This window comes from Anastrepha ludens, chromosome 5 (assembly GCF_028408465.1).
Source record: "Anastrepha ludens isolate Willacy chromosome 5, idAnaLude1.1, whole genome shotgun sequence".
Taxonomy (NCBI): domain Eukaryota; kingdom Metazoa; phylum Arthropoda; class Insecta; order Diptera; family Tephritidae; genus Anastrepha; species Anastrepha ludens.
The window spans coordinates 3,195,747-3,484,104 of record NC_071501.1 but is presented as its reverse complement, the minus strand read 5'-3'; the positions used below and the strand labels follow the sequence as shown (position 1 = coordinate 3,484,104).

General features: G+C 36.6%; 6 protein-coding genes and 5 non-coding genes across 11 annotated transcripts; 6 read left to right on the top strand and 5 right to left on the bottom strand.

Annotated features, from left to right (window-relative positions):
• Positions 1-48,350: 48,350 nt before the first annotated feature.
• Trnaq-uug (transfer RNA glutamine (anticodon UUG)) lies at positions 48,351-48,422 on the top strand. The gene has a single exon. It is a non-coding gene; the product is annotated as a tRNA-Gln (tRNA).
• An 11,834-nt stretch (positions 48,423-60,256) lies between these two features.
• On the top strand, positions 60,257-60,328 carry Trnaq-uug (transfer RNA glutamine (anticodon UUG)). Its single transcript has one exon. It is a non-coding gene; the product is annotated as a tRNA-Gln (tRNA).
• Positions 60,329-61,168: 840 nt separating this feature from the next.
• Positions 61,169-61,240, top strand: Trnaq-uug (transfer RNA glutamine (anticodon UUG)). Its single transcript has one exon. It is a non-coding gene; the product is annotated as a tRNA-Gln (tRNA).
• A 3,436-nt stretch (positions 61,241-64,676) lies between these two features.
• On the bottom strand, positions 64,677-64,748 carry Trnaq-uug (transfer RNA glutamine (anticodon UUG)). Its single transcript has one exon. It is a non-coding gene; the product is annotated as a tRNA-Gln (tRNA).
• A 59,721-nt stretch (positions 64,749-124,469) lies between these two features.
• Trnaq-uug (transfer RNA glutamine (anticodon UUG)) lies at positions 124,470-124,541 on the bottom strand. The gene has a single exon. It is a non-coding gene; the product is annotated as a tRNA-Gln (tRNA).
• A 15,777-nt stretch (positions 124,542-140,318) lies between these two features.
• LOC128863964 (uncharacterized) lies at positions 140,319-241,712 on the top strand. The gene is made up of 15 exons (XM_054103403.1): positions 140,319-140,813; positions 202,749-204,277; positions 205,705-205,776; positions 208,360-208,503; positions 210,267-210,410; positions 214,698-214,769; positions 215,470-215,541; positions 220,305-220,373; positions 230,048-230,185; positions 230,293-230,433; positions 230,504-230,569; positions 230,662-230,805; positions 235,444-235,811; positions 235,894-237,744; positions 238,154-241,712. Exons 2-15 carry the CDS (start codon positions 203,076-203,078, stop codon positions 238,501-238,503), a joined length of 4,833 nt encoding a protein of 1,610 aa, XP_053959378.1. The 5' UTR covers positions 140,319-140,813; positions 202,749-203,075; the 3' UTR covers positions 238,504-241,712.
• Positions 241,713-247,344: 5,632 nt separating this feature from the next.
• Positions 247,345-254,197, top strand: LOC128864091 (fibrillin-2). The gene is made up of 3 exons (XM_054103590.1): positions 247,345-247,642; positions 247,925-251,832; positions 251,904-254,197. Exons 1-3 carry the CDS (start codon positions 247,389-247,391, stop codon positions 251,960-251,962), a joined length of 4,221 nt encoding a protein of 1,406 aa, XP_053959565.1. The 5' UTR covers positions 247,345-247,388; the 3' UTR covers positions 251,963-254,197.
• Positions 254,048-260,138, bottom strand: LOC128864092 (cell death abnormality protein 1-like). The gene is made up of 5 exons (XM_054103591.1): positions 259,905-260,138; positions 256,389-256,503; positions 256,263-256,321; positions 254,398-256,209; positions 254,048-254,264 (listed from the first exon to the last, which is right to left on the bottom strand). Exons 1-5 carry the CDS (start codon positions 259,985-259,987, stop codon positions 254,048-254,050), a joined length of 2,286 nt encoding a protein of 761 aa, XP_053959566.1. The 5' UTR covers positions 259,988-260,138.
• Positions 260,139-268,218: 8,080 nt separating this feature from the next.
• Positions 268,219-270,184, top strand: LOC128864100 (epidermal growth factor-like protein). Its single transcript, XM_054103599.1, has 2 exons — positions 268,219-268,377; positions 268,452-270,184. The coding sequence occupies exons 1-2, from the start codon at positions 268,264-268,266 to the stop codon at positions 268,983-268,985; spliced, it is 648 nt and encodes a 215-aa protein (XP_053959574.1). The 5' UTR covers positions 268,219-268,263; the 3' UTR covers positions 268,986-270,184.
• LOC128864102 (uncharacterized) lies at positions 270,139-274,509 on the bottom strand. Its single transcript, XM_054103601.1, has 3 exons — positions 274,269-274,509; positions 273,958-274,209; positions 270,139-270,269 (listed from the first exon to the last, which is right to left on the bottom strand). Exons 1-3 carry the CDS (start codon positions 274,453-274,455, stop codon positions 270,202-270,204), a joined length of 507 nt encoding a protein of 168 aa, XP_053959576.1. The 5' UTR covers positions 274,456-274,509; the 3' UTR covers positions 270,139-270,201.
• Positions 274,510-278,842: 4,333 nt separating this feature from the next.
• Positions 278,843-279,773, bottom strand: LOC128864101 (uncharacterized). The gene has a single exon (XM_054103600.1). It carries the CDS (start codon positions 279,671-279,673, stop codon positions 279,104-279,106), a length of 570 nt encoding a protein of 189 aa, XP_053959575.1. The 5' UTR covers positions 279,674-279,773; the 3' UTR covers positions 278,843-279,103.
• Positions 279,774-288,358: the final 8,585 nt, after the last annotated feature.

Genomic DNA, 288,358 nt, shown 5'->3' with positions numbered 1-288,358 from the left:
TTTAAAGTTTCAAATTAATTTTAAATATTCAAAATACGATAAATTCAACTACATACATAAAATTTTTTACCGTTAATCTGCGATACCAGCTCCATATAACTGCCCTTCTGAGTTGAAGTTTTTGTCCTCTGCTGCCTTTCTGGTTGATTTTATGTTGAGCGCGCTTCTTTCGCATCGCTCAGTGAATGTTCGGTAAGCAGTTACACTTATCTTCTGAGCAGGCGCGGATTTAATGCATATAGTAATTTTAGAGACAAGTGACGCGCTGCAGGAAAGGCGCGAAATTTGAAAGAAAAATTTTTTTTCGGTTTAATTCATATTTCATATTTTAGAAGCTCCAAAGTAACAATTTCAAAAAAAAAAAAAAAAAATTTTTTCGAAATTCTGCAGTGGCCTAACCCCTTAAGTCCTTAAACCATTTTTTATAGAGTTTGCCATTTGAATAGTGCCATCTACTGCTGAAATATGATGTATTCGTTGCCGAGCATTATAAACATTCACATTTTCCGGCCCTAATTTTTTAATGCTGCCCAGACCATTGCAGATCTTCCCACTGGGGCCCGTTTTTACATTATTTGCTTCTCTTTCCGTAGATCGCACAACTTGTTCAGCTCAACACCGCCTTCCAAGAGCAATATAATCCATCAATGAGTTATGCTCTCCGAGTTATGAGTTATGCCTTGCGTTGCTGTTTTGGCATCAATGGCTGACTTCCTGAATCTGTACAATGGTAGCTACTGGTTCTTTTTAAGAAGTTAATAATTTAGTGGACATCCAAGTGCGAATTTATACCAGTCAGTAAACTTTATTTTTAGTTCCACCGCCAACATTGACATCGAAAATAAGAACTCTTATCAGCATTGCAACACTGCGCCTCACTGATAACGCATTTCAAGTGCAAGGTCCGCATTCTTCTCAGCCCCGCCTGAAACGATGCCATTGTTGTAATAATTTCGATTCGTTCCAATGAAAATCAATTGGCTGCCCGTCTAAACAATAAGTCTTAAATGCATATTACATATACATACCTATATATATACACATGTAAACGCAAACGTATGTATGTATGTCCATATGTATATGAATCATTGTAATCAAGAAAACTAAATTGAGTGTTTTGCGTTATATTTTACTAGAAGACTTTTGTTAAATAGTTTTTTTTTTTAGTTTTCTTTTCTATAGAAGTAATCAGTGCATGCCGCACGCTAATCATCGTATACAAATAAATATATAAGCATGTAAATATGTGTGCATTAGGGTGGTATGCATGAGTATGTGAGAAAAAATTGTGATAGAATTTGTGCCACCTTGTTATTATGTTGCACATACCAAATACATATATTGTCATCATCATCATCAATTCCTTTGTCCCGAACAGACCATAGGGCCTCCAGTCTCTTCATATCTATTATATACTCACTAGGGCGGGTCGATTTAAAAATCGCTCATTGCTCTGTGAAAATCGTATTCTAGGGATCAAAATAAGAAACTTTGCCGAAGGAACCATACCTCTAAAACGAATTCTGATGTCCCCCAATTTGGGTCGAACGAAAAATCCCACTTTGACCCATTTAGAGTGCTCCAATCGAGTCCAAATGTATGACCGACCCCCACTAACTTTGGACGGCCGATCCACCGATACCAGTGGCATACCCCCTGGAACTCTCCTGGGGGGTTCCCCATACAATCATTTCAAAATATTATATCACCATTTTTGACCTTTACATGAGAAAAGAAACTAAAAAGTTCGACCCAAATTGGGAGACATCAGAATTCGTTTTACAGGTATGGTCCCTTCGGCAAAGTTTCTTATTTTGATCCCTAGAATATGATTTTCACAGAGCAATGGGCGATTTTTTTGCCTCCACACAAATCGACCCGGCCTAATACTCACACTTATGTATTTATAATTACACCCTTTGTTCAGTGTTTGGTAGAGCTCGTTCTCCTGTTTGTAGCGTGCATCTGGATGTTGTCCCACAAATGTCCCCCAATTACAGTTTTAAGACGACGCCGAACGACAGATGGTTTTTATGCGGAAATTTGTTTCTTGTAGAAATACACGCGGCAATCGGTGTTAGAGAAAACTTTTTCTATCATTTGGTGTTTCATGTATAGTATTCACGCACTAACACATGCGGCTACCGCAGCCGCCATTTGAATGTAATTTCAAAAATTGTTTATTATTCTACTTAGTATATAATTTTTTATAATTATATTTCTCTCAATCTAATACTAAATATGTTAACGCCTTTTCTGTTGCATCAGTGAGAAACAGTTTCCCGTAATTTTTTCTACTGAATGAATTATAAATTACTTTTCCTCCTCATTTGCTGAATAGTGAAATCGTCCACTAATTTTACTCCTAATTCTGATGTATCGCCATCACAAAATTTCTTCATTCAACTTTTTCCTTGAACATAATCTAATTTTTATCTCTGGTTTCAGAAGTTAAACGCAAGAATTAGTGCTTGATATTTAGAACTGTGAGCGTATTCTTTCAGACGCAAAGACACTTAAGCTGGCGTCGGTGGATAGCTTAGAATAGTCGCCTCGTACTGAACGTGAACAGGCTATAGCATCCATTAATTTTACATTAGCCATTTTTTCATCACAAAATACTTTACGCAAAATAAGGCAAAGGCCAATAACTCAGCTGATGATACAATTCCACCAAAGGTAAAAAATCTGACAATTTGTATCTCTTCTTTTTTTTTTGGTTAGCTTGAATATATGAAAAGTAATCCAGAAAGAAAAAGAATATCCCAGGCGATGGAACGATGAGCTGTATGAATAAAGATCCAGCGGCTACGCTGGCTGGGTCATGTCGTCCGAATGGATACAAACGCTCCGGCTCTGAAAGTATTCGATGCGGTAGCAGCTGGTGGTAGCAGAGGAAGAGGAGGGCGCGAATTAAGAACAATAATCCAAGAAGAAAAATCATTGTTGCATACAGCTGTTCTACCATCCAACGAACACGATGAACTGGCCCCAGGGAACGCTAATGAATATTTTTTAGTAGTTGATTTCGAAGCTTCATTGTAAGCTCTAGTCATCCGCACTTTCAAAATCTTTTGTAAGACTGACAAATCATAGAGAATCTCAAATGTACTGCGATCAAAGTGTTCCATGGTAGGATTGGTAGCAAGGCGATTATTTCCATCTCGGAAAAGTGTTTCTCAAGTATCTTTGAATTTCCTGAATAATGAAACCCTGGGAGAAATTGTTGGACTAAAGCACAGCGTGAATATTTCTAAAGATACACTCAAGCTATAAAATATCACAGCCTATTCCCTTTTTCAAGAAACCACAACTTTTTGGTCGCTGTTAGAGGCAATAGCCTCGAAATACATTGCTGGAATTTGATTTGAGATGTTGCTCCAATGGGACAAAACCAACATAAGGCATATTTTATCCAGTTCCTGTAGATAGCTTAGACACACCTAACAATTTATCATAACCATCGCTAGAGACAATAGTTGGCAAGTCAGTTCTAAGTTACTGGAATCACTTGGACTTATGCCCGGTCAAGGGCAGTCACTCCAACAGCATTCCCCAAACATGGCTGGGGAATGTTTATAGTATCACAACAACAACAATTATTAGTAAGTGCTCTACTTTGATCACCCTAGTTCACATAAGCAATACCATTTTGTTATTTTCATATTTGATTATTGATTCATTTCCATTGAATGTTTTAGATCGGCCATTCACATCGTCAAGAATTTATAAGTAAAATAATTTTGGGAACCAATTGTTTTTAAGCGCACTGATAAGCGTGCCGAAATACTGTTTTGCTGCTGTTTTGAGTTTCACTTGCGCAATTTTAACTGGAAATATACTTAGTTCCAAATTTTGTAGCAAAATGAAAATCGATTCAGCAAAACAGTGGAAAAATCACTGAAATGTCCATGCACGAGTATACATAAATTGCTTTAAAAATATCAGAAAAATTGTATTTAGTAAACAGAATTTAGTAAACAGATATAAAATACTTTATCTGTTACTGTACTGATAAGGGTGTTATATATTACATATGTATGCATGTTAAAAAATATGTAAATGCCGGTAAGAATGTCATATTAAAAAACGAAATATCAGAAAAACCGGCTTGGAACTTTAAAGGAATTTAAGTTAATTGATTTCTGAGTTTTGTATGCAGTGTAAAAAAAGAGCTAAGGACCAGCTAAGCTTTCGATACAGTCAGCTATTCCACGCTACTAGATGATCTTAATCAGTCGACATACCCGCCAGGGCTGAAGAGGTGGTCCGCAAATTACCTGAGCGGTCGTCACTCGTCAATGATTTTTCGAGATCAAACATTAAAGCCGAGGAAGATAAAGCAAGGTGTACCGCAGGGTGGTGTCCTTTCTCCCTTGTTGTTCAGCTTCTACATCTCGAAGCTCCCCCAACCACCAGCGGGAGTCTCCCTGGTCTCATACGCTGACGACTGTACGATAATGACGTCGGGCAATGACATCGAGGGCCTGTGTTCCAAAGTGAACAACTACCTAACTGACCTTTTTCGCTTTTTCACTGCGAGGAATCTCCAACTTTCCCCCACTAAGTCCACGGCGACCCTCTTTACCACCTGGACAAAGGAGGTCAAACTGCCCCTCAAGGTAAAAGTCGATGACACACCAATTCCGACGGTAAACAATCCCAAAATTTTGTGACCTTTGACGTTTGCTCTCCTTCTCAGCGCACACAACCGCAACTGACACTAAACTGCAAAATAGAAACAAGGTCCTCAAATAGCTTGCCGGCAGCACTTGGGGCAAAGACAAAGAACTGTTGCTATCGACATTTAAGGCAATTGGTCGGCCGGTTCTAAACTATGCTTCGCCTGTCTGGTTGCCTAGAACTAGTGACACGCAGTGGACCCAACCCGTCGAAACAGCATGTTTCCTGGGCCTACCTTTAGATGAGCCTTACCAAGACGATCGGTGATATACCCTACACTGATGGGCTTCTATTACTGTTAAAACAACAACAACAAAGGTAAGGAAATATTTGAAATAAAAGAAAAAATGATTATATAAATCGAATTAGAGGATTAAAAATAGATTTACACACACACTTAAAGCGAATAAGAAGAAAAGGAAATTCAACAGACTTCAAATACTGTTGATTTTTAGATTTTTTTTTTGTTGACGGTCTTAGGCTTTTTCTTCCATATAAAAAATTGAAGCATTTGCTTTATATGAAAGAAAAGGCCTAACATCTGAGCGAATTTTTTTTTTAAATTGAAAGTTTTAATAAAATTTTGAAAAATTGTGTACAAAATCTTAAACTTTGGGTTGCACATATGTTTTTGCAACAGGCTGTATATGGTATGAGAAGAAATCGTGGAGGTACGCATAGTGGTTTGGGCAGGTATAATGCTGAGTTGCTTTTCCATACGCACTGCATGATGCAAAATGTGTGGAAAAGGATATTTACTTTTAATCCTCGACATGCTGTGCGACTTTAGTTGGCTCTCAAAAGAACATAGTCACGGCAGGCAAATAAAGGGGGGTTAAATTTCAAGGGCCGATGTTGAATGTGAACCACGCCTAAACGTCAACGACACCGTTGGAATTCTTTCTTTGGGGTTATTTGAAAGAAAAGGTGTACGTCGATAAGCCAGCAACAATTCAAGAGTTAAAGGATGAGATAATTCGGCACATTAACGGCATAAAACCTCAATTATGCCTCAGCGTCATCGAAAATTTGGACCATCGGATGGAGGTGTACCGCCGAGGCCGCGGCTGCCATTTGACCGATATTTTATTTCATCCGTAATTGAGCCATACCAGTATTATATTAATAAGGAGAAATGATAATAATATCCAAAAAAAATTGTATTTTATTCAACATCAACACCGGCCCTTGAAACTTAACCACCCTTTATAATGAGTTGACGAAGAGCTGTGTAGACAGAAGAAGGAATAAGAGAATCCAGACAGGCAAGCATTTCGTTTGAGCATTTAAAGAAATTATCAAGCCCGGAAAATGGCAAACAATTTAAAGAAAAAACAAAGCAGTCCTTGGTATTTTAAATAATCAGATGAGTGAAGGAAGATAATGCACGGAAAAACTTGTTTGTGGAGTCAAGGATGTCCTACTTTCAAGCAGGTCAAATGTACTTTTAGATTTATATGCAAAGCATAAAACACGTCGGAAGCGTATATTTGCGTATCAGATTCATTAATTCTTTAGGTTGATCGATCATTTAATTATTTAATAGTTATTTTTAATTTGTGAATAAATAAGGCTTTCCGCTTAGAGGTTTTTACTTGCAATCTTTTAAGTAAAAAAGGGGAAAGGAAGTAATTTGCGTGACAAACTAGTGCTGGCCAGTTTAAAATAAAACACGATAAAAAGTATAATAAATATTTAATAAAATGTATTTATATTTTATATACACATGAACTTATAAGTATATATAAATATATGTAATTGCGCGGACGTGGGAAATTATTTTCCAGTTTAAATGACTTAATCGTTTTTACATCGACTTTGAACATTTCATGCAACTGAAAGCAGTTATTTTCACGCAATCATTTAATTGAGTTGATGAACGATCGTTCATACGTACATATGCGCCTATGTATGTATGTATATTTAAATCTTAAGGTGAAAGAAATGTATACTATATTAAAATTACAGGACCGTAGGATTCGCAGATTGAAAATGTTATCAAAAGAATAATTCTGGTTGAAGGATGATGTGTTACGGAGTACGGGAAACCCATTTTTGAAAACCTTATCTGTTTGAAAGCATTAATCTCCGTAACGTTTGGGCCGAATTTGACGAACCTTTCACTGGTGGATGAAAGAATTTTCTGAGCAGGTTATTGGCCACTGGAGGATGGTGTACTTTCGCTCCTACTTTGGCCAGTTGCTATTGACGAAGATCTAATAATGCTAAATAAGGGTGGAGTGAAGGTAGTAGCATACGCCGATGACTTGATCCTGATGGTATCGGGACCTTTTCCTTCAATCATGGCTGAGATTTTGGAAAGGTCACTGGCAGTACTCAGTCGCTGGGCTGCCTCTTGCGGCCGCCGAGTCAGCTCTGACAAAACGGAGCTGGTGCTATTTACCAGAAAATATAAACCTCCACCCTTTCGACTTCTCAAATTAAACAACCACGTGCTCCCGCTCTCTTCTCCATTGGTAGCTGCACATTGAAAATCGGTTAAAGAAGGCCAGTATAGCGTTCCACTCCTGCAAATCTATGTGCGGTAAAAAATGGTGACTAAAGCCACAGGTCGTGCTGTGGATGTACAACGCAGTGGTTTTGCCAATTGTAACGTATGGATGCTTAGTTTGGTAGGAAGATCTTCGGAAGGGTTATAATAACACTAAACTACGGAGGTTGCAAAGGACTGCATTCATTCGCATCACTGGAGCATGTAAAACCTGCCCCACTGCTGCCCAGGATGTCCTTTTGCACTTACTTCCCATCGACTTTTCCTTTATTTCCACCGCAGCTCAAAGTGCAATCAGGTTAAAGGAAATAGGCCTCTGGTGGCAATCCCGCAAGGGACATGGTAGCATTTTCGGACAGTTAACATCGTATTTCTCCGAACTTTGAAGACATCTCTCTATCCGCAAACTAGAGTTTGAGGATCGTGCTAGAGCAATCTTTCCAAATAGGCAGGATGGATCGAGAAGAAAATTTACACCGAAGCTTGCACCTCTGTCTTCACTGACGGTTCCAAGTTGGAATCGGGAGTCGGAGCAGGGTTTTTCTCTAAATCAGCCAATTTATCTATCTCCTTTAAACTGCCGAATACTGCTATTGTTTTTCAAGCAGAAGTCCTCGCAATCCTGCAGGCATGCAAAATGCTTAGGAAACGCGGGAGCGTGGGAGATATAAACATTTTCTCCGATAGTCAAGCCGTGATCAAGGCTCTGACGACCCATGGTGCTGAACGAAATTAGTAAGCCCCTGTAAGGAGGATATCAAACCTCTTCAGTGTGCAGGTAACATTTCTCTGATCTGGGTTCCAAGACATAGGAACACAGAGTGAAATGAAATCGCTGAAGAGATTGCTAGGAAGGCTAAATTGGCCTCAAAGACCTTCTACACGGTCATCGGCATCCCCCTGATAGTTGTTAAAGGGGAACTGCACAAATGATTTCTCAGGAAAGCCCAGAAAAGATGGAGCTCCATTTCTTCATGTGCTATTTCGAAAACCCTTTGACCCCAATACGACATACGAAGGAATCAGAAAGTCCTTTGGACTCCTCGCCATTCAATTTCCAAACTCGTAGCTGTGTTTAACGGACACTGGACGATCGGCACATACGCGAAAAAGCTAAGGTTACCATATAACCCCCATTGCAGAAGTTGTGGGGACCTTTCAGACGCTAGGAGACGCTAGACGACTAAGGTCACTGGGCGCTCCTTTCTTCGACAGCCTGGGGCAGTGCGCCAACGTAAATCCAATCAATCTCCTCCATTATATCAACAGCTCTGGCTGGCTGTACATATCTGCCTGTTATAGATCTCATAATGGTATCAAAACGTCGCTTTAGTGCTACTTAAGGAGCGGCAGACTGGCGCTTCATCCATTTCACTTACCTACCTACCTATTGCTAAAATATTACTCACAAGGTGTGGCTGACGTCGAAATCAAATATTAACCAAAATCCACTGTTTGAGTTAGGGCTGTCGGATCTACATTACCGGAACGAGCTACTCCGCTGAGCTGGACAATTTTTGGCATTGTGCTTGCGTCTGACACCTATCGGACACCTTTTTTCCTTTTTGATTAACTTCCCCGGTAAACGGTTGAGCTTTGCTATAATCTTTTCCTAAATTTTAATTTGTCTTTTCATCCATCCTCCATCCTAGGAACGTCTTTATAAACCTTGTATGCGGCATGCCAGCAAAAAATTATTTGAAAAATTTTTTTTATCTAAATCCATTTGCTTAGAAATTTTCATTATCGTGTGTCAAAACTCGAGAAGTAACTCATTAGCCCATTTTTGATAACTAAGTAACTGCCTATGGAACTTCAAAGCTGTTTTCAGCTTATTTAAATTCAACTCCACTTGGCTTCTTACGAAAGGTTTTGCAGCCTTTCTCTGTTTCATAAGTACAGAATTGTGAGCATCCGTCCAGTCTTCTATTTGACCATTCTTCTCAAACTATTTTATCCACTGAGCAACTTAGAAATGATACGTTCCATTAGATAATGCTAAACTAACCTGTATGCATTTTAAACTACAATGAAGACCTGTAACTGCCCCCGGCTGGCACCGCCTGTCAGGCTTGTGACGACATTGGCACAAAATCATTTTCGTTCTTCACATCATCGCTACTAATCAAGATAAGATAATCTGTTTCATGCGCCAATCCAAGAATGCCACATTCAAGAGGAATATTTTGCGCTGTTATAGCAACAACAACAACTGGTATATCTGAAATAGAATTAATAACTGCAGTTAAGCTCTGGACGGCGATTGGATATACTCTTTCTAATTCCTGTTAATTATGGAATATAATTTCACTCATTAGACTGCTACTTCTGACTTCGCCGAAGCTCGTCAAGTAAACTAAATTTTGTCTAAGACATTAAAGCGGTTTTGGCTCTATTTCTGGATTATCCCTTACACTGAAAAAGGTCCTATGGTCAGATCAAAGCAGGCAACCGCCAAGTTTCTGTTATCCCACATACCAAACAAAATAATAATAAATAAATAAAACATACAAAGGTGTCAGGTACTCGTATATGGGCAATTTCGCAATCTTTTAGCAGGCCCGTGATAATGTAATCAGCCGACAACGACAGCCAATGATCATGAATATGTCGCTTATCGCTAAACGCGATAAGAAAGTGTCAGATCGGACTTTGTCTTCTCTCGTTCGAGTGCATTCATATGTATGTATGTATGTATGTATGTATGTATGTATGTATACATGTAGGTATGTATGTTTTTACTATTGGGGTTAAAAGTTTAGAGAAAAAGTTTTATTTGATTGTAATTGCTTGGACTTTCTTATTAGGCAACTTAACTGTTTCTCGCATTCGAGTATACTGCCTTTATACGAAGATAAGCTGATAATCAAAATAGTTGTACTTGTATTTATGTATGTATGTATGTACATAAGTGCAGTTGTTTTTGTGAGTAAAAATAAGTTACCGTTTATTAGCTGGTAGTTTATCTTTTAGATTTGTGAACTTCGAAAAAATGTTTAACACTTTATTATTAGTTGTGTGTGTCGCTGAGGTAAAGTGGCGATTAGTGGTGTAAAAATCATTTTTTCCGATAACAGCAGATTACAGTATATACATACATATTCATTATATTATAAACTCATTTTTATACGAATAAAAGTGCAGAAAAGACTTTCATTATTCTTATGAGGTTCCGTTTATAGTTTTGCTACGAGTATAGTGGATCACCCATGGATTAAAAGAATTCAGAAGGTTTGGCCAAATTCGGACCGTTAACCTCTCTCAGGGAATTTGAAGGGATCAGCTGATTTGCTGACGTGACAGTGGTTTGTTTACGGCACATCTGCGATAGTGTTGGTGATATAAGAGAAAAATTAAGCAGCCAATGCTTATGTTACTTATTGCCGTTTGCACCATAGACAGATCAGCTCTGCTAAGAACTTCTCTGCTGTCGAGGTTAGAATTCATTTTTGACAATTCGCACTATTCGTAGCTGGTGAGACTTCTCAATGTCATTAACGTTCTCTGTCATAAATAACCAAGAATGATAGAAACAAGATTGCGCGCTTCAGAGAGTGCGGACTTCACGTTTGCCAATTGTGCAGTGTTGCCAACCATTTGCTCTTCGCAATAAATTTAGTGCTTTTTGATACCGAAAATGCGAAAATTTTGAAGTTTCGTGTTTGTTTCTTTTTCTTAATTCAAAGCTACCTAAACTATAAGTTAAAAAAACTGTATTATTAAACAAAAGAATGTTAGAAAAGGTCACTCTGAGAAGATTAATGCAAATTTGTTGATTCCTATAAAGTTTGATATTTTGAAATTGCAAGTTTTATTTTTTGCTCCTTTTAAGTGAATGCAATAATATTAAATTTCTTCTATCAACTCTTTTTAACATTTAAAACTTTTTTACACATTTTAAAAGGCGTTTGAACTTACTTAATGGCGAATTAAAACCATAGAGGTCCTAAATCCTTAGGGGGACTTAGAGCATCAAGAGGTGTATTCATAGTAGATTTAAACAAAAAAATACCAGAAAATACTGAAAAACCACAACGACATTTTTACAAAACGAATACCTTATCTAGTTACATAACCTCAAATATAGCAAAAAAGTCGTTCCCTTAACAAAAGAGTTTCGCTTAACAAAAAACTCATAAATTAAATTGTACATATCCATAGCACATTTATTTAAAAAAAAAACGCACATTTTAAAAACAATTTGTCACATATACAAAGTTCTTTAAGTAATTCAATAAAAAATTTGAGTTTTATTTTCTTTAAATGTGCATTTTAGTGCGTTTTTATATCCAAAGCTAGGCAAACCTGCAGTAGCGAGAGAGAGATTTGACTGCTGAAAGCAGAAGACACCAACAACAACTGCAAACGCGGGCAATGCGACCAGATGTTAAAAAAAGTAAAGGTGAATAAAACTGAGTGAATTATTGAACTCATTTTTAAAAAATGTATATTTTACAAAATTATAAACATTACTTTATTTATTAGAACAGACTATGAAAATGTCATGAAGAAAGAACTAAAACTCCGAGACTAAATAACAAAAAAAAGCTAAATCAAGTTAGGACACCATATGTATCCCCTAAGGATTTCAGACCAATCAGTCTCTCCTCGTTCCTCTTAAAAACCCTGGAGAGGCTGATTGATCTGCACATAAGGAGTGAAATTCCTCGGGGGCGTTTATCGTGCGCTCAACATGCTTACTGTAAAAGCAGATCGGTAGAGTCTGCTTTGCATACAATTGTTAAGGACATCGAGGTGTCCCTCCACCAGAAGGAGTTCACTGTGGGTGCCTTCCTCGACATTGAGGGGGCTTTTAATAATGTCCTCCCGGCGGCAATCACCAGGTCGCTAGGTAAACTAGGAGTCGGAACCGAACTTATAAGGCTTATCCACACGATGCTTACCGATAGAACGGTCGTGGCAGAATAGGGTGACACCTCTCTCCGCCGGCAAGTGAACAGAGGCACTCCGCAAGGCGGTGTTCTCTCGCCACTACTCTGGGTTGCCGTACTTAACGGTCTGCTGGATGAGCTGGAGGGGAGGGGCTGTAAGGTGATTGCCTACGCGGATGATGTGGCACTTATTGTCAGAGGCAGATACTCTGATGGAACTGATGCAGGGGTATCTGAGTCTAGTTATAAATTGGACCGCTAATTGCGGCCTATCGATTAATCCTCTGAAGACGGAGCTTGTCTTACTTACGAGGAAATACAAAGTACCAAGAGTGCTTCTCCCCTCAATATCGGGCGCTCCGTTGGTGCTCTCTGACAAGGTGAAGTACCTGGGACTCATCCTTGACAGAGGTCTTACATGGAAGCCTAACATTGAGGAGAGAATCAGAAAGGCAACAGTCGCCTTGTATGGTTGCAGGGGCGCTATCGGCAAAAGATGGGGCCTCTCGCCTAAAGTCACTTTTTGGCTTTATAACACGATTATAAAACCAATCTTGCTATACGGAGTCCTTGTCTGGTGGAACTCGCTAGAAAGGATGGTATCAGTTAAGAAGCTGGAGAAGGTACAAAGGTCTGCCCTCATTGGAATCAGTGGGGCTCTCCGTACCACTCCTACTCTAGCGCTTAACGCTATGCTGAATGTGGCGCCCGTGGACATTGTAGGAAAAACTACCGCTGCACGCGCCGCAATCAGGTTAAGGTGTTCGGGCCATAGGCTAGACTTAAGTTACGGACACTCTAGCATTCTTAAAAACTTTGAGTTCATCCCTATGGTGCTGGACCACTGTACACCCACGCTAGGTCCGAGCGGACCTTTTTCTACCCACATTCCCTCAAGGGATGAGTGGGCGGGGTGCAACATTCGGCGGCAAGGCATGGCAAACATGTTCACGGATGGCTCGAAGTTGGACGGAAGGGTTGGTGGGGGAGTATTCTGTAAGGAGCCTCCCATCAAACTTAAATTTAGGCTCTCGGACCACTGTAGTGTTTTCCAAGCGGAGGTATCCGCAATTAAGGAAGCGGTGGACTGGTTGCTCAATTCGGTAATTACCGTTAATGAAGTAAACATCTACTCCGATAGCCAATCGGCAATTAGGGCCTTGGGCTCGCTGTTTGTGCGCTCGAGATTGGTCGGAGAATGTCTGGCTTCTCTCTCGATTGCATCCGAATACTTCATCATCAGGCTCATTTGGGTTCCCGGGCACAGCGGCATAGAGGGAAACTGCTGGGCTGATGAGCTGGCTAGACAGGGAACTTTGGAGACGGTTTCGTCGCGTAATGAGAGAATTGGGGTTCCCCTGAGAAGCTGTGGTCTGCTCCTGGAAAGATGGGCCTCGAGTCAACTCAGCGAGCGCTGGGCTACTGCGCAAACGTGCAAGGTCGCGAGATCCTTCTGGCCGCGGGTAGATCGGGGACGCTCAAGAGAACTCCTAAGGCTAACAAAACCCCAGCTCTCAAATTTGGTGGGCATCCTTACCGGACACTGTCCGTTAGGTGTTCACGCCGTTAGACTTGGGATTGCCTCAAGTCCGTTCTGCAGAAACTGTCTGGAGGACGAGGTGGAATCATCTCAACACCTTCTTCTCAGCTGCCCTGCTCTCGTCTGGCAAAGACTTAGATATCTGGGCTCTTACTTTTTCGCTACGCCTGCGGATATAGCCGGTGTAGATATCATAAAGTTGGTGAAGTTCATTAGTAGCTTGTTACGGCTAACTACGAACGCAAATCAGCCCCCGTCGGCGCCGTCGTAAAATGTATGGTCATCATCGTATCTAATCCCAAGGCTCCTTCTTCCTTCCCATCTCCTTTCCCCTCTCCCATGTATGGCACCACAACGGACGAATTTACTAACATTTGTCCAAGTGAGCCCTTTAGCTAGGGCAGCCATTTAACCTAACCTAACCTAACCTAGGACACCATTTTCCTGGCCATACAGGTGCTAAAACAACGTAACTCGTTGTCAAATTCGCTGAGCGCAAAGTAACCGTACCACGGTAGATAACTAGAAACTCTTTTTCTTGCGAGTGCGCTGTGAAAATGTGCACTTTTTATAACATTCGTCAGTAACGCCAAACCGGAAGAAATATTGATTGGGTATTTTGTAAACACAATTAGGGCATTTTTAGTTGCCATACCACCATTGAGGTCAGTATTTAGTGGCTTACGTGGCTTACGAGGCCTATATCATTCGTATTCACCTTCGTATAATAAAAAGGAGCAAATCAATACAAGGTTCATAAATACACAAAAACAAAAATTCAAAAACTGAGATAGAAATGAAATCACTTAAAATTTAAACCCAAAAAATAATGAACACGAAAAAAAAATTGAAAAAAGTGGGTAACAAAAAAAAAATTTTGTGAAACAATGAACAGAATAAGTTAAAGCAGTATAAAAATAACAACAAAGATTAACGAAGATAAGCGTTAATTTTTTATGGCTTAAAAATACTTAATGTATTTACATATGTAGCACATGGGCTGCAAAGTCCCGTGCCTTAGACATAGATGGCACTAGTTTTATTCCATGCTCCTCTTTTTCAGTTAGTGAAATGGTTGAATTGCCAGTCTGGCACTCCTGAAGTAGCACCGAAGCGCCGTTTTCAGTTAGTGTTAATATTAAAACGACAGCTGTTAAAATTGCATGATATTCTATTCATAAGTTTGTGAGTTTTTGTGGCAAGAGTTAGCCACTTTTGTTATTTTCAAAACAATGGATTAATAAAATTTCGTATTTTAATTTTACACTGCTTCTTGATGGGGAAAAATACCGTTCAAATGAAGAAATGGCTTGAGAAGTGTTATGGGGATTCCGTTCCATCATAAACAACAATAAAACGATGGTTTGCTACCTTCAAACGTCGCCGTGGAGACACCGATGATGCACAACGCAGTGGTGTTAGAGTTAATTAAAATTAGGTTGTGAAAAGCCCAATCGTTGGTACTACCGGCAAATATTGTAGACAAAAATAACAATTGTCGAATCGTTTAATGTTAGTGAATTGCACTACTGCTCTCTGATACCTTTCAACTAGTGAACATCATGAGCTTTAGGAGTTACATGGGTTTCGTCGGGTATTTATATTTTTATAGATACATATTTAAGGAATAATTTCTGAAATTTAAAAAAAAAAAAATTAAAACTCCTTCATTGTGACGTCATTTCCGGTGACCCCTCGAAAAAAAGGTGCGTCCGCGTTGTCAGCATAACTCCTGACAGGATTATCAAAAATGAAAAAACAAAAATAAGTGTTTTAGTTAAGACCATAAACTCGTGATTGAACGAAGGAGAGAAAAAAAAGTAAAAATTGGAATTTCGGCAGACATTTTTCCAAAAAAATGGAAATTTCGGTCAAATGTGCTTGACATTTTGTTTTTTTTTTAATAGTTGTAATTGAAAAAAAAAACAAAATCCTTCGTTCAAGCACCAGTAAATTGTATTTCGAACACCTGTGAAAAATTTCGTCAAAATCGGTTGAGTAGTTTTCGAGAACATTTGACAACCGACTTTGAAAACACGGTTCCGAGAAAAACGCGTTTAAAGTTTTGAGTAACAATAAAAGTGGCTTGGAGCGCACACCTTCCAAAGGCTGTATCTCCGAATTTATTATTCGGATCGACTTGAAAATTTAGAATGATATTCCTCAGAAATTGTAGAAATTAATAAGCAAAAAAAAAAAATAAATCTTTTTTTTGAACCAACGAAACCCATGTAACCCCTTAAAAGTTTACAGCATCGCTAACAGTTGCCATGCAAGAGTGCGTTGGCTGCTGCGAGAGGAATTACCGTAGTTAGGAGCGAAGAGTGAGTAAGCACTCTGCTAATCAGAGTTATGCTGTAAGCAGACCAATCAAACTACGCTTGCTAAAGTTAAAGTTATACCACAATTAGGTTCATATTCTTAGGAAATATGTTGTTAATAAAAAAAAAATTGGTGTTGTTTTCAGAGAAAAATTCCAACTTCAAGAACTCTCACCAGCAAGACAATCGGATAGCGATCGCCCATGAACAGCACGCTCTTACGCCACTATCTCCCGCGGAAATAGCTTCAAAAAAATTTAAAAGTGTACCTAAAAATATTAATAAACTATCCTCTAAATTTAAACAATTTCTGATTATTCCTTCTTTGTTCAAAAAATTCTCGAAAACACCAACATTCTGGCCTCCTAAACTGGTTTCCCTCCTTAAACAAGTTAACAGTTTGTAAAATATAATTATAGAAATAAAATTTTAATTTATATTTTATTTATTTAAATATCGCGAGGCTGTTTCTGGGCAGTCGATGCTTACTACTGAACGCCTTTTTCAAAATATAGTAAAATTTTGGTAAATGCCGATTCCGGCTGTTTTATTTTAACTGTCGGTTCAGGAGTTAGAGATTTAAAATGCCAGATATATCTAAAATATAATGATTTTCTATGCGGATTTACCATAAGGATGGGCAAAAGTGTCGAAGCTTTAATCCCTTAAAACAATTCTCATATCAAATTTCAAATCATATATAGTTTTTTTTTGCTCCGCTCTACCAGAATCTATCGCCTGAGTTTTTTTCTCTTTTTTTTTCGTATAACGCAATTTTCCTGAGAAATACTTATAGCTACGTGAACTTAAGTGAAGCAATTTCTAACAGCGGTAACTCATCCAGAGCATTTGCATACTTTCGATTGCGTATCTGTCGGGTCGATTCTTTTGCAGGAAAAATCAAAACATGCGTCCCAATTGCGACGAAAAGTCAAACCTGCCGAGCTTTTATATTTTTATTTTTGTTTTTAAATCTAATCTGTTTGTTTTATAATCCAGACATTTCACAAAGGCTTTAATCAATCACAAATTCTTTAGCCACTCTATCAAGGCAAAACCCCAGAGATAATCGCTGTTTTGAAATATATAACCTCGAACTTCATCGAATAATTTTTATTGTGGTTTATAAGTCCATGTATGTACATATACGTGTGTGCCATCAGGTACAGTTATAAAAATCAATTTCTTAGATTAAGCAGAGGAGCAAATCTAAAGGAAGCAAGTGTTTAATCTTTTCAAATGTTAATAGGTTTTGATTTATTGAAAGAAATTCGAAGTCGCAAAAAATCATAATGATGTCATGGGGATTTATGCGGGATAAGGCTGAAGCCAATTCAAGCACAATTTTTTATAGTAGCTAAGATTTATGGGTTAAGAAAGGCAGGTGTAAAACGTAAATACTTCTAAATTTTTAACTGAACCTCACGACAACACGTGAGAAAGTGATGATTCTTGTGGCATTTTAAGTTACATGAAGCGCGTGCCTTATTCCATTACATATGAACTTACATAAGTATGTAAAAGTCCAGCCTTCGGTGGGCAGCGGACTGCGGATTATCGGCGAATCCTCTTAAGATGGAGCTCGCCCTTTTCACGAGGAAATATAAAATACCCAGACCTCAACTCCCCTCGCGCTCCGTTAGTGCTTTCTGACAAGGTGAAATACCTAGATCTAATCCTAGACAGTAAGCTAACGTGGAGTCCCAACATTGAGGAGAGAGTAAGAAAGGAAACAATCGCCTTGTAAGGATGCAAGGGCGCAATTGACAAAAGATGTGGCCTCTCGCCTAGCGTTGTATTTTGGCTCTAAAATACCAAAATAAAGCCAATCCTGTTATATGGAGTCGTTGTCTGGTGGAACTCACTGGAGAGGATGACATCAGTTAAAAAGCTAGAGAGAGTTCAGAGGTCTGCATTCGTTGGAATCAGTGCGGCGCTTCGAACTACTCCTACTCAACGCTCAATATAATGATAAATGTGGTACCTATAGACTTCGCAGGCAGAATTGCCGCTGCACGTACCGCAGTCAGACTGTGGGGCGTGGGCTATAAGCTCAATCTCACATATGGGCACTCAAGCATCCTCAGAAACTTTGAGTGCATCCCCTCGTGGACGAATCAGTGTGTGCCCTCGCTTAGTCCAAACGGAACTTTCTCCATCGATATTCCATCGAGGGAGGAGTGGACCGGGGGCAACACTAGGGGACAGGGCCTAGGTAACCTGTTCACGGATGGCTCGAAGCTGGACGGTGGGTTGGATGAGGAGTATTCTGTAAAGAGCTCCCCATTAAACTCAAATTAAGGCTACCGGATCACTGCAGTGTGTTCCAAGCAGAGGTGGCCGCAATTAAAGAAGCAGCTGACTGGCTACTTGCTTGCATAATAATTGTTAAGAAGGTAAATTACTCCGATAGCGAAGCGGCAATTAGGGCCATAGGCTCTATGATGGTGCATTCGAAACTGGTCAGGGAATGCCTGGTCTCTCTCTCGATTGCATCAGAATTCTTCGATATAAAGATAATTTGGGTACCTGGTCACAGTGGCATTGCTGGAAACTGCGAAGCCGACGAGCTTGCCAGACAAGGGACCTGTGAGGTAGTATGCCCGCGAAAGGAGAGGATCGGGATCCCCTTGACATCCTGCACTCTACTCCTGGAACAATGAGCTTTGCACCAACTCAACGAGCGCTGGACAAGTACACGAACGTGTAAGGTCGCGAAGTCCTTCTGGCCACGTTTGGATAGGAGGCGTCCGAGCGATATTCTGAGGATGACAAAACCTCGTCTCTCAAATTTCGTGGGCATCCTCACGGCGCACTATTCAGGGGTTATACATGCCGTGAGACTCGGAATTACTTCGAGTCCTTTTCGCATCAGCTGTATGGAGGATGAGGTGGAATCATCGCAGCACCTGCTCCTTAGTTGCCCAGCTCTCGCGGGACTAAGATTCAAGCATCTTGGTTCGCACTTCTATTCTGCGCCTGCTGATATAGCAGGTCTTGGTAACAAAAATCTGATGAACTTCATCAGCAGCATAAAGAGGCTAACACAACCGCAAATTAGTCACCGTTCATAATCCATAAATATTCAACCCTTTCCTTTTCGTCCTATAGTTTTTTCCTTCACCTCTTTTGCCCCTCTTGCAATAGGATCATAAAGGATGAACCAAACTTCTTTCGTCCAAGTGGGCCCACTCTCTGGGCAACCGTCACCACCTAACCAGCCTTCGGTCATTATAAGGTGCAGGTGCTGCGGCAGGATGACCCACTTCGTTCTATGGAAGCGACGCTCTGTTTGGTTGATCTTTATGAATCTTAGAATAAGCGGTTGGCAAGTGGTGCAAATCATTAGGAAATATGACCGCTTACTTGATAAGAGGGAGTACTTTTCTGAGAATCAAACCACGTATCGTCCACATCCATACCTTCCAATTCGGGCCATAAAAAGTTCGTTATTATCTCACGATAGCGAACACTATTCACAGTAACTGCCTGACCGGCCTCATTTTGGAAAAAACGATGCCCCCGGCCCATAAACCGCTCCAAACAGTCACTATTTGTGGGTGCATTGGTTTTTCGGCAAACACTCTTGAATTATCATTCGCCCAAATGCGGCAATTCTGCTTATCGACGAATCCACTGAGGTGAAAATGTGCCTCATCACTGAAGATGATTTTCTTTGATATGCGTTTTGATTTGAACGCCCGTTTTCATAATAAGCCTGAATAACTTTAACGCATTGCTTGATTGTGTACCTTTCCATGGTTCAAATTGAGTTAGTCTGAAATTAAAAAATGTCAAATGAAGTGCAAAAAAAAGCTTGACGTTTACAACATCGGGCCTTAAAATTTAACCACCCTCTATAACCATCGAAATCTCAGTCTTTGACGCCAATTGTAGTAAAGCAAACCGTTGCCAGATCCCCTTTGGCGTCAGCAAATCAGCTGATTGCTTCAAAATCGCTGACAGCCGGCTAACGATTTGATGTTGGCCAAACTCTCTCCAACTTGGAACAGTGCTGATCTTAGGAGGCTGAGTGAATTGGTAATCCCAACAGCAACTGCTTGCAGAGAAGCGGCTTAGGCATATGTTTCGTATACCCCCGAAACTAAAGGTTGAATGAGGTAATAGCATATGCGGTTTCCACATATGGCATACTTTTTCTTAGCTGAGTGTCAGTTGCCAAAACATCCACAGTCGCTAAGAAGTGCAGTTCAGTCAGCAAATGCATTTGTACAACGCAAGCTTGAGTTCACTGACTACGTCAATTGACTGATAAGTTTTATAAAAACAATTTAAACCAAATTTTTTCTAATTTTTCATTTATGTATGTGTACATACGAGCACATTTGCACCCGAACGCATCGGTCAACAAACATTATCTAAGGTTCATATTTCAGGACTTCATTTCTAAATAACGACAATAGATTAACTTATACTAATTTTAAACTTATATTTTCGTAATTATTTATATGTATGCATGTATGCAGTTATGTGTATAAATAAACTTTTCACTTGATGACATCTTCACCTCTTAATCGAACGTCATTTGAGATTTACCCTAAAAATTTTTACTCGAAGTGCAAACACACACATGCATACTAGGCCGGGTCGATTTGTGTGGAGGCAAAAAAATCGCCCATTGCTCTGTGAAAATCATATTCTAGGGATCAAAATAAGAAACTTTGCCGAAGGGACCATACCTCTAAAACGAATTCTGATGTCCCCCAATTTGGGTCGAACTTTTTAGTTTCTTTTCTCATGTAAAGGTCAAAAATGGTGATATAATATTTTGAAATGATTGTATGGGGAACCCCCCAGGGGAGTTCCAGGGGGTGTGCCACTGGCATGGGTGGATCGGCCGTCCAAAGTTAGTTGGGGTCGGTCATACATTTGGACTCGATTGGAGCACTCTAAATGGGTCAAAGTGGGATTTTTCGTTCGACCCAATTTGGGGGACATCAGAATTCGTTTTAGAGGTATGGTTCCTTCGGCAAAGTTTCTTATTTTGATCCCTAGAATACGATTTTCACAGAGCAATGAGCGATTTTTAAATCGACCCGCCCTAATGCATACGTATGTATATTTGCACACTTTTGCACTAACACTGTTATCAGTTTTTTTTTTATACTGAAGCCACACGGACGTCATTTCATTTTGCGAAATTGCTACACATTAATACTCACTTGATTGCATTTTTTGTGTTTCGATCGTACAGATCATTTCTTGCGTACAAACGCAGTTGGAAAAAATATGAATTATTAAATGAGAAAGTTGAACATGCAATCTCAATTGCAATGACAACAAATAATTATGATATGATAATAATATTTTGAATGAAAATTATCATTTGTACTCATATCAGAGGGGCTACTGCCAGACGAGTTTTGTGATGAAACGAAATCCTTACACATTAAAACTTTTATCAGTAATTGGCGTAATGCCCGGATGTCCAGATCAATTTGTGGCATTGCAATAAGGAAAGAAATGCACGCTTGAACTTCACTTGCTTTTTCAGCTTCAATGAAATATTCAAGTAACAGGTAATTTATTAATTGTAATCAGTAGTAATCGCCCTTTCATTTATGCAATTTTATATAAACCTAATTAACATTTGTCAATTCAAGTCAAGCAAGCAAACGAATGTTGATGGTAATGATAATGGCGTTGGTAATGTTAATTAACACGTTCGCGGGCACTAAAAATTTCAAGGAGCTGCAAAAATAGATAGGCAATTATTTTTTAAACTAAATATAACGTATACCATTACCTGTAAAAGATTACACAACTTAAAGGAATAAGAACCATCTACAGCCATCCAATGCTGTTGCAGAAGAGGAATGCGATATAAGCCGGAAAACTGCCTTAGACTAAAGAATCTGAAGCGCCTAGCCGCCAAGCCCGGACATTTGCAAAGAAAGTGTTCAACACGAAACCTTTTTAGGACAATTGTCAAATTATGCGGTATCCAACGAGAACTTATCTTCTTGACGACCAAATGTTCATGCAAAGTTGAATGTATGCTGTTCCCACTAATGCCCAAGGATGCTTTATCTCGTAATATATCGCATGACGATCTTGCGTCATCAATTGACGGAAAGCATTGATTGTTTCTGGCATCACAACATTTTTTGGACGGCCTTCACGAACTTCAACCTATGAGGATCGACGCCACGTTGGAACCCGTTATACCAGCGTTTAACAATGGCCAATTGTGGTGCTTCAACGCCAAAATTCGAAGTAAGTTGATCGGTAGACTTCTGTCTCGATAATCGCACGAAAATTTTCACAATTCAAATGAAACTGTTAACATTTTTTTCTTCCACTCAAAACGTCCAGAATTTTCAAATTTCATTTGATAACTTTCAAAAAATCTTAAACAACTATAACGGATTAAATGCATAATCTTTTTTAAGTATTATTACAAAAATTGTTTATGATAACTATACAAAAATATTCAAAGAGCCGTGCCAGTTGTATCTTGGCGAGTGTAATATCATAATAATTCATTATCTAGAATTAAAAAAAAATTTCACGTGCCTCTTAAATGTGTACAGTAATTAATCTTAGTAAGTTTGGTGTGGTACGAAAGTTATCCAAATCCACTGTTAAGAAAATATTTCTCTAAATATATGCGCGGCGTTGCCCAACACTTAGTAAGCAAAGTTTCCAATACTTGTGTATTTATATTTACCACACCAAAATAGCCTAGACACGAACCGTGCTTTGTGGTAAGAATTATCATTACTTTCATAGACACCCTGTGACAAGAAATCTGAGAAATGCGTACAGAGTGTCATTGAGAAATGCGTTGAGAAATTTATGTTGTATAAATGATTTTGAATGTACGAGTGCCTATCTGCGTATTTATTACATGTAAAAGAAAAGATATCAGTAGGCAAAGTATTTCTGCAATGAGTGGTGTGGATTATTATTGGGAGATGCCTATCGACATTTCCATAACGATGGGCCGACAATCGTTTAGTTTCTTCAAAAAGCACTATTCAATACTTATCAAAGATTTTCGCTTTATTAGAAAAATTACGGAATGCGCATAACTTAATTCAAATGATAGCCTCGACGGTCCCGGCAGTGGTTAATTCTGGTAAGCCGAATTCGAGCGTGCAGCCGGCTAAATCGAATTGCAAGGCGTTATCACGTCAAAAAATGTATTTCCTTAACCCTTGTGTTGCCACCCGGCTAGCCGGATGCCCATCGGCGTACATTTTGTTGAATAACTTTTTTCCTATGAGAGATAGGCCAACCTCCTCATGGATCCCCATGATTTGACTTATTTTGTATCGGAATATACATTAAACATATTTTGTTTTTCTTTGGTACGTATGAACGCATGGTAACTTGTTCATGAAAGTCAAAAAGAGTTGATAAAATTTCTCTAGAATTCGACGGTTTCATTTCTGGAGGAATGTACATTTTTTTTTTTTTTTCAAAGTACCAACGATAGAAAGGTTCCAAGAAAGAAGTCTTTTAGCCAGAGGTAACGTTGTAAAAAATCTGTACATGCTAATGTTTCGGCCAGATCCTTTGTAAGCGACGGGAAGTTCTTTCACAACTCGCTCTCCTTGATTCACCTCTCGAGTATTGCCTTGCTTGCCTGTATAGAGAATCCCTTACAGCGGATAAACATTACTATCGCACACCCCAAATACTTTGAGACTGCACTTAGCAGGCTTTGATGGCGTGTATTGGGTTAACTTCGTTCTGCCTCGATATGGAAAAAGCTGTTCATCAATATTCAAGTGTTCCGTTGGTCTATACATTGTTGCTAGGTTTGCATTCAGCATCTTCCATACATCAGTGATTGGTGCAGCTTTGTCTGTGGCTGCTCGTATACGGCGTGTAATATGATCTTCAAAACGTATAAACCATAAAAGTGATTGAAATCTTCTTCGTCCCATCTTTGCACCGTATAAAGGGAATGAGCTTTTCTTCCATATGTCACCTACGTGGTCTGTGTTCGAGTTATTTGCACCCGCACATATCAAAATTCCAAAAAAATAATACATTTCAGTTACTGTAACATTTTGCTTACCTTTCAAGTTCAGTCTACCTGGCCTTCACAATGACGGGAAATTTACGGGGCAGCTGCCTGCGTTTTATACCTGATACTAGCAACCCGCCCGGCTTTGCGCGGGTATAAAATATATACCCTATGTCACTCACTGAAAAAGTGATTAAAATCGATCCAGTAGTTTTGGCTTATTCGTTACTGCCCGTAGCCCGCACGCGTTAAAGTTGGAGTAACACAATTCCCCTTTCTTTACAGCATGAAGATTTCCTGCTATCTTTGGAATATCTAAATTCATACCCTACACTTTTACATATTTACTTTTTGCATTTTTACATATGTATTTATTTCATTTTTACAACAATTAATATATTACAGAATGTCTTTATATACAACGTTCATAGCCTTCTTGTCATTAGACAATACAAACATGTTTTCTCTAGAGGTTACTCTTGAAAGAGCTACATACAGTTGGCCATGTGAAAAACAGTCAACACTCAAATCTAAGCCTGCAACGTTGAAGGTTTGACCCTGAGATTTATTAATGGTCAGATGTCTTTACCGGAAATTGTAAGCGTTTAAATTGGAGTGGTAGATCCGATGGTATCAGAGGGATTCGGGGAATCAATACATCTTCGCCGGTACCACATCCTGTGAGTATTGTGCACTCTATTATGAAAGTTTTCAGTGATTTTACCAGCAAACGCGTGCCATTGCAAAGTTTATGTGGATTCAGGTTTCTTATTAAAATAACAGGACAACCTATTTTCAGCTCCATTTTGTGAGGAGGGAGTCCAGACGGTTTCAAAGAATTTAGAAATTCTGTAGGAAATTGAACAGCTTCTTCCACATCGAGAACAGTATCGACCGAGTAGTATATTTTCGTCGGCGCATCAATCTTTGAAATAATCAAGTTATTTACTTTATCTACTTGTTCGTTAGTTGGTGACAGAAGAGCTCTTTCTTTAAACCAAGATATTGTCTTATAACTTATGTTATCAATGTCTGGATAGACATTGTTGACTAACTCTTGGATGTTGTCTATCAAAACACAAAGGTTTTCTAGGTTAATCCTTCCCTCACTTTGTGTTAATTCTCCATTGCCAACTTTTAGCAGCATCTCTGGAAATAGCCTGTTCTCACGTGAAGATGACGAAATCCTCATATTAGTTTTAAGCTCTAATTTATTGACATACGACTAAAGGTGGGATCTTTTTAGCGAAGCATTTATTTCGTCAGCACGTGTTCCTCGAGTCACAACTGGTAGGATTTGACGGAAATCTCCTGAGAACAGAATTGTACATCCACCCATAGGTGCATTTTTGTTGTGCAAATCGCGCATTGTCCTATCCAGTGCTTCCACAGACGTCTTGTTTGACATGGTAGCTTCGTCCCAGACTATTAATGAGCAGTCACGCATCTATTTTCCTGTATTGTTCTGTCTAGAAACACTACAGACGCTGTTATCATCATCGGTGGCGATTTTCAGCGGGTGCTTGATTGTAGAGTGTGTGGTTCGGCCTCTTTCCAAAAGACTCTTTCCAAAAGAGTAGCGGCAATGCCGGATGACGCAACAGCTAACGCAATTTTTCCGGTAGATCTCAATTACTAATTACTGTTGTAATATCTTGAAAAATATTGTTTTTAATTATATGCTGTAAAGAGCCATATACATAGATCTATATGAAAACAACAATGTATTTAAGGTATTTAATTGGATAAGGATTAATGTTGTACCCATTTGTTGAAATCGCTTCGAAAATAAACTATTATTTGTCGTAAAAAGTAAATGACAAAATATGTTATTGTATGGAATTGATAGCAAACTAAACGCGCTCCGAATCAATAAAAACTATTCAAAAACTGTATTTTAATTATGTGCGATTTACTAATATAGAACGTGAAAATAGCGTTTTATTTCGCTGTAAAATTGCAAGTACATATAATTACATGGAATTCAGTACGTCACCATACGATGTAATTCAACATTAATGAGGTGTGGTGAGATTATCGCTTAACGCCTGTTGCTTCATTCGGTTGACAGCGAACAAACACACAAACAGCTTTTTTGGAAAAAGAGCTGCTTTTGTTTAAACAATTTTGGTTAAATAACAAATAAATCAAATATTTTTTTTGATGCAGAACGAAAGTAAATATTTCAAAGTTAAACTCTAAGAAAGTTTCATTTTAATTGGTTGATTCGTTTATGATTTATGGCCGTGAAAACAAAAAAATTATGTTTTTTTGCCACATTTTGACCGATTGCCACGCCCCCTTTGTATATTTCTTCACATTATATAGATACAAACCTTCCTCTTCAATCAATCTATCTTTAAAAAAAAACCGCATCAAAATCCGTTGCGTAGTTTTAAAGATTTAAGCGTATAAGGGGACATAGGGACAGAAAAAGCGACTTTGTTTTATAATATGTAGTGATAGGAACATGAAAGTTGCTGTATATAATATTATTGATGTATTCAGTTAGAAATATGTTCTTACAACATAAATAAATAAATATTAATGTCGACAACTATTTCGGGATATAGAGGACTTATACCCAAAAAATTGTCGTCGAGGTACCCGAGTACCCGGGTGGCAGAGTATGTAGATTTTTTGGGTAGCAATACAAGGGTTAATGTGTGCATAGATTAGATAGATTTGTGCTTATGTAAGTCAAGACCAATTCCGCTTTGGCTTTATCCTATGAAATTTCTATATGAAAGTTTCAGTGGGAGTCAATATACGCACATTCATATCTATAACAGCATCAAATGTACTTATTTATAAGAGAATCAAATGTGATTACGTGCTTACATACATATATAAACACATACATATACACATGCCAATTCTACCTATGTATGCGTGCTGCTACCACCTAAATTTACGATCCCTGGCAACCGGTGTCCACGAGCAAACCTGCATTCATTTACACTCTCAAGTAGGTGCAGTTGTGGAATACAAGCAGAATTCACTGTAAGTCAGAAAGAAATGTGAAAACAATTTGTTTACTGTTGACATTATGCTAAAGATCGTGGTCATATTATTTGTGGGACTCCGTCCCGCACACTCCGCCGCGCTCATATATTTTAATATCAGTTGGCTAGTAAACAATTTCCAAAGGCTTCTTAGGTGCACGTGCACGTGCGTGTGCTCGTGTATATGTGTGTATGTGTGCAGTGTAAATTGTTCTACTTCCAATGCTTTTATGGACTTTTGCGGTGTTGGAACTGCTTTGGCGTAGCGTCCTTGCTGTCCCAGCTTTATTTAACTTCTGTTTGCGGTTAAATTTATGTTCTGGCAAAAGTGTTGGCGTTTTCTCTCTTGAAGGCTGGAAATAAATAAATATTGAAATATATTGCTTATGGACTTACTTAGTTGGTTGTTTATGCGAATACTAATAATTTGCCTTGTAGTGGCAATTAAAATTATCTCCTAGCCAAGAGATAAATAAAATACACATAAACAGGAAAGAAAGCCAAAAGTGCTGAAGGTAGGAGAAAAGCGTATGATTGGTCACTTATGCGGACAGTAAACAAGTTATTTAGTTCCAAATTGTTTTGCAAATTCGGAATGGGGACAGCAGTTTTATGCGCTCATGATGATTATAGCAATGATTCGTAAATAGATTTCGGTTAAGGTTGTGGTTAAGAAGGATAAAAATTATGTTGAAGATAGCGTGTGGGGCAATTATTATACGAGCGATCCAAGTATTGCGGGTATGGTCGTAAATTTTTCTGCAAAAATGGTTCATTTGTAGGCTTATTGGTTACTTTGCAGTCTTACGTACGCAAAATAAGGAGTAAACTGGATGATTTTGGAAAATATTTCTTTTTGAGATATATGCTGAATATTTTGGAGAGCATTTGCATAAAGTGAAATATTTATATGAAATATTATCAGGTGCTCAACTAAGTTCTCGCGGTTTTTTTGATGGAAATGCAACTTTATTCTGAAAAAAAAAATGGTTACAAGTGAATCATTGAAAGTCTTGCCAATAGCTGGTTACTACTTTTTCCCATCTTCCTGGCACATCTCGTATACCGTACCGGTAAAACTGTTCATCTTTTGAGGCTATCGGATCAAGCCATTTTTGAATGTCTTCATATGAATGGAACTGCTGGTCAGCTAGACCATGTGCCATCGATCGGAATACGTGATAATCGGACGGCGCAATATCTAGAGAAATGGCGGGTGGGGTAGGATTTCCCATTTCAGTGTTTCCAGATGGGTTTTAAAGGGCGTGGCAACGTGAGGACGAGCACTGTCATGCTGTAGCATCACTTTTTCATGCTTCTCCGTGTATTGCGGCCGCTTCTCGCGCAGTGCTCGGCCCAATCGTATCAATTGAAGTCGATACCGATCCCCAGTGATGATTTCGCTTGGTTTCAACAGTTCATAATAAATAACACCAACTTGGTCCCACCAAATACATAGCATAACCTTCACAGCGTGAATATTCGGCCGAGGCGACGACGTAGAAGCATGGCCGGGCAATCCCCATGACTTTCTTTTCTTTGGATTGCTGTAATTAATCCATTTTTCATCGTCCGTCACGATGCTATTAAGAAACCCCTCTCCTTTTTTGCCGCTGGAGCTGTTGTTCACAGGCGAAAAATAAAAAACGACGTTCAACATCCCTTGGTTTTAATTCATAAGGAACCCAAGTCCCCTGTTTCTGAGTCATTGCCAAAGCATGCAATCGCTTGGAAATGGGTTGGCGGGTAACTCCTAATACTGAAGCAAGCTCTTTTTGCATTTGACACGGATCCTCATTCAGCAATGCCTCCAATTCAACGTCTTCCAAGGTTTTTGGCCTTCATTCACGCGAACGGTCGTCAACATTAAAATCACCGTCTTTGAAGCGACGGAACCAATCTCGGTACAATGTTTCACTGAAAGCAGCATCTCCATAAACTTTTTGTAGCTCTCGATGCGCTTCAGCCGCCGTTTTTTTCGAATGAAAGAGGAAAATCAACACTTCCCGCAAATTACGATTATTCGGCACAAAATCAGACATTTTCACATAGCCAAAAGTATATGACACCAAAATAAAATCACTAAAGTGTCGAAGCAGTTTGTTTACCATATGTCTAAGCTTGGTTTATGACGTTTAGGTTATGTTAGAATCGACTAGCACACACTGTTGGCGGCATCTATTGACAAACAGCGGGAACTTAGTTGCGCAGCCAATACATTTTTATTTTTTTTAAATTATTTTGGATAATATTTATATCTATTTGAAATTATAATTTTTTTTATTTTTTGGCCTGCACTGAAGGATCTAGTAGCCAGTGTGCTAATTAATTTCGGGTTATATTGTATATATCCCGTATAAATAATAATAATATTTTTTAAAATTTAGTTTTTTTCGTATAAAAAATTTTGGAAAAAAAATGTTTTTTTTTTTAATCAGTTTTGAAAAAATATCCCTCATACTATTAGAATAATTGTATATACTTTCCAAAAATGTTTTTGGGGAAACATTTTTTTTGGTTAAAAGTTTTTGGGAAAAAAATTTTCTCTGTCCATTTTTTGAAAAACATCAGAATTCTAGGATAAAATATAGTGTTTCCAATTCTTTTATTTTTGGGAAAAAAAATTTTTTTTTCGAAATTATTGGTAAAACTTTTTTTTGTAATTTTTGAAAAACATGCTAAAAAATTATTAAATTAAAGATGAAAGGTATACATACTTCACACACATGCATACAAATATTCTTTCACACAAACATTGTCTGCACTTAAAATCCCTTGTGTACCCTACAAACACTGACCTATTTTCGTGCGCAGCTGTCGCCACAAAGGTCAACTTGACATATCCTTAACGCATCTTTAACGTTCCACTGTCAATTTCCTTCCAATTTTCAAACGCTTTTCTTCTTCTTCCTTGCTTGTTTTTACTTACAAGCACTTACTCATCAAATTTCTCATTTATCCACATTTTTCTTCGTATTTCTTGAAATTTTTGCAACCTTGTCAACACATCGACGTCAGCAAACATATTCTACGAGCTTCTTACTCGCGTTTCAGTTGCTATTAGATTGCATTAATTCACGATATTTCTCGCTTATCACGCAAACAACCATCCCATGGCAATATCCCACCACAACAATTTGCTCTGCTCCAGCAGCTTGACACCATTCGAACGCTCGATTTCCTTTGAAATGCATTTGTGGGGAAGCATTGATTTCCCATCTTGAACCGGAAAAACGCGTTGCTGAAGGGCGAATGAGGAAAAGAGAGATTTCTTCACACTTAATATATGCTTTCACATACACACCTACATACATACATACTTACTTGCGTATGTAGAAATATTTATCACATTCCATTATCACTTATGCGCCATTGGTATTGAATTTTGTTTGCAGCATTTTATGCTAATGCTGTGCTACTACGAAATCATCACTTGTACGTACATATTTATGTATATGTGGGGATAAGTAGATAAGTACAATGTATGTACGTATATGAATATGTGTATGTATATGTAAAGTTGTGTTAATTTTGAAACGTCCTTCGATATAGCCTTGTATTACTCACAAATTACTGAGAGGAAATTCCTTAACAAATTGAACAGGTTTCGCATATTTATGTATTTACAGTTTGTAAAGCTACTCATTTACGTGAGCATAGAAGAGATTGAGAGATATACAATACATACATACGCATATCGTTTAATCTTCTCTCTGAAGCCTGATAAGCCGTTGGAGATCAACTGACTTCCCCTTACTGTTATTACTCTGTTCATTCAATTTCGTAAAAATAAATCCGCGACAGCCCAACCCTGTAAGGTGCGAAGCTAAATATAGCTAAATCTTACGTAATTTGTTACTTTTAAAAACAGGCCCCACTTTCAGCTGTTTTACTAGAAATCTACAGAATAAAGTGAACAAATTTATTCTTTAATATATTGTAAAACAACAAATTTTTTGGAAAAAATGCTGAACAGTGTTTATTAAATGCTAGATACAGTACAAAAAACACTTACCTTAGCGCGAAAACTTTACTTTACCCTAGATGTGTTTGTCTTCTGGTATTTAGCTGGCTCCACCGTTAGCATCCACCCCTTGAAGTGGATGTGCCACCGAGACAACTGAATTTGTCAGCTCTGCAGATGCGCTCTTTGAGTGTAGCAGCGCTAGAAACCTGAGTTTTCCTAATTTTGTGCTCCAAAATTTTCATAAATGTTGATCAATATTTAAGTCTAGACTTTGCGGTGGCGTATTCGATTACCTTGGTGCATAGTTAAGCAGCCAATCTATAACAATATGTGCCATGTATTTTGGATCGCAATCTTATTGATAGATCCAACTTGCAGCAAGCTCCAAAATATCCAAAGGTTCCGAATTATGCCCCAATAAAAATTTGTATTTAGGTATATTAACGCCCCATGTTATCCTCAATAAATCATATTCTTACAAATCCGGATGCCGCAAGAGCTCCCCAAACCATTGCAGTACCGTCGCAATACTTAACTTCTTCTTAATTGGCGCGACAACCGCTTACGCGATTTTGGCCAAGTTTAACAAAGCGCGCCAGTCGTTTCTTTTTCGTGCTAACCGGCGCCAATTGGACATTTCAAGTGAAGCCAAGTCCTTCCCCACCTGATCTTTCCAGCGCAGAGGAGGCCTACCTCTCCTCTGCTACCACCAGCTGGTACCGCATCGAATTCTTGCAAAGCATGACACATGTCTATGTCGTCGTAAAGCTTATACAGCTCATCGTTCCATCGTCTACGATATTCGCCGTAGCCAACGTGCAAAGGTCCAAAAATCTTGCGCAGAATCTTTCTCTCAAACACTCCGAGCGTCGCTTCATCGTATGTTGTCATCGTTCAAGCTTCTGCGCCATACGTTAGGACGGCCATGATGAGAGCGTTGCAGAGTGTTAGTTTTGTTCGTCGAGAGAGGACTTTACTGCTCAGTCGACTACTTAGTTCAGAGTAGCACTTGTTGACAAGAGAGATTCTACGTTGGATTTCAAGGCTGACATTGTTATCGGTGTTAATGCTGCTTCCTAAATAAACGAAGTCTTTTACAACCTCGAAATTATAACTGTCAACAGAGACGTGGGTGCCGATACGCGAGTGCGCCGACTGTTTGTTTGAAGACAGAAGGTACTTCGTTTTGTGCTCGTTCACCACCAGACCCATTCGCTTTGCCTCTTTATCCAGTTTGCAAAAGGCAGAACTAACAGCGCGGTTGTCAATATCATCGGCATACGACAGCAATTGTACGCTCTTATAAAATATTGTGCCTGAGCGATTAAGTTCTGCGGCTCGTACGATGCTCTCCAACATCAGGTTAAAGAAGTCAGACGACAGCGATTCACCCTATGTGAAACCTCTTTTGGTATCAAACGGCTCGGAGAGGTCCTTTCCAATTCTGACGGCACTGCTGGTGTTGAGCAAAGCCGTATTAGTTTTGCGGGGATACCAAATTCAGACATCGCGGCATACAAGTAACTCCTGTTCGTATTGTCGAAAGCGGCTTTGAAGTCGAGGAAAAGATAGTATGTGTCGATTCTCCTTTCGTGGGTCTTTTCCAAGATTTGGCGAATTGTAAATATTTGGTCGATGGTAGACTTTCCAGGTCTAAAGCCACACTGATGGCTGACGGTGGGCTTCACCCTTTCACACAATACGCTCGCTAGAACCTTGAAGAGCTTGAGATCCTGGCCAACCGGAACAACGCAATACTTAACAGTTGATACTAAATTCTTTGGATTAAGTGTTGTATTTTTTTCCAAGCTGTTACCCTTCCATTGTTGCTAAATATATTAAGCTTTGGCTCATCTGTCCACCAAACTTTTTGCAAAAATTCATCTTCATATCTTAATGGGCTTTGACAAGCCCCTATCAAAGTTTAAAATTGTTTTGTTTTACAGAAATGAAAGGATTTTTGCGCAGTAGTCTACTGTGAAAAACGTTTTTCAGATTTTTTGAAATTGGTCTGGGATTGATGGATTTTTCTGATGTGCTGCCTATATTTTCGGCTTATTTTGAAGCATTAACTTTAGGATTTCTGTCTAGTCCGTTGAGAGTCAAGCGGAAGTCCTACTTTACGCTAATTTAAGCAAATCTTAATCGCTGTTTTCTGCTGGAGTGTCGTAATCTAAAAAGTTTTCAATCCTTTGCCTGCCTAAGTAAACAAAAAGACCGATTTTCCTCAACACAGCATAAAAGAGGAGCTGCTGGTAGTTTTTGCGCATTTAATCAAAAAAAGTTTGCCGCCACTTTTGCAGCAAATGAGCGATATGCCTATTTTCTTAGCCCCATGGAATCTATCAAGGATACCCTTATAAGTTGCCACTATTTCATTATTTTACAAAATTGAAGCCTATCAACTACTTGAGAGAAGGACCACATCCACATCCACATCCGCGTCTCACGTCTGTAATCGGAAATGCAACTCTGCCTGCGCTTGAGTACAGCAATTTTCATAAACGTTTTACTGTACATTAAAAATAAAAAGCAACTACTATGCAACAAAGCAAATTATGTGCATGCAACAAGCATACACGCAACAACACCAACAGTGTGCAACGTCAACACAAATTAGACGCCATTTTGTGCAATTGAGACGTGAGATAAAAATGTAAATGACACCGAAGGCGCAACGGAGTATGGGCGCATGCACTCCGGACTGCCTCACGGAGGCAGTGAGTGAAGTTTACTGTAATTGTAGGTGGCGTAAAAGGAGAAGCTAACAATACACCAACTCGTTGAAGCTCTAGTTGAGGCTACATGAAGGCTACTGGGATGATGATTGCATTTAATGGCATGCAACGCAACAGTGTTGTTGTTGGCTGAACTGATAGGTGTGCGTTTGGCGAAGCGTTTTAATATCTTTTAGAGGAACTGCTTATGTAAATAGACCCTGAAAAGCTTAAATATTGATACCTTTGGTCATTAAACTTATACCAGGTCGAGGTTATGTGGAAAACAACTCGATAGCTCTGCTACTACGTAAAAGTACTTCCACAGCTCAACCATTCAACCGTGAACCGTGCGCTTACTTAGTACGAATTTGTAACTACAGCAAATTGCAATTCTACACTTAACTGTAATAATCATAAAACTAGCAACAGAGACAACAAAGGCCAAGAAAACTAAAGCGCTGGGAAAAATTGCATTGATGTGACACTAAAATGCACTGAAGCGAGTGGAAGTCAAAATACTGCACAGCGCAGGAAAGGTGACTCCTTGCGCGCTGAGCAACCAAGCAGCTGCAGGGAAATGCGAAAGCAGATAGAATGCAAAACTAAACGGAAAAATTAAAAACCACAATGGAAATCCCAACAAATTATAGCTTAAGCGCGGGGGAGAGGCGGAGTGCAGTTAGCAAGGACAAAGAGCGTGGTTCATAATTACACTTGAATACATGCTTAGGATTACAAAAGCAAAAAAAGCAGTCACAAAAATAATAGTAGTTAACTTGAATGCAGAAATGTAAGCAAAGCAGACATTACAATGGTGGAGTAGCGGGTGTTTTTTTATAGCTATGGATCTGCTTTTTTTTTATTTAAAGAAGTGCAAAAAAATTTATGAAATGGTGAAAGTTTTGGTTCCATCAGCTTGTAAATTTTACGTCTGTCCTATTGCAGCGCATGCGCATAGAGGAGCACAACAACTGATGATAAACCGCAGGTTTCACCCTTGCAGACACCTGCATGAGCCAGAGCCGCCTCTTAGGCACGTCAGGAGACGAGATCCAGGACAAAACGAACAGACATCTACTGGACCAGACAGATATTCAGAGCTCCAGCTTCCCCATGAGACCCGCGTAACAGTGGCAGAATTACGTTCTGGATATTGTAGCAGGTTAAACCCCTACTTATCCAGAAGTGACCCCCACATACCAAACATATGACCTGCATCTGAGGACACCCCGCACGACACTGACCACCTCTTCACTCCTTCACCCCTCTCCCTCTGGACCCAACCTGTCGAAACAGCATGTTTCCTAGGCCTACCTTTAAATGAGTCAGACGAAGACGACTGATGATATACACTACACTGACAAGGACAACAACTGATAAGGCGACCCTTGAATTGTTTGTAAGAAAGATTTTCAGTAAAGATTTAAGAACTACAAATGACAATGTAATATTTTTCTCTATACTATGCCAATAAGATGACTGCTGAGTTCCAAAAATAGTTGCCTTCATCCTCTGAACTGTAACCTGGTGCCTTCAACTAAATACTAACACAGTTCTGAACTTTGTACCAAAACATAAGTGTCGACTCTAATTCAAATTTAAAGCATATGTAAGTAGGTAAAGGGTGGTTAAGTTTCAAGGGCCGATGTTGATTTTGAATAAAATACAATCTTTTTTTAAAACTATTATCAATTCTCCTTATTATGATAATACTAGCATGGCTCAATTACGCATAGAATAATATATCGGCCCAATGGTCACCGCGGCCTCGGCGGCACACCTCCATCCGATGGTCCAAATTTTCGATGACGCTGAGGCATAATTGAGGTTCTATGCCGTTAAAGAAGTCCAACGGTGTCAAATCACATGATCTTGGCGGCCAATTGTCATCGCCGCGACGTGAGATTATTCGGCCATCAAATTTTTCGCGCAAAAGAGCCATTGTTTCGTTAGCTGTGTGACAAGTGGCACCGTTCTGTCCAAACCACATATCGTCCACATCCATATTTTCCAATTCAGGCCATAAAAAGTTTCTTATCATCTCACGATAGCGAACACTATTCTCAGTAACTGCCTGACCGGCCTCATTTTGGAAATACGGATACGGCCCAATGATGCCGCCGGCCCATAAACCGCACCAAACAGTCACTCTTTGTGGGTGCATTGGTTTTTCAGCAATCAGGCAATCACTCTTGGATTATCATTCGCCCAAATGCGGCAGGGGCAATTCTACTTACTGACGAATCAACTGAGGTGAAAATGTGCCTCATCACTGAAGATGATTTTCTTCGAAAATTGGTCATTCACTGTTGCCATTTCCTGCCACCATTCTGACCATTGACGACGCTTGAAATGGTCAAGAGGCTTTAGTTCTTGAAACAGTTATACCTTGCATTATGCAAGTTCTTATGCATAATGTTCATCAACGACGAGCGTGAGAGGTGCAATTGTTGGGCCCGACGACGAGTTGAGGGGGACAGCTCTTCAACCACACTATCGCGAACAGCAGCAATATTTTCTGCAGTACGAGTTGTACGAGCATGCACTGGTGTTTTCACATCTCCTACAGACCCGGTTTGCTCAAACTTTTGCACAATTTTTCCGATTGTACGCACGTTTGGGCGATTAAATAGACCGAAAAAAGCACGAAGTGCGCGATATGCATTTTGATTTGAACGCCCGTTTTCATAATAAGCCTGAATAACTTTAACGCATTGCTCGATTATAATAAGTTCGTGCGGTTTTTTTTTCGAAATTTGAAACTTTATTGACGTAAAATGGTTACAAATTTAATATTCAAAATATTGTCCATCGCTTACTACTACTTTTTCCCATCTTTCTGGCAATTCACGGATTCCCTTTGTGAAAAATTCGGTCGGTTTTGCCGCAATCCACGAATCGATCCATTTTTTGACTTCATCGTAATTACGGAAGTGCTGGTCAGCCAGGCCATGTTGCATCGATCGGAAGAGATAGTAATCGGATGGCGCAAGGTCTGGACTATACGGCGGGTGGGGTAGGACATCCCATTTGAGCGTTTCTAAGTATGTTTTGACCACTTGTGCAACATGTGGCCGAGCATTGTCATGTTGCAAAATAACTTTGTCGTGTCTATCGGCGTATTGCGGCCGTTTTTCTCGCAGTGCTCGGCTCAAACGCATCAATTGTCGTCGGTAGACATCCCCCGTAATCGTTTCATTCGGTTTCAGTAGCTCATAATACACAACACCCAGCTGGTCCCACCAGATACACAGCATAACCTTCAGGCCATGAATATTCTGCGCCGACGTCGATGTTGAAGCATGGCCAGGGTATCCATACGTTGCCCGACGTTTTGGATTGTCGTAATGGACCCACTTTTCATCGCCAGTCACAATTCGATGCAAAAAACCCTTTCTTTTGTGCCGTTGAAGCAGTTGTTCGCATGCCATAAAACGGCGTTCAACGTCTCTTGGCTTCAATTCATACGGCACCCAATGGCCTACCTTTCGGATCATTCCCATGGCTTTTAAACGTTTGGAAATGGTTGATTGATCAACTCCCAAAGTTTTTGCAACCTCTTCTTGCGTTTGAGCCGGATCTTGATCGAGCAATTCCTCCAATTCGGTATCCATGAACTTTGGCGGCGCACCCTCGCGTTCTTCGTCTTCCAAGCCAAAATCACCACTTTTAAAGCGTGCAAACCACTTCTGGCACGTTCGCTCAGATAGAGCATGCTCACCATAAACTTCCACCAAGATACGATGACTTTCGGCTGCTTTTTTCTTCATATTAAAATAATGAAGAAGAATTCCCCGCAAAAACACATTATTTGGCACGAAATTCGACATTTTCAAGTGTGGTAAAAATATTGTTGTTTACGCTTCAAATAAAAAACTTATACTGACGTTTGTGCCTTACGACAGTAGCTCTCCAATGAATGTTTGGAAATGTGGATCGATGGAATAATAATCAAGTTACGCCATCTGTTGTAAAACCGCACGAACTTATTCATAGTCCTATTATATCTTTCCATGGTTCAAATTGAGTTAGTCCGAAATTGAAAAATGTCAAATGAAATATAAAAAAAAAACTTGACGTTTAGGTGTGGTTCACATTCAACATAGGCCCTTGAAATTTAACCACCCTTTATATACAAAATTTTCCCGGGGTTCATAGGCAAGAGCGCAAATTTCAAATAGCAATCAGCTACTTAATTATTCATTGTTCTAGTTTTAAAAATTCAAAAACTCGTTTGAACACTCAACGGGCTGTAGATTCTGAAGTGATATGAGCCATCTTCCGCTGTCCTTCTACCAAATCAGACGACCATGAAAGGTACCTGAAATGATCGCAAATGCTATTCCAAAAATTGCCGTGATTTATTTACTTTTCACACTCACATATTCCTGAACTAGTGTTCTTAACTTTTCAGTAGTGTAAAGATATTGTTTCAATGGACCTACTGGGGCACTGATATTCTTGAACTGACCCCCTGCTTTGCTTGAATGGGATATGGCTTTTAAAAATCATTGTTTTCGTAAGCAAGAATGCTGATAAATATATATTATTAGATGATAAATCCTCCGGAATAATCTTCGATATTTTTGGTTGCTTGCGGAGCTCAATTTTCTACATAACTGATGTTTTTCGGTGATCCGACGATATCTCAATCGAATGACAGATTTCTAGTTGTCTTAAGCCGCCAAGCCGTGCTAAGTAAATATAAAAAAATGTCTTCTTCACTCCACTGCAGCTCCATTTCGTGAACTTCTTGATTCACTCCCATATTTCTCGAAATTAATTCCATGCGGGTAGAAAACATTTCTCGGGTGTAAGTCTTTGCAGCGAAAATTGCCAGAGTATGGTCAAAACAAGGTCTTACTTGGACAGCTGGCTTGACAAATATTCCCATCGAAAACTCTGCAGATCTAAAAGAGCACCCTTTTGCTATTAAAAACACACTCAGAAACCTGAGCAGCACGCTGTGGCAAATGAAGAAATAAATGACAGCACACAATGGTAATTTTACAAAGCGGAGGATGGCAAGACCACTTCTGACCAGACTAGCGCGAGTGCACAATGCGTTTCGTTTTAGTTACTTACTGCTGCCTCATCTACTCAAACAATTTACATATATATATGTGTATGTATGTGTATGCCCGCGTACATATCTTTGCCTGAAGGACGTTGACGGATTAGATGTGGAAATGTGACAAGGAGGCGTGCTAGTTGAAGGCGGACGTGCAACAGAGGCGTGCACGAAGGGCGTATAGACGCAAAGAATGCTTGCTGAGCATAAGTGCAGATATGTTTGCATATGTGTGTGAACGTTTGAGTTCTTTGGAGACAAAAAATATACCGCACAACTACCAATTTGTGCGCAAGGTTCATAATTTCAGTTCATACATCCAGACTTGTATGTTTTTTAGGATGGGATTCCCTCAATAGGACACATACACATTCATCTATAAAGGCATTCATATCTATATATACTGTATGCGTTTGTACACTTGCTTACACTTTGGAAAAACTTAAGCATTGTTCATTCCTTAATCACTAATTATTATAAATGAGATGAGGCAATTTATTTAACTATATTACCTTCGCCATTCATCTGCAGTTTGGCTTTGGCTGCTCAGGCATTCTCGCATTAATAATGATAAAATTGTGTGGTGTATAAATCCTCGTTATGAGATCAAGCTCACATTGTGAAGAATTAGATTAGCGTTTAGAGAATATTTTATAAAATGCAGAGAATGTGAATGGTCAAGTAAGGAGTCTCCCAACCACATCATATAATCTTTCTGTAATAAATAACTAAAGAAGAAATGAAGATCCATTTGCTGCTATTACTTTGCCTTTCTGTAATAAAAGTTTGTCGGTAAACAAATTTATTTTCAAAGAGAGAAAAATACTTTACATTATACAATATATATCTTTAATACACTTTTCTTCAATAAAAGCTCGAAGCCTGAAAGGGATGGATATATTTGAAAGCCTTAATAGCCTTTTAAATAAGTGCTACACTTTTTCTATTTTCAAGCAACGATTTCACTACCGAAACAAAAGAGAATATTTAAGTCATGCAGATTTGACTACCAAAAATTTAAAAATTTTAATAATTTATAAAGATGAAATTTTTTTCTTAGGCACGTATGTGTGTTCTTGGTGAATGAAAGCTTCTCTATGTACAATTAAAGAGAAATATGTAAAATACTTGCAATACTTCATCTCTAAACTCTAACACTTGGCGTTTACACCCTTTTTGGGTATTTAACCAAGCTCCTCTTCATATTTGTGGCGTGCGCCTTAATGTTTTTCTACAAATGGAGGGCCTACAGTCGACACCGAACGGCAGATACTTTTTTAAACATAGACTCAGAGGTTTGCCAATATCCCCTCGGCAGGCGATGACCGTTATTAGAAAAAACAGTTTCTTTCATTTTGGTATTTTACGCACTTCCAAATGGTAGTCACGCACCAACCCATTCGCTTACGGCGGCCGCCTCAACATAAATACCTACCTCAAATAACTAGAGCTTTCGGTGTAGTGAAAACTGCTTCCAGTCTGCTTTCTCGTGCTCTTTCGTTGGCGCTATAGAAAGACTACAAAAACCCACTACAAACACTCCTTTAGAGCTCGGCTCCCTAAGTTTCATTCAGCTTAGATTCCGCTAAAATATTTTGGTTCTTGATAAACTCGAGGAGCGAAGGCATTTTCTCTAAACTACCAAAGGTTTGAATAGTCCTGAATAGCTCATAACGCTCCTGTTGTTTTCACTATTCTCGTTTCACCCCACTCTTCCTTAGTTGATCATAGTACTTCGAGATTGATACTCTACGATACTAATTTGATGCTGCATATCCACAGATGGATATCGGAACAAATCGAATGTTGGCCACGCTCAAATCCAGTCAGCTACGATTGCCACATAAAACAATACTGTTGATAGTCCCGGTTCATTTCAGAGCAAACAATTTTTTACTTCAGACCTACAGCGCAACTGATAAGATTGCTTTTGGATCAGCTAAAAAGGGTATTTCAGAAGTGACGCCTAGATGTCAGTAGTGAATGATTCCAAGACACTATAATTTTTTAACCTCGTGCCATGGATACATGGATACGATAGAGTAACGCGTTATTATTATTGAAACTTATTATGAAAATGATCTATAAGAAAACCATATCGCAAATCTCGATAAAAAAATGGAAATATTCGCCCGTATAAGTCGACAATTCATAGGTTGATGAAAAAATTTCAAGAAACTGATCAAGACAACATAGAAAAAGGACTGGCAGACAAAAGAATTTAACATTCTGTTGAGAATATTGCTGCTGTAGCGCAAAGTCTTGCTGAACAAATTTTAACATCGATATCTCGACATTCTCAACTATTGGGCATTCATGAATCGACTGCTCAGCCGATTTCACCTGTAAAAGAGCGCATGGTGGACATTTCAATGATGCAATTTTTCACATCTAATTGTTAAGAGTCGTATTATGAATAAAAGTAGTGAAACCTGAAAGAATATTTTATTTTAAAACAACATCTAAACGCAAAAGAAAGACATGGAAAGACATTTTTTCGAAAAACTTCTGGGATTTAATTATTTTTTTGTGCATACGTGCGTAGGACGAATTACTGCTGCTTTTAGATCCGCCGTAGACCCATTTTCTACTGTTAATTTGTGAAGATAAGCAGGTAGGTCGTCCAAATGTGATAGCTCACATTCAGCAACTCTATTAGACCTGATCAACTTCCCCTATCGCTATACTCTATAAGACCGCTAACCGCTGTACTCTAACTATAAGACTAATGAACTGTTAGTTTGTAATCGGACCAATTACAGTTGAGAGTTATGGGCTAAAACCCTTGAATATATTTTTGCAAAATTCTAACGTATGTAGCACTGTAACGCCATTTTCTATATTCGATTCCCAGTTTAACATAGCACGAACGAGAAAGCCATTGTGCTCAGTGCGATGATTCTGGAATTTTGAGGACCGATCTCTGTGTATCTGCGAATCATTTAAATAAAAATAAATGCATATTTAGCTGAAAAAAGAGTTACATTCACCATCAAGCAGTCAACCACCTCTTTTCGAACTTTAGTCCGATCTAAAGCCTCTGCATGTGAACTCTTTCAAGTTGAAGAATTTTCAATGCCAATTCTGGTAAACAAAATTTGTTTGATCTTTTGGTTTTGGTCTCTTTTCTTGCAGTTATTAATGAATTTTTTTATTGGAGCTGTCGGCGAAAACATTAATGTTCCCGTTAACAATGGAAGGAAAAATTTATTTAAACTTTGCGACGAAGTGGATGGTCACAACAAGAAGAGGAAAAAGAAAAATTAAAACAGAAAAAGTTATTAATTAAAAACTTGTTTGTTGCATTTTGCTTGAAAATGCGTTAAGTGCTGCGTGGTTGTATGAGTGGCAGCTCATATTAATTGGCTGTGTTAAACAATGAAATAGCACTTTCTCTTCTTCTTCTCCTTCTTAATAAAGTAATTTTTCAATTTCATATAGAATTGTGCAAACAGTAGAACAAGTAGAATGATAATCAACATTTTGGTAAAGATTATTAAAAAATTGTAAAAAACCCGTATTTGGCTAATTTCTACAAACTCGAAGTTCCATACGTTTTCCGAAAAGAATATTTAATTCTTATACAAACAAAATTTTTTTATGAAATCTCATAATTGTATAATTTATATTTATTATTATAAATGGACTTTCTTGTGCTCCTTTTCTTGTACAGTTCACTCAACTCAAAGCAACTCTTAACAAACTTTTTGAATGAATCCCATCAAACACTCAAATAAATGACTCTCATTGTGAATTCTTAGTCATAAAAGTTGAAGCATTAAGGTGCCAACAGACGTAGTAAGGAAAGTGCTTTGAGCAAGCTAAGGAAACTGAAAACTTTGAAAAATAGTATTGGATGTACACAAATTAGGTTTGGGTGGAAAAATGTTCGTTAGTTTAAAATACAGCTGAGGAGAGGTTCGCCAGCTGAAAGTTGTGAATTTTTAGAAATTTCGCGTGCGTTTCTCAGGGGCAACTGGTTGCTTATGCGAAGAAGTGCGGCCACTTTCCCAACACAAAATTCATCTACAGTGTGGAAAAGGTAATAGAAACCACTTATCGAGAGCTTATGCACCTTTATTGAAATCGAGTACAAAACAAAAAAGCGGTGAATAACACTGTGCAACAAAATGGGACGAAAAGAAAAAGTCCAGAATTGATATAGCAAATGTGAAATAGGAAGAGTTGAACTACCTATCGTTTCATCCCTAAGCCTCACAGTTTTTTTACAGTGCATTAAAAAATTAAAAAATTTTATAAAACTGGAAGTTCCATAAATATTGTCTTTATTGTATTGCGTAGATCACTTTGGCCATTATTTTTAAAAATCTGAAAAAAAAAATTAAATTTTTAAGGTAGGTGGAAGATTCAAGTATTTCATAAAAGTGTGATCCAATAAATTCCGGTGGGATCCTCTCAGAGGGAAATAGTGGGCACAGGCACACTATTATTTTGTTTCAGTAAATCTGACAGAATCAGCTGTTGAGGTAACGTAACTGTAGCGTTTTGCTTACAAAAAATTGGTCTTCCTTCCATTATGATTTCTATTATCTCCTGTGTTTACTTTAATCTACCCTTGACAACAACGCTCTTTGTTGGAATCAAATTAATTTTGGTTTTCTGTCCGTCAGACTTTATAATTTGCATTGTCATTATCTACTTTCCTATGCTTTTTGTGGCAATTTACATGAATCAAAATCGAGATGCCTTTTGTATGCAACCGTTTCAATGTCTTTTGGCTTCAGAAGAAAATGGTAAATCGAACTGGTAGCCGAACTGAATGATGAAACGTACTTCAGCACTCCAACTAGAAATAAAGTATTCAAAGCAAATAAGAAGTTACACGGACAGGAGCGCCTCAAAGAAAAAAAGTGCGTGTAGCGTAGTGTACATAACAGAAGGGAAACATTTAAGGCAGACAAAGAAAAACGAAAAGACCCGAGAGAGAATGAGAGAGAGCGAGAGTGAAAGAATATATATCTAAATAAATTCACAACATTTGCAGAGAATACAAATAGACAAAATTTACAAAACACGGAGAAGTGTCGACCTTTGTAGGTAAACGCCGGACACAAACCGCGGCAAAAAATCGCACTACTCCGAGTGTTTATCACTCGCACAAATGCAGCGATTCCAGGACCGCATCAACGGCACAAATTACCGGAAGGCAATACCAATAAGTCCGACACCGGAATGGATAGCACTTTATAGTACGCACAAGCACTAGCCAAGAAACGTAAATAAGCGCCAAAAAGGAGGCACCAAAAAAAACGCCAAAAACATTGGGACCAAAAAATGCCCCAAACAGTAGGCACCAAGGAAATATAACGCCAAAAAATAGGCACCAATAAACAAGCGCCAAAAAGTAGGCAGTGCTATTTCTCACTAGAAATTAGCAACCACAAGGAAAAACTCAGAGAAAATAGTTTAAAGTGTATCTTAGATATATATAAGGTATAGCTCTATCTCTCTCCTCTTCCTCTACGTTATATCTTTTTTTTCTCTCGCGGAACGAAAATTCCCAAAACGTTGCATGGCCTTGAAATTTTATTCTCCATTCTCGCTCGTCCATCGACGTCTAAGAAGTTTCACTTCAAAAATTGTATCCCTTAAAGTAATTAAATACAAACACAAAGGCACATTCAAAAGCGAGTTGAAAAAGTACTCTTCTTGCAGTGTTTGACTGCACCTTTAGAGTGCAAACTTTTTATATACACACAAAAACATGTAAGCAACAGCATCTACTCCTCATACTGTAAGCATTCTAACAACATTTCCCACGTTCCTTTCCATCAACTTCACGAAATTCGCGAATTTCAGAGTGATATATTAGCGACGCGAAAAACTTTTCCTTCACACCGCTTAGTGTGCGCCACTGCAGCGGTACCCCTTTTTCGTATGCAGTACCAGCACGAGTATGCTTCTGTATTTCACACTAACAAATTCGCAAGCAATATAACCCACCTGTCAGCTGCGCTTATTTAAACTTTAACTTTCAGCAGCGGCTGTAGCGTACGTGCCTGGCTACACATTTGCGGAGGCAACACGCCAACAGGCACATACATGTGCACGTACGTATGTATGTATCGCCACACATTTTACGCTTTCAACACCAACGCTATTTCGCGCCCTAATATAGGTGGATAAAGCGCGTAATTCAGGGAGAGATTTTCAATGAATGTCGCGTAAAAGGAATAAAGCACCAGCTATTAAAACCCCAAAACAAATTCATTGATATGCAAAAGTCACTTGTCGGCTGACTCTTCCGCCGTTAATTTAAGAGAAGAAGAAGCACAACTTAATAGCTATTTGGAGGTAGGGATGCCAATACTAGCGGAAAATTTTTGTCCCGCGATTTCGGGATATTTTTAAAGTAATCGCGGGATGAAAGTACGACAATAAAAAACGCGTAAAGCAAAATTTCAAACCTCATAAAATTTTTTTTTTTTAATTTTGAACCAATTTTCAGCTTTTTCTACTCCAAGTTACATGTTATATTAGATTATTTTACATGGAAGAGAAAGCATAGCATCGTCAATAAAAAAAATGCCAAAAATCTCAAACTAACACTTTACTATGGCAAAATTCAATAGGCAATGAAACTGCGTACTCAAAAAAATTCTGTAAATTCGGTTTGAAAAGTTAAAAGTATTGAGAAAATTTTGAATGTTTTGGAAAAGCCTGAAACTTTGCAGTATATGGTTTTTGTTGTAGTATGAAGTATATTTGAAAAAATATATATTAATGTGTTTATAGTTTTGCAACGAGGGGTACATATGAGAATAAGATATTTCTCTGCTGTCGCACAAGTTGACCGATACACAAGCGAAGGCGTCTAAGCTAGTAACGCTTGTGCGTAAAGTCGGGCTGGAAGTAAAAATAGCGAAACCCAATGCATTGAGAATGAACCACACTAACAAGAACAGCTTAATGAAAGATGGCACAGAAGTCGAGTTCGTTGATAGCTTCTGCTACCTTGACTGCATTATAGCAGTGGACGGCGAAGCTGACCAGCAAATGCTTGAGTATCATGGGTAGAATATTCTGGTTCAACATAATAAGTAACGGAGAACTCGGGAGACAAAGGAACGTGGATCCCATCTTACGTCGGCAAATACGTAGGAAATGGAGTTGGATAGGCCACGACTTTAGTAAACCACCCCACGGCATCATAAGAATGGCGCTAGATTGAAACCTTCAGCGAAACAGCAGCCGCGACCAGTGAAAGAACACATGGAAAAGCTAAGACAATAGTATCTAACCGCGTACGTTGGAGCAGCTTTGTAGAGGCCTTTGCTCCTCAAAGTAGTAACTAGGAGGACAAAGACAATGAAACATATAAATGAGAAGAAGAAATCGTGCAAGTACGAATCAATAGTGGTTAGGACAAGCATGTAAAAACAAAACCTTTGGATATATTTATTATGCTCTATAAAACAGTCATGTACATATAAGTAATCGTAAATTACTCCTATGCCACAGGACAGATGGCCACGGTATTTCTTACGGAAGTCTATGCCATCTTGAATGTGGCGTGCTGGCTAATTGAGAAAAAGAGGCGGGGCAACAGTATTGGAATTTATAGTGACAGTCAAGCTGCACTGAAAGCCCTTGCTAACCCACGCTGCTCTTTGAAGTCAGTCGGTGAATGTAAGACAAAACTGAACAGTGTTGCAAAACACAACAAAGTTAGTCTTATTTGGGTGCCTGGACATTGTGGTATTGCAGGGAACGAGTTAGCTGATAAATTGGCAAATGAAGGCTCTGCAAGTATGCCACTAAGCCCTGAAACCTTTCTAGGTGTCAATTCCGCATCGATTCAACTGTGGATTGAGGACTTCATGAGGTCTACCCACAGAGGTCGTTGGTCTGAGTTGAACTCGAGCAGAGTAGCCAAGTGTTTCGTGAAAAAACCAAACAGGAAAACAGCGACCTTTCTCCTAAAATTCAGCAGAAAGGACCTGAGAGTACGTGTGGGTGTAATCACAGCGCCCAACGTCTGTGGTCAGCATATGGCTACCATGGGGGTCGTAAACAGCCCGATGTGCCTATCCTGTCTTGAGAATGACGACACTGCAGAGCTTTTTCTCTGTAGCTGCCCTGCGTTTTCCAGCATATTGGGTTGCGATACTATGAGTATGGACAAAGTTCATACTCTTTCTCTTCCGGATCTCTTAAAATTCATCAGTGAATCCAAGAGATTTGTGGAAGAGTGAACTCAAACTAATTTATCCGTCTTACCATCCACTTTTTATCTTTCCTATCTCTATTCTTTCTACTGAAATCTATCCGGGTGTAGTACAATGGTCTACTGACTGAGTGCTTGGACGTGTCCAGTCCCCCACAATTCGAATCTAATCGTAAATAAACTACTGCCATATTCCACAAAGAATAAAGTTTTTTGTTGTTGTATTTAAAATGTCTACGTAGAAACATCAAAGAATTTGAAGTGGAGTCTTCTAATTTTGATCTGAGCCAGTTACATACAAAAAAATCTGCTAATGAAAAACATGTTTGGACCTGAACAGTTTTCGGTTGAGCTGCTAAAACGAAATCAGAAGCCATTGATGTTGAGCAATACAAAATATTTCAACTTCTATTCTGCGCTTCGGTTAATTACGAATATAAGATTTTGACAGTTTTTTGCAGATTGATTCAGTAAATTAAGCAACTTTTCGTTAAAACTTATTTTCTTCACAAAGAGACTCAGGCAATAATTCGGAAGTATAGTTTCAAGCTTCTTTTTAATTTCAGGCAAAGGTAGAATTGTTTGTAAAAACTTTTAAACAAAAAAAAAGCTAACTCAGTTCAACTGAATGAGTTGATTAATTTTCTAATATTAATGATGCAGTTTTGAATTCAAATTAATCGCATTGCATAAATAAATGAAATCAAATTTCTTGTATTCCGTTACAAAATTAGCTGTAAACTACGCTGTTCTACTTCCTTAAATTAAATCGCATGGCAACAAAGTGCCGTCTCATCATAAATTTGATTGGCATTGTATGGGAAAGAAGTCTAAAATGGAAATTCGATCACAAAATTTGCTTAAGGCTATAATATATGTTTGTATGTGAATATATATGTAGGTATATTAAGGTGGTTCAAAGAATGTCGAAGTTCTTAGTACGTATTGCGACAGTCTCTAGAATTGTTCTCTACTGAAAAAGAAACTATCAAAAGGTTGAAGAAATTCTTGATCAGCTTTTGATGGTCCTGCACTAGGAAGATATGAAGTGTTGCGGATTTATATTCGTTTAGCATAAACCAAATTTTTCGTCGGTTTGTGCAACGGCGCTCATGCGATAAATTTTTATTTTTGCATATTTCCAAAATTATAGTTTAAAATGAAAATAGGTTTAAGGGACTCATCAACAAATGTTTGCCCAAAAACACATCACCATCGACTCAATTCAATGCTAATACCATGTTCAGACATACAACGTATTTGAGGTTATAAAACTTAAGATTGAGTTATCGGCTCCATAATAGACAGCTTCGAATAGACACTTCTCTCTCAGTGCAACCGGAATATCTCAAGTTTTATTCGAGCCATCGTAATTGTGTTTACACAGACCCAATGAATCCATGTCCATTCTGACCACTCACTGTTTTCTTTTTGACTATATTGCTGTTACTCGGTTCTATGGTGTAATGGTTAGCACTCTGGACTTTGAATCCAGCGATCCGAGTTCAAATCTCGGTAGAACCTTGGAAGCATTGAAATTGGACTTGCATTCCTGTTTGTTTCTGTTTTTTTTTTTTTTTAATGTTGCTAAATATTACTATCAAATACAAATACCGTTGATTTTTGGGATTATTATTATTATGATTTTCTTCAATACGCCCACTCCTAGTATATCAGCAATGAAAGAAGTATATGATTTTTTAAGAAAGCTTTTTGAATTTTTTAATATCGTCCTAATATTTGCAGAAATTTGAAATTTGGGTAAATTAAAGCAAAACACAAGTTGTTTGATAAACTTAAAAAAAATTTAATTTCTACCCATATATTCAAAGATACAATTTTCTTAATTCTGAAAATATTTTAAGTAAAAATTTTTCTCATTTGCTAAGATGAGTTGCTGTTGCTTGTGAATTGTGATACCCATATAATAGTATTGTAAGTATGAAAAATTTAAAACTGTTAATGATTTTTTATCGTCTCAATACTTGAGAAATTTGAAGATACCGAAAAAAAAATATTTAAAGAAATATGGCTGAAGAAAAATGCCATTATAAGTTCTATATCACGAAATTAATTTTAAAGTTTATCGATTAAAGTGCGGAAATTAAAATTTTCGCTGGATAATTCACTACATTTACTGAGACAGACTTGTGATTTACTTTATATTAGCTGCTGTTAATTCACCGACACCCAGGGAGTGGTGAATGAAATGAAATGAAATGAACGAATCCCTTGGATCCGACGTTGCATATCATACGTTTCTGGAGCACAGCCTTATTTTCGATTTGGCAAAATGTTATGTAAAGCAGTCTCTTGAAAAACGTTCCGCTTGAAAGTATGCAAAATGGTTTGATCCCGACAAAAGACTGATCCGCACCACCTCTCACTGAAACTGTTATGCCATTTCACGGCTTGATCTTCGCTAAATTGTTGTTGCTTTCACATAAGCAATTTTTGCTAAATAAAAATATACAGGGTTGCGCATATTCGACGGACCCATGTGTTTTTTTTTTAATCTTTGCGCCCATTCCGATCGACGAGGCTTGTCCGATCACTTTGGTCGGTTTTGATTTGGCCTCTTTGGATTAGAAAGAGCATCACCAGTCGAAAACCTTTCGTACAAACGTTTAATGTTTTAGTGTTGTTCTTAGAAGGCGCACTTTTCACATTATTTAACGCACGTTGAGTTTTCACAATTGACTTCTTTTGTTGAATGTATATTAAATTTCAACAATTTGGGAGCGCTCGCGTGGCGTGTACTGTTCCATGGTAAAAATCTGCTTGGACTGACGCTTCCAACGCGGTGTGTCATTAAGCGATCTGAGGTATCTGTCAAAAGATACAGGGTTGCCAGATGGGTCCGTCGAATATGGGTAACCCTGTAATTAAATTCTTTCTAATACATTTCAGTAAATATTTTCTATGTCTAAGAATTTTTTCGATCCCCTCTCACGCTTAAAAATAAAAACCAAAAAAAAGTTATTTACCTTTGTGATACATTAAAAAAATATATGATATATAAAAGAAGCTTTATTAATAAGATTTGTAATAAAAGGACGAACTTTTTCGTGAATTTCAGTAATTATTTTTCAAATCTTATGAAGTATTTTATTCAAATAACTTTTTTTTCAAATAAAATATTTCCGATTTCTTATGAATCATTTCATCCTCATACTTCTTAAGGGGACAGATCCTGTAAACGGTCATATTTTCCTAGATTTTCATTAAAATTATTTAAAATGAAGAAGTCAATATATTTTTTTCAAAATTGGCATACAGTTTATTTAAGGCTTAAAAAAAACAAAATTTTTTTTTAATCATTTAAAATGGCGGAGGTACACTCAATTCTTCCAGGAAGGTCGCAGAGGGGCTTCTCAATCCGCGGACATTCTAGCATCGGCGTCAGTGACCTGAACACAAAAAACCAAAATTTTTTTTGTTTATTAATGTTAATAATTTCTATAAAAATAAAAAAAAAAAATTTTTTTTAAATATTTGCAGAATAAAATGCTTAAAACAAAAAAAAAAAACAATTGTGGGGCGAATTTTCCTACTATTTTTGCTTCGAGAAAATTATTTTTTCGAAAAATTTTCGGAAACTTAAATTCACATAGAAAGTAATATCATAAAAAAGATGTGTGCAAAATTTCAGGGAGATCGGTCAATAACTTTTCGAGTTATCGAAATTTTACAGGTATCTGCCCCCTTAACTTTCCTGTTTTATTAAGAACAAATTTCATGTATTTTATTTTCTTCGAAATTTATTTATTATTTTTCATTTCTAAAGATGTATGAACAACTTCATTCCAATACCTCTAAAGCATTCCAACTTGTATTAATAAAGAAAAAAATATTTTCTTTTTTTTTCAATTTACAAATTTTTTATCGAAATTTATTCCAATAAATATTTTTCATATCTTATCAAGCACATCATTTAAATACTTCTGGGGCTTCCTGATTTTCTTATGAAAAGGAAAAAAGAAAAAGTTCCTTTTTGTCTCGAAATACATCCACGTGTTGTGTTTTTGCTATGCATAACGGTAAGCCATTTTAAAAATAATTTTAGATTTCCGTATTAAAAGCATGTAATAACATATGCACACACATACATTTGCAGCTACTTATTTTCCGTTCACTTGCTTTCGTTAACTTTTAAGTTGCAAAAACTTTTTCTTCTACACTTCTGCACCGCTCACGCAGCCCTTGCGGCACGTGGCCTATTATAGCCCATTCCACAACACTTCGCTAGATTTGCGTAACGAACGATGACGGCATTGACACATTTCGGCAAAAGTTGTGGGAGCAGTTCCGCAAATGAGTGGTTTTGTGGGAAAGGGGGAAATTGTGTTACCAAGGTATGGAGAAAATGAAGTGAAATGAAAATGATTAGATTTGTTTTTTTTTTTAACTTCTAAAGCACAGAAAACTAATAATGAATTGCTCAGATGTTACCGAAAAGAAGAAAAAAAACTTCGTGAAAACAAAAAAATTCAGCGCGTGCCACAAATTAAGTGCAGCATTTTCGATGCTTCATCATTTGTCATCACATGAAATGAATGAATTTTCTTGCGGAAATTTCTTTCACAAAATATTTCTAAATCTGCTTGCATCTTTTCACTCATTTGATTATTGCTTTCGTTTTTCTTCTTCTTTGTTGACTACCAAATGCTTTGACGTTTTTCAATAGATGCCTTCATGCCTTTGAACTTTTTTCGCACTCAAACTACTTGTCCAATCTCGGCGCAGCTCATCACTCATAGCCACAGCCAAATGGCAGAATTATGCTAATGAATACTAAAAGTAATCGGAGAATGCGATCTGTCGCGATTGGAGGCAAGCGACCACCTTAAACTGCTAGGGCGTGTATGTGCGTATATATATACAGTTTTGCATACATATATTTTTAACTAGAAGTGGTAAAAAAAAAATGCAGAGGTTTTTCTAGTACATTTAAATAATATTGCGAAAAGGACCATCGACTTGCGGCCTGAAAAAATCGCAACATTTTAGAATGGCAACAAATCAAAAATTCACAGAAACTCTTCATCCGCTGTTGTCGCCTGATGTTGAATTGATGATGTGCACGATGAAGCAGCAGATAAAGTTGGTGTTTTATGATGAAATCAGTGCAAGGTTCTGCTGTTTTCGGTTGAGCTGATAATAAATAGTATGAAAATATGATGAATAAGGAAATTTATGAAGAAAAAAGCGCAAAGCTAAATTGGTATGTGGGCGAAATCAAGGGGTTAAGTGCCTTTCGGTATCGAAATACTTGTTTGCAGAAACATAAACACATGCAAAGATATGTATATATGTAGGAACACACAGCCGCATATGTATATATTCTAAATTTAATATGCGTACTTCCATAAATGTACTAAAAGGCAATAAATGGTCTGTTATATACATACATACATATATACTATATATAAGCACTTTGGCAGGTGTTTTCATGAAAGTTTGTTGATACTTCTGCAGACAACAGCGGAGTAAGAATAATGGGGTCTTAAAGCCTTTATCTGAGAGAGAAAACAAGTTCACATATACGTATCAGTATGCATATGTATAAGTGAGTATATGCTTACATTTTTTCCTGAATAATTTGAACTTAGACTTTTTAAAGTCGTATAGAAAGAATAAAATGCCCTTTAAGAAACTTTAAGAAATTTATCCAGGCATTTGAAAAATGTTTCAAACGGAAGCTTATATAAATTTTGCTATATTAAAAAGAACTATTAAAACAGTACTTTTTACCATTTTTATATTTATTTATATATACATATATATATATATATATATATATATATTTATATATATTTTTCTCTATCAAAACTCTTTACCAAAAATGTATTTTATTACTAAAAATTTTTTACTGAAAATGTATTTTTTTTATTGCTCCTTGCGTACGCCGATGACATTGACATTATCGGCCGCTGTAAGCGAGATGTCACGGCTGCGTTTTCTGCTATCGAGAAGGAATCATCACGAGTGGGTCTGGCGGTGAACAAGGGTAAAACGAAGTATATGTTGTCTACAACGCGGAACACACGGCGTGTAGGAACGCACGTCATTGCGGACAACTATACTTTCGAAGTTGTGCCAGAGTTTGTTTATCTTGGCACCGCCGTTAACAGCAACAACGATATCAGCCTGGAGATCAAACGGAGAATCACTCTTGCTAATAGGTGTTTCTATGGGCTAAGTAAGCAATTGAGTAGTCGAGCCCTCTCTCGCATGACCAAAGTAACACTTTACAAGACGCTCATCATAACCGTGTTGCTTTATGGCGCAGAGGCATGGGTAGTGTCACAAAGCGATGCAGCCGCTCTTGGGGTGTTCGAGAGAAAAGTTCTTCGTAAGATCTTCGGTCCTGTGCGCGTTGGCGAAGACTACCGTTCAAGAATGAACCACGAGCTGTATGAGCTCTACGCCGACATTGACGTAGTTCAACCCATCGCCATCCAACGCCAGCGTTGGCTAGAGCATGTCGTGCGTATGGATGAAGAAGCTCCAGCAAAGAAGGTGTTCGAGGGCGAAGTCCAAGGGAGCCGACGAAGAGGAAGACCAGGTGAAGGAAACCCTATGCTCGCTTGGTATACAGAATTGGAGAAGGCGCGCGCGGAGCAGAGGCGCCTAGAGAGAGCTAGTGAGGACGGCCGTAACTCGGTAACGGGTTGTTATGGCCACCTAAGTAAGTAAGTAAGTAAGTATTTTTTTATATTATTATATGTTTTTTTTATATTTTTTTACTGAAAATGTATAATAGTTTTTTACCGAAAGTGTAGTTTTTTACTAAAAATATATTTTATTACTAAAAATTTATTATTTTACTAAAAATGTATTTTTTACTAAAATATATTTTTTAAGCCTTTTTTACTAAGAACATATTTTTCAATGACCCAAAAGAAATTTTGTTGCATTGCCTTACCTGCCTTTAATATTCATCCCTATCATGCAATTCATCGTGGACTGTTTTTCGTAGAAACTAAGAAATTGCAATCGTACAATTCGAGTAGTTCCGAACGTAAATTCGAAATTCGCAGAGTAGCATTCACCGAATACACTCGTAACGTCAAATCTTAGAGTTTCGTACAATTTCGCTACGACGACGTTAGACTAACGGACAAAAAATAGAATGAGTAATAAAAAGAGGCAGGTAATGGCAAACCTCCGAGTGTATTTCTGCCATGAAAAAGCTCCTCACAAAAATATTTGCCGTTCGGAGTCGGCTTGAAACTGTAGGTCCCTCCATTTGTGGAACAACATCAAGGCACACGCCACAAATAGGAGGAGGATCTCGGCCAAACACCCAAAAAGGGTGTACACGCCAATTATATATATATAATAAAAAGAAGATTTAGAAGGAAACAAATAAAAAAGCTGTAAAATATAAGTCCTATATCAACTAAACTATAAATAAAATGAAATTTTTGAAATATATGTGACTTCCACAGGTGTAAAGTTGTAACACCACGGCAGCAGTATGCCACTTTGTTGGAGAATTCCATCTTGCATTGCCGTTTTTCATTGGCACTCAATTCGAGATTTACCTACTGCGGACACAATCGTTTTTGCAATGACACTAATACGTCTTTTAGTACATAGCTAAATGTCGACTGCCCCATTGGCACATCGAAATCTTTGCCAACTCCGTGCTGATCGCCTCCCTGCGCAAGAAAACGTAAAATAGAGGATAGTCGGAGAACTGGAGTTATGGACGACGACCTCGCTGAGCTTGCGCTGCCTTCAATAAAACTCAAAATGTATGTAAATGCAACTTTATTTAACTGTTAGTTTTTTATAAACATGTTTTAAACCGTATTGAAGTAAACTTTTTCTTTAACAAAAAGACGACATTGGTTCGTCCATTTCGAGAGGGTTGCTTGCATTTTTAAATATTTTTTGCTCAATTCTGAGGTTCTGCTTTTCTCACTTTCGTTCTCCATTAACACAGCCGCACATTTCAACGAATACCTTTTAATTTGAAAATTCTGCTAACTTGACAAAAAACTTAAAGAATATTTATCAATTGACTTGCTTACATTGAAGTGAGCTGTTTTCGAAATATCAAAATTGGGCATTTGAGTTTGACAGCACTTTTTTCCTGTTCACATGGGTTCCATGTGATTTCAATTTTTTCTTATTCGTAGTAGACATTCGTATTCGAAGGTTTTCTACGACGGGTTCTATGATAGGGCTGATTATATTCTTAAGTCGCTCTTAGGCTGACAAAAGGCGCCAGTTGGCTGTTGAAGTGCTTAGAAAAACATGACGCAGATTATTTCCTAATTAATAGAGATATGCACTTGTAGCAGCGGAAGGCATGTTCCTCCAATGTAAAGTCCTCTAGCAAATGAAGAATTTATGTCAAGTGATCAAAGTATTTTGAACCTTGTCATAAATGCACCTAAAAATTAGTTTTTCTGTATGCGTGAGAATAAAAGCCCAGATGAAGTAAGCTCCAAACATTTATAAAAGATTTATAATTTTTAGATTTATTAAATGTTGAAAATTTTTATAGATGAAAATATTTAAATATAAATATGAGATTTTTATAGTGAAATATTTTCGGTTCTTTTAAACATTAAAAATTTTTTTATAATTTTTTTGCGATAAAATATAATTAAAAACAAAAATGAACTTTAATAATAATTAATTCAAATTAACTAAAAAAATACTAAAAAAAATTTTTTTAGGAAATAATTTAATTTTTATTAAAATTTTTTGGAAAAAGTTTGAAAAAAAACAAAAATTAACTTTAACAATAGTGAATTAAAATTAATGGAAAAAAGTGAAAACAAATTTGTTGGAAAAAAATTTAATTTTTGTTAAACATTTTTGGAAATTTTGTTTGCCGTTTATGAAAAGCACCTTCTTCAAATTTTTTCTTAGTTTTTTTGGTTAACAGCTGAGACTATACTCAGCAATTTCTGAAAGTTTCATTGCGGAATTTCCATAACTTTTCGAGTTATATTCAAATGCGTATAATGAACACTTAAGAGGCATTAGAGCTTATTCAACGAACCATTACTGAAGATTCTGACGAAAAAAGGAGGAACATAAAAAGTGAATACCTTCTTAAGTGAGAGGTTGATCTACATGCATTTTTCGAAAATTTGAGTATTTTTCGTTTAAGAAGATAAATGAAGCTACCGTATGACCCACAGTTTTAAACCGATTTTGAGAGGCAGAAATACTTTCGCCATTTTCTGCCTGGGAAGGAGCGGCAGAAAAAACGTTTTTGTGTTCAGATTGTTTAACATATGAAATTAGTATTTTGGCAAAAAACAGACCCATTAGGAAGCATGGGAGTAGAGAAATAATCGTTTTGGCTGAAATTGATATGGAAAATTGCGGTCCGAAATTGACGCACTTCCGCTCATATCGAAATTTCTCTCTCTTTTAGCTTCACAGTCTGTGGTGGACCGTAGCTTTATCAACGATCCTCCAATTCAGTCCCTCTCTTGCCTCATTTCTTCAAATAGGAACGTTCATCGCTTTTAAGTCTGATTCTACGTCATCAAGCCATCTCTTTCTTGGTCGGCCTCTCTTTCTTCCTCCAATTGGACGCAAAGTAAACACCCTTTTTTGAATTCTTTCGTTGGGCATTCTTATGATGTGGCCAATCTATCTAATCCGCTGCGCTTTAATGAAACGTATTACATTTTCACCACCAAGAAGGCTTTCAATTTCGTTGTTATAACGGATGCGTTACGTGCCATTTTCAAGCCGAATAGGACCGTCGATTTTTCTCATTATGGATCTCTCAAATCGCAATAGCTGGTTTATATCATTAGCTTTCAGTGTCCAGATTTTTTGAAATTTAGTTCATAATAAATTTGTAGCCACATAATAGGAAAATATGAAATATTATTGCATTATAAAAAGGGAGGAAATTTCACAGAGAACATTTATTTATTATATTCCCGCATTATAGAAAACTTTACTTTTATGGTCAGTCTAGTCGCCTGCTCTCCTTTGGGAAATCCAAAAACATGTATTTAAGGCGTTACATGAAAATGCTTTGTTTTAATCTCTATATTGCAATAATACTCACCATCTATAAGTTAATTCTGAAATTCATATTCTGTTATTTATGTTTTTACTATATCCTAAGGCTAATTTCATTCTCTGTTGCGTATGAATAATGACGTCGCACTTCTTCTACTTTACTTTGCTTTGTAATTCTCCCTAATTCTATTGTTTATTATTTCACACATCGCCACTGTATAGTATTAGATTGATTTAACGCGGCTTTTTGTTTACATCAAATAAATCATTCATAAATCAAAAAGAAACGAGAAAACTGAGAGGAAAATAGGATATCAGTGCAAAAAAATTGACAGAGGAGAGGAGTAAAATTTTGCACCCCAGCACATGCATACATACCTACATACTCTGTACATAAGTGCAAATGTAACTTGGGCAGCAGCTAAGAAATTGCGTATTCACCGTTTGTTTATATTGCGTTAGCCATACGAGGGCGGCTGATGGAACTAACAACCAAGATACCTCATCTAAGATGATTTATCATGATTGATAAGACTAATTGCATGGCTTATTGTTAATATTAATGACACACCTTTTCTTATTTGATTCGTTAACAGTTGTCACTGAAACAAACAACATTTTGTCAACGGAAATCGGAAATCCTTGCAATTTGGAGGGAGAAATTGAACTTTAATTAAAATGCTTGTTAAATCAGAAAAATATTTTGGAGTAAATTCTTGAAGAAGTGTCATCGGTTCTTTCGGTTTCGGCATCTTCATTTGCAAAAGTAAAATATGTGTTCGCCTATTTCAGCAAAGAAGGAAATAATGGGCAGAAGACCACGCTCGGTTTTCCAATAACGCTAGTAAGCGAAGAAAATGTCTAAAAAATCAGTACTGATTGATGGAAAAATCAAATTATGACAAATAACAGTAAGAACTGTAGATTAGCAAAGATTGAATTGGAAAGTTTTTACATTTGGCAACAATTAGGCATTCATGAATCCACTGTTTGGCGGCCTTTACTTGTATGCATTTTCACAGCGCAACATGTTGGCAAACATTTGTTGCCCGCAATATTGTTGCCGCTTCGGCGCATACAAATGCTGCTGCAGGTGGTTGTTGGTGCCCTGCTGGTTGTTATTGAGGCTGAGAATAACGACAAAATCCGCTCTTGAGCATAACGACTGCGATGCTTGAAGCTATAAAAGCGGCATTTGTAATGATTACACGCACCGAATACATAAATACATACAATTCTGTAAACATTCATGCGCTTACCTAAGCAGGTACGCATGTACGTATGTATGTATATGAGTACATAAAACCGGCAATGGAATAATTCAAATTTATGACAACACAAAGCATTTAATACACTTGTTGCATGCGATTCACGCATACTATAATACAAACGGCATCATTTGTACAAATTTATTAGAAGCGATGTTTATAATTTAAATGACGACGTTTTAATGTGCAGCAATATGCTAATTTTGAAGGAGGTTTTGAAGTTATTCTTAACGAATACGTTTTCACAAATTGAGAGTAAGTAATGTGATTGAAGGTGAAAGTTTTTACATTGTGAGTAAAATGATTAATATTTAACCTCAGCAATCCCTTATATTTTAATATAATATTGTTCAGTGCGGCTCAGGTGATGTATGAATACTTTATTGGAGGACTAAATTTCAACATTTCATGAAACGATGCGCTAAGTAGGCACACCTTAGTAGCAGTCAAGTTTATCTGGGTATGTAGGATGTAAAGCAAGAATTCCTATGAATTTTTCGCTGATTGGCTGCCGCGAACACTTCTACTTGGGCTTTGTTATTGTCGGGACCTTATGCTCCCGAGTGGAGTGAACAAAGTAAAAAAAAAAGTTATAGAAAATGCCGCTGTGCAAATATTAGCGTATATTGAAATGAAAGGGAAATATTTTAATTTTCAGTTACTAGGTATTCAACTATTAATTTGATGGTAGACAAAATAGTCTTTGAAACATCATACATTTTTGAAACATCATACATTTAATCTAAACTAAATTTACTGTTTATGTTTTGTTTGCATGCCCCTTTTTTGTGCGGCCCATATCTAACATACAAAAACAGGTGCGACAGTTGAAGAGTGAATCTCACTGGGAGTCAAGACTTTAAACCTTTAAATTTATATTAAGTTATTTTTTTCATTTCTGCCACTAGCTTAACTCTAAGAAGTAGTTTGGACGAGTTACCATTAAGCAATTTGATCTAAAAGTTTCGGTATTTGGCACAAATCCTTCGGAACAGCCAATTGCAAGTCCCAGTTCTGCTCAATTGCTGCGCGAGGAGCTTAGAATTATTTTGTTTTTCGCGTTAAAAATTACTATTATTATTTTAAATAAATGGTAGGAATTTCAAAGGTAAAACTTTGTAGTTCAAATGCAGAAAAAGATGATAAGAAGAAAATTGTGAACCTGTCAAAACTTTTTTTCCGGTTTGGAAGGCGCATCGCTACAATGCTTTGTTTTTAGCCCGCACTGTATCTGCAACATTGTATCTTCAGCTTAAATATTTTAGTGTTTGTATGAAGATTAATTAAGCAACTGTTTTGTTCCGCTTCAACACTACTTTGTATAAAAGGCCTTTTATGACACTTAAGATTTTTTTTACCTACGTACCTTTTAGGGCATTTGAATTTATTAACGAAAATTCGTCATATATGCGGTAGTGCATTCGTAAGAAGCGTTTCATAAACTCAATGCACTCAACATTTGGGGGAAATAAGACCTCGAAAACACCAAAAGTGAAAAAAGTGCACGAGTGGCATAAAATTCCCATTTGTCAGCGGTCATAAAAATTGTATCGTTTTAAAACTACAATCACCCGCCAAATCAAAAGTGACACATTTGCAATTTTACAGCTGCATTAAGCAGTCATAATTTAATCAGGCAGTCGTTTTTACGATTTGGCAGCAGGGGAAATTGAAAAAAAAGCCGAATGAAGAAGCGAAAAAGGAAAGAAGCAGGCAATCGTTGACTCTTCAGTGTATTTATATAGCAATCACATAGATATGTGTGTATGTACGCGCCTGCAAATAAACATTTCTTTTTCTAATTTCTACTAATTTAAATTATTATACAAATTTTATGACGCTTGCTAAGCAAAAAGTTTTTCGATGCCAAAAATAAGCACCACAGTCGAAATTTGTGTGTTATAAATAGAGATCACACCACCAACCATGGCAGGCCATTACTTACCATATACACCACGCTCACCTAACGCAAGCAGCAACAACTAAACTTACGTACTGAGAGCTAGGGTAGTTGCATGCATTGAGCGACGGAATGAATGATATCGAGTGTTTGTATTTGAGCAGCTCCGCACCATTAACGGTTCTATGGTGTAATGGTTAGCACTCTGGACTTTGAATCCAGCGATCCGAGTTCAAATCTCGGTAGAACCTGTGAAATTAAATATTTTATAAATTCTTTAAGGTTTATTTGTATAAATTTAGTTGTTTTGTTTAAATGTTTACTGAGCAAAATACAACAAGAAACATAAACACAGCACATAAATAAAAAAAACAGAAGCGATATTAATTTGAGTGTTAAACAATTTTATGCGACTACGGCATTTTGGAAGAAAAATATATTTGAAAAAGTACTAAATAAAATTAATTAAACATTTTTTTTAATTTTAAATAACGTTTTTCTTATTTATTTAACTTACTAAAAATGTTGACTGCTTACTAAAATGTCAACTTTATATTCAAGCATGGAAAATTAATTTCTTATAGTCTGAATGGGAAATTTTTTAATCTCAATTTTTGCTGCTGTTCAGAAGAATATTTGCGTATTTTTTGTGTCCCCCAGCAATGAAGTCTACTGCAATTTCGTTTAAAAAATAAAATGTATATGCAAAGCATTTTGCTGTGGGGGAGTATTACGCACAAATATTCTATTCCAAAATTAGTTGCTATGATTTTACAAAAAAACTGTTTCTTTATTTAAATATTAGTAAGAAATTAATAATTTAATTGCTATCGGCCGCAATCATATTTAACTTTAATTTTGTTTTTTATTTTTATTATTATTTATTTGAGATTTTCGTTATTGTTATTTGTTTTAATTATTTTTATTTTACATTAAGTTTGCGTCTATTATTTTCTGTTTCATTTAATTTAAATTTGTATAATATAATATTATTTTTATTTATATTTTGTGTAGTCTTCAAAATTTTACGATTTCGTATGGGTATCTTTGGCCATCCTCTGCTTGCCACTTTGGTTAATATTTAGATAACCGGTTCTATGGTGTAATGGTTAGCACTCTGGACTTTGAATCCAGCGATCCGAGTTCAAATCTCGGTAGAACCTTATCATCTCAAAGTTGATATTTTGAAACAACTACTATGTTGATTCAAATTTAAAACACTGAATTTAAATAGTATTAAAGCGCAGAAATACTTATAAAATAAATAATATACGTTCCTAATATATATATACATTGCAAACACAGACGATTTAGTTTCAAATAAGAGCAAATATCTGGGGTCTGGTGGTGGTATTATTCATATTTATTATTCATTCACATAAAGTTCATTATAAAAACCTTACCAGCAGCAAAGCACTGATATGTGTGATATTTATGACAGTTCTTATAGTCATTCCATATCCATATAAGTAAAAAATATACCTGCATTGTTCAAAAGACAAAACCTCGATCATTTTTATGCTTACAAGTTCAATGTATGATAGTTACTACCGACTAAAAACATTTTTTTGTTGTCAACAAAAATACCACAGTGCGCAGTAGTGGCTTGTAGGGTATATTTACATGTTTCCTATGTTGTGTGGAAAATAGAGAACAAAGAACATAAAATTTGTTAGTGTGCAAACAAGTTTTTATGTATGGGTGTAACACCAGCGTCACTCCACATAGGTATGCATTTGTAGGTTAGATAAAAATTGATTTATTTGAAATTGGCCACTTTATTGAATGAGAAATGTTGCGATACTTTTTTTTAATAAAGGGTGGTTAAGTTTTAAGGGCCGGTGTTGATTTTGAATAAAATAGAATTTTTTTTGGAAATTATTATAATTTCTCTTTACTATGATAATATTGGTATGGCTCAATTACGTATGGAACAAAATATCGGTCAAATGGCCGTCACGGCCTCAGCGGCACACCTCCATCCGATGGTCCAAATTTTCGATGACGCTGAGGCATAATTGAGGTTCTATGCCGTTAATGTGCCGAATTATCTCATCCTTTGCTCTTGAGTTGTTGCTGGCTTATCGACGTACATCTTTTCTTTCGAATAACCCCAAAGAAAGAAGTCCAACGGTGTCAAATCACATGATCTTGACGGCGAATTGACATCGCCACGGCGTGAAATTATTCGGCCATCAAATTTTTCGCGCAAAAGGGCCATTGTTTCGTTAGCCATGTGACAAGTAGCACCGTCCTGTTGAAACCACATATCGTCCACATCCATATCTTCCAATTCGGGCCATGAAAAGTTCGTTATCTCACGTCAGCGAACACTATTCACAGTAATTGCCTGACCGGTCTCATTGTGGAAAAAATACGGCCCAATGATGCCGCCGGCCCATAAATCGCACCAAACAGTCACTCTTTGTGGGTGCATTGGTTTTTCGGCAATCAGGCAATCACTCTTGGATTATCATTCGCCCAAATGTGGCAGCGGCAATTCTGCTTATTGACGAATCCACTGAGGTGAAAATGTGCCTTATCACTGAAATCATGAAGTGCGCGATATGCATTTTGATTTGAACGCCCGTTTTCATAATAAGCCTGAATAATTTTAACGTGTTGCTCGATTGTGTATCTTTCCACGGTTCAAGTTGAGTTAGTTTGAAATTAAAAAATGTCAAATGAAATGTAGAAATTAACTTAACGTTTAGGTGTGGTTCACTTTCAACATCGGCCTCTGAAATTTAACCACCCCTTATATAGAAGAAGAAAATAAAGATTTATGTTGCGATCCTTTTTTTTTAGTATATACTAGAAGAAGAAAATAACGATTTTCCCCAAATGTTTATTCTAAAAGTGGTTAAAGAATATATTTCCGACCATTGTTGCTTCTGTTTTGATATGCACGATGTTGCTGCAGCCTTCTTTAATGCAAATATTCTTCCAGAAATCCTTGGAGGCACAAGCATAGAGAGGTAGATCTAAGGAACTGCGTGCTATAATTAGGTTTAAATTTCGTTTTATATTAAAATGGCCGCAATTGCATGAATATTTCTAAAGAGATTTATTGAATTGAGTGATGTCCAATCCCACGCGAGTTAATTGTGTGGAGAGTGAGGCGATTTCAAACTTTATTGCTCGTAGAAATGAAGGGAGGCTGCATCTGATTGAGTTCGTATTTAGAAAATATCATCCTTTCTTTTAAACCACTTCATTATTTACTATATATTTACTTGAACTTGTAGTCTTGCACTAGTTGAAATAGATTTACAGCTTGGTTGGAGTTTTTCTTTACTAAATTACCTCATATAAAATATATTTGAACCACTTTTAGGTTAAATATTTGCGGACATGACACATATACATACCAGATCAATGTATGATACTTAGCTGAATGCTGGATATTCACCACCCATCCACCACACACGCCAAGTGTGCTTGCAACTGGCAGCCCAAAGGGCAACGGGACACTCTCTCTTGAGTGGTGTTAGGTAACACAGCAAAAACGAGGCATTCAAATATAAAGGCATGAAAGAATGGGCACAAACTAAAAAACTGAAAAGTTAAGCAAAATAATAAAATTAACATTAAAAGAAACTTAATTGTATAATTACTTTATAAAAGTTTGTTTATATATACAGAATCATGCATGATATTATTAATTTTAAGTTTACTACATTAACACAATAAAGTAATTCAAAATAAATCAAAAATTACTAAAGTTTAATTAGTTATTATAAAATCAAATAATTAACAAAAATGTTTAATTTCTTTTATATGTATTAAAAAAAGTATAACAGTACAGTACATTTTAAGTACGTTTTTTTACATTTGTACTTAGATTAGATTAGATTTGTGGGGGGCTGGACAAGTCCAAGCTCTCACTCAGTAGACCATTGTATTATACCCGGATAGATATCAATAGAAAGAATAGAGATAGGAAAGATAAAAGATGGATGGTAAACATTTGTATTTACAGTAGATTTTAAGTACATTTTTTTATCTAATCTACAATTGCGTGGATTATTTTGGTGTTACGGACATACATACATTCAGAATAAAATTAGCACTATCAATATTGGTACAACAAAGTGCTGGTTTCAAGTAGCTAAAAAGTATAGTTGATTTTAAAAAAAAAATTCCTGGGTATTGAGCATTTTTTCCATATAAAATACTTTCGAATATATGCTTTGAGCGATTTGAAACTTATATTACATACAAAGAATTCTTGTAAAAGTTCTGAATAAAAAGTATTTTTTTTAATTTGTTAAATTTTTGTAAAAACTGTTGTTCAGTGTGTGAAATTTTGAGTTTATAGCTTTTGCTTTAAAATTCATTATACTTTATAAAAGTTTTATACTATACAAATACTTAGTAATTTATCTCGTTCATATTATTTTGAACACCGGTGTATGCACATTTTTGCATACCAAAAAATTTGAAGTCTTGTGTTCTCTATTTGTTATTAATATACATACTATAAATGTGGACGTGTGCTAATAAATATATATATTTATTTACGTACCTCTTTAAATATGTTTCTTTGAACACAAAAAAAAAATCATAAACATTTAAAAAAACTTTCTTTCATTGTTAAGGTTCTACCGAGATTTGAACTCGGATCGCTGGATTCAAAGTCCAGAGTGCTAACCATTACACCATAGAACCGATTAACGGTACTGCAGCTCAAATGACAAGCAGAGGATTGTCAAATATTTCGAAAAGCCAAAGATATCAACTTGAAAAGTAAATTTAATGAAATTAATAAAAATAAAAATGTTGCCAATGCCGGATTTGTGCAGTGAAGTTGTATTTATTCCGTCGACGAAGTACGGGTCTTGCTAAATTATAGAAAAGTAAGCACTCAAGTGGAAGAAGACGTTATTTGTTGAAGTTGATTTAAAAAAAAGTCCGCTTTAATAATAGTGGATCGAAGTGCTGGCATCACACGAGTGAAATAAAATAACAACTCATCCTTTAAAGATCGCTAGGACTAAATTGGCCCGTTTTCCAGCCTTTATCAATCAGTCGACGTATACGAGACGTAACGAAAATGCAGTCTTGGGCATACTCTTCATTTTAAACAAAGTAAACTTAATTAAAAACATGATTCAAAATTTTGACATTGGTTCTGGCTCTCTGTTAGATTTGAATGATAAGTTTTCACTCTTTTCGTGTAAGCATTTAAATTGTGTTTCGGTGTATCAAACAGATCTCCTCATGCATCTTTCATCGAACATCTGCATATCAAGGGGCAATAGTAAAAATTTGCATGCAATTGCTAAGTCTATTTATTTTAATTAGCTTTTTTATGTATTTTTGGGAGCAAAAATTTAGAATGGCATGGCAGCTACAAATTTTATAAAAATACAACTTTTTCAAATGAATGGCACACGAGACCAGATTACAAATGCCGCAAAAGAGCGACAAAAAGCTACCCTTTTAGCAACAGACTTAAAGAAAGGTGGACTCAAGCCTATGAGTGAATATGGATGAAACTGGCTCACATTGCCTTTTTTAATATAAGATTTGAAATGCACCCACCCAGGCGATGACGTGGCAGACCCTCTAAAAATGTTGGTGCTGAAACTCAAAAATAATTACAATTTCTGGTTTTTGTTTTGATTTTTATAAAGTCCTTTAAAAACCCGGCATTTAACGCCAATGTGGAGAATTGCCGGTAAAATTGACTCGAAGATATTAGAAGTCACTGATATCAGTGAATATTTCGGCTAAAGCACCATCTATTTCTTACTATGTATATAACAAATATCGCAAATTTCCACGAAACGGTCCATAAACACGGGTTTTCAGAATATCTAGATCCCTGCGGCACCTAACGGCCCATTTTTTACATTGGAAAAATATTGACCCATATGTAACACAGATATGAATACCACTTTTTAGTTTTGACTCTAGAAATTTCCTCTAGAAATTTTTTGTATTTATTAATCTATATATTAATTTATTTTTTTATTTAAATACATTTTTGGTATAACAATAAAGTTTATTCTATAATAAAGACCATATCAATCGGAGTTTGAGACCTTGTAGAAGATTTATAAAAACTCAAAAAATGTTCACCAAAATTTTTAATCAGAATTTAAACACAATTTGGGTACTCAATTTTTCAGGCCATTAAATTTTATTACGGTGAAGAGCAAGTTTGAAGAAGCTCAAAATTCTCGTTCATATTTGATAGCTTTTTTGCTGACTTTGTTGCGTTCTTCCTCCATATACTCGTAATTAAAAAAAAATTGCAGATTATTAGTATTGAGATGGAGATTTTCTAAAAATTTCAAACTGGAACTTTCAAAACTGCATGCCTAATTTTGTTTTTTTAATTCTGATTCCCAAAATTTTAGAATTTCGGTGAACATTTTTCCAAGTTTTCTAATTTATGTTTAAAGTTTGACATTTAGATTTATATGATTTTAGACAATGATTCCATTTTTCCTAGACTGAATTAGATTAAAAAAAAACGAACTTTAACAAAAAAATCATTAAAAACTGATCAAAACATTGAGATGCTATGTTTTTTAGCGAACTGAACGTCTAAAAGAAAATATCGTTCACGAGGTAATTGCCATGCAGCAGCACTTCTCCGGCATGGATTATGGAGTCCAGATTCTTAAAGTCAAAACAAAAAAAAACGGCCAAAATTATAGGCATTTATCTTAAAGAATCGGTAATCACACCATTAGGGGCAGTCAAGAAGGCTTTTTCCCTAAAAAACCTCTGAACCGCAGATTGTAGATGGAGAGGCCAGACGAAATGCAAAATTAGCGGAACGTTATGGTCAACCTACAACTTTGAGCAATCGTCATCATTGCTAAACATGAAACGACGGGGCGCCAGGAGACTAACGGCAGTCATAACTGGCTTTTGGTCTGTGGGAGAACAAGCAGCGAAAATGGGCATTCCTCACAACACCTACTGTCACAGTTGCAAAGAACCGGAGAAAAAGGAAACAATATTCCATTACCTCTGCGAATGCCCTTCCCTATGGAAGGACAGAATGTTAACCCTGGGCAAACCGCTGTTCGAGAGCCTTGGACAGCTGTCTGGCATAGATATCAACAACCTAAGAAGGTTCCTGAATCGCACAGACTGGATATAGTCATGCTGTAAATAACTGGTAAACAAGTTGGTAACGAGGGTGTGGTAACAAAATGGTGCGGAAGCGCGCTTGGAAGAATCACCACTTAAACCAACCAACCAACCAACCATAGGCATTTATTCGTAATTAAATGAATTGCTCACCTAAGTAGTGTAGTCTACTCAAGATGTGCTTTCAGGATTACATTGACCCTTGTCAAAAATGCTATTTACAATTACTTACAACACGACAGCCGGCTGTAGGTTCAAAAAAATGTACCTCTTGTGGGTACAAAAGAATTTACCAAAATTTACAAAAAGAAAATACTGAAAAGAATTTTATTTAAGTACTTCACTATTCACATTTCTTCATCAGCATTTCTTCTGTTCATCCAAGCCTTATCACCCAGGCATATACGTGTGCATTTACATATGTAGTGAATTATTTTCAACCTGTTATCTGCAGCCACAAAAACTACTACTGCAGAGCATTTAAATTGCAGACATTCTACGAGTACCCTTAAACACAAACAAAAAGTAAAATAATCTTTCTAAACTTGCAGCCAACAATTTTGCATATTATTCTTAGAAATTGTGAGTACTCGTTTTGCCACCCATTCCTTGCAGCCACCCACAAGTACCTATGGCACCCGCAAGCACCCGCAAGCACCTGCATAACTGTTCTACAATACTAAACGCCTCTTCCGGTTGACCATCGATTATTTTCCTCTACCTGCATTCAAAGTTAGTGCATATCGTTTTTTGTTTTTGTGTTTTGTGTTTGCTATTCATCCATTTAGTCTTAGTTTTTCATCGTCTGCATTACCCTCTTGCAGCATCTGCCAATTTACTTTTGACTGCTGACAGACCTGCTGGCCGGCATTTACTTCTTCCATTGAATACCTGAACATTTAAGTGTGTAGTTGTGTAGGTGTGTATTTATGCATTTAATTTGAATGTTTTAGTCTTAAAGACTTTTGAGCAATATTTTTCTTCACGAAATATGATTGCAAGCCAGGCATTTAAAGTTTACTGCTGGCACTCCTAGGAGCAATGCTTTTGAGGTTATTGTAAAGGAAATTAAAGATATCTGAGTATAAAATAGTGAAGGCAGAAATGAACTTAGTTGAACAGAGTTTGTTTCCTAGTGGAACTTGACGAGGTTATATTCATATGAGAATCAAACTTCTAACTTTCCAGGGTTAGATCAGTGTAGAAATTAGAGAAGGTGCAATGTGTGCTCTCTGCTTTCTATGTCAGTTGATTTGTTATTGCACTATTTCGTATAAAATTTGTCGTATATTTGGTAGTAAATAAATAAAACAGAAAAATATGTACGTATTTCGCTTCACATGTGATTACAGTAAACAATTTAAATAATTCCATTATACATTTTGTGCCAGCCTACCTCAACACTCAACCGGAAGGCAACCACAAACAAACTTATCAACCGCAAACAATCTTTTTTATCCTTTATAAACAACGTCCTCTGCATTAGTCCATTTTCTTCTTTTCATTATTTATTACTACAGTTTTTCTTATCTCACTTTTCTTCTCTCTTCCATCCCATTGGCTAAATTTATTTGCACGATTAGAATAAAAAGCACACAAGTCATTGCTACTAATTTATTGTGCGTATATTTTTATGTATGGGTGTGTTCGCTAGTACGAACAATAGTTTTGCAACAGATTTTAGCTCTCGACAATAATTTGTGTCATAAAAAGTTCATTGTTCCCACGTATAAATCAGAGGATTCCCCATCGTGCAACATAAAGAGCTACTAATTTATTACGCCCGAGTTTTGTGAGTACGAGTGTGTAGTGGTGTGGGTAGATAGAAGAAAGAAAAGCTAAAATCCCACCAAACTATTCAACATTATCGTTAGAGAACGAAAGTAAGTGCGGTAATTAGGAAAGTCAAAAATTTGTCTTCACAAATAGCGGTGGAATTTATGTTATTGCACAAGCTGGCTGTAAATCTAATTGGAGCTCCTTTATCAGCAAAAAGCTCTAAAGGTAAACTTTAGGGTGTAAAAAGTTGTGAGTTTTCGATGATTAGTAAACTAGTAAAGAAAGCTACAAGTCGTAACTTTTGATCATTTTTATGTAATACTGCTAACTCTTTTGCTGTAAATTCAAAATTGATTGCTGTCAGATTTTTTACATTTTAATAATCCCTAGACAACTTGGCGGCTATTATCAGTTTGTATCACGTGCCTGTGACTCAATGACGTGTAAGTCTTCTTGAGAGTGCAGGAGTCCTCAGCTTTGCTTGGGGGCTTATGAATATTTTTGAATATTGATGCAGGGTGCATACGGTAGATGAGGGCATGTATATATGTCACTAGTACTTCCTGAAATTATTATTTTTCTTTTAAGTGAAACTTCTTAGGCGTCGATGGACGAGCGATAATAGAGAGTAAAACTTCAAGGCCATGCACCGTTTTGGGCCTTTTCGTTCCGCGAGAGAGAAAAAAGATGTAACGTAGAGGAAAAGGAAAGGGAGAGCTATACCTTAGATACACTTTAGGCTATTTTTCCAGAGTTTTTCCTTGTGATTGCTAATTTCTAGTGAGATATAACACTGCCTACTTTTTGGCGTTATATATCCTTGGTGCCTACCTTTTGGGACAGTTTTCGGTCCCAATTTTTTTGGTGTCTACTTTTTGGCGCTTATTTCCATTTTCTGGCTAGTGCTTGTGCGTACTACTTTTCTAGCGATTTTCCTTGTGATTGCTAATTTCTAATGAGAAATAACATTTACTTTTTGGGAAATATATTTTTGGTGCCTACTTTTTGGCGTTATATTTCCGTGGTGCTTACTGTCTGGGCGTTTTTTGGCGTTATGTTTGGTGCCTACTTTTTGGCGCTTATTTCGGTTTCCTGACTAGTGCCTGTGAGTAGGTACTATAAAGTCGTATCCATTCTGGCGTCGTATTTATTACACCGCGTTACACACATTCTGTCCTATGAACCAAATATACTTTTTCGGAAAGGGGATACAAAATAAAAGTACACGTGTAGGCGATTTTCATGTACATTTTTTTTTTATCTATAAAATATAGAGCTCGTAGTCCGCCTGTGTGAAAAACTTTGGATCAATTTTTAAGTTCATAGGACAGAAAAAAAGTTCGTTTTTGTAACGCAGTGTTGGTATTGACTTGCTGTAATTTGTGCCACTGCTGCGGTCCTGGAATCGCTGCGTTTGTGCGGGTGATAAACGCTCGGAGTAGTGCGCGTTGTTGCCACGGTTTGTGTCCGGCGTTTACCTACACCGGTCGTCCCTTCTCCGTTTTTTGTAAATTTTGTCTATTTGCATTCTCTGCAAATGTTGTGAATTCATTTAGATATATATTCTTTCCCTCTCGCTCTCTCTAATTCTCTCTCGGGTCTCTCCCTTTTTCTTTATCTGCCTCGAAAGTTTCACTTCTGTTATGTGCATTACGCTACACACACTTCTTTTTGCTCTTTTTGAGATAAGACATGGAGCACTACAACATAACACGAGAAGTGAAGGTCTCTTCATGCGGGTATTGTCGCCACATGCACAAATCCCACCGATTTAGAAATATTTAATTTTTTCAAGTGCGCCCATTCGTTAGTTCATAAGATCTGCCATGAATTGGAAACATCAGGCAGCGATGCAGAATCTGTTGCAAGACGAAACAAGCCGTTGAATATCCTGACACTGTTCGATCTGCAAAATTTATTCAACAAGCGCAAGCGATCCCTGTCGAGGACCCTTCAAAATCAATAAGAGTCCTTGTGAGGGAGTTTAATTTTTATGAGAATCTTTACGTCGAGTTGCCCATGAAGATCTCAAGTATAAATCCTGCATTATACGCAGAAAACATTTTATGTCGGAGCAAATATGAGAATAGGGAGTTATCCGATTAAAACGGCTTCTAAACAAACACCCTGAAGCGCCTAAGATGTTATGGTTTTTTCTGAAATTTCTTTCGAAAAAAATGTTGGGCAAGACTAAAAGACCAACCGCAAAAATGAGAGATGGCTATGTTCCGATACTACAGAGGTTCATGTTGTCATGCACACGATGTTTCAAGCAACTGTTATTGTTTTAGGTGTTGTGGGCAACAAAGGTCATCTCATGCGACCACACTTCTTTATTCAAGGATTTCGAGTAAATTTTGCAGCACCTATCGAAGTTATAAAGACAGTAGGGATTGAGATTGATAGTGCACGCGTTGACAACCCATACATCCCTCAGGAAGATTTTGCTCCTTCACGGGAAATGATGGCGACACAAGATTGGATGGTTGGAAATTTCAAAGCCCACATAATACCGAACGCCTAACTTCTCACACCTTAATCACCTGAATTACAATATACGCACCTCGCTGTGTATATGTTGGACCGGGACTTCAACAGACACCCCATCGCTATCCAGAGTGTTGTATTTTGGCAGACAGCGTATCATTAGTCCCAGGCTCCCAGATGGCGCTTTATTATTTTCAACTGGCCTGCCAATTGCCTTAATGTCGTCTGAAACGTTTCTCTGCCTTTGCCCCCAAGTGCTACCGACTAGTGTCTTGATATTTTTGTTGTGATTTTGGATCTCAGAGGCGATGACGGTTGTATGCGTCGAGAAGGAAAGTAAACTTTTGAAAGTGGTCCCAAACTTGGGATTATTTACCGTCGGAAGTTATGTTCGATGGCTGACCAGAGGAAGCACTGGAACAGTTTCGTATGGAAAATCGCTGTGTACTAATAACAAAGTTTATCGGATGGTCAACATTAAAGCGTGGAAAAAGTAAAAGCAAAAGTATGTGAGTACTGGACATGCAGATTCAGGAAAGCTGAAAAGTAAATAACGAATTGAATGTGCTTCATCATCGTCGGCACCGTTACCTTAAGTTTTTTTTTAATTTAAAAACATCCAAATTTTGAAATACCTCGAAAACTATTCTACCTTTCTAATATCCCTTTATCGAATTTGGTTTCAGTGAAAATTTCTGCATGGCATTTTTGTATCCAAAGTCGTGAATATTTATGTATCGGGTAGATCTACCACAATTTGGCACAAAACCTGACATCTTTCACCGATATTAAAGTTATGAAGGATACAAAATTCGCTAATGCGGTATTACTTTTGAATTTACAGATGCCTGTACTGTGAAAGATTCAAATTTGTTTGTTTTGAGTGACCACTGCTACGGCCTATAGAAAATGGCTGATTTAAAGTTGTACATCTAATACTAGAAGAACAAAGGCTTTTCAATATGTTATCCTACTGTCAGTTTTTTTACTGTTAGGGCCCACACTTAAGTTTTTCCTTATAAATATTTAATTTCAATATGCCTACCCTGCCAATCATTTCTGCTCTAATCTATTCTCACATTCAGCTCCAGCTGCTCTTACTTTATAAATTCCTATATTACACAAAAGTACTCTTACTTCTTACACAACTTAGTGCTTTTGTAGGTAATCCAAATGAAATTACTTAAATCAATGTTTATTCTCCTCTCCGCTCACTTTTCAGACCTGCAAGTAATTTAATTAATGCGCCACATGCTTACCACCTGTAGTGGCATGCAACTTTGGCCTTTTGAGGCATTTCTCAACTCGCCAGCCCATTTAGGCAGGCAATGGAATTTTTCTAGTGTTACTGCAAGCCCTAAATGTTAGAGTGGGCCACTGCCACTGTTGCAGCAAATCGACTTCTATTGTTCCTGTTATTGTTTTCACTATATAGGCTTTTGTTTTCCATGCCACATACCATGCTCTCCCTCTTTCCTCGCCACCTCTATTCGTGCCAGCGCTCTTTACTCTTTCCACTGATCTCCTTTATTTATATCCTTTTATTAGCTCGTATAACTCTTTTGTTCTTTTATTAGTTTTATTCTGCATGCCAGTTAAGCCTTTGGTTTTATTACCTCAAATGCATTCACTGGTTTCTATTTGCCTGCAACTGACAATGCAGTGAAATATGTGTTTTTGAGACCCTCCACTAGTTTTTTTGCTTGGTTGTTTTGTTTCTACTTCTTGCCTTTATTCCTTTTAACACTGTTGCATGTGCAACTGTAATTTTATGCTCTTGCTGCCACCACATGGCACTGTTGCTGTCAGCGGCACATTACACTGAGCTGTGGCATTCTGCTCATACGCATTTTTGCATTGCATTCTGGCTATGAAATTTCACAACACTCATACGCCATGTCGTACAAATATCCTCCATGTACTAGCGCATGCTTCGCGAATGCCATTGTTTGCAGCATTAATGGTGTCAGCGACATTCGCGTTTGTATTAGTGGTTGTAAATATCAGCTTCCCCACATCACTCCTCCGCATTTCACTCGACCGAGTAAAGCCCACAATCATCTCATTTTAATTAACGCAAATTTATGTTGGCTTTTTCTGATTTATATCAAAGCATAGCATAGTTCAACGCATATTTGCTATGAGCATGCGATTGCTGGCATTCTCCTGCTCTTATTGCTATACTTTGCACTCTTTATGTTGTTGTTATACACATATTTATAGCTTGTTATCTTAGGGATTTTGTGGGTTAGCAACTCTGCTGCTTTGTCTGTTGAGGTTATTCATTAGATGCACAACAAGAAGTGCACTTTGACTTTGTGGCTTATTTGATTCCTTCAGTTATTTTCTTATTGAAGGGGCGTATGTATGTAGTATGTGTTCTATTCACTGGAGTTAAGGCAATATCAATGGTTGAGTGAAATTAAAAATAGTAAGAAAAGACGGTGGCCGGCCTCCTGCTATGAATATAGGTACAGTAGCGGGCACTAAAGCTCGGACGCTGGTTTTGCGGTCTATAACAATTGAATTTTTGCGGGGTCTAGTAAACTTGAACACTTTTTGGGCCACTTAGTTCATATACCTTTTTTCACATTATTTGATCGTGGGATTGGTTAGGTTAGACTTGGCTGATCCTATGGATCGCACGTGTACCAGATATTGATCCATAGTGATACCACGGATTTGTATGGAGAGTGTGAGAATTGTTTTTAATATATAGTTTTGGTAATTTAAGTAGGCTGCTAGTTTTTTTCATTTTCCACGCTTTCTAAGGTAATGCAGAAGCAGAACCTAAGCATTTTATTCGTGTTTTGCTAAGTACTGGGCAGTGGCAGAGTAGGTGTTCCAGAGTTCCTCTCGCGTTGACTTCGTCGCAATTTGTGCATAAATCGTTCTGCACTAGCTTCAGCCCGGCCACGTACGATGGAGTAAGACAGTGTCCAGTCAGTATCCCCACTACAGGCTTATACTCTACTCTTTCCTGGGAAAAGATAAAATATGGTTTGTAGACCTGACATGTGCGATTGGTAAGTCGTAAAACAAATTTTTCACTTTCTGTCACAGCCAGTGCAAAATTAGTGCTAAATTTAGATAAAGTAAAGTTACATTTTTTCCTTAAACTAATTTTAACTTCCAAGCAGCAAAAATATAACTTTAAAGAACTCACTAATTGAACAATTTTTTAAGAAATAAATTAAAATTTTCACCAAATGAATTTATCTTTTCTTGGAATTTCAATATCTTTTAACTCTAAGCGATCCAGTGCAGACCGCTCTTAATAAGCTGCTCTAAACCGCCGTTTGGATGTGAACCCTGAGAAGATTAGTGCTATTCTCGAGGATATATAAAATTCCACAATTTGTGAAGCCATTATAAATTGGTTTACGGTTAGAATTAGAAGATGGGTCCAAATATTTAGGTGTAATTCAATAAATATTTCAATAATAAAGGCTGTAACTCAAGAAACTGAATTGGAATATGAATGTTGAGGACAGGGTAAGGAACACTATGAAGCTCTATTTTCATGCAAAAAGGCCATAGGATGCAGGTGGTGTCTCTCTCCGAAAAATACTCACTCGCTGTATAGGACCGTTATCAGATCTGTCCTTCTTTAAGGGATATCGTCTAGTGAATGGCTCTCGACAAGTCTGAGATTAGGAACAGTGCCTCTTTTAGAACCACATCGTCTGATCCTTTGAATGCTTTTTTTTTTCTTACTTCTTCTAGACCTGGTAAGTAAACAGAATGGCACGGGTCGCACTCGGCCATAACATTCAGCCTGGGCCCAACAAAATCCATTAGTGTAAATTCATTAACTTTCCATATTTTAATAGGTTATTAATTACTAGAATTCCAGCTAGACGATTTTTTATACCTGGTCGGAAAAACTGCTTACGGTTCTTTAATGATAATAAAGTTGGATTTGGCGTCTACTGTAAGAAACCAAAAGTTTGCGTTTCGACTCGTCTTCATGTCTCATATAGAGAAGTCAATACTTATTTTGATAGCCAAATCGTGATTAAATCTCTTGGTGGGTTGTCACTAATGCCATCATTGCTCACAAATGTCGGGCATCCCTTAACGCAATGACGGAATATCTCCGCATTCATTAGATTCAGTGACATACCAGGGAACTGTAAGGCAGACAAATTAGCCAGAGAAGGCATTATCACCCGCCTCCTTTTTGGTATGGATATTGTAGGAACACCCTTATCAACCACTTCAGCCAACGCGAGATGGGATGATAGTCTGAAATCTAACGCTATAAAAAGAATTAGGCCAAAATGGGACGTCAGGCGCTCTAGGGCGCTATTAGTCGGCCAAGAAAAAAGGTCTCTTCCTTTCATCGTTTTTGAATGATAGTGATGTCCTTAAGAATATATGTTTTGTGCCAAATCAATGGGTTTGCACTTAAAACAAAAAGGTTTCACGTGGAGTAGCAGGAAAGATACTACTGTAGGATCACAATGGATCGGTAACGGCCTAAGTGAGTTGGTTTGAAAACCGCCTGCCACTTCTACCTAACATGGCATGCATAGATATATTAAATTAAAATTATTTTCGAGAGGAGTTCCAGTATGCAAAAGCACAAGAAAATTTTCTTGATTCTAGAGTGTCCGGATTTCAATGTCAGCTACTGTATGTGGGCCGGTCCTCTTATTCAAAATATTTTCACGCTAACAAATATTAACCTCTAGATAACAGAGCGAAGGTCCTTCCACATAAAATAACTTTTTCCGAATTGGTATATATAGGGAGTTACATCAAAGTCACCATATAATTACATATATCGTATTTGATTACATCACTAATAGTATGCGATTTTCGTGTAACTGTTCCAATTTAATAAATTTTTTTTATATACAATAATTCACTTTGGAGCACGAAAATACTTAAAGCAAAGTGAAAAGTACAAAGTCCTTCATATCCTACTAATATATTTCATCCTTTTTAAACTACTTATAAGCTTCGAATGTATTGGTAAGTGTCATTTCCAAGCTTTCCATTCGATTAATAACAATCAAATACAAAAACAAAATTTGTGTGAATCTTTCGCCCACTGCTGCTGCATTGTATCAATACCCCATTGAAAGGCTTTTATCTGACTACCCGAACTGGTTGGTATCTTAATGTAGTGTGTGAAAGTACAGTAAAGTATTTTATACTGCAATCACTTACCAAGACTTTTGTGTTGCATGATTGATGATGCTGGTGGCTTATACTAACAAATTGCTGAAGTGAAAACAAAAACGAATTGAATAGAAATATTGGAAGTGACAGGAAATACTTGAAAAATATTTCAGAAACTTAATATGGTGTGATGGGGATATGTTTTTATACTCATGCAAAACTTATGCGCACTTATGAGTATTTTTTGTTTGATATAAAGGATAAGTTTTATGAGAAAAATAGTGTGATAGAGCTGGCGCAACTAGTTTTGACAGGGTCAATGACTGAGATGAAATTAGCGCGATTAAAAACTGAGCTCAGAATTTACGGGAACTTTCTATAGACTTTAGACTATTTTTGTGCCGTGTGATTTATACCGAAAAGCGTCTAAATATCTCAACTGAATTGTATGTAATGAAGAAAGCGGTTTAGCGTTGCCAGCCTGACAAATACGGCATAAGCTAAATAATGCTATAGAGCCTCTTTATTAAACCATGAAATATGGCTCGTAAGTTTAAACAACTTTGCCAAAGTGCGCTTCAATATAGAATTCTTGAAATATGGATTGGAAATGGCGTGCAAATAAATCCCATTTAATGCGAAGGAAATATTGTATATGCCCCAAATGACATCCTTTATATGTAAAGGGAGAAGAAGTTATTAATAAAAAATATGCTTTGGCTTTCGAACTGATCTTCTTGACAAATCTAAAAATAAATCAGTATCTTCTATCAAATGCACTCGACGAAGTAAGCACAAACTATATTTGGGCCCTCTGATATCTAATACAACAATACAGCTGTCTGGCAAAAGAATACCGATAAAGTGTTTGTTTAGTGGCAAGAGAGTAGTACTATCTTTTAATTTTAGGGTTCGATAGTTACTAATTTCGTTAGGGGGAGACTTATCCATATTTGTCATAGCCGATTAGTTTGGTTCATAAGTATCGTTCGGAAGTGCACAGATTCATAAAAACATCTCCTCATAAAAACATCTGATGTTTGCAGGCAGAAAGACATCAAGACGCTCACCACAAGTCAGCGAAGAAGCCAAATCACCAAACTGATTATGTTTATATATCACAAAGCGACTTAGAATTCTTCTATTTAAAGTACATTCTAGAAGGTATATTAGAAGAGCCTGATTTAGGATGAATGAATTTTTAGAAGACCTTGGGATTTTCCTTCGAATTATATTCAAATATTCCAATTGACTTCAGGCAAAGCAAGATCGAAATCCAGAAAGTTAACTTCGCGGATATCAAACCAAAATGGTTATATTTCTGTAGATAGAAGACGGGAATGCAGTGACCTAAAGCACGAAAAACTTATTATCTCAATAAATCATATCTCTATCCCCGTCACTTCTAGGAAGACCAGGGCACGATTAATTCTTCTCAAACTAAGCAAAGTAAGTGGCGTTGCTCTGTATGCTGATCATTAGAAATTATTTCCTAAAATATTTTCAACGAGCGAACAAATCAGATGTAGACAGACATTGAGAAACGGTGTTTGATGCCTCACCATGAAAATTGAAATTTGAAAAGGTCGAGCCAAGAAGCACCAGGAGATTTGGTGGCTCCTAAAACACTCAGGCTAAAAAGCCCATTGTATTTAAAGCTCTGGAAAGGGGGTAGATATTCAGGGAGGGAAGGAGAAAAGTATCAGAAAAAGAGATAGGAAAGAATGGAGACAGAGATAGAGATAGTTAGTCCCGTGAGAATTTTCCAGATTCTTTGGCAAATCTGTTAATATCCGCCAGTTTTAGAGAAAGAATATTACTCATTCTCATGACAAAACAAAGACAGGACACTCACAGAGAAAGTGCTCAGTGTTATCTGTCTCCTCCAAGCACGACAGGCACATTGGGTCCTCAATGATTCCAATGGAGGTAATATGCTGACCCCATTTGTTGTGTCTTGTAATGATACCGACCATCAACCGAACGACTTTCCTTCCAAATTTTAGTAGAAAGTTTGAGAGTTTTCTGTTCGGACTTGTCACAACACCCTTTGTAGTTCTGCAACGTTCTAGACCGGATCATGGCTCTTAATGTACATAGATTGCCTACATAATCGCTGGTCCAATTCATGATTCCTGCGGAACTGATTCCGATTATTGAATCTGGCCCTTGTGGGGGCACCGCTGATCCACGGTTGGCCAATTCATCGGTAATTTCGTTTCCTTGAACACCGGAGTGTCCTGGAACCCATATAAGTACAAGTCTGTTTTGGTTGGAAAACAGTTGCCGTTTCTAGTGATACTTATTACTATCGTTTAAGTACCATCCGGCTCCAGATCCTATGCCATTCTTGGACCCATCAAACCTCCCTGTATGCATTCTGGATTGCTCCATTGCATGATATCAAGTTTCCTTCCAAATAAAACTGTGGGTATCAGGTCGTCTTTAGGTGCCAAAAACAGATGATGCTGCTCAGATAGCAACCTAAAGATTTCTCTGTGTCACGAAGTTCCGTCTTCGTGCCAGGAACCATATTTATGGAGTCTACACATTGCTTTTATTGCTTCCTGTTGTATCTTAATAGCCAGGGAAAGCAAATCAAGCATATCATTTCCAGAGGTTGTACTGATGGCACCCGGGATGCATAAAAATACACTTCTTTGCAGCCTTTATAGTTCCCGGATTGTGGACTTAACTATGCTCCGTCGCCACCAGACCACAGAAGCGTAAGTGATGATTGGTCTGATAAGTGCAGTGTATATCCATAGGACCACAGCAGGTTTCAGACCCCAGGTTTTACCAAAGGCTCTGCGGCATTGCTGAAAAATCCTCAATGCGCGATTCACCTTTAGTGAAACGTGTGTCTCCCAAGTCAGTTTCTTATACAAGATTACTCCTAAATATTTAACTTCATCGGAAAGACCAAGTGTCACAGCTTTCAGTGTTGGAAGACTGAGTCCATCCAAATTCCGTTTTCTCGTAAACAAGACTATGGTTGTTTTATTCGGATTAACGGAAAGACCTTGTCTCATGCACTAGTAATCGATTTTGTCCAGAATCCTTTGCACTTTCGCGTTAGCGCACAGACAGCGTCCGCATATGCTTCGACATGAAAACCGAGTTCCTGCATCTCCGCTAGTAGAGAGTCGACGACCAAGCACCGCCGCAGCTGAGAAAGAACACCCCCTTGGGGACATCCTTGCTTGGCCCTGACGGTGATTAGTTCGTCACCACCTCTAAATTTCGAATATTATTAACACAAAGTAAAGGCTAATTTACAAGGCCTTGTTAAGAACAAATTAAAAATATTTAAATATAATTTTATGAATTTGGTTTAAATGACGAGAGCTTACAGTTTGCTTACACGCCTCACTGCCACGATTTCCACAACAGTTATATATCGTTGGCCATTATTTAAAAACACAAATCCTTCATTTATTTTCCTTTTTCCGTCATATATACATTTATGCCACTTTAATATTTATGCCTTCCAATGGGGCAGCCTGTCAGTCTGGCAGATGCAGATGCTTTGGTGGCATGAGCCAACCTGCTTAATTTGTTTTGCTTGATTGCCAACTTGTCTGCCATCACGTCTGCGCTTTGCACTATAATTACACTTTTTATGCTTTCCAGCTCTTTATTTGTATTAGTGACTTGAACTCTTTACTATTCCTTATTCGACTTTCGCTCATTGTTATTTGACGAGTGCTCTAAAAGGGATATAAGAAGAGGAAACGAGGAAGCTTTTAATTATAGTGCAGCTCAGTTAAATTCTATAGATTTTGTGATGTTTGCAAGCAAAGCAGAACTCACAACCCTTAAGATAAAAGACTATGGATAATCAACTATTATTAAAGATAATTAAATCAGGTTTTGCCCACGTTTTCTGTGAAGTGATGAAAGAAGCTTTGTGGAGAGAAATTACATATTAGTTAATTTCTAAGAAAGTAAGCGCACATAATACTTCTTGCTAACAGTTTCTCGTCTTACATAACCACCATTCATTCTTTAATTGTAGTGATATAAATTTCTAGATAATAATACACCAATTCATCCATCAGCTTTTATGCGTTTTTGTTATTCTATTTTTTCATTCTTTTCCACCTCACTTTCCCATTACTATGCCATGCAATGAAACTCGATCTGCACAAACATATCAGATACGACTTGACAGCTTCTTTGCTAAACAAAGTTTGCCTCAAGCCGTGACAAGTTGTTTGTCTTAGGAAGAGTAGCGGCATTGAGTGCAGAAAATGAGCTCATAAGGCTTTGCATGCTCATCGAAGTGTACTTATAGCTAAATCCATAGCAAAGAGCAAAATAACCTATCACTCATCTAGTTTGCATGGCATGAGGCGGGGATTAAAGATTCAGATAAAGAACAACAGCATGAGGAAAATTTATTATTTTAAATATAATTACTAGATAGTTTGATGGTATTATTGCTAAAAATTGCTTGGCCATATTCTAGTATATTACGGTGAATTATTCGCTGGGATATCTGAATTCCAACAGTCCCACAGGGGCGCCCTAAGATCATAAGATCTTGTAAGCTATTACAGTAGTCTCTTTCTGAAGATAATTCTATAACTGGAAACTGCATTCGGTAAATCGTTAAAATCACGAGAAATATGGCTTGTTGGATCGAAGTCCATGCCTTCTCTGTTTTCCAATGCCAGACAGGGGCCGTACCAGTTTCCATTGTATTTCAGCCTGCAGATGGCCTTCAAGGCCTCTCCTTGGATGAAAGCATTAAGTGGTGGCAAACCAATGAGAGCATCTAATGCCGGGCCTGAAGTTGTCGGAAAAGATCCGGTGCAACAGATGACCATAGTGCGTTGTAGTCTCGATAAGGTCCTCCTGATTCCCACGAGAAAATCCAGCAGGACAAAACTGCAATTTGCTCTTGGAATGCATGCATCTGAGTTTCAGGCGAAGGTATAACCGGTTCCACTTTGTTGTGGAAAATCGATGGAGAGGCAGATCCAAATGTGTCTACAGCGACAGCCAAGCTGCGTTCATGGCCTTATACAACCTCCCAACCACATCAGGGGTAGTCGAGTCCTGTAAATCTCTGCTGAACTATGTCGGTAGACATAACAGCCTGATGCTAACATGGGTCCTGGGGCTCGGGGGTATCGTGGGAAACGAGACCTTTGACTCCTTAGGTAAGATGGGCTCTGAGGCCAACATTTTGGCCCTTCTGCGGCTATCAAAGCCACGGTGAGCAAATGGGTTACTACAACCCACAAGCGAGCTTGGCAGGCTGAGAGAGGCTGCAGAGGGACAAAACTGATGTTACCTGTCATGTCCGATCGACTGTCCCAAATCCTCCTGTCATTAAGCAGAGGGGAGTGCAGACAGCTGGTTGGACTGATGACGAGCCACTTTCAGTGGGCGAAGCACACTTGGGCTGCACTTTCTAGTTGTCCCAAGAAAAAAAAAATATGGCTTATATGATACCATCCTGCTGAGGCCAATATTGTACCTTTAGATAAGATTGAGGTATTTAAGCAGTAAGCCATATCTGCATAATATAAACGCTGAAGCCTCATCAATTAAAACAATAATCAAATCCGTTGCTCATGTCGCCATCCCACAATCCAGATCCAGACAGCAACAAAGCTGCCTTAGATTTATTTGAGGTTTGCACTTCGCCCTCTTGGTTATTCCTGGCTTCTATTGATCACAATTCCTCATCCTTATTAAACTTAAGACAGAGCTGGGTTGGATAAGGCGGTTGCGCCTTTCGTCTGGCTGCAAATAGTCGAGAGGTCTCAGACTTCTCCACGCTGCCTTTAAGGGGAAGACTGCTATGATTCGTCGTAGAAATTACAAGAATCAGTGGATATATCCCAATCATGTGCAGATTATTGCGCAGTCTGCAATGGCCTGTGAGAATGGCCGTGAGCATTGTTCGTTTATCCTTGGGGAGCGTTATGAATCTCTTTTGGTTTTCTCCTCCAGTAAGGATTTCGTCTGATGTAGCACCATAGTTTGGTACTAGCTAGTCTCCCTTAGCCTTAGCTCTTCTCTCCTAAGCTTCTCCTTGATGGTGTGTTGCCCCATAGCAAGGAAAGTCACGACTTCAATTAGTAACGAGGCCGCAGTCTCTCTTTCTAATGCGTCCATTACTTCGTTCCAAGTTATACCCTTCTGCTCTACGACTCAAATTAGTCGGATGCGACTCTGCGTTCATAACAAATTTAGTTTCTCGATACACTTAAGAACCAGTGAGGACTTAACCTCACAAGGCAGTGCCTAGGGTGCCACTGTCGCTCACAATGGCAATTCGTTCATTCACGAATAATGTTGGCACTGTGAGATGGTGCGCAAAGTCCACGAGTTGTTTTCCCATAAATAATTTCTTTTTTGACGAATTGCTTCAGGCAAACGTCTCATGACGCGCAAATAACAGTCCTTATTAACTGTCTGATCTTCTGGCAAAAAATCGTGGTGTACAATACCGTTGTAACCCATAAAAACCATGAGCATCGCTTTCCTTTTGTGACTGAAAACGACGTGAGGTTTTGGTCTTGGTTCATTCGGAGCTCTCTACTCACGCATCTGATGTCTGAATTGCATGCCGTACTCATAAACCCACGTCTCGTCTCCAGCAATGAAGTGTTTGATGGATGCCTTTGGCCTTGGAAATCATGTCTTTAGAGATATCAACGCGGTCTCTTGTTTGGAAGGTCGTTTTGGACCAATTGTGCAGTAACGGGATGCAAATCCAAATCATTGACTTCAATGCCCTAAATGGATCTCTGATAGTTAATTTGCGGTTATTGAGCAACTTTTCTTTCACTTTATTGATTTATTCATCAGTATTCGTTTTCGATGGATTCAAAATCTCTACTGAAGCGTTAAGGCCACTCGTAGATGGCAAAACTTTTTCTTTAGAGTATCATTACCGAAACAGTTTCCTAACATTTCTGAGGTTTTGGCACCATTGAAACCACTTTCAACATAAAATATAATACAAACCCGCTTTTGCAAATTCAAATCCATTTTAAGGGGGAACACCACTGTGAACACATGAAAATTAAGTGATTTTCATGAATTTTTTTTATAAGTAGGGATGATTATTTGAGAATCGGACAAATTATAATTTATTTAACATATATTCAACTATACTGGCACAAATTTTAATTAAAAAATATTAAAAATTACAATTTTTATTGATATTAATGCAATGACGTCATAAAAAACTGATGCACCCTGGTGGCCCCGATACAGCGGTGAAAAATCATCTGAAAGCTAAAAACCAAAAAAATTCTTAATCTATACGTCAAAGGCTATCGTCGTACGTGGCGGTTTTTTCTTTATTTTTTGAGAAAATGGTGCAGGTTTGAAAAATGAGTTTGTGTTTTTACCCTTTTTTTGTTTTCGAAAGGCTAGAAAAAATATAAATTTTTGGAATTTTTGAAAACGGTTATGTATGCCGATTCATCTACAAAAATTAAAAAAAAAACTAAAATCGGTTCATAAGTCTTCGAGAAATCGAGGCCACCGTGTTCGTTTTGAGAAAAACGCGTTTAAAATTTTTATTGGCCATTGTAACTCACTACCTTCACCTATTGTATTGTGTATAACTTCGTTCATTTTCAAGATTTTATTGTAACTTACAATTTTTTTACATATTTTTGAATATATCTACTTTAAGAAAATAAAATAAAAAAATCGATTTGTTTGAAAAATCACAGTTGTTTTCCCCCTTAAAACCTGTAACAAATAAAAAACACATTCAGAAATAGATTTACTCAAAACGGCGTAACTTTTACAAATGTCAAGTAATGCCGCCACGATTTTGTTGAATGTTAATCAGAATGAAATTTATTTGTGTCGGCACTTTCGGCTGACAAATAACAATAATATTGGGGATAGAATTTTCAGTTGATTTGATCACTTTTTGTAAGTAAAAGTCTTATCTTTTCTGACATCAAACCATAATGTGTTCTATTTAATGTTTGTAAAAGAGAAAATTGAAATTCGGTTATCTTTTCCACTTACGAAATTGCCCTAAACCACTTGAACTCATCAAATGAACTCTGGCTATAGAAACTGCCTGTTAATGACAGCGTTAAGACCGCAAATATTTACTCACGCATTCAACCCCATTAACAACACTTTTCACGAGCACAACTTCACTCTCATACAACTGAAAGGCAGACGCCTCGTTGGCTAGCGGCACCATACTTAGAATAATACGAGTATAGCTTACTGGGCGCTCCAAAGCACACTTAATTAATGTCAGTATGTGTGTAACAGATTTTTATCGATGCAAATAAAAAACAATAAATGTCCAAAACAATAAACAAATGAAGCAAAAACTTTGAAAAGATATTACAACCTAGTATGTATGTGTGTATGGATATGTATAAGTATGTGTGCAGATATTTTGATATCAGAAAAAAAGCATATCCCACAAAAACAAAGCTAAGCTACGCTGTCATGTCAACGCAGAAAATCTATGCGACCAAAAAAGGGCTACAATTCATTTTTCTCATAAATCATTTCTTTTATGCGCATAGAAATACCGAAATGACAGTTAAGCGTTAAAAAAGCACGCCCAATTTGGAGTGAATGAAATTTCAGATATTTGTTTATAAATTTGTGTGTATGTATGTATGTGTGCAAGTTTGATGAAGCGTAACAAAAAAGCAAAAATTGTTTAACGGCACGCAGCTTTCACAAAAAGGGTATTAACCTTTTCCCAAGCCAAGTGAATAGGAATACGGTAGGGAAATTCTTGTTGTAATTCAAATAATTTAATTAACTGTTTATCATAAATAAATTTGATTTACATGGGCGCTGATAATTTACGATTGTGACAGCAGTAAATTTTATATAATTTTCGAATATTAAAATGAGAACTGAAGTCACTGGATAGAAAGATAAGCGACGTAGAGTGACAAGCATTCTGTGAAAAAAAATGATATAGGAAAATAAAGGATTGCACGCTAAACACATATATGTATATATATATATATAGTCAGGCAAATAATCGCACTCAATATTCACTCCTACTTTAATGGTTCAATAAAGCGGCTGTGACGTGCTTCATAAATTTGCTTGACTCAATTTAGCGAAAATCCTGGAAATGTTTTGTGTAGTAATGAGCACAAAGTAACAAGCGACTGTAGAGGAAAAAATATAAATAAATATTATATAACCTTTATTAGTGCTTCTACAAAGTCTAGTTGAAACTTTTTCAGGTCACTTCTAATATTTTTAGCATTTCGTACATTTCTCCAGCCTTCAGCAAAATACAACATCGAAGTTAACCAAATGTATTGAATTGCAATTCGAAAGCACCAAAAAGACATTGAACTGAAATATTCATGACGAAAATAAAAACTGAAAATTAAATTTTATTACAAGCACAATTTTTTGCATAATCGCGCACAAATTCGCCAGCGACAATCGAGCGGAACTATCCAATTGACATTTTATGACCAAACTTATACTTGCGGCGATGTAGGGAGTGACTATAGTTAAGCAACAGAAACTATTTTGAAAAGCAAATCTGTATATATGTATTTAGATATACGTCAGTAAGGATAAAATTTTCATGGAAAAATAAAAATTGGCATAGAGACTCCGAAATTAATAAGTAAAGGCATCACTTTTGGCCGAGATGTTTGTAGCGAAAAATTCCTAGATGGTAACTATTTTTATGTCATTTTGGGCGTTTCTTAAGCAGAAGAAAAATAACACGTTAAAATTATTGAAACCAATTATGGAAATGGTCAATCTTTAACAAAAACATATCACAAAATTCGTGATTTGTTTGGTGGAAATAATCGTCCGAATGAGTCGTTAGTTCAAAGGTTGGTGAAAAAATTTCCAGAAAATGGTTCTGCTGAGGATAAACAAAATACTGGCGACCAAGATGTTCTGCTGAAAATTTTGCTACTGTTGCTCAAATTGTTGCTGAACAACCTTCAATATCGATACCTCGACGTTTTCAGGCATTCATGAATTAACTCTTTGGTGGATTTTACTTCTATACGCGCATATGGCGGACAAACAAATTACGTAATTTTAAACATATAATTATTTGTGATTGTACAAAGCGGCCGCCGTAGCCGAAAGGGTCAAAATTCACAGAAAGAACGTAGGTTCGAATCTCGGTGAAATATCAAGCAATTAAGAAAAAGTTTTTTCTAATAGCGGTCGCCCCTCGGAAGGCAATGGCAATCCTCCGAGTGTATTTCTGCCATGAAAAAGCTCCTCATAAAAAATATCTGCTATTTGTAGTCGGCTTGAAACTGTAGGTCCCTCCATTTGTGGAACAATATCAAGCCGCACCCCACAAATAGTAGGAGGAGCTCGGCCAAACACCCAGGAAAGATGTACGCGCGAATTATATTTATATATAACTGTTAAGCCCCTATTTTGAGTAAAGATTGTGAATTGTGAGATCTAAAAGAATTTTCATTTTTGCATGCTTTTTTTGAAGGCGGTTCCCGTACAAATCTCCACTATAATTGAAAAAATTTGGTAGCAAGAGTTCAACGAACGATGTCGTATGTATATCGATATTTTTTTTGACTACCAATAACATAAAACCAAGATGAAGAAGTTCGCGTAAATCTCCAGGCGCACTAGACTGCGAATATTCAGCTCATGTGTGAAGTTGTACGGAAGTGAAACATGGCTGGTCTCCAACACCATCACCCAAATGCCACAATCTATCATCAGTAAAGGCCTTCGCATCATCTGTAGAATATTCTGGTGAAATACCATCAGAAATGACACGCTGTGGAGATCAACGAATGGGTTCCTATCGCAAAGCAAACGTAGAAAGTGGGGATTGATAGGTCACACGCATACAAAACGACCAGATATCGTCACAAGTATGTTACTGACTGAAGCCCGCAAGGAGCAAGGGTCGCGGTCGGCTAAAGAATACTTGGAGAAGGTCGATGTTGCGCGAGCAAGCAGAGGCCGACATCACATGGGAAGGTGCAAAGACAACACGTCATATCCCTGTACGATGGAAGAGTTTTATCCCTATGCTGCTGCGCGGAAAGAACAAGGAAAAAACTAGACTATTTCAGTTAAACTCATATATCTGCGAAAGTGTTTCTCCAATTTCTTTTAAATTTTTACGCAACATGCAGGAAATATTTTACTTTTTATTTTAGTTTATATAGTTGGCCATAATTTTTTTGCCAATTTTCAATTTTGGGGAAAAAACTATTAATAGCTTCCTACTATTGATGACAACTATTTTCAAAACGCTCAAAGAAATCTGCCCCATCTTACTCTAGAGATAAACAGTTTATATTTTCTGTTGGGGATACTTCCTGAAGTGAGATATAGCTAATTGTTTATTTAGAAGGTGTTTTAATGTTTTTTGACCAAAACACAATTACATTTTATAAGAGAGGGAAACAAAAGTCTAACAGCTCTGTAAGAGAATTAAAAAAGTGTTTACCTAGACAGCTTACTCTGATTTTAGCTAGGGCTGGACAATTGCAAAGGAAGTCCTCTACTGTTTCTTCCTCCTCTTCATCTCTACAACTTCTACAATATTCATGGGAGAAAACTCCGAGTCTCCAGGAATGCCTGCCAAATGGCCAATGACCGGTGGCGGCCTTCGACATATCTTCTCTTGAGAGGCTAAGCAATTCCTTTTTCCTTTTCTTGTTTATTTGCGGCTATAGTAGTCTGGCTCTTACGCATGTATCTTCTTTTTCCCATGACCTATTGACCTCTTGGATAATGTGGTTTTTTATTATTAATTTACTCGTGGGCAAAGGTATTCCAATGGTACTTTTATCACGGAACAGTTGAAGAGCAGTACCTTTTCTGGCTAGCTCATCAGCTCTACAGTTTCCCTCAATATCTCTGTGTCCCGGAACCCAAATAAGGTTGACCTTGAATAGGACGCTAATATCATTTAGGCATTCCTGTGCAACCTTTGATCTTAGCACAGCCGCATTCATTGTTTTAATGGCCGCTTGGCTATCCGAGAATATATTTATTGTTGTTTATGTTACAGCATGCGTATTTAGGTATGTAGCCATTTCTTTTATGGCTAGAACCTCTGCCTGATAAACGCTGCAGTAGTCTGGTAGTCGAACGGATAGTTCCAGTCCTAATTCTTTCGAAAATACTCCATAGCCAACTTTATCGTCTAGCTTGGAACCATCTGTATAAAAATGTAATTCCTCCTTTCTCCATGGCCTTGGTGTCTGCCACTCTCTCCTTGACGGTATACTTGTCTTGAAGAGCTTGTCGAAGGTAAGTCTAGGAATATAATAGTCAATTTTTTGTTTGTGACTGTTTAGAGTGTGTAAAATACAGGCGTGGCCAAGCCGTCGTTCTTTCCATAGTGCCATACTTTTGAGTCTGAGCGCCGAGGTGGCGCCCATGTTTTTCCCTATAAGATTTAGTGCAGGCAAATTGATTAGCACTTCTAGCGCTTTATTTGGGGTAGTCCTGAAAGCACCACAGATGCATAAAAGAGCTGTTCTTTGGACCTTACTCATGATTTTAGCGTAACTCGCCTTTAGAGCAGATCGCCACCATACAAGTATTCCATATATTAAGATTGGTCGAACTACCGAAGTATATAGCCAATGAGCAACGCGAGGTGTTAACCCCCATTTAATACTGACCGCTCTTTTGCAAGTATATAATGCAACGCTGGCCTTTTTTACTCTTTCCTCAATATTAGGCTCCATAATATAAATCCTAAGTACTTGACATTTTCTTTCAAAGGAATCTCCACACCCTTAAAAACCAGCGAGGAGATTAAAGGAAGCCTATGTTTCCTTGTGAAGAGAATTATTTCAGTTTTTGCTGGATTTATAACGAGTCCTCTACTCTTAGTCCAGCTCCTAAGCGTGGCCATGTTAAAGCGCAGAATGTCCACAAGGGTGTTAGGATATCTGCCTTTAACTGCAATTGCTAGGTCATCTGCGTATGAAGTGACGTGGTAACCCCCTCTCTCCAGGGTCAGTAATAGCTAGTTTACAACAACGTGTAGTTCAACTGCAAAGTCTTCTAAGCATCTTTCATATATTAGTGCTAGGTTAATTACCCATGAAGTTTGCCCACGAGAGTCCGCATTTGGTCGAGATGTCATTAGTGTATTAGTGTGCTGATATAATAAAGGCTTGTTTATTCGAGTACCAATTCTTACCTTTCTTTCAGTGGCCATCCACTACTGCCAAACTTTCATATCATATTCATATTTCCCATATGAACTGTTAACTTTGTTTGAGTTTACCAACCCAATTGGGTAACGCATCCGTACTCCCCTGAGAAAGATAGCAGTGAAGCGAGTCTGGCTTAATTTACATACAATTTAATAACCACAACAGAGGCAGTGGCAACAAACAACTATACATCATATTTTGGTAGCAACAAAAACAGACACGCACACACACACGCTGGCGAAAACAAATTGATTTGTGTGTAACCGCAGCTGTCACAGCATCAGCCAAACCCACAGGTTTCGGGTTTTAGTATTTCAAGCTGTAGCTATATCAATTTGCCAAGCAGCAGTGGTAGCCCTAGATAATCCCTTCGCCTACCTCCACTCATTTACTCACGTGCACAGCCGGCGGCCCATCGTAAAAATGTTGAAAGTGTGCATTAAAAATGTAGCAGCCTGTGTCCACTACACCGCCCATGCAGCGCTCAGCCGCAGACTGACCAAATATTAAATTATGCCCTGCGCCAATCCACGTTGCTTCATCTCGCCCATGCCAGCAGCCAATGCCATACTCTCACAACCGACACTCTCACAGCCAATTATCCGCTTGCCTGAGCTTACACATACGACACTTGGGTATACAGATGTATTTTTCGGCTATCTGCGGATTTTTTACATGAATATTTATTTATTTTCACTTTCACAAGCAGCAGATTTTTGTTTTTGCTGGTTGCAAAATCTTTTTATCAGCAACTTTTACTAGACAACTGATTTTATGGGTGCCCAGGGCAGTAGTGGCTTTGATTTTCTGCCATTCAACTTGGGCTCATATTACAATATATGGCGAAGCATAAAAGCAGAGTGTTTATTATAGTGAATTGAGTGCATCAGCGCGGAAGTACACAGAGTGGCAGTGTGACGCGTGGAATACCCTGGGTTGTGGGTATGTTGAGATCCAGTGAATGTGTCAATGGGGGCGTATACGTAACTTTTATTCAACGGTTTACTACTTATGGATATGTGTTCATACTTTTATTTATGGCTCATATTCGCGCCTCGTTTACTAGCATATTTTATTTTATGATTTCGTAGGTTGTAAATGGATTTGCCAAAAAGTGAATTATTATATTTTTATTAGATATTAAAACTTTTAGTTCGAAAGTGTTGCGGATGGTAAAAGAGCGTATGATTTATAGAGCCAATAGAGATTTAGTTGGCAGCTTGCGTTTATTAAAATCATAATTCCTTTAACTAGTTAAGTTTTTTTCTTTGTAATTACAGCGCGAAAAACAAAATGAGTTCAAGGTTATAAATGACTGCAATAAATATTACTAGGAGAAATGCTGATAAGAGCTGAGTTATGTTGCCATTGTTCTTAAGCGTACACTGAAAACCGTTTCCCATTTCTCAATATCTACTCATTCATTCAAGTGCAACACAATACCATCAATTAACTGTTACTTGAATTGACAAAAGTAAACTTCCTCTTTAGCGGCAGCGCAAAATGATAATAGAGCATCAACAAAATACGAATTCAGGTCAGTGGCACTTCAATCATTCTGACAGTTGAGTAAACATAACACAATAGCACAACAACAACAATGCCAAGTTACAAATAATACAAGCGCAAGGCATTAATAGCGAAAAAGACAAAAAGCATTGAAAAGTAAACAGCAGAAGACACTGTTGGCATTTGCAATATTAGTAAAACCACTTCCGTCGTACAGAAGGTTGGCAATAACGGTGTTCGCAAAGCAATAATTGTTGCACTAACTTTTTCTAATAAAAACCACGCAGCGCTCATTTGCCAAGACAATAATAACAACAGCAATCAAGTTTGCAGTGCTGCTTTTCCAGTCTGTGTGAAGTCTACAGTGACTTGCAGAATGATCGTAAGAATAGGAATTATTGGAAATATGATTTACTTTATGGCAAGCCGCTTGATTCAATTCAAATGAGTGGAAGATGCATATTTGAAAAGAAAAGGTGTATATTACTTTGTCTCTGAAATAAAAGAGACTTAGTGGCAAAAAATTTGAATCTTGCAGACGTGGAGCGCCTAAGAATATTTGAGCGAAGAAGCTGGCGAGTACAGAATCAGGCATAGTAGGGCGCTACTAAATCTCTGCAATGGCGATGATACTGCAAAATTGATCAAGTCGCAAAACATCAGATAGGCGGGTCACATCATTTGCATAGATGACGGTAGGCCACGAAAACTTCTGCTGGACTATAATCCTTTACGCTCAAGACCCCGTGGCAGACCAAAACTAAGTAAGATAATTTTTAGAAAAATTTTGACATAATAAAGTGCAAGTTTGAAGTGCCTCAAAAATCTTGTGGATTTATGACAATTTTTTTGCTGACGGTGTTTAATTAAATATAAAGAAGAAATATCGAGCATTCCTAAACTTAAGACTCTTTGGATTTTGAAAATATATAACCAAACAGGTAAATGACTTGACTTTTTTTACTTGTCTTTCTAAAATATATAGAGTTCCAGTAAGCCAGTATATCATATATCATATTTTTACAAATGAAGATGGCTTGACTACATCGCATCCTTCTATATTGAAATTTTTCATGTCATAGAGATTCAGCGGCTCCGCCATGTCTTACGAATATATTTGTATCCAAACTGCTCCAACCTCACTGCTTTTCATTCTAGCTGAGTAGAGAAAGAAGAAGGCTCTTTGAGTTGCACAAACTAAGTGGAGAAGAGCTTGCCTTCACTTTGTGTTTCTAATTGACGGCTAACTGAATACAAAGTAATTTGTTTAAGTCGGCCAAAACCGCTAAAATGAGGTTAGAAGTTATGAACAGGAGTGTCCAGAAATAGAAGGAATTAAGCAGATTATTATCCTAAGTAAAAAAATCTTAATAAAGTGACAAAATATTCACAAACTAACGGTTGAAAATGTTAGAAAACTAGAAGAAGGCAAGAAAAATTTTAGGTATTGAAATCTTCGGAGAAAAATAAAATCAATCAAAAGAGAGATAAGCATTTTGAATATCAATCATAAAAAATTTGTTTGCAAAATAAGTTTAGAAGAAGAGTGGGGAGAGTACGAACAGCAGATGGACTAGTTTTAACCCCATTGTATCGCTACTCGATCAACAAAAAGCACGGAAATTAATAAAATTCTTGAAAATGAGTACATTGGTGGAGTAAAATTATTAGTCACATGGCCATAAGGTGCAGAGTCCCGCATAGTAATTGATGTAGAGGAAAAGAGCAGTCGGGTCGATTCAGCAATTCCTTTAAAAATGCCTGCTATTTATCGGAATGCACCACAAAATTCATTGCCCAGGTAGATACATATAAAATGAGACTTTCAGCTATTAGTCCATAGATGTCGCTAGGAGTATTTTTAAACCTTCCCAAATGCCTTGTTTTTTCGTCTGTCATCAATATTCAGTTCATTGTTTGTTACGTTTTGTACAACAATGCATTTTTTTCGCTCTTAAAAATATCGAATTTCGTGCCTTCAAACTACGATTTGCGGACATCGTTGATTTTCTGTTATCAATGGAAGAAAAACGCTTCTCAAGCTCATCAAATGCTTATAAAAGTTTATGGTGGGCATGCTCTAAGTAGAGCATAGTGCTTCAGGTGGTTTGAAAAATCTCGAAGTCGTGATTTTAGCGTGGAGAACCAGGACCGTGGCCGGCCACTGATAAAGTTTGAGGACGCCGAATTGCAAGCATTGTTGGATGAAGATGATGGTCAAACGCAAGAAATGATGGCAGAGCAGTTGGGAGTGACCCAAAAGGTCGGAAGGTGGGTGTCGCATGAACTGACAATGCACCGCCACATCGGACAAGAGCGACCCGGGATTTGGTGGAGACGTACGATTGGGAACCGCTGGTGCATGCGGCTTACTCACCAGAGTTGGCGCCTTCCGATTTTCATTTGTTTGCATCGATGGGCCACGCACTTTCCGAGCAGCGCTTCAATTCTCACGAAGAAGCCAAAAAATGGCTCGATGATTGGTTTGCGGCAAAAGACGGTCAATTTTTTTGGCGCCATCCACAAATTGCCTGAGAGATGGGAAAAATGTGTCGCTAGCGATGGCTATTATTTTGAAAATTAAATTTGAAACCATTTTCTGTTAATAAACATTTGAAATTGAAAACAAAGTCTCATTTCATATGTATACATCTAAGTAAATATAGAAATGTGTAAATGAAAATCTAGTAATAATAAAAAATAAAAATATTAGAGAAAAATTAATAAATTGATTAAATTAATCACTAAAATGAAAACAGATACAAAAAAAAAAAAACAAACAAAAAAAACAATAAATAAATAAAACTATAAATACATCTGTAAAAATTAATCTATAAGAAATATAAAAATTATTAGAATCAGCGAAAATAAATAAGTAAAAAAAATATATATATAAAATCAAATAAATAAAAACTAATAAATAAAAAATAAATTATAAAGAACATAGAAAGAGCAAAAACAAATTAAAAAATAACAATGAACACGCAAAGAAGGCTAAATTCAGTCCGAACTACATTTCATACTTCCGTTAACCAAAAAAATTGGGATTTTTCTTCAAACGAAAAATTTGAGCATGCGCCTTGTATAGAAAAAGAGGCGTGGTATTTCAGTGAAAAAAAAATGTCAAAAATCAGTGTCAATCACTTCAAGTTAGCACTTTGTTTACTAAAATTTAATGAGCTATAAAACTGAAACTCAAAAAAATCTAGTTAAAAAGTAAAAAAAATGTTGATTAAATAAAAAAAAAAAATTTTAGAAATATTTTGGGGTAAATGCTATATACAGGGTTACCAGAAAAGCCAGGCGAGCTTTAGGGAACACACTGAGGGTTACTGTATTAATAAACAGTACTAAAGCCCTACGCCTTCACCACTTCATAAATAGTTTCCGCCATCACACTGGCATTTTGTCAGCTTTATTGTTGGCGACACTGACACTGACGCTGGTCAACATCAGCGTCATCCAACGTAGCCGCATTTTCCGCATAGTGGAACAGACATTGCGACAAGCAACTTTCTATCAACTAACTAACAACACACGATGCAACACACACACACACACACACACGCAATTGTTGTTCCACTTTCTAAGTGTGCGCTGTATTGCTGTTTAATAGTTATTGTTGTTGCTGCGGAATGGCACACAGGGTAGTTGATGATGGTTGTTGCTGGTGTGGTTGTTGCTTTTGTTGCTTTTATTTTGGTTGTTATTGAAGTTGTTGGCGCGTACATAGTTGCTGCTGGCAATGTATTATTGCAATTATTGTCAACATTTAGTCAGCTTCGCACAGCCCCGACCTACTTTATTTATGACAGAATACAACTGCAATAGCAGAAACAACAACTCTGAACAACTATTTACAACAATTGTAGAAGCAGCGAAAATATGAAATCACATAACTTTTTTGCTTGTGTACACGTACTGGTGCATGAGTAGTAGTAACACGGCAACAATGCTGCTTTCGCACGAGAATTCACTTTTTGGTGGTGTTGTTGCTACGCTGTATGGGTGTAAATTTCATCACGCGCACACAATTCAACAACAAGTCAAATGCAGTTACAGTTCATTTTGTTTATATATTGCGAATGTTGCTGGCACACAACACTAGTTCTGCTTCTTCTTCTTCTACACGTTCATGCGCGCCAAACGCAGCAAAGACAGGCAAGCGCAAAAAGTGTGACTAACTGACTTAGAGTTTAACCAACCATATTTTATTTAATTTTTTCCTTATTGTGTTTTTTTATTTTTTTTTCTTCTTATTTTCTCTACAAGGACGATGCGCCATTCGGCCAGCCGAAATACAAAAATAAACAAATCTAATGCAATCAAAATTGGAAAGTGATCCACAATCGTTGTCTTCCTGCGCTCGCTTCTCGCACTATACCTCCCTCTCTCCTTCTATCTCTCTCTTTCGCTCGCTACCACTATCTTCCTAACTGTATGTTGCATAGTGTAAGTGGCACACACGTACACAATATCGCTCATAGCTAAATTGACGGCGTGACAAAATTGTTTGGCAATTTAATTGCAAGCTGAAAATGTTGATGAGCGGATGCATAGAGCAAATGCCAGCAGTGTGTTGTTCTTGGTTTGGCAAACTGTTGGCAACAGCGCGTTGTTGCATGCGCCAAAGTGTATGCTAACGCAATGTGCTTGTCAGGTTTGGTTTATCTGCAATGTAAAGTATATTTTCCTATGGTATTAATTAAATTGCTTATTCAGATGGGCACACAATACATATATACATACATATGTCTTGAACATGTGTGTCTATACACTATACGCACTTAAGTTACGTATACGCACTGGGGGAAATTAATGAAGAAATGGGAGAATTTTAATGGCGAAGTATTTCCAAAGACGTAGATGTGTGTGCGTGTGTACATCATTTGCTCACAGAATTGAGGGTGCACAATCGTTTTAGAGAAAACTACCTATATATCCAAGTATTTTTTAACTGTAAACCGTGCTTCTTTCTGTTTCTTTTTGTGTTTTGTTATAAAGGGTAGTTAAATTTTAAGGGCCGATATTGAATGTGCACCACACCTAAACGTCGAGCTTTTCTCTGCATTTCATTTAACATTTTTAAATTTCAGACTAACTCAATTTGAACCATGGAAAGATACACAAGCGAGCAATGCGTTGAAGTTATTCAGGCTTATTATGAAAACGGGCGTTCAAAGAAGAAGAAAATCATCTTCAGTGATGAAGCACATTTTCACCTCAGTGGATTCGTTAATAAGCAGAATTGCCGCATTTGGGCGAATGACAATCCAAGAGTGATTGCCGAAGAACCAATGCACCCACAAAGAGTGACTGTTTGGTGCGGTGTATGGGCCGGCGGCATCATTGGGCCGTATTTTTTTCCAAAATGAGGACGGCCAGGCAGTTACTGTGAATAGTGTTTGCTATCATGAGATGATAACGAACTTTTTATGACCAAAACTGGAAGATATGGATGTGGGCGATATGTGGTCTCAATAGGACGGTGCCACTTGTCATCCAACTAACGAAACAATGGCTCTTTTGCGCGAAAAATTTGATGGCCGAATAATCTGACGTTGCGGCGATGTCAATTGGCTGCCAAGATCATGTGATTTGACACCGATGGACTTCTTTCTTTAGGGTTATTTGAAAAAAAAAAGATGTACGTCGATAGGCCAACAACAATTCAAGAGCTAAAGAATGAGATAATTCGGCACATTAACGGCATAGAACCTCAATTATGCCTCAGCGTCATCGAAAATTTGGACCATCGGATGGAGGCGGCCTCAGCGGCCTCGGCGGCCATTTGGCCGATGTTTTGTTCTGTAAATAATTGAGCCATACCAATATTATCATAATAAAGAAAAGTGACAATAATTTGCAAAAAAAGTGGATTTTATTCAAAATCAACACCGGCCCTTGAAAATTAACCACACTTTACAAGGTCAGTGCATATTGAGTCTTTCACTCAACTCTAGAAAGCTAATGCGATATAGTAATTTGAACTAAGATGTAGTACGTACCACTGTCTACAGAAATCATCGCCGTGTGCTTCGAAGAAATAACATTTAAGCACTTTTGTTTATTTACGAAACCAATTTACAAGAAATTAATTAACCCGGCACTGATTTAAAACCCGGCACATAATAAATTTTAGTAATCTCAACGCGCTGTGAAATTATGTAGCATGTCATGATTTAATAGAAAGCCCATCAGTATTTTTTGTTGTTGCTGTTCTTTTTGTCACAATGTGCGCGCATCTACTAAAAGAACGCTTAACGTTAGAGAAATAATAATTTACGAACTATCATAGCAATGGAATTGACATCAAATTTGGATGATTTTCAGATATTTATATAAGACACACAGCATTGGGTAAAACAAAAAAGTACACCTGCCTAGACCACCAGGGATGACAAACCAATAATTAATCTCATATTTTGCTGAAATCAAACCTTTCTTTGCGCACTTATGTAGTAGTTGGCGAGAAGGCTTTCTCACGTTATTTTATTGCCACATCTGGTATTTCTCACGGTAGCATTTAGTCCTGTTACTGTTGTATCCAGTTGTTTTAGTTATTGAAAGTTTTTACTCTATGCCGATGATTTAAAGCTTTTTGCAATTATCGCAAATCCATCCTCTTCTTTGAAGCTTCAATCAGATAATAACAATATTTCAGTCTGGTGCAACCAAAATTGTCTGCATCTACATGTAAAGACGTCTGTCTGTCTGTTCTTCTAAGTCTCGTTCTCCTATCCCAACTCCTTATTATATTGGTGATTCTCAGCTAAGCGTTTTTGATAAAATATCTGGTATTTGGAGATTTGGATATAAGTCCTTGTCTCATAATAATTTGAAATACGTTTTTGCTATTGTAAACCTCACTCCATGCTGGCGTTCATCCATCGTTTTAGCTCAGAATTCAAAAACCTTATTCCGCTTTTGTTCAACTTAGTCCTGGACCTAGTAACGCGACAAGTCTGTGAGGTTAACAGTGGCCATTTCTGAGGTTGGAGCGGTCGCCTTGAATATCTAGGCTATGCGGATGATATTTGTCTGCTGTTACACAAACAACGTAAGGGGCACTGCAGCACGAACCGGACTAGAAATCAACATCGAAAAAATAAAGGTACTAAATCATCAATTTCTCTGAAATTTGAGTTATTCAGATTGCCGGGACACAGTTTGAAGAAGTGGATAAATTTTGTTACCTCGGGAGCATTATTAAAAAACTTTTGGGCTAGCAGCGCACAGGCACACCCGAATATATAAGGAACGCGCTGCGTTTGGTATGCTAGGCAAGGCATGAAGAATGACTCACATTTAAAGACGTGGGAAGCTAAGGATATTCGACGCTAACGTGAAACTAGTAGTCTTATATGGGTGCGAAACTGGGAATACAACAGGGTGCGTCCTACAAACGTTGTATTTCTTACTTAACCGCTGTCCTCATAAGATTATGTGGATATTCTGGCCAGACGTTATTAGTAATGTTTGCCATTCGGATGCCACCAAGCAAGTACCTATCCACATAGGCACCCAGAGTTGTAAGTAGAAATGGATAGGGACGTATGCCAAGGGACGTATGCGTAAACCCCAGATGACACCACAAGCGCAGTGCTAGACTGGAACCCTCGAGGGAAAACAGGAGAGACTAGTCAATACGTGGCGGCGACAAGTTGAGGTAGAAGCGAAAAAAGCAGTCTATGCCTGGAGCTAAATTTAATTCCTGGCGTTAATTAAACCAAATTATGATTTATTTATTTAGACCCTAAGTTCCACCTAGGAACCACGGAAAAAATTAATATTTATGCAGAGGCTGGCAGGTGTATATATATTTATTATTTAAAATATTATTTCCAACTTCGGTAGGCTGCCATTTGAATGTGCTTCGACTTGAGTGCAACAAGAAACTTTTGTGCTAATATCATATATTTGGCTCTTCGTTCATTTTATGTCACGGAGCTGATTCAGTCTTAAATTGCCGGGTGCATGTTAATCAATCTGATATCTTTAGGCAATAGCAGAACTCTCCCTTGGCTGACATTTGTTTTTGTGTTATGCCAAATGTGATGTGTTCACCATCCACGGTTTCGTTTTAGTATCCCTTGCAGAAGCCTACGGAATCGTGATATTTTTGTTTTGGCAAGAGTTAGAACCTTGTAATTATCTAATTCCCCAATTTTTAGTGTATCGGAAATATATAATTTGAAAATGAATCCTTTAGAACCGGATGCTATTTTATTAGAATCTTAGTTTCAGCTCTTATTTTTTGAAATGTTTAATTATTTATTATGTTAATTTTAATTTTAAGTACTTAGTCTGTTTGAATATTATTAATTTTTTCAGACTATACGGAAGAAATGGAAGAAAAGAAAAAAATTTACATTTCGTGGCGAAACTCTATAAATTTTCAAATCACTAATCTGCTCAATGGCGCTTTGTGTCAGCTTTGTCCTATTTAGCAGGCATCCGTTTAATCCACACATTTCTGCACGCTGCTTCCTTGCCAGCGCATATTCATAGCCACTTTCACTTTGCTGCGCCATAGGTATGCAAAACGCCAATGCAATTTACCGCTGGCCCAGTCGAAGAAATCAACCACCCACATACACACATGACATGCATATATATGCAGATGACTTGTTCTTTTATTGCTATGCAAATGACGCTGGATACAGTTGATCCGCAATTCAAATGCCATTGCATGCATTTCATTTATACTGCAAAGCACACAAAGTCGTAAATTTTCTAAGTTAAAGTTTTTCATTCTCTCTTTTTTAATTTGTGTGAGTTTTTTAACGCTTACCTCACGACGTCCCCTTTCCACGACCGACCAAATTGACACGCTGGGTATCAACGTTATTACTGAAGTAGCTGATAGTTGGCTGGTTCGCTTATTGGTGTCGCTGCATTGCCATGCCATTATGTACCAAGCAATCAGTGGATATTGTCATTGGATATCGCCACAACATGCACTACTCGCAGAAACAACAGCGTGTCACACAAACTCTCAGCTCCACATAGCCACAACAGACACAAACAGACAGAAACGTGCACACGTACACAACCACAGGGAACTACCGAAGAAAGACGTGCGATCCGCAACTTGTGGTGCAAATATTTGATTTGCATTCGTTGGCCACTAAGCTGCAGTAGACACGTCACTTCAGGCAGGCGGACAAGCAACCAGTGACGATTCGCTTCGGGATGTGTAGCAGCAGAAGTGGGCAGGGCAAGTCAATGAAAGTTGTGCTTTGGCGCAGCTACGTTGGAGAGTAGAATGGCGCATCTATCTGGCCAGAGATTAAATATATTTTTACTGAATGGTAAAAAGCCGTGATTGTTTTATGAAGGAACACAGCTACTAATTCGCCTGTGATCACGCTTTAATGGTATTGGGTTTTTTATTCATTTAACTTTTCCAAGCAACTTCGTGGTAAAATCTGCGCGAATAGATTATGTTTGTTTTTAATGAGATGAGACAGTAATTGAAGATGGTTGCATGTAGAGGGGTTGGTGCATTTAAAGCGAAGACAAGATACTCTGAAACTGCTGATAAAGTGACACCCTTGGGATAGAACTACAGGCAATATGTAGAAAGATAGATAGACTTCAGTGCCAGCGAACAGCGAAGCTATTCAATCTTGGCGGATAGCCAAACGGTTATTAAAACCTTCAGGTCTTACGAGCTGGTGACGGGTTGTCGTAGTGTTGAGCGTGCTTGGCATACCCAATATAGTTTGAATTCTCTTCCGACTTCATATTTATCTTTTATTACATATTAATATTTTATTATGAAAATTCACTCTTTTACAAAAGCCATATTCAACTCTGTGCAACATTTCGAACTTTATGCAAATTAAAAAACAAATCAACCAAAGTAAAAATTTCACAGGTTTTGTTCAGAATTTTTAGAAACATTTTGGGTATGCAGTTTAATAGACCATTCAGGGTCCAGCTTCACTAGATTGCGAATTTATTCGTGTGAAATCTATAGTGAAACTACAAGGCCATTACATGAAGATGTTTACTAATAGAGCGAAGAAAGGTTGTCATCATCCCAAATAGCCAAAAAGAGCACTGCTACTAGGCGTAGTGATTACAGGCCTGTTAGCTTTTTACCATCCTCTCCAAAGGTGTGAGAGTCACTGATGCCAAGGTAAATTTCATCATTTGCGCAGGAAAATAATTTATTCCTCGCACTATAGTGGGGACTCCTCGCTGTTGAATTTTCAAGTTCATAGCTGTTATTACCGGTTATTGAATGATCAGCACTCACGCATAAAGGATAGGTTTACCATTTACTTCCGTGCAGCAGCTGTGGGGACCTTTCAAAGAAGGAGACTGTTGGGAACATTCTCTGTGAATATCCGGAATTGGCAGCCAGACCATTAAGGGCAATGGGTGCTCCTTTCTTCGACAGCCTGGGACAGTACTCAAAATAAAATCCTATCAACCTTCTCCATTACATCAACAACTCTGGTTGACTGTAGATATTTGCTCGTTGGACGTCCCAAAATGGTATATCAATTGGTATATCAGACTGTTATATCAACCATTTCACCTTGTTTTTTTTTTTTTTTGATTGTCGGGACAACTAGCAAGTGACATGAATTAAGAGATTAATGGACTTACCATTGAACTACAGTTGAATTCCTTTTTAATTTTCTTTAAATCTACCCGATCTCCGAAGAAATCTAAGTAGATCTTGTGGTGCCATGGAGCCAAGGTGGTCGCTTCTTAACACATCAGTGCCAAAGACCTCAAACCCGATTCGGACGAAGGCGGCGCAGACGCACAGGAACAGGTCCGCCGTCTCATCCTCCTCTTCACAAGCTTCACCTACTTACCCACCTGTTCACTGCAGTATGGGCTTAGACCCAAACATAGCTGTTCTGCGGCTATGATAAAAATACTTAATGACTTAAAGATAGGCATTTAATTCGGTAAATCACGACCTTTGTTGCAAAAAGCTTTGCATTCTTGGATTTTCTGATAGTTCTGTCAGGCATTTGATCAGCTATTTGTCAGATAAACACTTCCATGTCTTGTTTTCTTGTCTCCGGTGTGCCGCAAGGTTCTGTTCTTTGTCCCATTTTGTTTAGTTTTTTTATGAATGATATATTCGCTCTGTGTGTCTATATTAATGCCCATGTTTAAGCTGATGATATTCAATTGTAGTTTTTCAGTCTAGTTGAGATATATATTTGTGTTTTAATATTTATTTAGACTTGCCTGTAATAACAGGGATACGATAATTGGTCTTTGCCTAAATGCGGTCAAGTCATACGAGAGAAAAGTGTAATATCTGTATTTAAAGATATTCCAGAATAGTTTTTTGGTAATAGCGCATTGATGTTTAATGGCAAGATGAAAAATTTAGGCTTTGAGGTTAGTTCTGAGTTGAGCCATTCTGGACATGGAAATAAAGTTGTGAGTAGCGAGTATACTAGTTTACGTGTAGTCACTCACACCTTATTTGATACAGGTACGATTTTTTTTTTGTAAAGTGTTTCGTATTTCATAATATTATATCTGTAAGCAAATATGACATCCATAAAAAATCTAATTTAAAGGGGTGATACTTAAAGAGTGAAACCAAATTAGTCCAGAATACACGAGAAATTTGTTGACTCCATGCCACGTGTACATCAAACTGTTATCTATAACATAAAAATGAATCGCAAAATCGTGTTGGTAAGCGTATAACTCAACAAAGCATGGACCAATCTTAACAATTCTTTTTTTTAATGTTCCTTGAAGTCCAAGGATGGTTTTTACAGCGATAAAAATTTAAATAATTTTCGTGAAACCCCTGTTCTTTTTCCCATACAAATATTGCGCGTTCATGTGCGTGTAAGTGCGCACGTTGGAGAATCGAATACGTTTACACAAAAGTGATAATATCGTGAACCCGACCAAATTGAAAAGTCAAAAAATTTAAGTGCTATAGATTTGATTGGTCTCGCAATATTCTTTCTTTTGTTTTAGTTTCAGAATGAGTTAAGGAATGACTTCATTCACAAATAATAAATAAAAATATCAAGTAAATTCTAAGAATCCAAAACATATTTTAAGAATACCAAAAGACAAATCTAATCTAGAAAACCCATGTTTCTCACATGGTCAATTGTATGTTGCCTGTTCCAGTGTTGGAAAACCATCAGATTTCTTTGTATATTCACCAGGTAATTAAACAAAAAACATTGTATAAAGCACTACAATCAAAATAAAACAGATTTTTGTTAATAATTATGATTCACTGGATTTAGAATAAAGCGATTACTGAAAATACTTATATACGTTTCATTTCATTATTCTTTATTATATCGGTTATTAACCATATGTTAATAATAATAACAATAAATAAATAATTAGATCTATGTTTTTTCATTGAAGCACCCACTTTATAAATATTTGTCACCTTAAGGTCCCCTCCATCCCTTTAGATTATTTTTCAATCAGGTTGAACCTTAAGTTCCCCTCTTAGTTTGAAGCCCTCTGGCAAACATCCCAGTCAGGGTTTTTAGTGGGTCCCAAAAGGGTGGCCAAAGTTTATGGAAGCGAAGATACTTAGGTCACCCGAGCTGACCCTTTTCTTTAATTCTCCTGAACAGAACCATCACCATGATGATAGGGCGGCGTGTGAGGGTCAGCAGAGTAAAAACGTCTTAAGGTCGAAATATGAACTGCCATATTCAAAATCTATTTGACAGAACGAAGTCTGTCGGGTCCGCTAGTTGATAATAAAGGATAGCAAGTACTAAATACCTTAAAATGTTAAAAATTATAAATAAATATTGTAGATGTGGGTTTTTAACTGTTTTACTTAAGCTGCAGCTTGAAATTTTTGTATTTTTTTTTTTTTTGCTTTACTATGAAATGAGTGAACGTTTTTTAGTATTTTATGTTGAAAAATTAAACAAAACAAAACAAATAAAATATCTGCATACTCTGATTCTCCATTTTCGAAAGATATTGTGAACACTTTGCAAAAAAATCATATCGGTATCAAATAAGTGACTATAAACATTCTTCAGCAGATGGTGCCATAAGTTCACTTTCTTATACAAGGCGGCGCAAAATTAATAATTTTTTTTGAACAACTTTTTTACAAATCTTATCTGTTTGCATATTTAGCTGTCTAGTTCACAAGAGGCAATATTATTAACGCACGAGCTATTTGCAAAAATTATAAATCTTCCTGTAAGGGTGATGCATTTTGCGCCACCGTGTACAAAATTCGTTTTGTTTGTTTTTAAATAGTGCACGTAAGCTTGTAAAACGATTTATGTTTTTACGTCACTAACCTTAATTCTTTCCCTTTCAATATATCGCATATACCGAATGTTTTGCGTTACTGTTCAAGTCTAATTTTTCGTCTTTCCATCAAAAATTAATATAGGGAAGAAAAACAACAAAAGAGTCTCTATCAAATACGAACACCAGATCACGCCTTCCTCAAATAAAAACGTCGCCTTTTACTGCCAAAAACTCATATTGTCACATTTCCATCACGCGTTGATCCCCCAATGTCTTGTTCACTCCCTCTTTTCAATAAATAGAAAACATATTTTCTATGCTGTCAAATATTTTGGCATCCTTTTCAAATGTCACGAAGTAGTAAAACGACGGAAAAGAAATATTGCAAGAGAAAAATAACAAATATTTTATCACAAGAAAAATAGTATGTTTAGATATTTCAGCATGACAGCTTTTCCTGTGACTCGCGGCCGTTTGCTTGTTAGTTAGTGAATGAGGTCAATGCTCACTTAATCTGTAGTAAAGCGCCGAAAAGCAAGCGAACGAGCGAAATCGATAGCTGGTGGGGTCGTGTGTTAAGTACATAGCAGCTTTTGAATACACAAAGCAGCAAATAAAAGCAAAAATATTAAAATTATTTAATTTTGTAGTTAAACTACCTTCAACTTTAATTTTATTCTTTCACAAAAGTTAAGCTTTTAAGCTGCTTGGGCCATTCGACGATTAGTGTTTAATATTTGAGGCAGAGGCATTCATTTCACACCTTCTTTGCCCTTTGGTTTCTTCGATTATATTTGTTATTTCCGACTTTCTGAGGAAACATTTTACAAAACAACAGGAAGTTGAATAACCTTGCTTCCATTCATACAGCTGCTAGGGTAAAAAGAACTTGCCCGAGAATACTTAGATCAAATATCCCAACACGCTAAAATGCCAAGGGAGACTTATATACCTACTCCCTTTCTCCTTTAATGCTTGCTCGAACTTCCTCCACAATTTGTAGTTTATCAATTGATGTTGTCCTCCAAAAGAAGCGGCCTGCAATTACTGCCACCATCGAGAGGCAGATGGTTGCTATGAAAAGATTTGTACTTAATGAAGAACTAATCGTATTGATTTCATAATCTGAATACCTGAACCTTACAACTTTATATATCTTCCTTGCTTTGAAAGGAAGAAGACTGCATGTGAAGAGTTGGTTAGCGCCCTTCCTTAACATAAGGGCTTTGCGTACATCCGTGAACTATTGAATTTCAGATTTTGTTGATACTCTTTAATTTTGTGGTATATGGACTGTATCAGGAATTTTTATCTTTAAAAATAAAATAAATCGAGAAAAAATTGTAGGGGACGAATTACAGTTTAATATTAGGTGCGCAGCTAAGTTCTCGCTGTTTTTTTCGATGAAAATACAACTTTATTGTGAAAAAATGGTTACAAGTATTGCCCATCGCTGACTACTACTTTTTTCCATCTTTCTGGTAAATCTCGTATACCGTGGCGGTAAAACTGTTCATCTTTTGAGGATATCCACGGATCAAGCCATTTTTGTTGTCTTCATATGAATTAAACTTCTGGTCAGCTAGAGCATGTGCCATCGAACAGGTGATAATCAGACGGCGTAATATCTGGAGAATATGGCGAGTGGGGTAGGATTTCCCATTTCAGTGGAGGTTTTAACGGGTTTGGTAACGTGAGGCCGAGCGTTGTCATGCTGTAGAATCACTCTTTCATGCATCTCAGTGCTCGGCTCAATCGCATCAATTGAAGTCGATACCGATCCCCAGTGATGGCTTCACTTGCTTTTAACAGTTCATAATAAATAACACCAACTGAGTCCCACCAAATACATAGCATAACCTTCGCAGCGTGAATATTCGGTCGAAGCGACGACGTTGAAGCATGACCGCGCCGTCCCCGGATTGCTGTAATGAATCCATTTTTCATCACCCGTCACGATGCGATGAAGAAAACCCTTCTTTTTTGCCGCTGGAGCAGTTGTTCACAGGCGAAACGTCGAAAAAACGACGTTCAACATCCCTTGGCTTTAATTCATAAACAACCCAAGTCCCCTGTTTCTGAATCATTCCCATTTTTTGTTTTTTTGCTTGAGAAATTAATTTTTATTTGTTTGGTTACATGACTTGCAAGGTAGTGCCTGCAAGTACACAAACAACTGATTTCCAGTTGACATTCCGCTGTTTTAATGCAAAAAAAATAAATTCAAGCAAAACAAATATTTTAGTATCCATTTCTGCATCGGTCAAGTCCAGCTGCTTTAAACTAAACTAAATTTATTTTATTCAAAACCAATAAAAATCTAAAGATGGCAACGATAATTATTGACCAATCGATCGATCTACAGGGTAGGCTTTGTGTGCATCGCCCTGCTTTTGCTAAAATTAGGAGTTAGGGACAACGATTTTTTTGATTTGTTTGGTTCGCACTTCGTTAAAACAAGTATTTTTTTGAGACAACTTGTATGATGAAATTGGTTTAGTTTATTTATTTTGCTTTATTATAAAGGGTGGTTAAGTTTCAAGGGCCGATATTGATTTTGCATAAAATACAATTTTTTTATTAGAAAATTAGTGTTCTCTCTTTATTATGATAATACTGGTATGACTCAATTACGTATAAAAAAAATATTGCGGCTTCGACGGCACACCTCCATGCGATGGTCCAAATTTTCGATGACGCTGAGGCATAATTGAGGTTTTATGCCGTTAATGTGCCGAATTATCTCATCCTTTAGCTCTTGAATTGTTGCTGGCTTATCGACGTATACTTTTTCTTTCAAATACCCCTAAAGAAAGAAGTCCAACGGTGTCGTTGACGTTTAGGTGTGGTTCACATTCAACATTGGCCCTTGAAATTGAACCCTCCTTTACTTTAATTATTTTGTTTAATTTTTTTTCTTTTGATGTAATTTTATTTTTCTAATTTTTTCCTTTTAATTTATTTACTTTGTTTTAATTATTTTTTTATTGTATCTACTTTAATTTAATTTTATATCATTTTTCGATATTTAATTTTATTTCACTTTTTTTTTCTTACTTTTTTTAATGTTATTTTATTTCGTTGATTTGTTTCTTTTATTTCATTATTGTTATTTTATTTAGTTTTTTATTATATTTGAGTTAACTTTAAGATATTTGATTTCATTTAGCATATTTTTAGTTTATTTCTTATTTCATTTAATATAATTTTATTTTTAATTTTTTTCTTTTATTTTCCTTTGTTTAATTTTTTGATTGGCTTTGCATATTTAATTTTATATAAATTTGTTTAATATGATTTTATATCATTTTTAGTTTTATTATTTTATATTATAATATTTTATCTCATTTCATTTTAGTTCGATTTTAATTTTCTTTGTATTTTGTTTCGTTTAGTTTTATTTCAACTTATTTAATTTAATTGTTTTTTTATTTTATTTCATTTAAATTTACTTTATCGAATATTCTTTCGCTATTGCTTTATTTTTAATTTATTTAATTAAAATTATTTTTTTCCTTTATTTTGTTTCTTTCCTTTATCAAAAACACAAGTTGAGTTTGCGTTGAATGCATTTTCCGCCGCTCACCTCGCTGCCTATACCATTTACTGCCACGGGCGTTGTACTGCTACGTTTATTTACATTCCGTGAGGGATAGCTAGCGCTCACTACACAAGAGGGTACATAATTCTATTTAAATTTTTCTACGTGCCTCCTGCAAAAGTAGCCTTCTCTTTAAATAGCCTATTGTTTTTCCTCTTCACTATTTCTCCTCACATTTTCCAAGTTCGTTGACCTGCCAATTCGACCGTCTTGCATTTGCCCCATTACCCACACTCCTCTTTCGATAGCGTTAATATCGGAACTTCACTAAATGTAACTGTTTTGCTGAAAGCCGATAGAAAAACAAATAAAAACAAATTCAATAAAGTAATGGAAAGAGAAAGGGTCGTTGAAGGGCCCAATATAAGAGAAATAGGCCATGACTAGTACATGTTTTTATGTATCACTAAAATTTTATTACCCGTCCCCACTTTTGGGCTTTTTGTGAAGTCATATATTATTTAATAAAAGTTAAGCAAATTGACCGTAAAAATTAAAGTAAGTTGTGTTTGTCATTGCCGTACTTATACTCATACTGACGCGAGCACATTGAATAACTTTTAGATATACGTTAGGCGTAGAAATGCGTATTCAGAGGACGTGACACATAGTCAGGGAAAGCTCGAACACACTCGCATACGAGATTTTTTGTACGAGCGCCTTTATTTGTTTTGCGCTACTTCTTATTTCTCTCTTTATTGTATTTGAGTCGGAAGGGCTACGACTGGGTTGCTTGAATCTATAAACATACTTACGCTCATACTTTCATATTTCAGAAACACGCACCTATGTATATCTTATATCCGAATAAGCAAATCCTTTTTACGGCTGAGTTATATTTCTAAGGCTTAAAGAGTTGTATATCATTCGAAATGAGTTCTGATGATGAATGAAAGAGAATTAATTAAATTTCAAATAAGTTGAACAAAAAGCGAAAAAATTACACTAAACCTATGCTAAAAAATGTACCTACTTCTATATGCCGCCTAAACGCATGTTTTAATATTAATATGAATTGAATTATAGACGCGTCTGAAGCAGCGATTTAAGCTTATTACTAGGATGAAAGTAGTGGTAAATATGTAGATGAAGAAGAGGCAGAAGCAAAGATAAAAATAAGAAAAAGACATGTAAAGGCAAATTTAAATTCTTATTAAAAGGACTAAGGTGAAGGTGAATATGGAAATATGGAGAAGAATAAAAATAATAATCCTCCATTTTAGCGTCTACCACATAGCTATTCTAAGGAAACATATATTAAGTTGAAATTACATTTTTTTATTTCATGTCTATTCCTTCTAGCTCACAAGAGATACGCATTCATTACACTCATTCTGTAACTTTATTCTTTAATTCATTTTTTTGTCAGAAATGATATTTTCAGCTGCAAATGATAAAATTACCATAACCACCTGATGGTCTTTAAATGCTCTTAGCCAGATTACAATTTATGCAAATAACCTTCAGCGCCGCAAATCTACGCCTGCTGGCCATTGTCGACTACGGCTCTCGGTAATCTGACCTTCAATCAAATACGTATATAAAAAACATCGCACACCTTCAATGGATTCGTGTCCATAATCAAAGCCGTTGTTGTGAATCATTAACTTCATATATTACACGCACTGCTTGCATTTTGCTTAAGGATACATTTTTCTATATATTAATTTGAACGTCAGATATTTTGAACACAATTGCAAAGTTGCAAATATTCATTCAGAAGCTCGTGAAATGGGGAAGAGAAAATTAAATATTGAGGTTAACTGAAAGTATTCATGTTGACATGCGAAGTTCATCAGAAATAACAATCATGATGAAAAAAATTTAATGAAAATATGATTTAGTCAACTAATAACTGTAACCGCAAAGTATTTATCGGTTTCATGCTCGCAAAATTGTAGCCATTTCTCTGCGCTGACTTCTAATCGAGAGTCAACCTAATGCTCGATGCATTCTGAGCTCAAATTGCATAGCAGAACAAAACAATAATAATTATTTCTAATAGCCTTCGTACCCATAACGAAAGTTTGGTGGTTCGCAAAAATGTCAGCTCCCATTCGAGCTGCATTTTTTCCATTTTACAATAGTTTTGATATAAAAGCCATTTGATTTCATTCACTACCCTTTGAGTGCCCTTAAATTCAATTACGATGTATTAAAATGAAAAGTTTGACCATTCCGGGCGCCAATAAGAACCAAAATACTTGCAATTGATTTGTCTGTGGCAGCACATGTCAATGGAAAGCAGAATGAACCAAAGCCCAAATACTTTTGCATATAAATATGCTGACGAAATGTCAATTACTTCCGAAAATAGTAAAACTAAGTTTAAATGTATTTATAATATTAAGAATCGGAAGAATATTAAATCGGAAGAGTCTAGTAAAATATATTACTTGTGTTTATATTTAATTATCCTATTTATTTTTATTTTGTTAAGGCAGTAGTAGTAGCAGTAAACTTGAGTTTAATAAAATAGCCTCATATAGGTATAGTCTCCTATATGTGAATCTGATTTTTGTTTTAATTTCTTGTAGATAGAATATTTAAATTTTCAACGAAATATAGGTTATTAGATTATACTCGCTTAGGTTATTGGCAGGGCTGCTCCCTTGGTCCTTCTTTGATGAGACACGGCTTCCAAATTCGCAGTCTCCGAAAGACCTACTGATATTTTCGTCAGATAGCAGATGCGGGGCATGGTTATACTGCCATATATGAAGATGTAATGCGAAAGTATTATTATTTTTATAAGCATATCCCCACAATTTAATTTCTTCAGTAAATGCAACAGTAATAAAACAGTAAATTCTTTCAGTAAATAAAGTTTGTGTATGGCGTTCGAGGAAAAACCAGTAGATAAAGAAATATGCGAAAGAGCTTTTGGACCACGATAACGCCTAATCTAACGAGTCTTTTATTGTGAACGAATTTCAGCCAAGAGCTTAAAACGTATTATGGCACAATCATCGTACTCACTGAATATAATAGGTGGGTAGGTAAAGTGGTTGTCGGTTGAGACATCTAGGCCTGCTACAGGCCCATTGTGGTACCACCAGGGCTGTCCCCTCTCCTCACTCTACGTTGTCCTCATTGAACCAACCTGTGGCTTTAATAAATCTAACAAGGCTTTTTATTTTTATATTGGCTACTTCTGCCAAGTTATTCAGGAACTTTTTCCTAAAAAGTTTAACCTTCCTCTATTTCAGAGCCATGCACCCGCATAGAAAGTTTTCTATGGTCTCTTCTTTTGCAATAGTCGTTATGGGGTGCTCCCAGTTTACTGGCATGTCTACCAATCAGACAATGCCCGGTTAGGACCCCGAGAAGATTTCTCATATTTTTCCTGTTTAGTTTCAACAGTCGGTTTGTGCGGCCCGTATTCCATTCCGACCACGTCATTCTACTAGTTACACAGGTCAGGGATGAGTATTTTACAAGTTGCTAAAGGTATAGGTATGTTCGCTTTATCTGGTTGGATCAGTAATGTGGTACCCAATCTGGCTAGTTCATCTGCTTTGCAGTTGCCTTCTATGCCTCTATGACCCAGCACCCAGAGCAGGTTTATTATAAAGTACTGTGATAGTTTACTGTCTTCGAGTTAATATTAGGCGATTTTAAAGCTTTCAGGGCCGATTGGCTATCTGAATATATGTTTATATCTTTTGTGGTGAGGACATTTTTATTTAGAGCTATGCTGATTCCCTGATGCTGATTCCACTTCTATTGTCCATTACTCCATTGTCCCAATCTTCTCTCGTTGGGAAAGTTGGGGTAAAGGATGTGTTTAAATGCAACTCTACTGAGCTACAAAAGTCTGTCGTTTGATGTAGGAAGGGGTATTCGTCTAGTATTCTAGCGTGACCCCTTCTGTTAGTGGCTAAGTTAGAAGATTCTCTTAACCTAAGTGCCGATTTCGCTGTATCCTGTATTTCCTGGTGAACATGATTAGTTTTGTTTTGAGACCACTTGATGTAGCACACCGGCTTACATCGTTCAAAGCATTTTGCATTATGTTGCAGAGGGTATCTGGGAATTTCCCTCTAATTAATATTGCAACATCGTCTGCGTAGGCCACTACGTGTATCCTCCTTTCCTCCAGACTCTTCAACAATTGATCCATTGCCACAATCCACAGTAAAGGAGAAAGTACAGCGTCCGGAGGGGAGAACTCTTGACAGATCTGCGTATCGTCGAGGGGCCCGCGTCGAAATTACGAACCTGCCTAGTAGCAACTGTTCCGTGAATTTTACAAGGACTGAATATACTATAACTCCGTCTGGTTTTTTCTATATCTGAAACTCATATTGCAGTTCTGGGTCCATCGTTTTAAGCCGATAGATGATAGAAAGTCGATAGAATGAGAATTTAGGCGAGAACTGAGGTCGTTTCCCAAAAATTCCTTTATCGATATTTGCATTACTCATTGGCACTGTGGCATTATTTTGCAACATGACGCACTATTTATGCAAGAAAACCAGGAGAAAAGCCAAGGTTTTAAAATTTCAATGGATATCGGTGATTTTCCTCGCTTTTCCTGCAATTTCGATTAGACTTACTTTAGGTTTTACTCAGACTAATTAGCATACGATTTATGATGTTGGTCAAGAGAATTCTCGACCAGTAATTTTTGAACTAATGAGGTACATCATTAAAGTGGAAAATTCCATCCCTGCTTTCAATGCTCTTATCAGTCCTATAAAGCACTTAAATGATTTAATTTACGTCTAAACACTATGTGGATGCATATCAGAGCACGATGTGATAACAAAAAGGTGATAACTTAGAAACTTCTGCAATTATTTTGGCATTTCTCAGAGGAGTTTGATTAAATTTAAGACTGCGAATAAATATCCAACAAACCCAAATAGTATTTTTATAAATAGAAGGCCTTAACTGAATTTAACAAGAAACGATGGCCATGAAATAAAGAAAAAATTTAACAAGAACGTCACTACTTGATTAACCCAAATATACTTCTAAACAAAATTAAACGAACTTCCACATGAAAAAGTAAGACATCTCTACCGAATTTTTTTTTTATAATTTCTGTCATACTCCTTGAAATATAAACTCTTCGTAGATACTAATATATATTTTTAGATTTCGCAATTTATATTTTTCTCTCTGTATATTTTTCACATTACGTTCTCTCTGGGGGAATGAAATCAGCAACTTCTTAACTTTAACTTAATTATATACAGCATGTAAATGTTAAAAGTACAAGTAATCAACTGGCTAAACAATTAAAGTCAACACAGCTTTGACTTCTCTGGCAAACAGTGAAAACAGCTACTTTTTCTATATTTTCAACCAAACAAAAGCCCCTGCCTTTGAAGTGCACATAAGAGCCTGTGCAAATAACGCGCTTGAATGCTGAAATTCGCGGAAGTATCTCCTTTCACAACTTCAAAATGGTACAAAAAACTAGGTCAACTAGCAAAAACAATCACAAAAGCCACAACAAACATTTGAACATCTCTCCGTTTTTGACCTACTTCGCAATTACGTTGTGAGCACATTCAATCAGCTGGAGTGGCAACATGGAATAGAAACCACTTAATTGCTGCTTGACATACGCACACCATCATTAGGCTCTGCAGGGTAAGTGTGGGTAATCGAATCTGGGGGTAGGGAAATAAATTTCAATGGAGAAAAGTGTTGAAAGTAATATCACTGGGAACGAAGGAGTATTGATATTGGTAACATAAGCGCCTGGGAGCAGAGAAGTGTAATTATCTATAGGTTGGCAAGCTCACGAATTGAAGTAACTACGTGCATTGCTGTTTAGGCTTTTGTGTACTCGTATAAATGTAACGTATACGTCCCGCCTGCTGGCAAGGTGCCATAAAGCGGTGGAGAAATAAAATGTACATGCATAAACATTATAATAAGTAAGTTTGTACGTATTCGTGATAGAAATGTTGTTGGAAAAAGTGCTAAATAAACTACGACTGGCAGCTTAGACAATGCAGTTATAGGCGGTAGCGGTTATTTGAGGTGAATTTTTTTGTTGGCACATTGGCCAATGCCGCTGACATTGAGTGGCAGCGTCGTCGGCAACGGTCTGGGTATGAAAAATAGTTGGTTAAGATAATTAGTTGTGGCAGTAAGGGTATTGAACTGTTAAACTGCTAAGTCGGTAAGTAAGGAATTAAAAGTGAGTCACTTAGAACTATAACTAATTGATAGTGGAAACGAGCAAATTGAAACAATTTTGAAAAAAAATTATTATAAATTCATTATTGTACAAATTTTATGTAACGGTTTTTAAAGTAAATACCTTTTTCCTGTTTAATATTTCTATAATTTTTTTTTTTATATGATGATGAAGAATTCGTTAAAATTTTTGTTTTTCGTTAAATATTTTTTATTTATTTGTTAAACATTTTTGGCGAATATTTATTGTACCATTTTTGAAAAAAAAGTAAAAAAATTGTCAAAACTTTAATAAAAAAACTCCAAATTTTATACTTTTATAATAATTTTTAAAATCAAAATGATAAAAATTTATTAAAATTATTTCAGTTTATAGGTATATACTCAAGCCTACAAATAAACTAATTTGCTGAACAATTTCCGAGAATTTCCAACAATAAAGTGACGTCTAAATATCAGTAGTGAATAATTCCTAAACGTCAACTTTTTTATGATATCAAAGATAGACTGATGTACAATTTTACACGATTGAAGCACGTGTCAAAGTTATCGAAATTTATTGTGAAAATGGTGGACTTTTAAGAGAAACATATCGCAACATTTGTAATTGTTTTACTGAAAATAATTGTCCCCAGGAGTCAACAATTTAATGGCTGCTGAAAAAAATTCTAGAACATTTTGCTGTCGGGGATAGAAAAAGAACTGACTAACCAAAACTGGACGATCTGTTGAGAATTTTGCTGAAAAAATATAATTAAATAACAGTTTATAAGTGTAGCTTCCCAATCTGTGTTCAATCCTGTAAACACATGAAACGTATAAAAATAAAATAAAAGAAAGCTTTTAAAAGGAAACTTTAAAGATACATTTGTGGCGAAAATCCCATGCACTTAAGTAAGGACATTCCCCCTAATACGAGTCTACGCAGATTTTCAGCCCAATCACTGCCAATGATATGCAAATTGAAAACGTACATGTCCAGGTCCCTTTATTTGCAGCTCGCCAATGGAAAGCATTGGCGAAAGTGCAAAAGAAAATCGACAAGTGAATAAAATAAATGAAAACTTTTACAGTCACGTTTTGGATGAACAGCGGCAGCCGTAGTGTTTGTAAAAGTAAAAATAAAATAAAAAAGTTAGACAACGCAAAAATAAGAAAGCAAATAAAAGGAATTCCTCCAGAATCTATCCATGAACAACACTTGTCGCCACTACAAAAGTAAAATCGGATTTTCACTAAAAGCACAAGTGCAGCGCATTCTTCGTGCCGCCACTACTCCGCAAGAACAGGCAAAGAGAGAGAAAGTGAAAAATATTTGTGAAGCAAAGAAATGAGTTGGTCATTGATTTGAGTGACACGAAAAGATTGAATAAGAAAAGTAAGAAAATATAGTTTTGTTTTTGGGATTCCCTCAAATAGTAAACAAAGTGAATTAACACATGTACGCTGGTAAGAAAGCGTATTAGAGCACACCAAATTGCTGCAAAATAGTTAGGAGGGTTGTGAGAAATGAAAATAGCTTGAATGGATGGGTGGAAGATAATAAAAGGAGAAAGGACAAATGTGCAAACATTTCTGTATGTGAACAAACATAAAGTCTTGCTCGCAATCAACACCGTTTTATCTTTATCAAAGAAGAACAAGAGAAAGAGCAGCCACAATACAACTACAAGCGAAACTACACAGGAAAGCGAAAGTGGGCGAGAAAGTTCTATTAAAATTTGTATACTTTGTAAAACACGCATTTATTTAAATTAACAAGGCAGGGACAGTAAGTATATATCCATTTAAATGGCCACCAAAGGAATAGAAATGGCAAAAATAGAGACCGAGGTTGTGACTATTTCAAATTTCTAACAACAACGGCAACAAAAAAGTGGCTAGAATTCAAATGTTGGGTATACTACTCTACATATAGTATATGATGGGAAAATTTCAGCAGCAAAGTATTTTTAACCTTAGAACTTTCTATCAATCACATCAGCCAGCTCTTGCGTGAAATTGCTTCCGTTTAAGGCCAAATTTTCTTTAAAAGTTTCTTGTTAAGGCCAGCAAAGTTCAAAGCGAGTGACTATAAAATCAGTCAAACTTTCAATTTATTTATTTCTGTGAAATCACAACCAGCCCCAGAGCAACTATTCAGTCTGTAATTACATTAAATTAAGGCAGCCTACAAATTAGGTAAATTATATTTATTCAAATTTTGTTCACTAATTGCATTTCTATTAGTTGAACTTACATACATATAAACAAATTTGTGATGGAGTTAAAGGATGGGTTATCAGACCACTTAGCCAAAAGCAATATGAAGTGAAACTCCAAGTTTCGTGAAAGTGTTATTGAAATGTGTATGTTTTAATAAGATTTTGAAATAGTGCTGTTCTGGTAAGAAATTTGGTATAGGGATGCATTGAAGAGTTTTGTCGATTTGCGTGTTTCTTCACTTAAATAAAATCACATAAATCCACAATGACTATGGTTTTATTGAGTCCCCATTATTTTTTACAAAACCATGGCTGATTGCCTAACGAAAATCCGATTACATTTTGTTTCAAACTTTTTGAAAAAATTGTCTAGAGAGCTTTTAGGTGTTCAGTTTTATGACCAAACAAATTTTATTGTAATAAAAAGCAAGCTTGAAGTAGCTAAAAAACCGCGTTGGTATTTTTTAGTTCTTTTCCATGTACGAAAACGATTGCATCTCTTTAATATGGCGAAAATGCGCAACACCCTCGACGATAATATACATTAAAGGATCTTCTTTTTTTGTGTCACCTTTGACATTTGTCAAGTAGACTGATGTACAATTTTATGCGATAGAACAATGCATTAAAATTATTGAAACTTATTATGAAATGGTCGATCTTTTTTAGAAAAATATATCACAAAATTCGTGATCTCGATGTTGGAAATAATCGTCCGACTGAGTCGACAATTCAAAGGTTTGTGGAAAAATTTGAAAAAACTGGTTTTGTCGAGGATAGAAAAAGTACTGGCAGACCAAAAACTGGATGTTCTGTTGAGAATTTTAATGTTGTGCGCAAAGTGTTGCTGAACAGACTTCAGCATCGATATCCCGACGTTCTAAACAATCAGGTATTCATGACTCGACTGTTTCGCGGATTTTGCATAAGAATTTGCAATAGCATTCTTACAAAGTTATGTTTTCATAAGAATGGAAGCCAACAGATCACTATGAATGCAAAAGTTTCGGGAATTTGGTTCCTTTTTGCTCACGCCAAATCATCTTTATTGTTGAAGCTCTATTCACACTGGATGGATTTGTGAAAAAGCAAAATTGACGGATGTGGGGAGAAAAAATCCTTGGAGTAATTTCGGAAAAACCATTACATCTACTAAAATATACTATTTGGTGTGATTTTTGGGCTTAATGGACGTCGTTGATGAGTTTTGGTGGACTGAGCTGGGAAGAATATATAAGTAATTATATATACAGTGAAACCTCCCCTTGCGGACACCTCCAATAAGCGGACACTCCCCATAACCGGACAAAAACTGAACGAATTCCACTCTAATAACCGGACACTCTAAGAACCGGACGCGGACGCTTTTTCTAATTTTTTTTGTTCTAATCACCTCTCGAAAGCGGACGCGGACCTCTCGGTAACGGACAAGCAAAATATATCACTGAACAAATGTGTAAAGAAAATAATAAAAACCTCTCATAAGCGGACGCGATACTCTAATCCACGGACAACAAAGATAGTAGATAGACAATAGTTGAAATAAAAGATATTAAAAGAATATGGATGGGCGGTGATAACGTCAACAAAAAGAAAAAGTTCTTAAACGCGGATGGCTCAAAAATTGACCATTTGAGTTTCGAATGGTTCGTTAAGGCCAGAAGCCAAAATATACCAATATCGGGTATTATTATAAAGGAAAAAGCAGAAGAAATCGCTGGCCGATTAGGTATTCAAAAATTTTCTGCGTCAAATGGATGGTTGGAGAAATTACGTAGGCGTCAAAGAATATGTGGGGAATCTTCCGAGGTTAATTTCGAGGATTGTGTGCCAATATGGTTGGAGATAAAGAAAATCCATTGGTTATCGGAAAAGCAGCATGCCCACGCGCCTTTAAAAGAGGCAATTTAGGAAGTTTGCCAGTGGAATGGAAGTCAAACCGGAAAGCTTGGATGTCTCGTGAAATTATGTGTGAGTGGCTAAAAATGCTTGATAAAAAAATGGGCTGCCAGAAGAGAAAAATTTTATTATTTTTGGACAATGCTACAACTCACCCTCGAGATATTAAATTAGATAACATAAAGTTGATCTTTTTACCTGCTAATACAACATCCGTTTGTCAGCCCCTCGATCAGGGTATAATACAAAATTTTAAGTGTCATTACAGATGCCATATAATCAAACATATTTTGACAAAATTAGGAGACATTCCAATGGACAGGCTTTCAAAAACTTTTGACATTTTGGAGGTTTTTTTTTATTAAATCTTCACGGCAGAAACAATTAAGAATTGTTTTTCGAAAGCCGGGTTTCAAAAAGCTCCGCTTGAATGTTCTGACTTCGAGGCAGAGGATGATATTCCCATATCGACACTAGCGGCTTTGATAAAGATTTTAAATGAAAATCAGCAAGGTCAGTATACAGAAGAGTTTTTGTTAATCGACGAAGTTGTTAATACAGAAGACAATAATATTGACGTTGTCATTGACGAAATGAATACTGAGGAATTATCTGACGGAGAAAGCGAAGACTCAAATCATGTATGTGTCCAGGATGAATGTCAGATCAAGTCATATCCTGAAGCATTAGAACAACTGCGTCGCATTAAACAATTTCTAAGATACGATATTACTGGATTTCAATACGCCAAGACTTTAGAATGTCATCTTGAAAACCTTTTTCTGAAACATAAACAGGAGAATCTACGACAGACTACGGTATATGAATTTTTGAAGCCTATAATATAAATACCTATGTTCAATCAAATATGTACATTCAAAAGTGTAAATATACTCATTGTTCCCAATATAAAAATGTACATACGTACATATATATTTTTCAATAAATATGAAAAAAACTGAACGTACCATAAAAGAGCATAAAAAAATTATTTAAAGAGGTGGGATAGTAATTTTAACCTAGAGTTTTTTTTCAACCCCCATAAGCGGACACTCCCCATAAGCGGACGAAAATTGTGGAACCGTGAGTGTCCGCTTGTGGGAGGTTTCACTGTATATATAATTGGCGCGTACACCCTTTTTGGGTATTTGGCCGACCTCCTCCTCCTATTTGTGGTGTGCGTCTTCATGTTGTTACACAAAATAAGTAATTAGACGATCTTTATTTTCACAGTTCACAGAGTACGGAAAGACATTGCATTTTTGCGGTCTACGTTTCCCGTAATGAGGACATAAACGGGCCACCGAGATCATGCAATCTACAGTGATTCACTAGACTACTTTTTCTATAGTTTTTGAAAAGTGACGTTTATATGAATAAGCTGATAATGACTCCAGGGCTGAAACCCAACATTTGGATCGGGATTGCTGAACTCAATGTGATAATGTGCATGAAGACGTGCTCATGGCGTGCATTTAAATTATGGTAGACATTTTTTAAGTGTACTTTTTAAGATCCGAATTTTTAATGAAAATAGTGAAACCTGAAATAATGAAAATTTTGAAATGTATTATATTAAAACAACAAGTAGGCGTGTCTTTGAAATACCCTTTATGCATATATATCATAGGGTAGTCATACATTCTTTTTACTGTTTTGTTAATTTCTAATATAATCATTACAATAATTAAGGATTTTCATGAAATATTTTCATATGGTCGATACATTTTTTTATTTATTTTATAAGACGTTTAGTCTGCTTAACACTTAAAGAAGCAATACGAGGTTTGTTCAAAAAGTATCGCGTATTTTGAATTTCCGCAGGTTACGTATATTCGAATTTCGATTTTTTTGTGGCGATATGTTGATACTCATGTCTTTCACTCATGCCGACGAGTTTGGTCATTTTGAATGTTCAGTTACTTGTTGACAGCTGCTTTGCTTCCACGTGTTTCGGTGTATCGGCTCGTCTTCGATTTTTACCTATTCAAAAAAATGAATCAAAGATTCTGTATCAAATTTTGTGTGAAAAACGTGCACGGATGCATTCCGAATGTTGACTGTGTCATACGGAGAAGCGATGGTACAAAATGTTCTCAGACGGCCGAGAAGATGTGAACGACGAAAAGCGTGCCGGACACCCGAGCACTTCAACCAGAGACGGGAAAATTAGAGGAGTTGCTGAGGACCTAGATATATCGATTCGCTCGTGCCATTCGATTTTTTGCAATGATTGGGCAATGAGACGGGTCGCCGCAAAATTCGTACCAAAACTGCTCAATTGCGACCAAAAGCAGAATCGCATGAACATTACTAATGAGATGTTGAACTCTGTCTGCGGCGACCCAAATTTGCTCCAGAGGGCCATGGCTGGTGACGAATCGTGGGTTTATGGTTGTGACAATCGTCTCAATGGAAGCTGCCGCACGAACCAAGATCGAAAAAAGCGCGCCAAGTCGAATGTAAAAGTTTTGCTTACCGTTTTCTTCGATTGCAGGGGTGCTGTGCATCATGAGTTCTTGCGTCAAAGTAAAACCGTCAATGAAGAATATTACCTGCAGGTTATGCGCAATTTGCGCGAAGCAATCCGCCAGAAACTCCCGGATTTGTGGAAGAACCAAAATTGAATTAACAAGATAAAAAAATTATTTTTTGAAGTGCTCCGAAGATTGAAAAAAACGTTGGCACAAGTGCATAATATCTCATGGGGATTACTTTGAAGGGGACAAAATAGATATTAGTAATAATAATAAATAAATAATTTATGAAAAAAAACACAAAATTCGTGATACTTTTTGAACACTCCTCGTATATAGACTTTCTCTCTTTATATATCTTTAAATGAAAAAATAAGACATGGCATAAAAGCAATATTTAAATGCAGCTTGCGTTTACAACTATTTTGTGTTAAAATTTCACTGGTCTTATTCTTCATTCATCAAATGACTGAGCTACTAATATTCGCGTATCAAATAATATTAAAATAAAATTAGTAAGTCATTTACTTTATGTAAATAATAAAATTAAGCTCTAATTTTAACATTCCAGGTTGAGGGCCTCTAACATGGTTTAGATGGTTTTACCCCGAATAAAATGAAGTCAGAAGATCACTTCTCCATTTAGTCAACATTTTTAGTATCTCACGATAGCTAAACACTGAAATATTTTCTCTAAACAGCTAAATGTGAAAGAGGGGATCAAGTTGTGCAAATAAAAAGAGGACCTACAACAGGTATGCACGCACACTTGCATATGCACGTTATTTTTGTAGCTCGCAGGCAGAATAAAAAGTAAGATGATCAGAGTGCTTCTGGCCTTGCAAACAGCCAAAGCTAACTTTTTGTTCTGAAAGTGAAAAGAAAGCAGTTTTTGCATTCGGTTTTACATTTTTATCGTTTGTATAATCTGAAGGCCTTCGAGTTGTAATGAGAGATGGCGCCTTTGAGTCGACAAAATCGCGCAAAACTGTTAAAGTTTATTAAAAGGTTAGTTTGGAGAAAATGAAATTCATTAAAAAGTATAAAGTTCAATATAAAATCCAATATGAAAACTTAAAAATGTACCGAATTTTTTCTTTGTCGACTTTCATTACTTCTCTTAAGGGAGGAGCCTGGTTTATAAGGTCAAAAAAATCCTTTTTTTTCATTTTAAGTGATTCCTAATATATTTCAGAATATTCACACAAAGTTACAGAGCCTAATTCTCAATATTTCCGTAGATACAAAGCCAAAGGTAGGCAAACGTTAGGTAGTTACGCTGTGACCGGACAGCTATAGTACAAATTTTATCTTCTTTTCTCGACTTTTCATTTTTATGATTTCTTTGAATTGGCGTACATGAATGAAAAAAAAACTAATGAACCTTTTGAAATGAATCATAGCTTGTTCCCTTCAGTATTATATTCTCTTCTATTTGAACTAACAAAATAGATTAAAAAAAATTCTTCAAGATTTTTATACCAAGTTGAAGTGAATTTTTGTTTTATAGAAAGGCATTTTTTTCTTTGAAACCTCCAAGTTGAAATTTTGGAATTTCTCTCAGTTTTCTTAGTTTATCTAGAATAAAAAATCATGATAATTAGAAATCCATTTGAATTTTTTGCTTTAGATAATACGAGTTGTATCTTGTATGCCAGTTGGAAACTCCAGCGTTGCAGCGCTCTACTAATTTCTATGTTAAACATTTTGACGTGACAACGTCTTATAATTCGATTTAACAGGCTGCACGCACGAAAAAATGTGTCGTTACCTTGCTCACTAGTGTTGCCTTGCTCATGTGTCGTTACCTTGCTCATTAGTGTTACCTTGCTCATATGTCGTTACCTTGCTCATTGCCGTTACCTTGCTCATTGCATTGAATGAACTGCAAGCGAGAGCGCGGAACGAACGACAAAGAGCACAATCGGCCCCCGCGTTTGGCAACGTTCGACATCTGGCTCTGTCCCACTTGAGTGAGCATATATGTATATGTATGTATATGCGCATATGTATATAAATTCATATTTTTTATTAGCATATGCCTTCTTCCTGTGTGCATGGTAATGAACCATTTCTCTGTTGAGAATAGGACGATGATAGAAAAAGTAGGAAATGAAAGGGAGTGTTTCGAGTTTAAAGTGTCTTGAAAAAGGCAAATCGATGATGGTGCCTCTTAGTGTTGTTGACTTATTAACGTCTGATGCACAATCGAAATTGAAGATATCTTTCATGAATTTGATAAATGTTTCGTCATTTTTCACGTTTGTGTAAATGTAACTTGACCAATTCCATTGGAATTCCATTTACCTCCTCCTCTATATCCATACAAAATATCTATCAAACAAATAAAATTAAAATTTTGTTTTGAAAATAGCAACCATTCCATCAATATTTTCTTATTACGTTGTCACGTTAAACTATCGTCAGTAAACCGACTTTACAGACAACCTCTTTTTTTTCAACTTATTTTAACCAGTACAAAATTTTTTTATACTTTTTAAATGTTCATTAAAAGATAGAAAAAACTTTGCAGTGCTGAATTAATTTTTTCCTTAAAAAACAAAGAGATGCAATTTTTAGACCTCATAAATCAGGCTCCCCCCTTAACACCCTGTAACTCAGAACTGAATGGAACAAACAAACAGCAAACGAATTTTCTAGTATGAAATGCCATCTTGACAACCAGCATAAACTTTAAATTATTCGATCGATACTTTACGTAATATCCATCTCTACAGCCATCTACCGAGAAAATAATGAATTTCTTTATCCCCAAACTAATATTAATACTGCTGGTGTGTCAACTCAAGTGCTCCGATAAGATTCGAGTAAAAATAGTTTGTGAAAAGCAAACGATCAAAAGCGGTGACAAAAAATTCAGCGTAGTGTTTGACTTTGCGACGGACTCCACTCAGAACATAGCTTTTTTCGACATACCTTAAGTTATTTTATCAGATATGCTAAATTATTATTAAATGCGTTTATTTGCCTTTTTTATGTTTAATGAAATAATTAAACAGAAAAGTAAATTCAAAATCCATTTATTTATTATTTATTATATTACAGGGGAGCTTCTGAAACAATACCGATGCAATTTTTTCGAGTTACATTGTTGCTAAATAATGAATGTCTAAATACCGAAACTAGTACCTGAATCTTGGAATCGAAATAATGGGATCCCGAATTCCCGAAAATTTCGGGATTCTAAAAACGAAAAAAATGTACATCCCTAGCATGGATAAAAAATGTTGAAAAGAATGTTGCTTATAGTAAGGACTCAACATTGTGAGCGTAATTAATTTGCCAGTGATTATAAATAACCATACATAATTTATCTATAAATATAAAATCCAAAAATCTTTGCCTTTTTATTTGCTTTTATTTTATTTTTGGTTGCCCTAGGGCCTAGGCTATTATGTTATCGTCTTTGCCGATTGCGCTATTTTTATTATTTGTTGCTGGAACGCTTTATACTATTTCAGCTCGCTTAAATCAAAAATATATTCCCTCTAGATATTTGAACTAATCTATCTATAAAATAAAGAAAATTTAGCAACAATTTGAAGATTTCAAAAGAAAGAGAAAACATTTGCACAGCCAATGCTTTGAGGTTCTACCGAGATTTGAACTCGGATCGCTGGATTCAAAGTCCAGAGTGCTAACCATTACACCATAGAACCAGTTATCAAATTGGCAGCAGCAAACGCAACAGCGTCAGGCGCATTGTTGTTGTAAGCAGAAGACAAAGTGATGATTATTAAAAAAACAAGAAATCAATGGGATGCCAAAAATACCAGTGAAAAGAAAGAGGAGAAGAAGACATAAAAATCATTAAAAATAAAGACAAACGTGATATGGAAATATCTCACACATAGCGACACATAAATATTGTGATACATATGTACATATACATATATATAGGTTGGTGGCTGCTGATTCGCATGCGATTATATGAAGACTACCCCGCAATGAGAACCTGAATTAGTGAAAATAAATCATTTTTGCTTCTGATTTAGTGGAATGTCCAAGAATGTTAAAGTACGTGTACGAGAATGTTAAAGTTGCGCCGTGCAGTTCCGTGACGTCAGTGAAGAAAATAAACAAAAGAAGAGAAGAGGAAGAACAAGCAAAAAATGGAAAGTCAATAGCAGTAGAATAAATCATGCACAAATACAATTGCACAGAAAAGTTTGCTTATTTTTTGTACTGACCAACTGAGACTATTGACGTACTGAACCTAAATCTGCACTCAAAAGAGTCCCAGTTCTTCATGTTTTTGAAATATATCTAAATTTTTTGCGTATACTTGAGGTTATTTAACATTTATCTTCCTTAATGTAGTAAAAATATTTATTTAAATTTTTTAGGTTTCATAGAAATATTTCAAAATACAACTCCTCAACTTTATTTGGCTTTGAGATATCACCTGGGGATATTCTGTTGTCAGACTCGGATTCCACACTTTGAAAAATTATAGTCTGACTCTCAGTTATGAAAATTAATCAAGTATGGTCGACCTGTTCTATTATCTGCTAGTCATAACTGCTGAAATACAAATTCAAAAGTAAAAGTCATTCGGTTCCGTGCAAGCCTAACTGCACTTTCACCTCATAACAACGCTAAAGAAAATGAACTCTCGAACTTTGAAAAGTTTTAAAAGCAACAAGACGCAAAATTAACGCCTCAACACGCTCGCCTTAAACGCAACGAACCTTAATAGCTAATACACCACTTCGAGCACCAATCATACACAGCTACCTACACCGGCAAATGGCATTTGCAGCGCCTCGAGCAGGTCGTGCTTTGTCAGCAACTCGTCTGTTGCGATTTTTCACTACTGCCTTTTAAAAGTACTGTTGTTGTTACTGTTGTTAGAGAAAAATTGCTGCACATAGAAAAATGAAAACTGAGAACTCAGTTAAACTTTGGTCACGTAATGTAATTTTTCTCATTTATTTTTTAAAACTCACAACTCAACTATTATTTCTTTTCAAACTTTCAGTTTTAGTCTTTGGAAAGTAATGCTTTGGACACACGTTACTGTTTCTATTTTTGTGCTACACACTCATGTGCATAATAAGTTGGGTAGTTTTTTACATTTTTAATAGGAAAATTCTCTTCAGCAATTTTAATTGGATTATTTTATTTATTTTTTACCCAAGCGAGCAAATAGCAAAACAAACACTAATTAAAATAAGTATCATTGATCAAAAACATTACTGTGCAACAGATTAGGGAAACTTTGCCACTTTTCTTGTAAAGGGGGTTTCAATAGGTTCGCTCCAGCTGTGGAGCAGACTTCTAACTAAGGCCACAGGTGTGACGTGTGGTTAGAATACTTTTATATATAGTCTGAGTTTTTAACAATGAGCAACTACTACTACTTCTTCCACAGCGTATTAGCTTTTTGAAAATTTATTATCAAAATCGGTTCCTCGTGACATTTCATACGCTGAGTTTGGGAAATAATCATCTTTGGTGATGAGACTCATTTCTGACTAAGTGGCTTTGCAAATAAGAAAAATTTGCGAGGTAGAATAGGTGTTATTTAGGTCATTAGGTGTTTCTAGACTTCCGAAATGACATCGTTTCGCGTAGATTTTGGTTTGGTGATATCATCAGTCCTTATATGTTTCTTCACCAATGACCATTGAGTTTCGGTTACTCTCAGTGGCGAACGATATTGATAAGAAAAAGTGTTTGGCCTCGAATGGATGGCATGGGTTTCACAATATTCATGTGTTAGATTGCTGCTCGATTATTTTCTATGTGGTTAGGTAAAGTATCTGTCATACGCAGACAAATCACAGTTGATTGAAGCCCTGAAAATTTTGCAACTTAGGTTATTTAAGAAATCAAGTCTTATTTTATCATCCAAAATTCTCCACTACAATTTTCTCCTACTTCGTAAACTATATTCCACATATCATTCCTTCAAATGCTAATGAAAATAAAAACATTTTTTTTCTTTTTAAATTGCAGTTGTGATAATATCACTTAAACTATTTGCTCTATTTATTTTCGAAGTTCGAGCGTGCTTAATGAAAAACCCTATACTTTAGTACACTGCATTATTTATTTTTTTCTATTAATGAAATAACAAGGCATGACCTAACATCCGAACTCCAATTGGATTGAATGTATGTATGAATATGTGTGTGTGTATGTATGTATGCATAGGTCTTAGGAACTACAGCAACACTCTCTCCGCTCTCCTCAGAAATTTCGCCCCATTCGCTATGCTTGCGTTTCTTAGAAGTTGTTGCTCTGCCTAATTGAAAGATAAAAATCTCATTGCCAATATGTTGTCACTGGCAGCTGGCGTAAGGGCGGAAGCAATGAAGGTGGCATGACAAATTGTTACTTATACTTATTAGTACTTACACACACTCATACAGGGAGCGAGTTGCGACTTTGATAAGAGCAACAGCTGTCTGCAACAATTAGAAAAGAAAGAAGACATCGAATGCGCTTACTTCTTTAATATTAAATAAGTGCTGACGATACAGTATTTGTTTGGAAAGTAAATAATTAGGATAAAATTATGTAGAGAGTATATTATTTTGGAGAAAAAAGATCTATTATTTTCTTCGTAGATGGCTGTGGTGATCGATATCTCGTACAGTATCAATCGAACAGTTTAAAGTTTATGCTTGTTGTCAAGGGGACACTTCATACTATACAAATTTTTTAGCTCTTTTGTGTTTGTTCCATTCAGTTGTGAGCTACAGGGTGTTAAGGGAAGTAATATAAGTCAACAAAGAGAAAATTCGGTACATTTCACAACTTTTCTTTGATAAAGGCGAAAATGCTAGCACGGCCGCTGAAATTGTGCATGATATTTTTGGTGCCGATACAGTAACAGCTAATTACGTTCAATTTTGGTTGCGTAGATTCTGTTCAGGCATTTATGGTGGTAAAAGAAATGTCGATAATGTCGAATGCTGATAAAATTAGAGAAATAAACGAAGTTTACCAACATCTTAGTAGTCGTAGCATCGCCCAGGAGCTAAAGATCGACCATGAAACAGTTTCTTTCCAGTTAATTTCATGTGAGATAGACGCCGGCTTATAAAGGATGGTTAAATTTCAAGGGCCGATATAGAATGTAAACCACACCTAAACGTCAAGTTTTTTTATGCATTTCATTTGACATTTTTCAATTTTAGACTAACTCAATTTGAACCATGGAAAGATACACAACCGAGCAACGCGTTAAAGTTATTCAGGCTTATTATGAAAACGGGCGTTCAAATCAAAACGCATATCAAAGAAAATCATCTTCAGTGATGAGGCACATTTGCATTGCCGCATTTGGGCGAATGATAATCCAAGAGTGATTGCCGAAAAACCAATGCACCCACAAAGAGTGACTGTTTCGTGCGGTTTATGGGCCGGTGGCATCATTGGGCCGCATTTTTTCCAAAATGAGGCCGGTCAGGCCTGTGAATAGTGTTCGCTATCGGGAGATGATAACGAACTTTTTATGACCCGAATTGGAAGATATGGATGTGAACGATATGCGGTTTCAATAAGACGGTACCACTTATCACACAGCTAACGAAACAATGGCTCTTTTGCGCGAAAAATTTGATGGCCGAATAATCTCACGTCGCGACGATGTCAATTGGACGGTTGGACTTCTTTCTTTGGGGTTATTTGAAAACAAAGGTGTACGTCGATAAGCCAGCAACAATTCATGAGCTAAAGGATGAGATAATTCGGCACATTAACGACATAGAACCTCAATTATGCCTCAGCGTCATCGAAAATTTGGACCATCGGATAGAGGTGTGCCGCCAAAGCCACGGCGACTATTTGGACGATATTTTGTTTCATACGTAATTGAGCTGTACCAATATTATCATAATAAAAATAAATGTTAATAACTTCTTAAAAATATTGTATTTGATTCAAAATCAACACCGGCCCTTAAAACTTAACCACCCTTTACATTTTTATAAATATTTAATGGCAGTTTTAAACACTGATGATAGAGTTGAGAGAGCACAAAAATGCTGCAGATCAATATTAGGCAAGGTAACCTTAAAGTCTTTGTAATCAGGAGTGCGTTACTATCTGATCTCATGCCCAGACCCATTTATATATATGCTGTGCGACTGATATTGCCAACAAGCCAAGAGGCGCATCGAGTCCAATTATTAGCTGTTCAGAGGTCTGTTTATCAAGCTTAGCTGTCCTCAGGTACCCAAGCAGAGATAAAAGTGGTTTGCAAATAACGGTATTCATGTTGCATCTACATTCATTGGGAATACCGAATCGTATAGCCTTTAATGAACACTTAAACTGAACGTTCTGAAAGTTACCTGTTGGAATTGACTTATATGGTCCATCACAATTTTCTTTGCGTTTTGTATAACACAATTAATATGATGGGGCTTTGCAAAGGGGCTGATTTCAACATGAGGGGGTGCGGCTTGTTGCGTTTCAACCTTTCAAATCATTTGTGTTGGTCGGTAAGGGCCGAGGCTTCACTGTTGAATTGATGGGATAGCCTATTAAAATGAGATAGGGCATTTGTTCTAATTACGACGGCAACTGGTTCTATGCTGAGATCGCGTTCAAGGATGCTGATGCGTATATACCGGGGTGTGTTAGTAGCGCATCGCAGGACTTCATTTTGTGCCTTTGGATTTCAAGAATGTTGCTGGAGCTGGACCAGCCACATACGTCCAAATTGGTTTTGATTTCAATAGTGAGAATGTGTTTCATGAGAACATTTCTTACGCTTATTGTTTCTTAAATACTACTAGTATATATTCTTTATGTTCTATGAAGGCGAAATATTCAAAATTCCGGTATTGCTTATTTTCCAATCATTATCCGTTTCATTCGCAAATTACAAAAATTCGTCCTACAAATATCTTAGAAAGCTGGCGCAAGTAAGAATGGATTTTTAGGTTGTTCTTATTGGTTGTCCTTCTCAGTCAATTCGAATTTTCTGTCCAGGTAGAGGTGGCCTGGGCGTATGAGCAACATACAACATTTCCCTTTAAATTTCATTCGATTCAGTAAAAAAAGTTTTTCGATTATTTTTACAACAAAATATGCGCCACCGGCAATGCAAATATTTCTATTATTCCCCTAATTTATTTTTAAAATACCCTTCTTCACTTCATTTAATTCGGGTAATTGGTGATTTTAAATTCAAATTTATTATGCTGACCTTTTTAGCTACCGCCATCACATTAATTTCCACATTCGCTACAAAGAAACTTTTCTTAGCGCACATGCAGGCACAAATACTAGCACATCGATATTAAGTAACTTAATCCAATTTAGAAAGCGCACTATTCAAAGCTGCTTCCGTTGAGCGAAAATTACCAACCCATCCCAAAAATAAAAAGAAGCTGTGTGCAAATGAACGGTTAGAAAATGTGCGAAAAAACCAGAAAGATGTCAGTATTTAAATTACGAAGAGAAAAATCGAAAACATTACTTTAAACCGGAAGCGCAACTGAAGATGTGTCGCACCACAAAAATCTCTGAAATAATTTTAGATTTCTGCAAAATATTGACCAGTCGCAAGAAGGTTGCTGTGTGCAGGGGGAAGTAATAATAGCAGGACTTCTTGTTCATCAGCATAAATATTCAATTTCTTTTATTATCAACACGCTTCACTTGATGATTGTTTTGGAGGGGAAAACGCCAACAGCAAGTCAAGTCAGTTGTCAGTCGTCGGCCAAATAGTCAGGCAACAATATGGCGGAAATAGCAGTGATTCGATAGCATTGAAAATAGAAGAAGAACAACTTCAAAGAAAAGCAAGGAAAGTTTTTTTCCACTGCTTTAAGTGCAGCAATCTTCCCTGTAGAACTTGCACAATTGTTTCTTCTCTCGCCACTTTGCAGCAAGTTTCAGCGATATTCTACCCTCGTTTTCGTAGTCGATTTCCCCCATTTTCGGCCATTTAAAATTGTTTATTTACCAAAACTATCGCAATTGTGTGGAAAGTTGCAACAAAATGAAGCTGAAAGTGGCCAACTAGCTGCGACAAGCATGCAATAAATGCGGTGTTTATTTATACACACTCACATGCACACATAGACGCATTCATGTAGCCACCCCTTCGTACATACAGGCAAGTTAAAGTGATATTAAAGTGCAGCTAACCAAAGCGGCTGCAGTTAAGTGAATAAATCGCTGAGCGCAGGAGGTTTGTTTTCCCCGCTTACCGCTTAAACGTCGAGCTACATGCCACCTCCCACTCCCTCCCTCACTGACGCGCAAACGGACGACGGAGTTTCTGCAGCTGGTGGCACTAAAAATTACTGTATTTAGCACTTTTAAACAAAGTTTCTGTTGTTCAGTAACGAAATGGCGCACTTAATTGCCCTTTGGAAAATTCCAAAACAAATTTTTTTTGCCCAGATAAGCAACAATTTGTTTGTTGGTGTTTGTGTGTTATGGATGTAAACTTTTCCATTTATACGATCCCAAATTTTTTGGGATTTCGCTAATAAAATACCGGTAATCCGGGACTAGTCCCGGACTTGAGATATTGAAAATTTTGCAGGAAGGTTTTGTTTTTTCTTGATACTTTTATTTGCGATACTTTGGTATAAGGCGTGACTGGAATGGTTAGTTTCCAGGGAGATTAACCATTTTGTGTTAAGGACTTTATAAATCTTTATCTAATATTATATATAACATCGTTTCACTATTTTAGTGGTGTGACTATTGTCTAATAGATTTATAACTTAAGTATTAGAGTGGCTATTTCGAAAATCCCTTGGCCCGATTACAATACACACGGGGCGCAGAAAGTCCTGGGGACTCCACGCAATTTCCGTTTCCGATCTCGTAACTGCGTTTACCTTCGGGGGTAGTGGCTCGGCCATTGGCGGCAGCTGCAGGACAGGGAGCTTGGCAGGCTGAAAGAGGCTGCAGTTGGACAAAAGTGATGTTACTTGTCATGTCCGACCGACTGTCGCAGTTTCTCCTGTCACTAAGCAGAGGGGACTGTAGAAGGCTGGTTGGGCTGATGACGGGCCACTTTCTATGGGCAAAGCACATGGAAAAGGTGGGCATCTCAGAGAGTGCACTCTGCCCAGCATGTGGAGATGAGGATGAGACGGCGGACCACTTTCTGTGCGTCTACACCGCCTTTGCTCGAATCAGGCTTGAGGTCTTTAGCACTGATGTGCTAAGAAGCGTCCACCTTGGCTCCTTGTCACCACAAGATCTACTCAGATTTCTTCGGAGATCGGGTAGATTTAAAGAAAATTAAAAGGGAATCCAAGTGTAGTGCAATGGACTTAATTAATGTCTGAGTGCTGTACTTGCAAGTCTGTTCCGAAAAAAAAGCTGTGTTTACCGCTCATTGGACGAGCGGCACACGCACAGAAAAGCTTGGGTTCCCATTTAATCACCCACTGTAGAAGCTGTGGGGGCCTTTCAGGGAAAGAGACTGTTGATCATTTTTTCTGTAGGTAGACGCTTAAGGCCATTTGGTACTCCTTTCTTCAGCCTGAGGCAGTGCTCTTATCTAAATACCACCAACGCTTCTTCATTACATAAACACCACAGCGTTGTATAGTATAAGTGCAACTCACTTTCAGAACTATTTTGTATATGGTCACCTTATTTTCCAAGTTCGTTTTAAAAGGCCAGTACAATTTCTTTGTTTCTTGATTTAGTTGCTTTACCTTAGCTCATATATGGGCTTTCCATGTCAGGTGCATATAAAAAGTACTTAGCTGACATAGTTTGGAGATGTTTAGTATCACACAGGCTAACTTGAGGACGTTCTCCTTCTTCTGCACACAGTGGTAGGTTCCTTCTGCGGTATCTCACGTTGCAATTATGACCGTATCAAAGGCAGTGAATATTTTGTAGAGGACCGAACCCAGTAAGATGTACTTTAGAAGCTGGAAGTATCACCTTGATGTAAAATATAAAACTCTTGGTTACTTAGTTCTAATCTTAGCAATAAAATGTATGGGGCTGGAAGCATTTTTTTAATTTTATTGTATATAAAGTATCTTACTATTTATTTGTTGTCCAGTGAATTTGTAATATCATTAGTAACTCGATGGCATTACTACATAGTTCCATGACCTCTTCTAAACCCAAACTGGTATTCTGCTATTATATCAAATTGCTCCAGAACTGGAAATATTTTTCACATAATTATTCTTCCAAGATATTTCGGGCTTACTTGGCTTCTGTATGATGATAACTTCAGCACATTTCCACTGCGTTGGATAGTAGTCAAGTCTCAGCATTGCGTTGCGTATTAGCGTCTGTAGTTGTATGCACAACTGAATTCGAAAGAATTGCATCAATACTAATAATTACCTCTTATGATATAATAAATAATAAATAAATGAGCTTTAAATATACTTTTTTATTTAAAGAGAAAATTATTTAATTTTTAACAAAAGAAAAGACAATAAGGATACTCCTGATAAACTCCTGATAAAGTCGGAAAAAGATCGATGCAAAAAAAAAGCTTTTCAGTTTGTGGTTGAAGGAAGTTGATATTTTTTTAATCTCTAACAATTTAGGCGGAATAAGCCAAAAGTAGTAGACTTTAAAAAACAGTCATTAATAGTTAAATAGAAAATCAAGTAAACCAGTGCAAATTTTTATATTCGAATCATATATTAGTTATGCAGTTATTGCTTTTTATATTAAAATTGAAACGAGAACAAAAGCGTTCAAACATATCCACAAAATAAAAACTTAAACTCAATGGTGTTTTTTTGCTGCATAAAAAATTATAAATCCCTGAATTTCCGATATTGTAGGCACGTAATTCCAGGATATTCGTGACTAAAAATTCTGCAATTCTGGGACGTTCTCGGGACTGACATCCCTGATGTGTGTACATACGTACTTGTGAATAGGCTACGTAACGAAAATTTCAATTAAAGACACTTTTTTGTGGTTGCTAATTACAGAAATAAATTTCAGAATAACGAAAATGGGATTCGAATATACGCTTTAATGGAAGTGGCAATGGGAAGCGAGTGTTGGATGGATTTAAAGGTAATTGAATGTTTAAAGAAACTTTTCTTAATTTCAGATACGAAGAAAGCTCAGTTATACTATGAGCTCGATAAAGGGAATGTCTGTTTATTAAATAAATTTCTGTTGCTTAATTTCAGAATTTCTGTTTGGTACTCCGTTTGCTAGGAAAATGAAGCGTCTTGCTTTAGTATTCGGATTCAGCGAGGTTTGATTTTTTCAACATTTTCATCATCATTAGACCCTTTTTTATATGTTTTACTCATAGTAAGACATCGCCAGTATTTTATTAATAGATTTAGCACCACGTTTGCTAGGCATTGCAACACGTTTGTTCTGCCATGGCTCATCTTAAATGTAATACCGCGAAATATTCTAGAGGAATGGTCGAAGAGTTCCGAAGAGCTTTAACGGACTTATTGTCCAAACAACAACAAGAAACAAGATTCTGACAACTACTTTCGATTAATAAATAACCTATATTCCTGCCTTAAATGGCTGCCCTAGCCGATTTGTTTGGGGCGTGAATAGCATTCGGTAGTGCCCGGGTTCGAATATCCGCTCACGAAGCACTAAATGATAGAAAAAGCTTTTTCTACTAAAACTGTAAGTCCCTCCATTTGTAGAAAACATCAAGACGCACACCACACTTCAGAGGAAAAGGTTGGACAAACATCCAAAAAGGGTCAGCGCCAATTCTATATATTTATATTTAGTTACTGTTTTAAACAGTCAAAATTTCTGCACTACGCTGATGGTCTGATACTTTAAATAAATACTTTGTGCTGACCAGATATTTCTAGACTGTAAAATGATTTAAGGGGGGAAATCGGTTTAGATCGATCAAAAAATCGATTTTTTTTATTGCATAAATCGTTAGTATAACCACTCGGGAATATGTGGCCAAAATTTTAAAGCGACATTCGCAGTATTCCCGATTCTATGTGCACTTAAGTGACTGCCCGTCGGTTCCGCACCGTAGCGTGCGTAGGTTAAAACGACGTTTTTCTCGAAACTACTTTTTTCAACTGGTGGGAATTCTAGCTTAAAAAGTTATCGACCAATCGTTCTAAAATTTTTCGGGATTTTTTCTTTATTCTTTATTATTATGTTGTTATTAAAAAAATTGCTGTTGATTTCAGAGAAAAATTGCAACTTCAGGAATTCCCACCAGCAGACACTCGGATGGCGATCGTCCATGAACAGCACGATCTTACGCCAAAATTTACATATAAAATAAATCAATAACAAAAACATAAGCCAAAATAAAACTTTAATAATTAAATAAATCAAAAAATATTTTAAAAATTTAGTTAGATCTATTTATTTAGTAACATAAATTAGTTATTAATATAATATAAATCTTAAATAAATTTAAATCTAACAAATATTTAGTAAATTCCTAATTTTTAACAAAAATAAAGTAAAATAAAATTAGTTAGATCTGGTATAAAATAAAATTGATTAGTATTTAGTCCTTAAAAGTAAAAGACCCCTAATCAAATTTACTCTTTTTCATTAAAAAAATTTCAATGAAAACAGCTTATTTCATTTCAAATGTTTTCATTGAATTTAATAAGTTAATAAAAATTTAAATAATACCTATAAATAAATTTATAGAACTAATAAGTATAAAATAATTATATTTAAGCGGAAATAGCTTCAAAAAAATTTAGAAGTGTACCTAAAAATATAAATAAAATATCGTCTACATTAAACAATTTCTGATTATTCCTTCTTTGTTAAAAAAATCCTCGAATCCTAAACCGGTTTCCCACCTTAAATAATTGAAATAGTATAGTGCCAGAATTAAATTTCTGCTCAATATTAAAAATTGTTTTCGTGTTTTTAGTTCTTAAGAACCTAAGAAAACCCAGCCATGAATTATTACTCATTTCAGCCTTACATGTACGTTTAATGAATAAAAATTTATTGAAAAACCACAAAAAAATCAACTTTTTGTGCATTTATAATTACATAAATATTTTAATTTTAGAATTTTTCCCTTTAAATTCAACTTACAAAATACCATTCACCTGCCATGCACTCCGATACCATTAACCCGGCAATGTGAATGAACAGCCGCCAGCTGCAATAGATTTGCATTCGCCGCTTTGTTATGCAGCTCAAGTTTTGTCATTCGCTTGGCGTTCGTTTCCTTCGCTTGAGTTGAAGTGCATTTGGCGATAATCCATTTGTATTGACTGCAAAAGGCGAATCGAGTGCATTGGAATCAACATTGAATGAATGAGATGTTGGGCAGCGGGGGGTAGCGGATGTTAAGAGCGCAAAATCGCAATAAAACAAGCTGAGTAAGTAGTTGCTTGAATGATGATTTGCAGGAACAAACGGGCCCTGCAACATTCGCATGTTGCCAATGTGTAAAACATGTTTTAAAAGATTTTGGCGAAATTGATTAACTACAAGGTGGCGTAAAATTAATCACCGTATCGGAAGATTTATAAGTTTGTAAATTACATGGTACGTCAATCATATTTGATAAAAACTAGACAGCTGCAACATACAAACAGACAAGCAATGGAGCTTTTTATGGGACGAAATAATGATTTCCAACAGCAAAATCATGTCCTTAGTAAAAAAGTTCGTCAAAAACAAATGATTCATTTTGCGCCACCTGAACGTTTAGACAGCAGTTATGGTCAAAAATAAACAAATAAAAATAAAAGCCATGAAACCAAGAAAAATTTAAGTTAAAAAAGGTTATTGGAAGAAGTTTCTTGCAGAGTGAGTGTAGAATTTATGACGTTGTTGACTGAGGCGTTGAAATAAGCCTTCTTCCTCTTAGGTATTCAAAACTTGGATATTTATATTACCTACGAATTACTATATTAAAGTAACGAATTGTGTACCATATTTTAAGCAAGTCTAGGCAGATGTTTACAACTTTGGCTGAATTTAAATTCGAACACAATTTTTAAATTCGTCGACTTGTCAATCTGCATGAAATTTTAAACAGCAAAAACAATTCGAAATGCTGCTAGCTTGCAACATGTTGGGAGCTTTTTCACAATCTGAATAGAGTGCAATTTTGTCGTGAAATTGATATGAAATTTCACGCATATTTCACGGCCAAGAACTTTATATTGATTTTGACTTGTGCTTTCATGTGAAATGTGAGCAGAGTACTTTGCTTAAAGTGGTAGACGGAAAGTTGCTTTAATATGGACGTGGAAACCTATTTTAGAGTATCGGGCGTTTTTTTAAGAGCTTGGGAGTTTAAAATGATATCCAAAACAGGTATGCACTTTTCTTTGCCTTCTTGATGGTTTTCAATTGAGAAGAGTAAAATTAGTCTGAAAACGTTGAATAATTGCACGAAATGCTTGCTCACTAGGCCGATTATGTTGACCGTAAAATGGATGATGTAGACAGATTTTAAAGTAAATGGTATTAAAAAAAAAGCGCAACTAACTAATATATTTTTAATTAATATTCAAAAATTTTAATAGGTGATCTTCTGAAAGTGCAAAATCTATCTCAACAAATTTAGAGATTTTAATAAATTTAGTTAAGGCTCTCGTAATCGTAGAATTTACGAAGAGCTCTGGCCAGTATATTAAAGAAAAATCTCCCAGCAAGCACCGGATAGTCAATAGCACCATATATTAAATGAAGAAGATCGCAGGGTAGAGAATAAAAACCTGACGGGCGTACTTATATAGGCACGAGACTATGGGACTAAGTCAGGCAAAGTCCTTACTGGAAGGGCACAACTTTAACCCTAGAATCTCAGTCATATTTAGGCGGTCATAAAAATGGCGTACAATAATCAAATCGCTATATTTCATTATTTTGTACTGAATGCATAAATGAAATATGGATTTAGCTAAAAAAAATTTTCATTTCCCTTGTGATGCAAAAGCAGACTGATATGTCGAGCAGGTCAATCCTATTTTGCAGTGGCTGCACTTAAATACCAAACTCCCTAACTGCCAAGCCACCAGCACCTCACCTGAACTGCTGTGCGATTATTCGCTTCATTCCACCTTTTGACTGCTAATATTTTTTATGCTGGTGAGCGCTTCCGTTGTTACGCTCGTGTAACTTCAGATGCGCTTTTTATTTTGATACCGTTGTTGTTGCCTACTTTGGGTCGTTAACTTATGTTAGTTTTTGTATTAATTGAATTAAATGAGCGTTACTGAGTTAATTGGGGAAGTCGCGTCAATTAGATCGGCTGCAAAAGAGATGGCGTGATTTATTTGGAGTATACATCAAAACGACGTAGATTAGGCATTTAGGATTAAAAGCTTTTAACACCCTATGAACTTCCAAATATTAAACTAGGAATGCCTACAGACATTCACAAGAATCATAGCCGAGCGTATGGGCAGCCATCTCGAGAAGAAGAGGGATATGCCTCGATCATGATGCTCAAGAAGCGCACATACGTTCACTATGATCCAATGTCATCTTCGATTTCATAAGAGAGAAATATTGTGAGGCGAACAGGGTACAATATTTCTTTATTCTAAGATCTATATAGGCGATAACCCTACTCGAAGTCAATTTTTATTGAAAATAGCTTTCTAAATATCCCTGATCGATCAACAGTTCTTTCTTTAATTCTACTCTGTACTACTTTCATATCTAATGTCAATCAAATAAATAGATTTTAACTTTTTTAGCTTTTTACAAAAGTAATGGTTGCGTGTTGTATTTCATTTTACCTGAAATATCTACATTTACATTTCACCTGCTTTAAATTAAAATTTCTCAGTGTAGTAGACATTAATTTTTATCAACAAGTAATCACTAAAATTAAGTAAAATATTTGTAAACACACTGGTTTTGATGTTGTCCATATAAGCCTATTTAGCAACATAAGTGCTTTGCAACAAAAGTGCCTAGCAACATAAGTGCTTAGCAACACAAGTGTTTCCAACAATTATTTTCAACTAGTTGCCGCAACAGTTATATCAACATGCTGCGCAACATTCATACATTTTGCTTGCGCTTAATGTAGCCAAAGGAAAATCCAAACACACGCGCACCTTCAGTTACTAATACACCAGCATACACATCCACATGCGCGCTCACACGATGTACCGCGCTTACCTACTTTTACGAAGTTTGTTTTGCTAAAGTTTTCCAAAATGTTGTTCCTTGCCATTTTCTCGTTTTTCACTACATGCCGTCCATTGCAACGTGCAACTTAGCGAGCAGCAGCAGTCATGCAGCTGTTTACAATAAGCAGTCTTGTTGCTATCGCAGCACTTGCGGCATACCAATGAAGCGAACGCACTGACGGCAAAGATCGCATGATTCTGGACAGTGCAACAGAAAACAGAAAAACGCACTCGTACACGCGTTCGTGCACACTTACTTATTCGCCAACTAGGCCGGCAAGTACGGGACGTCACGCAGCGCGCAGTCGCCACTACGATGCTTTGACGTTGATGTCGGTGTTGCCGTAGCCGTCGCAGCCGGTGGTTGCGTTGCTGCCACTCACTGCCATGGTCGCCTAGGCAGACGCCAAACGAGGCAAAGCTTCCAGCAACTCGTGCGATGTTGGGTTTCATCAGTACAATTTGTGCGTTCGACGTGTACGGTTGCGATTCCGATTTGGGCGGTGAACTGGCAAAGTGACTTCAATGAACTGAAACTTGCTACAAGTTGTTGTACGTGTCGCGGTGGTTGTTTCAATAGTTTCGTTATTGTCTTTTAATCGCTAAAATGCATAGCCGGATTCCAATGCATAATTTTTGCTGACACACATATACATACATACCTGCCGAAATACCTATGGAGTAGTTAAATAGTGTGTGTATGCAATATTTTTTTTTTGTGCGTCTTTATCGGCATTTTGGCCGACTTTGGTGACACTGCACACTATTGTAGTAGTACGGCTGGCATTCGTGTTGCATGCAACATTTGCCGGTTTTGCTTTATTCACTCATTCATTGGCTCCCATTAGTGCATGAAATCGTGCGTGCGTGCGTTTGTGTGTGTACGCGCGTGTAATTGAGTGATGTGATAGCAATTGGAGTTGCAGACAATCAACAATGAAGCGGCGAGGTGCGGCGTGGCAGCAAACGTGCAAGGTGTTGAATTCGTGTTCACGACACATTTTTTGTTGTTTTTTTCTTTGCGCTACGAATAGTGTTTCCATATTCATTTGTGTGCTTCGATTTGTCACCGCATGTTTAGTTTATTTTGGTTTTATTGCCGTCACTAGGCTTAAGTGAATTTTTTTATGGCAACAAAGGTCGTTTACTTTTCGGCATTGCAGCAGCCGCTGCTGTTTACGTTCAGCTGAGTCGCATTCACTTTCGATTTCTAGATGATAAAATGCTTAATTAAGTTTGTTGAGAAAATATAGGAGTGTTTTGAAAAGATATTGAATAGAAATGCATCTAAATAAATAAATAAATTGGCTTCGAAGAAAAATATAAAATAATCTCGAATACATGAATCTTAAGAATATTTTATGTGAACTAGAAAAATAAATAAAAGAACAAAAAAAAAATTAAAAAAAAAACAATGTCACCGCCTTTAAAACTCCAGTTCTTTCAAATATTCTAGTTCATGGATATGTGCGTTAAAAGTTTGAACAACAACAATATGAATAATAAAATGAAAGCAAAGACTTAATTTCTTAAGTTTTCACGTTAGAGGAATAAAGCCACGGATCTGAACATCCGGTAGATGTGAGAACTATAATTTGTACTGCTGCTTTTCGGCGTGCAACTACTCTTCCAGCAGACTAATATCTCGATAAATCTTTTAATAAAAAAGAATAATTTGTTAGTGAATTTATATAAAAATGATATTCATCTACATTTTAACGATAAAAACTCAGTTATTTTGTCTGTGCAATCGGAAACGCTAAAGGAAGCGTTACTTTAGTCTGACATGAATTTAATTGTGTATAGAGGGTGTCTAGTTATGTAACACCTACCACCTTTCGGGATACTGTGGATTTGGAACGCGTGTAGGTGAGGAAATGACTCATAGTTCTATATTTTATTTAATGAATTTATGCATACAAAATCTTCACACAACTTTCCTGTTACTCTTTGGTGCCACTAAAATTCGAATGTTAGTAAATAAATAAAAAAAAATAAGAATACAACATATAAAAGTGCCATAAAAACATAAATTTAAGTTTTTTATTACTTTTTCACTTTTTTTCCTTCCTTCAATCCTATCTGCAGAAGCTGTCAAGCGGATGGGACGAAGGAAAGTCTTTTCCACTGCTTATGTGAATGTCCAGGGCTAGCTAGGGCACGATTCCGCTCCTTCGGTAAGCCTTTTTTGCAGCAAATTTATGAGATCTCAGACATCGAGATAAAGAATTTGCTGCTATACTTGGACCTCACTAAAGGGATCTGACTTAGAACACAAAAAAAAAAAAACAGAAAAAAAAAAAACATCATCACACGAGGACAGTGGTAGTAAAACGGTGCTGGTCACTAATTAGGATTATTTCATTAGTTCATGACAAAAAAATCTTCTGCAAATTAAAAAAAGGTTAATTTTTATAAAAATTTCGAACTCTTCAATCCAAGCTTTAAAATATTTCGATTTAAAGCTTTCTCTCAATCGATTTATCGGTTATGTTTTGAGTGAAAAACCCGCAATTTCAGAACTTTACTTTACTTTACGTTATCGACAAAATATTGCAGATTTATTATTAATAGATTAAGGTTCACACTTTGCTGCCTTTACGTTCAATATATCAGAACTGAAATCATTTGAAAGCTGAGGTAACTCCCAAATTTGGCTTGCAATATTAGATTCAATTATTATAGTTACTTTTAACTACTTGCGAGACGCCTAGATATTTACATTAAGTAATAAGTGTTATTATTATTTGATCACCACCGAAGAGCCGCTTTAGTTTACTGCAGAAGGAATTGACTTGTGCAAGCTACGATGTTCCACTAACAGATTTCCATACTCACTTATCTGACAATATTCTTTAAAATGTTATTGAAAAAAAAAATATCAGGGTCAATGTCTTCTTAACGAAAGTCGAATTTTGCTTATGACCACAGAACTAATTGCAAATTATCTTATAGTGGGATATTACCTCCACAAGACCTTTGCATTTTATCTTAAATTTTTTTTAATATTTTTATTGCTTTGAAAATAATTTGCAGAATAGTTTTCATACAACATTTTGTTTTTTTAACGATGCGAAGTAGGAAACACTTAGTAAAAAATTGTTAATTCAAAATTTTATTGAAGAACACAGAAAAATATGCATATTCGGCTAAACCAAGTTGTTTAAGATTGAGTAATAAGTTAAGCAGTCCTTTTCTTCATTTTGCGAAGTTCCAATATAAGCACATTGACGACGGCACTTCACCACGTAGCAACACTCAAATTTTTCTTGTCTGCCATTGGCGTCGTTAAGCCAGCGAGAGGCAAAATAGCTGATTTAGAGGTTCTGTGTTGTTATTCATTTAAAACTTGGTGGCCAGCATTTATGTTTCAACAAGAAGAATTTAAACATGAATGACCAGAAACTTGTTATCAGTTTCGAAGCAGCTATTGGTGAATTTGCATAGATAACAAACACATCTTGGGAAGCGTGTAACGAGTGCAATGGAAGCAACGCCCAACTAATGTGACTCAGGAGGAAGAAGGCCTCTTCAGTGGGCGAATGCGCACTTCCTACAAGAAAAATTGATCTTTAAAATTGCTAGTAATCTTTTAATATACAGAAATTAATAATATTAACAAATTAAAGTGCGCAAGCGAGATAAATAAATTCGATTGTAATTACCCAAATAGTTATTCGTAAGAACGTACATATTTTCATTGCTGCCGCATTACAAAATTTCCCTTCTTTCAAATTAAGATATTTTGTTTCAAGTAAAATGTTTAAGTGTAAGAAAAGAAATAATATGGTTTTATAATCTTAATGAAGAAGTGCCCAGTTGATCCACAGAGAAGGAGTAATTGATATTAGAAATTAATCAGCAGATAGCTTTAGGAAAATAAGTACGGACTTCCTTACACCGAAATTGCATATTTTTTAAGATATTGTTGAAGTTTTATACTCTCAACCTTCTGCAAAGTAAAATCAAAAACATTTTAATTGAGAGGCTTAATATTGGGTTATGAAAGAAGGGCGATTGGCGTTGATGGATACAGCCGATTAGGCAAGGAACAAATTCGTATTGTTTTTATATAAAGGGTGGTTAAATTTCAAGGGCCGATGTTGAATGTGAACCACACCTAAACGTCAACGACACCGTTGGACTTCTTTCATTGGGGTTATTTGAAAGAAAAGGTGTACGTCGATAAGCCAGCAACAATTCAAGAGCTAAAGAATGAGATAATTCGGCACATTAACGGCATAGAACCTCAATTATGCCTCAGCGTCATCGAAAATTTGGACCATCGAATGGAGGTGTGCCGCTCAAATAATGTGAGATTCATAAAATTTATTGATAATTTTCATATAGCCTACTTTAGGGCCAGCACTTTCTTTGCGAGTTGTCACCAGCAAATTTAGAAATAGACTTCATTCGGCGACAACGACAATTTGCAGTTTTGCAGTCTGAAGTCTTGCTGCCGTCATTGTGTTCATACAGTTAGGCTGTTAAATCGAAATATGGGTATTCGAAGCTCAAAATCGGATCTTTGGTAAACAATTTGTGATAATTATTTTATATAAGAAAAGTAAAATATTGGCATGGATCCTCTCATTCAAATGGCATATAATTTTTTTTGTTCACACTTATATTACAGATGAGGGTAAAAATTCAGATCTTCGAAAAATTAAAGATAATATATTAAAAAAAATTACGAGTTTCAAAAAAAAATATGGTATCATTGTAAAAACGTAAGAAGTACAAGCATATTTATAAAAACACTTAAAAAAAAATATCTTTTATTTATTTTTATTATATTGGTTTGTGCGGAAAGAAATTTCGTTTTTTTTTTGTGGATATATTGAGCTTCGAGGTTAAACCCAGACTTTTTAAGTGGTCATAAATAGTTGAATTCGATAAATTTAACCTCTCCCCAATCTGACGTGTTATTATTCGCCGGTTTGCTTCCACTAATGCCTTTATCGCGTCTTTTTCAGCTTCAACCGGCCTTCCAGAACGTGGTGCATCTTCGATATCAAAATTGCCGGATCGAAATTTTGCAAACCAGTTCTGGCACTGGCGTATTGTCAAGACATCTTCCCCATACACATCGGTTAATTTATTTCTGGCTTGAACAGCATTTTTACCTTTTCTATAGTAAAAAAGTAAAATATGACGAAAATGCTGCTCATTGCTCTCTATATTTAAAGAGTACCGACCAAAAACTACTGCGTAAAATCAATTGAGCTTATGTACACACAAGCCTTGCTATATCAGCTGTCAAAACATATAATGGCAGCGTGACTTAGCGTGAAGTTAGCTGTGAAAAAATACAATTAAATCTTCTGTCAGGAAAAAACGAAACTACTTTCCGGACAACCCAATCTTAAAACAATACAAATTGGTATTATATATATTGTATACTTCATTTCAATAAAACACAAAATGATGTTTAATTTAATATTTCATTGATTTAGATAATTTATTATGCAAGAAATCAAAACACAGGGTATTTATAAAATTTTTAGTTGTTATTAGAACTCATGTGCCCTTCCCTAAAAATTATGAGCAACATGTAAAAACTTCTATAAAACTGTATTCCCAATTTTTCTAGAGTTTCACTAAATTAAGTGCATTTTAATCTATTGCATGGGCGAATTCACGGAGCAAAGTGAACATTTTTTATTCTATTATTTATATTAATTTTAGAGTAATAAAGATTTTTGTAGAAAATTTGGTGTTGAGCAGGATAAATATTAGCGGTATAACAAACCGAATTTCTGGCCTAGACCTCCTATCCTAATTTTGTTAATTTACATTTGGGTATAATTTTGGTTCAGTTACAATCACAGTTGGGTATAGCTTCTTCAGCCAACCCAACATTAGTTCTGTCTTCCTGTAAAGCTAATTGACTAGCCAATGGATTTTGATAAAAAACAATGTTTGAATGTATGAATTGATAGTGAACAAAGTTCCATTTTCAGAGACAAAGCACGTTTTAGTAAACCCTTTGACAATTCAAACATGGAAAGCGTCATTTAAAAACCTTACAATTAACACAAAAAATAAAATAAAATTAAGTAAAATATAAAAAAATATATGGTAAAATATAGGGTATATATATTTTATATTATTTCATTTTATTTTATTTTATTTTATTTTATTTATTTTTTTTTTTTTTGAGCTTAATCCATCTCGGCTATTGCCGGAGATTACACATCCCGGAATAAAAATTTCAAGGGATTGTGCTCTGGTTGAGCGTAGTCCAAGTTGTATGCCCATGCGATTACTATTGCTTAAATATTTAAAAATCTACGAACTATTGCACATGTGTCCAGTATGGTCGACTTCTGCATGTCTTCTAAGAGGTGTTGGCAGTCATACTTCTTCAAGTTTTTTATTAAATGCTTAGGCACTAATCCAGTGGAAGATATAATTATTGGTATTATATTCACTTCCCTCGCTTTGTACATCCGTTTAAGTTCTATGGCCAGAGCTGCATACTTCGATACTTTGGTGGAGTATGTGCTTTGGATGTTGCGATTAAGGGGCACCGCTATATCGATTACTTCGATCGTTTTATTTGTCTTGTCGAACAAGATAATGTCAGGTTTGTTGGCAGCTGCTGTTTGATCTGTGGATATAAATCTGTCCCAGTACAGTTTAAAATTTGCATTTTCGATTATTGCCTTTGGTTCATATTTAAAATACAAGACTTCTGCTTGTAAGAGACCGTGTTTGATCGCAAGTTGTTGGTGGAGGATTTTGCTATATTGTTATGTCTCATGACATATTCACGGGGGGCAAGTACGCTACATCCAGCAATTATATGGTTGATTGTTTCGCCGTAAATGCCGCACCTTTGGCATCTATCTTCTATTGCCTCGCCATGTATCGATCATCGGAATTTCCTTGTTGGAATAACTCGGTCTTGGATAGCGATTGCGAAACCTTCTGTTTCAGAAAATAGCTTTCCTTTTTTCAACCATAAATTGGATGATTGTGCGTCTATCCATTCCATATCGAGATCATGCGGATGGGCACCGTGCATTGTTTTTGCCTTCCATGCTGCGATCATTTCTGCTGGGGATTTAACACCCTCAGGTACTGGGAAATTCTGCTCCATCAAACTGAGGGGGGTAAAGCCATTATCTGCCCCAGCGATAGCTTTAAATAGATGAGACTTGCTGCTTAGAAAATATGTACGTAGCTTTAAAGTTTGCGAAAAGTGTAGACGCGCTATATTAATGATTCCTTTCCCACCAACGTTTCGAGGAAGCGATATTCTTTCCACAGAGGGTAATGGCTTTGGAACTTAGTAAAATTGGTGCGTATCAGCATTTCAATCCGAAGGATGTCTGTCTGAGAACATTTTATTACTCCAAACGAGTAAGTCAAAAGAGGTATGGCCCAGGAATTGATTGCTTTGCATTTGTTTCCATTGTTCAAACTCGTTTTTATTTTTTTTAATTTTATTTTATTTTATTTTATGTAGAAGTGAAATACCATAGTAGTAAGGACTAAAATGTCTAAAAAGTATTTTCAACAAAATTACTAAAAGAAATTAGGAAATTTTATGGAAAAAATTTCGCGCATACTCTCTCAATACGAGTGCAACTGCCGCTCATGAATGGAAAAACGTAGATTTGGTTTAAATGCTTGTGCAAACATATTTACATACTACCCCAATACTCATACACATTGAGTTAAATAAAACGAAAAAATCAATAAAGAATCACAAATATTCCAAAAACGTAGCCGTCTGCCACCCACCTAAATGTCATTTGCCTAATATTTATAGCTGTCGCATTGTAGGTGCATGTGAGCCGCAGCATATGACAAGGTGAATAAAAAACTCGCACACTCATGCACATGTACTTCACACAATATTATATATGCACATACATAAGAAAAATGCGACTAACAGCAAATAACTTCAAAAGGCGTGAAAACACACACACACACACACATACATATATTGCATACACTCAACACAAATACATTTATAATAAAAAAACAAAACAAAAAACAATTAAGAAATGGAAAATATTGCACAAAAATTGTGCCCATAATTTCGGCAGTTTATTAGTGCGGGATTCTTTGGCGACCCCGTTTCATTGTTGTACCAATTACCGTAGTAATTGTTGCTGTGCTGCCACTTTGTTGTCGATTGTTGTTGCATTGGTATTTGCGCGTAAATTTTCGAAAGTGGTTGACCTCCTCAAGTTGCAAGGGGGCGTGCTAATGGCGACAACAACAACATCAACAATAACTGCTGCAACAGCAAAAGCGCTACACTGTACTGCAGCAACGGTAAAACAACAAGAAAACGTACCCGAAAAGGTAAATTTCAGAGACAGAACAAAAACGAAAAAAAAGACAGGCTGCTCAGTTTAAAGTTGAATTGCGGCTAGCAGCAATTCGAAAATTGGGAGAGAAAAAATGCTTCATATTATAAAAGATTGTGCGTAAACACTGTCGAGAGCTCGCTCAGTCATTTGCAAGGAGTTAATGAGTCATTGTATTGGATTCAATCAAATTGATTGACTTTAAGCGACATTTTGATTTTTTTGTTTGTAAATGTTTGCCAATGCTTCATAGGATATGAAAAAGAGGAAAGCGTGTAACACCATCAACAAAAAAAAAATTATCAAATATCGATGCGAATTCTAAGCCACTTCAAACCTGCTTTCTTACTTCTTACTTTAGTTGAATGAACTATAAAACTGCATGTTCGAGAATTATACATTAATTTTGATTCAAAAATTTGAAATTTTGTGAAAATTTGTTGTTTTTTTAATTATTTTTACCAGACGTTGAATCTCAAATTTTATGATTTTATGGTTTTTCTTGTAGTGCGACCTATATTTCAATATAAATCAATAAAAAAATAGAAAATGTATTTAAATACATCGTAAAAATTTCGCAGTATGTCGCTGTGCTATTATTATGATAAGCTCTATATGTATTTAGGTAAATTTAGTTAAAGTTGTATATATTAATTCGAATAATTCGGCGTGAGTGAAATACCAAATAAAGGAAAAAGGAGGAAATAGAAAGAGCTCAGTCAAACTCCCAACAAAAGATATACCCAACAATAGACATGTAATCCGAAAAAACAGTTAGGTAGTTAGGTATAGTGGTTGCCAATTGACGCACCTAGGCTTGCTGTAGAAACATTGCGTTACGACCACTCCTCAATCTACACTGTCCTCATTGAGCGAACCTGTGGCTTTAATGTATCTAACAATCTTTGTTAGTTCCAAATTGGCTGAATATTGAACCTTCTTCTACCATGCACCCGCATAGAAAGTGTTCTACAGTCTCTTCTTTTTCAACGTCGTTACAGCTTCTGCAGTAGTCGGTATAGGGTGTGCCCATTCTGCTGGCTAGCCTGCTTATAAGACAATGCGCTGTTAGAACCCCAAAAAGATTTCTCACGTACTTCCTTTTAAATTTCAACAGTCGGTTTGGCGACCCACATTCCATTCTGGCCACGTCATCCTTCTTGTTGCACAGGTCAGGGAGCGAGTCATAGCATGTTGGCATATCTGATGCTGCGTCTATCTATCATTGAGCTTGAAACCATTAGTATAGATACTGACTCCACTTCTATTGTCCGTTACCCCATTGTCCCAAACTTCTCGCGTTGTGAAAGTTGTGGTAAAGGCTGTATTCGTATTCAAGTGTAACTCTGTTGCATGGTGTATATGAAGGGGAACTCGCATAGTATTTTTGCATGTTCCTTTCTAAGTGAGAGAATTCTCGTAACCTAAGTGCCAATTTTGCTCTCCATTTAAAAACAAAAAGAATAAAAACACAAAAAAAAAAAAAAACAAGATCCAATAAAAAATTAAAGAATGTGTTTAAATTTTTGATTTTAAATATTTTAGCTTAAAATATTTAATTTTTTGACTTGAAATAAATCACACTCAAAGTCTGCAAACAAAAAGTTACAATCAGTATAAAATTTCGTAGCAATTAAAAACAGAAAATTTATATAAAGTATACCGACACTTTTACATTCGAGAACTCTGGGTAATAGCTCTCTTTTATATGCACTTCCATCCAATAAAATCATTTAAGGGAATTTTATAAATGCATGTGTTGTGCTGCTTATGCATACTTACATATCTACTTATGCTTCATTAGCACTCATTATCTGGAATTTTTCAACCAAATATTTTTACACTTAGTTAGTTATGCAAATATTCGTGGTACTTCAACAAAAACAAAAAGAAAAACCTACTCGAAATATCATTCCCAAGTCATTAACATACATATTTTAAACTTTAAAGCATTAAGTGTGGAATTTTTTCAGCTGTGTGTGAAAATGTTGTGGGTAAATATTGGTTTCATGGTACTGGTAGTGAAATTGTGTCCTCAATGAAATAGTCTTAAATATATACATATTTTCCCCGGTATAATGGTGTTTAGTAGAAAACAGTAGGGCGATCATATTTTTTCAATAATTTATATATATATAATTGGTGCGTACGCCCTTTCTGGGTGTTTGGCCGAGATTCTCCTCTTATTTGTGGTGCGCGTCTTGATGTTGTTCCACAAATGGAGGGACCTACAGTTCCAAGCCGACTCCAAAAGGCAGATATTTTTTATGGCAGAAATACTCTCGGAGGTTTGCCATTGCCTGCCTATCAAATTGGGGGAGATCAGAATTCGTTTTAGAAGTATGGTTCCTTCGGCAAAGTTTCTTATTTTGATCCTTAGAATACGATTTTCAGAGCAATGAGCGAATTTTAAATTGACCCGCCCTAGTATGTATATTTATCCATTAGGTATAAAGCTATAAAATTAGTCAAATGAGTTGACAAAATTCCCCGTGCAAACATTGTTTGTAAATATTTTGTGATTATTTCATGGCAAATGCTACTCTTGTGCGCAAAATTCAAAATAATTCATATCAGGTACACTTTGCTTTAAGTTAATTAACTAACACATTACATGTACGCGATTTTGCATTCAAAGGCATAATTAACTATTAATAAAATAACCAATTATGGCAGTTAGTTCACCCCAATTTACATTAATTAAGCAAAATACAAATAAAATTAAAAGCTACTTCCGGCATTGCTCTGAGAGAAGAAATATTGTAAATATAAAATTTAAAAAAAAATGTAATTTCCGTGGATAGTAATTCATTTGTGTAAAAGTCTACCTATGCGAAATAGTAGAGGTACATTTAAACACAAAAAATTATCATAGTTTGCGGAAAAAGAACTCCATTATTTTCTCGGTAGATGGCTGTAGTTGTCGATAACTCATAATTATGGAGGAAACAATTTAAAGTTTATGCTCGTTGTTATAGTGACAATTCACACTAAAATGCTGGATCTCTTTTTCTCCAAAGTAATATTTCCACGTTTATTCGAGCAAAGTTTACCTAAAGAGCAGAACTAAGATAAACTACGTCGCAGAGGCGCCCGCCCGATGAACGCCTTGCTGTATATTTGTGAGAAGCGTATGGTTACTTTTACGTATTTTTTCTAATGGTATTTTCCTAGTCTCTTTCGTAAAATTTACCTTAAATGATTCACAGCTGATTGAAATTCTCAATGGGGAAAGTGATCATTGGTATAAACTTTTGCGTTTCATTAAAAATGGCTCTAGATACAGGTATTACTTAATAAAAGATTTTAACTGGTTTTAAAGAAAACCGTAAACCGAATAATTGTTTTGTACGAAAATAAATCGACAGACGGCTCATGCCATTGTCGTTAAATTATTGTAAATATTTATTTTTTCTTAAATTTCTAATAATGGTATTTTTTCCAGAGTTAAAAAATCAAATAGTGGCGAAATACAGAAAAAATTCTATAGAAAACATTTAGTGAGTTTTCACTTAGACCGACAATTATTTGATTTTCAATTAAAAGTCAATGCAAATCTTTTGAGCATAATAAAAAAAACAAAAAAAATTTCCAAAATTTTAGAAAGTTGAAAAAATCCACTTTTTTTATAATTTTGTTTTTTTGAAAAAAATTACAAATTAAAGCATTTATTTCATTTCATTTTACTTATGCAGATTATTGTTTGACTTATAATTTAAAGCCAATGTAAGTTTTTTGAGCATAATTAAAACAAAAGATCAGAATTTCTAAGTTTTAAAAAATGTGGAAAAAATAGAGAAACAAATTTCTGAAAAATTCCCGAAAATTGTTTTCTTTTTAATTTCCGCAATTTTTTTTTAATGTTTTACCAAAACAATTTTTAGAACCTTTTTTTACTTTTTCAACCTTAATTACGGAAAAAATTCCATGCCATTATTTACTTTGTTTGCTTTTTATATTGACCATTATTTCACTTACTATTCAAAGCCCAAGCAAGTTTTTCGAGTATATTAAAAAAGTCAGAAATATTAAGATTTGAAAAAATTAAAAAAAAAAAATTCCTTTAATTTTTAATCAAAAATTTATATAAAAAAATATTTATAAAATTTTCTACCACAACATGCTTTTTCATATTTTGAAAAAAAAAATTATTTTTAAATTTTTTCAATTTCTTTTTTTTTTTAATCTTTTATCGGGAATTATGGCAGCTTTCATATTATTTCCTCCTAGACCTAAATTATTTAACTTCCAATTTAAAATAAAAATATTGGCACACAAATCAAGGTTTTAAATCTCCATATCTCGGCAGCCACTCCATATTTCCTTTCCCTGTATTTAGGCGGGCACAATTGATTTGCTTTGCGCCAAACATCGGTTGTTATGCCAAAGCTTATCATAATTCCATATTAAATTCCTTTCAAAAACTAAATCGATTGGGCTTAATATTTAACGAAATAGTAACGAACAGAAAACACCAAGTAATCACCTCACAAGCACAAGCGACTGCGGCTACAGACTTAAACTAAGTGTCCTGGAAATAAATTTGGTGAAATTCGAATGGAGTGTGAAACAAAAACATTGGAATTTAAAAATCTTATTGCCCAATTAAAGAATTTAATAAGTAAAGGCGGAGCAAACACCATTAGGCTTATGTCAAATAGCACTGGCTAATAACTCAATGGGTGAGCTTAGCCGTTTCAAGCGCGCACACAGCCCACGACTGAGCTAAAGTTTTCCACTTAAAATAAAAATTCATGTATGTATGTACTGATTTGTTCATGTGTGATTAACTACACCGAAAACGAGTTTGTGCTTACCCATAGATGTAAATTACGTTTAAAAAAAAGTTACAATAATTTTAATATAGTTATTTGGTGGGTGATTAATTTTAGGAAAATATTATAAGCATAAAACTGAAATGGTCGCATATTTCTGGCAATGAACAAATGAATGAATCAATCATTTTTCTTTATTTTGCCTCCCTAAGGCAGAAACAGGTGTAGAAAACATTACATTGGGGCATTTTATATTTATTAAAAAATTTCCGAGACTTCCAAGTATACAACAAAAAACTCGCAACACCCGAGAATTCCATTTGCCACGATATAAGTTTTCTATGCAGGAAATATCCGGAAGGAGTCTTTCCCCATGTCAGCACTGCAGGTACAGGTAAATAAGCACTATGAAGAAGTGGTCGTGTTGCAGGATATAGATTTGCTTATTCCAAAGTATGTTTTGACAAGCAAAACCAATAATTGAACACGTGGGATGCAGGCCCTGTCCAAATTATGACTTTTCCGAAGCCTTACATGGCGTCCTTTTGCTCAACCTGTAGGACTAGATACAGTATATATGAGGAGCCCAATATCTATCGTGATGAGTCATGGAGAAACTTTGATCAAATTAATTCATGAAACTCCCTCGTTGACTTTTGAGAGTCGATTCACCAAATACGTAGCAAAAACTGTTGAGATGATTGATTAACTTCCTTTACATGTTGAGAAATGAACAACAATTAGCTTATGAATGCTAAACTCACAATTGGTTGTGGGAAAGTACAGCAAAGTCATAAATAGCTGTCACAATACATCTTTAGGTGGCAGAAAAATAATAATTTCTGTGCTATAGTGAGGCTAGGGGGTAAAGTAATAGTTAGCACACAAAATCCACGTGGTGAAAATTTTATCGATCAGTGTAATTAATGCATCAAATACAACATTTATTTCATTTCTAACCATCATCGTTGGACTATGTATATATATACTTTATTAAAATGTATATACATATATATATAATATACAATATTATATATACATATATAGTCAAAGCTTTGCCACACATATTTTACAGAGGGTGTGGTAATCTATATTTCTTGCAAGTTGGCGCAAATACACTTTGCTCACAATGGAAATTTGCCTACGACTGTTTGCCATATTTTCTCTTGATTGCGACTAAAACCGACAAAGAACGGCTGTCAGTTCATTCCCTTTTGTGTTAGTTGATGTCGTTCAAAATAATAGCAGCATTGGAATGATTGCAGTGACAGTGTCGCTTGACTGAAATCTCTGTCGATGCGAGTATCTTCATAAAGCCCTTTCAATCCCTTAAAGAATTCGCTCTCTCAAATGTCGAACTCTCTAAAGGATTTTAAACGTGAGCTCTTTAACAAACTGTTATTCGGCTCTGAGCGAATTTGACAGAATCAGCTGTTGGGCTGACGTCACTTGAGATGTATTTACAAAAAAAGTGAGATTGTGTTGGTGATATACGAAAAAAATCAACACTGTCTACGTTCATGTTACCTTGTTGCCATGTAAATAACGACTAATTGGAATGTGGAGTGTGTGAATGTGTGAAAATGATCGTGCCGAATTCGGCTGCCGAATCCCAAGTGACGTGGAGGCCAAAGTTCTCCTCACAATACAATTTTTTTGCCATAGCTAAATAGCAAACCTGGTAATTAGCATCCTTGTCCAGAAGCCATTTTTTCCCTACGACTTTATCTGATATTGTCAAGCTATATTAGGCACATCACATTGAGGTTTTAAATAAGATACCAAATTTTTAAAATAAATCAAGTTCGGTTTGAGACATATAACGTACATTTTTTATTGGAAGAGCATTTTGTGGCCTTGTGTATTAATGTATGCTGTATAATAAAGATCAAATGTCCCTTTTGAATGCACCCAGGAAATTGAATTTTAGATTTTTTGCCTTATAAATCCGGCTGATTTTGCGGAATGGCATTTCCCATCCTTTACCTTTGAAGGTACCAATTATTTACAATTTATGATACGTCCAATAAAAGAAGCCTAAGGGCGTGTGATCACTACCGTCGCGAAGTACAATAATGAGCTTAAACCGCTGGGTTAGAATGTGCATCATGGTTGCGTGGCACGTAGCGCCATTCTACGAAAGCATTACGTGAAAGCAACTTGCCAGTCATCGATCTGTGACATTTAATATGGATGGTTTGGTCATTCGCGACATTTTTGGAAAGCTTTTGTTGCTGGCGTATTTCGTGAGTATTGATAAACTCAAACATTATGAAAATGATGGTATTGCCGCTAAAGAAAATGTTTTGATTAAAATTGGAACTACTACGTATAGAAACCAATTAACGAGCAAATGACCCCCTTTAAGGATATTTGCTTGGCGTGACTGTATGAGTTGGACTTCTAATGCATACCGACAAAAATTGGCCTGAGTTGAAGGCGCAGGAAGCCCAAATTTTTAGCAAAGATGTGAGATTGAGTGCTTGCACATTTGTAATGTATTCAGCAGGTTAATTATATGTCGAACCGACTGACTCGAATTTCTCCACCAAATGTCGAAAATTCAACTTGCCAAGGGGAAGATTAAAATAACCTAATCATTACTTTTAGTGGTGATTTGTCACATTACTGAGCAATAAACTAGGCGATTACTGATATTTCGTAATTGCAACTTCATTAAAAGTATTTAGTTCGTTATCCGAAGCAGAATTTTTGTTTAGGACTCATCCTTAAATTTTTTGAAATGCGTGAGTTGAATATTTGGGCCCAACTTCTGAAGTGAAGCTATAGCATTACTTTTCAAGCGAAAATCCAAAGAATATACATACATATATAAATTCGCGGCAGTGAATGCCTTTGGGTTGAACAAATTTATGCACACAATTTATTTTAATTACATCGGAAAATCGAGTGGCTATACGAGCTCTGCTGTTGAAACTCTTTAACGAATGTGTCGCTGCTCTTAACATTTAAACTGTTTTCCCATCAGCGCAAATTTTAAGCGCATACGTGTGTAAGTATGTATGAATTTTTGCAGGTATTAACGCCATTTATTTAAATGCCAAATTCTTTTAATAGTCGCCCACGGGCATTTCACTCACAAATTTGCTGCCTGCTCAACAGATAAGAAGCGGCGTTTATTCTCCACAAATAAACGAGTGCTGCAGAGAGGAAATGATTTAAGATTGGATATTTTGTAATAATCACAGGAAATTAATAAAATTACAATATGACATATGTGTGCATACAAAACGACAGACACATACATGCATGTGCATATATGTAATTTACCTGAAAAAAGTTTCAATAATCTCAATGACACAAGCCACCGATAAACCGAAAATGTGTGGCGGAACGAAGCAAAAATGCGAGAAAAAATTGTGACAGTGGTTTATTGTCCCACAGGAATTCGATATAATAATAGCAGATAGGTGGGAGGGACACATGGACACATGGCAGGGAGCTGTCACACATATAAATGCATTCGCGACTTAATGTAGTCATAAATTTATGAGCAAAAAAGGGAACAGTGTTGGACAAACAAGTCCACTAGTACCTTTTTCTGACTGTTTGCATCTGAAAAGTAAATTGAGTGCAATCCACCCTTTGTAAATGAAATTTTCGGAAAATTTTGAAGATATCATTTTGATAAAATTTTTTTGAAAACATTTGAACCGCTTTGAACATATAATCATCAGATAGCTGGAATACTGCGCTGTCACATGATTTCTGATTTAGTTGTCGGAAGAGGCGAAGACTATCTACTTTGAATGATAACTCTCCTTTCCTCCCCAATTTCTTTGGTTGTCTGGGGAATTTGATTTCAAAGAATATCCCTAATTTTAATTAATAGGGAAACTTTGTAATGAGACTAAAAGTGGTATCTCATTTTACTAGTTTCTTAAATTGGATACAATTAAATGTCTCCGTTTCCCATCCCTGATATAATCTATACATGAAACATCTATACACATATACGCCTATACACGCTTCAATGCCTCCGATGCGTAGCCGCATATTTATATCGGAAATTTTTTTCTGAGTGGGCGACATCCCTACTACCTGCTATATTAAATAACAATAGTATTTATGATTGTGTACGTAGTACAATGCAATTAATAAAAAAACAACATAGAAACTCGTTCTGACTACAATAAAACAAATACAACACTGTCGCATCAAAATGAAAGTCAGCGGTAGCTTGAATTTATTAAGTAATTTGCGTGGCTGTTGCCAAGCAAAAGAGCAAAAACATATATTGATATCGTAAAATATTCCGGGGAAAGTCATCTATAAATAGCAAAATAATAGGATGAAGCATATGAAAATGAGCTGATATTCTGCGAACAAAGTGTGTGGAAGGTAAATATGAAAAGGAAGAGTAGGTGGCCCGCGAGGCTTTGCATTCATTTAGCTCTAACTTCACTTATAATAATAACACTCATAGGACTTGATTTTTCATTATTATTTTCTTAAACTTCTAAACTACACTAAAATTGCTTCTTTCCTTTCTTTAATCATCCACGAAAGACAATACAACACAAAAGATAATAATGCGTGATTGACTTACACTGAAGAATCTAACAAAAAAAACACATTTCAAATTAAACTTGTTTTCGAAAGTTGTCGATGAATTTATGTGGATAGACAGCAGTAGTCTAATGAATGGAAATCAAAGCAAGTGTTCACAGGCGTCCTAATAGCGCCTAACATATCGACATTAAGTCTTTATTCGCTTCATGGTACAAAACGATCCATCTATGATAGCTCCGGTTTCTTGAAGCTAAAGTGGTAAGAAGAAGTTTGATAGCTCAAAAGCTAATTTCAGCACAATGCGCTAAAAGTTTCTAAATCTCGATTGAAGAGTTATGCCCCTACGGTTACACACACTGCTACCTGTATTCTGCAAGTTGTTCAAACTTGTCCTTACCCTATAAGAAAAATGATTGTTATTGTTTAATAAGCGCTATAAGGTTAGGAGTCCTAACTCCTGTACTCCGATTTCTGTAGAAGCTGTCTTAATACAGAGGAAGAGGAAACAGTCAGACACCTTTTATGTGAGTGTGAAAGCTTAGCTATAAGGAGGCTCAGCATTCTTAATACGTAATTCTTAACTGATGTAGCGGACATAGCGCATCTAAAACTAACGAAGCTTTGCTCGTTTATTAAAGCTACCGGATGGTTTGAAAAGGAATCCATAGGGTAAGGAAAAGTTCCAGTGGTATCACAACGGACTTATGAAAAGACTAAGTGTGTCATTGCGACAGCCACCCCGCCCCCTACCTACCCTTACATTAAGTTTAACGATAACTTAAGGCATTGCTTAATTTGAAATGGTGCTTTTTTGTCGTTTCTTTAATGTCGGGTAAAACGGAAACTAAAAAAGATTCATCATTTTCGTTCAGCTTTCTAAAAATTGTCTTGCAAACACCAAAAAACACCATTTCAAATGAAGCAAGAATCTTATAGAACTTCACCACCTAGTAGACAGCTCGGTGTACTTAAGAAATCGTTCTGCTGAATTCTAAACTAAAGCAGCGATGATAGAAGGAGGTATTGTTACTTTAAATACCTACTAAAAAACGATTACATCGACTTTTTATCGGATAAATCTAGTAAATATGTAGAAGAAAATAATTACAACGACAATCTCGCTGTTTAATAGCCACATCTCGTATATTAACGCACATTAAAAAATTTGTGTTATACATATATTACAAAAACAGTTTATTTTCCAAAATTTCGAATAATAAAATATAAAATTTTTTTGAAAAATATTGGAAGAAAAATCCCAAAACAAACTTTTCTTGAAGCATATGTTTCGTCTAAAAAAAAATTATCTTAGAAAGTCGCAGATTTTCCATTTTAAATAACTCTTCCAATATTTTCATCACTGTATGCAATTCTCAAAAATATTAATTTTTTTCATAATACTCAGTGCTAAACGTTCTCAAGACTACAAATAGACCAACTTTCAAAAAAATCTACGGAAAAGTCCAAAATACTTGGATCACTTGACATGGAGACGCTCAAATGTTCATTACTTCAATCTTTGATTCCATGACTTGATTTAAATTTATTTATTTATTTTCTGAATTTTATATTACTTAGAGTAAAGTAAAATCATAAAAAAGTGCGAACATTGCATAACTAATTTGTTTTCATAAATTTGTTGTTTTTTGAGGTATGCGTACTTATACAGCAACAAAATATATCTATAATTTATACAGAGAATGACTACAATTCGTCAAGCTGATCGCGCTCAATTTTTCTTTGCAAGCATAAATATTTGTTTTTTACTATTGTACTTTTTCGAATTTCATTGTAAGGCGCTCAAATCTAATCAATATGCATTTCTATGCGCTTTTATGTATCCTTATGTCTATCTCAATTACACTTTTATTGCATTTTTCAAGACAACTTTATCGCTACTGTGCTTCATACGCCATTTACACAAGCAAAGACGCACTTTATTGATACGAGTATTGCCGTAAAGCGAACTGATTAAGTTGGAGAATGAAAAACAGATAAAAAAAAATCTAGTTTTCCTTGGGAAGTCGATTTCATTTAGATTTGATTTGATTTCATTAGACATACTTTTTGATTTTTTTAAAGGCACAGTTATAAATAGAAATATTTCATATGGCATATAGATATACCTAAAGCTTTCTAAGAAAAACAAGGAAAAAAATTGTCTGTTTTAAATTTATCGGAATTTACTGAAAACCAAAATTTGATTTGAATTTTATTTATATTCAACGATACATACCATTTCTTTATGCACGAGTGAATTAATGCTTTCATTTTGTTTTTATTTTGTGGGATATTGAAGCTTATCGCTCCATTAGATCTGGAAAATCTATGATACCACATGCATTTTCATAGATAAACACCAGTGAGTGTTATTATGTGGCTTGGGGGAAGTGATTTTATACTTCTTAACATACAACGGGCCCCATGAAAGCTGATTAAGCCGAATTTAACTCTTCCGAACCTTCAGAAACAAATAAACGAACGAATAAATAAAGGGTTTTCCAATAACAGGTATTACAGGTGAATGGGTTGCGCTATCGAGAGATGATTAACGATTTTTATGGCCAGAATTGGGTGGACCGTGTTATCTCTCGAAGAGGTGATCACAATTGGCCACCGAGATCTTGTGATTTAACACCTTATGACTTTTTTCTTTGGAGCCACGAAGAGAAGGAAGAGACAAGGCCAACAGCCCAGGGTCGATTCAAAACCTCAAAGATGGAATTCGTGAGGCTATCGAGGACATAGGGCAGCCACTTTGCAATTCGTGGTCGAGGTGGTCATTTGCCTGATATTATTTTCCACTATTAACGGCATACCCTCCTCTTTATAATGAAATAAACATCCGCTCATTTACATTAAAAAATAGCTTTTTTCTTTGAATTTCAAAATAACACCTCTTATTGGAAAAGCCTTTATTATAAATTGAATTCCAAATTACTGAGGCTTATTTCAGCTTTGACCTTAATAGAGAATTATAAAGTGTTTCTGAGAAAATATCCTTAAGGCCTCGGGCATAACATCACAAAAAGCCCAATTTAGAAAAGTCATTAAGAATTAAGAAACTATTGTGAGCAACAAAAAGAATCTCGAGTCAAAAAATGGTACAAGCAGAGGCAATCGGATTTAGCTTTAGCGAAGGTTATGGGGAGGCATTTACTGATATTAAGTGACAATTTGCTCAGTCATTGGAAATACCATGATTTTTTTTTCCGAATTGCGCATTGTTGCATTTCAGCATTATAATTTTCTCGTTTACTGCTTTTAAATTGCTAAATTTAGCTGTTTCCTACACTTATATTATTTAATAAATTTTTGTTATATAAATTTTATTTATAAATAAATGAATTGTTAAGCAGTCAGCAAAGTAATGAAATACTCTGAGAAGTTGATCACTTCCAAATCGCCTTCATTATCACAAATGCATCGTCGCTGTGTGGAAGGAGTTTTTGGTATATGGAGTTTAATTTTTTAGACATATATACAGTCACTCACACCTTATTTCATACAGATATGTGTTTTATATTTCACAATATTTTCCGAAAATGGATAAACAGAGTATACAGGCATCTTATTTCTTTTGGTTTGTTTCATTTCTCAGCATAAAATACTTTTACAATAAAGTGTCGTTCCGGCCTTGGACGGCAGATGATTTTCTATGAGGAGCTTGTTCATGGCAGAAATACATTCAGAGGTTTGCCATTGTCTGCTGAGAGGCGACCGCTATTCGAGAAAATTTGTATCTATAAGTTGGTGTTTCATGCAAACGGATTCGAGCCCATGCACTTCCCAATGCTAGTTTCGCACCAACTTCAGCTACGGCGGCTATTTTTAGATAACAATTGAATATTATTAAAGGAGAAAGAAGCGCAAAAATCAAGCTTCTGGTAAAATTTTGTGAGTGATATAAAATATTAATTCTTCTAAAATATTATACAGCATGAAAAAAAAAAATGTTAAACTCCTTTTGGTTACTTACATTTTTCCAATTTGAAGATTATAGCTTACTTTACTCCATAGTTCATGCAGCTATAATAACACCTTATATTATTTTTGAACTCACCCCATATAATATTAAAACAAAATGTAGTAAAAAAATAACAACCACACAATATTTTTATAGATGTCCAGTGGTATTTTCATTAATTCCTATTTCAATCAAAGCCATTTCTGAACTTTCCTCTCTTCATTCCTAATATTTTATCAACATATTTTCTGCACATTCCTCAAAGTACGCATAAACAGTAAATTGCAGAAGTTGAGGGCAAATTTTCAATATGTCTATTGCTTTTCAATGAATTTTTAGCTTGACAACTCTTAGAGATGATGCAGTTAAACATACATACACACGTACGATTTCATAAGTATGCAGAACCTTTTGAACTTCGCTTGGAGAAATGTTTTGTGTAGAAGTACTCATCCGGCTTAACCATAAAAGTAATCGCAACCAGAAAGCCACAACCTCTCACATTTCCACATCTAAATACATGTATATGTATATTATGTGGATGTATTAACCATATGTATGTATATGTAAATTTATAAGTTGGCCAACTGATAAGGATTTCAGAGTTCACTTATGTCTGTGCCATAGTATTGTTAACCCAAAAGGGATCATACAAATTTCTTGTACTTTGCCTTCTTCCCAGCACTTGCATTTTTCCTTCCCGCTGTTTATTGGGTCAGTGAGACGATGTGGGGGAGTTAATCGTAGCTGTGTGCCATTGATAGATTGTTTCATGACAATGACGGAAAATTTACAGCTTGACAAATGACAATGATGAACAAATTGTGCTCAGACGTGCGTATGCAAATCACACACATACATATATAAGTATACATATGTACATATGGGTTTTGTAGAACCTATTTATGCCTACGCATGCAAAGCAACTATCGGTGGAAAGGTATTAGGCAGATGATAAAACCTTATGTCTAAAACCATATCGGAATCTACATGTCGACATATTTAAATATGTAATTACACTGTGGAGGTTCGAAGTCTGGGTAAACGTTTTGATAGTTGGTCTGGTATAATTGGGGTCTTCTAAATGCAATAATGCATGACTGGTTGGAAGCTTATGGTATTTGAAAATGTATCTTCTGACCGCTGTGAGCTTAATTAGAAACAATTTTACATCATAAATCTTTTAAGAAAAGACCATTTTAATTTTAGTGTGTGTATATTTTATATGTATAATATCCGATGCAAAAAAAGTGGCAATACATTTTTCCTATGTTTTTAATATAAATGCCTCTATAGATCACGCGTAACTATTGTCAAACCAAATACATATTTTTTTTAGAATTCATTGGCATTTCACCATGGAAAGACTTACGCCTCAACAGCGTTTACAAATCGTACAATTGTATTACGAAAGTCAAAGCTCTGTGAAAAGTGTTCAACGCGCGCTCAGGCCAACTTATGGTGTACACAATCGGTCATCGATAAGGCTAATTTTTGGCTTTAAGGCTTCGTCAATAAGTAGAAAAGCCGTAATTGTGATAAAGAGCAAGCCGAAGCCATTCAAAAACAGCCCTAACATCTATTGAAATAACCGTTTGATGAGGCCTGTGAGCTGGAGGGATAATCGGAGACGGCGTAACTAACGGGTGATATTTTAGCTAATATCTTTTTAAACAGTTGGTTTAAACAGCCGACGCACGTTTCGTGTTTTGTTTCACTGTCAAACACCTTCAGTTTGGTCTATAATTTAACCATGAGTCGTATTACAAACGAACAACACTTGAAAATCATTGAATTTTATTATAAAAATGCGTGTTCTGTTAAGAAAGTTTAAAGTCGAAAAATTGTGTTCAACGACGAAGCTCATTTTTGGATCAATGGGTACGTAAATAAGCAGAATTGTCGATTTTGGAGTGAAGATCAGCCAGAAGAATTGCAAGAGCTACCAATGTATCCAGAAAAGGTCACAGTTTGGTGCGGTTTATGGGCTGGAGGTATCATTGGACCGTACGTCTTCAAAGATGCTTCGAATCGTAACGTAACTGTGAATGGTGAGCGCTACCGTGAAATGATATCCAACTTTTTTTTTGCCCAAAATGCAAGAGCTTGACTTGCATGACATGTGGTTTCAGCAAGACGGTGCCACATGCCACACAGCACGCGTAACAATGGACTTGTTGAGAGGCGAGTTCGGTGAACATTTTATTTCACGTTCGGGACCTGTCAATTGGCCACCCAGATCGTGCGATATAACGCCTTTAGATTATTTTGTGTGGGGCTATGTTAAAGCTCATATCTATTCAGACAAGCCTGCTTCAATTAACGCATTGGAAGACAACATTAAAGCATTTATATGTGAGATACCGGCCGAAACATTGGAAAGAGTATGTCAAAATTCGACTAAGCGGATGGACCATTTGAAGCGCAGTCGCGGTCAACATTTGTATGAAGTAATCTTGAAACATTAAATTATATGGACTGTATTATCGATTTAAATAAAAATTTCATATAATATATTTTTCTGAATTTTACGTGTATTGTTTTGAAAAACTTTCCTATAGCTCTTAAAAAATCACCCTTTGCTTGCCATACAGCGCGCTTGACATGCGATTTATTGCACTGCTCTAATGTACCATGTAACTCGTAGCCGCGGCAGACATATGCCCGATGTCACATTCAAAAAATTATATGTTATGATTTGTTCTGTCATTTTAAGTTCTACTTTAATAAAACCTCTTTAACTGTTATTAAAGAGCTGTGGAAAAAATTGTTCATCACTGACCTGAGTGGTTTTAACGCAGGCTGCCTATCTATGAAAGAGACTCAACTTAGAAAATGTTTCGGTGTAGTAGTCGGGAAGTCTGTAAATCTGTTGGCTTTTTTTAAAGAATTGCCGATAGTCTGATAGTATTATTTAATTTGCTTCATCTCTGTTATCTTCCAGATGAAGGCTAGTTCTCTGTCCATTATTCCTAGTCGGTCAAACTACCCTAACCTGAGCAAACTCTTGGCTGCGAAATATTTTGTTAAACAAGAAATGGAAGAAACTACAATTTATTTGAAATAGATTTCTCAATGGAAAGAGTTAAAGAAAATACATAGATATTGATATATGTTTAATAGAAATACTATCGAAAATCTGAACAAGCTTGCTCACAAATTCGATGGGAATCAATGTCGAAGTGTGTACTCTCTAAAAAACCTTCAGTACGAAGTACTTCAAGAGAAGGGCTGAGAGCAGTTGCGTGGTAACAGAACTGACTTTTTTATTCTGCTCTCACTATAATTTTATTCAGGCTGCAGCACACCTGTCTAATTCCATGATTCATTTCAAGCCTTGCATATATTAAATTCAAATCTTGATCACTCCATTACTAGTGATGTTAGTTCGTTAATAACGCTAATAATTTTGTGATTCAGGGCTTCAAATGTAGCTGCCTTATTGACATAGACTTTCAACTTGGCATTTGTCCGCCAAGAATAATTCAATTTAATAATTCTATAAGTTAAATGAACTTTTATGCAATAAATAGAAAAATTGTTCTAAGAGCCCGTAACTGGTACCCCGATATGTTAAACTTAGGACTAATGTCAAAATATGCTGCTAAGGGAAATATTGACAAAAAATAATCGATTCCTGACTTGAATGATAGAAAACTTACTTAGAAAAACTAGTTATCACATATATATAAAAAAAAATTGGGCATCATTTAGAGTCATTTATTTATAACACAACCCAACTAAATTAAGCTGATGTATGGGCTATCATTAGAAAACTCAATAAAATTGTATAAAAAATTATTAGAAGTGCAATTAAAACCATTTAAAAATAATATGCATAAAGAAAACGAGACGTCAGGGGTACGTTGGCACAGTTTTTAGGTTAAATGTATCAAGGCTACCATAAAGCTTCAAGTTTCTCACGCCCTAAAAACAATATTTAATGAGCAACGTCAATTAAAAAGCAAACAGATAAACATATTTTTTCATTTGCATGTGTGAATTAATCTTTTTAGTCTGCAGTCTATCAAAATTTTGTTGCAGGAAGGGAAATTTTTATTTCTATTTTTTTATATTTTTTTTTCTTTTTTACTATGCCAAATATTTTGAGCACTTTGATCTCCTAACCTTAATGCTATTGGAACTCAAACGATGAATGAAAATAAAAACAACGGCAACAAGTACTTACACACACACGTACGCATGTAATGTAAATATTTATGTAGAGCTGAAAAGCTTAGTGCAAAATCAAAGTGGACACAACTTGTTGAACATAAGTGGCGATGAGCTGACGTTGCATAAACAAATAGACACGTGCAGTGCTTTTAAGTGCCGAATACTATTGCGGTAAAATGTGTAAATGAGAAAGTGTTTCGATCATAGCCACAAATATGTATGTATGGGTATGTCTGAAGTGGTGCGTTTTGGATTATGAAAACCAGACAAAATTAGAAAAAGTAGGATATATGAGGAACGAAAACTTGAAAAAGTGAAAATGGTAAATCAATAAATCACAAGTGATAAAAATATACATAATTGCTAACCATGTCTAAAGTACTAAAAAATGTGAGAATCATTTGAGGAACTAACTCCAAATCTATCGAAGTGGGTTTTGCTCTTACGCCGGCAACATTTTTGTTTAAAACATGAGCTCTCTTTACCAAATCAAATGCCATAAATTTTGGCGTTTATGGCTGATATTAGTTATTCTATATATTCAGCTATTTTACTCTAGGTAATAAAATCAAAAAAAAAAGTGCGTGTGGCGTAGAACACATAACAGAAGTGAAACTTTCAAGGCAGACAAAGAAAGAGGGAGAGACCCGAGAGAGAATGAGAGAGAGAGAGAGAGAGAAAAAGAGTATATATCAAATAAATTCGCAACATTTGCAGAGAATACAAATAGACAAAATTTACAAAAAACGGAGAAGGGTCGACCGGTATAGCTAACGCCGGACACAAACCGTGGCAACAACACGCACTACTCCGAGCATTTATCACCCACACAAACGCAGCGATTCCAGGACCGCAGCAACGGCACAAATTAGCTCTTTATTGTACGCACAAGCACTAGCCAAGAAATGGAAATGAGCGCCAAAAAATAACGCCAACAAAATTGGGACAAAAACGACCCAAACGGTAGGCACCAAGGAAATATAACGCCAAAAAGTAGGCACCAAAAATATATTTCCTACAAGTTTGCACCAACAAACAAGCGCCAAAAAGAAGGCATTGTTATTTCGCATTAGAAATTAGCAAACACACGGAAAAACTCGAGAAAAATAGGCTAACGTGTATCTAAGATATATATTTATATGGCATAGCTCTCTCTCTCCTTTTCCTCTACGTTATTTCTGTTTTCTCTCTCGCGGAACGAAAATGCCCAAAACGTTGCATGGCCTTGAAATTTTACACTCCATTCTCGCTCGTCCATCGACGCCTAAGAAGTTTCACTTAAAAAAAACAAAAAAAAAATGGTCCAAAAAACCAGGATTTAATACAATATATATATTTTTAATAAGCAGTCCAAAATTCATCCCTTAATTGATTATGATGCCTAGAATTTCAGACGAACTTACTACGAGTATTAACAGTATTTCTTCAGATTAAGAGTAGTGAATTTGGCGAAATTAAATTTTCAAATATTAGTTTTTAACCCTCAGAAAAAAAAGTAAATAAAATACAAACAAATCGAAAGAGGCTAAGAAAACTATTTATATTGTTTTTTCAACTTTTTTCGCTTAAGAATTTCTATCTAACTATCCGAAGAATACCGTCGAAAACATTCGTGATTCCCAAGGTTAAGTTTCGGAAAATTCACTTATTACACGCGTAAATATTTTTTTTCACTAAGCAAAATTATTTATAATCGATTATTTGTGAAAACCGATTTGGCATTTTATCGATATATATTGTTTTCAATTATTTGTTTTTATAATCGATATCTGTTTATCACTTATCTGACTGGTTGATTGTTTATTACATACTTTTTATTTTGGTTCCTAGATTTAACAATTTATTAATCGGTTAATTTTTTATAATCGACTTTCAATCGGCTACACAGATTTACGCCAATTTTTTTACGCAAGATTTTTACCGACTCAATGCTGTAATATTCGCTTCATGCTTCATAACCGAATTTAAATCGATTATCCAGATGTATAAATTGGTTGTTTTTACTATAAATCCATTAGTTTCGATTATCGAATGCTGGTTCTGGCTCATCCAAAAGCTTCACAGCAAAATTTATTCATCTGAAGCGTTTTACTTCGAAAAAATAAGAACCGCAAACATATCCACTGAAACCGTATCATTTACAATTTTCTTTTCTTCTCCTTCTTCTTCTAGTGCTGCATTGTTTAACAGTTAGCGTAAATTTGATTTCACTTGGTGTTGAACGTGTTAGGCGAATTCAAATGACCGTAAACGAATTAGTCCACTCAACCGCTCACACTCCCACCATTCTGAAAACCACCACCCCCTCTCACATTTCCAACACTCAACCCTCACACTCCCACATTTCCATTCTGAAAACTTTTGCTCCTTCGCTGCACTCAACACTATGCAACAATACGAACTGTATAAGTGCATGCGTGGGTGTATGATTGTATGTCTGTTATGAGTAGTCGCTGGATGTCACCAGACCACAAAATTTGCAACAATTTCGGTGTCACACACTTAATGCAATACACTTAGGAACAATTACTGTTACACGCTTTTGCTGGCAGTAAGCTGGCTGGCCAGCCTAGTCGGGTGAATGCCTGAGAGATAAACAAATAAACTGTGAGATAGAATAACGGGCGCAATGACAGTGGCCATTGTGGACAAATTGGGAAATAGTGAATTTGTGGGATGTGGTAGAATATGAGAAAAGTTTTGATAAAAGAAAAACTGAATAGACTGTGGAGTGGATCAAAGTCACGAGCTGTGAAAATGTAAGTGAAGTAAGAGGAATATAAAATTGGTAAGAGAAGTAGAGAGCTGAGAAATAGTTTTGTGTAACACGAGAAATGTTTTTTTTATATTTGGAGATCTAGCAACGGAAGTGCCTTGGTATTATTTTGACCTTCGTGCAGTAGTTCTATTATTTGCATTCATTATTTGCATGGGGATGGTTCCATGTGTAGAAGTCCACGCAAGTGGTGAAAGTTACTGATCGCCATTCACTTGGGAGTGGCCAGGACGATTCTTCTACATATGGTTCAAGCAGCTCACAACGTCCGGGATTAGCCCACGTATCCTCTGGTTAGCTTCTGAACACCCGTTCGGGAGTGAGCTAACGTGAGAAGGCGAAGCATCCCAGCATAGCTGGTTGTGCGCTGGGTTTGGGACCCGCCACTTAAAAAGCCCCCCCAATGAAAACAGCAACAAAGCCTCGGATGAGAACTTCCAACACTGATAACGACCCCTGCAAACGAAATAAGGAATATGATTTGAGGGCATGCACCTGGAATGTCCGGTCCCTTAATGGGGAAGGTGCCTCTGCCCGGCTGGTTGATGTCCTCGTGAGAGTAAAGGCTGACATCACTGCCATCCAAGAGATGCGATGGACAGGGCAAGGTAAGAAAAACCTAGGACCTTGCGACGTCTACTACAGCTGCCATGTAAAGGAGCGCAAATTCGGTGTCGGATTTGTTGTGGGAGAGAGACTTCGTCGCCAAGTACTGCCGTTCACTCCGGTGGACGAGCGTCTCGCAATAATCCGCAGCAAAGCGCGATTTTTTAACATCTCGCTAATTTGCGCCCACGCCCCGACGGAAGAGAAGGACGATGCGACCAAGGATTCTTTCTATGAGCGCTTGGAATGTTCCTATGAGCGCTGCCCCCGCCACGACATAAAAATCGTGCTTGGCGACTTCAACGCCAGGGTGGGCAAGGAGGGAATTTTTGGTCCCACAGTCGGAAAATTCAGCCTGCACAACGAAACATCCGGTAACGGACAGAGGCTGATCGACTTCGCCGGGGCCCGAAACATGGTAGTCTGCAGCACCAGATTCCAGCATAAAAAGATACACCAAGCTACCTGGCTGTCCCCTGATCGAAAAACACGAAACCAGATCGATCATGTTGCGATAGATGGAAGACACGCTTCTAGTGTATTAGATGTACGTACGATCCGAGAACCCAACATCGACTCGGATCATTACCTTGTTGCAGCCAAATTGCGCACACGCCTCTGTGCAGCAAAAAACGTACATCTACCTACGCAAAGAATGTTCAACATCGAAAAGCTGCAATCACAACAGACAGCCAGAAGATTCGCCACTCGACTCTCACTCCTGCTCTCGGAGAGCACTGCCCAACACACCGGCATGCGCGAGCAATGGAGCAACATTTCTCGTTCCCTACGTACCGCCCAACGCGAGCCATGTGGGATCGCTACAGAGAGCTGAAAAAGGAAGAGAGACGTATTATCCGACAGAAGAAACGAGAGGCCGAAATACGTGAGTGCGAGGAGCTTGAGATGCTGGCCAATAGGAACAACGCCCGAAAATTCTACCAGAAAGTTCGGCGGCTTACAGAAGGTTTTAAGACCGGGGAGTTTTCCTGTAAGAACAAAGACGGTGATCTGGTGACTGACGTACAGAACAATCTTAAATTATGGAGGGAACACTTCTCGAACATGTTAAACAGTGACAGCTGCGCATGTCATAGAGAAAGTGAAGATCCCGATACCCCAATCGTTGACGACGGAATTATCGTTCCGTTACCCGACCATGACGAGGTGAGAATAGCGATAACGCGGCTAAAGAACAACAAAGCCGCGGGCACCGACGGACTGCCGGCTGAGCTATTCAAACATGGCGGCGAGGAGCTGGTAAGGTGCATGCATCAGCTCCTATGCAAAATATGGTCGGATGAAAGCATGCCTGCCGATTGGAATTTAAGTGTGCTCTGCCCAATCCATAAGAAGGGCGATCCTGCAATTTGTGCCAATTACCGCGGGATTAGTCTTCTAAATATCGCCTATAAGGTTCTAGCGAGCGTATTGTGTGAAAGGCTGAAGCCCACCGTCAACCAACTGATCGGACCTTATCAGTGTGGCTTCAGACCTGGAAAGTCTACCATCGACCAAATATTCACAATACGCCAAATCTTGGAAAAGACCCATGGAAGGAGAATCGACACACACCATCTTTTCGTCGACTTCAAAGCTGCATTCGACAGTACGGAAAGGAGTTACCTGTATGCCGCTTTGTCTGAATTTGGTATCCCCACAAAACTAATACGGCTATGTAAGATGACGTTGCTCAACACCAGCAGTGCCGTCAGAATTGGGAAGGACCTCTCCGAGCCGTTTGATACCGTTTTGACAACATCCGATGAAGCGACGCTTGGAGTGTTCGAGAGAAAGATTCTGCGTAAGATTTTTGGACCTTTGCACTTTGGCAACGGCGAATATCGCAGGCGATGGAACGATGAGCTGTATGAGCTTTACGGCGACATAGACATAGCGCAGCGAATAAAGATCCAGCGGCTTCGTTGGCTGGGTCATGTCGTCCGAATGGATACAAACGCTCCGGCTTTGAAAGTATTCGATGCGGTACCAGCTGGTGGTAGCAGAGGAAGAGAAAGGCCTCCTTTGCGTTGGAAAGATCAGGTGGAGAAGAACTTAGCTTCACTTGGTGTATCCAACTGGCGCCGGTTAGCACGGGAAAAAAACGGCTGGCGCGCTTTGTTAAGCTCGGCCAAAATCGCGTAAGCGGTTATCGCGCCAATTAAGGAGAAGAAGAATATGCATAAAAATACGTGCCGGTGAGGGGGGAAAAATGTCGGAACTTTCCGCTCATTTATATATTATTCTTTCTTATTTTTATTTTTGTTTATTTTTGTCTAAAAACAACTTAGTTTGTCTATAAGCGGCACAGAAAAATAATGCAATCGGAGTAGTAGTTTAGTCATGACTAATACCGGCGGGCCCTCGCTCATTGTGCTTGTAAATTAATAAAAATGAATTAATTGAAACTGGTGATAATTAAAATAAGTCTAGGGTCATGCTGAATAATCAACATTTCAAACCAACGAAAATGGAGTCTCCCTAATTGTCTTTGACTTCTCAAGGCCTTGATTTGGCTCGAAATCACGCGCATCAAGAATGTATTATGTGTTCTCTATTCAAAATATTTCGAGGCTTTTGATGCTTCTGAGCCATATTTTTTGGCTGAGTCACTAAGGCGAAAATTAATCAAAGTCTTGTGAAAATGCATTGATTTTCATGAAATTTATTTAGAAAAATTATACAGCAAATTTAGCAAAATTAAAGAAATCAGTTAATTATTTTCTTCAATAAATATTTTTTAACTGAAATAAATAGTAATATTGAAAAAACGAAGAAATCGAAGAAACGTCTATTTATGTTGCAATGAGTTATCAAATTCATGAATTATCTGTAATACCCACATTCTAAGATCTTTAAGAAAATCCCGTCAATATAAAACAATAAAACTAAATTGAATAAATGGCCCAACATTGTAACATTTTTCTCGCGCATTAAAGTTGCTCCAATTCTATTTTGCAAAAAAATTCACTATTTGTGGTTCATTAGCCGTCGCCTTGCCTATTCCAAATTTTACCAGAAAACAAAAAAAAAGTACATTTTTCTTGGCTGCTTTGTTGCTATTAGTATTATTATTATTTACTATAGCGCTTGAAAGGCGCTTTTTATCTTTTCAAGCTCCATGTCAGTCGCTTTTGTTCGTTTGACATATGTTTCGTTGTTGTTGTAATATTGTTCATGCTTCTTTGTTTCACTTTGTTTTATTTCTATTTTTCCGCCGCACTGACAGCAATTACTACTCCCCGAACATGCTGACATCGCCGACTACAGTAATATCGTTGCCGCAGATGGTAGCTGTGTTATCATTTTGTTGTTTGTTGCAGCTTTTTTTCTGTTTTTTTAAGCATTTTGCGGTCATTGCTGTCATGCATTGGAGCGATCTGGCTATAAAATATGTTTGCAGAGCAAGCAAATTGTTGACTTTATTATTATTAGATTTTTATTTTATTTTTCCATTTTTTATTTTTGCTGCAAAAAAGTTGCACTGACGCACAAAAGTGAAACTCAAAGTACTCAGCCAATGGCAAAAACAATAAACACAAATTGCATCTATCAAATCTGTTGAAGAAGCTAACATTGTAAGCACTGATAAGCGTTTGAAATCTGTGGGGGAAATGTAACTTCATTTATTTTTTATGACTTACTCTTCGCGACGAACGTAAAATTTCTTAGACGACAATTTTACAAATGATTTAATATCTATAACTCGATTTTGGTTTGGGGTCTTCCTTTTTTTTTGTTTTTTTTTATATCTATTATTAAAGTATTTTATTACTGTTATTATTTTTTTATATTTTTTTTTTTGTTTTTTGTTTTGTTTTTGTAACTACACTGTAAACCTTAGAGTTAGATCAGTCGGTGTTAGTCGATTTAATCTTCGTTTGATATTTTCTTGGTCTTCTAAATACATAAATCATTACAGGCTATGGCACAAAAAAAAATTACATTATGCAGCCAAATGGAAATTCAATGGAAAAGGTGTATAGTGTATTGGGAATGGAAAAGAAACTGAACAAGCCGAAGATCTTATCTACCTAGGCAGTATAATATCTGCTGAGAATAGTGCGGGAAAGGATATCCTGGCCAGAATAAATAAAGCAACTGCTCAACTGCGCCAAATCTAGAACTAATCACAGATATCCTTTCAAACGAAAATTAGACTATTTAAATCAAATGACATTTTAGTACTGCTCTGTAAATGCGACGACTGGCTTTTAACCGATCATCTACGCGGAAAAATTCAAAGTTTTTTAAGTAGATGCCTCAGGCGTATTCTCAAGGTGTGGTGGTCAATGGTCGAGTTATATGAAAAGTGCAACTTGCAGCCAATGAACAACCATATAAAATTACGAGAGTGGATGTGGATAGGCCGCCCCCTTCGAAAAGATGCAACGGAAGTCTGTCGACGAGCTCTTGATTGGAACCATCGAGGAAGACGCAAGCGGGGCCGACCTAAGACTACATGAAGAAAATCACTACAAAAAGAAATTGATGAATGCGTGAATTCGTGGAACTTATTAAAATTCCTAGTCAAAAAGAGGGCAGGTGGAAATGCTTTAGTGAGGCTTTATGCTCTAAAGGCAGATAAAAGAAATGCTGATGAAGATGGTAATAAAGTGCAATTTTGAAGTTGCTCAAAAATTCGGTGGATTTTATATGGGGAAAATGTGCAACACCGTCAAGGAAAAAAAGTATAAAAAATCATCAGACGTTTTCATTTGGCGTTCGTCATTTTATTTAGAATCGCTAAAAATAGTGATAGAATATGACGAATCAAATTTCGTTTCTTGCAACTTCTGTAAGGCGCGCCCAACTTAAAAGCTTGTTATAAGCTTGACAGAGCTATCAGAAAATCGGGGAAAAAATATTGATGCTGTGGCAACATAGATAACGACTTACCAAATCAAAATTTTTGTTAATTTTCGAATTGTATTGTCGTGAATTATTTTAAGCATGGCTGTAAAACAGCTGTATTTAGGTCTAAAATCTGACTGCAATGTGTCGAAAAAACTTTTCTAGGAGAGACTCGGTTTAAAATAGAATACAAATAACCCTGAGTAAATCGGAGCTTTCTGTGCAAAGTTATTAGCGTTCATACATATTTTGTGAAATTATTTTATTAAATTCTCAGAAGGCATTAAAATCGTGGTTCAGTCTATTTCCTACTTACGTTATACAACCTCTTTTATTTCGTTCAGTATATTTACATAAAGTAGGTTCAAATTGAGTTGTTGATAGAAATTTAACTTCATTTATGATGCCGGTCCTTTATTTCCTAACAGAACTTAGATTTTGCCAGCTTCAACTCCAATAATTTTTAATTGATTACTAAGACTTTGCCGATACCTTCTGCTTTGACAAAATCGTATAATGTTTTTGTATATTGGGTAGTCGAAAAAGTCTTTTCGTATTTCAAATCAAACTTCAACTCATTTTTTTATATTTATAATGACCTTTATTAAACCAAATATGTACCATTTTGGTCGACCACCTTTTGCAATTTTTCTTCTAGAGACATTATTCCATCAGTGTAAAACTTTTGTGTTTTCTCGGCGAAAAAGTGTGACAAGTAATTTTCACAGGCTTCTCTTGAAGCCAACTTAACTCCATTAAGGGAGTTCTGCATTGACCGAAACAAATGGTAGTCCGATGGTGCAAGGTCAGAGCTATATGGTGGATGCATCAAAACTGCCCAGCCAATCTCTCCCAGTTTTTGCCGAGTCATCAAAGATGTGTGTGGCCTAGTGTTGTCCTGATGGAAGACGACGCCCTTTCTGCTGATCAGTTCTGGCCGTTTTTTTTCGATTGCTTGCTTCAATCTCATCAGTTGTTGACAGTAAAGTGTAGAATCAATAGTTCGATCTGGCAGGAGCAGCTCATAGTGGATGATTCCTTTCCAATCCCACCAAACACGCAGCATAACCTTTCGAGGCGTCAATCCTGGCGTTACGACCATTTGTTGAGCTTCACCTCCCTTGCACCATGATCTTTTTCGCACATTATTGTCGTATTTGATCCACTTTTCGTCTCCTGTTACCATTCGTCTTAGAAATGGTTCGATTTCATTTCGTTTCAGCAAAGAATCACAGATGTTAATTCGGTCCATTAAATTTTTCACAGACAATTCATCATCGAGATTCTTTTCGTAACCACCTTTTTTTTAAATGGTTCAAAACCGTTTGATGATGAATGTTTAGGGCCTTGGCGATGTCATGGAAGCTTATGTGACTGGTCAATCTTTTCCATAATTTCATTGACTTTTTCAACGATAGTTCGACCGGAGCGAGGTGCATCTTTCACATCGATATTTCCAGAACGGAAGTGAGCGAACTATTGTTGTGCTACACGAACTGATACAGCATCGACTCCGTAAACTTCACAAATTTCATTGGTGGCTTGCGTGGCATTCTTCGCTTTTTTATACAAAAATTTCAAAATATAGCGAATTTCTTAATTATTTTCACTAATTTTTGAACAGCTATAACTTTTTTTCAACTTCTCCGAATTTAATTTTTTTTGGTTAAATGAAGCTTAAAATGTCACCCTTTTAACACCATATGATATGACACAATGTGATTGGTAGCACTGGAGATAGGTGACTCCAACGACATCTATTGACAAAATACGAAAAGACTTTTTCGACTACCCAATATTATAAATTCTCCCTTAGCAAACATTTCCAAAACTCACATGGTAGTTTTTTTTGTTACAAAATCGCATGCAATAATTAATTGGTTTGCTTTGCTAGTGAAAATGCGTGAAATATTTTCGTACACAAATAACTTTTGCCCCTCCGCCAATGCAAACACAAAACCACCCATTTAAAGTGCTAAACTGCAAAATGTGGAAAGTTTATAAATTGCCAGTCAACCAACCATGAACTATACAGTAAAATATGCTTAATTGCGCCAAATATCATCTCGACTAAAAAAACTCAAGTGTTTTATGGAATAATTAAATTTAATGGCCATGCGTGAATGAAAACAAAAAAAAATAATAATTGAATTGCGCAAACTTATCTGGTTTTCAAGCCTTTTGAACTAAATTTTGAAGCAAAATTTGGAAATTTTCGTAAATTTTTTAGATTTAAATTTTTCTTCGTAACGGAATTTTTTAAAAATTAATTCATTTTAAAGAATTTTTTTTTAATTTTAAGCACACTAATTGCCGCAATAACTGTAGCAATGCAGAACGTTTTTTTCGTAGCCTAAATATTTAAAAATATATTTAGAATTATAAAAATATATATATAATTGTGTAAACAAAAATCTGTTCAATTTTATCCGAAAAATGTCATCTTTTCAAGATTTCCTGTATGCAAATATATCCTCCATATTTCAAAACTTTTTCTTTAACAAATTCCCAAACAGTAGTTGCGGCCTTTAAAAAATTGAATAATCCAGAGCCACATGAGCTCCCCACAGGGTATGTGAAAAAGCCTTTTAATAGCGGATTGCTTGTTAAGGCTGCCAGCCTCTGTACGAGTGTGCATTTCAACCAATTTGTTTGTGTGTCTGTATTTGTTTTGATTGGCGCGCGCACCACAACCGCCACTAGTTGACATTAATTGCTGGCCGTCGCTGCGGTAGTGACAAGCAACATTTTGCACATTTTCCGGACAAACTCAAAAACCAAAAAAAAAGAGTCCAAAAGGAAAGCAACCTGAAAATTAAATGCTCGCATTTATTGTGAAAAACAGAAAACAAATTGCTGGTGGCAGCAAATAAATTAAATAATCGTAACGTTAATAAAAATATACAAGCACCTACACATACATACACATAGTAAAGGAATGATTGTACATATACACAGATGATGTATGTAAGTATGTAATAAATTTGTTTCTGCTCTATGATAGACATAGTCGCTTTGTGTAAAATGGACTTTACGCCAAAAAGCGCTTTGGCGGAGCCAAATGACATGCCACAGATTAGTTTGCGGTAAGTAGCTGCAATTGATATGTTGCATGTTGTGCGAGTGTCATACATAAGCACATATATTGGTTTTAGATATGTGTGTGTTTATTCTTATACTTATTATATATAGCAGTGAGCACATAATTAATATAAATTTCATGGATTGAAAGGAGAAAATCTTTTTTTATTTTTAAATTTTTTTTTAACTCTCGATTATTTTTCACTTTTTTAATACTTTTGTTGTTGTTTTTCTCTTCTTTGGCTTGTTTTTTTTCGTTAACTGACAACATTTGCTTTTAAATCTGTCATAAATTTAGTTTGCTGCAAATTTGCTTGTCATTTTATGTCGGTTAAAATTGCTGCATTGTGGATACCAAAAAATCTGTTTGGCTCCTTGCCAAGATGGTCAGCAACGCAGGCGGACACAATAGCGTAAAAAGAAAATTATTATCTGTCCAAGCACATATGGCAAAATGTGCAATATTTTGTCGTATTTAATGGAATTTAAAAAAATTGAATTCAAATTAAATGAACGCGGAATCACATCTTCAAGCAATAAGGCCAACCTGGTGAAAAGGAAAGAAGTACAAAATAGCACGCGCCTCAAAAGCGCGTTGATTTTGTTCGCCCAAATGTTTTGCTAGGTAGTTTTTCTCCGAATTTCTTTTTCTAATTTCTTAGTCGTATTCGAATGCAAGCTAAAAAACTAATTTTTAAATATTATTTAAAATTTAAAATTTGTTTAATACAGATTTTGAATTATATTTGAAAATAATTCGCGGCCTCTAGCTGCTTCCAAGAGGTGACCTACACATTGTATACCTGCCCTCTGCCTTATATTTCTCAACCAAGAAATCTGCTTACGCCCGATACTTCTTCTTCCTTCGATCTTGCCCTTCAATATGAGTTGTAGCAGTTCATATTTCGGATTTCGTAGAATATGCTCCAGGTACGATTTTTTTGTACGCTTCATACACCTGAGTAGTCGTCTGTCACCGTGAACTCTTCCCAGCAGTTCTTTAGCCATCGAAACTTCGATCCAGGTAGCAGTTAATGTACGGAGAAGCCACATTTCAAATGCTTCCACTCGTTTAATGTCTGACAATTTTATGGAACTTTTAACAGAGCTGACCATACATAGCTTTTTATGAAGCGTATTTTTAGTTGCAGGTTGAAATCGTGATATTTTAAGAGTTTGCCATATTTAGGAAATTCGGACTTTAAAACTCCTTCTTTCGTTGAGGAGGCACCCAAGACATCTAAATTTACTTGCTCTTTCTACAGATGTATTAGTGATTGTTCAATAAGTATTATTGTATGCGTTTCTTCGGCTAACAATCATTTATTTTGTTTTGTTGATGTAGTTGGCTTTGCATTGCCACAGAGTTTAAAGGCCCGCCATGCTGTCACATAAAATATGAGGCCATTTACTTTGCTACCATCGTCAATGCTTTCTAATGCTTCCTGAAATATTTTTTCGGAGTATATATTAAAGATCAGTGGAAAGCGCATACAACCTTGCCACATACCTTTTGATATCGGCATGTCCTTCAACTGTAATATCCAATTAGCGTACGAAGTAACGTCATGCCGACCGACTGCACACTCTATCATAAATTTTGGAAAAAATATTTATAGAACGAATGTTTTGAATAATTGAAAAAGGAAATATAATTCCAGGGCACCAATGTGGGACTGTTCGAGTAACGTGAATGAATTTGAAGAAAAAAAAAACGGGCTCTGTTGTAATCTTCGACGTGTGAGAGGACGTTTGATAAGGAGATTTTACTTGAATTTAACTATAGAAATATGCATTGGCTTATACGTAAGTGATCACCACTATTTACCCAGAACAAGTAAATTTGTGTGGACTTACAGCGCTCAGATATGGATCAAAATCAATATTCAACTAATTCAAAGGTTTCAGAATTACAAGCTAAAATGTGCCGTTAGTGCTCCTTGGCAAATCCGTAGGTCTGATCTCGAACGTTACATCGCTTTTGATTCAGGTCCAGACACAATAAAAAAGGTAACCAATTCCTATAAAAAGAGATTGAATAAAGACAGAGAGAACAACAAAAACAAAAAATAAATAACTAATAGTTTATTTTTTTCCTTAATATTTAAGTAGAGTGGCCCAATACTAACTTGTTTTATACAAACTGACTACAAATTGCGGTTTAGTTTTCAATATTTTGTTACGAGTCGCAATGAAAACTTAATAAAAAACACTGTAATATGCGCTGCTTAGTGATGATATAAGTTCTGAATGGTTTGGATTTCTTTTGCTTAGACATCATAAAAAAGATATATTTGTGCATCTCTACAAATTTCAATAAGCACCTGGGCGCAGAATCAGGCTTCTCTGGTACCCATTCCTTAAGGGGAGAGATACCTGTAAATGCCCATATTTTCCCTGATTTTCATCAAAATTATTTAAAATAAAGAAGTCCATATTTTCTTTTCAAAATTGGCATACAGTTTATTTATACATTAAAATAATATAAAAAATGTTTCTTTTATTTTAATCATTTCAAATGGCGGATGCAAACTCAATTCTTCCAGGAAGGAAGGGGGTGGGCTTTGTAGCATCGGCTTCAGGGACCTGAATACAAAAAACCAAACACTAAAAAACAAAAAATGAATTTTGAGGCGAATTTTCCTACTATTTTTGCTTCGAAAAATTGTTAATTCACATAGAAAGTAATATCATAAAAAAGATATGTGAAAAATGTCAGGGAAATCGGTCAATAACCTTTCGAGTTATCGTGTACGCCAATTCGAAAAATATAGTTTTGAGAAAAAGGCGTCTAAAATTTGAATACAACGTAACTATACCTCTCCCAGCGCTCGAACGCAAAGAATAGAGTCGCCATGGTTGACGATCTATAATATAAGAAATACTTAAATTTACCTTCTAAAATTTTTGTGACATATTCTTAAAGGACTATATTAACATTTTATGAAAAAAAAATTTTAATTTTACATATTTTATATGTATGTCCCCTTAACGGAAATCCTATTGCTGCTTCGAACTTGTTGTAAATTCTGTTGGTTAGAATTTTAAGAAATATTACGGTTTTTTACTAGATTTATCAGTCTAAATTCACTGCAATGCTTAGCACTGGATTTTTTTTCGAAACATTAACTTCAGCCAGTTTGGAAATTATTGGTCTGTATCATATACAAGATTAAACAATTTTACTTCTTCTTCTTCTTAATTGGCGCGATAACCGCTTACGCGATTTTGGCCGAGCTTAACAAAGCGCGCCAGTCGTTTCTCTCTCGTGCTAACCGGTGCCAATTGGACACACCAAGTGAAGCCAAGTCCTTCTCCACCTGATCTTTCCAACGCAGAGGAGGCCTTCCTCTTCCTCTGCTACCACCAGCTGGTACCGCGCCGAATACTTTCAAAGCCGGAGAGCTTGAATCCATTCGGACGACATGACCCAGCCAACGAAGCCGCTGGATCTTTATTCGCTGCGCTATGTCTATGTCGTCGTAAAGCTCATACAGCTCATCGTTCCATCGCCTGCGATATTCGCCGTTGCCAACGTGCAAAGGTCCAAAAACCTTACGCAGAATCTTTCTCTCGAACACTCCAAGCGTCGCTTCATCGGATGTTGTCATCGTCCAAGCTTCTGCGCCATAAGTTAGGACGGGCATGATGAGAGTCTTGTAGAGTGTTAGTTTTGTTCGTCGAGAGAGGACTTTACTGCTCAGTTGCCTACTTAGTCCAAAGTAGCACTTGTTGGCAAGAGAGATTCTACGTTGGATTTCAAGGCTGACATTGTTATCGGTGTTAATGCTGGTTCCTAAATAAACGAAGTCTTTTACAACCTCGAAATTATAACTGTCTACAGTGACGTGGGTGCCGATACGCGAGTGCGCCGACTGTTTGTTTGAAGACAGGAGGTACTTCGTTTTGTCCTCGTTCACCACCAAACCCATTCGCTTTGCCTCTTTATCCAGTTTGGAGAATGCAGAACTAACAGCGCGATTGTTAAGGCCGATGATATCAATATCATCGGCATACGCCAACAATTGTACGCTCTTATAAAAAATTGTGCCTGAGCGATTAAGTTTTGCGGCTCGTACGATGCTCTCCAACATCAGGTTAAAGAAGTCACACGACAGCGAGTCACCCTGTCTGAAACCTCGTTTGGTATCAAACGGCTCGGAGAGGTCCTTCCCAATTCTGACGGCGCTGCTGGTGTTGAGCAACGTCATCTTACATAGCCGTATTAGTTTTGCGGGGATACCAAATTCAGACATAGCGGCATACAGGTAACTCCTTTCCGTACTGTCGAATGCAGCTTTGAAGTCGACGAAAAGATGGTTGACGGTGGGCTTCAGCCTTTCACACAATACGCTCGCTAGGACCTTATAGGCGATATTTAGAAGACTAATCCCGCGGTAATTGGCACAAATTGCAGGATCGCCCTTCTTATGGATTGGGCAGAGCACACTTAAATTCCAATCGGCAGGCATGCTTTCATCCGACCATATTTTGCATAGGAGCTGATGCATGCACCTTACCAGCTCCTCGCCGCCATGTTTGAATAGCTCAGCCGGCAGTCCGTCGGCGCCCGCGGCTTTGTTGTTCTTTAGCCGCGTTATCGCTATTCTCACCTCGTCATGGTCAGGTAACGGAACGACAATTCCGTCGTCAACGATTGGGGTATCGGGATCTTCACATTCTCTATGACATGCGCAGCTGTCACCGTTTAACAGGTTCGAGAAGTGTTCCCTCCATAATTTAAGATTGCTCTGTACGTCAGTCACCAGATCGCCGTCTTTGTTCTTACAGGACAACGCCCCGGTCTTAAAACCTTCTGTAAGCCGCCAATTTTACTAGGAGTTATAAATTCTCGTCATTTAGAAGTTTCAGAATTTGAATTTGATGGAATTTGATCAGGACCTGTGATTTTATTTGGTTGTCGATTTAATTTTGACTTCTCGGAACTGGAATCAATTGCCAATTACTCCTGCAGTTTGATCTGCTTTATCAGATAGTTTGTTTCTCATCCGTTTTCAAGTTGATTTCGTTGTTTGAATTTACAAGGAAATGCCTCCGAATGCCTCTTACTGCAATTGAACAATCAGCTAGTCAAAAAAAAACAAAAAACAAATCTGCAAAGTCTACATTTTTTTCATATATATAATATATATATATGTATATATGTTTGCTAGTTTATTTAAAAAGTTCTTGCTAGTTCATACGAAGCTCCTCATTCCGCAGTTTTTTTGCTTTTTTGTAAATAAGGCAGTGGGCGTTTGCAGTCCACAAATGCTAATAAAAGAAATGGAATTCATTCACAATTTTAAACTTTCATTCACTGTTTGAATAATTGAAAGCAGCTATCAAGAGTAACCAGAAATTGTTTTGCAAAAAACAAAGAAAGAGAGAATACACACACTGCTTTTAGAAGCAAGCAAGTAAAATACGCAATGTCAAATTATCAATAAATTTTTTTTTTTAATATTAATTTTTTTTTCTTTATTTCTGCTATCGCTTAGAATGCGGGACTTTGAAGGTCTGCCAGACCGTTTGGAACCGCAGCAATGTTTTCAAAAATATCTCATAGTTGAGAAATGAATGGCATTCCATGGCGTTTTCATCAATGAAAAATTGTACTTTCATTCATTTCTACACGCACACAAGCATGCACATACATGTGAAAATATACCTGAATACTTATACATGTACAAATGCTTATATAATGCAATTCATTAATGAATCAGTAGCAGACTTTAGACTTCAGACATGTGTTTTACTCGTCTCCTTCATAAAATATTTTAGACAAATATTTTAGACAAATATTTCCTTGAGTACATATCATTCATATATATGTTTATATAGCAATATTATGCATGTTAGTGTAGCTACATTTCATTTCAAAAATATTGTATTTATAAATAAAAAATAAAATAAAATTTTGTAGAATATATATGCGCTTTTGGCAAACTATTCCTCGAAATTTAGGTTTGCAGTATAAGCTTCTTCTTTTCTTTCTAATAAAACCCTGTTACTATAAGAAATACTATAAAAAACCACCAAAACAGCGAAGGGTTGTGGTATTAAAACGGCACCAGATGCTAATTGGGCTTCTTCCGATTCAGAAAACACAGCCAATCAACAAAAATAACTACAAATAATATATAACATTGCATGTGCACCCGTGAAAATCTTCTACGTTCAGTAAACAATTAAATTTTTCGGGTGAAGACACGGTTGAACATTAAAGTTCAAAGTTTTTTGTCTTGGGTTATATTTCCAGAGGCGTAAAAAAGTACTTAATGAAGCAATTGATAGCCGGTCACAAGTCCGTTCGGGTCAACAGCACTTCCATTAATACCGATTCATATTTAACAAAAGGCCTTCTTTTTGGGCTCAATGTACCGTTGGCAGCGTCAAGCACTGCCATCTACATTTAAGTAAATTTTTATTTTCGCTTTTTTTTAACTTTAAATCTAGGCTCAAAGTTAAAGAACGAAGACCGTCAATCGCTTGCAAATATACTCACAAATTAGCGAATATGAAGCAATAAAGGTATATTGCTTTTATTGAAATGTACATTTCTTTTCATAAAATCGAAGAGAAAAAAGTACCAATACTTTATGTTTATTTTTACCAACGTCATTGCGCGGTCTGCCGCATTGGCACTCTATTAGCACTTGATAACAACAAATAACATACAATTAAAATACTCATAACTATGACATGCAAAAGCGAGAATGATTGAGAAGATAACGAACAAATGAATGAATCGCTTTGGCCACCTGCCGTGCCCTGAAGTCGTGAACGCGATCAGCGTGACAAGGAGATAATGTGCGATAATTATACACCCATTAAGGCAGAAGTATACAAGTGTGTGTGTGTGTTTGTGGGGGTTACTCACTCAAACGCTGAAAATATGAAACACAACAAGAGAAAAAGGAAAACTTATAACACAAAAAATTTGCATGCAGTTTTTACTTTACGTAGTTAAAATAAAAAAGCGCCCACAAACAACTTAGCAAAACAAAAAAGAAAATAAGAAATAATACAATAATAATAGTGAACTAAAGCAATTGTATTGGGAATGATGATAGTCTTGATTGCTTTAAGCGAATCGTAACACGCTCGAGTGACTTTGCACAAGCAAACATAAATGCGTATGTATGTAAGTACGGCGGCGAAAAGTTTGATAAGTTGAAATAAATGGAATTGTTTTCTTCTTTGTTCAGTTTTCAGCATCGTGAATTGATGTTTGGCTTACTTCAAATATCGCTTGCGGCAATTTTTGTGAACTATTTATTTTACTTAATCAAGAAAAAAGTGTGTTGCAAAATATTAAATAATGAGGTTATGTGGCCGCAACATATTTATATATACGCAAATTTTTGCTAGAACAACTTAAGTCGGCTTAGTAAGGAAAGATATTGCCGCATGTCATGCCACATGAAAATCTGTAGAAGTATTTACGTAAGACTTATTTAGGAATATTTCGATTTTTGATGGACAATTTTAATAACTATACAATAACATTATGCAATAAGAAAAAGGTATTCAAATATAATATCTCATTTGGCGAAGCTCGCCCTCATTACATGTAATGTGGCCTACTTACCTTTTCCTATATCATTTACATGCAAATACCCTACAAAAGTATTAGACTTATTTTTATTATGGTTTTTCTGATATCTTTTTAACTCGACACTCGCATATCTACTTTCAATATTTCATGTGAAAAATCTACAGAATTATCGGTTTTATAAGTAAACTTTTTTAACTTCAATTTTTACTCTATTGCACCAACCAATTCCACATCCTCCATAGGCAAACGTATTGTTCCGTAATTCAACAGCTGCGTTGGTTTCTGTTGCTGGTGCCACCCGTTGCTAGTCCATAAAATTGACAATTAAACTTCATTCGATTTCTTGATTCTAACTTTAGAGATTTTGTGTAAAAGTGGAGGAAAAGGAAGCAAATCTTTAATAATTGAATTATGATTTGAGTTAAGACTTCACATAAAGTAGTGCAATTATAAACATACAAATACATATTAAAAAATGATGTACACGTTTAGCAGAGTAAATTTTTTTTTTCAGAAGTTTATAAAATAACAAAAATTCTATAAGAAGTCTTCAAACACTAACTGAAAGACAAAAATTCAAAGGCAAAAATTCATTGACATTTATTTTCAATAAAAAAAATTTAACCGCCTCAAATAACAGTTTTTCATATTGTTCAAAAGCATGATGAACAGATTTTTACAGATATTTACAGTGGTCAATATCCGACTGTTAATCGGGTCTCAGTGAATTTGACAGAATCAGCGAGTCAGGATGAGTCTACAAAAAAGCTAAAATTGTGTTAGTGATATACAAAAAATAAAAATCAACAAAATCTTGGCTCTGAACTAAGAATGGTAGACTTTCAATGCTTGCTCATTAACTGTGGTGAAAATAAAACTTGTGAGGGGAACTTCAGCTGCCACGTCATAAGGAATTCGGTAGCCGAATTCTACCCGCTAATTTCAAATGTATTCTCGCATTCGTCCAATCAGTCGTTGTTCAGACGCTGTTCACTAACCCAATCTCAGTTTTTTGTAACCACATCCCCTGTGACGTCAGCTCACTGACCGATTCTATAAAATTCACTCAGAGCTGAATGGTGGTCCGTTATTGAGCACGTCTTCTCAATTCTTTTCCACATAGCCTGAATAACGACTGATTGAACGAGTGTGTGAATACGTGTGAAATTAGCGGGCAGAATTCGACTGCCGAGTGCTCGGTGACGTGGCAGCCGAAGTTGCTCGCATAATTTTGTGTTTTACCACAGCTAAGATCAATCCTTGTAAATCTATCTTTCATGTGCTAAACTGCAAAGCGAAGCGCAAAGCACTGGAGGCTGCGGAACGAACAGCGGCACTCAGAGTTGCCTCCGCCTACCGCACTGTCTCAGGCGCTAGAATTTTCGTGATCAGCGGGCAGATACTCGTCGGCCTCATGGTGCAGGAACGAATGGATGCGTGGGACTCTAAGAAGAGACACGTCATCACTAGCTTCTCAGAACGGAGATGCCAAACCATGCTGTGGTGGCAAAGCCGATGGGACACGGAACCGAGTGGCAGATGGGCGGCGAAACTCATTTCATCAATTGACAAATTGATACTTCCGGAGATACCTATATCGCATGGGCAAGGTAACCGATTCCAAGTGCATATACTGCAAAGCGCTGAGCGATGACGCTGAACACACATTTTTTAGCTGTAATAGATGGCTCGTGGAAAGAAATGCTCTGTGGCAGCAGATTAGCTACATCCCATCGAGCAACATTATCAGCAAAATGCTCGAACGCGAGGACAGCTGGAACGCGGTAAAGAAATGCATCGAGAACGTTCTACCGAGAAAAAGATCGACCTCGACACAGTGCAGTAAAGTGAAGCCGCACAGATAGAGACACAAGAAGACGAGCCTATAGCATGAAAGCTGGCTACAAATATGGTGGACCCAGACGTGGGTGAATAGAATTGGTCCTTTATGGATGCCGTTCTGGGCCCTCCCGAAGTAATATAGAAATCAGTTACGGGAAAGGTGTCTCCCCAAAAGGAGAGGAGGGATCGTTTTAGTGGCCACACCACGCGATGCAGTAGACGACGGTCGCTGTAAGTGCGAAAGCATTTTGAACCCCCCCAAAAAAAAAAAACAATCATTCATGGTTCAACAAGTGTGACTAATTTTGAAAAATAAAATAATTCTCTTACTTAAAGACAAACAAATTTCTGCTTGAAGTTTTTGGTTCAGACAAATATTTCTGTTTAAACTTTTTTTTGGTTTGATATGTGAAAAACCAAATTACATTCATGCATTATTGATTGAAAACTATTTGCAATCTCTGCTTTGTATTTTTTTTTCATAGGTGCCATAGGTTATTCGGTTGATAGAGTTAAGCGCTGCCTTCGTTCAAAAACTAAAGCTTCTTAAAACAAATTCGATGAGAAGAAGGAGACGAAAATATACATATTATGGCGTGGGTTCGTGGCAATGATGCTATGAACGGCAGACCTGGCCGATTTTCCACAAGCCATAAAAAAACAGTTTTTCCAATAAAATCCACTGTTCACTGTGTGTGTTAATATATTATAAATAATCGAACCCGCCACAAGCAGTACAGACTATCGGACTGTTCTGTTAGTTGAAATAAAACATTGTCTAAAGTTGCTGGTACTAAGAAATTATTTAACTACTACTTAATTTACTATGATATTTAACAAAAATAGCACTAAAAACTTCCCCTTTGCTACAAACTTCAAATATGTACATGAGAGCCGGCAAATTTGCCGTTGTAATATACTAAATATTGTAATATATTAGATGCTTTCCATTTCAATTCAACCGAGCTATTTGTGTCATGTTCTTCGATTTCGATGTAACTGAAATATGTTGCTCTCTGGTCAAAATAATGAGACACGTATTTCTTTGTTCGCCCGAAAAAAATTTTTTTCAAGAGTTATCGGCAATTTTGTTTTTCGGCTCAAACTCGATTTTTTTTAATTATGTAAGAAAAAAATTTTTTTAAATGCCCATAACTTAGTCAAAAATGAACCGATTTTAATAATTCTGGGTTCAAAATGATCGTAATTACTTACACGAGCGACTTCATGCAGAAACAATTGCAAAAAAGTAGTTGAAAATTTTTTATTTCGCAAAAAAGAAAAAAATTGAAATTTTTTCGAAATTTAGTATTTCAAAAAGTGTATTTTTGTTTTTTGTGTAACTTTTTCCAAATCAAGAGGACACCTCAAACTTCAATTAAGCTGAATGCCCAGTAGCTAAAATGAGTTGTTTTTGAGTAATGAATTTTTGAGCAAAAAACCTGTTTCGCACTTCTTGTTTTTTGCAAAATAAAAAATTTTCAACTACTTTTTTGCAACTGTTTCTACATGAAATCGCTCCTGTAAGTAATGACGATCATTTTGAACCCAAAATTATTAAAATCGGATCATTTTTGGCATATCTAATTTATATTAAGATTGTTAAAATGCCTAGCCATTCGCGGGCTTAGTTGAAAAATCATTCTTATTAAAAAATATTTAAAAATGTTTAACTTTCCAGTGAATGATTTATTGAACCGAAAGCACAAGCTAGAAAATTCAGTTGGGTTTTTTGGGCAAACTCCACAGATATAAATATCTATTTTTTGCTCACTTTGTACACATACACATACATACATACATACTACAATATTTTTTAAAGCTTTTTAAAATAAGAACATATTTGTATGCACATACACACATATACACTCATATGCACGCATTTTTGTAATTATATACCCACAAATTAGCAATTAAAAGTATTGAACCGTGAAGGCCTGAAATGAGTCAATGATATCCTATATGAAAATTTGACATTTGTGACAGCAACGTTAATTGAATGCTGATTTGGCGATTTATTTGGAAATTTTAAACACGCATTAACGCGATAAAATCAAAAACTAACTTAATGACAGCTCAATTTACATGCTTAGTATGCAGAGTAGAACCACGCAATGCACCCACAATGCACACGCATACACACATACATGTCAAATTCATTGAATGTGGCTTTCATTCTCAAGTAGGCTGCATATTTAAGAATTCTATGGAAAATATGCTATCAAAAAAAATATTAAAAATAAATAAAAATAATCAAATATATAAATAAATAAAAACGAAATACCCATAAAAGTTTGAAATTTGAAGGGGAATTCGCTTGGTTGCCTTCGGTGGGCGTGGAGGGCGGCTACACTTAAACTGATAGGAACGGTCAAAAAATATTAACTGACGAAATTAGGCCAAACCTAGTACTGATGACTGTGAATGTGGTGGTAAATTGTGCAGGTGGAGTTCAAAGTCAGCTGGTTCGTTTGCGGTTAAATGTGAGAGTCGTATGCAGGTAAAATGGTATTGACTCTCTATCACTTCCTTTCATTTATTTCTATCCATACACTTATAAGATAATGGAAAGATATGGTTCTCTAACTTAACTATGTCTGTACTTTGTTATGAAGAAATAAAGGGCGGTTAAGTTTCAAGGGCCGTTTCGTCTATCAAATTTTTCGCGCAAAAGAGCCATTGTTTCGTTGCTGTGAGACAAGTGGCACCGTCCTGTTGAAACCAAATATCGTCCACATCCATATTTTCCAATTGGGGCCATAAAAAGTTCGTTATCATCTCACGATAACGAACACTATTCACAGTAAGTGCCTGACCGGTCTCATTTTGGAAAAAATACGGCCCAATGATGGCGCCGGCCCATAAACCGCACCAAACAGTCACTCTTTGTAGGTGCATTGGTTTTTCGGCAATAACACTTGGATTATCATTCACCCAAATACGACAATTCTACGTATTGACGAATCCACTGAGGTGAAAATGTGAAGTGAAATGTGATCACTGAAGATGATTTTCTTCGAAAATTGTTCGAAAACACTGTTGCCATTCCCTGCCACCATTCTGACCATTGACGACGCTTGAAATGGTCAAGAGGCTTTAGTTCTTGAGTCAATTTCACCTTGTAAGCATGTAAATGCAAGTCTTTATGCATAATGTTCATCAACGACGAGCGTGAGAGGTGCAATTGTTGGGCACGACGACGAGTTGAGGTGGACGGCTCTTCAACCACACTATCGGGAACAGCAACTTTTGCACAATTTTTCCGATTGTACGCACATTTGGGCGATTAAATTGACCGAAAAAATCACGAAGTGCGCGATATGCATTTTGATTTGAACGCCCGTTTTCATAATAAGCCTGAATAACTTTAACGCATTGCTCGATTATGTATCTTTCCATGGTTCAAATTGAATTAGTTTGGAATTGTAAAATGTCAAATGAAATGCCGAAAAAAATTTGACGTTTAGCTGTGGTTTACATTCGACATCGGCTCTTGAAATTTAACCACCTTTTATAAAAAGTGACGACCTTTGCACTCAGTTGAGATTGGATTTATATCAATTTAGGCGAGTGTTAGAAGTCTGGGACAGATTTTGGAGAAATGACCAATGCCCAAATGAAAGCTAAATCTGTCATTGGAAAATAAAGAAACTCCATTCGTTTTGCACAGGACATAACAGGAGTTATAAATCGGTTTGCGTATGAAAAAACTCAGATTGTGGTGATGTACGAAAAAAGATCTATACAGCCTCCATCAATATTGCTTCGTTGCTATCTGAACAACGACTGATTAGACGAGTGTGTGAATACGTGTGAAATGAGCGGGCAGAATTCGGATGCCGAGTACCCTTGAGACGTTTTGAACAATTTTGGTTTTCAGCATAGTTCATGGCGAAACCTGGTAATCTATCATCCTTGGGCTGAGGTTTTAAAGGTTAAGGAAAAGGCAAGATTATATCCAACATATATACTAATCTGTCTACTACAACAAAGAGCTCGGAACTCTCTAAACGCATAGAAATGAATGTGCCACTTTTCACGTAAATACTAACTGAGTGCTAGCACCACTGGCCAGACTGCAACTCCGGTTCGAAGCTCCGCATAACAATTTCTTCGGCAGCTATAGATATGGTGAGGAATATCATTTGTCTGCTTCGTTTTTGTTTGTAGGAGTCCAATATAGAAGATATATTTATTACAATATGAACAACAACAAGTACATTTGAGACCTTCTAAAGAACATTTGACAATTTTAAAAAGAGTTTATTCGATTATACCTGTGGATGATGTTTTCTAAAGTCAAATTGAATTTTTTAAAAGTACTGCTGAAAAAGGTGGTTCAAGCACAGACCTTAACCAAAAGTTTGGAATAAAGGTAGTTGAAAATGTAAATTAAAAAAGTACTCTTTCTTTTATGGTAACAAAGTGAGGATTGCAAAAACAAAGTAACCGCATTTCGAAAGCTTTGCACAAAACGGCTGTGCAATGTGCAATAAAAAACAAATTATGTGAATTTAAATTGAAAACGAGTAAACAAACAGGCGCGCGGCATGATAAATATAATACAAACAATGCAAACAAAGCAAAAAAGCAACAAAAATATTTAAAAACAATCTCAACACCAATGGCAGTCACATAAACAACTGACTGGCATTAATGCGAAACAACAACAAAAGTGAAAACACCAAAAAACAAATTTATAAAAAATCACCTTAAATGCAATGAATATTTATTTATGCTCGTAAGCGTATTGCGCCTGCGCAACCGCACGCATTACCAACTGAACTCGCTCTTAATGCATCTCACTTGCTCTCTGACTTTGCACACACTCGACCTGCATTGATTTAAAGCTGTGTTGTTGCTTTTAATATTCTACCATTTCATTCATTGAAAGCCACTTCGGCAGTAGCGGCTAAAAGTCGAACGAGCGCCTCTGCCCCTTGACGTGGCTGTGAGACAGTGAACTTGTTTAGCAACATTTTCGCACTCGCACTTTTGTGATTTTACTTGGTATGCATTTTTTTTTTCAATTTCAGCTCATATTTTGGCACATTTCGAATTTAATTTTGTAAAAAGAAGAATAATAAATTCTGTAAAGACTTATTTCAGCCAACAAATTTGTAAGATGTGATGTGGCGTACATTTTTACATAATTTTCTGAGTTTATGGGTCGAACTTCCATTTCATTTACTAGTTATTGAAATATTGCGCTATACTGAAAACGCCTTATTTATTTGCCATTGTGGGCGTTATGTAAATCGAGTATAGGTTGTTCAAGGTACGGTATTATTCTAGGTTCTAGGCAAGACTTTCCTGCTCAAATTTTTGACTGCCAGCTCTTATCATTCCAAGTGTGTGGACTTAAAGTGGGTTGGAAAATATTGAAATATTTTTTCCAAATTTTACTTTTTGTTTGTCTAAACTGGCAGGCACATTTTCAGCTCGTCGCTTATGTTACCAACCAAAATCGTACCACCTGGCAGTCGGATACCCCGTGCGTTAGTGCTAGTTTGCTTATATATTCCAGGTGGTTTCAAGTAGTAGCAGGTGGGTGTAGGTTTTAAAATGATGACCATTCTTGAATTTTTGTTACTGGAAATATTGGGTTGGGAAAAAAGTAATGTAGTATTTTGTCAATTGAGCGCGACATTTAAACATATCTTGCGTTGTACTTATTGGTCACACTAAACGGCGATTTGTAGACGACAATCTGTACTACAAGTGTCTCTTTGACAGTGTTGTGATCGTACGATTCAGTCTTAAGTTATAGCGCGTCAAAGATGGGGTCCACCAAGCAAGAAACTCGTCATATTTTACGATTTATTACCTTAGAGGTAAAAATGCAACGAAGGCGGCGGTAAACATTTGTGAAGTTAAGGGCCTGATACTGTAACGATTCGCACAGCTCAGCGTTGGTTCGATCGATTTCGTTCTGGTGTAGTAGATGTCGAAGATGCACCCCGTACTGGTAGGCCAATCGTCGTAGAGACTGATAAAATCGTTGAAATTGTCCAAAGATACCGGCATGTGAGCATTCGCTCGATTAGTGAGGAACTAGGTGTAGACCACAAAACCGTTTGGAACCATTTGCAGAAGATTGGATTCCAAAAAAAGCTGGTTGTTTGGGTGCCACACGTGTTGATGCAAAAAAATCTCTTGGACCGAATCAACGCTTGCGATTTTCTGCCCAAACGGAGCGAACAAATCATCGCCAAGCCCGGATTGACCGCCAGGAAGGTTTTACTGTGTTTGGTGGGATTGGAAGGGAATTATCCACTATGAGCTATTCAACTATGGCCAGACCCTTAATTCGGTCCTCTACTGTGAGCAACTTGACCGTTTGAAGCAGGCGATTAACCAGAAGTGGCCAGAATTGGTCAATAGGAATGGTGTTGTGTTCCACCAGGACAACGCTCGTCCTCAAACATCTTTGATGACCCACCAGAAGCTACGGGAGCTCGGATGGGATGTCCTATTGCACCCGCCATATAGTCCAGACCTGGCACTTATTGACTATCATCTCTTCCGGTCCATGCAAAACGCCCTTGGTGATACCAAGTTGGCCTCAAAAGAGCCTTGCGAAAACTGGTTGTCTGAGTTTTTTGCAAATAAGGAGGGGGGGGTTTTATAAAGGGGGGATAATGAAGTAGCCTTCTAAATGGCAACAAGTTTGCGAACAAAACGGGGTATATTTGACTTGAATCGGATAATTCTAAGTACGTTAAATAAAGCGTCAAATTTCGATCACAAATACGACATTTCTTTTTCCCCAACCCAATACATTTTCTGTCACAGTGCCAGGATTAACTACGTTTTGAAATTTAAGACAGCTGGAATTAATTTAAAAGCTTGGACGGTGCTTGACTTCATTGCCACACTGCCGTCTAACCAGTCAGTTTCTGATTATCGCGTTATAAGCAATCCAAGTGATGCTAATTCGCCAATTTGGGGCAAGAATTTTGCATTGTGTAAAATTTTTGTGTAGTGTCGTTAAATATCGATATTATGCAGATAATCCAGTAACGGCTCCGGCTCTTAAGACGAATATGCTCACAGCTTCCATCGAATAGATTCAGCAACCAACAAAATGGCGCTCTATGTTGTACTGTTGAAGTATTAAAAGTATACGGAAAATGTAAATATTTGCTAATTTTTATTTAATTTTTAATATTTATTTATTCGGATTGACCTACTTTTGGGCCTCCATAATTAGTTACAAATTTGTGCTAACTATAAACATAAAAAGAAAAACAAAAAATTCATAAAATCTTGTTCGCTTTCAGTTTTTCTGCCACAAAACTAACGTCAGTAAACATTTCTAATTAATTGCAACATGACATTAAAACCGAAGTTTACAAAATAAATATTTCAGCGCTCGTATGCATATGAAAATAGACCCCTAAATGTGGATCTAGTACTAGTAGATGTGTGTGTGTGTAAAACTACATTAGCGCCCGCCTGTTGAGTGTCAAATTGCCATGGACTGGGTAATATTTATGAGTCTACAAGTGAAAATTTATGGCCAACAAGCAAATTAGTGGAAAATTGATTGGTATTCAGCGAAGTTTGTAATTTTAGCAGTAAAGTTGATTTCATGTAATTCACATATGCGAGTACTCATACTCGTATAAAAAAAACACTGCGCACCACAGAGGGTAAACAACAAATAAAAAGTTAGCCACATAAAACTCTTCGTATCATAAACAAAAACTATTGAAAAATGCTTACCGTCTGCACGTGGCAAGTGTGAGATTATGCGGTTTGGATAAAATTATTTTTATGACCCCATAAAATTACCGTTATACTTAACGTAAAAGTGCAAGCGACTGGTGTGCTGCACAAAAAACATATACAACCGCACACATATACAAACACACACACAACGTAGTTTAGATAGAGTGAAAAGCGCTGGAATGCAGGTGCATACACACATATACACACATGTATGAGCATGTGACTGTGTGCTAGTGTGCTACCACAGAAAAATAACTTTGGCGAGTGCGGTTACAAACATACATACATACATATACATACATATATTTTCATGTTTAAACGCAAACAGCTTCCGTTTAACTTCAGAGTCAACAAAACAGTTGGCAGCCACGCCGGCAGCCTTAGGCCAGCAACTTGTGTTTAGGGTATAAGTGTAGGTGGTGAAGAAAGATGAATGGGGTAAAACGCGCGGCAAAGCTTTAATGTTGGGCAAAACAAAACACTTTAACTAAAGTTTATATCGCAACGAAAAGCAACAATGCGAATAAGTTCACAGGAGTGCACGTGGAAATGGATAAGTTGGTAAATATTGAAAGTCGTGCATTCATATGTACGAGTATGGTTTTTTTAGCAAAATTTTTTGCTTTTCTTCAAATCCCATGCTTGGCCAAAAAAGCAAAATCGTAACCATAATCACGCTTTTCTTTTACTTTCAAACGAAAGTTTTTCTACTTTTCGCCTCGCACAGATTCTGTGCCAAGACTGTCGCTCATATCCTGAAAAGTGTTTAGGTCAAGCCAAATTTTTTGTGTGCCTCTTGGTGAGTCATACAGTTTTATGCCACTTTCAAATGGCAGATGTTTTTTTAATGACAGGCGTCTTGATACAAGGAATTATTAAAAAAAAAAAATGTTTTATAACACAAAATCATATTTTTTTTTTATCCGGGAGAAATTTCATATGCACATGCAATTAAAGATTTCATGTATGTAGTAATGCTGCATACTCACTATTCAATTTTAATCATCAAGTTAAACTTTTAATGTAGCTTGAAGGATTGGTCTAGTTAGATTATTTTCGACTTAAACCAATGGCTTCCAAAACTTTTTATATTGCGAATCTCTTTCGCTCTATTGATTGTTAAAAACGCTGTATGGCAAGTTGAGCCGTCTTGTTGGAACAAAATGTCGTCGATGTTTAGCTGATTAATTTTTAGAAACAAAATAACAGTCAGCATGGCCCGATAGTGTTCGGCTGTTCCTTTCTCATTTCGATAGGCCAGTACTCTATGAACTTCACGAACAGAATAATTTTTTTAAGTAAATTTACACAATTCGGAAGCTTCGTTTTGTCATTAAATGATGCATGATGATTTGCCAAACCTTACCGAACAGAATCTGCGTGTTACTATAGCAGAGTTTGATGACTTTATTTATTATTTAAAAAGAATGGCTATGAACTCAGAACCAACAGTGCCAACGAAGAAAGGGCTGAAGTTTTGATATAGCCAATATACCTGAATTGGCTTACGACCAGCATCTCGACTTGATTCCAGAAACTTCAAGTAAACCTCTTCCACAAAAGTATCATACAGCAAGGGTTAAAATAATCTGTAGAGCTGTGATACTGAGAGTAGTTTATTCTTGATATGCATTGCCCAGGAATGGAGGAAGTCTGCCTCGATCGAGTTGTAGTTTTAGGTTCGTAGCACCATAATATTTTAAAATTTATTCCTCTTCGTCTATTGAATGTGTAGAGGACACTAGGGAGGTAGTCGGAGGATGTTGCATTAATTTCGACTTTTTCCATGTTTTTATCTGAAATAAATTGTATTTTTGGCAAAAAATTTGTTAAATATTCTACAAACTTCCTATAAAACTAAAAGTGCTGATATGAGAAAAAATGGCTTCAGGCGCAAATTGCAAGCTATATAACATAACCAGTTAAGCGTAAATTAAGATACGGATATATAGAGTAGAATGGGGTAAGATAGGTATGGGGGCACAATAGGTAGGTGGGGTTTTCGTCGCACTGTTTTTGCAGAGGTCACTCGTCTTATGTGAATTGAATACGTGGTGGGGAACAACGTTCGCGACTGTCATTTCGGCCGTCACCATTGATTAGTTATCCTAGTTCTGGCATCGTTTAGTTTTTTGTGAGCTTTTCTCCGACATAGCATTTTTTTTATTCTACGGTGCAGTGCATTTAATGTATGTAAATATTTGTCAGGTGAGTTTTATTTTACGTAGAAAATAATGCTGAACACGAATAATGTGTTAGTTTTTTGATATCTTTGTTTTTAAAAAAAATATCGACACTAACCTAAAACATGTGCTTGGGGGCACTATAGGTCAGCCGTCTGGGGGCATTATAGGTCACTACTTTTAATTGAATAAAATAAATTTTAATTGTTTTTGCAGCAAAACGGTGCGTAATTATGTGCGAAAAACGCCGAAATGAAGTGAAGAGGACGTAAAAAACGCAATCGCGGCAGTCCGAGATCGCGCTAGTGTTCGATCAGCCTTTAAACAATTTAAAATTCCGTTCGAAACATTACGTGCTTGCGTGATGAATTAAAGAAAAATTTCTAACTTTTATAACATGTGCAGTGTTCATACTCTATAAATAAAAGTTAAAACGTTAATTTGCAAGCCATGTACATTGTTCTTTTCCCCTCACATATAGTGACCTATCGTGCCCCCCGATTTTGAAAATATCGAAAAAAAAGTACCTTTGTCTTATTGAATGCAGCTTCCAAAATATTTAGCCAAACATAAGTCAGTATAACCAAAATGTTAGCAGATAAATAACCTTTAAAAATCTTGCTTATTTTTCAAAATCAACGCAAAAACACCGTAGCAAGAGCTCTCCAAAAAAAAATGACCTATCTTACCCCATTCTACTCTAGAGTTAGTAGTGAAATAATCGACCGAATGAGTCAACAATTCAAAAGTTGGCAAATTTGCAGAAACTGGTTCTGTTGAGTATAAAAAAAGACTGGCAAACCGAAAACTAGATGTTCTGCTGAGAATTTTGCTGCTGTTAAGCAAAATGGTGCTACGAAATCTTCAATATCGATATTTAAACGTTCTCAACAATTAGACATTCATGAATTGACTATTTCGCGGATTTTACCTATAGACGAGCTTATTTAATGGACATTTAAGTTATGTAATTTTTCACATTGTTAAAAGCATTATTTTGAATACAAATAGTGAATAGTGAAATAAATTAATAAAAAAATCCATAATTTACATTAAAATTGCAAATTTTTTAATGAGATTTTTATAAAAAATTCTAGAATGCCGTTTATGAAATTTTTGTATAGAGCACAAGACTGCCAGCAAAAAAAAAAATTGTCATAAGCTAATGCGATTTTTTAGGCACTTCCTTTTAACAAAATTGATTGGGCCATAAAATTGTATACTCAGAAAGTTTTTCTAAAAAATTTGATTATAAAATTTATTAAAATTTTTTTACTTTTATAAAATTTTTGTAGTAGAATAACTTCAAAGGGTTTTCCAATAACAGGTGTTATTTTGAATAGCCCGTTATTTCGGTAGACGTCACTTTTGAAGCTGTAATTTTTTGATATTTGACAAATAGAAACTACGCCATTAATAAAAATGGAACGATGGTGAAAATTTGGCAGTTCGTAAAGCTCGAACATTTTTGGGTAATCGTGAAGCAACTTGTTGGACCACAATACAGAAATTGATGAACAAATTCGAGCTGTTGGGACAAGGTAGTGATGTGAAGAATAAACCCCGTGCACGTCGCTCAAGAACAGCCGAACAGCTGTTGTAGCCGAAAGTGTTGAAGAAAACCCAGGTTTTTTTTTTTTAATTCGGAATTCCATCGAAAAATCATCTTGAGTGATGAGGCCCATTTCCACCTCGATGGCTTCGTCAATAAGCAAACTTGTTGGATCTGGGGCTCAGAAAGTCTAAGAGTTTTTGTTTATGGTCCGACGGAGTCATTGGACCTTACTTTTTCGAAAATGGAGCTGGAGCAACAGTTACGGTGAATGTATTGCGGTATCGAGAGATGATTAACGATTTCTTATGGCCGGAATTGGATGGTATTGATCGGGACAACGATTATTTTCAACAAGACGGCGCTACGTGCCACACAAGCAACGAAACCATTGATCTTTTACAGGAAAAGTTTCCGGATCGTGTTATCTCTCGAAGAGGTGATCACAATTGTGATTTAACATTTTGTGACTTTTTTCTTTAGGGTCACATGAAAAAGAAGGTCTACGCCAACAGCCAACAGTCCAGGGCCGATTCCAGACCTCAAAGATGGAATTCGTGAGGCTATCGAGGACGTAGGGCAGCCACTTTGCAATTCGGTTATGGAAAATTTCATGAAAAGGGCATTGTCCTGTAAGCGTGGTCGTCGTGGTCATTTGCCTTATGTTATTTTCCAATATTAACGGCATACCTTCCTCTTTATAATAAAATAAACATCCAATCATTTATATTAAAAAATAGCATTTTTCTTTCCATATCAAAATAACTGCTCTTATTAAAAACCCCTTTATTTTAGGGGAAAAAGTGTACTAAAAATCATTTCTTTATTATTGTGCTTTGGTTATATATTACAAAAGTTTTTAATATTTTTTAACAGCGGTATGTAGTTTTTCACGTTCATTAATTTTTGTTACTCTATATTCATTCAGCTCTAGAGCCTGCTCATATCAAACAAAGCAGCACTGAGCCCAATGCAGCCTTAGCAGAATATACCCTTTACGACACGTGTCCCGGGAGTGGCTCCGTGCCAAAAGCTTAGTACGGCATGGAACGTCCCATATGCGTTGTACATATATACTGTACATATGTGTGCATAAGTATTCCCTCATATAAACTCTTTTTACACAATCGGCTTAAAATGTTCCGCTGGCATTTGTGTGCAAAGTTTCTGACGCCAGAGCTTAGTTCTACATATTTTTGCAGAGCTGTTTGGCCCTAGTGGCCAATAAGAGTAGCAGCATAGGGATTTTTAAATATTTGTTCGTGCCTACATATGCACATATGTGCATGTATAAGTGTGTGTGTACACGAAAATGGGAATTTAAGTAAAACTTTTTAAATGATGAGAATTTCTGCTTAAATTTAAAGCTTTATTATTTAAGCATTTTTTTTTTTGATGAAGCAGTTTACTTCTGCTCTTAAATACTTGAATTTATTCACCTTAGCAAAAATAGAAATTAAAAATAAAAACGCGCCAACATTCCTGTGTAATCTGCACGCCAAACGCGCACTTTAGAGCCAGCCATTAACGCAAATGCTCCGCGTCATTCGTAAATTATTGCCTTAATCGATTTTGCATGGCATAATTGTTATTCTCTCAAAATTCCGAGTCAATCAAATTGATATGCTATTTATCCAACATTTCAGTGCTTGGCAAGAACAAAAAGAAAAACAATGCGCTGGCGCCTTGACCGTAAAATTTCTTAAAGAAAACTAACACACGAAAGCACACACGGGCGCACATAAATGGAGTGAAAGGTGAATTCTTATTCAAAATTTATGTTTATCTATTAAATGCAACGAAATGCAACTGTCAGCTATTTGATTGATGGCTAAGGAATTGCTGAAGACTGGCAAATAGCTGTACTTATTTATGTATGTATGTATGCATGTTTGTAAGTGTGTTCGGATGCTAGTTTGTGTGTATGTGCAAATTATGTGGTAGAAACTTATGCTGAATATAGGGTAATTGGTTGCAAGGATTTTGGTTGTTAAAGATGCAGGTGCAGATGCCTGGAATTTATGAAGTCAGAGGTTGAAAGAAAATTCTATAATTTTTTGTATGTAGATAGAATTCGAGACTTGCATACAGTAATATAAGCGCCCAGTCAAGCAGCGTATAGTGCAAATATGTATTATATTTCTGGCACAGGGCATTCAAAATAACCCTGCTGCTAGGTTAGAAAAACTCACGAGTCTTAGGTTAAACAACCAAGTAGGATGTTATAGATGATACCTAAGGAGTACCTCCGAGCAGTTGCCTGCACTTACTTGTGTTCCTAATATTTCTTAAGGCTACACCTGATTTCATATTCCTGTCATGCTGTCTAATGTGTGCGGATAACTTGAAAATATTTCGTATCGTGAGATCACCTGGAGACTGCGTTAGACTGCTGGATGATTTAACCAAGTTGAAGACGTGATGCGAGATCAATTATTTGCCTCTTAAGAAATGCAAGTGTATGTCGTGTAAGAGGGGATAATAGGGGAAAAAGATGTGACGGTTTTATTTAAATTTTAAAGAAGTTTTTCCTAACACATGACTTTGTGGTTATCAAATCTTGGACGATGCTTTGAACTGAACTGAACAGCTCCACGGAATTTCACGATCTGTTTGCCCTTAAAAGTATATACTTTTCTTCCAACCAGGAATATTTCTGTATTATATAGGATCTTCTCACCTTAAAGGCAAACAGGGCTTCTCGAAGTAATCCGAACAATAGAGGGCTCTCTAGAGAGCAAACATTATACCATGGCAGCATTCTTGGATATAGAAGGCGCCTTTAACAATGTTAGTACAGATGCCATCCAACGGGCGTTGATAGACCTGGAGGTGGACAGTTGCATTATTAACTCGGTTATCTCTATGCTAGAAACCAGGATCATCAAAGCTAATATAGGTAATATCAACATAACCAAGAAGGTCCACAGGGGCACTCCACAGGGGGGAGTATTATCTCCATTTCTTTGGCTATGTGTGATCAGCAAAATCTTAGTAAAACTTAATAGAGGTGGGGTAAAAGTGGTGGCGCACGCTGATGATGTGGTGCTTATGGTGTCAGGACTGGGCCCCAATACGATCAGTGGGATCATTCAAATGGCGTTAGGCGAGCTTAACTCTTGGGCCACAGGATGTGGCCGAAGTTTACACCCGCGTAAAACATAACTTATGCTTTTTACCACCAGATACAAGGTACTAACTTTTACCCTACCAAATATCAACGGCTAAACTCTTTCACTTCCATCCAGTGCAAAGTACTCAGGGGTAACTCTGGACTGCAAACTTACCTGGAAACTAAACGTCGAAGAACGGGTAAGGAATGCAGAAATTGCTTTATATGCATGTAAACGTATGCTTGGAAGAATATAGGGTCTTCAACCTAAGCATACATTATGGTTGTATGAGGCGGTTATACGACCAATTTTATCGTATGGTTCGGTAGTTTGATGGAAAGCTCTAAGGAGAGAGTACAATTCCAAATAACTCGGCAGAATACAAAGATCAGCCTGTGCAATAACGGTCGGTGCAATCAGATCATGTCCTAGAGAAGCTCTCAATGCACTGACACACGTTATTCCAATTGACCTACATATAAAGAAGACGGCAACCATGAGTGCATTTAGGTTAAATGAAGCGGGTCGCTGGAAAGAAAAAACTTATGGTCACGCTAGTCTATTATTGCGACAAGCTCAGTTAATCTCGTTGAAGACTGACTACATTGTCCCGGCCGTAACTTTCAAAAGGGATTTTGCCACTCTCTTTCCATCTAAGGAAGAATGGAATAGGGATTCTCTCTAAATAACTTCGATACTACAGTCTATACAGATGGCAGTAAATTGGATTGTGGCGTTGGAGCCACATGGAGGTCTGCCCTATGGAGGGACAGAATGTTAATCCTGGGCAAACCGCTGTTCGAGAGTCTGGAGAAACTGTCTGGCTTAGACGTCAACAGCCTAAACCGCACAGACTGGATATAGTAATGCTGTAAATAACTGTTAAACAAGATGGTAACGAGGATGTGGCAACAAAATGGTGCGGAAGCGCTAGTTTGATTCTGGATGAATCACCACTCTGACCAACCAACCAGGTTCCTCTCTTTACCAGGTATTCCTTAAGGGTAGAAAAATATTGTTTTTACATTGGTTTTACAAAATGAGTTCCGCATATGAAAAACGATTTGAAGCAGAAATCCTATGCACATACTCTGGAGGGTCAAAAATGTAACGCGCATCTGTAGCAAAATATTTCAAGAAAAATCGAAGATGTTCATAAATAAATTTGTGCAACGGGATGCCGAAGTTAAAAGCGTTGACGACTTCTCCGGACGAGGTCCAAAAAAACCACCTCCCAAATAAGATCAGAAGATCATTGATTTGTTTATGACAAAGCCGAACTTATCGATGCGTAAAGCTGAATCAGTGTTAAAGAGAGCTGGAGCTAATGTAAGCAAAGTTGCGAGTCGAGCACGTTTATGTTCAGAAAGCCCCAAATTGGCGGCATTTTGAAAAAACTGTTGCTTTCATTGAGAAATTAGAAAAAGACTTGGAAGAATTAAGGCAAATTCAGAATTCACAGAATAATCTTCCTTTTGGGGAACAGTTGCCTACGTCGGTACTGGTATACTGCTGATAATAGACAACTTCAATGACCAGTTAAGCATTTAGTTAAGGTTCATGTTTGGGGCTGCTTCTCTGAAAAAGTTTTTGACTGTTTATCAAAAAATGCCTCCGCATCATCTGTACCATCAGTATGGACGCACTGTGGAGATTAACGAACGATGAACCCCTTCTTAGGCAAATCAAACGCAGAAAGTGGCGATGGTTAAGTCACATACCGAGAAAACCACCAGATAGCATCACGAGGATGGCACTTGACTGGAACCCGCATGGGAGCGGAGGTCGCGGTCGACAGAAAAACACTTGGAGAAGGTCGATGCTGCGCGAAATGGCAGATACCTACATCCCATGGGACGGTGCAAAAACAACAGCACAGAACAGTGTAAGATGGAAGAGTCTTGTCGAGGCCCTATGCTCCCGAGAAGAGTGAACAAGGAAAAAAAATTGGATTTTACAAGAAGACAACGATCCCAAGCATCAAAGCGGAAATAGAGTGGAAACAACACAATGCCCTCACAGTGACCTGATGCCAATCCTATTGAAATATTTGGGCAAGCAAATACTCGAAAAGCAAAAACTCGAAAAAACCGAATATGGATGATCAAACAGCCATGGAGCCAATTAACTCCGAAACTTGCGCAGAAATTAACACAAAGTATGACACAAACATGTAAATATAACAAATATCCCGTTGAGAAGGAAGATTTGCATTCAAAATTATAAACATTATATTCTAATATGTATATTTTTTTCAGAATACTTTTTTTTTTAATTTGCCCAAAGGACTAAAAGAGGGTTAGTTAGTGTAAAGAATTATCCGGATAGTATATTATATTGCTTGCGATGGCTATTCATTAAGCAAAAAAGTGGAATTAAAGCACGAACATTTTCGCGTTCTATAACTCAGATGCAATAATCTTGAAATTTCAAATGCGTCAACTACTAAGAAAATTGAAAACAACTTTTAAGGCAACGTACGCCCGCTTTTGTATTAGCTTGTGTAACATATTTCATTGGCAGTGCCTTGCGATGTAAAAAAAGGTTGCGTTTTGTTGCAAATTGCTGTCTATTTATTTACCTTTTTTTTGGAAAACTCTCATTTTAATATAACCAAACCGTTTGTCTTATTAAACCGAATACATATACACACCTATACATCTACACAAACAAACACATTTCTTCTTATAAAAATTGGTAATACCATTTATTTTGCTCTTTCAGTTCCCATAAATCAGCGCGAAGTTTATTCATCAAGCACCGCGAAATCCCTTAAACTGTGGCACAGAACAGAAGCGGAGGGCAAAACTTTCACACTTAAAAAATACAAAAAAAATAAAAATATACATCGGCAAGGAAATAGAAAAGGAAGCATTTCAATTAGCTCATAAAATACCCCACAGCATCTACTGGACTTTTACAGAACTCTCCGCTCTATCCACCACCGCCAACGAAATTTGTATTGGTTTCGCAGCTGGCGCTAACTGGCCGCGTAGATTTGTCGACATGTGCGCGAAATGCGTTGCACACACAACTGTCATTAAATGACAAATGCTTGACAGCATCAATCAGAGTCGATTCGAATTACAAAAACAACAAAAAGAGCAACTCAACCAATTATCCAGTTTACGGCCACAAGTGGCAATTAAAGTCAAGCAGAAGAGCGAGAAAGAAGCGAAGAGATCTTGCGTCTGGTGTAGCGGAAAAGCGGTCGTCAAGTGTACTGGTGACGGCATGGCCATTAGCCGGGGGCGCGGCAATCGCACGCACTCTTGGCTTCTACTCAAAGACTCGGTGATATTTGTATTGGTGATGTGTGTGTTGCAGCTACTGCAAGCGCAGGCATTGCACAAACTGGTGATAAGCGCAGAGATGTTGCACGGAGATGGGCGAAGGCCTACAGCCTTTACCACAGCTGAGAGCAATGCACTGAATGCCGTAGAACGCGAAGTGAAGCAGTTGGTAGAAAAAATATTTGTAAGCGAGAATTTAATAGAGGAAACCAAAGAAACGGTTGAGCAGATAGCAACCGTGGGCTCAAAGCCAGCGAGTGCCAGCAACAGTATTAGTATTAGTAAAAATAGTAGTAGCAGTAGCAGTAGCAGTGTAAATAGCGGTAGTAATCACAGTTATAACATAAGCAACAATAACAATATAAACAACACACAGTCACCATTGGAAACCTCCACCAATGCAACCTTCACGCCAATGAGCTCCAATCAATCAAGTGACAAACCGAGTGGTAAATCGCTGGCGTTAAATGGAAGTGCCACTCAGGGAGTGAGCAACAGCATCAACAATAGCAACAGCTCCTCTCCGCAATCTGATACAGAAGACCTCAATACAATCGGTGGTAATGCCACTGGCAGCAAACAAACGAAACGCATCGCCATCAGTATGCCGGAGCACATTCGCGAGAATGTCGTGCTGCCTTCCGTTGATCCAGAAAAGGAGGCGCAATTGCTTTACGAGCAAACACTGCAGGAGTATCATGACAGTGTGCAGGCAGCCAGCGCAAGCAGTACACCATCGGCAGCATCCGCTGATAAGCCATCCTCACTTAATAGTGGACTTGCAACACCATCAGCCAGCGCCTCAGCAGATCGGGAGCCGCGCACGCTGCATGGCGTTTGTGAAGTGTGGACGCAGAAGCATTGCCATTGCACAGGCTCTTTGGAGCGGCTATCGTTGAGCTGTCGCGGTATTGGCATTGTGGCGGTGCCGGTGGAGCTGCCAGGCGATGTTGTCACGCTGTAAGTACTTGAATGAATGTTTATAATTGCACGATGCTGCAAAATAATAAAAAGTTATCTAGATCAGGCCGAGCACAACACACAATAAATTTTCAAATTTTCCATATTCCCTCAAAATCTATATTTATTAAAAAAAACTGGTTCTGCAGTACCTAGAGCCTCAAAGGATTTGTAACTTCACTCTTTTCTGATCAATTAAAGGTTTTGCTAATATACAATTTTACAAACAGAAAGCCTTAAGAACTTGAAGAAATTGCATTTATTTTTTGGGGTTTCTTTAGTTAGTTTCATATGTTACCATTAAGCAGTGTCCTGTGATGATACCAACTACTGTACTAATGGAAGCTCGGTCGAGATACATGAGCCAAGGCCAGTTGTTGTCCCATCTATAGTTGACCTGTGCGATTTTTTCGGAACTCGGAGAAAACGTAGGTTGAAATCTCGGCGAAACATCAAAATGAAGAAAAAAATTGTTCTAATAGCGGTCGCTCCTCGGCAGGCAACGGCAACCCTCCGAGTGTATTTCTGCCATGAAAAGGCTACTCATAAAAAATATCTTCCGTTCGGAGTCGGCTTGAAACTTTAGTCTCCTCCATTTGACGAACAACATCAAGACGCACACCACAAATAGGAAGAGGAGCTCGGCCAAACACACAGAAAGAGTATACGCGCCAATTACATATATATATATATATAATCTGCAGCTTTCTTGAAGGCAAAAAGATACCCACATACTGGTTAGAGTTGACCGATTTAGGATTAAGTGCCCACTATCGAGCTCATCCGCGATACAATATCCAGACATCGCTCTGAGCCTTGGAAACTAGACAACTTTCGTGCCGCACCACTTAGCCAACTCATTTGGAATAGCTCTACATTCAATTGTTACTTTAGATGAAATCAAGCCAGTAGAGCTCCTTATTGGCAGTTTGACTGTCAGCTTAGATAGTGATTAGCTATGCTAGTCGATGACCCACAAAGTAGCTTCTTGTATAGCTTATAGGCACTGTAGTGGTCAGGCAGCCGTGTGACTCGCTTCAGCTGCAGCACTTTTTAGTGGATTCCACTTGCGACAAAATTATTTAATCTTGAACCGGCAGTGAAGCTAGCCACCGACCCTATGTGAATGTCCCAATGCAATCCCACTCAAGCTTTCCGAATAACTTGTAGAACATTCTTTTTTAAAGCTGGATTGTGGTGTAGTGTAATCTAGCTCGCTATGATTCTCGGAAAAACCCCTGAAATTCGGAAGCGCCGAAACCTGAAATCTCACGGGGATATTTAGTCTGATTGTGTTTCAATTCGGAAGTTACAAATTTAAAAATGTATAGCTCTAGGTGTGGACCAAGCTCCATCGAACTGAAAATTTTATTGTAATATATTATTCTATTGCTTTTTACATTATATTTTTCTTCTCTATTTTGCAGAGATTTGGGCAACAACAACATAACAACTTTTGAGGCTAATACATTTTTTATGGTATCAAACCTTGAGGAATTGTAAGTTTATTTGCAAAGTCCTACATTTTCAAACTTATTAATAAATATCCGAGGTTTGTTGTGCACTGAGTACGATGCTGGCCAAAAGTGTCTCGTAAAAACAGGGGGAAAAATGCCTCTCGGTGTTACTGTTATTTCTTGTTCTTTTTTAATTGGCGCGATAACCGCCTAAAGCCAGTCGTTTTTTTTTTTCTCGTGCTAACCGGCGCCAGTTGAACACACCAAGTGAAGCCAAGTCCTTCTCGCACTGATCTTTCCAACACAAAGGAGGAGGACAAATAGCACTTGTTGGCAAGAGAGATTCTACGTTGGATTTCAAGGCTGACATTGTTATCGGTGTTAATGCTGGTTCCCGAAATTATAACTGTCAACAGTGTCGTGGGTGCCGATACGCGAGTTCGCCGACTGTTTGTTTGAAGACATGAGGTACTTCGGTTTGTCCTCGTTCACCACCAGATTCATTTGCTTTGCCTCTTTATCTAGTTTGGAGAAGGCAGAACTAACAACGCGGATGCGATATCATCGACATACGCCAACAATTGCACGCTCTTATAAAATATTGAGCGATTAAGTTCTGCGGCTCGTACGATCCTCTCCAACATCAGGTTAAAGAAGTCACATGATAGCGAGTCACCCTGTCTGAAACCTCGTTTGGTATCAAACGGCTCGGAGAGGGCCTTCCCAATTCTGAGGGCGCTGCTGGTGTTGAGCAACGTCATCTTGCATAGCCGTATTAGTTTTGCGGGGATACCAAATTCAGAAATCGCGGTATACAAGTAACTCCTTTGCATACTGTCGAATGCAGCTTTGAAGTCGACGAAAAGATGGTGTGTGTCGATCTTCCTTTCATGGGTATTTTCCAAGATTTGGCGTACTGTTAAATTGGGGAACAACATCTAGATGCACACCACAAATAGGAGAAGGAGCTCGACCAAACACCCAACAAAAGTGTATGCACCAATTTTTTTAATTTTTTTATTACAAATCCGAATCAGTTTACTTAAATTCAGTCTCTAGCGCGTCAGGCGTTTTTGAGAAAGGGAGGAATTAAAACTCTCGAAAACATATTTCTGAGGGTATCTCATTTTTCTGACGTAAAGCAAACGTTTTAGCAATGTTTTAGCAGTGCATAAAAATACATAGGAAACCAGAAAACAAAAAAAAAAAAAAAACCATAGACCAAAATAATATTTTAACATTCAAGGGCATTTTATAAAGTTAGAAGATTTATAAATTTTGTAGCGCTTCTTATACACATATAATAATATAATTTTAAACTTAATTATGATTTTGTTTTAATAGTTCTTTTTCTCATTTATGTGGCAAGACCGCCCGATGTTATAAAAAGTGGACTGTTAAAATTATTTTAATTTTTAATTTTTCCCCATTTTTTTTAATAATTGGACGAGGGGGTTTTTCACACTTATTTATTCATGCCTACGATGTGTGTTCAAGGAGTAAGAAGATTTTTCAAATTTCGCGGGAAATGGAAGACTTAGCAATTCAAGTAATTTGCTAACCCACTCAATGTGTTTCAAGCAACATATGCAGGTGCATGCTTACATATAATATAAAGGGTGTTCCAATAACATGTGTTATTGGTGAATGAATTGCGCTATCGAGAGGTGATTAACGATTTTTTGTGGCCGAAATCGGATGGTATTGATCTGGACAACGTTTATTTTCAACAATACGGCGATACGTGCCAAACAAGCAACGAAACCATTGATATTTTACGGGAAAACTTTCCGGTCCGTGTTATCTCTCGAAGTGGTGATCACAATTGGCCACCGAGATCTCGTGATTTAACACCTTGTAACTTTTTTCTTTGAGGGTCGATTCAAGACCTCAAAGATGGAATTCGTGGGGCTATCGAGGACATAGGCCACACACCTTGCAATTCGGTTATGTAAAATTTCATGAAAAGGATGTTGTCCTGTAAGCGTGGTCGTGGTGTTCATTTGCCTTATGTTATTTTCCACTTTTAACAGCATACCTTCCTCTTTATAATGAAATAAACATTCGATCATTTATATTAAAAAATAGCATTTTTCTTTGAATATCAAAATAACACCTCTGTTTGGAAAACCCTATATTTGGACACTTACGAAATTAACAAATAATTATTGCATACCTGCACACACACACTTTTGCATTTATAGTATAATGCACACTTTACCAGCAAATGAGTATTCACAGCACCTAATACACTTTCGATGCTGCTCTTCGTGAACTCAATTTATCTGCTCAATACCCAGTATATCCCGCCTGGATGCCCCACTTCAGACGACATACATACATACTTGCTTACTGAGTGCCACCTCTTGCACCCTCGATACATTGGACTTTCTGCAGATAAATGACTTTATTACCACATTTCAACACAGCTGGCAATTAATTATGCCCATTCGGCGAGGATGAGGTGGCGAAGTGTGAATAGTCCTTTCGTCTTGTTTTCTATGCAAATAGGGGATGCAGGTTTTGCTCATTTTATATTTTATATTCTCCACACTTTATTCGTGTTTTATTTTGCATTTTTTTCAGCTTCTAAAATGCTTGAATTCTTTCTTTCATTTTTCACAGAACCTTATCCGACAATAGCATCATTAATATTGATCCGAATGCATTTTATGGACTTGGGAAATTGAAACGTTTGAATTTACAAAATTGTGGCCTTAAATCATTGCCAGCGCACGCGTTTCAAGGATTGAAAAGTTTAATTTCACTGTAAGTAAGAAAACATTTATGCAAGTGCACACACACACACACGCATACAAAAGTACTTAATTGAAAGGTAGCTATTGTTTTCGAAATTTAAAATATATATACACTGTGTTCGAATAACTAGCGCTAAATCATAAGTGCTATGGACTGGTGGCTTTGGTGACAGGATACCACTGGTTTCATCTACACTGCGTTAAATAGCTACAGCACTAGGACTTGCTGATATGTTCAAGCAAATTATTTGTTTCTTATTTATTTTGGATAATTTTTCATGCAAATGCAGTTGGATTTTACAAAATCAATATAAAAGTTCATCAAAGTCTCAAAGTTTCATCGAAAGGTTAGGTTAGCCTGGTTGGCAACAAGCCACGCATAGACCTTTTGGTCCCTAGCGATACCAGATGGATACCGACCTCTATGAATACTGAAAGTAGACATCATGTAGGTGTCATCGAAACAATCACACAAATTTTTAATCAGAACTTTCAGAAAAATTTCAAATACACGGTTTGTTAGCCCCTTGAGCTTTGATCAAATAAAGTTCCAGTTTGAGGAAACTCAAAAATCGCGCTTATTTCTAATAATTCTTGTTTTGGCTGGCGGTGCATTTTCTACGTATAATGAATGCTCTACATTTTGTTGTACGGAAGAGAACACCCAACGCCGTCAGAAAAAAAATGTAGGAAATCAAACGATATTCAGCCTCTTAAACTTTGTACCCAAACATTTTTACCCAAAATTTAAAATTTAGACTTATTTGGTTTTGTAGAAGAACGAACTTTCTTTTCAATGAAAAAATATTAAAATTAAATATGAAACCAATAAATTGTGAATAAGGCCCTGTGCTGTAATTATTTAACGCAGTGTATACTTAAAATTTTGAAAAAAAAAAATTTGGAAGAATTTTCTGTTCCTTGTTCTCAGGCAGTAAGAGTTAAAAAAAAAACATTTATATTTCTTCACTTTTTTAAGTATAAAATAATATCGGGTGATTTTAACAGCTTGAAAACTTAAAAGCGTATTACAAATCAGAAATATTATTGGAATGAATTTTTTGTATTATAATCTGGGATTTATAAACTTCGCGAACTGATTTTTTTTTTTGTGAATTTTGAAAGTGAAAATGAATTTCCACTATTTGGAAGTGCGATTCTGACGTTCTTGATGACTCTCAACGCTTACTGAATAGAAATGTCAACACAGTTTGTCATTCTCACCTGTCAAATTATAGTTCTCATTCAGCTAAAAAACACCCGATACTATATATTTATTACATCTGAAAAGTATGGAACTCGTACAGGTACGCAGTCCTTAGCACTTACGATTTTACACTATTTCTCGAAAACTTTAGTTCAATTCAAATTCGCACTTATTCACAAAAACTCCTATCACATACGACACACGCACACATCCTCACATGCACACTCAACTTTATAGCGCCTAAATATATGCTTCACGCGCCTTTGTACGAAACGTAAAAGCTTTGCAAATTTAGCGGTAATCACTTTGATGCACTCAAACCCAATATATTTACTTAAAAAACAAGCCACCGCAAATTGCTAAACACGGCAAGAGTTAAGTTATTTTAATAACGCCTAAAGATGTTGCTACAAATTTCTTTGATTGTCAGTTGATTTTCGTATTTTATATTTTAATTTTTTTTTGCGCTGCTATGCTGTAATTGCACAAACAACCACAACCACTGGATAAATGCGCACATTATGCAAAAAAAAAAATTTAAAATTTCAATAAAATAAAATAAAAAGCCAGCTGAATGGCAACGCCTTAGCCAGCATGGACACGGACAGCCTGCAGCATCTGCCAAAATTGCGCACTCTACGCCTCGAGGGTAATCTATTCTATCGGATACCGACAAACGCTTTGGCTGGATTAAAAACACTCGAAGCACTGTGAGCTATTTCTTACACTCTTTCTTGCTTAGTTGTTCTGCTTTCGCCTACTTCTTTCCCGCACCCGCACCCGCACCTACTCGCACTGTCTCTTTAAATACTTTGTAGTTCTCAAATTGTTTAATAAATTCTTTGTTTTCCTATTTATTTTTTTAGCTTACAAATGCCACCTCTTTGCATTCTTATAATCTTATATAGTTGTAGAAGTTGAAAATATTAAAATTAACAACATAGAATTGTAGCCTTGCAAGAGTTTCAAAATTAGACAGAGCTTTTGTTGTTATGCTTCATATGAATGAATTTCAGTGGAAAAAGTATGATAAACGTAGCAGTTCAATATCATCACCTTAATTACTTACTAATTATAAGGCTTACTAATTTGTTAAAAAGATAGTAGCTAAGTAAAGACAATAAATACCAGAATGGATGACCAAAAGTAAATTTTATAGACTACGCTAAGTATTTTTTAAAGCAATTTATGGTTTTGGCTACTTAATAAAATTCTATTTAATGTTTTAAAAATGCATATTATTTGAAAACACAAAAATGAAAGATGGTAAAGGTCTTTTTATCTCGATATCTGGTTAAAGGTCCCCAAAGCCAATGCACCTTCAAGCTTCTTAATTAATCCTAAGATGTTCTTCGCAGCCGCTCTACTAACAGTTATAAGATCAGCTATAGTTGAATCTAGATCAAACCAATTTCGGACATTCACATAAAATGTGCTCAGATATCAAATGGACCTCCAGACATAATCGGTATATCATCCGGTTCAGTTGCAGTTGTGGTCGAATAAAAATAAAGGGTGGTTAAGTTTCAAGGGCCGGTATTGATTTTGAATAAAATACAATTTTTTTAGGAAATTATTGTAATTTCTCTTTATTATGATAATATTAGTATGGCTCAATTACTCATGAAACAAAATATCGGCCAAATGGCCGCCGCGGCCTCGCCGGCGCACCTCCATCCGATGGTCCAAATTTTCGATGACGCTGAGGCATAATTGAGGTTTTATGCCGTTAATGTGCCGAATTATCTCACCCTTTAGCTCTTGAATAGTTGCTGGCTTATCGACGTACACCTTTTCTTTTAAATACGCCCAAGGAAAGATGTCCAACAGTGTCGTTGGCGTTTGGATGTGGTTCACATTCAACATCGGCCCTTGAAATTTAAGCACCCTTTATATAAGTAACCAATAAAGTAACTGATAAAGTAACTGATGAGGTGACTGTTAAAATAAGTCGTGAGCAATCTTAATCTTAAAAGCATCAAGCAAACTTTAAACGAAAAGTTGCATGAACATTTCGAGAACTCGCAATACTTAGAAGAATTTTCTTAGCTGACTGAAGTCCCAATCAGTTACTATCAAACTTGTATTTTACCTACACATTCTGCTAACAAAGGGCTTTTTGGGAAGAAATTAGCCGATGAGGAGGAATGTTATAGTGCTAGTGAGAGCATATCAAACATACTATTGGCGTGGCAGCATCTTCGATAATGTTTCTGAAACTTTGATTTCAACCACCTTAACAAAACAAAAAAAAAATCGCTGTTTGGACAATAGCTTCAAAGATGCAGCTGTGTATGCCAAAGTGTGTCTCCTGCTAGTTAAAAGGTTACTAGGTTAACCCTTCTCTGAATTACTTATGCCCAACTTCAATGTACCAATTTTTGCGAATGTATGTATTGTGTTGGATACGCGCAAAAGATTATATACAGACTGTGTCAGAAAAAAGGAACCAAGATTATTTATGAAGTATAAAAGATATAAAGGGTGATTTTTAAGAGCTATAGGAAAGTTTTAAAATCGATAATTCTGCTTATTTACGTACCCATTGATCCAAAAATGAGCTTCGTCGTTGAACACAATTTTTCAATAAAAAAGTGGATCTTAAACTTTTTTAACAGAACACGCGTTTTTGTAATAAAATTCAATGATTTGCAAGCGTTGTTCGTTTGTAAAACGATTTATGGTTAAATTATAGACCAACCTGAAGATTTTTTACAGTGAAACAAAACACGAAACGTGCGTCAGCTGTTTAAAGAAAGCAGTCCAACAGTGTCTGTTTAAAAAGATAGTAGCTAAAAAATCACCCGTTATATTTAAAATGTTTTTACATGAAAGTATGTACAAAACTACGAGTCACAATTACTCAATAAGCAGTATAGTCTCCATCGTTCTCGAGTATAGCCTGGCATCGTCTCGGCATGCTTTGAACCAGTTTTTCTGCGTAGCTCGTCGACAGAAGACGAGATTTTGCGAACTTGTCGCACGAGTTGCTTTAAAACATGGACTGGCCTTCCGGCAAGATGCGTTTTCATAATTACCCACACATTTTCAATGGGGTTGGCGTCTGGGGACTGAGAATGTCAGTCCATTACTGTGACGCCATTTTCTTGTTTTGTTGTTTCTCAATGTATTTTCCTGAGCGCAGTGGTTTTGATAATGTGGGACGGTAGGATTTGCTCGCCTCCTTCAGTCGTCGTTCGATGGTGTTGATACTTATATCTATTCCCTTTTTAACAAGAATTGTGTATGCTTAGCGTAGGCGCAAACAGGTGCCCCGCTTAAAAAGTACGAAGATCACTTTATCCTGCTTTTTTGTCGTCACTCGCTTCAAGCCGCGCTCGGAAAAGTCATCAACATTTTATACCACTGATTCCACAATACAACAAATTGTTTTGATTTTTAATCACTTTTGCAGCCGCGGCGTAAGGTAATTTCGCCCCTTTCGAATGCTTGCATAAAAATACCGCCTTAAAACGCTTCGCGTACTTCTCACTTAATTTTGTTAGGTCGCGTTTACGGGAAAGTTTCGCACGACACTAACCTGAGTTAGCACTGGCGTCGTAGCCGTTGAGTGGGACTATTACGCAGCAAAAATCAGAACGAAATATATCTTGAAGTTACTAGAAAAAAAAACGGTTCTTTTCTTCTGGCACATACTGCTTTAACACTTCGCTATTTACCGTTACAAAAGTAATTCTACACATTTACTTGTACAACTAACTTCCATTCGTATGTATATGAGAAAGTACACTCCCTGCTCTCACTCGCGAGCTCAAGTGATGGGCATACCTGCGTGAAAATATTGAGGTATTGCAACAAAAACTAAATCAGCGAGAATTGATTTTTAGCGATTAACGATGTTTTTAGGTTGAAGCGACAGACCTCTGTATCAGTCAATGAGAGGGCACAAAAGACCATGAGATCGAAGTGCAAACCTTCAATAAATCTAAAGCTAAAAATCTGTCAATGAATTAATGCTGTCAATTAATAATTCCGGCCGTATGGCCTCACATGAAACACTTATTTAGTAGTTTTTATGAATTATTAGGGTTAACGACTTTTCATCAAGAGATTCAAATAAACAATAACAGAAAATATCGATGGTTGAGCCCCCACCAGCTCCACACCAGTGGTAAGTGCACTTTTTGACGAAAATGAGTTCGCTGCCTTTTTAGGGTATTCAACATTGTGCAAATGTGTTTGGTGCTCTAACAAAGTTTAAGTTATTTCAATTGTAAATTTTATAAGTTGAGTATCATATCGGAAGAGCTGGCAAAAATGAGTCAGTTAACAAACAATAGCCATTAAAAGGCAAAATATGCCCTCCTGAAAAAATTTTCATTTATCTATCTCAAGTGTGAGCTCAACCATCGATATTACCAAAATAAGGGATATTTCAATTTCGAACGCATCGAATTTGAAATTTTTAGCCAAGAAAATTTCAAAATTATTTTTTTTAACCAACTACTAAAAATGATTTCATTCAAGTAAATTATTAATATATATGTAGATCAGTAGTCATTGCTTTTGTAGAAAAGAAATTCTCCTTACATAAACTCACATTGTATTTATTATATCTAACTTTTCGAAAACCTACATGTGCTTTGGATAATTAAAAGGGCCTATCTTTCAAGCAAGAATCGGAAAATCCCTTTTAAAGTTAGCAAATTCTCTCAAATATTTCACGCTTTTTCATGTATTGAAACTCGCTACGCGTGGGATTTTGAAATCGCGCGCTGTGTAGCTGGTGTTAGTTTTCCAAAATTCAAAGCTGAATGATTCGACAATATCACAAAATTTCAAGAGTAGCTTTGAAAACTTGGTAACAGATGCTTTTTCACTGTCCAAAGCACAAATTAATTAAATTTTACTAATAAACCAAGCCTTTAAGTCTTTATGTTATACTTTGCCTTCAGTTTTGCAGCCTATTTTGTGTATATGTAAATGTGTTAATATTTTTTACTAATACTTTTTCTTGGTTAACGCAAATTTCACAGAAACCTTGGCAGCAACCTTTTGACAATAATCAACGATGACGATTTTCCACGCATGCCAAATTTAATCGTGCTGTAAGTACTCGCAACTAGTCAAATACGTACAAGTGTAAGTGTGCATAGAAATTTATAATTTCTGTTCAACCCGAGTTAAGTAAATTTTTTAGTGCAAAATTACGATATACAAAGGGAGAGCTCAAATAAGGCTTCGTATTTTTTCAACGCCTTGCGCCATTTGTACAATTTTTGGTGCTAGAAATTATGAAGTAGATATCATTATTTGTATTTGCCTTGTGCCTTACTGGCGACGAGACGCGGGTTTCTGAGTACGTCTGGATTCCGTACACATCAGGCGAGGGAGTGGAGAGCTGCGAATGAACCAAGAAGAAAAACTGACTGTTTTCAGTCAAAAAGAAAGCGATGCTAACGTAAAAAAAAAGATTTCTGACATAAGACCACCACCACAAAAAATTGTCCAAAATGAACGCATATTTAGAGCCCTTCTAACTTGCATCTTTTAATATGAAAACTCGATGGGTTATAAAACTTACTTAACATAGACTCTTAATTTTTTTTTTAATTATGAATAAAATGTTTAAAATTTTAATGAAAATTTGTAGAAATTTTTTTTAGTTTTACATTGTCTGAAATTTTGTTTTATGTGTGGTATTAAAATTTATAAAAAAGTAAATAATTAAATAAGTAATCAAAACTTTGCCATATGTCACGCTGCTATTATTGTGCACACGCACACTGAATTTCTTGTTTTTTACAGCCTTTTGAAGCGGAATCAAATAATGAAAATCTCTTCTGGCGCATTTGCAAATCTAACAGCTTTAAAAGTTTTGTAAGTATCAAAGAATTAATTGTTTATAAGCGGGAAAATTTAGGGTGTCCCATAATTTAGAATTCATAATTTATTGTAAATTTTATAAATATCAAAAATTAACAGATTTAAAAAAAATGTTTTTTGATTTTCTACCAATATTACTATTGTATAAACTTTAAAATATTTATCAATTGTTTTATGAATTTTACGGCATCATTTACATCACGATTTTTTTTTTGTGTATTGTATCTTGAGGCAGACTAAAAATAATTTGTTTTGACACTTTGTTAAAAAAGAGTCTAAAAATGGCAAATGAAGCTTAAAATTGTTACAAATTACAATACTGCTACAAATTGCAATACCGTACAAAACGAGCCCTATGAAACCCTATGCTCCAATGACAACCCTATGCGACGACGACTTTAAACAAGCGTTAAGCAAATATGTGCGTGTATTCGGATGGACAAAAAAAAACATTTTTGTTTGTTTGATGCCTACACTCAAAACTTATTCTGTGGTTAAAATGAGACACCTATTTTTATTTTTATTTTGGTTTTTTAAATGAATTTACCTATGCCGCCAACATTTTGAAAACCACCATTGAATTCCAGCGGGGAAAACGTGCTTTACAGATCGGTTCATTCCCTCGTCTCAAATGTCCAAAAATGTAGGGCATACAAGGGAACTTTATTTTAAAAGAAAAGCGAAATAAATCGAAATAAATATTTTGGTTGTCTAATTTTCAATAGATTTTATTTTGGGTGCTTTCAAATTCACTATAAAAATAGCTACCATTCTGTTTTTTAATCAAGATTTGAATATAATTTTTACGACGTTCGTGAAGATAAACCAAAAAAAAAATGTCAAATATATTGATCTGTAAATATTTTATACCAAATTTATAAAGTTGATTTCTTCTATAGGAATAAGTCCGTAGTTTTCAAGGCATTGGCGGCTCCAGTAAATACAAATCAAAATAAAAATAAAACGACGTATCTCTTTTTTTTTGGGAAATAGAACAAATCTAGGAGGTAGCATCAAGGACAAAATTGTTTGTTATTGTTTGTTGGACCTTCCTAGCATAAACATAAACATTTGTGATTGATATCAAGCAACGTTAATGTCGAATGGGTTAAGAACTTAAAAAGTAAAACTTAAAAAAAAGCTCATACTGCTGTTGAGGTAATTGAAATATGATTCTTAATGACTTATGTGAGCCACTTTTGCTTAAAGTATTTGCCACGCTCCCTCCTCTTTCGAATTAAATTTCACAAGTACTTTTTTAGCTATTAAAAATTCACAATCACATATTTTCAACGCCAACTCTAAGGAATCAGTAGGGACCTATGACAAAATCTTCTAATACCGAAAACCACATTGGTAGTTTTTAGATATAAATTGCGATAATTTTTTTCCCCCTTTTATTAAATAGTTCTCACCAAAATTTTTCATTTGCACGATATTTGATTGAATAGCTTCGGTTTATTGTCCCACGATTTTGTAAGCGAGTAGATTTATGTTTCTTATTGTTGTCCCAATAAAGTAACCCACATTTTAGCGCATTTGTTGAAAGGAAAAATCAAATAACAACAATAAAAACGCATCTATAAACAAAGAATTGAAAAATAAAATTCGTGCATGGCTGAGCGCCAGCTGACATCAAACTTATTGCTTTCCAACAAATTTAATGGACAAAGTGGACGAGCGAAGCGCCGGATAGAAATAAATGTGTGGTTTTACAACTAAAAACAATAAGAAAATGCGCGAAAGGGAAAAGCGATAACGCAAAAAGTTGAAAGGATGGAATTTCAAAACAAAGGCCACTGGACTGAAATGGTTATTGGTTAGATCGAGCGCCATCACTATAAAAATGGTTGGTAATTTATTCCCGAAAAAAGCACTAAAAGCATAAATGCAAAAATCAATGGCCGATGCATTGCTGCACACCGAAATAAATGCGCCAACAACTATTCACGTGTGTAGCTCTACGTATATGCACACACACACACATTCATGCAGTACATAAAAGTTAAGGCAGTAAAAGTAGTGCTGAAAACTGAAGAAAAACTCGCCACTTGTCGAAGTTTTATGTCATTTTTTTCGTCACATATATTTTTTGCGACACTTTGTTTACAAACAAAACTCTAAGTAGCTCCCGCAGCAACATTTGTCGAATAACAGAAAGAATTGGTGAAAACTTTGGTGAAAAGGTAAAAGTTAAAAGTTCTGTGGCGTCAATGCTTCTATAAAATCGAGTGATACTAACGGAAATTGCTTTTTATTGTTACTGTTTACGCAATTGAGCGTTTGAAACGGTGGCAATTTCAAGTGACCACTGGATGATAAATGCGTTGCGTATGCGTAGAGCATTCGTATTTGTATGCACACACATACTCGGTTTTGTGAAATGTTTATGTAGTATAAAAATGCAAATTTAAGTTTTATCTATATATGCGCACGTATGAACGAATGTATCCACATAAATTTCGTATATCACATATGACGTCATTTTACAGACCACAGTTTCTAAAAGGCATAGCTCTTGGTTGCTTTATAGACGGCATCTCAATTGAGATGTAGTGAATGCAGCAGCTCGAAAGTCGCTAAGGAAAAAAGGAACTACCTCTACCGAGTTACAGCGATGGACTAAAGCCCCTTTCTAGAGAAGTGATGCCCATACTATTTTTGTATGAGATTAGTGCTTCAGCGAGTCAAGGTCCCAGGTTCAGTAAATTTGATTGAGGTGACCAACTGTTGTGATTTGGAGATATCGATCAAGAATCTTTGTAAAACCAGTGCTTCAGTAAAGCAGAAAATGAAAATAATCAGAAGAGAAGATACATGACAGGAATTGATTCATCCTACATATATCAAGAAACGGATATGTTGAAACGGCCTGTAGCTCAGAATACTATGTAATACATTAAATAAAAGGAATGAAGGAGTGGAAAATAAAAAAGTTTCATGATTCAAATGATTTGAAAGAAATTTTGTATGCACGTTGTGTTTTACTTTCTAAATTCATAGGCCTTGGGCTCTATTGAAAAGCGTGACATAATTAACCATAAACACACTCAGAAAGTTTTCATGTAAGGAGCCATATTGGTGTTGTTTACAGTGGTTTAATCTCAGTAAAAAAATGAAATCAAACTACGAACATTTTCGGGCGATAATTTTTGCACACTTTTAGACGTGGATTAATCAGAAAAGAATGCATCGATGAACTAAAATCATTATGCAGCTAGCATGCACCATCCTCTAGAACCGATAAAAACTGGCACAATACATTTTTCGTGGTTGTTATTCATTTTTGGAAACAAAAATTCAGTCAGCTTGGCTCGATAGCGCTTGCCATTCACCCTAGCGGCAGCTCCTTCCTCACTTCGAATGAAGTAATGACCGATGACCGAACATTTTTATTTCTTCCATTCAGTAAATTTCTACAGTTTGGAGTTCTACATGAAATTCTAAGAAGAAGGTTCACTAAAGCATAGCTCTAAAGTCAGTTTCGAACCCTCAACAATTTTTTAAAGAAACTATTTTAGTTCTGAATACAAATTGCAGAATGCAATTGTTAATACACAGTTGAAAATTTCTAGTCAATCGGTTATGATTTGTTCGAGTGCGATTGGCTTTGAAGAAAGTCGTGTTTAAACATTTCGATGGAGTGCTCATCAAACTGAGACGGTCTACTTCAAACGGCAAAATATAATTCTCTTAAGATATTCCTCACCTTAATTATTCGATGGCTATACAATTTTTAAGACGGTGGAGCATTTTTGCAAAACATAAGTAAGAAAAGAATTGTTTTTTTTTTACTTCTACATTGACCTCCCTAATGGAATACGATATATGTATATATGTATGTACTTTCTGAATATAAAATATTGTAATTTCCGTAGTTTAATAATACAAAGTGTGCCATCCCGTTTGATATATGTGGATACCAAGTTCCTTCTTTTCATTTTTAGCAATATTTTTTGAAAAATAAGCAGAATCAATGCAGAATGAAAAAAAATAAAAACAAAAATCTTTTTAATTACTGAAAACGGAAGTCATTGCTATCTGGCGCACTTTGTGTGACTATGATTGAATTACGGTAATTTCAAGCGTAGAACAGATAAATCTAAACAAAAATATGCTGCTCAAGACGAAGTATAGTTTTTAATTTTAATGAACCAATGAAATAAACAAACAAACAAAAAATGACCGCTGTAGCTGAATTCGCGCCGGCTAACTTTCGGATGTGCGCTGGTTCAAAACTACGAGCATGAAACCTCAAATTGTTGAAAAACAGATTTTTTTAACAGCAGTCGCTCCTCGGTAGACAATGGAACACTTGCGAGTGTATTTCTGCCATGAAAAAGCTCCTCATAAAAACCATCTGTCATTAGCTTAAAACTGTAGATCCCTCCATTTGAGGAAAAACATAAAAACGCTGCTCGGCCAGACACCTAAAAGGGATATAACCCTAAATTACTATAATATGTGATCCATAACCTTTCTGCTGACACATAAAGATTGGATAGAGATAGTCTCAAATCAGGGCATATCTGGGGAAAGAGAGACCTTTCACGGTCTTATATTATTATTAATTGAATTTTTATGTTCGTTATTTAGTTATTTTTTAATAATACAAATTTAAGTATGTAATCTTAGAAGTTAAAATTTTAAGGAACTTTCTAATAAATTGTCTTAAATATAATATTATTTCTCCATTCCACTATTTCCTCTGCCTTCATTCTATGTCTGCAACATTTGCACTGCTGCCTACAAAATAGAGAACTGGATGACAATTTAATCAACAGCTTACCGGAGGGATTAAATAAGTTATCGCATTTACAGGAATTGTAAGTATGATTTCCTATGACGATGTATTTGTATATTTAAAAAATTATCGATAGCCGTTTAAGGTAAATCGTTTTTATAACTGTTTAAACCACAGATTATGCTATTTACAACGGTACTACAAAATTCTGAGTACAAGTTATTAAGGAAATTGTGTTCAGCATTCCAGTTTTTTTTCTAGAAAGTTCATTAAATTAAGGTATCTTGAAATGCCTTAACTTTCGATTACTGAAAGTTAAAGGTTAAATTTAACGATATCAACCCAACGACCATTTGCCAAAATCCTTGACTTCTGTTTATGGCAGATTAGATTTCCATTTTCCTGGCATATTTAAAATTAAAAAAAATACAAAAACGGACTCTCATAGTAAAACAAAATGGAAGTTTAGGGAAGAGAGAAAACCATGTTGCCGACTTTTAATTGCTTACTAAATCTCATTAGACTCCAATTCAATTATATATTATATATTAAAATAATTTATATAAAATATATTTCAGGCTGAAGTTCGTAGAATATCAAAAAAAAAATGTAAGCCAAACATTGAAAAGGAAAAAGAGTTCACGCATATGTATTTTGTAATGATTTACTGTTTAAATAATTATTATTGAATATGACAATTTAGAAGAGTCTTTGAAGTGAAACTTCTTAGACGTCGATGGACGATCGAGAATGGAGAGTAAAATTTCAAGGCCATGCAACGCTTTGGGCATCTTCGTTCCGCGAGAGAGAAAAAATATATAACGTAAAGGAAAAGGAGAAAGAGAGCTATACCTTATATATATCTTAGGATACACTCTAGGCTATTTTTCCGGAATTTTTCCTTGTGGTTGCTAATTTGTAGTGAGAAATAGCACTGCCTAATTTTTGGCGCTGGTTTGTTGGTGCAAACTTGTAGGAAATATATTTTTGGTGCCTACTTTTTGGCGTTATATTTCCTTGGTGCCTACTGTTTGGGGCATTTTTTGGTCCCAGTTTTTTTGGCGTGTTTTTTGGTGCCTGCTTTTTGGTACTTATTTCCGTTTCCTGGCTGGTGCTTGTGCATATTTAAGGTGCTATCCATTCCGGCGTCGATTTATGATTGCCTTGCGGTAATTTGTGCCACTGCTACGGTCCTGGAATCGCTGCGTTTGCCCGGGTGATAAGCGCTCGGAGTAGTGCGCGTTGTTGCCACGGTTTGTGTCCGGCGTTTAGCTACACCGGTCGACCCTTCTCCGTTTTTTGTAAATTTTGTCTATTTGTATTCCCTGCAAATGTTGTGAATTTATTTAGATGTATTTTCTTTCTCTCTCTCTCTCTCAGTCTGCTTTGAAAGTTTCACTTCTGTTATGTGCACTACGCTACACGCACTTTTTTGTTTTATACAAAATAAGTAGGAAGTTTTGAGTAGTATATTATTATACTGAATTTATTTTTTTACAAATGGCAACCCTGTTCAAAAATATATTTGAAATAAAGGTTTTTCATAGCTCTTTACACCCATATGAAAGTATTTGAGTTGACTTATAAAATTGAAGTGGCTCCTTTAAACAGAAGGCAACCATCTGCAAAAAAAATGTGTTATATAAACTTTCTTCAATTTATTTCATTTGACACTCAGACTGAACTATTTTAATTACTTACTATAAATTTTAGAATTTGATTTTTAAGCAAGTGGCAACCCTACTGAAAATGTATTCGAAATAAAGATTTTACAAACCACTTTTCTCTGGCACCCGTACTGTTAAATTTTATTTATGTCATTATTTTTACTTGAACTTCAATTTTCAAATAAGTGGCATCCCTCTCCAGAAATATTTTCAAACATGAGCTCGCCTTAACCTTATACATTTGATACCTATATTGTATTTTAATACTTCATTTAACTTATTAATTTTTTTAAGATGTGGTAACTCTCTTTAAAAAAGTATCCTATTTCTCATTCCAGATCATAGCCTATCTGTGGACAAAAATCTTAACATACAAAATTACATCCCCACAAACATACAATCTTTCACATTTACAGTACCAGTAGCATTACTGCATTTGCACATTACTACATATTAACATACGATATATATATTTACCTATATATGTTTTTTTTCAAAATTTTTTATCAGAAAATTTTAAGAATATTTCCACTAGTTTCCAAAATGCTTTATTGTAATGTTCTTGTCCTGGCAAAAATCAACACTTTTTTTTAATAGCTGTATAACCTCTTTCGTTATTGTGAGTATTTAAGTATTTTTTGAAAATTCGAACTCCTTTAACGAATTAAGTTGATGAGAAAATTAAAACTGAATATGAAATATTACAATAAAAGATCCATAGTTTCACCTCCATATCCAATTATTCCTGGATAAATTTTATTGTCTCACGATATTACAAATGGCTCAAGAGTAAGCAGCTGGTAGTCGAATGTCCATATCACTCATACGACCCGGAAGCCATACGCTCATATATATTGAAATCTTTTATTTGAAAAAGTTAATTGACTCAAATTCTGCCATTCTACATAAAAGAAAAATGTTTCTGAACATGCACCGTTATTTCTATATACACTTTCGACAACATTTGTATGTAAGTTCAATTTACCTAGAAATAAATTTATCTGAACATTTCCATGTGACACCAGCAGCTCCTTATTGCAACACATGCGAGTATAATTTCAGTGCACTTGACTTAAACATCAATGGGCGTAATTTCAAATTAGTGTAAATTCCAAGATGTCGTCACAAGCTGTTGCTGAAAACAAATGTCCAAACAATATTGTTGCGCAAGCATAAATACCTAAACACCAGCGCCGCTTGAGAGAGAATTGGTGGAGGCCTACTTGCAACTTCAAATGTACACTTACGTAATACAAGTGCGTGTGTATGTATTACGTAACAAGGATGAGCATATTCGTGTGTGTGTGTGTGTAGATATTTACACAGGTATACACAAAGCTTCAATGGAAATATTAAATCGTGCTACATGCATCGATTGTCAGCTTAACAGGCTTCTCTGCCTCATCGTGTCATGAGAATGGCTTCAGAAATGGGGGACGGAGCGACAACTGCACTTCGAGTGGGTCACATAGCGGTTGAGGTTTGGGTTGGCTTACATGCCAGGCTATTGTTATAAGAATTGACTATGTGTTAGAAGAATTGGTAGCAACTATTTTTGGAGCACATAATCAGAGGAGTATTCCTATATATTTTTAGTTACTTGTTCAAATATGTAGCCGCACAGGTCGTTCCTTGTCAGTTACGAGTACAAGGAGCATCTTAATTAGTATTGTGACACAATGTCTTAATATTGCAGAAGCAAACTGAATGGTTAAGGAAGTCTAACCTTTAGTGAAGCTGAAATTGCTGTACCCAAGCAAGCGAGAGGAGGTCAAAAGGTTCGTGGAATGCAGAGGAAAGCGTAAGAAATTAAATATGAAAATGTGTTTTGTTTTCGGTATATTTATTTTATATGTAATACAGGGTTTCTAATCAGGTTAGCTATAGCTTTGAATTAATACTACCACAAGTGTTTTCTTTTTTGTTTTTCGTTTTATTTTCCCAAAAACATGACTTTTTAAAAATAAATATGTTGATAAATCAAGTTTGAAGTTATTATTATCTTTGAAAATAATTACAGGGCTTGGTCTCTGATATAAACAATCATTTCCGGTTTTCTTTGACGCATGGTACTCTGGGTTTTTGTATAGCGTACATCAAAAGATCGGTTCCATTTTCATCTACACATTTGCTTTGGTTTCACAATTATATTTCAGAAGCGACAGATTGTTAGCTCAGAGTCCCAATCCACTCGATGGAGCGGCCGTCTTAGATTTAGCTGGAGGGAGGAGAGTTTAGATGAGGTGTTTCATTTTGCTAAAAAAATAATAAATCTACAAAAAAATTTGTATATCTGAGAGAAAAAATAATGCTCAATAAATGAGTTTTATTATCGATCATAAAATAAAACTAAACAAATTATTATTGTTTTGGATGAAAAGCTTTAATTAAAAATATAATGACTAAAAAAAACACTCGAAAAATTAGTGCAAGCCATTTTCTACCATCATCAGAGAAATTTATCGCGTTCTCGGTAGAGGCATCTGTAACTTTTTGCTTTTTCAAACGTATATCTTCTAGAACAAACTTATTGGCCTGTCAACAATTTGTGGATATCGTTGCAATGTGCTGACCTGTGCACTAATCGACCTTATTTGACTTTCTATTTTGCTACGTCACCTTAAAATCATTATTCTTCTGGACGAAAGCATCATAAGTAGATGAGATTTCTTCCGTAGTGATCTGTTCTTATTTTTCTTGAATATTGAAGAACTTTACTTATCTCAATTTTCTACGGAGTTGATGTGTTCTTCCCTATGGACTGTTTTCCGGCGATGCCAAAGAGACTGAGAGACGTATGTATCAGAGATGAGTGAGACGTAGTATTTGCAGTGATATTATGTTACTAAGTATTTGCCACGTGTTAATTATCACCGACTCCTTCCACACCTCTTAAGCTCATCTTTTTCCAGTACTTTTTGACAGCCTCTCGTATTACGGTAATCTCGAGTGATTATATTCGAGTTTATAAAATTTTTCTCAAATTACAAACCAACCAAATTATGAGTTATGCAAAATTAAAAAAAAAAAAAACTTTATTTATACATTTTGGTCGGTTCATTAAGTTTTCAGATAACGGCCTTTCCGCTTTTTTCAACAGTTTAACAAATGCATCAAATACATTTTTTTTTACAAAATTTTAAGGTACCAGAAAAATAAAATTAATTTTTCTAAGCAAATGTGATGGACAAAACGGCGCATTTGAAATTGCTCACTCTTAAAATAAGGGTCAAACAAATGTCAATGTAAGCGGCTGGATGCATGTAGGAATTTAGGTTAAAAGTCAAACAAGACCAAACAAAAAACTACAAGCAATTTGTTCTCCATCAACCTAGATGCCACGCTCGCGCTCACCACCACTTCCTCAACTTGTTCAAGTGGAATCCATAAATGAGGTTATACGTATGACTGAAAATATAAAAACTTCTTCTTTTTCTAAAACAAACTGAAGACTTTGTATAGGCGATCAAACAGTGTAACTATGCACAGGAGCTTAGCGCTCTGGCCGGAGAAGCTCCAAATATGTGAAAACTGCCACCAGAGGAAATATCATACATGCATGAACATATTCACACACACTTGCGTGATCTGCTTGTGCGAGCGCTGTAAACACAGTGTCGTGTAACAACAACGGCAAAACACAGTGGTGCCGACAGCTGGTGAAAATTTCTGCGTTCGTTGCACAGCTTTTTCGCCAAATATTACACCCACATTGGCGGCGTGCAGATACTGAAATCATAACGTGTCATTTCATTGCATATTTACGAGCGCCATCTTAAATGATGCAGCAAGAATTTGTTTCACTACTTCACCACTGCGACGAACTGTTCTCCCCTTTTTTATTTTTTTACTTGCTTCCTTCTTTCCGCGCACAACTTCTTTGAAGTTGTCGCCATCACCGCTGCGAGAAACGGCTGTTTTAAACTGTTGGCGCTGAGTTTTTATGCATTCATATGTTTGTACATGCGAACCGACAGCTGGCTGGTAGGAAATAAAAGTAAAGGGCAAGAAAATTGGAATTGAAATTAATATTATGTAAGAATTAAATTAATGTTGGTTAAAATTTAAACACAATCACTTTTAATAAAAGTTAATGGATACAAATTAAGGAATAAAAAAATTATTTGAAAAAACTAAAAATTTGAATTTGCGTTTTAAAATATATATTAAAAAACAACATTATAATTTAAAAATTAAAGACATAAATAAGAAATTCAAGATTCTACTTTAGGAATGAAATATTAAAAATTTGTTATTAGAAACTGAAATTAAAAACGAAAAGTTTTAAACTGAAAACTAAAAATATCGCAAATAAAAAAATTAAATATTAATTAGAAATAAGGACTTAAAATAGAAACTGAGCAATTCTAAAAGACTAAAAACCCGAAAATAATATCTAAAACTTGAACACAACAGAAACTAATAACCGCAATTAAAATCTAAAACTTAAACACAACAAATTTAATTAAAAATCACAATTTAAAAAAAGGAATTTTAAAATGAAAAGAGAAAACTAAGAACTAGAAATAGAAATTTAACTTCTGGATTTGAAGTTTTGAAACCCTATTTAAAAGAAAATAGGTAAAAATTGGAATAAATAGATCAAATTCATGGTTAATAGATAAAAGAGAAATATTAAAAAGCTAATATAGAAAATTAAACAAACAATTAAAAATTTTAAACTAAAACTAAATACAAATAGTGCACATTAAAAAATTTAAAAATCAAATATGCAAAATTTAATGCAAAAATCAAAATGAAGATTCTAAAAAATTAAAACTTGAAATTAGGAACAAAAAATTAGAATAAAAATTTAAAATTATAATTTATGTATTTAAATACCAAATACAATTTTTTGTATTAAAAACATTACTAAAAGAGAAATTTTAAACAGAAAACTAAAATTAAAACATTAAAAATTTTCAAAGTAAAAATTTAAATTTAATGGTTATTAAAAATTAACCATCAAAACATAAAATCAAAAATTAAAAACTTTAAATAGAAAACTAAAATTAAAATTAAACTGAAAAACTAAAAATTAAACATGCAAATTATATATTAAGAACAAAATATTAAATATTGGAAAACGCGAAATAAAAACTTAAAAATGGAGAAAAATCGAAAAAAATTTACCATTAAAAAGTAAAATGAAGAAACTAAAACTTGAAGTAAAAATTTAAAAATTAAAACTGAAATTTATAACTTCAGGACTAAAATTTAAAACTAAAATATTAAAACTCAAAAGAAAACTGAACCTTTCTTGAATAGAAAATAAAATTAAGAGATTAAATTTAAATTTAAATTTTAAAATGAAAACTTAAAAACTTAAAACTCCAGCGTTTTAACTTAAAATTTCGAAATTAAGTTTTGAAAATCAAGTACTAAAAATAGTCTATTAAAAACATAATTGAAAAATAAAAGAATTAAAACTAAAAAATTAAATTAAGAGACAAACTTTAAACGCTTTTAACTAATAGTTCAAAATTTTAAATTATAGCTGCGGATTTGTCATTTTAAAAATAAACTTAAAAAATTAACATAAATCTTAAAGGTTTATATTTAAAAGATGGAATTAAAAATTTGAAATAATTTATATTAATTCAGGAATAAAATTTAAAAAGAAAATATTAAAATATTTATATTAAAGCTATATTAAAGTAAAAATTTTGAAGCTGAAACCTAAGTTTTAAAGATGAGAAATTAAAAGATCAAAAATTAAAAATTAAAATTAATTAATTAAAAGTAGAGAATAATAATTAAAATTCTAAAATTTCTAAGGAAAAATTAAACTTAAATGAAAAATTAGGAATTAAATAATCAAAATTAAATCTCGAGGTTTTTAATGAAAGACTGGAGATTACCATTAGAAATAAATAATAACAAATTAAATACTAAAAGGAAAACTTAAATATAAAATAAAAATTTGGAATTAAAAATTCAAAACTAAATGTAAAAATTTTAAATTAACATTAAAAACTAAATATCAAAAACCCAAAATTAAAACTAAAAAACAAACAAATTAAATCTCAGTATTCGAGATTTAAAAAAAAAAGTAAATATTTATATTAGAAACTGAATATAGAAATTAAAAAACTGATATTATAAATATAAGAATTAAAATATTTAAAGCTAAAATTTAAATATTAAAAATTAAATAATTTAAAATCACATAATTATAAATTGACTAATTTAAAATTGAAACCTAAATATAAAATTTAAAGTTCAAAAATTGCAAATAACATCTGAAATTTAATGCTTAAAAGTTAACAAATTTACAAATTATTTAATTAAGATTAAAATTAAAAACTAAAAATTATAACACAGGACGCTTTCTTCGGCATTCCGCGTCTACAATTGCTGCATGTGTTTGAAGAACTGAAATTTTTTAAATTTATTTTTCACCTGTTTCACGTAAATAACTTCATTTTCTCCAACGTACGGATCCATAACTAAAAACACTCTCAGCTGGTGGACAGAAAATGCCCACGACTAAGATCAGATGATCCCATAACGCTGTTTTACGTGGCACGGTTGCATAAAAAATTATTAAATATCACAGAAAATCGTATCAAAAAGTCTGGAAAACCTCGTCAAAACTCAGTAATATATTAAAAATATTTGCTATTGTAAATTTTCCAAGCCAGATATTATTTTGTATTTTTTTTTTGTGATATTCTGTTGTTTCTAATGTTACCATAAAAATTTTAATTTGGCATATTAACCCCGCCAATGCGATCAAGCAAAAAGACCAAGCACTCACAACATTGCACACAAAACTCACACCAAGCGTGCATGTCAAAAAGTATTAAAAGGAAGTGTGTTTTTACTAAATATTGCGACGTAAGAGTTTAAGCGTAAAACTAAAATTGCAATAAAAGTATAAACGAAAAATTATAAAAATATTTAAGATCAGTGCAAAGCTAGAGGCAAATAATTGAACGAAATTAAAAGTATTGGCTTGCAACTCTTCGCATATCTTTTCATTTTCCCACCTGGCATACTTTTACAAGCTTTCAATGAATTCTGTCTCTCACTACATCTTTTTGTTTCCCTGCCCTTCTGCTGAATAAAAACGCTATAAAATGCAAGACTTCAACTGCCATTGAGCGTGAAATTCCAGTGCGGCTTCTTCCTTCGTCGCCAAATCGGAAGCATGCGTTGCCAAACGAAGCGTGGGGCATCAAGTTGCAGTCAACACCCAGATACCAACACGCGCACATGCATGTAACAGTGCATGTTAAAATAATAATAATGTGGGGCATGTAATTCTGCGGGATTTAGGCCGAGCTTTTTTTACAAAATTTTTGTATGTTATTACTTATTCATATGTAATTTTTTCGTTGGTACAGCTTATATGTCGCTTTCGAATGGCCAAAGATTTTTTCAGCAATTTTTTTACAGATTATGAATATACTGCAGCAGTGACAGCTTTCAAAAAATATTTTGCTATCACGGTTTTCTTACTTTTCGAAAAAGGGAAAACTGAATTGAACCTGCCAGTTCCAGTCTCACAGCCAAGCACAAGCAAGTTTTCAGCTAGAGTTATATCGCTCAAGCAATCACACAGAAACACGCTTGCACTTTTGCATATGCACTGCAGCTCATACACACACACACACACATACACTTTTTGCATACTAAAGCACACAAAAAATTAATATTTTTGTGCGTTTGTGCACTTCCGCTCTTCTGAATGCGCAATTCTTCTCCATTTTCACTACTTTCCTCTCCCGCTGTTTGGAGTAAACAGGATAATTACGACAATGTTAAATGCAGCGATAAGAATGCGTTCACAATTTGACGCTGAATTCATTGCGCTCGTGGGAAAGTCGTCGTGCAAAAGTTTGCCCATTGTGGATTTCGTGAAAAGTATGTCAGAGTATTGACTCACTAAAATAGTAAAGTTGCAAGGATTTGTGTACATTTGGCTTAATTCAGTCATAAAACAAATTATTTTATTTCAATTACTTAGTAGCATTTTTTCAAAAACCGTACCGTTTTTTATCGTTGGATGTGCACTCAACGATGTGTGCACTAATTCGCTCTAAAGTTTCTTTATGTGATATTCAGTTTTATTGTGAAATTTCAGATCTGTTACCAGCAATCGCCTGCGTTGGATAAACGAAACGGATTTGCCCAGAAATTTGCAGACGCTAGACTTTCGTGCGAATCCGCTGTCGTTAATTATGCCGAAGGCCCTACGCGGTATGACGAGGTTACGTAAATTGTGAGTGGCAATCAAATACAGAGAGATATATGTTTATTTGTATATGTATATGTGCATAATTTTACATGCAAGATTTGTCTCGCAACCTTTCTTTTTCTTTCGACAAGAATTCTTTCCGATGTGCGCTCACTCAAAGTGTTTCCCGATCTCGAAGGCTGTTTCTCATTAGAGATAATAAAACTGGATCGTGCCGGTATTAAAGAAGTGCCCCCAAATCTATGTCGTCAAACGCCAAGACTGAAAAGCTTGTAAGTATAAAAAGCTGTTATATTTATTTGAAACTTATTTGAAGCTAATACTTAATTGACTTCCTTCTAGAGAGCTTAAGACTAATTCCTTAGTGCGCATTCCCAACTTAGCTAATTGCAGAGAATTAAGACTGTTGTAAGTAGCAAAAAATACGAATATTTAAAACAAGAAATTAAACCAAAAATTTTATCATTTTCATTAAATGAAAATTTTGTTTTTTATATCAGAGATCTTTCTAGTAATTACATTGAATCGCTTAGTGGACGCCCTTTCGTCGGCTTGAAGCAACTTCACGATTTAGTGCTCTCCTACAATCGCATCAAGGCGATACCACAGGACGCTTTCTTCGGCATTCCGCGCCTACAATTGCTGTATGTATTTGAAGAACTGAAATGTTTTATTTTATTTATTTATTTTTCACCTTTTTCATTTAACCCTTAGAGTACTGAATACATAAAGGACGGAGTGGGGTCACTAAATTCCCCCACACAAAAATTGTTTGTTTTGTTTACAAGTTAGCATATTAATATTACAAAGACTCTTAGTAAATTAAAAAACGATAAATTTTTATACAGGACTTAAAATAAAACTCGACTACCTAAAGGGAGAAAGAGAGAAAGAAATTATTTCCGAGTTATTAAAGAAAAACTAATCTTGGGGGAACTAAAGTCCCCCTCTCCGTACCCTAAGGGTTAAATAACTTCATTTTCTCCAACGTACGCATCCATAAGTAAAAACACTCTCAGCTGGTGAACAGAAAATGCCCACGGCTAAGAACAGCAGATCCCATAACGCTGTTTTAGGTAACACGGCTGCATAAAAAATTATTAAATATCATAGAAAATCGTATCAATAAATCTGAAAAACCTCGTCAAAACTCAGAAATATTTTAAAAATATTTGCCATTGCAAATTTTCCAAGCCTGATATTATTTTGTATTTTTTTTATTGTGATATTCTGTTGTGTCTAATGTTACCATAAAATTTTAATTGAGCACAGCAACCTCGCCAATACGCTCAAGCAAAACACTAAGCACTCGCACCATCACAAACTTGACTAACTGTCAAACTCACACCAAGAGTGCCTGTCCAAAAATAGTGAGAAGAAGAGTGTTTTTACTTGCTTTTTGTACAATGGTTTTTCCTCAGTCAACATTTTGTTTTAATTTAATTTAATATGTGCTGACTCAGTTGAATAAACTTCGCTCCAGCGCGATTATGCTCAAGTTGATAATATAGAATATTGTGCCTTCCCGATTACTATGACGTCAATACAGAAAATAAACAAATAAAATAGGAGAAAGAATAAGGGAGAGTGAATGGAAAGCCAAGAATATAGAATAAATCGTACACACATAATAGGTCTATTTATAAGTTCGTGCGGTTTTACAACAGATGGCGTAACTTGATTATTATTCCATCGATCCACATTTCCAAACATTCATTGGAGAGCTACTGTCGTAAGGCACAAACGTCAGTATAAGTTTTTTATTTGAAGCGTAAACAACAATATTTTTACCACACTTGAAAATGTCGAATTTCGTGCCAAATAATGTGTTTTTGCGGGGAATTCTTCTTCATTATTTTAATATGAAGAAAAAAGCAGCCGAAAGTCACCGTATCTTGGTGGAAGTTTATGGTGAGCATGCTCTATCTGAGCGAACGTGCCAGAAGTGGTTTGCACGCTTTAAAAGTGGTGATTTTGGCTTGGAAGACGAAGAACGCGAGGGTGCGCCGCCAAAGTTCATGGATACCGAATTGGAGGAATTGCTCGATCAAGATCCGGCTCAAACGCAAGAAGAGGTTGCAAAAACTTTGGGAGTTGATCAATCAACCATTTCCAAACGTTTAAAAGCCATGGGAATGATCCGAAAGGTAGGCCATTGGGTGCCGTATGAATTGAAGCCAAGAGACGTTGAACGCCGTTTTATGGCATGCGAACAACTGCTTCAACGGCACAAAAGAAAGGGTTTTTTGCATCGAATTGTGACTGGCGATGAAAAGTGGGTCCATTACGACAATCCAAAACGTCGGGCAACGTATGGATACCCTGGCCATGCTTCAACATCGACGTCGGCGCAGAATATTCATGGCCTGAAGGTTATGCTGTGTATCTGGTGGGACCAGCTGGGTGTTGTGTATTATGAGCTACTGAAACCGAATGAAACGATTACGGGGGATGTCTACCGACGACAATTGATGCGTTTGAGCCGAGCACTGCGAGAAAAACGGCCGCAATACGCCGATAGACACGACAAAGTTATTTTGCAACATGACAATGCTCGGCCACATGTTGCACAAGTGGTCAAAACATACTTAGAAACGCTCAAATGGGATGTCCTACCCCACCCGCTGTATAGTCCAGACCTTGCGCCATCCGATTACTATCTCTTCCGATCGATGCAACATGGCCTGGCTGACCAGCACTTCCGTAATTACGATGAAGTCAAAAAATGGATCGATTCGTGGATTGCGGCAAAACCGACCGAATTTTTCACAAAGGGAATCCGTGAATTGCCAGAAAGATGGGAAAAAGTAGTAGTAAGCGATGGACAATATTTTGAATATTAAATTTGTAACCATTTTACGTCAATAAAGTTTCAAATTTCGAAAAAAAACCGCACGAACTTATTCATAGTCCTATTACATTTGCACATTTGATGTCACTTAATTGTCAAATTCGCCAAAAATAATGTGAGAGGTTTTCGGAAAGCCCCACCTTCTGTATTCTTTATATCGTGAATTATACTCCATTTGCCTATTCCACTCGTGTTTTTAAAAAAATCTCTTTTTCACTTCGTTTCATGGTTTTGTATTCTACACTTTTCTTTCTGATCCCATTCCATTCCAACGCATTTCTTTATAAATATCTTTTCCTTTACTTTTACTTTTAGTTTCACACCATTTCATTCCCTTAATATTCATTTCAATACACCTATTTCCATTTTTATCGCATTCTATTTACTTTCCTTCAACTCTGTTCTATTTTATCCCATTTTGTAACTAAAGAGTTTTTTAAAAAGAGGTGTTATTTTGATATTCACAGAAAAAAGCTATTTTTTAATATTATATAACTGATCGGATGTTTATTTCATTATAAAGAGAAGGTATGCCGTTAATAGTGGAAAATAACATAAGGCAAATGACCACCACGACCACGCTTACAGGACAACATCCTTTTCATGAAATTCTCCATAACCGAATTGCAAAGTGGCTGCCCTATGTCCTCTATAGCTTCACGTATTCTATCTTTGAGGTCTTGAATCGACCCTGGGCTGTTGGTGTAGACCTTCTCTTTCACGTGGCTCCAAGCAAAAAAGTCACAAGGTGCTAAACCACAAGATTTCGGTGGCCGATTGTGATCACCTCTTCGAGAGAAAACATGGTCCGGAAACTTTTCCCGTAAAGATCGTTGCTTGTGTGTCCAGATCTATAGCATCCATTCCGGTCATAAAAAATCGGTCATCATCTTCCGATAGCGCAATCCTTTCACCTGTAACACCTGTTATTGGAAAACCCTTATATGAGTTTTCTCGTTTTGTTCCAGTTGTACTCAATTGTATTCAGTTTCGTTCTATTCCACTGTAAGAGCCTGCCTCATAAATAATAATTTGTAGCTGGTACTGATTTAATTTGTGCTTAAAGAGTTTCTATATATCTATATATATATATATGTATATATTAGGCCGGGTCGATTTGTGGGGAGGCAAAAAAAATCGCCCATTGCTCTGTGAAAATCATATTCTAGGGATCAAAATAAGGAACTTTGCCGAAGGAGCCATACCTCTAAAACGAATTCTGATGTCCCCCAATTTGGGTCGAACTTTTTAGTTTCTTTTCTCATGTAAAGGCCAAAAATGGTGATATTTTCAAATGATTGTATGGGGAACCCCCCAGGGGAGTTCCAGGGGGTGTGCCACTGGCATGGGTGGATCGGCCGTCCAAAGTTAGTGGGGGTCGGTCATACATTTGACTCGATTGGAGCACTCTAAATGGGTCAAAGTGGGATTTTTCGTTCGACCCAAATTGGGGGACATCAGAATTAGATTTTTAAATCGACCCGCCCTAGTATATATATATAATGGGAACGTGCACCCGTTTTGGCCCTCGTTTTGCCGAACTCCACCCCATATTTGTGGCGTGCGTCACGTTGTGCGTGATATTGTTGCACAGAGCTTCTATACTAGTTTTATTTTTTCGTTCTATGCTATTCTGTTGCGTTCCATAGCATTTCTTTCATTCAATTGAAATACATTTTGATCTTTTTTCATTACGCACTGTTCTATTTCGATTAATTCTTCTATCGATTCGCATTCCTGGTTTATTTTTACCATATTACGATGTCAATGCATTCTCTTTCGTTTCATTTCATACCTTTTGCATTACTTGGAATTATATTATATTCCTATCGATTCCATTTCATTAAAAAGAAATAGATTTTATTTCAATTGCATGCATTTCAATTCTTTCTATTGCACTTCTGCCCGCCACTCCTTCTCTCAATATTTAAGGATTAAACATGAATTTTCCCTCCCTGTTATTTCACTGCTTTGCAATGCTTTCATTATCATACCATTCCATTTTTTTTTTTTTCAATATATTACTTCAGTATTAAATTACATTTTGGTTTCATTTTATTTCTATTTAAATCTACTCCACTCCATTGCCTTCTCTACCTTTTCAGCTTCATATATTGAAGATTTATTATTCCATTCCATTTCACTTTCTTTTCATTTATTTCATTTCAGTCCGGTTCATTCCATTTCGTTTCATTCCTTTCCACTGCAAACGTCCCCCTCCTTCTCAGTTTCAATGAACTGAAATTTTTCTCTCCTTCCCACTTCAATCCTCCACCTCCTTCTGAATTTCAATGAATTGAAGTTTTTCTCTGCTTTCAATTCCATCCCTTTTCTTTCAATAATTAGACTGATTCTTTCTCACTCCATTTCCTCATAATATTTGACTGTAGTTTACTCCATTTATCTCAATTTTCTTTACCATTTTCTCTAGAGACTTGGAAGGCAATGAGATCACCTCAATACACAAGGAAGCCTTTACGCCATTCTCCAAATTGGAAGACTTAAATTTGGGCAATAATATTTTTCCCGAACTGCCATCGGCCGGCTTGAATAAGTTGCTGCACCTAAAGACCTTCAATAACCCAAAACTTCGTGATTTCCCAGCGCCAGACACATTTCCGCGTATACAAACGCTCATACTTTCATACGCCTATCACTGCTGTCCCTTCATACCGTTGGTTGCAATGTCAGCTACAAAGAAACCACCATTGGTACAGGAGGCGGTGCTCTTTCCATCCGACTCCGAATTCGACATGAGCTTGTGGAACAACAGCATGATGGACATATGGCCGCAGTTACGTAAGTAAAAATTTTATAAAGCTCAATTCCAACCTAATTTTCGGAGCTACGGAGGTAACGCAAAGTTTGTTCTTTCTTCCAGAAAATCTCAGTAAAAAGTTTGGAAACCAAATGCACGATATCTGGGATAACTTTGGTCAGGATTTCAATTATCCAGGCAATATTCCCACCTACGTCGAGGAATACTTCGAGGAGGATGGCACAGGCACCACGACTAGTTCAGCTGGTGTGGCCAGCAGTTTTGCCGGTTTTAGCACGGGCCTCTTCGGCACTATAGATACCGACATAGCACCTGGCTCCATACAATGCCTACCTATGCCTGGTCCTTTCCTGCCCTGCGCTGACCTTTTCGATTGGTGGACTTTGCGCTGTGGCGTTTGGGTGGTCTTCCTGCTAGCTCTGTTGGGTAATGGCACTGTCGTTATAGTGCTGATGTTCTCGCGTTCCAAAATGGATGTGCCGCGTTTTCTGGTGTGCAATCTGGCTGCAGCTGATTTCTTCATGGGCATCTATCTTGGCATACTTGCTATTGTGGATGCCTCCACATTGGGAGAATTTCGCATGTTCGCCATTCCCTGGCAGATGTCGCTGATGTGTCAGTTCGCCGGGTTTTTGGCAGTGCTCTCATCGGAGTTATCGGTGTACACATTGGCGGTGATTACTTTGGAACGCAATTACGCCATAACCCACGCAATACATTTGAACAAGCGGCTGTCCTTGCGTCAAGCCGCATACATCATGGCCGTTGGATGGACGTTTGCGCTGATCATGGCCGCCTTACCTCTGGCAGGTGTTTCAGATTATCGCAAGTTTGCCGTTTGCTTACCATTCGAGACGACCACTGGTGTAGCCAGTTTGACTTATGTCATTGCGCTTATGTTTATCAATGGATGTGCATTTGTGACACTTATGGGCTGCTATCTAAAGATGTATTGGGCCATACGTGGCTCACAGGCCTGGAATACCAATGATTCGCGCATTGCAAAACGTATGGCACTACTTGTTTTCACAGATTTCCTTTGTTGGTCGCCCATTGCTTTCTTCTCCATAACTGCCATCTTTGGACTGCAACTGATCTCGCTGGAGCAAGCCAAGATATTCACGGTATTCGTGCTGCCATTGAACTCCTGCTGCAATCCCTTTCTGTATGCTATCATGACAAAACAGTTCAAGAAGGATTGCATCACCCTTTGCAAACATTTCGAGGAAACGCGCGTAACGCGTGGTGGCGCTGCTGCTGCTGGCACAACACTGCCGGGTGGACTCGGTCGTCGAGGTGGTGTGCGCGTGCCTAAAGAACTGCCACCTTTGCTACCCGCAGCACATCCGCCCGGCTGCCGCTGTTTGCGCATGATGCCAAACGAGATGCCCAATTGGCACAAGCTACAAGAGCGTGAGCGCGTGCACAACACATGGACAAGAAGTACATGGCATCGCCTGACCAACTGTTGTCACTGCGCGGATGCGGACGATGGCGATGACGACGATATGTTGACACAGGGGACGCGTCATCTCGGTGGTCGTCGTCAACGTAAGACGCATAAGGCAAATAATCGTCATACGCGTACGCGTTCGCACAATGCCAATACTGATCCATACCTCTACCAATTTGCTGAGCTGAAACAGAAGCAGAAGCAGACACGCGCCAGTTCGATATCGAGTGAAAACTTCTGCTCGTCGCGTTCATCTAGTTGGCGGAATGGTCCACCGTCGGCGGGCGCCATGCCGCACACGTGCAATATACCTCTCAAGATGATGGATCCAAATCGTAGAAGGCATTCAGCGTGGTTGATAACGCGAAAAACGTCACAAGATTCCAATTTATCGAGCTCTCGAAACGACAGTTCAGCTTCGGCGACAACGGCAAGCACTTCAACGTTCCGTTTATCGCGTTCAAGTGCGGGCAGCACGACACCGCTACCGTCAATAATGGGTGAGCGTTATTTCGCTAGGTTCTATTCCATTTTATTCCGGCATGTTCCATTTCATACTTTCTCGAAGTATGCGCCTTCATTTCATACTCTTTTTCATACTAATTAGTTTAGCCCTTGTCTTTCTATTCCCTTCCTTTCTATTAAATTTGTATTCCATATATTTCATTTCGGTCCGCGTCATTCCAATCTATTATCTATAATTCCTTTTTGCTCTTATTCATTCATTTTCATTTCATTGCTTTTTACCCTATTTCATTCCATTAAATTCCATTTCGTCCTCTTCCATTCAATTCCACAGCCTTTCGTTCCACTCTTTTCCACTTCATGCCGCTTCGCTGTGTTTACTTTAGGTATTTACATTCCATTACATAATCTTAACCCTCTTCCGCTTTCTTTCTTACCCCTTAGCTCATAGCAGCAAATCGCAGCAACAACAACTACAGCAGCACTCCACTCTACCTTCTAAACCCCGTCTTGTGCGCCAGGAGGCAGTACAAGAGGAAGAAGACTCATCGCCACCGCGTCTTGGCGTGCGATTTTTGCCCACCATCCCATCGGCGGCCGATAGTTCCATAGTTATGGATGATGGCGATTCAGCTATGAATGTAGCCAGTGTGCTGGGTATGCCGCTGCCAGGCGCGGCGAGCGGTTTCTACACCGTACTGCATGCGCAGAGTGGCGGCGCTGCGAAAACGCTGCTCACCTCAGCGACTAGTCCGCAATTCGACAATTTGACAAAAGAAGAACATCCACCATGACACTTTTTTGGTTGGGCTGACGATGATCAGCAAAAGCAAAAACAAAAACGGAAACCACCAAAAAGTGATAACATAAAAAGTTGTATTAGTGAGGCATTTCTTTGACGGGCGTTCAGTATTCATATGTATGTAATATGAATATTACATAAGTAGTCAATTTGTACAGTAGTTGATAAAGTGAATGCTTGCAAATGTGTGAATGTATGCAGATTATTGCAGAAGTGCTTAAGAAAGTTTGAAAAGAAAAAAAGAAAATCTTTCGTAAGATTGTACAAATAAATAATTGCGTTAAGAAATGTATGTCCATGTATATGTATGTAGTTGTATGTGTATATGTGTGTGTGTATGGAAACGTGTTATAGGAAATAAGTATTTATTGTATGAAAATGAGTAAATATATACAGCTTCATGGCATCAGTGTGAAATAATGGAAAGTATAGTATGGAATCTTTTTTTCGTAGTTGTAATTAATTTTTTATACAATTGTACAAGAAACGAATTTAACCCTTTGCTGCCCTGAGAGTGGTTACAATTAGCACTGCTTTAATTTTTAAAATTTTCCAACTGCTTTTATTAAGCGGAAAATATAAATGAAGATCTGTAACTACAGGTATTTACAAGTAAATTCTTCTAGATATTATTTTCACCAAGCACTTCTTTCACCATCTTTCTTCCTTCACTTTCTCCCTTAGTATGTCTTGTGGTCTCAACCTGCTATAGCCAAAGGTCTTCTAGATTCTCTACAAAGTCTTCTAGATTCTCTTCTACATTCTTTCACTCCAGGGAACAAACGCGCTAAGCTTCAACACGAAATGAAAAACAAGCATAGAGAACAAAAATCTTAAATCATGACTCTACCAGCGCATATTCGCTCGCCCTTCATAGCGACAATTCGAATTTTCACGATTTGAAGGAGTGACTCTGGGTTGCACAATGATTCTAACGATGATTTATAAAGGATATAGCCTGTTTGATATGGCTTTATATGCCATGAACCTCATCACTGAACTCAATCTGAAGTGGCAGACGATAAATTTTCCTTTCGAATTTATATATTTATAATTTGTAAAAATAGCTGAAATCGCCTCAAAGATTAAGCGCGCTGCAACAAATGGAAAATACGAATTAGTTTTCTTATGGGAATGATTCCGACTTGATGTCGCATATTTCAAGCGCGCCCTTTGCGGTTCATGCGGTTCAAGTCGTCTTAAAAGTCAAGGCCGCAAGTCTGGCGGGCAGATGTCATTAAGAAAAACTAAATGTTCAACACTTACAATGTTATATAAACATGACGCTACATATTTGCTTTGAATCACTAAGAGAGAAGTAAATCCGAAAAGGTATATTTGATCTGCCTAGCTGGTACTCACATCAGAGAAATCTCATCGCAAAAGGTTCAAATTTTTTCCGGCTTTAATTAAATGTATATGAAGAGTTAATTCATAAAGCGAATTAGTAATGGGACTACTGTAGAGTCACCGCGTCTACATATATTTTGGTGCTAGCGCTTTGCTGGAGTGGTACTTTTCCCTGATTTGCTGTATGTATTTGAATAGAACTCGAAGAGTTATGGGAATCCCATTTAGGATTTTTTTCATTAAAAATTACCAAAACAGCCATTTTTTTCTTTTTCTATTTATTTTTTTGCACAAACATTTTTATTTTTGCTAAGACCAGTTTTTTAAGTATGTTTTATCTCAACAAAAATTTGTGAAAAATGGCAAAATAACTGAAATTTCCGAATTTCCAAGCCAAAGTTCTGAGCAACAACTATTTTTTAAAACATTTTTTTTTAGTATTCTATAAAATTATTATTTTTTTTGTAAAAAATAGAGTATATTTCACTTCAAACATTTTCAACAGTGAATAAATCTTAAAACTCAAAAATTTTTTTAAAAATTGTTTTAGTTTACTTCTTACAGGGAGATTCAATAAGGTCACAGATTTACTCTTATGAATAAAACACCGATTGTGTGTTTTGCCGAGTTTCTCCTCCTATTTGCGGTATCTTGATGTTGTACTATCTTGATGTTGTACTATGACATTTATATTTACCTGAATTATAAATAGTGACACATTTTTCTACTTCCAGTGATCTGGAAACAAAGGACGCGCATATCAAACTTTTTGTCATAGTTTTGGGTTATATGTCATTCATAACGTGTATAACTTCGTTCTTTAGCTCCGGAACCTTTTCGGGCTTATTGGCATAGAAAAAAGTCTTATGGCGTTAAATTTCAAGAGTTTGGCGGCCTTTTGACTTCGTTATTTCGTGAGATAATGCGTCCTGGGAGCTCCGTTGCCATTGTTTCGAGTGTTGTGTGGCAAGTGGCACCGTCCTGTTGAAACACATACTGTCCAAGTCCATGCCATCTGATTCAGGTCATAGAAAGGTCAATTCAGGACATTGCTATCATATTACGATAGCGTTCAATATATACCGATGGTGCGATGTCTTCGCTAGTCAAAAAACCATATCAAACTGTGGCTGGTTGTGAGTGCAGTTGATTATTGAATGACTTGACTTGACTATCAAATAATTATTATCTTGAGGATGTCCTTTGAAGGGTCTATACAGTTCAATTCAATGTCTCGAATTCTCAGCGTGGACGGAGGCAAGCTATGTAGTGGTTATTCATCTAATACAGTTTTTCATCTGCAGCCATCTTCAGTCATATTCAGATACATTTACACTTTCCTGATACTCAATAGCTCGTAGTTACTTGCATTCAATTAGACGTACATACATAGATATCGCTCATTTGCTGTAAGAGAGCCGACAAATAACAAAAAAAAAAAGGTATGCAGGAATAACCTCGAAATGAAGCGATACCTATTCTGCGTAACCCAGAAGATGAAATTTTGCTTAAAGAGGCATGATGAATTTAAAATAAAAAAATAAAACTTGGAAGCTTTTTCTCTAAGTTTTAGTTTTTTTGTTCGTCGATACTCTTGCAACAAGTGAGCGGTAATTAAATTAAAAAAAATCAGTGGAATATTTATAACAAACTATGCAAATCTAAACATGTTTTTCTTGTCCACTCTTATACTTATTTTCTCCCCCAAAAAATTAAGTTTATAAAAATACTCAGTTCCATGTGTTAATGCACCCCATTTTCGAAGCTTTGTTCAGATGTTGTATGTATTTTAGTATTAAGTATGAATGTAATTATGTTAAAAAATATTAATTCTAATGTGATAACATTTCTATGCTGTAATCACTTGTAAGCAAATGTAACAATAATATACGTAAAATAAATATTAATATACCATAAAATGTATTAATGTGCCAAGATCAAATGCCTGTGGTTTTCATGTTTTATCAGAGTGAGTAGCTGCATGCACTTGAAAGTAAGGCCAGCAGTAAATTCATTATTTCATTTTCAAGTTCAAGGTCCAAGGCATCCGGTGGTGATTATACGGGTAAAACTAATGAGGGAAATTGATAAATTCTAAGGAAAAGTCCTTGAATAGTTACGGAAAAATTAGAAAGTATAGTAAATAATATAGTTAGTGTGTTTTTTAAAAGCGGCACACAAATTTTGTATATAAGCCCACGCTCTTCTTTGTCAATGTGAAAATGTCACTTAAAGCTAATATTTTTATTATTGCCAAGTTCACGAGCAGCGGCTTGAAATGTTTGAAAATTGTTTACGAAATTCGGAGTTGGTGGTTGCAGCTCTTTCAAAAACCTTTTGTCTACGTTGTGTTAAATTTTGGTTAAAGGTTTAGCCCCCACTCTTACTACATAAAAAGCGCAAAATTTTCATTAGAAAGTTAAATGATAGTATCGAACGAGTTTGACTGCCAGCGTTGTGGCCGATAAGTGTGGGAGGATGGTGAAAAAGTAACTTCAAAATACTGGTACTGGTGGCTGTATGAAAGATATCAAAGATGTCTCGCAGAGTATTGATCATGCAATTTGATTACCCTAATTAAGCTTATTCTCGTTGCCAAGGTGAAAAATAGTTCTTTTGCTGTGTTTTGTTTGTTCCATTCAGTTGTGAGTTATAGCAAATTTGATAAAACAGAAAAAACTCCATGGGCTTGGTTGGTAAGTTTTAATGCAACCTCCACATATTGCGGACGTGGCACCTAGCGATTACTACCTCTTTTTCTTATTGCAAAACTTCCTGAATAATAGAGATTAGATTAGATTAGAGAAGATTGAGAAAATCGATTACTAAAGTTTTTCTCCAATAAGGACCAAGACTTCTATGAAAGGCATTATGAAGCTGCACTTAAAATGACAACAAATTCTACAACAAAACGGTGCTTATTCCATCCAAATCGGACAATCCGAAAAATCTAAATAAAATTTGGGATTTCTAATACATTTCGCAAAATTAATTGGATTTTCTTTCTAATGTAATTATCAAAAACTGGTTATTAATATTAGCTTTAAGTAGTGATTAAAAACTTTGCTGATTGGCAAACGTACAAATAAATAAGCAAATAAGCTCCGGAGTACGATTTGGGGATGTTTTCCTGATTATGGAGTAAGAAAAATAATAGCACTCGCAGGCAAACCAATTTCCTAGTTTGTCTTCATCATCATCATCATCATTTAGCTTTACAATTCCGGGTGACTTTAGGGCTTCTCTGCGATATTCCTATAGGCCTCTCTGTCTCTTGCTAGATATTTCCTGGTTTGCTAAATGTGAATGAAGATGTGATAATTACTGAAAGCAAACATCCAATTGGAGAGAATTTCACTCTGAAACAGTAGAATCTAACTATTCACAAAGCCAAAAGTGTTACAAAAATTATTTAGGTTAAGAGAACATCAACACTTTGGAGTAGTCACCTGAAAGCGCAGAATCACGTGCTGCTTACTCTAATTGTAAAGGCGAAGCTGAGTTCCTTAAAATTTCTCAAAAATTATTGCAAATATTCGTAGGCTTACCACAAATTTTGATAGACCTGATTGAAAAAAAAAAACGAAATTGAACTACCTCAGCGGCAAGTGGAGAAATAAAAGCAAAACTGTTTCAGCAAACAGAAAACAAAAATTCCACTTGACGGCAGTGCCTTCTGCAAATAGTATTGGCGTCTGTGAATTTCACATTTCTCGAAAAGTAAAAAGAGAAGTAGATTAAGAGTAGGGTGTTGCAATTATGACTTTCTTGCTATATTGATCGGCGCGTACATTTGGCATTAAAGTACTCGCAATGGGGAAAAATGGCAAGCAAGTCACAACAATTTTAAAAACCCTTAATTCACCCTCGTACTCCAATATGATTAAGCAATATTTATGTATTTAATCTGCTCTTCAACTGCTTCACTTGCGAATACCATCAATGAATGAATAAATCAGCATAAAGTTGTTGAGTATGCACGCAGACACACATATATGTATATGTAGCAAAACAAAGGAAGTCCCTATCACCGATATTCAGATGCGTGTATTGTGCCATAATTAGACCACTTCTTGCATGAAGAAATACGCATTTTAATTTATCTTCGAACCATGGCGATCCTCGTTTTGATGTTCCGCTGCGAGCTACGCGCTACGTATAAGACTTACAAATGTCGCGGTTTATATTTACTTGCACATACATATTTATATGTATGAATGCGTCTGTCGCAAAAATGAGAGTGTACTATTTATGTGCGCATATATTTAGTCAGTGCTTTAAGGTTTGATATAAGAATTATTCAAATTCTTGTGTTATACTGACTGTGCACAATAATAGGAGTGTGACATATTGCACAGTTTTTGCTATTAATACATACTTTCTTTTATTTTTTTTCATAAAAAATATTTTACACCATAATAAAAACAACATAACTCACAGATTGAAATTTAAAAAAAAATTAAAACAAAAACACAAAAAATTTTTGTTAAAACCGCAAATCGCACTGTTTTTTGATAATTTTTTTTCTAAACGGTGTCTTGCACATAACGAACTCTCAACATTTTTTATATGGGGCAACTGTGCAAGGCCGCTAGCAGAAAAAATGATCTCAAAAATGAACGCAATTTTTCAACCGTCTCAAAGTTGCACTTTGTTGCACCAAAACTAATTGGACTATGAAACAATGTTTCCCAAACTTCTGAGAAATGGAAGGTGGCAGGTGTATATGGAAGAGTACGTATGACAATAAAAAAAATTACTTTCACATTGAGATGTATATGTTTTGCTTTGTAAGGACGTGCTAAAAAAATAATAGGTAAATTACATAAACCACTTAAACTCCAAAGATGTCAGATTGGGTCCGAAAAGGCCCACTGCGATGCCAGGTAAGTATAATTTACCGACAAACCGTCTTTACTTTCTTTAACTCTTAGTGCAGCTGAGGGCGTCAACGGGTTAACAACCTACTGATTCGAATCTAAATTGCTAATGAATCACAGCCTCGCATTTTACTTTTAAGCATTGCTAATATTTTTGAAATCCAGTCAGTTCATACAACGAGATGGTAACTGTGTTCGGAAATGCATTTTTTATATTCAGTGGACAAATGTGATTGAAAGCTTACTTTGTACATAGATGGCACTAGTTTTACTGCTTTCACCTCTTTTTCAGTGAGTACTAACCTTAAAATGGCAGCTGTTCAAATTTCATTCTAAAACTTGATGGGATAAATACCATTTAAGCAAAGCTTGGCTTGAAATTTCTTATTGGGGCTCCGTCTTGATGATTAAAAAATAATACGTGTTTTCTTCGTTAGGCCCGGGTCTTTTCAGTCTGAATAAAAAAAATAGCCACTAATTCGTACCGAAAAAGTTTATTTCATGAGAAAATCAGCGAATTCTTTGAAGCCTGCAATGGTATTTAGTTATTTAATTATATATGTAAATAGTACATAGTAAGACTAAGGTCTTTTAATAGTACTTCAACAATACCTATTATAAACAACTGAAATATTAAAAGACTATTTGAGAAGAGCATTTAGAGTGGCTCCAATCGCGTATCGATTTTGAAAATTGCGCCATTGAGCGTACAGATAAGATGCTTTTGCCATTTATTGAAGTATCTAAAAGGTAAAATTAGTTGTCTTTGCCTTTCGAAGATCATTCAATCAACGCATATGAAAGTATATACCATAACTACAATACAGGCGTGCTTTAAGTACTTCGAATGCTATTTGCACGTGGAAGTGGTTGGGGAAGGAAACAAGAAAATTTTTTTTTAAAGATAACAAAGAAGAGGTGCAGTGCTAGGATCTGGTTCTTATGGAAAATATGCACATCTCTTGTTTTATTTGGAAAATTTTCATTTTTGTAAGTACACCCATGTGCACATAATTAAGTACATTAACTTTTCCCAATATTTGCGGCTTTTATCATGACAAATGTTTTTCGTTAGTTTTTTATAAAAAATAAACATTACAGATCAAAATTACAAAATTTACAAAAATTTAATTTTAATTTTAATTTAAATTTAGTTATCAAAAATTTTCAACTTTTTAATCAGAATGTGTGGAAAAATTTCGGATAAGCAGTTTTATAGCCATAATCCATTTAATTCCAGTATCACAAAGTGGCACGGCGCTTCAAATTTGCATTGATTTTTTAATTATATTTTGTTTTTTGCATACGATGTTGAGTGTTTTCTTTTATTTAAGTGGCATCCAAATATGCGTGGGCTCGTTTCCATTTTTGGCATTTCGATTGGGGACTATGAAATGGAGACATTTCCCGATATTTGTTTGTTTACTATTATTTCATGGTTTATCAAGAACTTGTAAAGTGGACAAGCCCATTTTGTTTAAGTGAAAAAGGGCACCCACATTTCAGCGTCAAGAGAAAGTATACATCACATATTGACAAGTTTTGACTATTTATTTATTTATTTTTTAATTTCAACTATTATTTTATAAAATTACTGTTTATGATACAACAAAAAAAAGTATAATCCAAAGATTCGACGAATTTTCATTAAAATTTCAAACTTTTTAATCAAAGTTCCTGGAAAAATTTGCGGTATGTACTTTTACAATCCATTGAATTTCATTATGGCAAAGTGCAAGTTTCATGTGACTCTAAAATTAAGTTTATTTTTGACAAGTTTTTCTCCTGACGGTGCTGGGTGTTTTCCTCCATATGACGAATGCTAGACATTATTTTTTATGTGTACTTACTATATATTTTAATTTATTTGGGACGTAAGCACGCCAGTGGGCCGATTTACAATATTTTCATATTTTTCTCCACAAGGAAAACCATGCAAGGAAACAAAAGTGCACAAGTATTTGGAAAATTGGTATTTCGAGAATTTCTCAGAAGCAAATGTTTTACTAAGATTTCATAAATTGTTGCAATATTTTGCTTAATGGTTCTTAAAACAAAGCTTGACAGGCTGCATATGCCGCGGCGGCAGCAGCGATAAGTGAGGCTTTGTATTTATAGCTTTAGCAAATATAATTTATATGGAAGTTATCACTATGAGAACGGACGGATGTGTGTATGTCAATCAAATACGTGCGTATAAGTGTGTGTGTGTGCGTGTGTGCGTGAATATATGAAGGAACAGTTTCATTAATAAGACCATTCATTGTCGGGATTAAAACTAATTGTAGATTGGTATGTGTATAAATTACGTGTGTGTGTATATGTACGTATAGTTTGCAGATACGGGACAGCTACGACTTTAAATATATATTCAAATATATTCACTTGCATATATGTGTGTCTATGTATGTGTACACGTACATAGTTTTATGCCCATATCTGCATTGCTAATACTTTTTTTTATACTTGCATATGTGTGTGCTTATGTGTATGAGTTTGCCTGTACGTGTGTAGATCTACAAACCCATTTCTGCTAAATACATAACATGCGGCATAATATTTTTCCTTTCCTTTGAATGTCGCAATCAGTTGGATTTCGGATTTGACGTGAGCTGCATACTATTAACGGAAAACTAAGCTTTTAGAAATGCGATTGCCTACTTTGTGGATTTGCTTTATCCTTTGTGGGACCAGCGTCACGGCGCAATATTGCACAAAGGTTAAAGTTCAAGTGGTTAATGGCCGAAAAGAACTACGTAAAGTTCGGTTTTGCTGTGTTGGATTTAAGAAAGTTAACGGCGAATGCAAGCCTTATTGTCCAACGGGTTGTTTCAATGGCAAATGTGTCAAACCGGGCAAGTGCGAGTGCAATGCTGGCTACAAGAAATTCAATAACTATCGGTAGGTGCAAAACGAACGATCCATTAGCAGCAAAAGCTGGAGTGAATATAAACCTATAAATAGTGCGATGCCTTTGTAATATGTGAAAAGTAATTAAAAAAAAAAAACATGTGTATCCTTTTTTCCTATGCAAATTGTTTCGCACTATTTGTATTTGCTAAATTATTTTATACCACAAAGTAAAAATAGATGAAATATGTACCTATGTAAAGCTTCAATGTATCATAATTTGCTGGAAAAAGATAATAAGAAAATTTTTGAAACCAACTTTCTCGCCAACAGCTGCTTACCGCAATGTGACAACTGCAAGAATGGTTTTTGCAGTGCGCCGGGCAACTGCGTTTGTAATAGAGGCTATGCGCGGAACGCCACCGGTCAGTGTGCGCCCGTCTGTACACCAGCTTGCCGAAACGGTAATTGTGTTTCACCGGGCAAATGCGTTTGTTTGCCGGGCTACCAGCCCAATAGTGGAGGTAACTGTGAGCCGCAATGCAACGATTGTCAGAATGGCGACTGTGTCGCTCCCAATCAATGCGTCTGCAAAGCTGGCTACGAAAAAGATGCAACTGGTCAGTGCAAGCCAATCTGCCAGGATGGTTGCATTCATGGAATATGTCGTGCTCCAAATGTTTGCGAATGCGCGAGTGGTTACCAAAAATCTAGCAATAAAACATGCCAACCTTTTTGCTTGGATGAATGTATTAATGGATTTTGCGCTGCGCCGAATAGTTGTGAATGCTCTGTGGGCTATACAAAAGTATCCGCTAGTGTTTGTGAACCGTTTTGCATGACCAGTTGTGAGAATGGAAAATGTATTGCCCCTAATACCTGCGCTTGTGATAACGGGTACAAAATGGATGGTGAAAATTGCGTACCAGACTGCCCGGAAGGATGTCCAAACGGACGCTGTACATTGCCTTCATATTGTGAATGTAACAAAGGATATGCATTAAGCGTTACGAACGTTTGTGAGCCCGTCTGCTCTAACGCCTGCCCAAATGGTCGATGCGTAGCTCCGGAGACCTTCGAATGTCTCAAAGGATTCTCGATGACTGACCCGAATGTGTGTGAGCCTGTCTGCTCTAAAGGTTGTCCGAATGGCCGATGTGTAGCTCCGGAAAACTGCGAATGTCTCAAAGGATTCTCGATGGCTGACCCGAATGTTTGTGAGCCGGTCTGCTCTCACGGTTGTCCGAACGGTCTATGTGTAGCTCCGGAAGCTTGTGAATGTCTCAAAGGATTCTCGATGACTGACCCGAATATTTGTAAGCCTGTCTGCTCTAACGGTTGTCCGAATGGTCGTTGCATTGCTCCCGAAACCTGCGAATGTCTCAAAGGATTCTCGATGACTGACCCGAATATTTGTGAGCCTGTCTGCTCTAAAGGTTGTCCGAATGGCCGATGTGTAGCTCCGGAAACCTGCGAATGCCTCAAAGGATTCTCGATGGCTGACCCGAATGTTTGTGAGCCGGTCTGCTCTCACGGTTGTCCGAACGGTCTATGTGTAGCTCCGGAGACCTGCGAATGTCTCAAAGGATTCTCGATGACTGACCCGAATGTTTGTGAGCCTGTCTGCTCTAACGGTTGTCCGAATGGTCGTTGCATTGCTCCCGAAACCTGCGAATGTCTCAAAGGGTTCTCGATGACTGACCCGAATGTTTGTGAGCCTGTCTGCTCTAACGGCTGTCCGAGTGGTCGTTGCATTGCTCCCGAAACCTGCGAATGTCTCAAAGGATTCTCGATGACTGACCCGAATATTTGTGAGCCTGTCTGCTCTAACGGCTGTCCGAATGGTCGTTGCATTGCTCCCGAAACCTGCGAATGTCTCAAAGGGTTCTCGATGACTGACCCGAATATTTGTGAGCCTGTCTGCTCTAACGGTTGTCCGAATGGTCGTTGCATTGCTCCCGAAACCTGCGAATGTCTCAAAGGATTCTCGATGACTGACCCGAATATTTGTGAGCCTGTCTGCTCTAACGGTTGTCCGAATGGTCGTTGCATTGCTCCCGAAACCTGCGAATGTCTCAAAGGATTCTCGATGACTGACCCGAATGTTTGTGAGCCTGTCTGCTCTAACGGCTGTCCGAATGGTCGATGTGTAGCTCCGGAGACCTGCGAATGTCTCAAAGGATTCTCGATGACTGACCCGAATGTTTGTGAGCCTGTCTGCTCTAACGGTTGTCCGAATGGCCAATGTGTAGCTCCGGAAACCTGCGAATGTCTCAAAGGATTCTCGGTGGCTGACTTGAATATTTGTGAGCCTGTCTGCTCTAACGGTTGTCCGAATGGCCAATGCATAGCTCCGGAAGCTTGTGAATGTCTCAAAGGATTCTCGATGACTGACCCGAATATTTGTGAGCCTGTCTGCTCTAACGGTTGTCCGAATGGTCGTTGCATTGCTCCCGAAACCTGCGAATGTCTCAAAGGATTCTCGATGACTGACCCGAATATTTGTGAGCCTGTCTGCTCTAACGGTTGTTCGAATGGTCGTTGCATTGCTCCCGAAACCTGCGAATGTCTCAAAGGATTCTCGATGACTGACCCGAATATTTGTGAGCCTGTCTGCTCTAACGGTTGTCCGAATGGTCGTTGCGTTGCTCCTGAAACCTGCGAATGTCTCAAAGGATTCTCGGTGGCTGACTTGAATATTTGTGAGCCTGTCTGCTCTAACGGTTGTCCGAATGGCCAATGCATAGCTCCGGAAGCTTGTGAATGTCTCAAAGGATTCTCGATGACTGACCCGAATGTTTGTGAGCCTGTCTGCTCTAACGGCTGTCCGAATGGTCGATGTGCAGCTCCGGAAACCTGCGAATGTCTCAAAGGATTCTCGATGACTGACCCGAATGTTTGTGAGCCTGTCTGCTCTAACGGTTGTCCGAATGGTCGATGTGCAGCTCCGGAAACCTGCGAATGTCACAAAGGATTCTCGATGGCTGACCCGAATATTTGTGAGCCTGTCTGCTCTAACGGTTGTCCGAATGGTCAATGCATAGCTCCGGAAGCTTGTGAATGTCACAAAGGATTCTCGATGACTGACCCGAATGTTTGTGAGCCTGTCTGCTCTAACGGTTGTCCGAATGGTCGTTGCATTGCTCCCGAAACCTGCGAATGTCACAAAGAATTCTCGATGACCGACCCGAATATATGTGAGTCTGTCTGCTCTAACGGTTGTCCGAATGGTCGTTGCATTGCTCCGGAGACCTGCGAATGTAATGACGGTTTCATAAAGACGGACTCGAATGCTTGTGAGCCTATCTGCTCGAATGGTTGCCCAAATGGTCAATGCGTAGCTCCCGAAACCTGCGCGTGTAGTAAAGGGTACTCAATGACTGACCTGAATGTTTGCCAGCCCATCTGCTCCAATAATTGTTCAAATGGACAGTGCATAGCTCCTGAGACATGTGTATGTAATAATGGTTTCTCGAAGATGGGTTCTAATGTTTGTACACCCATTTGCTCTACAACATGCGAGAATGGTCGGTGCATAGCGCCTGAGATTTGTAAATGTGACGCTGGATATATGAGTTCGACTCGAAACGAATGTGAACCTGTTTGTGGAGGGGATTGCGCCCCTGGAAGCTGCATTGCGCCAGGAATTTGCAAAGATAACTCTGACGACAGTTCAGCTGAAACCACTTCTACAATAAATCCCACTGAATCAGGTAGTGAAGTTATGAAGTCGACTACTGTGGGGAGAGCGGGTCGAATGTTTGCCGGCTTCGCCAATCCGTCCGACGAGGAGGATAGTGAAGAGGATAATAGCGATAACTCGGGAGATTTTAGTGGTACCGACATCGGATTCGAATTGAGATGCATTCGACGCTGTACAAACGGAACTTGCTACAAGAACGAATGCATCTGCGAGGAGGGTTACGTGCTGCAGGAGCACATTCATGAGGATATCTGTATTGCACGTTGCGGCGAATTGATTGGCAATAAGTACACTGGATGTGTGAATGGTTTTTGCAAGGAGCCCGATGTTTGCATCTGCTTCGAAGGATTTCAGCGATCTATAGCAAATGGGTTCAAATGTCTGCCGCCGCACAACGAAGAACAACAAGCGGCCGGGATTTTCAAATATCTACGGTTGTACCTTATTTTCGCAGCCTTGTCTTTGCCACTGGCTTTGTTAGTGTTGTACTTACTGTGCCATATAAGCTGCGAAAAGTCGTACAATGTAGCGAAAAGAGGTAATCTGGAGAGGTTATAAGAAGTTTAAATGCGAAATGATAATTTTTTTCATATATTCTGCTATTTACAGAGAACCAAGTGGGACTGGCGCATTTATCGCGTAACGTCGACATCATAAGAGTGCCTTAGTAAGGTAGAATTAGCTATATAAAATGCGCGTAGGTGCGTATGTATGTATGTAGTACGAATATCTCACATTTGATGCTTTAAAGTGATGACAGTGATCTTCAATTCTTTATTTTTGTGTATATAGTTAAAGAGGGATATATGGATATAAACACTTAGAGGTGATAAGGAAACGCAATATATTATATTTATATGTATGTATGGGTAAAGAGTAATTATACTTTTTAATGCATTTATTGAAATACATGGGGGTAGTGGGTATATTTTGAGTTTGTTATTTTGTTTAAAAAAAATATGAAAGCAAATTAATGAGAATTTCAAAAATATGGGAGTTCCTATAAATACATGGAAGAACGGAATGCGTGAAGCTGAATTATTATACAACAAATTTTATTCATAATAACATTCCAACAGATATATTAAGAATTGTTCTGCAATTGAATTTGTAATCGTATTATACAGACTAAGGACTCTAAAATTAATTGTCAATATAAATCACGGAATTTCGATTTTTTTACTGCACTCCGCTCTCCGTTATTTTTGGCATTTTATGTTTTCAAATTTAGACAAAATTGCTGAATTTGTTATTTTGTATGCTTTATCTATTCCTTTTATTTTTTTTCGTTTTCTAATTTTTTATTTAGAAAAAATTTATTTTAAGTTCAGTATTTTCGAAGTTGATTATAGCAGGTAATTTCGGGATTTTTTACAGTAGTCTTTTGCGGAATTTTCAATTTATTTTTGATAAATAATTTCAGCACGTCGTATTTTATTCACGAAAATTTATTTTTTTTTTGAAGTTTTTACTTTTTTAAAATTTAGGGATTTTCGAAGATTTTTTTTATATTTCGAAAACCGTATTAAAAGGACCTAATTTTGTTTTACATTTTGGGTTTTGCGGAATTTTCAATTTCCTTCTCATTCAATATTTGAGGCGCCTCATATTTTGTGATACAGCAAAATTCTTGGATATTCCCAATACCATTTTTCCTGGACTTAATATTTTGCTAAAATTTCGTATTTATGCCTTCTTCGTATTGTACTTTTGGGAATTAATATATTTTTATTTGAAAAATTGCTTTGGAATTTCAGAATTTTCGAAATACGAAAACATTCATTTATTTTTAATGCATTCTTCATATAGAATTTTCGGGAATTAACACTAGTTCAGAGGTTCGAGATTTTATATTTTTAAATTCATCCTTCATCCACTAAATTTTTCCTACTTTTTACGGAAGTTAATACATTTTTTAATTGTGGGTTTTTTTTTTTGGAAATTCCCGGATTTTCGAAGTTTTTTACTATATTCTGAAAACCGTATTAAAAGGACTTAAAATTATTTTTTTTAGTTTTTTAATTCAGAAAAATTCCAGGATACGCGAGAATTTAAATTTATTTCTAATTCAGTATTTTCGGATAATATTTTCATGAATTTCATAATATTTTCAATACAAATATTTGTTTTCAATTGATCTTCATTTCTCAAATTATTATAGGAATCCCGAATTAATACCGTTTTTCAGGACTAAAAAATTTTTTAAACTGCATTTATTGGCGATCATCTTCGAAATTCTGGCGTTTTATGATTTTTAATGCACTCTCGGTAGATAGGCTCATTCCTTTTTCCGGGGCAATATAAAATATAAGTAAATATATCTTCTAAATTCAGCAAAAGTGGTTTTTATTAGCTATGTAAGCATTTAAACATATCCGAAAGTAAAAAAATTAGAAATGTATTAAATTAACAAAAAAATATTCTTTAGCAAGAAATGAGTAATGATTTATTTGTTGGTGTATGTATTTATTTAATTTTAAAAGGCTATGTATTTATGAAATATTCCTTTTAAGACCTTTTTTTTATTTTATTTTATTTTCAAGTAAGCAATAAATAAAGGTTTTTTTTTTACTTTTTTTCATAAAGTTAAAATATATTATATTTTCTTGTATACATCAACTGTAAATTATAAAATTTTTGAATATCACATCGACGCTTGTCGCGCTGACTTTGCTTCACAGCTGTAAATTTTATCGAATTGTCTGTCTATGTATGAGTGTGTAACTAAAATTTACGATACTTCGCTCCAAAGTTCAACTCTCGTCTTCTTCCTGCATGTTGAGACCATCTTCTGCGCCTGCGCCGGGCATTACTACGCCGAATGTTGGATTTTCTATCAAGCGCACGCCATGTTTCTCCCGGAAACGCCTGCGCGCATATTCCCGATAAACCAGCACCAAAGCCAGTGCACACAAAGCTATCAGCAACAAAGACATTGCACCGATGGTCCAGCGTGAAACCGAGACTCCACTAGAAAGGTCGAATAGCACTAATTCATTAAACATAGCAGATTTTTTGAAATAATAATAATAATAAATGATATTTTTCTGATTTTAAAAATAACTAAGTTTTTAAAGATATTTTGAATTTCATTTTTCTTTACCTCAACACCAGGTGATCCTCTATAGACCCCAACTCTGATACGCATGCGCCACGCCGCTCATTATAGAACTTCCCCTGCACACACTGGCATATACCATTGACATCACATTTTCCACCCAAACAGTTCCATTCGTTGCAATAAGCCACACACACTGGCAGATCGGTGTCGTTGCTGAGTGTGAGACGATAGCCCAGATCACAACTGCATGCGTTTGGCCCAATACACCTGCCATGGCCACAGTTCTGATCGCATATCGGCGCACACTCTGTGCGACTACCGTTGAGAAAGTCGTATCCTTCCAAGCAAACGCACTCATCTGGCCTCATGCACTCGGCATTGATGCAAGTGTCTCTACAGATTGCCCGACAACGATGCGGTTCGCTAGAGTTCATCACGCGATAACCATCGCTACATTGGCACTTATTAGGCGCCACACACATGCCATTCTCACACGATGGCCGGCAATGAGCGATGCAGAGGCTGCTGTGACGCGTTTCCTCATATCCGCTCCAGCATTCGCACATATCCGGTTCAACACAATTACTGTTGATACATGCCGGCAGGCAAATGGGATCGCAGATCGCGTTCGAGCCTTTGCGTAGCCGGAAACCTTCATAGCAGCGGCATACACCGCCCGCCACACAAATGCTATTGACGCACTTTTGGGCACAGTGCGGCTCGCAACGTCCCGTCAACCATTTCTTGGAGTAACCTTCTTCGCACTGACAAATACCCGGCGCAATGCATTGACCATGCCCGCAGTCAAAATTGCAAACGGGCTCACACTCATGTGGGCGTTTTGTATTCGGGCGATATCCACTGAAACAGCGGCATGTGTCCGGGGCCGTGCAGGTGCCATGCACGCAAGAATGCGTGCAAACTGGTATGCAGAGGTAAAAAAGCAGCGATTGGTAACCGGGTAAGCAGCTGCACACACCTGGACTAACACAATTGCCATTCTTACAGCCACGCGGACAATGCGGCTCACACTCCGCGCGTGAACCATTCTTAAAAATGTAGCCCTCGTTGCAAGTGCATGTGTCCGGCGCAGAACAGTGTCCATTTATACACTCATCCTTACAAATTGGCTGACAGACATGCGCTTCCACTTGCTTGTACCCTTGGTGGCACTCGCAGCGTCCCGGTTCATTACAGAAGCCATTCTGACAGCCGCGTGCACAAGTCGGTTCACATTCTGAGCGCGAATTGTTGCGGTAGATATGCCCCTCCAGGCAGGTACACTGATTAGGCGCTGTGCAATGCGCATTCACGCACTTCTCCTTACAACTCGGCACACAGGCCAGTCCGAGTAGGTTGTAGTAGCCCAACTGGCATTTGCATACATTCGGTGCACTGCAGTACCCATTCGAACAACCGCCCTGGCATACAGGTTCACACTTGCCAAGCGTGCCCAAACGCAACTCAAAACCGCTATGACAGTCGCACTCGTTAGGCGCTTTGCAAATACCATTCTCGCATGGCTCCTCGCATACAGGTATACAGAGGCCTAGCGTTTCATTGCGCTCATAACCGAAATTGCAAGTACATTTTTCCGGCGAGTCACAGCGTCCGTTTGTGCAATCGATCAGACACTTAGTTTCACACTCGGTTATACTGCTGTTGATGAAACTGAAGCCCTCGTTGCAGGTGCAGGTGTCTGGCGCGATGCACTGCCCATTGATGCAGGGTTCACTACACTCCGGCTCGCAAATGGTGCTGTTCTTCTGGTTATTATAGCCGGCGTCACATAGGCACACATCTGGACGCACGCACTTGCCCGTCTTGCAGTCCGCGCACTTCGGCTGGCAATCACTATGGAAAAGCCTGTGATTAGCTATTGATTTGATTGAAATGGTCTAACTTACCCGCTTTTAGTTTCGCGAACGTACCCATCACAGCAAATCTCATCCGTATCCGTGTAGCTCTAAAATTATTTTATGACTAGAATTAATGGAAAACAGATCTTTCAATTTATTGGTTAAGTTCTTCACCTCTTTGACCGTACGCAGAACCAGTGGATTATAGTTGGGGGTGCAATTACTTGTACAGTTTGCATCTACCGGAAATTTTCGCATAGTCACCAGCGACACGCGTGTCTTGATTTGCCTGTGAAGCAAAAAAAGAATAGTAATTAATAAAGGGAACTAAAATGAATAGAAGGATGGAACTGCATATTGGTATTTAATACGGGGCACACCAGTTTTTGCATATACACATATCAGGTCAGTCCATAAGTTCGTGTGTTTTTTAAAGGTGGTTTTAAAATTAATAAAAAAGATGTTTAAAGTGTTTATTAATCAATAATATATTTTCCTTCATTATTTACAATGTCTTCCCAACGTTTAGGCAAATTTTTAAGTCCCTGCTCAAAAAATTGTTTGCCCTCGGAGCCAAAATACGCTTCGATATCCCTTTTTATAGCTTCTTTTGAGGAGTGGTTCTTGTTGCTCATATGGGATTGGAGTCCACGGAAAAGGTGATAATCACAAGGTGCAATATCCGGAGATATGGTGGATGCGGCATTAGCTCCCATCCGAGCTCGTTCAGCTTGCCTAGTGTTTGCCTTGCGGTATGAGGTCTTGCGTTGTCGTAGTGAAACAAAACTTTGCGCCTATTCACTAAAGACGGTCGATTTTTGTTAAGTGCCTCATTCAGCTGATTTGATAGCTGATGGGAACAATAATCAGCAGTTATCGTCTGGTTTAGCTCCAGAAGTTCAGAATAAACAATACCGGCCATATCCCACCAAGTAGACAGGATAATCTTCTTGGGGTGGAGGCCATCTCTAGGGGTCGGTTCTGGTGTTTCATCTTTATCTAACCATTGGCGTTTGCGAACAGGATTACTGTAAAGGACCCATTTTTCATCACCAGCAACGATACGGTTCAAAAAACTTTCATTTTCAAGCCGTTGCAGCAGCTGAGAACACACATTCACTCTCTGCTGAAGGTTGGCGACGGAAAGTCTATGCGGAACCCATTTTCCCAGCTTTGAAACCTTTCCCAACTGAACCAGGTGCCTGTGAACTGTTCCGTGCGATGAATTTAACCTCTGAGCTATCATATTGACTGTCGAATTTGGCTCAGCTTTCACGAGTTCGAGCAAGGCATCGCAGTTAAAGACTTCAGGACGACCAGCGCGCGGGGCATCCTCCACGTGCGTACACCCTTTTTGGGTGTTTGGCCGAGCTGCTCCTCCTATTTGTAGTGTGCGTCTTGATGTTGTTCCACAAATGGAGGGATCTACAGTTTCAAGCCAACTTCAAACGTGAAATGGATTTTTATGAGGTGCTTCTCCATGGTAGCAATACACGCGGAAGTTTGCCATTGTCTGCCGAATGGCAACTTCTATCAGAAAAACTGTTCCTATCATTTGGTGTTTTATGCCCCATTTTATTTTTTTCAAAAATGTGTCTAAGTTGATCCGATGAAAACGTTTTAGCAAAAAATTGTTCTCATCCTCTTAAAAATAAGTTGAAACTTTAAACAGGTTTTCCCCTAATGGCATTTTCTAACTTGTCCAATACATAAAAGTCTAATGATTAATTGACGGATCTTTTTTTATGCAAAAATTTGTATAAACAGCTGAAAGAAACCTCAATCTTCCAAATTCTATAGCGCCATTTTGTTATATAAAGGGTCAGTTTTTAGCTATTATCTTTTTCACAGTTGGTTTAAACAGCTGACGCACGTCTCGTGTTTTGTTTCACTGTCAAACATCTTCAGTTTGGTATATAATTTAACCATGAAACGTCTTACAAACGAACAAAGCTTGCAAATCATTGAGTTTTATTATAAAAATGCGTGTTCTGTTAAGAAAGTTTATCGCGCGCTTCTTCCATTTTATGGTCAGTTTAATCGATCCACTGAAGCGGCTATCAGAGCTATTGTGACTAAACTTAGAACCAAATTTACATTATTGGACATCAAACCACCAACACCCTTACGTAGACTGCGAACTGAAGAAGATATCGCAGCTGTATCGGCCAGTGTTAATGGTGACCATCAATCATCGATTCGTCGCCGTTCGCAGCACTTGGGCCTCTGTTACTCAACAACGTGGAAAATTTTGCGAAAGGATTTAGGTGTGAAGCCTTTCAAAATGCAGCTGGTGCAAGAATTGAAGCCGAACGACCTACCGCAACGCAGAATTTTTGGTGAATGGGCTCTTGGAAAGTTGGCCGAAGATCCACTTTTTTATCGAAAAATTGTGTTCAGCGACGAAGCTCCATTTTGGATCAATGGGTACGTAAATAAGCAGAATTGTCGATTTTGGAGTGAAGATCAGCCAGAAGAATTGCAATTTCATGAATTTTTCTGAATTTTACGTGTGTTTTTTTTTTTGAAAAACTTTCCTATAGCTCTTAAAAAATCACCCTTTATGTCTAAATACTTGTTTCCAATCCGTTTTCCACCGTTTTCCGTCTGAATAAAATACTAGAAAATACCCGCGCTGTTGGTTTTGCCTTTTCCAAAATTGATAAGGAAGCAAAGCGAATGGGTCTGGTGGTGATTTCGATGTTGTTAGAGATTACTTTTATTTAGTAACCAACATTAACGGTGTTATTATTATTATTAATTATGCCAGCCGTGAAATCCAACGGAGAATATCTCTTGCCAACAAGTGCTACTTTGGACTAAGTAGGCAAATGAGTAGTAAAGTCCTCGCTCGACGAACAATACTGGCACTCTACAAGGCTCTCATCATGCCCGTAAATTTTATAATTCCGATGGAAAAATTATACCATTTTTTTTATTTCGTTTTGAGGGTTATGGGAGAGTTATACCATTTATGTTTTTTTTACCCCTTACCGCATATGGGCCCATTAAAGGCATTTCAGTTCCGATTAAATTTTATTTCCAAATTAAGTAATACGATTCTGAATTCCGAATGGTAATCCAACCCTTTCGGCTACGGCGGCCGCTAAGTAATATAAAATAATTAAAAGAATTTTAGTCCATCAAATATATATTTAGCAATAATAAAACGGAAAAAAATTGCCTATGATTTTTGACATTTCGAATTAACCTCACTTTTGTGCAAGTGGGCGAAAAAACAGAATTAAAGTGCGAAGAGTTCATTCTTAAAACACCATAACAGAGTTAAACGTAGGTACTTTTTGGCGAAAAAAAAATATTTTCATGGAGTCGATATATTAATCTATCTGTCAACTGTTTTCTATACTTTACAACTAGTTTTTATAAATACTTATAATATGTATGGTTCCGTGAAAACCCAAAATATAAAACTTGTTCATTAAATTTCTTTCAATATGTTTTATTGATAATTAAGTAAACCTTTTTCCACATTGAAACAATTTTTCTTCAACGCTTTATTAATTCATGCAGTTAACCTTTTACACCAGACAGCAGTTAACATACACCAATGACTAAGTATATGTGGCATTTACATAGTTGGGTTTTCAACAGAATTTTCACTTGGCACTACTACTTTTTAATTTTCATGAAAATTCATATTTTATTCCCTTATTTGATTGCAACACTTACGGTACTTTTACAACGCATGCTGACACAATCACCACATGAAGCAGAAGACTTCCGTAAAACTGACAACTTCTATGTATTTTCATTATTACAATTTTTATTTTAATAATTTGCACCAATCACTTCAAGTTTTAAGCCTTTAGAATTGAGTTGCGTTGTCTGAATATTTTTGATTTAGCGCTCGAATTCTCAATTCCAATTAATTACTTTTAATTTCCATCAAACACTGCTTGCCATAATAGCCAACCACTTGCAGTCTTGCTGCTCCCTGCCTGAATGAGTAAATCTGTTTAATTGCTAAATTTAATGATACCCATTTGTAGGCGAGCTATACTAAGCGGCGACAATCTTTATCGGCTTATCAACGCTAAGAGGCGCAAGTTGAAGAAATATTAAAAAATAAAATCAGAAGAAGATGCGACTTTCCGTTGCATCTGCAGAGGGCAATAAATGCACAAAATTCATTGAACTCGGAAGGCGATGTAAGAGTGTTGCCTATACATATACGTATGTACTTCTATGCAAATGGGAAGATATGTGTAACTGATATTACATATGTGTATATATATAGTGTGGCGGCCGCCGTAGCCGAATGGGTTGGTGCGTGATTACCATTCGGAATTCACAGAGAGGTCGTTGGTTCGAATCTCGGTGGAAGCAAAATTAATAAAAACATTTTTCTAATAGCGGTCGCCCCTCGCAGGCAATGGCAAACCTCCGAGTGTATTTCTGCAATGAAAAAGCTCCTCATAAACTGTAGGTCCCTCCATTTGTGGAACAACATCAAGACGCACACCACAAATAGGAGGAGGAGCTCGGCCAAACACCTAACAGAAGTGTACGCGCCAATTATTTTTTTTTTTTTTATATATATAGTGTAAATGGTAGGACCTATAGCAATGTTTGTACTATGTCGTAGGTATGATAGTAGAGGAGCCAGCAGTGATAGCGCTGTCAGTTACAATATTTTTTGTTATTAATTTCTTTCCTTTTGAAACCACAGCGCAGAGTTTTTGTAATTATTTTCAGGTCAGCACTTTGAACTCGGCCAGTATATAATTATAGATATGCATACACATTTTTATTAATGTTGTATTTAAAGCCGTGCTTATGGTATTTTTGATTTTAACTGATCAGAGCCGTGTAGAAGGCTCTTATATGTGCCATTTACTTTCTAGTACGGGTTTATCTGCGGAGCTCTCTTTAAACGCGCCATTCTGATAAATAATAAATAGGGGCCAGTGGCTGATCAAAAAGAAACTATGTTGACAATAAGTTTATCTTAGTACTGGTGGAAATTAGTGAGGCTTGACATTGATTTTTTATAAGCTGATAACTTTCCAGTAGCCGTTTTAGGCACAGATGTTAAGGACAGCGCACTCCAACTAGGAAAATATATTTATCAATGGCTGCAGATGCATTCTTATACTTGCTCCTTAAGCCATACAAATTTGCTTAAATGGCTTCAATATTTCATTAAATTTGTTATCTCATCTAAGCCTGTTACATACCACCAGTTATGAAAAAATACACTCATTAGTTGTCAATTTTCAGTTAGAAAACTATTTCGCTAAAGTGTTTAGTAAATTTTCACCTTCTGTATCAACTATGAAGCATTTGTGGTATAGTCTACTTCACTATAATATTCTTAAGAAAAGTTTGGCAAAAGTCACCGAATACTTCTAAAAGATGACACTGGCTGGCTGTTTATACGAGGGGTGCCTTTTATATGTCGGGATTTGGCAACCCTGGTGTTGCAATCTGGCAACTGACAGCTGTATCGCAAAGTTTGACATTTTTTGGCTTTTACGTACTCAGAATGTTTTGAAATACCAGCGCTATTTGTGTTGTTTACAGTAACTTAAAAGATTCATCTCGGTCCAAAAATGGAATTAAATCGTGAACATTTTCGTGCGATTATTTTTTACAACTTTCGACGTGGATTAACTCAGCAACATTGCGTGGATGAACTTAATTCATTTTTTGGCGATGAAGCTCCATCAAGGACCAGTGTTTATCGATGGTGAATTCAATCGTGGTCGTAGTTCACTCCAAGACGAATTTCGTGAAGGTCGTCCAAAATCAGTTGTTGTTCCGAAAACCATTGATGCTGTGCGCGAACTGATATTGCAAGATCGTCATGTGACCTATCGTGAGATTGAGACAATCTTAGGTATTAGTGGAACCAGCATACATTCAATATTGCATAAACATTTGACCGTCAAAAAAATTTGTTCGCGTTGGATCCCACACAATTTGTCAATCGCTCAAAAAAGGCTCGTGTCGATTGGTCGAAGGAAATGCTCAAGAAATACGTTCGCGGGGCTTCGCGTATGAGCCCGAAAGTAAACAGCAGTCGACTGTATGGGTGTTTCAAGATGAGCCAAATCCAACAAAAGTTGTTCGCGCACGAAGCACTTCCAAGCAAATAGTCGCTTGTTTTTTCGGAAAAAATGGACATGTCGCAACCGTACCACTAGAACGTACCGCAGAACAGTAAATTCTGAGTGGTACACAACCATTTGTTTGCCAGTTGTCTTGCAAGATATTAGGAAAACCAATCGCCAGAGACGGATCACTCTTCACCAGGGCAATGCGAGCTCTCACACATCGGCTCAAACAACTGCATTTTTGAGCACCCAAAACATCGAATTAATGGGTCATCCGCCGTATAGTCCTGACTTGGCACCGAATGACTTCTTTTTATTCCCATACGTAAAAAACAAACTGAGAGGTCAACGTTTTTCGACACCTGAAGAGGCGGTTGCGGCATTCAGAATGCATGTTTTGGAGGTACCTCATTCAGAGTGGCAAAAGTGCTTCGAGAATTGGTTCAAACGCATGCAGGAGTGTATAGATCTTCATGGAGAATATTTTGAAAAACAATAAAGTTATTTTCGATGATTAAAATTTGTTTTTGTTCTCTAATCCCGACATATAAAAGGCACCCCTCGTATAGCCACACATGGCCATAGTTTTCCCCATACAAAAGTTGTGATTCTAGTGCAAGAGGTAAGGAATGTCCTAAGTAACTGGCAAAGTTTGAATATTCGGAGGCATTACTTGGTCATTACCTACGGTTATGTTCTCATATGACTCTTCTAAATATTTGCTTTATATGGAGGAAAATTCTCTAACTGGTAAGGTAAAAAAAAATTTGTCAAAAATCAACGCAATTATTGAGTGACTTCAAAATAACGCTTCTTACCCCAAACTACATACTTTTTTAACTCAGCAAAGCTACATCCTTTAACATACTTTTCCAATTAGAGAAGATTTATACAATGGCGTAGTGGACAATAGAAGTGGACTCAGAATCTGTACTGATGGGTCCAGGCGCAATGAACATGAACATGAACACAACGAATTCACCCTGAGGAGATGAGTGCCAGCATTTCCTGCCGGCTACCGAAAAAAGTTGTTTGAATAACTTGGCAGAAGTAGCCAATTTAACCCTAATAAAGATCGTTAGATACTTTAAAGCCACAGGTTGGTTCAATGAGGACAGTGTAAAGTCAGGAGAGGGAACATTCCTGGTGCTATCACAATGGCCCTACAGCAGGCTTAAGTGGGTCAATAGGTATCCACTATACTTGCCTACTTACCTTAACACAAATAACAGGAAATAGTTACATTTCTACTCATTTAATGATACATTAGCATACACTTGTCTGATAAAATAGCTTGTATAACTTTGTATACAAAATTGCCGAAAAGGGTCACTCAATTTTAAATTTTCATGAATATTCGACAAAAAAAAAATTATTACTGCACTTGGCTTAAATCAATTTGGACCTATGGGATCCAGCTATGGGGCTGCTCAAGCTCAACCAATATAAAATCTATACAAAGATTTCAAAATAAGGTACTACGATGCGCTGTTAATGCTCCTTGGTACGTCCGCAACACCGATATCGAACACGACCTTGGTATCGAATCAGTTGCCACTTCGATCGACATAAACGCTAAGACTCATATGGCAAGACTACGCCACCATGTAAATAGCGAAGCCTCAGCCCTAATTGATCCCGGTAAATGGAAAGAAAGGCTGAAACAAAAAAAACCGCACCAACTCTCGCAGTAGCCCACTTCTCTGCAAGCCTTGGGCAGAGCATTATTAAATTTAGTTGTATTGCAAAAAATTACATCCAAATTGTTCGTTAGTTTATAATTTATTAACTAGTTACAATGTAAATAATAAAACAAAAAAAAAAAAACTTGGCAACGTGGGTGCACAACTTAAGCAAATCGATGATGGTGATAATATTAATGATGGTTATGAAATTAGTATTTAATGGTGATTAGAATATTAATAAATTCTTATTAATAATAAGAATTATTCATATAGAAAAAACTAAAGTTCTACTTCTTCCGCTCCTTTGCTGTACGATGAGAACCTTCACACAAAAATATTCCACTAAAACTAATTTCAGATTTGTCTTCTTTTTTACTTTACTTGAATTGAGCTGCAGTTTCACGGCCGATTACACCACAGTGTCCTAAATCAAGTTCAAGTTCAGTGTCCTAAATCAACTTTAAGTAAAGAATTTCCAATCTCCAAATAGTTAATAAAATTTATGCAAAAATATGTACAATTTTAATTTACTGTGCAGCAGTTCTAAGCTCTAAATTCCTGTGAAGTACTTAATAAATGCTTCAGTAGAAAGAAAACTGTAAAGATTTTGCAAAAAAGGTGTGTTCGTTTTCATTCACTCTTTCTAAATGAAAAGATCGTTTTTCACAATTTAGTGGCCACTGTGGTTGAGAAGCTTTCAGAAAACGAACAAGCTTTCAAATGCCGGTCAGTAAGTAAACAAACGACTTGAATGTTCTCGGGTTGTTACAACACTAACACATATGTCTGTATGTAACATATGCCCACAAACATAATTAAATATAGGTTAACATATACATGTCTGTGTGTGCACTCTACCTGATTTGCTCAGCTAACGTCATGACCTGAGTATTGCACATTAAACATTTTTGCATTGTATTGACGCGTGGATGTAAAAAATGTAATGAACTTATCGCTTTTCTGATTTATAAAAGTGTTGAGAAAGTGATTCCCCTATCACAAAAATGTAGCAAAATTTCTATTTTACCACAAAGCCGCTATAACGGGAAAGTTATTAATTTTACTTGGAAATAATTGAGTTGATAAACCTGTTTAATGGGCAACTATTCGTTCAACATAATGCCGTATTGTTTATTAAACTCTTGCAAGTCTATGACGCAGGAAACAAGTTTACAAAATAATTCTAACGTTTGCGCGTATGCAGTTAGATAAATATTTACTATGTAAGTACATTCATGAATAATTAAATTAACACGGAATTGATATTTTAGTTATAAGGTTCGGCACGTCATTATGAATCGTTTAACGTCAGAACAGCTCTTCTAAATTGTAGAAATTTACATTGAAGAGGAGAGAGGACGAAGGAGCTGCCATTACGGTGATTGGCGAGCGCTTTCGAGCAATGGTGACCGAATTTTCGTTTCCAAAAATTAATCCGCTAAACATCGACGACTTCTGGTTCGAACAAAACGGTGCGCCATACAGCTAATTGGTACATACCTTGTGTGGACTAAAAAATCGAAATTTTTTTTAGCATATACTAAAAGTATGTCATCTTAAAAATATAAATTAAAAAAAAATCATAAAGATCGGAGCACTAGAACGAATGTTACAGAAGTTTGACTGAATAAAAATTATCCATAAATGAAGTGCACGCAAAAGTTTAGACGCGACTATCTCGAAGACGTGTTTTTTGAAAATTACACTCGCGGCGTTATATTTATCAAAAACTATTTGACCGATTTGCATAAATTTTTTTTTAATTATTCGAAGTTAGAACCTCGTGAATCTGAACTGTTCACTTTTTACGAATATTTGCATAGTTCGCTGGAATAATTTTTTTTTTTTAATTTTCAACCTTTCAAAACTTGTTTTTTTGGTGCAAAGCGATTTTCCTATCGAGAAAAGTTTTGTTTGGGTAAATAAACCGTTGAGATTCAGTAAAAAACATTTTTGCATGCGCTACCGTGATCACCGCAAGCCTCTTCTACAAAACGGCGTTTCAGGGGAAGGGCGGTATCAACAATAAATAATAACCTCATAATAAGCCCCATTTGAATAAAAGTTCTAAAACATATTTAAAAAAAATTATGACAATCATCCATTTTTTCGTGGTCACAATGTATATAACCCCTTAACAATCGATTTATAGCAATATTCCAATACCATTGACGCCATTCGTCAAAAATTGGACTGCTCGAATGGACAACTTAATTCATAGCTGCAGTGGACTATGCCGAATATCATTTAAAAACACAAATACTATCGAATTGTCTACCAGATTATATTGTACAATATTAAAAAAATTATTAAAACAATATTTCAGTTTTGCATCATTATAATCAAAAAAAGCCTCCCAAAAATTTGTTCCTCTCTCCCTTTAGTAAGCCATCGAATTCTTTAGCTTTTGATTTTTCACTCTCTAAGAATATTTTACATTATCACTGAATGAGTTGGCTAGGTAGGCGTGAACTACTTATAAAACCGTTGAATATTTTGATGTAGTCAATAAATAAAAAAAAAGTTAAAAAATAAATAAATAATGCTGTATGTGCTTAGATTAGATTTAATTTGAAGTTTGCAGTTCGAACCCAGGGTATTTTGTGCCACCTACTCATATCAGTACCTTATCCAAATACAGTTCCTTTATTAAACTTGTGACAGATGGGTTAGACTGAGTGGAGATGCCTTTCCTCTGGCTGCAATTGGCCGAAATGTCTCAACCTTATCCGCGTTAGAGCACTGCATGCAGGAGAAGGTGTATCCGGAGATGGGTGGCAGACCTGACAAGAGTCATTAGACCATATTCCAATTTTGAGCCGATGACTATGCAATTCAAAATAGCCTGTGAGACTGCAAGTGAGCATTCCCAGTTTGTCATGAGTTTTCTAAACCTCTTTTGGCTGTACCCTACCAATAAGAATTTCGCCTGGCGTATGCCCATAGTTAGGTGCTAGCCTCCCTTCCTTAGCCTTAGCTCTTCACTCCTAAGCTTTTCCTTGATGGTGTGTTGTCCCATAGATAGAAAGGGCTTGGGTTCTATTAATAACGAGGCTGCAGACTCGCTTGTCAATGCATCCGCTGCTTTGTTCCCAATAATACCCCTGGGTTCTGAGTCTTAAATTAGTCTCATGTTCCTATCAAATTCAATTTTTCGAATTTCTCGACGACCAGTGAGCACTTAACCTCACAGGGTGGCATTGCCTTGAGTGCAGCCCGGCTGTCGCTCAGAATGGAAATTCGATTATTCTGTAAATTCCTGCCTAAATTGATCTTTGCACATAGACAGATGGCATATGCCTCCGCTTCGAAGATGATTGGAAAACTACCCATTGGCACTGAACGCTTGGTTCTAGGGCCTCATATTTCAGTGCCTATGCCTTCTGGTGTCTTTGAGCCATCTACGTATCAGTACGGGGTGCACCTTTCGAGTTTCCTTTCTAATTTGTATGTGTTTACGAAGATTCTATACCAAAGGGGCAAACATTAGCTTTGTCCAAGCTTTTTAGCGCACTCATCTTAGCCCGTACGAGCCTTTCGTTTTCAGTAACTCCAATAAAAATTATATGCTTAAAATTTCTATGGAACAACCGCCTTTTTTATGAATTTTCATTTCACCACAAAGGGTGGTTAAGTGTCAAGGGCCAGTGTTGATTTTGAATAAAATACAATTTTTTTAGAAAATTATTATCACTTCTCTTTATTATGATAATATTGGTGTGGCTCAATTACGTATGGAAGAAAACATCGGCCAAATGGCCGCCGCGGCCTCGGCTGAAATTTAACCACCCTTTACATGTTTGTATAAAGGGTCAACAGGGGGTAGTGGGTTAAGATGTGCCACAAAAAAGGTCCTCGTTAACTTCGTAATATTGAGCAAGTATTTTAATTTACAATATTATACCTGTATTCATTGTATATGAAATATTTTTTATAAATTTCCTGCATTTTCAGCAAGAGTTTTAAAACCCCTCTTTAAAAACTCAAACCTTCTGTATTCGTTAGTACTGTCTTAGGCAAAGTTTGTCTAGGAGATATCCTCTCCCTTAATTATTAGCGTGTATTCATATTTAATTACCACTGTTGGAAGAAAAAATAAAAAACGTTGAAAACCTTTTACCTCACCCATTATAAACTGATATGCATTTTGATAAAACTTCCCACAAATACTCGTTTGTGTGTGTGCGCACAAGATTTTATTTAATTCATTCTCGATAGTTAAAACGGCTTAGTCGTCAATTGTTTACTTACGCGAAAGCAACAGCCCCAATAACGGGGCAAAACAAAATGTTGACGATGCATAGCTTAGTGAAAATTGTTTTCTTGTTAACAGTACTCGCGACAATAGCAACAATCGAAGTTTCCGCGTTCTTGCAAGCCTGGTGCAGGAGATACGAAAGTGTGGGTACCAAATGAAAATTAGAGACTTTGATAGTGAATGCAATAACAACAAAATTTTTACATTTTCTCCTTAGAATGGCAAAATAATTCATTTTTGTTGTCCCGGTTTCAAGCATAACGGTATCAATTGCACATTTCGCTGTCACAACGACTGTGTCAATGGCAGATGTGTTGGACCACTCCTGTGCGAATGTAATGAAGGATTTGCTAAACTGCATGGGCACAACTCGCCATGTGAACCTATTCCGGATAACTTCACGAGCTCCACCCCGCCAACATGCGCTGAACGCTGCAGCAATGGTACCTGTGTGGAAGATTTGTGTATTTGTGCCCAAGGTTGGATGTTGCAGAAACAAGAGAAAGTCGACATTTGTGCGCCTCAATGTGGAGAACCCTCCGCCAATGGTAGTATCGGTTGTGTAAATGGCTTTTGCAGTGCACCGGGTATTTGCGCCTGCTACGAGGGATTCGTGCCGCTGACTGATAATGAATTCGAGTGTGTGCGTTCGGCCGATTGGGGACTTTGGAAACAACTGACGCAGGAATTTTGGTATTTAACTTTGGCGTGCATAATCCTGCTGATTCTCATATTATTAAGGTGGGGATAAGGCTTATTAAATACAACTAGAATCACGACGATTTGTGCAACGTCCTTTTAGAAGCATTTAAAACCTACAAACACTGGCAAGTGTTAAATGTGCAGAAATTCCTGAAAAAAATACTCAAATAGGAGAATAAAAGAAATAATTTTTACTTAATTTTTAAGGCTAGATTAATAATTGATAACTAGAATATAGTAAAGCAAAGATGTTTTATATCTCGCTCTTGGTTTCACACATTCGGTAAAGTGATGACTTTTATAAATTCAGTTTCGCTAAACGCTTATTCGAGGAAGGGATTTTAACAATACTATATAAAAAAAAATCTAAAAATCAGTAAATAATCAATAAGTTTTTGAAAAAGTCTTGCATTTTCGGCCAGAAGGAAGGGTTTTACGCTAAATCCAACAAGTTGCTTCATGCCATATTTGCTGCCCGTCAAAATACCTTTATTAGTGTTTTATAGCACCTCCTTAAGGGAGGTGAAAACAGCGTACAGCAATTGAAAGGAGAGTAATGTAAAGATAGCATGAAAAACTCTTAGTTGGGCGGAAGCGTTGGCGGAGGAGTGTTTTGCGCGGAGCTCTCGATAAACTCAAAGGCTACCAGACCACTGTAGTGTATTTCAAGTGGAGGTAACCACTGTCAAAAAAGCATAAAACGTTTAGGGGAGGCATAGAAATAGCCTTGAACGTATAAAATGCGAACAAGTAAATTTGATTGTACTGATATTTTTAGATACTAAATAACTCTTTATACCTGCCAGGAACTTGCGCACTTGCAATGCAATCATTGCGCCAAACTTGAGTGTTTTTGGACAATTTTCCTGACGGTGCTACCCATGCATACAAAAAATATTGGACTTGCTTTTTGAGCCTAAAATGCGTGGCTGAAATCATTTCAAATTTTCTTAAGCAATTTGTTTTAAAATAAAAGCATTGACGTATACTATACATCTTGCACAGCCTCTGTTGATAAAAACGACTGCTGTTGGGAACATATCAATTTACCCTATATACAAACTTGTAAAGCTCTTAAAACAGTTTTCCCTCCAAAAATGTTGCATAGACATTATCATCAAGGCTTCCAAAAATTATGTGATTATACGCAAGCACTTTGCAAAATATTTATAAAACAAAAGTTTATTAAAAATTTGTGATAACTTATTTGACAACTTAAATTTTAAAAGTATCATTACTTAGCCATATTGCACGAAAATATTTATTTAATAGACCAATATCTGACTCCGATCCATATAGTAGGGTGTGCTGCAGAAGATCCTCGCATTTTCAGCTAAAACGGCAGAATAGAATTTTTTAGTAGAAAATGTAATTATGGGCTATGGAAAATAAACCAATTCAAATATAAAGCCAGAAATTGAAGAAAATAATTGTATATAAGTTGGCAATAAGTTAAGACACAAAGGCACTTTTAAAATGCAATTGAGAAAACTTGTTCCATCATTTGGTGTTTCGTGCCCACAGTAAGTTTCGAGCGGAATTTTTATCAGGCGGGGAATTATTATTTTTCTAAATCTTTGAAGGTTTTGTAAAAACATTTGCTCATAAACGTTTTGAATAATTAAATATATATACGGCGGGCAAATCTTAGGCGACTACCAATGCGTATTTCGGCGAAATAGATCTACGATTGATCAGTATTTCACTATCTTGCAAATTATAGAAGAACAGAATGAATTTGAACTAGAGCTGCTCTGTGTATTTCCTGACTCTAAACAAACCTTCGATTGAATAAACAGACACCGAATGAAAGATGATTTGTTAATGCACGGAATCTTAAAAAAAATCATAAATTTGATTATTATGATATTGTCCAACTCAAATGTAAAGGTAGCTATCAATCGCGTAGCACCCAGGGAGTTCAAGATATATTCTGGAGTTAAGCAAGTTAAGCAACTTACTACTGCATGATAAAGGAGAAAAACTTGGCTGTAGAGAATCAATTTTCAACAACAATTCTCAGGTACTAGCGTATGCTGACGACACTAACCTTATGGCACAAAGTGAAACTGAACTTAAAAGAGCATACAAAAATATTAAAAACCCAAGCATTAGATGCAGGGCTCCGCATAAACATAGAAAAAACTTAACAATGCATCCAATGCCGAGAAATTACTTAACTATAAAGAACGAATGCATCAAGAGGGTGGATTAATTCAAATACCTAAGTATAATCTTCAACAGAAATGTCGATACATCTGGAGCCATAAGTTATCGAATATATGATACTTTGCGAACAAGACATTTACCTACATATGAAACTCTTTACGGTTGCGAGGCTTGGAGCCTTAGAGCATCACACATTACACAAAAAAAAACAGAGCAAGACGGCAGAATGGGTGGCTATATTCTGTCGTAAATGGTCTAATGATAGAGGAGCTGACTAATGATTAATTTAAATGGAGGAATGAACGTGTGCAAGCTATGCTGTGCCAAGGACTATGAAAGTAATGATGTTGATGATGAACATTTTTTAATTGCAATGGAGGTGGACGTAATTTGTGTCTTAATTCAGTAAATATCAGAATCAGGTTAGGGGGAAAACGATATTCATCTATTTGGGTTAGCGATTTTGAAAAATATATGTATGTATGTGCATATGTACATATGTATTCAGCTTTAAAACGATATAGACATTACGCAGCGAATAAAGATCCAGCGGCATCGGAATGGATACAAACGCTCCGGCTCTGGAAGTATTCGATGCGGTACCAGCTGGTGGTAGCAGAAGAATGGAAAAGCCTCCTCTGCGTTGGAAAGATCAGGAGTACAATGACTTGACTTCACTTGGTATTTTCAACTGGTGCCGGTTAGCACGAGAAAGAAACAACTGGCGCGCTTTATTTAACTCGGCCAAAATCACGTAAGCGGTTATCGCGCCAATCAAGAAAAAGAACATAGATATTGATATCGATAGAGGTATTCACGGAAAATTTTCCAAAATATTTGCATTATAGTATTTTTTTCCAACTCGTATCTTTCTTCTTTACTAAATTTGAGCAACCTATGCGCAATTTTAATTGAAACAATGTTATGTTAGATGAGGGATGAATATTGTTTAAGGAACTCGTCCAATTAAAATCACAACCTTTCTTATACAACCTATAGCTCTCCACTACTCAAGCCCCAAATTAGGTAGCGACATATCGAATTGTATTCTAAAATCCAGTTATATATATCTTTCGCTGGATATTTGACCATGCTCCTCTTCCAATTTGGGGTATGTGTCTTGATGTTGCTCCACAAATGGCTTTACCAATATTTTGTGCTGCCTCCGAACGGCAGATAGTATTTTTATGAGAAGCTTTATAGGACTTGGCAGAAATACGCTCGAGGGCTGCCATTGCCTGCTGAGGGGGCGCTGCTTTTACTATCAACTGGTGTTTCGGGCCCACAGTAGGTTTCGAGCTGAATGTTGATAGACGAATCAGTAGCAGAAGTTTTTAGACGAATCAGTAGCAGAAGTGTATCCTTGGGACGACTGAAAGTGGTTTGCAGTTTGAAATTGAAATCTGAATTAGTCAAGCCAAGGAGCACTAAGAGATTTGGTGGCTCCTAAAGCACTCAGGCTAAAAAGCCCATTGTATTTAGAGCTCTGGAAAGAGGGTAGATAGTCAAGGGGGAAAGGAGAAAAGTATCAGAGAAAGAGATAGGAAAGAAATGGCTTACAGCTTACTTGAATGCCTTTTTAATTGCACTGAAATAGAGTATGGCCTATGTTTGGAGGGAAGCAAGATATGTTTCAGCAAATTTTAGTAAATGTCCGGTCTTGGATTCAGATTCTTTAAGAAATGTGGCTAGAAAGATCTTTTACTCTTCATTTGGCTTCTAGATGGCTTGCATAAAGTATGGGATGCAAAATGCATTTGGTCTTTAGAATGACTCCGAGCTTTCGATAGCCAAATACTTTTCCTTAACTCATATGCTAAAGCATTAGTAACGGTATACTAGCGAATATATTATAATACCAACAAATCTACTTCCAACGTATACAGTGGCGATCGAAACTGAGTGCATGATATTTTTTCTTATTATTAATTACAGAAGTTTTAGAAAATTGACAGTTATATAGTAACCCAGCTCCTAAATTTTAATATGGCATTAAATTTAAGTTTTAAGCGGCTATAAAATCGGGTTATTTTTAATATATATTCTTTTTGTGACGATTTGTTTTAAGTAACAAGTCCAATTTGTAAAAACTTGTGTTGATTTTTTTCTATTTATCTATTTTTTGCCACGTTCTTGCGCATTTACTTCCACAAGAAACTCATTTTTAAATGAAAATAACTGAAAAAAATGTCACCAAAAAAATTATTAAAAATTTAGCAGCTTAAGCTTAAACTTGTTTTATTAAAATTTCATGAGCCATGTCACTACATACCCGATATTTTCCAAAAAATTAAAATTAAAGGGGCCAAAATTTAGATAAAAATTCGTGGATTATTTCTAAATCTTTCATAAAGTTTGACTTACATGGTTTTAGTTAAGGAGCGAAAAATAAAAAAAAAAAATATTCTAAATAGAAAAATACTCTAAATTAAAAAGAAACTCATCACGCACGCAGTTGTGATCGTCACTGTAAATGGTGCAAGCATTTCTCGTGAAATGCTTCGCCCAGTTTCTCTTTAATTCTTCTTTAATCGACTTGTTGTTTCTGCACAAATCATAGAATCTAAGCAGTTGAATACCACAGTCACCTTCAAATAATAAATAGCTTTTATGAGAAGCTTTTTTAGAGCACAAACACATTCAGCGGATTATTACAGTCGGTCCAAAGACTGACCGCTATTAAAAAATCGATTTTTGCTAAGCTGCCGATGCGCACCAAATGGCAGCCACATAAGAAAAACAAAACAAAAACAATCAGCTACGGTGGAAATTTTTCTTATAGCTGAACGGGTCCACCCACAATTATCAGTAGTTTGCAAAAAAAGTAAGTATTTCATTTCTGATTAGCTCACCTTCCCATTCCTCCGCACGCCGCTCTATGTGCCGCCGCCAAATGCAGTGGCTGAGCAAGACCATCACCAGCAGCATTACAATCATGCCAAGCGCCACCAGCAAAGCATCGTAAGTATGCCACCAATTTGGCGCTGGATTATTACCGCCCTTACCCTGCGTATTGGCGTTGCCCGGTGAAGGGGTCACATCAGCGATACCAGCAATAGCTTCCGTGAACTCGATGGGAGGCATTAAAATATCCAATTCGCTGGCTAAGTGATATGAGAAATATTAATTGCTTGTAGTAGTTCAGTAAATCAGTTGTTTATACCTGCAGCAGCTGAGTTGTTTGAGTTGTCATTCGTTGTGGTTGTTGTATTGTCAACCACTCCACCCGTTGCCTCAAGATAGCCAACATCCGTTGCAGAAAGTGCAGCAATTTTTCCGCCGTTTCTATTGAAAAACGCTGGATAGCAAACAAATGTGATGGACAATAAGAGAAGTTGAATAGAAAGCATTTTAGATGATGTGAACAAAAAAAATTTAAAGGGGTTTTCTTTCAACACTTTACGTCGATCTTGCAGCGATGTTGGAAACTGAATGCATTCTTGTTCCTTCCTTCCATTGTGGTTCTGCCTCAACTCGCACTTCAATTTACATCTGTATCTCTGACCATTTATCTTTTCCCTTGTCGTGTACAATTTTTGTACATTTATTTTTGTTTTCTATACGACTACTTACAGTTATAAAAAAAAATAACAATAAACAAGTATATATTAAAAATAAAGAGTTACTACGTTGGCATAGGAAAATGAAACAATTAAAATAAAATGAATGAAATATTCACATTGATTTTGCTATTCGCGATTACGGTTGAAGGACTGAGCCGATGCATAAACCCTTGTCTTCTTGCCATGGCTACACTGTGAAAACACTCGAAAGCGAATGCAGCGCACAAGTTTATACCTTTAAACTGCTGCTAGATTTTTATTTTTATTTCTTCGCAGTATCTCTTTTTTTACCAACTATTAGTATTCATCAAAGTAGTGCACCTATAAACAAAAAATTGAATCTACAATTAATGTCTCTGATGAAATCCGCGAGGCTTACAGACCATTATACTTCCCACCTATTTATATGCCACCTTGATTGTAAAGTTCCCGGAACAAGCGCCAGTGGTAAAAGGGGGTATTGGCGTTGAATCCCACACAAACAAAAGAAGCTCTGAATACCCGGCTGGACCTTTGCTTCGAAAATTAGTTCAAGCTAAAGCAAACTACCGTTATATGGCAAGTGGGCGTGGTTATTAACCAACTTCGCATATTTTCAATTAAACCTGCCGCGGATAAAGAATAATATGAGCAGATGCGCTACCATGATTTTTCCGAAGGGGGCTCCTGCTAACATCCCATTAATTTTCAAAACCCAAATTAAAAAAAAAATTGTTTTTATTGCAAATTAATTAAATCACTATGAAACAAGCAAATTTAGTCGCGCAAAAGTAGCAAACCCATACTTTTATTGCAACACGTACCTACCTTGTTTTCAGCAATTTTTTTGAGGTAATAGAATGCGTTGGCCGTAGCCGCATGCATTTACGGATGAATACCATTTGTAATCTGGAATCACGAAACACCAATTGATAGAAACAGTTTTTTCTAATAGCGGTCCCTCCTCGTCAGGCAATGGCAAGCATTTCGAGTGCACTTCTGCCTTGAAAAAACTCCACAGAAAAGGCTCCTCTATTTGCCTTTCGTAGTCGGCTTAAAACTGTAGGTCCGTCTATCATCGAGACGCCCAGGAAGAGCTCAGTGAAACACCCAAAAAGGTTGAGTGTGATAATTAGACTTTTAGAACTTAAAAAATAATGCAACACAGAAATATTGCTGGAATGATTTTTTTTATTATAACCTGGTACGAGTAGGTAATTTCATGACATTTATTTTTTTAATACGAGTATGATGTTCGGCATGTGTCCACCACGTAACGTGTTGCCTGGCCCATTCGATCAGTCGAATTTTTGATTACTTTTAATAATAAATCTGGCTGTATGGCTTCAATGGTGGCTTGCGTATTTCAATAAATCGATTGTTAAGCGCGCTGTATGGCAAGTTGCGTCTTGTTGGGACTAATGTTTAGCTGATTAATGTGTGCTCTTCAAAACCAACCTTCAGTCAGCATAGCTCGATAGCGCTCGCCATTCACCGTAACGGCGCTTCCTTCCTCATTTCGAAATAAATAAGAGCCGATGATGCCACCAGTGATTGATGAACTTCGCGAACAATTTTTTTTTAATGTAAATTTCCTCAATTTGAAAGCGTTAATTTGACGTTAAGCAGTTCATGACACATTTGCCATTCTCAGCTGGCAACCTAGAGTTATCGATATCAATAGCTCTCATGCAACTAAACAAAACACCCTATGTGCATATGAGTGTATGAGTATGTGACATCAAAGCTTCTTGCTTGTTCATAAAATGTGCGAATTTTTATATTTACTATGTGAAAGCTTTCAACAGCAAAGAATTCGCATGCCGGAAGAGACTACTTATTAAAGAAAAACTTAATAAAAAATTTTACAAATTTTCTACTTTTTCAAATAAAATAACAACGTTTGAATATAACATATATATATAATATATATATATATTATATGGGAGGTTGAATTAGTTTTCAAGGTTTTTTTCGAAGATTTGGGGCTTTATTGTGAAAAAACGGTACAAAATATTTTATTCGAAGTATTGGCCATCGCTAGCTACAACTTTCGCCCATCTTTCGGGCAATTTCCGGATGCCGTTTCTCCAAAATTCTGGCCGCTGCTTGGCTATCCATGACTCAACCCATATTTTGGTAGCCTCGTACGAGGAGAACCGCTGCTCCGCCAAATCGAGAGTCATATGCCGGAACAAATGATAATCGGAGGGAGCTATGTCTGGACTATACGGCGGGTGGGGTAACACTTCCCAGCCAAGCGTTCCAAGGTATTTTTTGACAGGTTGAGCAACATGCGGCCGAGCGTTGTCATGTTGCAAAATAACCTTGTCGTGCCTTTTTACCGTTTCCGCCCGTTTTTCTTTCAATGCCCGGCTTAAACGCATCAATTGCAGTCGGTAACGATCCCCGGTGATTGTTTCGCCCGGTTGGAGCAGCTCAAAATATACGACGCCGACCTGATCCCACCAAATGCAGAGCATGCCGTGAATATTCTGCTTGGCCGTCGACGTTGATGCGTGGCCGGGCAAACCCCATGATTTTTTGCGTTTTGGGTTATCGTAGTGGATCCATTTTTCGTCGCCAGTCACCACCCGATGCAAAAAACCCTTCCGATTTTGTCGCTCGATCAGCAATTCGCACGTAAAAAGTCGCCGTTCGACGTCGCGCAGCTTCAACTCGTACGGGACCCAATGTCCTTGCTTTTGGATCATTCCCATCGCTTTTAGACGCTTGCAAACGGTTGATTTATCAACGCCCAATGATTCAGCAAGCTCTTCTTGGGTTTGACACGAGTCCTCGTTTACCAATTCCCCCAATTCCGCATCCTCGAACTTTTTGGGCTGGCCAAGACGCTCCTTGTCTTCAGTGTGAAAATCACCACTTTTGAATCGTCGAAACCAGTACTCTCATGTTGAAATCGACGGAGTATGGTCTGGGTAGGCCTCCTGCAGCAATTCACGGGCTTGGGCTGTATTTTTTTTCAAATTGAAGCAGAAAAGCAAAGCTTCCCGCAAATTGCGTTTCGACGGCACGAAAGTTGACATACTCGGAGCACGAAAACACTGCGTTGTTTATACTTCAGCGAAATGACAGATACTGATAAACAAAGCCTAGGGATGAGGCTTTGTCATGAATATATATTTAGTATTGCCAACGCGATAAAGTGATAAATAGCGCCATCTGTGTGTCAGCTTTAAAACTAATTAAACCTCCAATATAATATATATATATATATAATTGGCGCGTACACCCTTTTTGGGTGTTTCGCCGAGCTCCTCCTCCTATTTGTGGTGTACGTCTTGATGTTGTTCCACAAATGGAGGGACCTACAGTTTCAAGCCGACTCCGAACGGCAGATATTTTTATAAGGAAGGGCGACCGCTATTAGAAAAATGTTTTTCTTAATTTTGGTGTTTCACCGAGATTTGAACCGGCGTTCTCTCCGTCAATTCCGAATGGTAGTCACGCACCAACCCATTCGGCTACGGCGGCCGAATATAACATACTTACATATTTTTTTACTCAAATGCTATTCTTCATACATATTTCTCTCTCTCTCTCTCTCTCTCTCTCTCTCTCTTTCCTCTCTTAGCTTCACAGTCTGTGGTGGACCATAGCTTCATCAACAATTCTCCTCCAATTCAGTTTCTCTCTTGCCTCAATTCTCAAATTACGAACGTACATCGCTTTAAAGTCTGCTTCTACGTCATCAAGCCATCTCTTTCTTGGCCGGCCTCTCTTTCTTCCTCTAATTGGACGCAAAGTAAACACCCTTTTTTGGGATTCTTTCGTTGGGCACTCTTATGATCTGGCCAATCCATCTAATCAGCTGCGCTTTACTAAACGTATTACATTTTCACCATCAATAAGGTTTTCAATTTCGTTGTTATAACGGATGCGATACCTGCCATTTTCAAGCCGAATAATACCGTAGATTTTTCTCATTATGGATCATGCAAATCGCAATAGCTGGTTTATATCATTAGCTTTCAGTGTCAGGATTTCAGCACCATAAGTAAGAACCGGGCGTATCAAACATATCTTACATATTTATTGACCAAAAAAAATTTAGGAAAAAAGGTAACTTTCATACAATTTAGGCTAGTATTCTGAGGCCTAAACCCAAGATGGACCTTGCCGTATGACGTACCATAAATAAAAAAAAAAAAAAGTTTATTTCGAACTCTTTACATACAGTGTCTTCGCTTAAGCAGAATGCCTTGCATATCTTCGTTCATTGGATACGCGGAAGGTTTTCATTTATTTCACAAACCAGTTCAAATTTAACAAAATCAGCAGATTCATTTTTTCAGCTATTTGAAACATATTAAATAAAAATTAAAAAAGACTTTTAATTAGCAAACTTTTGCAACTCATCGATTTAAGGAAGTTGGCAAATATATGAAACCGAAATTAATTTCATTTGAGTTCGCTTTCTTCAAGCAGAGTGAACTCATTTCCTTTTCGAAATATAATACAAAGATGCTAGAAATACTAAAAGAGCAGTGCCCGTTAACGCCACTCCGATCCATATATAAAAAGATTTGCTGTTGTCCAACTCTGGTTTCGTCGCTAAGCTTAAGGGGTCCTCTGTTGGCACTTCGTTCGAGTTATTCCCATCACTTGTTGTAGTGTTGCCCGCGTTATTCTCATATTCTGTCGTGGTTTTATCAACGTCCACAAAGCTCGTAGTTGCCGTACTCGATAGCTCATCTCTGAATCTGTCAACGAAGTCATCACTGCGGTTATTCATCGGAAAACACTTTGTTCGGTCGACATTGAACTTATAGCCTCTTTTGCATTCACAAACAGTGGGCGAAAGTCGTACGGCGAATTCCATGCATTTTTCGGTGCTATCTGTGGCGCAGTATTTGAGACCTGGAGCGAGGGTTGCCTCGTGGGTGCCTGGCAGACAATTACAAATATCTCTGGTGCAGGTTGAATAGATGGAGTTGGCGGCAGTTGTTGTTGATGTGTAGGTGGTTGCACATAAAAGTGAAAGTGCTAATTTTAGTAGAAACATGGTTTTTCTATTTTTTATTTTATAACTTTTTTGGAATTAGAATATTATGGTAGAGAGTGATCTAAACTCTTTGAAGGCTTAAGCTACACTGCTATATTAAAGTTTTTGCACATCATGAATCATTTCTCATAGCTACTGAGTGTGTATGTGGAATAAACTCACAACATACATACATACATTCTTCTTTCTTATCGCTTCTCGAGGTCCCAAGCCACAGCGAGTACTTGAATGTGAGCAATTCCATGTGTGCATATGTATGTGTGTATATGCATGTCCACTTGAACAATTCATTTCGACTTGCAATAAAATTTAAATAAAAAGTGCACCACTTGCTTTTGGAAAAAGGCTGAAGACGTAAAATAACTGTTATTTCTCTATATGTAAAAATATTTGCTACAACGTGGACCAAGGTACACAATTACCCGAAACTCGCGGGAAGAAGCTCGTTAATCGTTGATATTAATTTCCAAATTCTTGAAATGTGCCATCACCGATTGATCGTTTTTGTATAAATCGTATACACCCACACAATCGCATTTTTCGCAGAATTTATAAATATTTTTTATATAATTTCTTATCTTTTTAGCCAAATTTGTTTGCAAATTTATAAAATATTTTCATGAATCTAATATATCTAACTTAAATATCTAAGAATGAGTCGGCATCACCCAGCTCTCAGTCCCTCCGTAGAAAGTTAGAGAGCACACAATATTCTTAGTCAGTTTAGGTTGGGTCCACCAGCTGTAGTGACTTGTGGAAGTGCTGATTGGCCGCAATAGATTTCGGTGCCTCAACATGTTACTGAAGTATTCATATATATGTATGCACCTACTAGGGTGGCTCACAAAATGTCGGGTTACTAAATATGATTTGTATTTTTTGTTTCTCACTCGGTTTATTTTTAATGGCGCCGCAAAAGGAAAATAACTAAACAGGGGGAAAAAGGACGAAGAGGTTTCAAGCTTCTGATGAAATTCACTAGGTGTGTAATACTTAATCCCGGAATATCCGCAGGTATAGCAAAAAAGCGAGAGCCCAAATGTAAAGATCTTTGCCCGACGAGAGCAGGGCAGCTGAGAAGAACGTGCTGAGATGTTTCCACCTCATCCTTCAGGCAGCATCTGCAGAAAAAACTTGAAGTAATCCGAAGTCTTGCCGCATGGACACCTAACGGACATTATCTGGTAAGAATGCCTACCAGATAAGACAGCTTTGGCTTTGTTAGTCTTAGAAGATCGCTCGAGCGCCCCCAATCTACCCGTGGCTAGAAGGACATTGCGAATTTGCGCGTTTGCACACTATCCCAGCGCTAGCTGAGTTGAGGCCAGGCCCTTCTTTTCAGGAGTAAACCACAGGTTCTCAAGGGAAACCTAATTCTCTCGTTTTGTGATAAACCCGTTTCCAGGGTCCTCTGTCTAGCCAGCTCTAATTTCGAACGCACAAACAACGAGTTCAAGGCCCTAATTGTCGAAGTAAATATTTAAGTTCTTGACAGTAGTTACAGAAGTAAGCAACCTACTGCTTCCTTATTCCGCATTCAGTATAGCAATAAGCGCTAAAGTAAGGATGAATAGAGACTCGATGAGTAGCTCTCCGAACACTGCTCAAGCGGAGCTACATGCAGAGTCTGTGTGCAGGAATAAACTTATAGATATACCAATGAAATGAAACACGTCGCTACACTAAGTTACAGTTAGTTTGCTTTTTCGTGGTAATAGGTTAAAAAACGAACAGCGAGGAAAAAGAACTGCCATTCTGTTACTAAGCCACAGTTTTTCATACTAAGTAAATTAAGAGATCGAGACGATTCAGTGGTCAGCTTATAAGGTATTTGGGCTCCTGAGAAGTAATGAGTTTGTGAAGAAGTTTTGAACATTTTAAATTAAGCGGATGGAAAATATTAGCTTAAAGCCGGATATGTGCTCTTGACGACACAGACATGCGCAGCTCCTATTAGATCGAAAACCAGATTGGTACAGGCTCACCAAAATGTTGCGCCTCAGGAAAGAGTTTATCTGAGATTGTTTTATCGGGAAGGCAGAATATTTCTTTTGGCAGAGGAGATAATATTGTGATAGATCTTTACATAATCTGCACTGAATTTCCTAATTTGAATAGCCTTACCCATTTCCTACTGGGGTTTGCATTGCATAAAAAATATTCGATATACTTTACATTTATCTGCATTCCAGTTTGAGCAAAAAAAAAGTAAACTCTTTGTTAATTTGATATAATTTTTTTTTTAATTCCAAAATACGCTTACTCATAAATCTTTATTATATTTTAACACATTAAAGGCCTCTTTCTAAAGCAAATTTAGTCACACAGTAATTCGTTATAAGCTTCTTCGGTTTCATCGCACGTCAACGTTGGTTTTCGATTAACTAAACAAAACTAATTTCATATCAAAAATGTTTTTGTTTTTTGTTATTATTTCTATTCTAATTTCATATTTACGTTTTTGCTGTGCTCCACTTTTCAGCCATATGCACCAATACCAGTAAGCGAAGGCCAAAATAACGATAGAAGCTAACGCCAGTGACCACCAAATTATAAATTGAAATTCATTATCCATCTCCAATGGGTTGTTTCCACTGATTTCTTGCTGAAAAACCGTCTCCACCGTAGACCATTCAGAGTTTAACTAATTTTCATTATATCTGAGTAATTGCTACCGTATGGGGCTCTCGGGCTCTGGGGCTCTAGGGTGCATTTACTACGGCTTATCTTTTTTGCATGTTTTAAAGTTTCGCTGGAAGAAAATACATACATATATACACATCACATGCGCTTGTATGCATCTATAATTTAATGTAAGCTTCAACTATACTAGGATTGCTATTATCAAATAAATAAATACATGCATAATTTGGGAGAGCTTTTGCGGTTCACGCATACCTACTAATTTGTATTTGAACTTATACAGGGTGACCTATAAATAATCACTGTTGTACAGTGTCACAGGTTTATAAAAAACTAGTAAACAGTAACAAAAAGTTAAACAGTAAAATAAAATGTCAATGGAAATTAAAAAAAAATGGAATTTTCCATATCCCAAAATATTTAGTATGGCGGCCGCCGTAGGCGAATGGGTTGGTGCGAGACTAGTATTTGGGAGTGCGTAGATCGAATCTCCATGCATGAATACCACATAATAGAAACAATTTTTTTCTAATAGTGATCGCCCGCCGGCAGGCAATGGCAATCCTCCGAATATATTTCGGCCATGAAAAAGCTCCTCATAAAAAACCAACTGCCGTCGAATCGGTTTGAAACTGTAGGTCACACCATTTGTGGAATAACATCAATACGCACACCACAAATAGCAAGTGCAGCTCGGCCAAACACCGAACAGAAGTGTACGCGCCACTTATTATTATTATTATCTTTTTAATATTTAGTTTATCTCAATAGTTGCGCATCATTCAAACCTATAATTATTTTACTGAATAAAAAACTATGTTCAAAAAACGTTGCACGCCATACGAGCGGACACAGGATATTTAAGTGGATATTTTTGAATTTCATGAGCCACCTAGATTCCCACAGCCTCTAAATGGCAAGTCGTTTTCACGCGAAATAATTTCATTGGCACAAGTATAATCTATGGTCGGCGGAAACGAATTTTCTACATGACTTTTTTTTTCAGTGTTATGCTTTATAATTTAGATATATAGCAAACCTTATTGAAATGCTATTGTAATTTATGCGTTAGCACGCCTTCTGTGCCTAGCACTCACTGAAATCTCCGATAGAAATTTTTGTATGATATTTCACTCCTCAAATGTCCTATTTAAAAAGAGTTTTGTACATTTCATGACAAAAGGGTCGACTCTGGAATATAGGGTTTTGAAACATTCGACAAAAATTCGCGCCATTAAGTTCTGCTATCGAAAATTTACAATAATATTTCTGTCCGAAGTGGACTTAAACGATTTCTCTGACCAAAATTTTAAGCTTTGACACACTGGAGCGACCCGGTCAAGTGATCCAAGTATTTTGGATATTGTCGTTAATTCTTCAAAAAATTAGTTTCTTTTAAGTAAACTGAAAATTTATTCTTAAACATTTAACAATTTTGGGATTTATTCATTGCGGTATAGAAATTCGTTAAAAGGAATATCTTGGGTTCTTTTTAACATTTTTAGCATTTAATAACTTTTTTTTTAGTTTAGAGAATATTATATTTTTATTGTAGGGTAAAATAAATTAGGAACAAATTTCCATTTATAATTTCTTAGGATAAAATATATTTTTAGGCTAAGTATTTTAGGAAAAAATATATCGGAGAATTTTTTTTTTTTTTGTAATATTTAGAATAAATTATATTTTATTTAAGAAGAAATATTATATTTATTTAATACTTTTTTTTACATTTTTTTTTAAGCTTAACACAAAAATATTAGATACAATGGGCTTTTTAGCCTGAGTGTTTTAGGAGCCACCAAATCTCCTGGTGCTCCTTGGCTCGACTTTTTTTTCAACACAATTTTAAATTTACAAAAACTAATTTAAAAAATGTGTAAGTTAAAACATAATATGTAAGTATATACATATAAAGAAAAAAAATTGTTGTCAAAACAGTTTTGATAATATTTTGCTCAACATTTTTGAACAATTTTTTTTTTAATGTGTGTAAATAAATACTCAGATTTTTTTCTTATTTTTTTATTAATAACAGAGAATGTGCTTAATTAGCCCTACAAGCTTCATAATGGGAGTAGTATTTTTGCGAATTATAATATACAATATTCAAATATTAGAGCTGCACGAAATTATTCCAAAATAATCTAATAAATTATAACAAAAATCTACTCAAAAAACATTATTTTGAAGTCTCCGTATTTGAAATTTTATTGCAAGTTTTTGTATAACCTAATTTCTTATAAAATCTTAACTGGTCTTGTTGCAACTAGTACAATACTAGTCCCCTTCGTACTAGTTCAAATAGCGTTACTACATTTTATTTCAAATTTTGATCGCTGGGAAAATGTCAATGCTGCAGACACACAAGTATCTGTCTCACATAGGAGGTATAGTGCGATTTTAACATTGATTTATGCAAACAGAACATTTCTTTGATGATTATGTACGCGTTTTTAAATTGAAGCCTTACAATGCAAAACATTCATAAAAATTATATTTAATTTACATAAAAGTGTTGATAACTTCAACACTAAAATTAATACTCTATAAATTTATTGAGGACTTAGTTTAATAGAATAGAAATAAAATTTCTTTTTCCAAGAAAACGCAGGTTTTCAATAGCACCGAAAATAGTTTATTACAAAATAGAATTTACTAAAATAACTGAAATGAAATAGTCTGACCTTGCAGAAATTCGCTACTTTCTTTCGCTTCGGTAAATCAATAATTAACCAGAGGAGACTGTACAGATGGTATTTCAGGGTATTCACGCCATTTGACGTTTGATATCTATTTTTTTCTTTAAGCAAACATGGTATCCCTATAAATTTTTGGGGAAGAACAGCTCACTGATTTTTAATATATTTAGCTGTAACAACTCGATTTTCTACACTTTAGTAGAAACATGACATCATTATGCCTCCTGCCCACTAATCGCACTCTACATTTACAGTACATTTTTCATCGTCCTTCTGTAACCAATGGGCCACTTGCGGATCGGTGTTTCTCTTTATTGAAAAGAGGTTTTACAACTAAAAATTATTATGAAATTGTACGAGTAGAAAGAGTAAAACGGGTATAAAAACCCTGGACTCAGAAGATGGACTTTCACCGATATCCTAGAAGTCTAGCTAGTGTTTGGTGGGGTGTCTGTCAAAGTTCAGTTGTTAAGTGCGAGAGACCACTTGGCTAAAAATACAACTATGTACACCCCACTGTAGAATCTACTTATAAAGCTATTTTTATGTAATATTTAAAATTATTAATATACAGTAACTTTAAGATAATAAATACTTGTATGTATGTGCATTCTTTAAACTAAGCTTGTGGAATCACCAAAGCTAAGTTTGCTCTGGATAGCAACTTATCAGCAATTAAGCTTTTTTATTTTTTAAGCATAAGCAATTTTTAAAGCAGTGTGACTAAACAACAGAGACCCCATTGAAGATAAGTATGCGAATAAAGAATGAGTTTTTTTTGAGTTGTGTGCTTTAAACTCAAAAATTATTCAATTTATTCCATAGTAATCGCCATAATGAATATTTTTTTGTTCATAAAATACTTGTTTTGAAATCTTTTATTGTATATTCTTCTTTTAGATCTAATATAAACCCTTAGAAAGTGTGCCTACGTTACGGCCTTAAGAAATCTTTTTTTAATAATTTAACAGCAGTGAATTCCGAAGATATCCTAGCAAATTCCTCCCACTCGCTTATTGCTCTTTTTATCAGCAATATTATTATATGTAAATTAGAGAGAGCAAGTTTTTTTCGACAAAGGGAGATTCGGATTCTATATAAAACTTTGAGAAAAAAGTCCACTAGAGCGTAGCTGTAAAGCTATATTTAAATAATACAAATGAATGATATTTTTTATATAAACTTGTAATTGGGAATTTTTCGGTATGAAAAATTTCTTTCTGATATTTATTTTGAATTTAAAGGAACGCGAGATGGCGGTACAAAGCAAAGCTACTTATGTTATCTTTTAATAAAGACAGAACTTGCAAACAGAAAGAACAAAATCTTGCAAAAATACCAAAACCATTTAAATTTTACAATATATTTAAAAAATTAAAAAAAAAATTTTTTCCAGTTCAAATTTCTTTTTTTACATATAATTAACAACATATTCAGAATTGTATTGAATTTGAGATCCTTTTCATTTTCTACTCAAATTTATTTATTCTAAAAGGCAATGCATTTAGAGGTATCCGATTTTAAATTGATATCAAACAAAAAAAATTCAAATTGATTGGGCAAATGTTGGCCGCAACTGCGCCGTATTTTGGTCATCCGTAAACGCCAACTTTTAGTGACTCGTTGAAGAACTTCGGTCGGTATCTCGTTAGTAATGTTGGCTTCCAATGCCTCAATCGAAGGTGGTTCACCCACAAAGTATTTATACTTTACACACCTTCACACATAAAAGTTTAAAGGTGTGATTTCACACAATCTTCGTGGCCAATCCACTGGTCCGAGACGAGAGATAAATTCCTCACAGCAAATCCAGTGATTCACGAGCTGTATGGCAAGAAGCGCCGTCTCGTTGGAACCAAATGTTGGAAAGACCAAGCCATAGACCACACCAAATGATTGTTTTCAATAGATGCAATGGCTGTTCTTGACGGGTTGCTCTTCAGCTCAAATATGGCAATTTCGCTTATTGACGCAGCCATTGAACCAAAAATGCGCCTCATTGCTGAACGGTTGTGTACACAATAAGTTCGCCTGAGCGCGCGATGAACACTTTTCGAAGAGCATCGATTTTGTAATACTCGTACAATTGTACGATTTGTGAACATTGTTGAAACGTAAGGCTTTCCATGTTAAAAATGTCAATGAATACTGAAAAATATTATGTGTTTAGTTTGACAGTAGCCACACGAGATCTGTCAAAAAACCTTATTGGAAAAAGTACCTCCAATCTGATCACCCTTTACTTTCAATCTTCACTGCCAGTCGCTTTCAATCTCTACTCTCAAATTTCATACTAGCTAGATTGTTTTAAAATTTGGGTGCTTGAAATTATTTCTCTCTCTAGTGCACTGTTTTTCTTAGAATTCTATTTAGAATTCAAATCTACTTATACTACAAATAGTGTGGAGGAAAACCTTTCCATACAAATTGGTTTGCATCAGATGTTTTAGCACTCTTTCTACAACCGAGTACGGTAGGCCATATACTTTCCTTAAACATTTGAAAATAATAATAGTAACAGTTATGGTGGTGCTTGTGGAGGTGTTGTCCGAGTGACACAGGCCAGGCCCAATTAGCACAAAAGATACCATTTTGAACCTGTAGAACCACTACTTTTTATTAGTCGAGCCATCTTTATTTGATTATGAATCTGCCTATGTCATTCTTTTTTCTTTGCCGCAAGTTTTTTCCAATTAACCCTCAAGAATTCCTCCAGTCTTCTTTGTCGTAGAGTACCCAGGCTCCGTCACTCACACAAATAGTCTAAGATTGTTTCCTTAGATTCTTCTTGATTGCAGCTTCTACATCCCATCTTCCTGGCATGGCCTCCCAAATAATTTATAAATAATAGTTATAACTAGTATAATATTTATTATAATAAAAATAGTAAAAATATATAACCAACCCTTTAGAGGTTTGCATTCACTTCCTAGTGAAGTTCTTGACTTATCGTTCCGATGAAGCACCGTACCATTTTGCAATTGTATACCGCGTTTTTTCTCCCTATGAGCTCAAGTGTGGGACAGAGCTCAAGTTAAACATATATATATTTATATACATATATTTATATGTATGTATTCGTTCCTGAATGAAATGAACGTGGAGTTTTATCATAAAAGCGATTCCATGACACATGATGAAAGTATTTTGAACGTGATCCTAAAATTGTTCGAAAACTGTTTTATTTGTAGGATTGAGGTAAAAAACATTAAAAATTATTAAAAATATTTAATAATTTGAGATTCATTCAAGGTTGAAAATGTTGGTAACGAGGTCTTCAAAGTGAAATAATTTGGGTTTTTTTAACAACTTTATAAATTTTTATTGTATTTTTTATTTT

Bases quoted from the DNA above. Each gene is read 5' to 3' on its own strand.
- LOC128863964 (XM_054103403.1), top strand. From the start codon at position 203,076: ATGCTTGACAGCATCAATCAGAGTCGATTCGAATTACAAAAACAACAA. The intron at 230,570-230,661 runs GTAAGTAGCAAA...TTTTTATATCAG, and splicing joins TGCAGAGAATTAAGACTGTT to AGATCTTTCTAGTAATTACA. The intron at 235,812-235,893 runs GTAAGTAAAAAT...TCTTTCTTCCAG, and splicing joins GGACATATGGCCGCAGTTAC to AAAATCTCAGTAAAAAGTTT.
- LOC128864091 (XM_054103590.1), top strand. From the start codon at position 247,389: ATGCGATTGCCTACTTTGTGGATTTGCTTTATCCTTTGTGGGACCAGC. The intron at 247,643-247,924 runs GTAGGTGCAAAA...TCTCGCCAACAG, and splicing joins AAGAAATTCAATAACTATCG to CTGCTTACCGCAATGTGACA. The intron at 251,833-251,903 runs GTAATCTGGAGA...TGCTATTTACAG, and splicing joins GTACAATGTAGCGAAAAGAG to AGAACCAAGTGGGACTGGCG.
- LOC128864092 (XM_054103591.1), bottom strand. From the start codon at position 259,987: ATGAAAATACATAGAAGTTGTCAGTTTTACGGAAGTCTTCTGCTTCAT. The intron at 256,322-256,388 runs GTGAAGAACTTA...AAATAATTTTAG, and splicing joins TTCTGCGTACGGTCAAAGAG to AGCTACACGGATACGGATGA. The intron at 256,210-256,262 runs GTAAGTTAGACC...GCTTTTCCATAG, and splicing joins GTTCGCGAAACTAAAAGCGG to TGATTGCCAGCCGAAGTGCG.
- LOC128864100 (XM_054103599.1), top strand. From the start codon at position 268,264: ATGTTGACGATGCATAGCTTAGTGAAAATTGTTTTCTTGTTAACAGTA. The intron at 268,378-268,451 runs GTGGGTACCAAA...TTTTCTCCTTAG, and splicing joins GGTGCAGGAGATACGAAAGT to AATGGCAAAATAATTCATTT.
- LOC128864102 (XM_054103601.1), bottom strand. From the start codon at position 274,455: ATGCTTTCTATTCAACTTCTCTTATTGTCCATCACATTTGTTTGCTAT. The intron at 274,210-274,268 runs GTATAAACAACT...CATATCACTTAG, and splicing joins AAACAACTCAGCTGCTGCAG to CCAGCGAATTGGATATTTTA. The intron at 270,270-273,957 runs GTGAGCTAATCA...CTGCCGTTTTAG, and splicing joins GCGTGCGGAGGAATGGGAAG to CTGAAAATGCGAGGATCTTC.
- LOC128864101 (XM_054103600.1), bottom strand. From the start codon at position 279,673: ATGTTTCTACTAAAATTAGCACTTTCACTTTTATGTGCAACCACCTAC.